The sequence below is a fragment of the Mercurialis annua genome, linkage group LG4 (assembly GCF_937616625.2).
Source record: "Mercurialis annua linkage group LG4, ddMerAnnu1.2, whole genome shotgun sequence".
NCBI classification, from domain to species: Eukaryota; Viridiplantae; Streptophyta; class Magnoliopsida; order Malpighiales; family Euphorbiaceae; genus Mercurialis; species Mercurialis annua.
The window spans coordinates 29,341,733-29,566,694 of record NC_065573.1 but is presented as its reverse complement, the minus strand read 5'-3'; the positions used below and the strand labels follow the sequence as shown (position 1 = coordinate 29,566,694).

Here is a 224,962-nt window from a genome sequence, read left to right as displayed (position 1 = left end):
ATAATTAGTGATAAGGACTCCTAAGAATAGTAACTTCGTGCATAAATGATACTAGTTTAGTTTATAAAGAAAACTTCAATTATTCTATATGGTTGATTATTCTTGATTCCTAATCTGGTCTTATTTCATGGGCATTAGTTTAGGAACATCTATAGCAGCTAATGTACTATATATTCTGGTTCATTTCTTGTAATCTATAATAGAAGCATATAATAAAATAGCTGTGCAATTCTATTTCTTCTCTTACTGCATATTTAATGTCGAGTTGAGACACTTTTTGTTTAATTTGAATATGAGAAGGATTTTTCTCTAGATTTTACAATTCCTTTAAATCAACTATTTGAATGTATAGTTTTGGCAATTTTTAAATTTAAAATTGTAGAAAAATACAGCTGACAATCGTGCATAATTTGATATTTTATCGCTATTTATTGTAATTTTGTTGTGCCACTCGGTGTTTCAAATTTGTGTTGTTTATTTTATTGACTGAATTTGACTTGCAGAGTTTAGTAGTTTTACAACAGTGTTTATGTTATTTTTACAGTATAACGTTATGACCGACATCACCCACCAAATCAAAGTTAAAAAAGCAGATTCTGGTTAAACAAAAAAACAGATAAAAATCATTCCCAGATAGGAGAAAGAGATGTAGGATTTTTCCTGGACATTTCCTAAAGTTCTCCTTTTTACTTGTTCAAACAAAATGAGGGACCCTTTTAGCTTAAGAATTTGCCAAAACACTAAACAGTCCCTTCATTACATTCCACTAACAATGGGGCCCTTGTTTTTGTAGCTATTAGTACATATTTATTACTAAATAATTCCACCTCAAACCAGATGAAATTATATAAATATGGTAAATAGTTTAAATAAATTTTGTCTATTTGATATTCAAACTCAAAACTTGTGATTAATTTAAAATAATTTTGATATTAATTTGCTAGCAAACCCTGTATAACACAAAAAGATAGCGAGTTAGGATTAAAATTAAATGTGTTCTTATTATAAACAATTCGATCCATTATAACGAGGACTAAAACATATCATGTTGTGAGTTACTATTTTGTTCTGTTTAGCCTGTTTATGATATGACTTCCAATATATTTTTATATCGTACGTATTCGCGTTGACACAATGAATATATGGATTATATGTGCGATGAACTTAGCTGCGTCAACGAAATATCAATCTTCACGATACAAATAAGACCGGCCAACCTACACTTAATTATATTTTTTTAGTTTAATCATGAGATGACCTGGAATATGAGTTCCAACTATAAGCAGAATTTTTAAAACTTTCATATCAAGACTAATTTCCTCTTGAGCTAACTAGGTCATTTGTGGGAGGCAAAAATCTAACCCTAACTTTTAAATGAATGCATACATGAGTACGGTTTGAACTCGTGATCTCAATTAAGTTAAGCTAGCACCTTAACAATTCACATCTACTTTAAGGATTAATTAAATTGTTGTTAATTAGTAGTATAATTTTATTGCTAATATAAACTTTGTTTCTTTATAAATATAAACAAGTAGTGCATATCTGATGATTGAGATTCTCCACCACCAGTCCACCACACACTTATTTTCTTTCCTTTCTCTTCATAAACAATATAGAAAGAGAGATAAGAGTATAAAAGTTGCAAAATTTATGGGTTGTTATAACTTATAGCAATAACCCTCCCCTTGCTTTTTATTCTCCTCTCACTTTATCATTATTTCTTGTTTCACCATCAAGAATTTTATTTTCAGTCTTATACCATTGATTAGTACTCCATACTACTGAATCAAACATCCAAGAATTCTGAAAAGTGTTCCTTGAGTAAAACAGAATGGGTTCTTTATGCTGTTCTTGCTGTACCATGTTCTTGATTAGCTTGAGTTTTCTATCCATTTTTAAAGGTGAATTCCGATTCCATTCTTTAAATTCATAATAGTCCATTATGGTTTGCAAAATTAACCGTGAACGCGGTCGCTAAATGATTAATTAGCGACGGAATTATTATCTGCCGGGGAGTTTAATGTTTGTATTTTCAGGTGCTACAAGTGCAACGTTTACATTAGTTAACAAATGCGAGTACACCGTATGGCCTGGAACCTTAGGCACTCCAAAGCTAGACTCGACAGGCTTTGAGCTACCAAAAGGCACCACCCGCTCCTTTCAAGCTCCAACAGGCTGGTCCGGCCGTTTCTGGGGAAGAACAGGCTGCAACTTCGACAGCTCCGGCCAAGGTTCCTGCTCCACCGCAGATTGTGGCTCGAGCCAACTTGAATGCAACGGAAACAGTGCTGCTCCACCGGCAACTTTAGCAGAATTTACACTTGGTTCTGGCTCACAAGATTTCTATGATGTTAGTCTTGTTGATGGCTATAACTTGCCTATGCTCGTTGAAGTGAACGGTGGCTCAGGTCAGTGTGCGTCCACAGGCTGTGTTACTGACCTTAATAGGAAGTGTCCTGCTGAGCTCAGAGTGGAGGGCGGCAATGCTTGCCGGAGTGCCTGTGAAGCTTTTGGTACTCCTGAGTATTGTTGTAGCGGCGAGTATAGTTCACCCACTGTTTGTAAGCCTTCTTCGTATTCGGAAGTGTTCAAAAATGCTTGTCCGAAATCTTATAGTTATGCTTTTGATGATGCTTCAAGTACTTTTACGTGCACTGGTGCTGATTATACCATCACATTTTGTCCCAATTCTCCCAGGTAAATTCATTAATTCCTGCTATTTACAATTGTTTCGCGTTTTTTCTACTCCCTCTGTCTCATTTTTTTAGAAGTCGCAACCTCTACACAAAGACTAAAAAGACATTTGTAATGATATTATTTTCCACATTATCTTTTTTATTGAGAATTCTAAAATAAGACGGAAAAAAAATTTATTTTGTTTTATTTTAAAGGAATTTATTGGACACCTCACTGTTTAGCTGCTAATTTACTAACAAGCCGGGTCGGTTTAAAATTAGTAATAGAAAGAAGATAAAATATAACTAATTGGTTATGTTGTTTAGTTGAATAGGATATGAAAAAAATGAAGTTTTTATTATCGAAGATATACCTACTTTACGTAAATTTAAAAATTTAAACAGAGCGTTTAAGTTGATCAAAGTATCACATTAATTATCTTCACATCTATAAACTAAATGGTAGAAAAATTGGGTCTAGACAATTTTATAGTCACAAATTTTGATGACTTGGAATATATTTTGTGCAGTCTAAAATCTGCTGGAGATTCGGATCCAAAGACAGCCGACGAGACCGGCACCGGAACAGAGGAAGGATTGGGGATCGCAGGGTCAGGAGAAGTAGAACAAGCTACACTAGCAAGTTCATGGCTAGCAAGTTTAGCAACGGGAGATTCAACGACAACCCGCCACTCTTTTTCACTACTTTTGGCGACAGCATCTTTTATTTTTTGCTACATTCATTTGTAGTTAAGAGCCCCTCACTAATTGATGATCACTTTTTCGATGGTGGAAACTTTGAGAGAAATTGAGCATTGAAAAAGGAAAAAAAGGAATCAAGAACATGGGACCGATCAATTATGAAAGTTGACAAATCAAGATATGTAAAAGACCCACTCCCAAATCTTGCATATTATAATTAGATGCTTAACACATCATATTAATTATGTAAAGTATATTAGTATTAGTCTAGAAGTAGAATATTTAATTTTTTTCTTCTTTTCATGTCTTCTATCTTGTATGGTAAAGTAATCTTAGCTATCAATGCTACAATAAGTCAATAACTACTCATAAAATAGTGAATACAAATGTACTATAATCAATTTTGGTGCAAAAGCTAAACAACGCAATCGTTCACATTTGATAACTATGATTTGATTTGAAAATTAAAAAAAATGAAATTAAAATTAAAAAATGATTCATGTGTTGTGTGGAGAGAATCGATATACAGATAGACCATCAAACATCACCTAAATCTCTTAGGATATTATTATAATGTTGATAAACCGTCAAATAATGTTATATGGTGCAAGATTTAATCGATGTTGTTTTTACCTGAGAGGGTAATATTATTAGATGAATCAAGTTTATCATTATATGATTATTACTCCATCCGTTCTTTTTTAGTTGTCCATTTAGCAAAATATATTTGTCTCTAATTAGTTGTCCATTTAGAATTTCTATGTGATTTTAACTATTATCTTCCAAATTTACCCATCCCTAATAAATGACTCCATGTTTTCATTTGAAAAGCATTTATTAACTAATAAGGCTATAATAGTATTTTTCTTCATAATCTAAGACAAAAGGAGCATTATCTTAGTATGTGTAATATTGGCTAAATGGACAACTAAAAAAGAACGGAGGGAGTAACTATTTATTAAAGGCTTATCCTCTTAAAATCCCCCCACCTTTTACCCCCAATTCGTTTGCACCCTCACGTTGTAAAACCACCAAATATACCCAAATTACGACCTTTCACTTTCAATTGCACCCTCAAGCATTAAATTGACCTCTTTTTACTTGAAAAATGTTCAAATTAATACTTTAAATTTTAGCATATATTTTAAAATAGGACTTAATATTTTATTTAAAATAAAAATAAACCTATTTTTTCAAGTGAAAAGAGATCAATTTAATGCTTGAGGGTGCAATTGAAAGTAAAAGGTCGTAATTTGGGTATATTTGGTGGTTTTGCAATGTGAGGGTGCAAACGAATTGGGGGTAAAAGGTGAGGGGTTTTTAAGAGGATAAGCCTTTATTAAATGTGTGACATGTTTATTTATAGTCATTATCATTAATTGACAAAATAATTATACCATTTCTAAATAAAATATTAAATTATTTATTTATTATTGTAGTCTGTATTAAATGGTGGTTGTAAATAATTCGTTATATATCAGTATATATTTAATGAGTGATTTATAATTTTACATACTGCACTTAGTTTTGAACTTATGTTTATTGAAGAGTATTGAACACTTGAAAAAGAAAAAGTTGCAAACTTTTGATATAGATCTTGAATGTGGATGACCACTTTGTGGGAATCCCAAGCTTTGCAATTTTCTTTTCTATCAAAGATTTATTTTATGGTTTCACAATTCTTTTTTTGTTCTTTTGTTTTTCTTAAGCTCAATAATGTTTGCTTGAAAAAAGTAGAGAAGAATAAAGGAATTTTCTTGGTAAAGTAAAAATGGGCCATCTTAATAAATAAGTAAATGAAAATGATATGCAAAATCAATTGCAATAACCAACAACCAAGTTTTTTTTGGAGGAAAAGTACTAAATCTTTTTTATATATGTTCAATTGCATAATTAAGTTGCAATGGATATGATACAATTCAACTACTTGTTTGGGAGGGTATTGTATGAGTGTTTATTCCATGCAACCGTTGTGCCACGTTATTTTTACATCAAGCCAATGAGCATTTGCGATAGAGAATTTTTTAATTATTACTTATTTCATTTATCATTCAATCCCACATGGCTAACGCACAATTGGTTTGTTGTACGAATGACATGGCGCAACGGTTGTGTGAAAAAAATTTCAGTATTGCATAGATAAGCATTTGTCGTTTTGTCAACAGAATATAACATCAAAGTACTAAGAAAAGGATGGATAATCCATTCTCGGATGATGAAATCTGATATCACCATACAATAATCAATTTCTTTTTTGATGAATACAATAAATGAATTAACCACATGCATCTTGTCATTATTTTATTTATTTATAGCTACTAAAATATTTAGGCTCTATTTCAAATTTGAGAATCTGAAAAACATTTTCATAATTTTTAAATTAATTATTTTATTTTATTTTATATTATTTTTAAATATTACTTTTAAATGTATATCTCCTTTTTATTAGTATAAATTCTGTATACTACTGTGAATCGAAAAAAATTATAATATGCATTAAGAGAGTTTTTAATTAGTGATTAACAAAAATTCTTGGTGCAAATAGAAATTTAATTTGTCACTTCTCTAATTATACCGATTATCCAATTGATCTATTTAATCCTAATATTTTTTAACCATTATTTCCAATAAAATTCCAAAGAAGTATATCAATGAGCTTCTAAATTCTTTTTTAAATTAATAAAGCACAATTTTCCTCTAAAAAAGTGTTTTAAATTTTTTTCATCGAACACTAGCAATATAAATTTATACCTTTTCCTTGTTCGAAAAAAAAAAACACTCTTGAAATGCTTCTTGTGTCAATGATTTTACATATGTAAGTGAAGTCCTCCAAATAATATTTGATCACAAGCAAAATTTTAAATAAAATATGCAAAGTAGATTGACTCTGATATTAATTATTGTGATCAAATGGATTTGTGCATCGATGTAGAAACCATTCAGTAGGTATATAAGTGCGAAGTAATCAATCATAGAATAATATAATGGAACAAACGAATTATAGATATTATTTATGTAATTCAACAATTGCTATAGTATAAACTATTACAAAACAGTAAACCATTAGATTTTTTAGACATAATCCTAACACAGAAAGGTTGGCTTAGTGTCACATATCTGGAGAAAGACGATTTAACATAAAACCAAAGAAAATAATTATAATTACCATTGCCATTATGTGATCAAGGAATATAAACAAAGAAGTCTATTTTGGAAAATATAGAAAGCAACACTTTAATAAGAGAAGGAAAATAAAGGTGATAGAAGCCAAAATAAGCGTAAATTATACAAATTGCCGCCCTAACTTCAGGGGCCTAGCTATATATGTAAGATTCTTAATCTGTCGGAGACAAGAAGTGAGAGCTGACGATTGAAGATTTGGTTAAATCGAATTTATAGGTCATGTTCGGTTAAATTTGGTTGAAAAGTTGATTAATTCGATTAGCTCGGCTGGTTCGATTAGCGAAAATTCCAATCCAATTACGATTAATAATTCAAAATTAAGTTAACTGCAATATATACTTTTAATTACCATTCATTATGTTCTTATCAGTTTTAATCGGATTAACGGACTAATTCAATTGGTTTAGTTATGTAATTTTAGATTTGTGCTGATTCAGTTATGGTCAATTTAATTAAGTTTGTTGATTTAATTAAAAAGACAGAATAAATTAATTAATTTGGTTTTAGTAAAATCCATTAGTTTTTAAACGAACTCACGATGTACTCATCCTCAATTTTTTCGACAATCTGCGGAACTTTTATTTAGAGCAAATCAGCATCACAAATAACGTACGGTGGGTCATCTGACCAAACCCTTTGTCCCGGCATAGATAGCGTGGCTCTAGCAAGGGTATGAGCTACACAATTCGCAGAACGCTAAGCAAAAATAACCTTGACATTCTCCAAGGTATTCAACAAATCAATAGAGTCAAATAACAAACACAACAAAACAGAAGCAGGCCTAAAATCTGAATGCAAAATCTGGATAATTTGAAGGCAATCTATCTCCACAATCACCCTCTATCTCAATTTAAGTATTGTAAATACGTCTAAAAACAGAAATGAAAGAACAATTTCATCTATTTTTGTCTTACCTTTTGGGGTAAAAGTAAGTAGGAGATGATCAATAGTGTCAGTTTCAGTTTCAGTTTCATAATAAAAACCGATAATTCAAGCAAAAAGGTATTCATCTTTTGCTTATCGACAGCCGCATCACACTCTTTGTTGCAGCATCTACAAAGCAAAACCCTTTAAAGTAAACTTGGATGCTCAAATGAAGATAAGGAATCTGCTCTTAAAAGCTTCATAGACCAATCATACGAATACGTTCAATAAGAATCACAATAAGAAAAAACTAAAAACGGACCCACATAATGTAGAGTATCCAAGAAGAGAGCAGTGTGAACTAATGCCTATCACTAATGCTGCTTCATCACCCAAGGCAATGAATGGCAAAACAGGCTCAAAAAGTTTATAATGTTACTCTGAGTAATAAAGGGTAACAGTGATCTTTTTCATAGCCGGGCCATGACATATCACCATTCATGAATCTTTGATGTTGGGTCCAAACCTCAGTATTGTAGTTTTCCGTTACGGAAAATTTCAAGCCAATTTTTTCAATTTCGTCAAGAAACTTGTCCAGTGAATCACCTCTCTTTGGGCTGAAGAACAACGCTTCAGAGGTTTCCGCTCTTTTTAGCAAGAGTTTGACAGTGCATGCAAGGCCTTTGTGGAACTCCTTGAAAAAGGTGCTGTGAAATGGAGGTTCTTTTTACCAAGTATGAGAGAAGATATGCTTAGCATAAAAAGGCAACTACATGTCAATTGTCATGCATGATTATACATCTATATATTTTCATGCTGACTTTATTGAATTTAGGGTTAATTACTATCACCACTGAGTTTAAGTCAAAATTACCGGTGTCCCCGGCCTTTAAACTTTTTTTGTTTCCCCTTGACATTTTGATATCTGATAACAGGAACTCCCTTACAAGGGGTTTTCAGTTGCGTAAAATTTAGATTTTCAGGGGATAAATAATGATTTCTTTAGATGCAAAGGGAATAAGTAATATTGATCTAAATTCTAAACTCAAGGGACATGAGTCTTTTTGGCTGCCCAATCAGATTGAAAAAGTTTATGACAAAAAGGATGCATCATTTACATAAGGGAAAGTGGAATGTTGCATGCGCTCAAAGATTGGATCAACTAAGACTGCAATGCAACCATGGTGGGAGAAACTGTCCCAACTATGTCTTTTTTTTTTTTGAGGAAAACTATGTCTTTCTCTGACAGTACAAATATGGATTGATGAGTATTAAATGGCATGGAAATTTTTTAAGAGTAATTTACGTGCAAAATCTAATCATCCCACTTTCAGGATTCTTATCAATTTCTTGCATAAATAGAAGTGTGGAATGATGCAAATGGATTGAAATGGAAAGCAATAAAGAAGCATAATTTACCAATCACTGGCAACAATGACATCAAATGTGTTCTGTATATTTGAAGTATCATCCTGATCCCAATGCAGCATCATGCTCTTCACATTTGTATCACCAAATGCATCAGAATTAGCCTCTATATTATGCTGAATATCTGAATGTTAAGAACATTTAATTTGAAGTTGAGAAAAAAAAAATAGGGCCCATCCAAAGAGTGAGAAAGAAAAAGAAAAATTGATGGCGCAACACAACAAAAGCAAACATAATTAGTAATATTCTTATTCTCAACAAAATCAAATGACCAACACAATCTTGGAACTAAGTTGACAGCATAACTGGTTTACACAAATAGAAACTAGCAACAGACTACATATCCAAACAGATGTGAAGATACCAAACATATTTGAGCCTAAATCAGAACTATTATTGTCAAAGTATATCTTTTCTACTCAAATTCTCAAGTCCAGATCAGGTCTAAAACTCAACTGCATCTGTAAATAGCTAGCGTCTTTAAAGCTTAAGAGTGTTAAAATTCTGAATGAGCAAATTACAGATCAAACAATTTGAATTCTGAGAATATGAAGCAATTTCTTGAAAACAAATAGCAGATCTAAAATGATATATGACAAATATATTATCAGTTCTTAAGACTAGGCATTTGTAGAGCTAAGGTTATTAAAGCACTGAAATACAAACCTTTTTTCGTGTCCCTCCTCCAGCCTTTTCATGCCATTTCCCAACAACTTACCCTTAAATTTTTATAGTAGAAAAGGTTTGCCCTAATTACAACTGCACAAAAAATTACAAGCATTCGATATCAAGACTTTTATACATCATTAGTATTAAACCAAGACATATTTCTTTGCTTCTCATTAACTTGAGAAGAAAAAGATTGCTGAAAAGTATTTTATTAATCAAAAACTTCAAAACTTGTTTCACTCTTTTCAGACACAAATCTAGCAATTAATCAAAAAGTTCAAGCAAGTAAAAGGATACAATCAACCAATTGAGGATTTCCATCAGAGATTACAATTTGGGAAGCTTCAGTAGTTGCAGCAATAACTAATCCAGCTAGGCCATAGCCTGATCCAAGCTCAATAACAGTTTTAGACCTAGAAGTAAGCCGAGGAATTGATAAAAAGTATATTAAAGTGAAAAGTAAGAGATATGGATTTATAACAGAAGCAGAAGTTTTCCTTTATGAACAGAATCTAAAAGCACAGAGAAGAAGTATTTCAGTTCACAAACCTGAACATGTCTGCATGTGACAAACAAAAATAAGCAAGAATATCTTCTGATGGCCACTGACCTATAAAACATCATTTCAAATTAAAAGCATAAATAAGATAAATTACAATGATGTGCTGCAATTTTCTCTAGAATCCAGCTAGAATATTTATATATACATCTATCATTTGATTTATGTAAAACACCATTTAAGGTGTGAAAGAACATGCCTTACAAAACTAAATTCAGCTGCTAACATTATAGCATCCTTTAATCAAAGTAATAAATATAATACTTTACTATTTTACATCCCAACTTCTAATTTGCTCAAATCAAAAAAGTACCCTGCCGCGCTCCAAGTCCTAACCATTGACAGTAAGAACCATTTTAATCAATTTAGCCATTCAATGAGACACATTGTCTAATTCAAATAAAATAAAACTAATGTTTATGATCTGATTCTAGGTCAGCTTTAAAATTATACTATTTAGATCATAGATAACACTATTGTTTTATGTAGGATTTAAATCTTGTAAAATATGGAATTCAATAAAATTTTATCCTGAGCATGAAACCTGAGCCTTTTGTCTAAATAGCCATAAAGTCATGGCAAAACTGAGAAGTTGGACCAGTCTTGGAAAAAACCATTGAAAAACCAGAATAATTGGTTGAGTTCACTCTTGCTAATTCAAAACCGTCCACTGTGATTTGAGAAACACTAAATCTACTTTGGTCTCAGAACGTTTCTATGCATACCACCATGGAATATAAATGCCCTAGCTTGGTCCCTTCCCTCAGTACACTCTTTTCTCTGAATATATAACAAGCACCTCCTTGTTACTTTGACAAGTTAAGACTATGAATACTCAACAAAAATCATTACTCAAGAGATCACAAGAGAAATCAAGTCTCGTTAATTATTCTTCACAGTTCTTCATTCAATGCCCCTTATTCCCGATGCTCCCTTTTCCTTTCTCATTTTATTAACTTCTGTAACTAATGATGTACTAATTAACATTTGAGGTGGGATAGCTTTCAGGCATATGAAACCTGTTTCAAAACTCAACCGCGTTATTAGGAATATTAAATTTCATTGGCATTCTTTCTTTTTTTTCCAAAAAGGGTGTCGGAAAACAGGAAAAGTCAATCTTCAAAGAATATTCGTCAATCAAACCAGGGACATTTCACATCTACTTCAGTCATCAAATGATTATGAAACACATAAAATCTTTTAAAAAGGAAAACAACAGCTTATGCTAAAAAAGTTCATATCTTGTCTCCAACCACACATGAAGTGAAGAAACGGTAAGAAACACTTACAAACAAGTCCAGTGTTGTCAACATTGTATCCATTGGAGATCTCAAAATCACTCAAATCAGCACCACCATCCATTCTTTGACTGCATAAGACTCTCCACATATATTAGCAACAACCCAAAAACACATCAATCTTATTTGAAACAAAATCGCATTACAATTGAGCACAATGCCACTCCAAATATCATTCTAACCACCAACCCTATGACTCAGTTCAAACATTAAAGCAAAGTCATACCAACATCAATATTTTCTATTATAGCACTAAATTAATATCAAGAATTCAATGTGTAAGAAGAAAATGAACTGACGTGAGGAAAAGCTTGGGAGAGCCATTAATTGGCAAAGTGTAGCAAACAGTAGCATCTTTGGAGTTTTGGTGTTTATCCACTGTATGTTTAGGGATTAAGCTGAATCCATGATTGGTTTTCCTTGAAATGCGTTGGGTGGCAGTTGCAGATTGGTCATCTGAAAAAACAAAAACAAAAACAAAAACAGTTTGTACATGATAGACAATTAGAGTTGAAAGAAGATGAGGAAGATAGAAAAAGAACCTGAAGAATGGCGAGGAAGGAGAGCTTGACGAAGGATTGCCCATCTTAAACATGCGGCTTTACCTTCACATTCTTTATTCATATTTTCTACTCTAATTTTGAGTTCCTCTCGACTTAACATTCCAACGAAAAGGATATATTTGGATCTTGTATTTGTTCTGTTTTGAAAATAAAGGGACTTAATTGTATTTACAAATAGTTTATGTGTGTACCTGTATTTTCGTCGAAAAGATTCAACAATACAGTTACTGAGATTGATAATAATAATTTTTAGGGTTAATATCATAAAAATCCCCAATTTTACACGTTTTCTTATTTTAATTACGTACTTTAAATTTTCTCATTTTCATGAGCGAACTACTACTTTTTTTCAAATTTATGCGCGGTGCTGAGGTGTCACGGCTCTATTGGTGTAATTCGTTGTGGTGGAGATCATTTTACACCAATAAATGAGTGCCACCTCAGCACCGTGCATAAATTTGAGAAAAAGTGGTAGTTCGTCCATGAAAATGAGAAAATTTAAACTATGTGATTAAAATAATGTGTAACGTTCGTGATTTTTATTGACACTAACCCTAATTTTTAATAATATCAATATAGATTTTTGCATTTTTCTCAAAATATACGAATAAATTTAGTAATCTTTTCGACCATGATGAATGTTCAAATTTCAAAAACATGCTATACAAGCAGGAATCAGCTGTCTCTGAGAGTGATTTTTTTTTTTTAATAATTGGGAGAGGGGGAGCACTTGTGGGAGGAATTGAACCCACGACCTTGACAGTTTGCTGTCCAGCGCTTATACCATTTGAGCTACAGCTGGTTGGTCTCTGAGAGTGATTTATTAAAGCATAGAAAAGAGAAATTATTACGTAAACTTTAGTCTACCACAAATACCACTTCCAAAAATGAGAGAAAACCCAGCATGAAAACTGCCGGTCCTTTAACATTTTCATGGTTTTGACAAGGTGAAAATCATGATTTAAATGCCCAACATTTTCCAATTATGCACATACACATCTCCAAATACAACACTTAATTACAAGAAAGCTAGGATGAAAGCACAAGCAAAATTGCAATGTCTTATATACAATCACTCACATTAGTTTCAATCTCTCTCTTTTGACAAATAATCCAAATCAATCACTTATATCTCAGATGACCGGCAAGCAACCTCTTACTATAACTCCCGGGGCGGTAGGGCAAGAAGCTAATGAGCATCCATCTGAATCATTTCCCCACCAGTCAAGAATTACATGCTGCTTCCCCAAGCATAAATACAACAACACTGCCATGAAGGCTAATCCAGCATCAAGTGCCCCGGATAGCACGTAATTGTGGCGGCTCCACAAATCACGGTAGTATCGGTAAGCAATGAAGCCTGAGGCAAATCCAGTAAGAATCCAAGTAGTAAAGTTGACAGCCGTAGCTGGAAGCATCTGGAGTGTAGCACCTAATAGTACTGGCATAGAGATGAGTTTGATCCAATGCTTATTGGGGAATGTCTTGTGTGCAAGCCAAATGAGCAAAGGAGCTATAGCCCCAGCCAAGAAAAACCAATTTATGGCAGAGTAGTGACCTAGATCGCCAAAAATTCTACGTGGGCCGATTAGACCCCAGATGACAGATGCATCATAGAAAACATGGTCACCTGGACAAGTCCAAGGACTTCCTGGTGGAAGCAATTCACGGTCGCATATATTGGGGACAGTCTCCATAAGCCACCATGCTGTCACTAAATGCACCAAGGCTGATATGACCGTACCAACCACCTGACAAATGATACACATTTTATGTATTTGTTTCGCTCAGGAAATGTAATGATAAAACTAAAAGAAAGAGCATTGTTGTTCTTCTTTCGCCCCTAGGGATGCCAGGCTGTAGGAAAACATAAAATACTAAATGTGGAAAAGAATAGGGAGAAATGGTATTTTTCAAAGTCTCTATAATCTATGTTGCGCAGAAACAAAATTAATGCTTGAACAGAAAATGACAAAACAACAAAATGCTGAAACGTAAGAATTCAAATGTTTCCGTGCATAGTAGATTATAATAGAAGTTTCCTTTTGAAATGTCAAGCATATGAAGTTTCCATGACACACAGGATGGCATTAAAAAATGTAATCAGTTTACCTGAGCGGTAAACATTGCTCTAGGAGGAATCTTCATGTAGTGACCGAGCTTGAAATCTTGTAGAAAGGTAAGGGCTTGTTTCATGCTGATGTATCCATACACTTTAAAGCATATGTTAGCAACAGGGTATCCCGGGTACAAATATCCAATGATATACTCTGTTATTACATTTAAGCCCGGTGTCTGTTTGCGACCAGTAATTCGTGTTAGAACGCGAATATCACATGCCAAGAAATTCAATAGTGGCTTTGCTAATAGTAGATATTAATACATGCTTCGTGTCAAAATGAAATAGGAAACGCCTTTAGCTCATTTCACAAGTCCAAAAGAAATGACTAAGGACATGATATTTCATACCTGGTTTGTGGTGGCAGTGATGATGCCAATGGGAAGGGTGAAAAAGAGGGCAAGAGCACAAGCTAGCAAGACGCCCCACCATGGTAATTGGAGCTGATCATTGTAGTACTCGCATGTAAATACAGTTGCTGCTATATTTAAGACAAGGATGCACAAGAACCACCATTCAGGTACTTCTTTATATTTTCTCATCAGTTTTGTGTGCACATCCATCTTTTTGTCTTGCAATGCAGACTTGCTTAGCTGCCATATATCTCTGCACCATAGCAAATGGTTTATTTAAGTATCAATTTACCCCCAAATCTTGCATGCAATGAGCAACAAATACTAAATTTAACTTTTAACCAATTAGTCCTTGAATTTATCATTTTTTTATCAATTAGATGAAATATATCCATTTCGAAAACAGCTCAAGAGGACTAATTGATCAAAATATGGGCTGATTGCTACAGATAAACAAATTTAAGAGAATAATTAATAAAAAGGCGAAAATGATATTTAAGTCCAGAAAGGTCTAAAGAATGCATATAATATAATCAATAATAGAAATGTTTTTATACTACTTTAATTACCTTCCGTGGAAGAGGAAAACATGAACTATAGTGGCAGTCATGCAGGCGAAATTTAAGCCATAAACCATTGCAAAATTGGTGCTGAGGTACAGAGGACCCTGACGCTGATATGCGTCGATGTCAATATGAAATTTCGGATCTACGATAGCTGAAATGTTGTATCGTTGACCAGAAGATGTGAAAAGGCCATCAGAGAAAATGGGAAAGCTCTTGGCTTTGTAAATGTCGAGCCAGTATGAAATTGGAGTAATGACATACATGATAAGGAAAAAACCAGCAGCTACATTTGCAGTTGCGAACCATGGACTAGCCAGAGGACTACCAAGGTAAGAGGATACAGTGGCCCAGTCGAACCCGAACGCGCCAATTCCCAGACCATGGAGTCCGGAACCAAGCTGATGGGCAAGGATAGAAGCAGGAAACAACCAACAAATCCAGGATAGTGAGGATAACTTTGGAAGAAGATAGCCTGGAAAGACATAATAAGCAAAGCTGCAAATGAAGGCAACAATAAAGAACTGATTCCTTGTTAATCTTCCTTTATTCCTCTTTTCTTTCTCATGCAATGCCCTGTTTCAGATGCAAAATTTCCTGCAAGTTTATTACAATTCTCTAACTGACTCTGAACATCAACATTTTGTTTTAAGACAAACAGAAAATTAAAAGAAAATTAAGAGATTGATTTGATTTGTTGCTTTACATGTTGTGTCCTTGTAATTTTAGATTTGTTCTTATTCACTAAACATTTATTAGGTTAATTTACTTAGCATTTTTCAATCTCTTTAAATCTGCAAAATTCAATATGGTTAAAAACAAGGCCTAATCACTCAAAAACCCCTCACCTTTAAACTTTTTTTCAATTCCACCCTGACGTTGAAAATTTGTCAATTTTACCCACTTTTGAATTTTCCGTTTTCAATTGTACCCCAATATTTTAATTTTTGTTAATTTTTTTACTTAAATGATGAAATCATTCAATTAATTAAGTCTAAACATGAAATTAAATTCTTTTTTATTCAAAAAAGTACAAATAAGTCCTTTATTTTTAAAAACTAACTAAAAACCATAATCAAATTAACACTAATTTAAATTCTTAATTAATTTAACTAAATTTAAATAAATTTTAAAAATATACAATCAATATATGCTAGACATGGAGAATGTTTTAAACAAATTTCCAAACGCAAAAGACATTAATTTAATTTTTCAGGGTACAATTGAAACACAAAAATGCAAAATAGGGTAAAATTGACAAATTTTCAACGTCAGGTTATGATTGAAAAGGGGCTAAAAGGTCGGGGTTTTTTAAGACATTAGGCCTAAAAACAACTATTTCTTACATGACTAAATTTTTATCTTTTATTTTATTATTGGTAATTATTATTATGTCTACACTTCATTAGTCTATTTGTAATTAATTTATGAAAGATTGAAATAATGAACCTAAAATTATCATAGTATATATTTTATTACAATTTTAAACTCATGTCAAATAAAAACTTTAAAAAATAAAATTTGTTAAATATTTAAATCCAAATTAATCAAATAATATGTTCAATCAGTATAAACTAGTAATGGCAGCCAACTATTATATACCTAATATAATAGATTTTATTACTAGTACTTCCAAAAGTCAAATAAAGTTATTCTCAAATTTAAACTTGATTAGTTTTGTGGGAATTAGTTCTTCAAACAATTAGTAGTTCACTAATAATTTCAAATAATTAAAACTTTGTTGAATACAATAAATTAATGAACTTTGAAAAGACCTAAATTAAACAGACAAAAAAAGTGATGATAATAAGTTAAATAAACTTAACTAATTACGATTAATTATTATAATATTAACTAAAGATAATAATGTACTAAAAGATTAAAATAAAAACTGCATGCACTAAATTGGTAATTTATCACTCGAAAGAATTTTAAAGTAGCACTAAAACTTACATATTATATATATATTTTTTTGAGAATAACTTACATATTATATATATATAAAGAAAGTGTGCCAGTCTAAAATATTAATACAAAATAAAAAAATAAGACAAAAAGGCTCTTTCGGAGCGCCAAATATCAGGAGCCTGAAATTGACTTCTAACTAAGTTCCAACAATCATCAACTAATTCTGAAAATAACTCCATACCAACTAATTCTGAATTAGCAATGTCAGTATCTTCTAAGTGAAATGGGGACAAATTTTTCTACCAATTTGAGATACCAGTTCAAAGATTCCAAATCAGTAATGGTTATATAAAGATTCACTTACAAAATAAAAGTCCAAATATATTTTATGTAAAATGACAAATCAATGAAAACAACTTCTTGTTTTTACTACATTAGTTTATAAATTTATTTGTTATTAGCTGTCAGTGCTGATTAAGCATGATAGAGATACGTTCTAATTAATTTTATAAATAAATGGAATCCATATGTAATATGACTTATAATCTATGAAGCACGGAAACTTCGATAAAGTTGCGTTTCCCGTTTCGGAAACGTTTCGGAAACCGGAAACTTTTGGACACCCGCACGAAACGTTTCGGGCCGTTTCCGTAAATTGTAAAAATTAATAATTTGTAAAAAAATTAAAATTATTGCCCACAAATAAAAAAATCTAACTAGTTACCCATAAATTTTACATTCGCATTGCCCACAATACATCAAATATACTTATTTGTGTTGAATTATATTATATTTTTTTATATATTTATAAAATTTTAAATATTTAGTATATTAGAATGAATTATTTTGTTAATTATCATAAATATTTAGATAATATTTTTATAAATATATCCTTATATTTTTGTTATTTACACGTTTCCCCCACGTTTCGTGTCCTCCATTTTGAAAAACTTTCATTTCCCCGTGTCCGTTTCGTATCGTTTCCGTTTCCCGTTTCCGTTTCCGTGCTACCTAGCTTATAATTTAACTCATGGTAATTTTATGGATGTGATAAAAAAATTAAAATCAAGAGCAATAAAATACCTGAATAGAGAAACCTGAACCAAATTGTGTGGCCACCACATAGTAGCGGGCTCAACTAAGTATCGCCGGAACACACCAGCCCACCCGAAGCCCAACACCTGCGTCGTTATGACGACAAGTAACGCCACAAAAAATCCCACCTCCTTTTTGTAAAATACCTTAACGGCGCTAACGACGTGAATTGCATAAACATTTCCAGCTCCAGAATTAGCAAATATCGTTATCAACACATGCTCTTTTACATTAAACGGTCCCGGATTAAGTGAAAACTCAAATTTTTTCCCTCGGAAGAAAACCTTGTCGGTGATTAAAGAAGCCATGAGATGACCGAGCGGAACCACCGCAATCTGAGCGGAGATGGAAGTGATGGAGAGCGGTTCCTTACGGTACCAAAAGAATTGATTGAGAAATGAGAGAAGTATGCAAGCCAGAGCTCCCAATGTCCACGTGCGAAACGTGACGGCTGTGAGCGTGGAATCGTCGGTGATAGGGACGGTAAGCGCCACTTGCTCGACAGGTGAATTGTCGCCGTTGTCATCGTCGTCGCTGACATGAGAAGTGTCTGAGCTGGAGATTTGGTCGTTGTTGACTGTAATTAAGAGATAGTGTTTGGATAGGAAGAAAGTGAGGGAAAATTAACGAGAGGAAAATAGAAAAAGGAGAGAAAGTGAAGGAAAATGTTTAGTTTACTTACTCAGAGGTTTGGTGATTTCGTGATCAGTATTAGAAATCATTTCTCCTTTGAGTTTCTCTTCTGCTGAATAATTTGTTGCAAATTTATGATTTAAGCATTTTCATGATTTAAAATATTATGCATAAAACACCAGGTCAAACAAAAATCATGTGGTCTGTCTTTTATTAATTAATTTCCAAATTGATTTGATCTTTTCATGAGTAACATTTTTCTCTTCTATAATGTACCTGTACTAATTCCTACACGAGATCCATTTCTCATTCATCTTTCAAATCCACATCAAGAAAAGGTTATATTAGGCAGAAATAAAATAAAATTAAAGGAACTAGAGAGTTATAATTCAAATAATATATATACTATCAATACAAAATAATGATATAAACACTGATTTAAAGTAGCAAGTTCAATTATTTTGCACGAATTTTTTCCTTCTAATGATAAAAATATAAAAAAAAATTAGAAAGAAAATTAATTAAACCATTGCGAAGAAATCCTTGCTTCATGATGCAGATAAAAATTTTATATGTCAGTTTCTTGAACTGTCTCTAAAAAATGAGCAAATCAATTATATCCTTTTTAAATGTTTCTTTCATCCATTAACTAGAGCTTAAAGATGGTTCCAAAATAATTTTCCTTATATCAACCATTCTCACTAAATTATATAGTTGCATAACTCAAAAATTTGGATAATTGATTCTAAGATGACCCAACTTTCCAAAAAATTTATTTCATTTTTTTCATTTTGGTATATTCTTAGATAACAATTGAAAGTTAAATTAAATTACCTAAAAATTTGACATTTATGCATAATGTGATCTAAAAAATTATTTTTAAAATAAAATTATATATATATGATAAATTTTCAACATAAAACTAACAAAATCCGATTGACATATATCACCTTCAGGCTACCACTTGAGTATTTTTAGCTGAAAATACCAAAATAAAAAAAAAATGATAATATCCTTTAAAATTTCCACGGTTTTGACAAGGCGAACCTCATGATTTAAATGACCCACACTCTCCAAGTATGTTCAGTTTTTTAAAAAATGGACCGGACCGGCCGGTTTGACCGGTGGAACAGGTAACCGGTCCCATGTCTGGTTTTTTAAACATGTAGAACCGGAAATCTGGTCCAACTGGATTGGACCGGATAGAACCGGCTGGTTCAAATATAAATTTATTTTATAATATATTTTTAAATTATATGTATTACCTTTTCTAATTATTTCTTTCTTCTTTAATATTTCCATAATAGAATTAATAAAATCAAATAAAAAATTTAATATATATGTAAATTATTTAATATTTGGTAATAAATCATGATAAATGATTTCATTATTAATTTAAGCAATTATCTTCAAAAATTTTGTTTCTATATTGATTAGAATCAAATATTAAAATTCCATTTAAGGAAACATATTAAAATTTTAAAATGATAAATTACTAAAAGTAAATAACATATCTAAATAAAACTTTACTAATTAAATAAGAGAATGTAATATTTTTTCAATCTTATTAGATTTGATTTTTAGATAAATATAAATTAAATATACTTTATGTATAAAATTTTGCTTAATCCGGTTCGACTGGCAGTTGAACCGGTGGCCACACCGGTTCGGTTTTTAAAACACCGCACATATACATCTTCATACAACAGAATCTGCAGCCCTCAATTACACGTTGGCTGGGATAAAATTTTAAGCAAAATTGCAATTTCTTAATTACTCTCACTTACATTTGTTTCATTCTCTTCCTCATTTGGCAAATAATCCAATCCATTACTTAAATTCAGATGACCGGCAAGCAACCTCTTACTATAACTCCTGGGGCAGTAGGGCAAGAAGCTAATGAGCATCCATCCGAATCATTTCCCCACCAGTCAAGAATTACATGTTGTTTCCCCAAGCATAAATACAACAACACTGCCATGAATGCCAATCCAGCATCAAGCGCCCCGGAAAGCGCATAATTATGGCGGCTCCACAAATCGCGATAGTATCGGTAAGCGATGAAGCCTGAAGCAAATCCAACAAGAATCCAGGTAGTGTAGTTGACAGCCGTAGCTGGAGGCATGCTGTGTATACAGCCTAATAGTACCGGCATAGAGATAAGTCTAATCCAATGCTTATTAGGGAATTGTTTGTGTGCAAGCCAAATGAGCAATGGAGCTATAGCACCAGCCAAGAACAACCAATTTATGGCAGAGTAGTGACCGAGATCGCCAAAAATTCTACGTGGGCCGATTAGACCCCAGATGACAGATGCATCATAAAAAACATGGTCAACTGGACAAGTCCAAGGGCTTCCCGGTGGAAGCAATTCGCGGTCGCATATATTGGGGATAGTCTCCATAAGCCACCATGCTGTTACCAAATGCACCACTGCCGATATTACCGTACCAGCCACCTGATGAACAGCAATCATTTCATGTAAATGTTTTGCTCAAGAAATGTAATGATAAAGTTAAAAGCAAGAGCATATCTGTTCTTCTTTTGTTTTTTCAGGGATTTCAAGTTGTAGAAAAACAGAAAATACTAAACGGAGAAAAGGGTATTGGAAACACGAAATTTTAAAAGTCTTCATATTATAAACTATGTTGCACGGACATGGAATTACCGCTCAAACAAGAAGGTGAAGCCATTTTTTTGTAAGACTTAGTTATCAAGTTTTGGAATTTCAAAATTTTGGAATGGAAACAAAATGCAGACAGGTAAGATTCTTTGAATTTTCGTGCTATATAGATTATAAAGAAGTTTGCTTTTGTAATGTCAAGCATAATAAACTTACCTGAGCGGTGAATAATGCTCTAGGAGGAATCTTCATGTAGTGACCGAGCTTGAGATCTTGTAGGAAGGTTATGGCCTGTTTCATGCTGATGTATCCATAGACTTTAAAGCACATATTAGCAACAGGGTATCCCGGGTACAGATATCCAATGATATACTCTGTAATGACATTTAAGCCTGGTGTCTGTTTGTAACCAGCAATTCGTGTTAGAATATGAATATCACATGCTTGCTTTTATTAATAGTGGGATTTCTAATACATGCTTTTAGTTGAAATGAAATAGGAGTCTAAGACTCTAAAAGACATGGTTAAAGACATGGTTAATTTGTGTAAGGACTAGGACATAAGATTTTCGTACTTGATTTGTGGTGGCAGTAATGATGCCAATGGGAAGGGTGAAAAAGAATGCAAGAGCACAAGCTAGCAAGACGCCCCACCATGGTAATTGAAGCTGATCGTTGTAATACTCGCATGTAAATACAGTTGCTGCTATGCTTAAGACAAGGAGGCACAGGAACCACCATTCAGGGACTTGCTTATATTTTCTCATCACTTTTGTGTGCACATCCATCTTCTTATCTTGCAACGCAGACTTGCTTAGCTGCCATATATCTCTGCAACATAGCAAATTGATTGATGCAGTTAATACTAAAACGGTCTAAAGAATGCATAAAATACCATCAAGTGTAGAAATATGTTTATACTACTTTAATTACCTTCCATGAAAGAGGAAAACATGAACAACAGTGGCAGTCGTGCAAGCAAAGTCTATGCCGTAAACCATTTCAAAATTGGTGCTGAGGTACAGAGGACCCTGGTGATGATATGCGTCCATGTCAATATGAAATTTGGGGTCTATGATAGCTGAAATATTGTATTTTTGGCCAGAAGATGTGAAAAGGCCATCAGAGAAAATGGGAAAGCTCTTGGCCTTGTAAATGTCGAGCCAGTATGAAATTGGAGTAATGACATACATAAGAAGGGAAAAACCAGCAGCTACATTTGCAGTTGCGAACCATGGACTAGCCAGAGGACTACCGAGGTAAGAGGATACAGTGGCCCAATCGAACCCGAAGACGCCAATTCCCAAACCATGGAGTCCGGAACCAAGCTGCTGGGCGAGGATGGAAGCGGGGAATAACCAACAAATCCAGGATAGTGAGGATAACTTTGGAAGAAGATAGCCTGGAAAGACATAATAAGCAAAGCTGCAAATGAAGGCAATAATAAAGAACTGATTCCTTGTTAATCTTCCTTTATTCCTCTTTTCTTTCTCATGTAATGCCCTGTTTCAGATGCAAATAATTCCTGTAAATTTATTACTACAATATTCTATCCCACACTGAACATTAACTATTTATTTTAGGCTTAATCACTCAAAACTCCCCCACCTTTAGCCCTTTTTGCAAATATACCCTGATGTGGGAATTTTTCCAATTTTACCCTCATTTGTCCTTTTATGTTTCAATTATATTCTAAAGTATTAGATTGACCTCTTTTTACTTATAAAGAATTTTAAAATAATCTTTTATTTTTTATATTATTAATAATATTAGGGTCTAATTGAAATATAGGCTAAAAATGGAGGATTATTTTAAACTTTTTTTCAAGTGAAAGAGGTCAATTTAATGTTTTAGGGTACAATTCAAACATAAAAGGACAAATTAGGATAAAATTAGAGAAATTCCTACGTCGGGATATATTTGCAAAATGGGCTAAAGGTAGGGGGTTTTGAGTGATTAGGCCTTTATTTGAAGACAAGTATAAATAAAATGATTGAGTTGACTAAAAGTTCATTACACTCCTCCAACTTGGCACAGAAAATCAAAAGTTCCAAGTTGGTGGTTTTGGATAGACAAACCCACATTTAAGTTGGATCATTTTAGATAGAACTTCCCAAAAATGGATAGTATTATAAATACTGTATGTGTGTTGGGTTATTTTAGAAAGTTCAGGGTAAAATCCAATTTTATTTGTCCAAAACCGAAATATTTTTAGATAGACCGAGTTTACCACGTCATTCGTAGATTAAGCCACTCATAATACAACACCTTATTAAAATAATGATAATATCGTAATATCACTATTAAGATTTGAATGCATTTATTACATAATTATTACGATATTGTCATCATTTAATGAGGTGTTACATTATGAGTAGCTTAGTCTACGGATGACATGATAGACTCGGTCTACGTAAGAATTTCTCGTCCAAAACCACCAAATTAGACATTTTTGATTTTTTACACCAAAGTTAGAGAGTGATATTGAACCTTTGTTAATTTTTTTATTATTCACTGAGAAATTTTTTTTGATTACTTAATAACAATTTTTTTAAAAAAAAAGTTTCTAACTTCTTGGAAACTAATTTGCTTAAAAGCAACTATTTCTCATATAACTAATTTTTTTTTTGTTATCGGCGTTTTTTGATCTTTATAATTTTAGATTCTTTATAAGAATAATATATATGTTTGTCTAAACTTTTGTTTTTTGGAAAATATTTGTATATTAATATTATTTTTTATAAGATTACAATAATTAACCTATATCATATGTTATATTTTCTTTCAACTTTAATGTCAAATAAAAACTTAATATAATGATTTATTACAACTTTAAATCCAAATTAATTAAATATAAAATTCACTTAGTATAAACAGTAATGCTGTAATGGTACCCAACTAAATTATACTTACTAAGAATGTTATGGATTTTATGATAGTTTCAAAATAAATCTTGGCATCCAATATCAGTAATAATTATATGCCAATTATAGTTATTCTCAATAATTACAGTTAGATGAAATTCATGATTATTTACCATAATACGTTTAACGTGATTAATTTTGTGGGAATTAGTTCTTCATACAATCAGTTTAATAATAATTTCAAATAACTAAAACTTTATTGAATAAAATATATTAATGGATTTTGAAAAGACGTAATCAAAATTTCAATTAGACAGAGAAAATTGATGATAATAAGTTAATAAACTCAACTAATTTTTCGACAAAAAAAAAACTAAACTAATCTATACTATATATAAAAGCACGGATTGGGGGGGGGGGGACAGGCAAATTTACTGAATAATCCTTTTCAGTTTACTACTCCCTCCGTCCCACTCTAATTGACAAAATATGGAGTTTTTGGTGTCCCATTCTAATTGACAAAACTAACATAACTATAATTTTTTCCTTTAACTTTCCATCTTTAGCCTCATTTAAATTTAAACTTTTTATGGGGAAATGCTGAATATTTAATGAGAATTTGACTAATATACTAATAGCATTAATTAGCTCCATTATCAATAGAGGGGTATAAAAGTAACTATCTATGTCATTTATTAGTTTGTATTGGTTATTGTAATTTAGTTATTTTGTCAATTAGAGTGGGACGGAGGGAGTACTAAATAAAGGTTTTATAGTCATTAACTAATTAGTTATTTAATTAATCACTATTGTAATTAAAGTCCTAATTAGAATAGGTAGCTAAATTATCTCTAATTTAGTTTTTAGTATATAAAAAATAATTAAATTGTCTCCAAATTAGTAGGAATACCTATCTTTTAGTTTGATTGAACTACAAAATTAAAATACTGTATTTAATCGATATATTATTAATTAAATTTCTATTTTATTATTTTTAAAGATAGAAATTAATAAAATTAAGTTAATTATTTAATTATGGTTATTATAAAACCAAAAGAAGAATAAATTCAGTATGGAAAAAAATTAATAACCGAATATATTATATTTATTTTTACAAAAATTCTTAACTAATTTAATATTAATTATAAATAAAAAATTAATATAATTATACTAAATTTACTATTATATTCATTGGCGAGTTACGTTACGAGCCACGTGCATAGCACGTAATGTGAAACTAGTTATATAATAAAATACTTAAGATAATAAAATACTTAAAAATAAAAATAATAAGTGACTACACTAAGTTGGTAAACTGTCATTCTAAAGAATTGTAAACTATTCCAATTAACAAATTGATCTGAATCTACCTATGTCATAATTACACTTTTTTTTAAAATCAACATAGTTTTTTATTTTTATGTTCATCAATAGTTTAGTTTTTTTAATTCATTTTAGTATTAGTCAATTAAGTTAAAATACTGGGACATAAAGATTAAATTATCAGGTAAAATAAAAACGGAGAATTATATAATTTAATTTTTAAATAAAAGATATAAAAATGGGAATTATAACATATACGTGGGGTCTCAAAATAGTTTGTTTTAAAATGTATTGACACAATGAGATAGTTACTTGAGATAAAATCAAGAGCCAGCCAGCCAGCAAATACCTGAAGAGAGAAACCTGAACCAAATTTTGCGGCCACCACATAGCAGCAGGCTCAACCAAATATCGCCGGAAAACACCAGCCCACCCGAACCCCAATACCTGCGTCGTTATGACGACGATAAACGCCACAAAAAATCCCACCTCCTTTCTGTAAAATATCTTCACGGCGCTAACGACGTGAATTGCATAAACATTTCCGGCTCCAGAATTTGCAAATATTGTTATCAACACATGCTCTTTTATATTAAACGGCCCCGGATTGAGCGTAAACTCAAACTTTTTCCCTTGGAAGAAAACCTTGTCGGTGACTAACGAAGCCATGAGATGGCCGAGCGGAACCACCGCAATCTGAGCGGAGATGGAAGTGATCGTGAGCGGTTCTTTACGGTACCAAAAGAATTGGTTGAGAAAAGATAAAAGTATGCAAGCCAGAGCTCCCAATGTCCACGTGCGAAACGTGACGGCTGGGAGCGTGGAATCGTCGGTGGTTGGGACGGTGAGCGCCACTTGCTCCACCGGCGAGTTATCGCCGTTGTCATTGTGATGACAAGTGTCTGAACTGGTGTGGTGGCTGTTGACTGTAATTAAGAAGTAGTGTTTGGAGAGGAAGGAAGTGAGGGAAAGTTAAAGAAAGGAAAATAGAAAAGGAGAGAAAGTGAAGGAAAATGTTTAATTTACTTACTCAGAGGTTTGGTGATTTCCTGGTTTGTATTAGCAATCATTCTTTCCTATTGAGTTTCTTAAGATTTTTGTTGCAAATGTATTAAGAATTTTTATGATGTTAAAAATCATGCATAAACATTAGGTCAAACAAAAATCATGTGCTCTGTTTTTTATTAATGATTTAAATATTTTGAGTAAGAAGTTTTTCTCCTCTGTACTAAGTCCTACCCACGATCCCATTGTCTTTAATCTCGCAGATTCATTAGAAAAGATTAAATTAGATAGAGAAAATATATTAAAGTATTGCCACGAAATCCTTGCTTCATGGTGCAAATAAGAATTTTAAATATATCAGTTTCTTGAACTGTCTCCAACAAATGACCCAATCAATTATATTCTTTTTATCAAACATCTCTCTCATTTTCCTACTTTCCAATATCCACTAACTAGAGCTTAACTATTCTAAAAAAAAAAAAAAAACTAGAGCTTAACTAATTAGCTAGCTTAAAAAGTAAGCATTGGGCAGAATTCTATTTAGAGCGTGTGTTTAATTTATTTCACATGCGTTTTTTAAATTATCAAAAATACATAAACAACTAGAGCTTAAAAATTGTTCCAACATAATTTTCTTAATATCAACTATTATCACTAAGTATATAGTTGCATAACTCAAAAAAAATAAATTGTTTTCGATGGTAACACATTAATTTCTAATATAAAAAATAATCTCTCAACTACTTCATTGATTTATCATTTAGTGCACATGTATTATCTTTAGGCCAAATAATTAAAAAAATGTCAAACTTTTGAAGAAAGTTTCACAAAAGTATAAATCTTTCAATCTCATCTAATTTGTTCTGAAGCGCATGATTTCGTTTTAATTTTCAATTGATTTTGCTGATGTGGCAATATTTTCTATTTGACTATATGTACAGGTCATACGCAATCCATCATTTGATATCTTCTATCAAAAATGTAAATTTTCCAAATTTTAAAGAATTTATTTGATACTGTTAGCATCCAACTTAGTATTCTTGAAATTCTTTATTTCACATATAGATACATGAGCCATGTTCATACGGATCGTTCTGACTGGCCACGTCGCATAGTCATCACCCTCAATTCATGGCTACAAGTTCTAATTTATCTTGCATGGCCTTTAATTGAAGAGACATACGCCCCTATTTCAGTGGAATTTTTTATAATTATTATTACTAATATTAAGCTGACATGCGTTTTTACTAATTGCTATTTTATTATGTTATTTGTTGGAAAGGAGTTCCCTTATTATACTTAATTAGAAGGATTTCTTAGAGGCAGTGAAATTTCTTTAGAATTAGGAAAAAATAAATTGGTAGAAGGATATTTAGTAGTCCACTATTTCTATCAAACTGTATGTACTTTTTCATTTCTAAAATGAAATATATAGCCCTTGGTTTTATTGCTAGGCAAGAACACTAAATATTTGAGGCAGGTGTAAGCGTACAAAGAAAAAAAGAACACAAGTTGTTCCTTCTACAAAACAGAGAACTGATGAAGGAATGTCATTATAACTAACAAACAACGTTTGCTTTTAACAAGAAAAACGAACATAATAGATGAAGCTACAGACAGAATTTTACTATGCAAAATGCAATAAATGAAATATCCTCGACTACTTTGACTGAGAAAAAAATTTAGCTGTCGAGTCTAAAGAATAATCCTTTGCGGGTTCTTTCCTCCTACACAATCGACCTTACCCAAGCGGGATGAGGATGCAACCTATATACCCACCGGCCAAACTAATTTCAATAGAACGGGGTTCTGAAAGAAGATAAAATCTTCCAGATGAGAGGAACTACATCGACCAGAAGAGTGTTGCATTAACAATTTGCAAGAAATGTGCACTGTTATACATAAATAGTAATTTCATCTTCCCAGCAACTCAAACTTCAATTAAATGGCCAATTTGGTGAACTTTGCAACAAAAAGTCCACTGGTTTGCGAAGTTATAGGATCAAAGCGCAAGGTCTTATGTATTCTCCCACTCTTACATGGCCAATTTTTAGCAGCGTCTATATCCCGCAACTCTGCAAGATCAACAGATGCATCAAAATAACATCTCGTCACATTTAATTGAGAATAAATGCTTTAAGGTCATAGCATGAATGTCCATCGAGCAGTAGCTAGTAGAATGACTCGAGCAGCACTTGAAAAATATCCCCAAGAAATCTGTAAAGGTCAATAATTTAACTTTAAATTGATGATTTATCATTTCCAGAGAATTCCAAACCTACCGGCAGAAGGATTCTCCTCTAGAAATTTCTGTACCACCTCTTCATTCTGAGATACTGTCAAACTGTTAATCAAAAAGGTAACTTTAGAAACAAGTGATAACAGCAAGCATTCTTTCAACATATGGGATTAGCATAATGGAAAACACCTGCAAGTGCTGTAGACAACCAAACCGCCAACTCTTAACAGCTTAAAACCATTTGTTAGAAGTTTCAACTGCAATAGAAAAGCAATATACTTAACATGCATGTAAGAAAAAGGTATATTGCGCCATCAAGGCTGAAACGTAATTTAGATAAAACCCTAAAGTATAAGCTTCGAACCCAGCATGGACGAGAAGGAACAAAATGGGATGTTCAACTTCAATGCATTCAGTTTCAAGAGCATGGAATAAACTAATTAAATGTTCCGATAACATTTCTGGTCAATAGTCTTGCTAAGCTGTGGTGGCAATGAAAATCTGTTTTCGCAAAGAATCCAGATAGTTGCTTTGCATTTTTGTATTAACTCGGTTCATGTCATTTAGAAGTGACCAATAACAAGACCCTTTGGGCATTCTACTCTGCATCGTTTATTGCTAGACATCGTTTACTTTTTCCTTTATGAGATTTGTGCTGAATTGGTAGCTAAATTGTTTCCACTTAAGCTCCCTAAATATGCCACTAACATTACACTATACATGTATGTTTAATAAGAACAACTATAACTTCAGCAAGAACCCTATAATATGCTAAGACCGTTAACTATATCAGGTGCAACCGCATGGATAAATTGGCCAGCACAGTGGGATATGGATAAACCAAATACCTGAAGACTGGTCAAATTATCACTTCTCTCTGCTTGCAATACACGCTGATGAAGGGTTTCCCATCCCCAGTTCTCAAATTTTTGTATATGTCTAATTGATCCATCATGGGTGCATTCTGCATCCACAAGAACCTAAATCAATTTCAACAAGTCAGTGGCTACTATGATTCAGAAAATATAATAAAAGGGATAATGTGATACTTCTTGAGAACAAGTACAAAATCATATAAAAGGAAAATGAAAATCTAAAGCTACATAGATTCACCTTATCATAACCACAGCTCAAAGTATTATTGCTGGAAACAATTTGGTCCAGTTCACTTTTTCTGAGCCCGACTACACCTGAATCCCGCCCATAAAAAATTAATTCAGGACAATCACTTTCTGCAACAGATGTTGAAGCACCATGTTCCCTTGCTTTACTAGTTCGTTTCCTCTCCTTATATGGTCTCCTAGAAGTCCACTCCTTGTATGTGTCTTCATTTTCTTGACATGCAAATTCACCTGTTCAATTCTAGACAGAACGAGAACACATCAAAAACAGTTACCAGGCTACTGTTAAAGTGAAAGTTCCAAGAATCTTAGCAGATAAAAATTTGAAGCTTATATACAAAATTATTTCCCAAATTGTTTACATGATCCAGAATTTGAACAGTCCCTCACAGGAAAAATTGAAAATTTTGTTCCATCGGCAACAAACAGTCGACACCTATCACCAAGAGCATATTTCTGCAGCAGCGTTCTACAAGCAGCTAGACGGTGCCTTGCAACATCAACTCCCGTAACAGATCCAGAATTACCAAGAAGTTCTGCCATCATGCATAGTTTAGCACCTGAAGATAAAAGATAAATGAAAAACATAAATTTCTGATAATAAATGACCATATAGAAGTATTCCCCATGTTGATGACATGGAAAGCTAGTTTACAGATTCATCTTTCGAAAACTATACCCAGAGTCCCAGACAGCCCATAACATTCTTGAATAACCACTATTTCTGTGATACAGTAGACAATACAAATTTAAAAAATTAAGACTTATGAGCCTTTCCAGGTGACAAAGATAAAAATTCCAACCAGCGGTGGGGAGAAATAGAGATGAAATTATTCAACTCTATGGAAAGGCCGCATCGAATACTACAATTATTCACAATACAGACAGAAATGGACTCATAATTCATATCATTTTGAAGTTAAAGTTTATCAATACCATTTTTCTTTTTTCGGTAGAAGTCATGACCAAATCTACCAGACCAACTATTCAACAAGAAAAGAAAAACATAGCTTACCAGGGGCAGCACATAAATCAAGAACATGATCTCCACACGAGATATTCAATGCCATAACCGCAGCTCCAGAAGCCGCATCAATTCCATATATCTGAAAATCCATAGACATCAAATATATAATAAACAGCCTCAACTTGATACAATCCAACAAAAAAAGCAGATAAAAATTAATAATCAGAGACAACTAGAGATTAATAATAATACTACTGTTAAACAAAACAATTTGCCCAATAAGATAAAACAAAAAAACTCAATCATACAACTCTGATCACTTCAACTATATAATTTTTAAAAAATTCGATGTTATTACCTTTCCTTGCTTATATGCCCTAGAATTAGCAATTTGAACATGGGACGGCAGAGAATAAAAATGAGGTAACCAGTTCACTTTCTCAAGCTTACAACTAATCTCTCTCTCAATCTCTTTTATATAATCACCACCATCTTCACTTCCAGGCTTCAACCTTTCATCAAAAACAAAAATTGATAACAAAAATTAGCAAAAGATTAAAAAAAAACAAATTGAAACTTTTTAAAATCAAAGTGGAAGTAAACCTACCTTATATAGCGTGGAGTTGTATCAATTGCAGAATAAATTGAAGGGTCGAGTCCATTACTTTCGAGGAATTCAAGAAATGCTTGAGGTAATTGTAAATTCGATATTTGTTCCATTTTGATTGTAAACTGTTTTGCTTACCATTATCTCTCACTCCGCGGCTTTCTTCTTAAGACGAATTAATTACTAATTTGTACCTGGAGTTTGCATACATGTGCAGTTAGGTCTAAATTGTTTTAAAAAGTGAAACTTTTGGTCCTCAAAACTTATTTTGAAATAAAATATCAGCTACCAATAATAAATCTTTATCGATGTTTCACCACTTGATAAATTATTATTATTTTTATTCAATAGTAAAATAGCCAAGGTTGATTTTTTATGTTTATAAAAAATTCTTTTTTTCTTTTGATAATTGGAGGAAGAGGGAGCGCTTGTGTGAGGAATTGAACTCACGACCTTGACAATTTGTTGTCTAGCGCTTATACCATTTGACCTATAGCTCATTGGTATAAGAAATTCTTTTTAAATAAAGAGCAAATTATTATGACACCCCTCACATTTGATATAATTCACAGTTTAATCCCTCTTGTTTGAAAAATGATACTATATAGCCCCTCACTTTTATTTTTATCAACGATTTATTCCTTTTGTCCATTTTGGATGTTAGTCAACAAAGTCAACGAAACTATACGGTCCCCACTTTTGTTTTTCTCAACGATTTTACCCCTCACTTTTATTTTTGTCAACGATTTTGTCCCTCGGATTTGATAATTAATTTACCCATAAGTCTTTTGACTTCGTTGACTAACACTAAAAATGGATGGAGGGATTAAAATGTTGACGGAAGCAAAAGTGAAGGGCCATATAGTTTAATTTTCAAATAAAAAGAACTAAAATGTGAATTATGTCAAATGTGAGGAGTTTCATAGTAATTTTCTCTTAAATAAATGTTATGACAAAAAAAGTGTTGTATTAAAAACAAATTATTATAGTTTTTTTGCATATTAGTTCTCATTAGCAAAATTTGACAATCTATTACGAAATGATGTTATTTGCTTTTTTTATTCTATTTTATAATTTTCCTATTAAACTCTATTTTTGTTTAAATATATTTAATTATAATATATATATTAAATATTCATCTCATAACTTTCTTGAAAGTTATTATACAGATAAACTAATGTGCCTAACTTTGAAGATAATCAACGGTTGCAAGGAATACTAACAAATTCTAAGGATTTAGAATATTGATTTTAAAACAGCAAGGATCAAAGTGCAAACCAAACATAAATCTTGGTGTATTTAAGCCAAAGAAAAACAATATACGCCCTTGTCCCCTGCAAACAGCTCGTCGTTTTAGCTAAAGCCGCTGACGATAACGAATATATAAGCATACGATGCTTTGGGCGACGGATGTGATCTTTCTGCCAAAACGACACCGTTTACCCCTTCCCTCGAAAGAAAACACCATACCAGACCTTCTTCTTCGTGTTCAAGCTCTCCGTATGTAGTAGTTTAATCCAAATTAAACATCAAAAATTATACTATTTTCAAATTTGCACATCACAATAAATAAAAATACCGAGAAAATGAGAGAATCTAATTTAAGATTTCTATCATTAGTGTTAATTTCATGTTACTTTACTGAGTTAACTTCATCTACCGTAGTTTTAAATCATTTCTTCTCCTTCCCTGACCTTCCCGCAAAATCCGGTAACTTCCTCTCACTCAATCTCTGTTTGGTTACTGAGAAAATGTTACTGAAATGATTATTCTCTGTGCCTGTGTGTATTTGTGCAGCCGTTGGTGTGAATAAGTCAGGTATTTGTGGAGCGTTACACGTGGCCAATCCAGTGGATGCTTGTAGTCCGATACTCAATCGTTTTGAATTGAATGGAACAAAAGGAGGAAGAATAAGGTTTGGTTTAGTTGATAGAGGTGAATGTTCTTTTGAGGATAAAATTCGAAATATACAAGATGGTGGATTTAGTGCTGCTATTGTATTTGATGATAGGGATAAAAGAAATTTGGTTTACAGTAAGTTTTTATTTCATTTCTTTGCTTATTTGATTTTTAACTCTTTTTTTTTTGTTTAATTGCTTTTGCTTAACTTGTGATTTTTAGTTTTCACTTTTAAGTTATATATATTTGTCAAATAGGAAGAGTGTTTTGAATTTAGAAATCGGTATTCAGTCGTATCTCGTAAATTGTTTTTTATGTGCTCTGTTAAAATGAAATGATTTTCGCGATATTTTTGGTGGTTATGGAATGTGGTGGTTTGTGTGTAGTGATGATGAACCCTAAGGGCATCAAGGTGCATGCTGTTTTTGTTTCAAAGGTAGCTGGTGAAATTTTAAAGGAGCATGCTCGTGGGGAAGAAGGCGAATGTTGCATTTACTCTTCTCACAATGATACAGCTTGGACTGTTTTAGCTATATCATTTCTTTCTCTTCTTTTCATAGTAGCTTTCCTCATGATAGCCTTCACCTTGTCCAGACATTGGTTATTCTTGCAGCGAACAAATTCTCGTTGTAAAACTGTGGATGTGAGGCTGCTGGAAGGGTTTCCCCGCTTCACATTCCATTCTGCTCAATTGAATCGCTGCCACAGTGGAGAAACGTGTGCCATTTGTCTTGAGGATTACAAAGATGGGGAAATTCTTAAAGTTCTTCCTTGCCAACATGGTACAACTTTGTTTGTAAATAATTACAGCTATAATTGTGAAAGTTCTAATCTTCATTTGTTAGCCTATGGATTATTTTGTTGTCTCTGCAGCACTTATGTCACCAGCATAATAACTTAATTTACTTGTCTATAACAATCTTAATAATTTTACATGCAGAATTTCATTCAGGCTGTGTGGATTCTTGGCTGACTAAGTGGGGAACATTCTGCCCGATATGCAAATTTGATATAAAGACCTAATCTCTATTTTTCGAGGTATGCCTGCAAACCTTGTTCTTTGATTTTGGGATGTCGTGGTCAATTTTTATCTTGATTTTCTGGGAGGGGTGTTGATTATTTCTTGCTTGGGGATCACTAGTTATTTTTTATAAAGGAATTATTTCTGGTATTTTTGTGCAAAACTTAATTCTTTCTCAAACTCACCTAAAATATCACAAAACCAAGATTATAGTGCCTCTTTGCTATTGAACTCATATTACATGGTGAAGTGTTGGTCAAATCTTTTCTTGATGTCATTGATTTCAGGTGCTGCTTCAAGTTTGTGATTTCCTGCAGCTCTAGTCCTACTTTGAAATTTAATAAACTAACCCGCTTTTCGAACTTATTTTTAAAGTTGCATATGTAGTTCTGGTCTGTAGGAATCAAAGTGAGCTCAGGCTTCTCAGCAAAAGATATGCTTTAACAATTGATGCAAACAATGGAACATTGCTCCTTGCCTGATTACTCTGTGTTAGACTAAATGAAAAGACATATCTGATTGAACATTTTTAGAATTGTTCTGGCATTAACCTGTAGACAGTGTGGAAGATTCCATGCTTTATAGGGATAGCTGAGTTAGGCATATAAGAATTTTGCAAATGATTGTTCTCTTCCTTGGAAGATTTCTTACCTTATGGTAACATGTTTTTGTCAAAGATTTGTGTGTAGCTATTATGGGTAGAAAAACTTGACATATTTTAGTTGACATTTAATTGATTTACCAACTTATGTCTAATTACTTTCCAATTTTCTAAATTTGTGCTGTAGGCCTCTTGATTATCATGGATGTTCAATCAAACTGCATTTTAAGTTTGCCGTGGATCTCAACTGGACAATGAGAAATTACTGCTTGTGCTGCATATCTGGACATACGAAACAAACTTATCGTATGAGCACTTTCACCAAAAGCTCCTTTGCTTCTTCAAGCTAATCAAGGCATCCATTAGATTTGGAAGTTGCAGGCTTAACCACGTGTATTCGCTGATATTTGCTGGCTCCATCCAGATGTGAGTGTAACATATATGTTGTTATATGCGATTCTGTATTCTGCAATATATTTCTCTCATCGAATGGCTCAGCTACATTACTTATCATAAGTTTTCTGCCATTTTATAAACTCACCAGTCACCATGTCAATTCTAGTATTTCAAATCTGAAATGTTAAAGTTGAGATTCTATATTTTTATCTGGTCACGTATGATCTGTAGTCTACTGAATGGTGCTTTTATGAATTCCAGATACAAACAAGGAAATATATTATCAGTAGGATTCAGAGTGCATTGAATTACATCTAAATAAATTGTATTTTATCTCTTCCCTCAGCATGACATGGACAAAAATGGTGACCCATTCTGAAATTAGTTCGCCTTAAGGTTTTTTTTTTTTTTGAGAATGAGTTCGCCTTAATGTTAGGAAGTTATAATAATTTTCCCTTTAAATTATTCAAATTTTGAAAGGTGACGTTCCATGCAATGGATTCTTTTGAATCAAACTGAACTAAATTGAACTAAATTGAAATTTTTATTCTCAAAATCAAACCGAATAAAATATCAAGGATTTTTTTCATACCAAACTGGTTGGTTTGTTCGGTTTGGTTGGTAATTCATTTAGGTTTGCAAACTTAAACTAAAATTGTTTACATTTAAAATCAAACTGAAATTCAACCTTTTTAGTAGCAAATTGAATATATATGTTAGTTTAATTATTCGGGTTGGTTCACTTTTTGGACACATTTATCAATCCCTTGTTCATTTAATTAGTATTATTTATGTTACAAATGTCTTATGATTGATAAAATGGATGAAAATGTTTTATATTTTTAACAAAATGTTTAATGTTTAATCGTATTCTGGAAAGTTCTTATTCCGCAAAATTTGTTATAAAATGATTTTTCAAAAATCTCTCATCTTATCAATATTCATGATTTCAGTTTTGTACATTATCATTGGAGATTTGCTAAAGTCCAACCAAACCAGATAACCAAATCCAAATGATAAATTTCAAATGTCTTTTAGTACATCGAACCAAAAAGCTAATCGAAAACCACTGATGGTTTAAAACATTTAAATATCACTTCTCCCCAACGAGATACAGATTCTGTGTATGGCTATTACCTAAATGTCAGTATTGTATAAGAAAAATGATGAGCACAGAAGAATTCCAGCAAAATGAATATATAAATTGCAGTAAGCAGAGTGTCCAATTTCCACTGCTTCCACAGTATTCTTTAGTGGAGGATGAGCAAGCAGAAGTGAGGTTAGTTTCTTGTCATTTTCAACAACTACGTGTCTTTTCATGTCATTTTCCTCTATTTGTTTAAGGAAGTTACAATTTATTGGTCTTTTTTCTAAAACAAAACAAACTAACAGCAGCAGCTTGAATCAGCCCGCAGTTATATATATATATATGAGCAGCTGGTTTTACTTTTACTCAGCATATAACTGAATGTTTGAGTCTTCATGGGCTCTATACAAAATAGGTTTCCTCCTTTTTTTATATATATATATTGTTGTTTGATTATCTGACATGGCTTTTTCTTTGGCTTTGATTCCTTGTGGATTTTTTCTTCTAATTTTCATACATTGTAGATTAGGAGCTGAAGTTGTCACTGTTGATGTTAAGGCAGCTAAGGATCTTCTTCAGTCCGGCTACGTTTATCTAGATGTTAGGTACGTATAACAAAATACTTATATTTTGGGGCTCATTTGCATGGAAATGAAATAAAATTTCGGAGGACTCGATTCTGTGTAAATTGATTTTCTGTTCTTGGTTGTGTCTATGGCAACAGGACTACTGAAGAATTTATGAAAGGACATGTACATTCAGAGAAGATACTCAACATTCCTTACATGTTCAACACACCAGAGGGTACCAATTTAGCTTCCAAAATCTGATTTCCATACTCAAATTTTCTTTATATGTTGATCATCCATCAATGTTTGAAAAAACTATGGTTTGATGTTGTGTTTTAGGTAGAGTGAAAAATCCTAAATTCTTGCAGGAGGTCTCAGCTGTCTGTAAACTTGATGATCATATTGTTGTGGTATTTTTTCAACTTCAATAACTATATCAAAAGTTTAGATTTGTTTTTTTGAATCATTAAGCTTGATTTTTATTTTCATGTATACTTTTTGTATAGGGTTGTCAAAGTGGAGTCAGATCCCTCTATGCCACTGCTGATATGCTAAGTGCTGTAAGTTTATAAATTTCAGTTCAACAAAACTATTTTTTGGTTAAATTTTCTGACCCAAATAAACATGTTCATTAAGCCGGTTCGGGTTGATAACTTGATATATATTTGGGTAAAATCACATCATGGCTTAAAATTTTAAAAACTAAAGTTGATGAGGATGAACTGATTATAGGGTTTCAAGGATGCTAGCAATATGGGAGGAGGTTACCTTGCTTGGATACAAAATAAGTTCCCTTTGAAGATTGAGGAGCCGCAGGAGCAAAAGAATGAGCTCTGATTTGTAAATTACATTAAAAGTAGTTTTGTATGCTTTGGCCATAAATAATTTCGGCATATGTAACTATAATTATATTTTGGGTTAATAACATGTAACATCATCATCTTTATATTACTTTATAACGACCTTTATCATTCACATCACTTTTTAATATTTCGCTATTAGAACCATTCAAAAATTTGGCTATTTTAGCTAAAGTAATAATTAAAAAACAGCATTAGACTGAATGTGGAAGGCTTAAAGGTGCCGTTTGATAGTTGGGACTCGTTCAGGACACCTCATATACCTTGTATCAAAAAAAAAAAAACAGCATAACGCAACAAATCAGATACCATATATGTGATCATGATTTTCACAAATATTTTATAATATATTTTGATGTTTTGCATTTTTTTTCTCTACAGCAAGATGCGGTCCTAAATTAAACGTTGAGCTAAGTAACGGACTTAGAAACTTGATTAATTGTTTGTAACATTTTACTTGTCATATTGTTCTATATTCACAAATTCATCTACAAATAGCTGAAATTTTAAATGGTATAACTACAAAAATTTAGAAGATAGTAAAGGAAATTGGCAACTTTAAAAATTATAAGAAAACTGCAATTTAATGTAAAAGTGATGATTTTTTATATGTAATTAGTACTTATATATTTATTTGTCATTTTGATTGAAGTAACCGGTCCTTTTTTTACGCATATTTATCTAGCATAGGGTGCACAAGTTATTTTATGGAATAATACTCGTGTATATATTGAATTCATGATGTATAAAATTATTTGATGTTAATTTAATCTTTAACTATTATAATTGATTTAATGCATTATTTAATTTTTCAATTATACCACTTTATTCTATAGCATCTCTTATTTATATATCTAATATTTTTATCCACTGTCGATTAAACCTCTCAATTTGATCTGATCCTTTTTTTTTGTCGATCAACATAATATAAATACCAAAATAAATATCCGTTAAAAATGGTCTAATTTGATTTTTTGTTTATGATATAGTGTCTATATAGAGACAGGTAATATATTAAGATTTAAAATAAAATCCGAGCATAACATGAAGGTCTAGATGTACCTTTGGTCTTCCTAAAAAAAAAAAGATATATGTACCATTGGTCTAGAAATTTTTAAGTCTTTAAATAAAACCATATTTTGTTCTATTCCCTAGTCAAAATATAAAATTAAAAAAACAAAGGGTCAACGCGCCACCTAAACTTGTAACACAGCCATCTAATCCAATTTATACTTGTTTGAGTAATTAACCCCGAAACTCTTTATTTTTGAGTCAAAGAATCTCATAATTTATATTTTTATTTCAAAAAAATAAATTTAAAATAATTATATCGCAACAATTAGGGAAGTATCTAATTATTTTTTTGCATCCCTTATCTCCGATTTGTATTTTACGCATTTTAAAAATATAATTATAGGGTTATTTAACAAAAAATAAAGAGTTTGGAGGTTGGTTGCTCAAACAAATATAAATTGGATTAGATGATCCCGTGTCACAAGTTTAGGAGGCGCATTGACCCTTTGTTCAAAATTAAAAACATTAATCAGAGAATGGCATGAAGAATCATGTCTTGTAATATATCTCAGCACTTTGAAATCTTCAACGGTATAAAATAAACAAAGATATGAAAATCAGAATGACAAAGGCACGTTGTGTTATTTTTTGCTGTTGATTGATGCTGTTCTAAAGAATCTAAACTATTAATTGGACCCACAGTATGCCCATTTCGGTTCATAACACAACCTCCGACATGGTTTCTTAATTGCAGTGGCCATGATTATGACGATGCTTCACTACCCAATTCATGTCCCATTAATGATCTCTTTGCAAGAAGCATCGACAGAGACTGATGGGATTCGTGGGTTTTTCATGTTTCACAAGTTGTTGCATGCATGTTTCTTCATATATTCAACCTTAAATTTGGAATCAGAGATCAGATCTTCACATAAGTTTCCTCTGTTTCAGTGACAGATATGGGCGAGGGAATGATTGATGAAGACAAATCTTTAGCTCTAACTCCTACATGGGCTCCGGCTACCGTGATCACATTCATGGTCATTCTTGGTTTCTTCTTTCAAGTCGCTTTGAAAAGATGTTGGAAGGTAATGCAAAATTTGGTTTCATGTGTTTGATATTTGTGATTGATTGTGAGTGTGTGATTTATGCATGCAATCTGTTTGTTTTTTTTCTTTCTGTCTAGTGGCTGGATAAGACTAAGAGGAAACCCCTGCTTTCAGCTCTTGACAAAATTAAAGATGGTGAGTTAACGAGAAATTGATTGGTGATTTGATTATTTTGTTTGTGAGGATTGAAAAATGGCAGTATTTGTGCAGAGCTGATGGTTTTTGGGGTGCTTTCATTGCTGATGGGTCATTGGGTTGTGGTTGTGGCAAAGATTTGTGTCAAAACATCAACTGTTAGCAGCAGATTTTTTCCGTGTGCAGTAAATGATGTTATGCGATTCAAACAAAGCATTCATGATATGAGTTCAAGTAATGCTAATCATTCTAATCCTAAAGATGAGACATACACCTTGGTAGATAGTCATCATAATTGCCCCAAGGTATGTCCTCTATTCGAAATGTCTTTATACGAATCTAACATACGTGAAGAAACAATGGCAGATGAGATAGTCATCTATATTTGTTTATTTCTCGTGCAAACTTATGCGATTCTTTTGAATTATGAATTCTTATTGTACTGTTTCTTAACATTGCATTTACACTAATTTCTAGTAACTTGTTTTGTACATGTTTTGAAGGGTCATGAGTCTTTTGCTTCACAAGAAAGTCTTGAGCAGCTCCACAGATTGATGTTTGTTCTGGGTGTTGTCCATGTTCTGTATAGCTTTATCGTTGTTGCACTGGCCATGATTAAGGTTGTTCTTCACTCATACACTTACTGCTTAAATGCCTTAACAACATTAATTTTGATAAAAGGTTTATGACTCCTCATTTTGTTTTATTGCAGATCTACAGCTGGAAATTTTGGGAAAAGCAAGCCAAGACTATGGCTGCTGAATCCGAGAGCACACAAGGATCGTTAGGTGTATAATTTTACAATCGCTTATGAAACTTTTTCCCTTTTTGATTCCCTCATCGTAAATGTGTATGATCTTTTGAAATATAGTAACATGTGTGTCTTTTTCATTAAACATATATAGGTTCTTCTTCATTTGTATTTCACAATAGAAGAATGACACGACTAAATACCTTCATTTCTCACCGTACATCGCATCCATGGAGTCAAAATAAAGCTCTTGTCTGGCTGGTATGCTCACATGATCAAACTCACAGATAATCTCCCAGTTGATATCATTCTTTCCAATTAGAAAAATAGTTTCTTTTTTTTCAATTAAAAAGAAACCTTGACTTACCAAATGCCCTGTTTGTTTGTTTACTATCATTAAAGATCTAGTGAGATTCCTTGACCCGTCTTTCATATGTAGCAGAATATTTCCGCAGTTTCTCAAGGGAATCTGTTGGCTCATTGCTAGTTTAATTATTTTTTCTCCGAGTGTTTCCAACTGTTGAAATATTATTTTCTCTATTTAATTAATCAATTCTAATGCTCCTGAATTTGTGTCCTATAGTTTTCTGAATGGTTCTTGTGCCTTAAATCATATATTCTGACTTCAGATGCATATAACTTGATGAAGACTCCTTGTTCTCTTGAATCTTTTTTTAGCATCAATCAATTACTAGAGTCATGATCTATCAACTTGCAGCTTTGTTTCAGCCGCCAGTTCTGGAGTTCTATAAACTACTCTGACTACATGGCTTTGCGCTATGGATTTATCACCGTATGTTCTTTCTGAACCCTTATATTTTTTTTCTCATGTAACTTTAGTCAATGACAAACGATATGTTTGTGCAATTTTCTTTCCTTAATAATCATTCTAGACTTATGTGCATATTAACTGGATGCTAAATATAGACAAGCGAATATGGATAACATTAAAAAGTGACAATACATGACATGTTTTGCCATGTAGAAATCTTAAGTAGTATTTAGTCCATGATTTTATATTTGCTTCTATGATTTATATACTCAAAACGCTGAGACATTTCAAGAGAATAAACTTTCACTAAGATTAGAAATGAATTTTGTAGCGGAAACATAGCTGAGAACATTAGACCTTAAATGCTTTATTTTTCTTATTTTCTCCTTTTGCATTTTACAGACACATGAACTCCCCTTGACATATGATTTCCATAATTATATTCTTCGGAGCATGGAGGAAGAATTCCGTGATGTTGTTGGCATTAGGTAAATATCTATCCAATTTTAAGCTTTACCTAGCAACATCCAGCAGTTATATATGCAAACAGATCTTTCAATTTATTTTAGTACCTTCTTAACTGAGTACTAAGACAATATTTTAAAAAACATTTCCAAGAAATTGAACTGATTACTCTTGTTTTTGGTTCTTTTGCAGCTTACCTCTTTGGGTTTATGCGATTTGTTGCATTTTTCTAGATTTCCATGGTAATTTTCTGGAACTCTCTAAATAATCTAGCCTCTAAATAAGCACACCATTTTGTACCTTAATTTTGTTTCATAAACATGTTTTGTAGCCTTGTTAGTTCTTCACTTTGGTTAATCCAAACTCACATTAATCAAATTCCACACCAGCTAAATTTGATAACTAACTGGGCATATATTATGCATAAGAGTTGCCAATCGCAAATCAAGAACGAAACACTAATCAATATCGGATATGCATTTTACATAATTTCTGTTTCAGGCCTTTGCTAAATAGTTTTTTAAATTTTAACATCACATGCATCACTCGTTAAATTTTTCATCCCCTTATTAGTCCCCTTCTTGGTGTTTGTTTCTTCTATAACATATCGTCTATCATTAAGTTCTTGACAGCCTGAGTTTTTTGTATGCAGAAACTTATATTTACTTTTGGCTCTCCTTTCTCCCGGCCATTGTAAGTCCTTGAACGCATTACTTCTTTTGGCTTCCCCATGTACCTCTTGTAATTCTAAATTGATATGCTTGTTTTTTTTTTTTGGAATTATAAAAGTTAATTCTACTAATAGGCACCAAACTTCACCGGGTAGTTGTCAAGTTGGCTGTTGAAATCACGGATCCAGTTCCAAGAACAGGAAATCATCCATTAAACCTAAGGGATGAGTTGTTTTGGTTTGGAAAGCCTAAACTTCTTTTGTGGTTAATCCAGTTAATATCATTTCAGGTTAGCAAAAGCAATAATGAACTTCATTTATTTAAGTTTTGCTTTAAACTTGGAAATGTTATTCATTGATGAGCATTTGTTTTTCAGAATGCTTTTGAGATGGCAGCATTCTTATGGTCCATGGTAAGATTGTCATGCTGATTTTAGCATAACTGCAGTACATAATATTAAGTGCTTGTTTGCAAAATATTCCGTAGACTTCAACATGCTTGCTCTGTTGGAAAATGGTAAGGATTATAGAATGAACAACCTTTAATAATCAAATTTCGTTTAGAATTTCATTTTGCAATTGTTAGAGCTGATAACAAAATTACAATTGAAGCTCATCTAACAGCTTAATCTTTCGGAGGATGGTTGTTCGGTATAGTATCAGAGCCTCCATGATCAAAAGGTCTAGAGAGTTCAATCCTTAGCAATCCCATTTGATTAATGAAATATTTAAGTACATGGTAATTAAAGTTGACATGTGCTCGTTCACACTTCAAGACTAAAAGGCATTCGCGTATGCAAGTGTGTTTTAGAGATGATAATAAGACCACAACTGGACTCTCGCCTAACCGCTTGAACTCTTGGATGAATTGGTTATTTGACAGTAATGATTCTGAGTTCTTAGAAACTTTTGAGTATTGTCTTTCTTTTGATTGAAAGAAAAAAAAATCTTTAGAAGTTGGATAGGTTAGCTATTGGAAGTAAGTATATATGTCTTCTGTGCCTTGTGAAGTATATACTCTTTTGTGCTTTAGTTAGTTCATTCTTCCTTTCATTGAAGCAATATGCACGCCTGGACCTTAAAAATACATAATTATATGAGTGCATTTTTATGAATTTATTGTGTGTAAGGGCTAATGAAAGTTTATATTTCCAGTGGGAAATCAGAGATTCTTCCTGCTTCATGGACAATGAATGGTTCGCTGCAGTCCGCTTAGTATTCGGGTATTTACAATCTCTCTCTGTTTGTATCATCTTATATCTTTAACTGCAAGCGGGGCAAAAATAATGTTTCTCTCATAACAAATGCAGGGTACTCTCTCAATTCTGGTGCAGCTTCATCACATTCCCACTATATATTATCATAACCCAGGTACGGTACGGTATTTTTCTTTTTCATCCACTTGCATCAATCTCTTTGAGTCTCTCATTTACGGTATATGATATCACAGATGGATGCTAAGTTCAAGAAAACTGTAGTTTCCGAAAGCATAAGGAAATCGGTACACAGATGGAAAAGGAGAGTGAAGGCGAGGCATAGTTCTGCGAGTGTCCGAGGTTTATCAACTACTACATCCTCAATTTCAATGGCATATACTGAGAAAAGCGACAAGTTTGCTTCGGGCAGCACTCAAAGATGCACATCAGGAGTTGCTAATGCACCGTCTTATCAAGACGCCTCTTGTCCAGAGGCTAATACAAGTGAGTTTATGGAAGGAAATGAGATGCTTGAGGTTCCACTTTTTTCTTCTATGCACTATGAAAGTTATAGTGACGAAGATAATTAACACTTATAGAAAATGTCAGTAGGTATCATTTCCTGCTAAATCCTAAACTGAAATTTCAAATTACGGGAAAATTTAAACAAAAGCGTCAACTGAATAGAATGGTTTGGAGGAAACTTTTTTCATTGTTATGGAGGTTGTTTCCTGTATTAAACTTGGCTTTCTGCAGAGTTGATTATGTAGGTAGTTTTGATAGTTTGAGAGTTTTCTGGAAGCCTGTCTTTAGCATATGGAGGCTTTTTCTTCATGTCGAACCTACTGAGTACAAGTGGTCATGTCCGAAACCGAACTAAAACTGGGCCTGTTTCATATTTTTGGATCCTGCGTTTCGGTTCCTGTTTCAAATCTAATACGCCAACTCACTCGAATGATTAGTCGTGTCATGTTATTTGTACAGTAAACCAATAAGATGAATAGAGTTTGGAATTTTTTTTATAATAATTGTACGAGTGTTTATCCCATGCAACCGTTGCGCCACGTCATTTTTACATCAAGCCAATGAGCATTTGCGATAGGGAATCTTTTAATTATTACTTATTTTTTTTATCATTCAATTTTCCACATGGCTAACGCACAATTGGTTTGTTGCACGAATGACATGGCGCAACGGTTGTGTGCAATAATTTTTCTAATTGTACAGTCACTTTTTACGATACAATACTCCACTCACTTACACTTGTCAGTGGGCAGGCGTAAGTCAGATTAGTCGGGCTATGTGATTTTAAAGTAAATTCAAACACAACATGAGTCATGTTCTGCTTGTACCAATAATAGTTACAAAAATATATACTAATATTATACCAATTTTATACTAACATGAGTCATGTTCTTCTTGTACCAAGTTGATTTAAAAATATTTACAAAAATACCAAAAATTAAAAAATAATTATAAACATATGGTGCATATTGTTTGTATAATGTTAGTGTTCTAATAAACTAAAAATTTACTAACATTATACCAATATTAATTCTGAAATTTTATTAATATTAAATATTTTTTTTTATTAAAATTACAATCATATACTAAAAATTAAACTAATAATATACCAAACACTACTAAAAAATTGTCTTTTACCGACGGATTTTAGCGACGGATTCAAAATCCGTCGCGAAATATTTTTTACCAACGGATCGTCGCTAATTTAAAAAAATCGTAAAAATCAATTATTAAATTAAATAAAAATTTTATCAAAAAATTATTTAGGAAAATAATTATTAAAGAAAAAATAATTATTTTTTTAATTAAATATAATATTATTTAAATATAACATAATTATTTATGAAATATATATATTGAAAATATTGTTATTTATTTATTCATTAATAATTATAAAAAATAATTATCTTAAAATGTGGGAGGAAAATTTGTTATTTTTCAGTTACATTTAAATATAAATATATATATATATATATATATATATATATATAGCAAGAAGCTGAGCTGGTTCAGGTGGAGCTACGCGCGGGAGAACTTCAAAATTAAAGAGCAATGAGTGGGAGCAATGGGAAGGATGAGTGACCTACTGGGAAGTTTGTAAAAATTGTGAGTGGTTGACGGAGGCAATGGATGGGTAACTGAGGGAGACTAGCGACGGGTGGGTGATAGAGGGTGACGGGTGTGTGACCGATTAAATAATTACTCCCTCCGTCCCACTCTAATTGACAAAATATGGAGTTTTTGGTGTCCCATTCTAATTGACAAAACTAACATAACTATAATTTTATTCTTTAATTTTCCATCTTTACCCTCATTTAAAACCATGTCTTTTATAGAAAATGGTGAGTATTTAATGAAAATTTGACTAATATATACTAATAGCATTAATTAGCTCCATTATCAATAGAAGGGTATATAAATAATTTTCTATATCATTTATTGACTTGTCTTGGTTATTGAAATATAGTTATTTTGTCAATTAGAGTGGGACGGAGGGAGTATAATTTATTTTACGATTTATTTTTTTCAATCCGTCGGTAATTAGCAACGGAAGTGACGGATTTAAATCCGTCGGCAATTTCTGAAAAATTCGTCGCCAATTTTTTTGGTCCGTCGCCAAAAATTTAGCGACGAGGCAATGGATGGGTAACTGAGGGAGACTAGCGACGGGTGGGTGATAGAGGGTGACGGGTGTTTGACCGATTAAATAATTATAATTTATTTTACGATTTTTTTTTCAATCTGTCGGTAATTAGCGACGGAAGTGACGGATTTAAATCCGCCGGCAATTTCTGAAAAATCCGTCGCCAATTTTTTTGGTCCGTCGCCAAAAATTTAGCGACGAGGATTTGCCGACGGATTTCATGCTTTTAGCGACGGAAAAATCCGTCGTAAAAGCAAGCATTTTAGTAGTGAAAATTATGCCAACAATATACCAAGAGTATACACATTAAAATATACTGAAATTTTATTAATATGAGATAAAAAAATATACCAATAATACATCACATTGTATATTAAAAATTAAACTAACAATATATTAAAATTATACGAGCAATATACAAAAACTCTAGTTCATTACCAGCTATAGCGAAAATACATATAAAAAATATATATGTTATCAATTAGAAAATATATAAAACTTATTATTGATTTTACCGAAAGTATACTAACATCATACTAATAATAAACCAAATAGTATTTTTAAATTCTCTGATTTGTAGTTTTAATATACCAAAATTATACCATAATAATACCGACATTATACACATCGTATTTTTGTAAATAATTTTCATTTTTTGGTAGAGTTTTGTAAATAATTTTAAATCGGTCTATATTTTTATAAATGAAAAAAGTCCACGGGTACTTTTGTAATTTTTTTTAAAATTTTAGATATTTTTGTCATAATCCTTATTTTTTGGCGCCTCGTAATCTTTAAATTGAACAATTAATTTTTTTAAAGTAACCTAATTTATCATAATTAAATCTAAATAAACTAAATTAAAGCTAAGAACTCTAATTAGCCCCAATCTACCAAATGAACCCTAAACCCAACCGTCTTCACCCGCTGCTGTTGACCTAGCGTCTGTCAAAGAGTAGTTGTCTTTATTTCAAAGTGGAAAGGCCACAAACAATTTATTAGGCATTTCATAATCAACTACTATCAAAAATTAGCGACCAAAATGTCGGATCATCTTCCTCAGGAAGTTGTCGTCGAAATTCTAATTCGATGTGAAGTAGCCACTCTTCTTCGTTGCAGGTGCATCTCCAAACAATGGCGGCCACAATTGATGACCCTGAATTCATCAGACGTCACATGGATTACTCTCTCTACATCAAAGAAGATGCTCTCTACAAATCAGACCGGGGACTTCAAAAGTGGCAAGCTTTCCAGGCTTACTGCCACCCCCTCCATTCCTGTAACTTTCTACCTCGTTTCGACAATGCCTTCTTCGTCGGTTCTTGCCATGGTTTGCTTTGCCTAATAGACAAATATTCTAAAGCTGTTTTTATATTCAATCCCTCAACTCGACTCAGCTCTGCATTTCAGGTACTTTGCCCGACGAGTTCTTTACTAATTGGCTTTCTCTTTATGCCTATGGTTTTGGGTACGATAATATTACTGATGATTATAAAATTGTTCTGTTTTTTGTTTTAAATTCATATAAAAATTATATTCGCTCAGTAGCTAGTTGTTGGTAGAATTTGGTAGTTTTCATGATAGAATGCATGTTTGTGTATTCCAACGCATTTGAGGTTGTTCTTTTTTGACAGTATTAACACTGAATTAATTCAGGTTATGTAATTTTTCTCAGGTTTCCGAAGTGGTGAGATGACCGTTTTTGATGGTGGGACAGAACAAACGAAGCTAGCTTTATATTTTGTAGAGGGTAAAGTAAATTCTATAAATAATATAGATACATGTCATGATATAGTGATGCTCATTGAAGATTGTCTGATATGGTTCCTTTAGGTTAATTACTAACCAATTAAGATGTTATTAGTATTATTAATGATAGTATGTGTTTATCTTCAATCTCCATTATCATCTTTGGTTTGGCTTTGTTCTTTTGATCAAAAAATGAGACATCAAGGTAAGTGTTGGATCTAATCAGGAATTTTTCAGGAGTTTCCCGGAAAACACCTTCTGTTTTGCTTGGCACTTGCCATCTTCTGCTTTGCTGCAATTATTTTGGATTGGTATGGTGCAACATTTTCGTGTGGAGATTGCCCAAGTGGCTGTCGCTGCTTGTTTATTTCGCTGATAGTTATTATTAGGGACCAAATTTGCATAATGTTTTTTGCGACAGAAATAAAACGTCACAAGGGAGAGATACCTTATTTGTGGGGCTTTTGAGCGAATTCAATGGTCTTGTAGTAGCACCCATCATCCATATTCTTTTGCAGCTTGCCTCTTTGGGTTTATGCTGTTTGTTGCATTTTTCTAGATTTCCATGGTAATTTCCTGAAACTCCAAAATAATCTAGCCTCTAAATAAGCACACCATTTTTGTAACTTAATTTTGTTCCATAAACATGTTTTGTAGTCTTGTTTGTTCTTCATTTTGGTGTTTGTTTCTTCTAAAACCCATTTTTTCCTGTCTCTACATAATTATACTGTAAATTTTAAAAGAAATTGTTTAATATGAATTAAAATTAATTAGATAAATGGGTAGATTAGGGTTAGGGTTAAATTAGATAAAGTAAATATGAATACCAATATAAGTAATTTTTAAATGCGTTATTAATGAACAATTAATCATTTATTACTCTTTTTTCATGTAGACGTCACCCAATTATCTATGTTAATAGAACTAGCCGAATGGGTACCAAATCAGCAAAGTGTCAATCTCTTTATTCAAGTAGAAGGCTAATCACTTACCCTTCTAACGGTACCTTCTGGTTCTTGGAATGTGTAGACATTTTCAAAGTTTATTTATGAACTATAAATATTTCACTTTCTTTGAAACCTTTCTCATGTCATGGAATCTTCTTTTTCTCTGCCTTCTTATAAGTTATCCACCAAACTTCACTGACAAAATGTCGGATCATATTCCTCAGGAAGTTGTCGTCGAAATTCTGAGTAGATGTCAAGTAGACACCGTTCTTCGTTGCAGGTGCATATCAAAACAATGGCGAAGCATAATTGATGACCCTGATTTCATCAAACATCACACAGATTATTCTATCAGCACCAACACCAATTACTCTTTGTACATCAAAGACACAACAAAGCTTCTCTACAAAGACAATCTACTCTAAGAATCAGACTTAGATTGTTTTCAGGCTTCCTGAGAGTCACTTGAATTGAACAAAAATATGAAAAATAAACACATAAAGTATAATAAAATAAACAACAAAACTAAAGCAAGTGTAAAAAGAAATCAAACCTCTCGGGATTGCCTTTCGAGTGCTCTTATTTTTGGTCAAAAGCTCGACCGTCAATCCATGAGACTAATGGAGGAGTGGTGAGATAGACTTGCTCAATCACTTGATCCGTCAAAGGTCCAAGATATGGCTGGCAACAATGTCTGATGACCTTAAGCATTTAACCTCTTCGAGTTCTCCAATTCCAGTACACCGTGACTCGCCACATTTCGAACTTTGAAAGAGACACTCCTTCGGAACTTAAGGTTGCTCGGAAACAACCTCAGTCAAGAGTTGTATAGCAACACGAAGAATCCCACTTCTAAGACTTTTGGGGGCAATATGAACATCATGCCAACGCTTCGTTTTTTCCTTGTAGAACTTGGCGTTCTCGTACGTCGTGAGCTAGAATTCATCCAACTCATTCAATTGAATCAATCATCCCCCCCCCCCCCCGCAACCTTTAGATAAAAATTTACTAGCTGTTTTGATAGCCCAGTAGCCTTGTGCTCTAACTCAACCGGAAGGTGACTCGTTTTCCCATGCACAATCTGAAAAGGAGACATACCAAGTGACGATTTGAAGACCGCATGATATGCCCATAAAGCATCGTCTAACTTTAAGGACTAATCTTTGCGTGTCTCATTCACTGCCTTCTTCAAAATTCTCTTCAACTCTCGATTTAAAACTTTAACTTGTCTGCATGTTTAGAAATGATACGGAGTGAACATCAGGTGGTACACATTGTACTTCTTCATCAGGACCTCAAATTGGCATGAGAGTTTGTAAAACACTATTCTGACTTTAATGGGATTGTGGGTTTAAACCGTTTAAAACTTGAGGTTAAAGTTTGTCTCCCACAAGAACACTACTAAAAAATAGCCATTTAGCGATGAATTTTTCCGTCACTAAACACGTTTAGCAATGGACTTCATCCATCACTAACTAACTTGCCACAAATCTTTGTAGCGAGAAAGTAAAAAATTTCGCGCAAATTTTAAAAAAATTAGCGACAGAATTCAAATACGTAGCTAAATTCGTCGGTGAAAATGATTTTAGCGTGAAATATATCGCTAATCGACTGTTTACTAGTAGTGGAACCTACACGACTTGAGTAGAGATTAGGTTAAATGTGTAAGGTTTTAAAGGTGTTGTTTTATAATTGCAACCGGTTTAAAAAACCTCATAGAGTATAAAAAAAGCAAAGTATTTGTTTACACCAAAATTAAAAATATGGCCAAAAGGCCATAAAAGCCCATATTCTTTTAAAAGAATAGAAAAGCTACGTGGATAATTTCAAAGGTTGATTTCAGAAGATTCGAGAAGATTAATGCATTTGACAGATGTGAATTTCAGAGGTTCGACTATTAATCTCAGAGGTTTGACTATTAATTTCAGAGGTTTGACCAAATTGGACCTTTGAGAAGATTAATTCATTTGACCATTGACAGAGGTGAATCTCAGAGGTTTGACTATTAATTTCAGAGGTTCGACTATCAATCTCAGAGATTTGACTATTAATTTCAGAGGTTTGACCAAATTGGACCTTTGAGAAGATTAATTTATTTAAACTTTGACAGAGGTGAATCTCAGAGGTTTGACTATGAATTTCAGAGGTTTTAACCAAAATTAGACCTTTGACCAGAAAATGATTTCAGAGGTTAAATTTTGAAGGTCGAAGCAACACAACTTCAGAAGTTTAAAACATTAAATTTTAGAGGTTAGAAGTCCATGTCCAAGATTAGAAGCCCAGAAGCCCATATTGATGATGAAAGTTAAAAAGCCCAAAAGCCAGAAACCCACGTGTTCTTTATAGAAGGCAGTTCTAAAAGTGGAGATAGTGGACAGTTGAAGAGTAGAACTCAAGCAATAATTTTCAAAGGGCTATAAATAAGAAGGAAGCAGAACAATTTTGACCCCCGATCAAATCCAACAAAAACCAGCCCAAAGGCAAAAACTCACAAACACTCTGTATTCTCAATATTCAAATCAGTAAAGAACTTTACGATTGAATTTCTTTGTTTTCATTCAAGTTCTCAGCATTACTTTTTTTGGAGTACTTGTAATAAGGTTAACCAAACCCCAATCGCTTTTTCAGAAGTTAAGTTCACAATTTGGAATCTACTTCCTGGCACGCCCGCATTCACACACTTGTTACGGTTTTTACGAAAACGCAAAACGCCAGTAACAGTATTTTTTTTTAATTTTACAATATTGACTATTTGATCAAATATATGTCTAAAAAATCATCTGGGCAATAAAAATATAAATTATTGACAAATGCATAATTATAACTAAATCAATTAAAATTTCTCTACAAATAATTTTAATAGTTTGATTTATGAATTTTGGGAGTTTTGATAATTATATCTAAAAAAAGTAAACAATAAATAAATTATCAAGTTAATAAAAAATATTTTTCCTTAACTGATAAATTTTTTATAAAACTTAAATAAATTATTTATCTAATTTTATAAAAACTAATATGTTATGATTGAAATAATTTTATTACAATTGAAAATTTAATAAAACAAATCAAAAAAATGTTCGAGTGATTTATCATAAAAATAAAATAAACATTTATTTTTATAAATTATAATTTTGAATTTTTATTTGTTTTTGAAAATAAATTTTGAAACTTATAAATTTAACGAACCAAATTGATAAAGATTGGTGAATTGGGATTATAATGAATTAGATAAAAAAAAACATGAATACCCCATAAAAAAAAATTTGAATGAATTATGGTAATAAATTACTCTAGGTCCTATCATCCATATCCACTTATAACCCACCCAATTAGCCGAATGGTATTGGGTACCGAATTAGCGAATAGCTGATTACTTGATTTAAGTAGGGCGCGAATCGTTTCCCCTTCCAACGGCACTTGTCGTCCTTGGAATGTGGAAAGGTCACGCCCAATTGATCAGCCTTTTTCCAGAATCTGCTATAAATATTTCATTTTCTTCAACTTTCCTATCTCATCTTCTCTACACTCCTCATTAATTTTCTTACAGCAATGTCTGATCATTTTCCTCCTCAAGTTATCGTCAAAATCCTGAAACGATGTCAAGTACCCACCATCCTTCGTTGCAGGTGCGTCTCCAAACAATGGCGGGCCATGATTGATGAACCAGATTTCATCAAACAACATATAGATTACCCTAGCGGCGCCAACACCAATTTCTCTCTGTACATCAAAGAAAGTTGGCTCTGCAAACCGAATTTGTCTTATCGGCAGATGATGCTGCATCATGGGTTCTTAGTTGGTTCTTGCAATGGTTTGGTTTGTCTACTGCAACGAACATATAGTGCAGTAATCATCAATCCATCAACTCAAGAACAGATGTTCATTTCAGGTACTTTGCCCATTTTTTTCTTTGAGCAGGATGATGAAGTTTTCAAGTGTGATTATTATGGCGAGATGACCGGTTATGGTTTCGGATATGATAATGTTACTAATGATTATAAGATTGTCGGAATTGTCGAAACATCCGCTATAGTGAGATTGGTCATCTATCTTGTGAAAAAAAGAGAGACGAAAGTGTTTGAAATACCTTACTTAATTGACAATAAAACTTACTATTATAACTATTTTATGGGAGTGCATACTGGGGGAGCTTTGCATTGGGTAGTTTGTAGATTCGACGATTCAACGAGAAAAAAGAGGGTGATTTTGGCTTATGATGTGGGGACTGATGAGTTGCGAGAGCTGCCCCAGCCGGATTATTCTGCATCTGATTGTTATATCAACATCAGTTTGTTGGGAACGTGGCTATGCTTATGTGCTAACTATGGAAATCAAGGACTGGATTTTGATGTTTGGGTTATGAAAGAATATGGGGTTAAGGAGTCTTGGACTAAACTCTTTTCAATTCCTTTTGCTACATTTATGAATCTTGGTATTCGGGAGATGAGGCCTTTGGGATATTCTGAAAATGGCTCTCAAATATTGTTGGAACTGTATGTGAGCTATAGCAAAATAAGACTTGTTTGGTATGATATTGAGGAAAAAAGAGTTGGAGAAACACAGAGGGAGGGTAAATTTGAATCTATCGTTTATTTAAGATCTTCTAATCGGCTTTCATCCATGATCCGTTGAAGATGACCGAAGGCATTGCATATGCAAGGCTTTACTTAAGTTCTTATTTTGCTATTCTAATATATGCAGTATGCTTCTTTTGTGTTGATTTTGAATTCACCTTTCTATGAAATTTTTTGTTTTCTTTTTGCTTGGCTTTATAGACTAATTTGGAGTAGTCATTTAAACTTTAATTTGTCATTTTTCTAAGTAAAGTTGACATGAAACTGATATATTAAGGATCCAGAAATGACTAAATTCTAAAAAAATTCAAAAATCACGCGCAATCCTACTCGAAAATTTCCAACAACTCATCGCAAGCGTGTATTCCACACTCATCACCATCTTTAATTATCTCAACCGCCATAACCGTTCTCTTTTCATTTTCAATCCAACCCAAAAAAATAACTCATATTCCTTATCGCATTCGCTTTCTCCTAATCATCTCACAAATGGAATCTGAAAAAATTAAACCCAAACAATCCTTATATCCAGAAGTAATCCAAACAAACCCTAATTACAATGCTCCTCAATCCTCCACTTCACCAAATCTTTACCCTACAATCGATATGAAAGACCTCGTTGAAAATCTGTTCCCCGATCTCCACCAACAACAGCCACACAATCCACGCGCTCCGTCGGCTCCTCCGGTAGCGACTGAAGAAGTTCTAATCAAAATCCCCGGAGCTCTCCTGAATCTGATTGACAAAAATTACAGTGTCGAACTCGCTTGCGGCGATCTCTCAATCGTCCGTCTTCGCCAAGGGGATAATGTCGTGGCTGTGCTGGCTCGAGTTTCTGACGAAATCCAATGGCCGTTAACAAAGGATTCCGCCTCAGTTAAGCTTGATGACTCACATTATTTCTTTTCTTTAAAGTTTCCGAATGAACACGATAAATGTAGCTCCGATTCGAGCGATGATGAGGAAGATAATAATAATAATAAGAGTAAGAGTAAGAATAAGAATGATTCTAGTGAAATGTTGAACTATGGTTTGACTATAGCGTCCAAAGGACAAGAGATGTTAGTGAAGGAGTTTGATGAAGTTTTAGAAGCTTATAGTTGTTTTTCGGTTCAGAAAGTTGCAAAAGGGAAGGGGGAGGAGGGTTTGTTTGATGCTTTGGCAGTGAGGGAGACTTCGCCCGGGGATTTGAAGCAGCAAGAGAAGAAGGAGACTATGGAAGGGAAATGTGCAGCTTATTGGACTACTTTAGCTCCTAATGTTGAGGATTATAGTGGGAGTGCTGCTAAGGTTATTGCCGCTGGTTCGGGGCATTTGATCAAGGGGATTTTGTGGTGTGGTGATGTTACTGTTGATAGGCTTCAAAGAGGGAATGAGGTTTTTAAGAAGAGGATGAGTCCTACATCGAAGTCCGAGATTAGCCCTGATACTATGAAGAGGATTAGAAGGTGCTTTTGTTGTTACTTGCGTGTTTTATTGTAGGAACTTAGATGATTTTTAAGCAAGTGTGTTGTAATTGTACTGATTTTATTATGTATGCAGAGTTAAAAGGATGACAAAAATGACAGAAAAAGTAGCCATCGGGGTTCTCTCTGGGGTGTTGAAAGTCTCTGGATTTTTCACTAGCTCAGTTGCAAACTCAAAAGTGGGAAGGAAATTCTTCGGACTATTACCAGGGGAAATCATTCTTGCATCTCTGGATGGATTTAGTATGTCTACCCTCTTAGCCTAATTTAAGTTGCTAATTGACTGAATCATGTTCTTGAATATGCTTTACCGTTCTATTCTTTAGCCTTTTCTCGTTGATCTGCTTTTGTTTTGAATATGAAGTAACATATAAAAAACTTTTTACATTGAATTTCTGGGAATAATTGATCTTGACTGATGAAAGATGAGCAAAAAATTTATTGCATTAATTTTCTTGTTGAAACCAATTTGACTTCTGTATATGTGATCAGACTCTCGGTTGCTATTTCCAATTATCCTTAGTTAATTCCCACTGAATAGTAACAGCAACAAGACCTGTGCTGATTATAGTTCATGACGTAAACGATTTGGATCCAGAAATCTTTGATAGTCAGATATGCTGTTGCTTTAGAGATGTTCATATTCATAATGGTGGGAGTTATGTCAACCTTTAGATAGCCTATGGAGTATGGGCTGGCATATATGTAAGTTGTTATCCAAACACATTTCAAGTAGTTATAGTAAAACCTAAAATGTAGATATGGACTGTGCTTTAGCTGTTAGATCTATTCATTTTAAGTCTATGACTATATAATTTTTTCGCCATGTCATTCTTCATCAGCATTTGGTGATACCCATTACTTTCCATTTCCCTGTCTTTCTGATAGTGAATTTGTTCAGTGTTGTTCATGCAATACTTTATATCGCAGTCAATTTTTTGCAGATTAAACATGCTCTTTGCTTGCAATCTATCGTGATTGGAACATTATTGGTTAATTTAATATGCTAATCATACTTACTGTCTCTTTTTTGTAAAATAGACAAGGTGTGTGACGCTGTTGAAGTAGCTGGACGGAATGTCATGTCAACATCATCTAATGTGACAACTGAACTCGTCAACCACAGGTATAGTTTTATTTGATGCTGATCAGTTGAAACTTGTGTGGCAAATAAGTCGATGAACAAAATAAATTAATTGAGTGGTATTCAACTGTTTCTCCCACGGAAAGGAGAATCGGAAGGAGAACAAAGCAAAAGGAATAAAAAAGGGATATTTCGAAAATTGTATCTATACAATTTGAGAAATATGTGCTGGGAATTTGTGGCAATTGATCTCAGAATACATTTAACTGAGAAGGAATCAAACGTAATCCCAATAGACATATGAGCCTTATGGAAGTTGATAATCATGTTGAGGGGCATATGACTACGAGCCTCGTGAATCTTTTAGAGGATGTTGGGCACTTAATGCTGGCATCTTTAGTTTACCTTCATAAGTTGGCGATAATACCAATTGATAGGTTCACATCTGCAATACCACTTTATAACCCAGTAGGTGCTTACTGTTTAGTTGCAGGTATTCGTTTTAGATTGATGTGCATATATGTATAATTAAAAGCAAAAGGTAGGTAGTTTTTGTTATGTGAATATACTGCGCTACTGCAAAAGTATTGCAAACTGCAAAAATATAACAGTTTATACTGCTGTAGAACTGTTTCGATGGATTTTATTCTCTTTTGTTCATGGGTTCGGGCGATTACAGTGGTTGAATACTTTCACTTTCATGTTCGACCTTCTTCCTATTTGTGAAACTTCCTAAATGACCAACTTGGACTATTACCAATGAACTAATCATTAGTATTTCACTGAAAAGATACAAGCAGCAACTAAGGAGAAATAAGTAGAGATAGTTCTCGTGTGCTTCTATGCTGCAAAATATGTTTGTTGTTTGTTATTCTGGTTGTAACTGCTTGCTGTTCATACAAGAAACACGATTTTAATTTAACCTCCTGTGTTTTAATCTTGTAAATGAAGGAAAGTTATATTTATCAAATTGGATGTTGATGTTGCAGATATGGTGAAGAAGCAGCTGAGGCTACAAATGAGAGTCTTGGTGCTGCAGGGCATGCATTTGGCACAGCATGGGCTGCATTTAAGATTAGAAAGGCATTCAACCCAAAAAATTCTCTAAAACCGACCACCCTGGCTAAGTCTGCTGTTAAAACGGCTGCTGCTGAGATCAAGTCTAAGAAGTCCAAGTGACTACAAATTGATATTCTGACAATCACCCATTAATTTCATTTTCTATTTGTAATTCTTGCTTGTTGTAAATTACAGTTTTGTTTCAATTATGAGTATCTTTCCTCATAAATCTGTAATTATTGTATTGATTCTATTCCACATACGATTCAAGGAAAAAAATAAAAATACTGACATGGAGTAATGTATTGTATGATTCCTTTTGATATTTTGGAAATATCGTAGCCGAGTTTTGTGAGCATTCTGAAGGTAGAACCAAAATGTTTGAGTTGGCAATTGGGCATATTGATTTACTTTCAGGAGGCATTTGGTTTGTGAAAAAAATAAAGAGTTTTTTTTTTTTTTTTGAAATGAGGATGGAAATGAGAATAAAGTATTCTCACTGTTTGTATTTATTTTATCAAAATTCTCTTAAATGTGATTTCTTGTTCAATAATAACCAACCATTTCTCCTTACTCATGGGAATGAACATTTTATTTTTGTAGAAATTGAATAAATTAATAAGATATGATTTAATAATAAAACTATTTAATAGAAAGGGTATGATATATATTTTATTAAGAAAATTATTTTTTAAACATTTAACAACAATAAGAGAATTATATTTTTTTATTTATTATGTAATTTTATTTAATATTATATATTAATAAAAATAAAAAGTTAAATTATTTTTCATTTTCATTCCTACACTAATTTATTAAACCAAAAAAATAAAAAAAAAATAAACATTCTCATTCTCATTCATATTGTCATCTCATTCTAACTTTGAACCAAACGCCTCTTTAGCAATTTATAATATCTATTTAATCGGAAAATTTAAAAGTTTTAGCACACAATATGGTGTTTTTATTTTATTTTTTTATTTATAAATAATTATACTCCATTTTATAATTTTTTAGAAATTTATGTTAACGTCCTTGAATTATTTATTTATCCTTTTTATTTTTGTTATCTAATATATTTTTTTTGTATATGATAAAATTTTATGAGTAATGCTATTTTTTAAGATTTATTTATAAAAGTTCAATCATAAATTATAGGGTTAATTATCTAAAATACTCCACATTTTTCATTTTTTTTTGTTTATGACTTCACCTTTTAAAATCTCTAATTTTTCCTATTAATCAGTTTTCAGTTTAAATTGAAATGGAAAAAGTTCAAATATATCTTTTAATTTGTTTTATATTATTTCAGTTTGGATTTTTATCATAAAACTGAGGATTTTGAAAAGTGATGTTATAAATAAAAAATAAAAAAATAGAGTAGTTTTAAATGATTATGCGAAAATTGTACTAGGAAAAATTAAAGTCTTTAAAAGTAAGATATACAAAGTTATATTTGTGTTATATTATATAGTTGTATCTAAACTTCTAAAATAAAAAAAATGACTTTTAGAAAATAACTCTAGAAACCACCCTACTATATATATACATTATCATTTCTGATCAAAGTATAGAATTTGTAATTCATAGTACACAAAAACCCAATGAAATGGCACCTTTTAAAGCCAATGATACCTTCGTTTGGCTCTTTCTTAAAAAGTGATTGGCTGTAGCACTTGTTAAACATCATTATCTCTTCATAGTTTGTTTTATAATATCCTCTACCACATTGCCACGTGTATAACCTGGAAAAAGGCATGTGTTTGGTCATGTAAGGCCGTACTTTATTCTGATGCCTTGCCTTCTGATGCTTAGCCTCGTACATTATTGGAGGAAAAATTATACTCCCTCCGTCCCATAAAGATAGAAAAAGTACCACCTTTTTTTCTCCCATAAAAATAGAAAAAATAGAGTTAGTTAAGTCAAAAATTATTAAAATACCCCTATATGCTTATTATAAAACATTAAATGCATATTTTGAAAAGATAAACAAATGAGTTGTAAGTGCTTTAATTAGTAGAGTGGCTTTGGGAAATGTACATAACTAATAAAGTACAAAGGGTAATTTAGACAAATTATCACAAATTACCTATAAATAACTATTTTCTTAATTCTTGTAAAATGAATACTTTTTCTATCTTTACGGGACAGAGGGAGTAGCACGTAACCGTTGCGGCAAGTCATTCGGACAACACATTAATAATGCGTTAGTTATGTGAAATAATTAATATCAAAAAAGTTAAATAAAAATGAAAAAATTTCATATCACAAATACTTATTGGCTTGTTGTAAATATGACATGACACAATCAATGTATGTGATAAACACTTATTAAAGATGTGAGATGTGGGTGTTTAAGAACAAGCTGAAATTGATTTTTAAATCTTATTGAACTAAAGTATAATTTAGTTTGGATTGATTTTTGTTTTAAAATATCAAATTTAATCGAAAACTAATATTACAATATATATATATATATATATATATATATATATAATTTGTTGCGAATATGACGATAACCTGCAGTAGCTTAGTGGAAAGAATACTCATTAATTGAGATTTGTGTAATTAGAATATTGTTTTTCCGAACCGATTTTTTTGGTTCATTTTGGTTAGATTTTATGGAGTCTAAAGAGTAAGTCCTTGATTTTTTTTTAAATATTTTATTATGACTTTTTAAAATATTTAAATTGTTTGTATGACTTTTTAAAATATTTAAATTGTTTGTATGACTTTTTAAAATATTTAAACTGTTTCTTAAAATGTATATAATGAAGAACTAACATAAAAAATAGTATTATATTTTTAAAACTAATATTAATAAAATTCAGTTGATTCGATTGCAGTTCAACTTATATATAATTCAGTTAAAAAAAGTAATTTTCTTAATTTTTCTTAATTAAATTTATTTCAATATGATGTACACCGAGCATGATTTTACATTTAATTCAAAGTCTTTTTCATCGCAGTCACCACCACCTATCTCTAAACTATTTCTCTACTAGTCGAATACCCGCGCAATTGCGCGCGATAAATATAATATTATTATATTAAAATAATTATATCAAAATTTATTTTATATTTATTTTATTTAGGTAAAAATATTTTATATTAAATATTATTTGGAATTTAACTACCATGAATGGTAATTGATTATTTTCTATACATTATTAATACAACTAATTGTAGATAAAATTGGATCTAAAAATAAAATAAAATTTTACATTATCTTTAAAACTAATAAAATTGTATAATAAAAATTCTTAATTTTTTTGTATTTTGTTTATTCTGTTTTAGATTAATTCTAATAATTGATATGTTTATAAAATAAAATGTCTATATTTAAAAAAAAATCACTTCTAAATTCCTTTTGTTAGATTTTTGGATTGATCTCTCCAAAATACTTTTTTTACCTTTGGTATATTTGATCCTGAATTAGTTTAATATGATATTTCAATGAAATAACATATTTATATTTTATTTATTTTTAAATTTTTCACTTCTATAAAATATATTAATTGGATATTTGGACCGATCTCTCCAAAAACCATTATGTATTTCTCAGTATTTTTTTTTCAATTTCTTCTTGTGATGAAGCATTCTCTTTTATATAATTAATAATAAAATCCAATTTTATATTATAAAAGGCAAGTTTTTGTTTTGACTTTTAACGTAGAATTCGAATAACATGTTTAAAGTAAATAAATGATATTTTTAATATTTTTAAATAAGTTTATCTTCTCTGCAATTGATAACAAAATTTCTTTTACATCGTAAAGGGTAAGCTTTTAAATTATTAATTGTAACATATGATTCAAATGACATGAAAACTATAAAAAAAATTGGTCTTTAGGATAATATAAAAATTTACAAACTTTACACGGTTTGTTATTTTAATCACGCCTTTAGAAGATTGTCATTTTCATACACTAATTACTGGTTTTTTCAAACCGATATATCGTTTTAAAATCCGGTGAAAATTGATGACGTGTCACTATCCGATTCGTTCTGACATGTCACTATCTGGTTTCAACTCAACTATTTTCACCGGATTTTCACTCGGTGTATCGATTTGAAAAAAATGACAGTTGGTGTATGAAAATGACGATTTTTAAACGGCATGATTAAAACGACAAAACGTCTAAAGTGATAATTTTTTATGATGTTTTTTTAACTATATGAACATTATTAAATTTGTAATAAAGATAATATTGGAGTTTCTATAGTTTTAATATAATTTACATATCTAGAAGCACGAATCAAAATTCTTCTTACATAATTAAATTCGCTTACTCAGGCAGATTAAATTATATGGTATATATATATAGGCTTAATTCCTTAAAAAACCTCCACCTTGCATTTTTTCTTCGTTTATACCCTGACCTTGTAAAAACACCATTTGTACCCAATTTTGGGTTTTTATGTTTCATCCCTACCCAAAAGCATTAAATTGTACTCTTTTCATTTGGAAAAGAGTTTAAAACATACTTTTTTCTATTTTAAAAAATACAAATAAATTCTTAAACTTAAAAAATAATCAAATACATCCAAATAATTAATTAATTTTTTTAATTTTATAAATAAAAAAATAAAAAATAATTATTATTTTTAATTTTAATTTTTTTTCGGAACTAATTTTTAAAAAAATTAAAAAAATTAAAAAAAAAATCGGAAATATTTTTTTAAAAAATTATTATTATTTTTAATTTTTTTGTAGAAAATGGTATTTTTGTACTATTAATAACATTAATATCTAATTAGTATATAAGTCAAAAATGAAGGATTGTTTTACACTTTTTTTTAAATGAAAAAAGTACAATTTAATGCTTTTGGGTAGAGATGAAACATAAAAATTCAAAATTGGGTACAAATGGTGTTTTTACAAGGTCAGGGTATAAACGAAAATAAAATGCAAGGTGGAGGTTTTTTAAGCAATTAAGCCATATATATATATATATATACACACACACATACACCACAATCTCAACACTCGCTTGCTTAGGTGAATTAGTAATAATCAAATTGAAAAAATTAGATGAATCAAAGATTTCAATGTATGATACTTTACGGTACTCATTATTTTATATCATAAAGTCTGTATTAATTATTAATGTGAAAATGGAAAAAATGAATAAGATAAGATAAATAAAGGAACCTTAATGATAAACTTTCCTCGTTAATGCAATATAGTACAGATATGTCTAAATTAAAAAGGAAAGATGAATTTAACAGTACAAATATATGGAATGTTATTTGTATGATGTTTTGTATGATGTTTATCTACTCGACTTGAATACATGATTTTGGCCAAATAGATTGCGGCCGTTTTCATTGTTATTACTTACTATCAATTTGTTTTTTAATCCAACAACTCGGTAAGCAAAATGAAAAGAAAAAAAATTTAAATTAATTTTATATTAAAAACCACCAAAAAAATCTTCGGCGATATCTATCTTTCTTTATTTTCTTAAATTTAATATTTTATAAGTTTTTTGTAGGTATTTAAAAATTATTTTAAATAAAGAGTTTGACAATTTTAAAATTAAATTTGAATTAATTTTGGAGACTCATTTTAGAGATTTAATTTATTGAATCTCTATAATGGACTCTAAGAATTAATGCAATAAGGGAAACTACCAATTCAGATTTGATCACTTAGATAGAAAAGTGATGATGATAATTTTACTTAATCTATAATATTTACAATAAAAATATACATTAATAATTTTTTTTTTCAAAAATCAATAGTGTATATATCTTTAAAGTCTGTACAAAATTATATCAGTAGTTTATTGCCGTAAAAAGGTTATTAATAAAAATTAAAACCTCATTTAACTAAATAGCTTGTATATATAATGAGTTTATATAAATCAAAACTCTTAAAACTAATCTAATAAAAATAAGCAGTTAAAATTACTGATTCACATGTGTATTTACTGTTTATAATTTGTTTTTTTAGAGAATTATTAGGCAAAGATTTTGCTTTTAAAATTATAATATAATCAATTAAAAAAATTATTTATATAAGTAGTTTAATAAAAGTGGGAACTCATAAGAATTCTCTATTTGGTGAGAATCAATGAGAGAGCTCTGTTGGTCCTCTCAATTATATAATATATAGATTTTATTTGTTTGTGGCAATCACTTACTGGCTAGTGGTGGGTCATGTTCAATCACAGACCATATCTCAGTTACCACTTTTTTTTTTTATAAATACAAACTATTGGCCCGTAGCAAAATTACCAAACTAAAGTCCCTTGTGGACTCTTCTTTAATACTCCCTCCGTCTCATTCTAATTGAACATATTTTTTATTTTAGATGTCCCATTTTAATTGACAATTACTATTTATAGAATACTTTTTACACTATTTTTTCTTTTTACCCTCTTCAATTAATGCATTTAGAAAACATATTTTTAAAAAGTTGTGATGCATTTAATATAATGTGAGGATATAAAAGTAATCTTACTAAAATTTCTTAAATAATGTGTAATTGAAATTTTTTCAACTAGAATGAAACGGAGGGAGTACTTGGAAATTAAAAGAAGATAAATTTTTGTGAAAAATAAATATTATATCCAGTGACCGAATTGATAAGTAAAATTATGATATTTTTCAATCACCGATAGCTGATATTTTTTTTCATCTTTTCCAACATATTTTTTTTAATTGGATTATCTTTTCATCTGTTTTTCAATATCAACTACTCTCTTTGTTTTTTTTCTTAATATTTAATTTTTTATTAAAATAGTTGCTCATTTTAAATTTAATAATAATTAAAAAAGATCATTAATTAGTAGAATAAAAAGAATAATTATTAATATATTAAATTTTTTGTCCTTTAATTGGAACTTTTATCACGCATACAGAAAAAGATACCGTTTGGATGAGGGGTTCGGAGATCCATGAATTTCACTAAATTTACAAAGTTTAAATTTATGAAATGTAAAATTCATAATCTAAAAATTTTCAGTGTCAGGATTGGACATATCTATAAGAGTTCTTTTTAGAATAATAAAAATTTACAACAATTCATTATTGTTATAATGGTTTTTTTTTCATGTTCTATATGAAAAAATCAAATGAGAGATTTTGAAGATTGTTGAATTTTAAAAATTTATAGATTTTTATAAATTTTTTATTATGCCAAGAATGAATTTTGTTGAAATATATGGATTGTACAAAATTTATAAATTTTGTCTATCCAAAATCTCTTCATCCAAAGTAAAGTGTTTTCTATAATTCTCACTTTCTCCTTCTATTTTCACCACTATACATATAAATGCGCCCATTTTACCACCATTTCCAAAAAAGTAAGAAAATATATCATACACCAAGTGAACATTTTTATATTTATATAGAGCAACAACTATGGCATGGTAAAGATTAAATTTGCTTCTTTAAAATTCCTTACTTTAATTTTGCACCATTCATTTTTAATGGCCACATAGCACTTCTTTAAGAAGAGTTTTAAATAGGGAATTAAGTGTGGTTCATGTCAACAAAACCTATCAATCATCTAAATTGGCTGCCTCATGCCTATTATCATCTTATATCTTATATCACATCTCATATTTCATATTTTGTCTGATTCTGCAGATAATAAATTTAATTACATACTTTCATTTCAAATTAATTACTTTTTTTTTTGAAAATAATTAATTACTTAAGATAAGCATGGTTAACAATGTTAAGATTCTGTAAACCTTTTACACCAATATAATCTTATATATTACTAGCATAACTATCTTCCCCTGAGATTTTTTTTCTCCTATTTTACTCAAACGTAGCTTTAAAGCATTAAATATTGCTACTTTATTCCAAATTTTTTTATAAATTACTTTCAGTACTATAAAGTGATGGGATTGACTAATCTTCACTCTAGAAAAACCTACAAGTATTTCAAAAATGCAAGGACCCTAGGAAGCTTCCATGTCATAAAGTCCCCATGCAAACTTTTCTATTTTCTTTTGGCTTATTGTATCATTTGACTCTCGATTTTGTATTGTTTCAGCCGTATGACCCTTCATCTTTTAATTTAACATTTCTAATCCACCTGGAATAAGCGTTTGGTTATAAAACAAAAAAAAACACATGAAGACATCTTTTAAACTAACGTGCACATAAATACATAATAGGGTTAATGTTTATTTTGACTCCCTGAGCTTGCACCATTTCACTCATACCACCACTTATTTCCTATTTTAACCTCTATAATATCCCAACACCTAGATTTTCATAAATTTTCTTTTAATTATTGATGGAATACTACGAAAATTTTCACATCTTAAAGAAAATAGCCACTTGGCTTGTGGCGGTCTCTGAAAATTATCACCATCATCGAGATTTCTCATCACCATTGCCATTATATTGTCGGATCTTCTTTACTGTTACCACCATCGCATTTCCGCCGATGTTTCGCCGCCATTGCCATGTTTTTTTAGATCTGAAAATCATTATTGTTGTCAATGTTATAGTTCTTCTTCTTTTTCAGATCTAAACTTCTTATCATCGTCCTCTCCGTTCGTCGTTGTCGTTGACATTCATCTTCTTTGCTTTTTTTGTTTTTGTTTTTATTTTTAGTTTACAACATTTTTTTACAATCAAAATGTATATAAAATCATTTTTTTAATATAGTATACTGTGTTTTCAAATTATATTAACAAAATTTTGGGAATTATTGGAGTTGTATTGTGTTACTTTTTCATTTGAATTGTGTTTTATTGTGTTTCTGTATTTTTTTTAATTCTGCAATATGATTTGTTGATGATGGTTGATTGCTTAATATTAAATGTTATAATATTATGCACATATTGATTTTGTTGATTTTCAGTTGACATATGGTTGACCTTGTTAATTTGTGTTGAGATAGTCTTTGTTTGATTTTAGAATTGAGAAAAAAAACAACAACAACATTGTACATGAAAACAATTAAAAACAAATTGATATAAAATTCCGATACATTAAATTTTTTGTCGATATTCAGTTGATTTTTGGTTGATCTTAAAATTGATGAAGAAGATGTCACTTCACATGAAAAAAAAATCTGGTACATAATAAGTGTAAAAATATTATGAGTAAAATTTAATGAAAAAATCAAAGAAAAGTATTGGAGAATGAGAGTCGGGGTAAAGAATTAAATTTAAATTATCCAATTTATTATATTTTTGTTCGACCTTAAAACTGGCGAGAAGCCGATACTGTATCTGAAAATTTTCAAAAAAAAGTCAATAAAAATATAGTAAATAATAAGTGTAGAAATGTAATGAGAAAAAGAAATTAAAAAATCAAAAATGCTAAAAAAAGTTTGTATAAAAATAAAGTTTTAAAAAATTCAACATATAAAATAAAAAAGGCTAAATTCATTTTAAGGTCTTTAAACTTTCATTTTTTGGTTCATCAAGTCCTTTAATTTTTATTTAGCTTTCTTAAATCCTTAAACTTTCATTTTCTGGTTCATCAGGTCCCTCGATTTCTATTTGACTTTCTCAGGTCCTAAAACTTTTGTTTTTTGGTTCATTAGGTCCTTAAACGCATATTTATTTAAGGATCCAATGAACCAAAAAATAAACAATTAGGGATTTGAGAAAAGCAAATAAAAGTTAAGGACCTGATGAACCAAAAAGTGAAAATTTAAGGACCCGAAGAAGTCAAATAGAAGTTAAGGGACTTAATGAACCAATAATATATAGTTTAGGGACTTCAAAATAGATTTAGCCAATAAAAAATGGCTAGTATAAAATTTAATTTTAAAGGGTAGTAAAAAAATTATGATATGCCTATTTCAATTTACTTGCTTACAATTGAAAAAATGTATAAATTAATACAAACACATTGAAAGCGTGATTTCTTACCAATATAAAAAATCGACATTTCTTTTAAATATTTTCAATTTCAATGAGTAATTTATTTTGACATGAATTTTCATTCATTTTTTAACCATATTGATTATATAAATATATGATTATGATGTACTCACGATGGAAAATGTGAAACCGTCAAGATTCGATACTTTTGAAAAGTGGATCCCAATAAATCAAAATAACATATAATCATATCAATTTTATTTTTTTATTCATATTTTAACTATAACATAATATTCATGTAGAAATGGAAAATATATATGAATGAAACGATAAATGTTTAAGGAGGAACAAACGTACAAGTAGTTATCTACTCTATATAATACCCATTTAAATCAAATGAAGGTGAAGTTGGTGCAATAACACTAAAGATGAGCAAAGATTATAGATGTGAGAGTCCCTCAAGTAAAGGCTAACAAATGTCCCATGAAATCAAAGAAAAAGTTTTGATGATATGTTTAGCTATTATTATGTTATCATTTGGTAAGGCAATGGGAGGATGGGAAGATAAAGTGGAGAAATTTAGTGGTAAATTATGACCTAAGACACCTTTGCACCAAAGTGGTGGTTTTAGGCCATAATTTTTTTAAATCATACAATACGAGAAGATTATGAAAGTGGAGTCACTAACAATGTGTTTTAGAGGATGAAGGAAAATTCACAAGTCAAGCCTCATATGCTTTTCTTCTCTAATCTTTTAGGCAACTTTTTGATATATATATATATATTCATAGTTACTTCTGATTTACTGTTTTTCACATTAAAAAAAAATAAAAAATCAAAAGAATTATTATGTTTAAGCATATTAATAAAAATATAATTAGCTAATTTTTTATTTATTTTTAACTAATGATTATATTGTAAATTTCAGTTAAAGCATTGGTGATTTATTAAGGGCAAAAGGATAAAAAAAAACATTGTGTTTTTAGTTTGGCACAATACTAGAAAAAAGAGGGCATATTAACCCTAGTATTTGATTTTTTGATATAAATTAACTTAGACGTTAACGGAATTTAACTCCGTTATAATTTAATAAAAAGGATATAAAAATACCCTCCTATATTTTAAAAAGAAAAAATAGCACCCTCTAAAAAAAGAGGCATATTAAACATTATATTATTTTGACAATTATACTTCGCATGTATAAATGCATACACATATCAGTTTAATAAAACTGTTGCATAATTAAATTTATGTATGATCAGTCTGTTAATATATATTATTATTATATTTATAATGAAAATTATTTCAAAAACAATTATAGTATTACATATAAATAATTTCTTAATATATATAATATTTTTAAATTTTAATTAAATTTTAGTAATATTATACACATATATAATGTTTTAGTATATATAAATATTTTTGTCTAAAATTGATAATTTATATATAACATGGTTAATTAATATACATATATACATACGTCTATGAAATTTCATTAAAGTTATAATGAATTTATGTTTTCGTTATCCACAAAAAAATTTAATGTTTAATAATGTTCATTTTTAAAAGGATGTTAAACATTCTTTTTAAAATGTACGAGACTTTTTTTATTCTTTTCTTTATAAATTATAACGAAACTAAAACTTTATTAGTGTTTGTATTTTTTGTACTAAGAAATGAGTACATGAATTAAAATATATTTTTACCGGGCTATATTTGTACGAAACTAAAAAGTAGGATGATTTTTTTGTAACTTTTGCCTTTAACAAAAAATAATGTACTAAATATTATAAAAAAGGTTGTGCTATTGTCAAAGAATAATTTTTTTTTTTATGAATGAATAATTATTATTTATTTTGGCAAAATCACTCTTTATTTGATATGAGCCTATTTCCTTCATCTTAATAAAAGAATAGTACCGTTGTCAAAATGAAAAAAACTACTCTCTATCTATCAATTTTTTTTTTGATAAATGTTAGAAAAAAAAACATCTTATTCAAAATAGGAGAGAGAATTAATTAATGGTAAATTAATATCAACAACTCTCAAGTTGCCTAAAGTTTAATGTTATAAACCACCTACCTCGCTTTCACTTGCTTTTTTCTTTACATCTCATTAGTAAGCTAGCTTATTGGCTTTAAGATTAAATTAAGTTGCATGCTCATCTCATCTTCTCAATAAAAAATCTCCTAGTAGTTCATTTTATTCTCCTCAAATCTTCAGTGTATATCCATTGTAAAATGAAGGGTAATTTATCTACTTTCTTGTCAGTGACCAAAATTTCAATTTATTTTGTTTTAATTATTAAAGTTAAATTTTATTACAACCGAGATTTTTTCGGCTAAAATGCATACGTGATAGTCGTATTTTTTCATATAGCTATTGAATTTTACTCATTTTTGTAAATTTTTTTCACGTCTACATATTGTAGTTTGGAAAAAAAATTAGGCGAAACAATGTATACATGGCAGGTTTTCAGATAAAAATAAAGTAAACTGCGGCGACATGTATTAATTTAAAAAAAAAATTGTTATTATTTATTGATTTTTGTGAGAAAAAGAGTGTTTTTATACAATTGATAATATTAATGTTGAATTAGAATATAGACTAAATATAAAGGATCATTTTGAATATTTTTTTCAAATGAAAAGAGGTCAAATTAACTCTTAAGGTAGAGACGAAAATGAAAAATTAAAAAAAAGATACAAATGAACTTTTTTTTAGGTCAGAATATAAACGAAAAAATGTTATTTTTTTTAGTAATTAGGCCATAGAAGTACAACTTTTAAAAGATTTCCAAAAAATCAAAAAAATTAGCCTTTGGCACCATTATTTCATATTTGACCATAAAGCTCTCATCAAACAAACCCCCATTCCTCCATCTTCATATCGTTATTTTTACCAATAATAACTTAATCTTATTTTTTGAATAAATAATAATTTATACATTACAAAATTAATTTTATATCTTGGAAAATTAATTTATCTGAACCATGTGATAATCCAATTGACAATTAAATTAAATTACTATAAAACGAATCAAGTGAGGCTGAAATTAGTATTTAACTTTTAATTATAAATTCAAATGTTACATTAGGAGTGAATTACTTGAAAAGAGTTCGGATTTGCTTTTTCACTTTTATCAATTTGTGAGTGAAGATGGAATTTTTACACTCTTAATTGATAATCATATTTTCTTAGTGAGTGAAGATATAAAAGCTGTAATAATAATTAACTCAAGTACATGATTGGTTAAAATTAAACTTAAGGGTGTTTTACCATGGTAAGTTTTTAAAATAAAGTTTTGGGTTTTGATCAATCTTTGTAATAGCAGCTGTGGCTGTTCCTCGATTTAAGGATTTTTTTTCCTAACCTTAAAATAAGGTAAAGTTGTTGTAAATTTCTCAAACAAAAGCAAATGGTGTATATCAAGATGGACCCATTTCCATTTAAACCCAAACATTCACAGTTTTAGCCAAGCAACTGTTTTTCTCAATCAAACCGATTTTAGTTTTATCATAAATCTAATTCCGTGTTTTAAAAGATCAAACAGGTAAGGTCAAAGGTTCTCTGTTCAGCCGGTTAAGTAAAATATATATATGATTTTTTTTGGCTAAATACATACTTTGATTTCTGAACTTGCTCCGTTTTACACATCTAACTCTTAAATTTAACGTCTTACCTATCGAATCTCTGAATTTATTAAATATTGATTTGACCCCTAACTTGATAAATACGTAAACTTTGAACTCTTCGGTGTCCACCTGACACTTGAAACATTTTAGAATAATTTGTGTACGGAGGGGGTTCAATGTTTACGTATTTATTAAGTTCGGGGGTCAAATTGAATTATTTAACAAGTTCAGAAGTTCGATAGGCGAAATGTTAAGTTTAGGTGTTAGATGAATAAAAAAGTACAAATTCAAAGGTCAAACTATATATTCAACCTTTTTTCTTGGCATGGTTCATACTTCATAGTTTAATAGGTTCAATTGTTACCTGAACTAATTCAACCATCAATTCATTTCGGTTCAACTGGTTCAATCCCGATGGATTTGATTTTCAATTTTTAAGGTACCGTTTGAATTTGCGCGTTTTTTGAATTCATGTTTGGATTGATATATAGAGATATATTTGGAATATATAATACAATCCATTATTCATTATAATGGATTTCAATTTTTCCATTAAGAGGTGGGAAATTAAATGATGGATTTTAAAAGATGGACTGAGAGACTGTCACAATTTATAAATTCTCTTGATATTTTTTTTATATCAAACGATGAATTTTTATGGAACTCATGAAATGTGTAATAAATTTTGATCCTTCAAATTCTCTCAATACAAATAATGCCAAAATACATTTAGATCGAATATTTGACCAGTTCAACCCACCGGTTCGCTAAGATATTTCAATTACTAATCTAAATTAAAAATAATAATAATATTAACTGTAATTAAATCGACCGAGCTGAATTGATTAGATTTAAATTTCTTCACATGAATGCTATTATATACATATCTATTTTGAGCTACTATGCTCAATAAATAAGGTAATAATTAGGTATCACAAGTAAATAAAATTATTCTTAATTAATTGTAAATAAATAAAATTATTCTTAATTAATTGTATTGAGTTAACTTGATTACAACTGAAACAAAATTATTCGAATCATATTGTAATTTATTTTAATAAAATAATTCCCTTTACACATTATTTTAAAAAATTAATAATTCTGTGTTTATATTATAAAAAATATTACATCTTAAAAACATTAATTAAGAGGATGAAAGAATTAGAACAAAAAAAAATTGAGTAGAGGGTTCCAAACGACTTTCGAACCCGTGCCTCAGGTTCGGCACAAATTCAAATAAATCATTTTTTAATTCTTTTAGTAAATTAAATTTTAAGATTTGTGTTTCGGAGTAAATTAAGTCTAGTTTTTTAGATAATTAAATTTCAAACTCTTTTAATTTAGGTCAAGTAAACCTTAATCTGTATATCTCATGCGCGAGACATACTTGTGTGAACCTAATTCGCTATGTAGAACCGTAAACAATTCATTAAATACATAACACATGATGTTAGGAGTGTTTAGATGTGTTACGTCATTTTTACAACAAGCCAATAATCATTTGCGATAGGAAATCTTTATTTATTGCTTATTTTTTTATCATTAAATATTTGCACATGACTAGCGGCTCATTGGTTTGTTGCACGAATGATGTGGCGCAACCGTTGCGTTGTATAATTATTCTGATGTTATTAAATAAAATTAACCAATCAATAAATATCACATTAATTAGTAATTAGTGATGTTTTAATTTGACTATGAAACACAAATCTTGAGATCTAATTGACTAAAAAAATAAAGGTGACTTATTTGATCTTAAAACATAAATTTATCAAAAATATTCTATAAATAAAAATAAAACTCAAAAACTAAATATGTCGATTTATGCTTATAATCCGCAACGGTCTCTGACTTTAGGGCCTTCTATTACCACCGTCTCTAAATTTAATTTTAAATTTAAGAATTCCCTAAACTTTATGTTGGCGCTCACAAAACTCCTTTTACCTAAAAAATGACTAAATAGCCCTAAATACGTGCAATTTAAAAAAATTAATCTGATCCAACCCCACAGAATTAAACCTAAAACTATCTAATCAAATCTAAAATCAATACCCACCCATCCGCTGCCACACACTCATCGAAAACCACCTCTACTAGCTCTGGTATCCGCCATTGTCCAAATTTTTCTGGTCACCGAGCGTTTTCTCACCTGAGAAGACGAACCGGCTGTTTGTTTTCCACATGAGAAGACGGGTCATTGGTGGCTCTCGGCAGGTGGGTGGAGCGCCGGTGGGTAGTGGGATTGGATTGAGTGGATTTTCGATTTGTTGGGTTATTTTAGATTTGATTAAATTGAATTTGGATTGGTTAGATTTTTTATTTTTTAATTAAAGGTTTTTATGAGTATTTTGGTCATTCTTTGCACAAAAAGAGTTTTGTAAGCGCGAACAAAAAATTTAGGAGATTTTTGGATCAATATTGAAGTTTAGGGACGGTAGCGATGAAAGACCCCAAGTCAGGAACCGTGGGTGATTTTAAGCCATAGATTAACCGAGAGGAGGGAGAAATTAATAAAGTAAAAAATCATGAGTATTTGAATTTTCTTGGTAGGTCTTTCTCCATAAAAAAAAAAGTGGACTCTTGGCATCTAAGCATTTGCAATGCTTGAAATTTTTACTACAAATTATTGAGAACACTTTACTGAGACTATGAAACTGAAAATGAAAAAATGGTAAGTGAGGAACACAGTGAGAGAGAGAGAGAGGTGGCAAGATATTGATGGGTGAAGAATAAAAACACCATATCTCCAACTCCAACCCACTCACCGAGAACTTGTGCTCTTGCCTTCTAAAAGTGGGGAATGACACATGAACCAGCATATTTATACACACTATTAAGTTATCCCCACTCCCCCCATCACCATAGTACACACACACTCACTAATATCAACGAATTATTCTCTAATCGACTCTACAATCAGCATAAATTGATATGATATACAGCTTTCTATGGTTTGAGCAGAAATGGCAGAGAATACTGATTCAAGATCACCAACCTCAATGAGGAAGGTGTTGGATAAAATTATGGGGTTTGGTCCCTCTTTAAGAAGGAACACTCCTCCACGTGTTAGGAGGATTTTTCATAGGGATGTTGAAGAGGATGAGTTTCAATATGCTAATGCTCATTGTCTCTCTTCTTACTACAGTGTTTTTGTCGTTCGTTTAGCTATCATGGTTAGTACTTAATTAAACTTCTCTCTCACTTGTTGTGTGCACCATTTTGTCAGTTGGTAAATTCTGTTCTATAGTTTTGAAATCAGTTTAATTGAGTGGGTGAATTCAATAATTTTCTATTGATTTTCATTCTGTTGGTATATGCTAGTTTCATGCATGTTTATAAGAGTGTTCAATTCGTTTACAGTAGATGAACTTTGCTGCCTGTGTCAATTGGATTTAGCCTTGTCTTCTAAAAGTTCAATTGGCATGTAAATCTGTGCTTGTAGTTTGAAACTGGAATTTAGTCAATAAGAAGTATGTAGCAGGAAAACGAAAACGAAAACACTGAAGCCGGAAACATCGAAATGATATTTTTATAAGAATGGATTATAAATATTGAGTTTTAGAGTTTCAGAGCATTTCCGGAAATAAAAACGAAATGTTGAAATCGTAGGACTCGATAAGTTTCCCTAGATTAGAATAGTTATAGCCGGATGCTACAAGTTTTTGTTAATTGACATAATGTTTTTGTTTTAATGGTTGAATCCAGGTGATGCTAGCAATTTTGATTGGGCTGTTAACTATTCTAACATGGCATTTCACAAGGAGTTATACAAAGAGGTCATTAGAGACCTTAGCATCTGGTCTTCGTTATGAACTTCTGCAACGCCCCATACTGCGGATGTGGAACATTTTGAATTCTACTGCTGAAATAACGACAGCCCAGGTTAAGCTATCGGAGTATGTAATTAAACGGTACAGCAATCCAACATCTCAAGCAGAACAAGTTGAGGTTTGTAATAATGATCATTTGGCACTTATAGCGTTTTCAACAATTTTTTTGCTTCATTCTTTACGAATTCTACTTTTTTTTCCAGCTGTATGAAATGATGAAGGATGTGACGTGGGCACTATTTGCGAGTCGCAAAGCTCTCAATGCCATCACTATAACTTATAGAAATGGATTTGTTCAGGCTTTTCATAGAGATCATAGGAGTAACAATACATTCTACATCTACTCTAATCTTGTCAACTATTCAATTAGTGGCGATGAGCATTATGATGCTGAGACGTTGTCCTCACGTCAAGGGTGGAATGATCAGTCCATTCAGGGTAACCTTTCTGCAATTTGGTATCGAGAACCACTTGATCCTTCAACAGGTGAAAAGATTGGAAAAGCAAGCCAAATTCCACCAGATGATCTCATCAATATCGCTGGCTTTTCGCAAGTTCCTGATGGTGTAGCTTCCTGGCATGTAGCAGTGAGCAAGTATATGGATTCACCGTTACTTTCAGCCGCATTGCCTGTCTGGGATGCTTCAAATAAAAGCATAGTGGCCGTTGTAGGTGTTACAACTGCTCTTTACAGTGTGGGACAGCTGATGCGAGAACTCGTTGAAGTTCATAGTGGACATATATATTTGACCTCTCAAGAGGGCTATTTACTCGCTACTTCAACAAATGCTCCTCTTTTGAGAAATTCGTCAAAGGGGCCCAAGCTTATGATGGCTGTTGATTCTGAGAATGACATAATACGAATGGGAGCTCAGTGGTTAGAGAATCTCTACGGAAACAAGCCTCCTCCGGGTCATGTTGTTCATGTAGAGAATGCAAAGCTTGGCCACCAGCAATATTACATTGATTCATTTTTCCTAAATCTAAAGAGACTGCCTATAGTAAGCATTAGCCTATTGCTGCCTTTTCTATTCATAATATATAGAAACATGTGCATCTCGGATTCTGTAGAACGCCTAAATAGCATATAGATAAAAATTACAAAGTTACAACTGATTTATTTCCATTATTGGAGCATTTAGCAAGTAGTTTATCTGCAGGTAGGCGTTATCATCATTCCAAGAAGATACATAATGGGGAAAGTAGATGAAAGAGCCTTCAAGACACTGGTTATTTTGATTTCTGCATCTGTATGCATACTAGTCATAGGTTGCGTCTGCATATTAATACTCACGAACGGAGTATCCAAGGAAATGAAGTTGAGAGCAGAGCTAATAAGCCATCTCGATGCCAGAAGAAGAGCAGAGGCATCAAACAACTACAAGAGCCAATTTCTTGCAAATATGAGGTATTGAATTCATTCTAAAAGGTATTAGAAATTGGAATGTCATATTTACTTAAGTATTCAATTCAAGTGTACTCGACTCAATAGGCCCAAATACTCAGAAGTTGGATTTTTTGGAATTGCATGCTGCTTGAATGAAGTAAGGCACATGGTAAACCTGTAGACCATACTGCTTAAAGAAGTATGAAGCATAAGTTGCGGAAAGATTTTAATTGAAAAATATCAACACGTTACAATTAGTTTTGGAAACCAGCTCGTACTTATGCTGCAGTACCTCTTCAGAGAAGTCATCTGCAGCATAGAAATTGCATTCATCTGCGATTACTACAAAGCACTGAAATTGCTTTCAGTTCTTCTCAAATTTCTGACTTTCAATGAAATGTAAAGGAAACAAGGGAAGTTTAGCCTGTTTTGGTGTGAAGCAGGCATGAATGATAGTTTCATGATCTTCATTTGTCCCTTTTAGCACTTGCTGAAGTAACAATCTTTGTATTTTGTATTTCAGTCATGAATTAAGGACTCCCATGGCTGCAGTAATTGGCTTACTGGATATTCTTATCTCTGATGATTGTCTCACAAATGAACAATATGCAACTGTTACGCAGATTAGAAAATGTTCTACAGCTCTTCTCAGGCTTCTTAACAATATCTTGGATCTGAGTAAGGTTAGTAGCAAAAGCCTGGACTTTTGACTGTGAACAGTGTAACCAATTAAGAAAAGAATAAAATCAATTTTTGAAGCATTTCAGAACATTTCATGCTGTCTCAAGATACAGAATGTTTATTATGCATCAGTATTTACCATATTAAGATTCACTTAATTGTGACACAAAATTTCAAGAATCCGAACATAACCAGTGATGTTATTGGTGCAAAATCTGTGGTGGTTAGGAAGTCCATTTCATGACAAGCAAACAGTTAACAATCATTTAGCAATATATTGTATTATTGCATTCTCATGAGAAAATGATTCTATTATTTTTGGTTTTGAAATTTTTTGTAGGTTGAATCGGGAAAGCTGGTGTTGGAAGATGCTGAGTTTGACTTAGGACGAGAGCTTGAAGGACTCATTGACATGTTCTCTGTGCAGTGCATTAATCACAATGTGGAGGCGGTTTTAGATCTTTCCGGTATAAGTCATTATGATAATGAAAGATTTAAATATTTGCTTCTTCTTTCATTCTCTGACATGCTTTTTTTGATTTCGTAGATGATATGCCAAAATTAGTCCGAGGAGACTCTGCGAGAGTTGTGCAAATTTTTGCAAATCTCATAAGCAATTCCATCAAGTTCACGAATTGTAAGTGCACTATTGATCATATACCAACTTCGCTAGCTTTTAATAGATCTTACTGGAATTTACAATGGAACAAAATATTTGATCATTTACTGCTGACAATCTCACTGGAATATATTATGAATGAAAAAGCTCCGAATTTTACTAAATGGAAAATAAAAGATAAAATCATTTTATGTGATCAAAAGGAATATGCTTTTGATTTCTTAGTAACTGTTCGAGATATCTTGCAGCGGGTCATATTGTTTTGCGTGGTTGGTGTGAGAATTTAAGTACTTTCAACGATCCTACAAACTTTCTTCTTGATCGCAAGAAAGTACGGTGTGCATTTACGACAAAATTGAGGCAGCAGGGGAACCATTCGAAGAAGGCCTCTAAGAAAGAAAACAAAGTGATTCTTTGGTTTGAAGTTGATGATACAGGATGTGGTATGGACCTCAAAAATGTCAACAAAGTTCTATTTGTATCTAAAAACTAAACATTCTATTTTTGGAAATTGATATTAGATTGTTTATTGTAACCTGTAGGAATTGACCCAAGCAAATGGGAATCAGTATTTGAAAGCTTTGAGCAAGCGGATCCCTCAACCACTAGATTGTAAGTAGCTATAACACTTGACGGTTTTCGACAAATTGAAACGCTGACAAATTGTGAGAATACTGAACTGTATGTAACCTTATAAGAGAAAGACAATTTAGATGATCAGTAAAATCATGAACTAAATTTCCTAAGATTCTAATCAAGTTTTAACTTTACTATACTTCAGGCATGGAGGCACTGGTCTTGGACTCTGCATAGTTCGAACCTTGGTGAGTACCTTAAACTATTTCATTCATTCTGTCAGAGCCATTTCATTATCCACTTCCACCGTGATGGCAGGTTAACAAGATGGGGGGAGAAATAAAAGTTGTAAAGAAAAATGGGTCAGGAACTCTAATGCGACTTTACTTACTTCTTCGGACACCTTTAGATGGCACAGAACCGCATTGCCAAGTAGATTTTTCGGGGCATAATTTTGTGGTAAGTAAAATTTTACCTTCTCTGCAAAGTTTTATAATCCTCTAATTATATGACAGACATTCTGCTTCTTTGATCCTTAATGGGGACACTGCAACATCTTCTAATAGTATAGAATTTAGTATAACTCGTTAAAAGGTATCGTTTCTAATTTCAATTTTTCACTACCATCAAAGGAATTGAAACTATGCATGCAATTCTGGGTCTAAATAGTAAAATAGGATTTTATAGATAGCTGATGAACTTTGACTGGTGGCTATCTGTTCTATGCAAACCGCAACATATATCAAATGCATGATGCATGACTTATTTCTGTTGCGGCAGGTTCTGCTAGCATTATACGGCTCAGTGGGGAGAAATAATACGTCCCAATGGTTGCAAAAAAATGGACTCCTTACTTTAAGAGTGTCCGAATGGAATGAGTTGACACAAGTTCTTCGAGAACTGTTTTATGCACGAAGACGCAGTAAAGGCTTTGAGGCTCAGTGGTCTCTGAATGAACCGTTAAAATCTGAAGTTCTTAATATACAAGATATTAAGGACCCTGTATTTGTCATAGTCGTAGATATAGGATTGCTCGACTTGAGCACAGATATATGGAAGGAACAACTCAACTTTCTCGACAAGTTCTCTAGCAAAGCGACATTTGCTTGGATGCTAAACCATGACACTTCAAACGCAATAAAAATGGAGCTCCGCAGGAAGGGTCATATTGTGATGGTAAATAAACCTTTATACAAGGCAAAAATGATCCAGATTTTGGAAACTGTCATGAAAGAACAAAAGAAAAGTGTCAGTTCTGTAAGAGCTGCAACAAAAGATGATGAAATGCACGAATGTCTTGAGATTGATACTATTCAGTTTGAGAATGCCAGTTCTGAAGATTCTGATATGGCTGAAACTGCCATAAATTCATTTCATCTCGGAGAAAGGATCACTAATCCATCACAATGTCAGCCATTTAAAAAGCGCTTAATTGAACTGGCTGATATGCATTCAGAAGAAAACAATTTGAGGATAGAAGATGCGAGTCAAGTCAGGCAGAACCTGCCGATCACAAGAGCTGAAACCTTTTCACCAAACTCTAGAGATGAAAGTTCAGAACACTTGGAACAACATCCAGAAAGCAGTTTCCCTAAAGGACAATTGGATTCACACTCGAGAAAACCTGCAAAGGAACAAAAAGCTCTAGAGGGAGTACGCATCCTTTTAGCAGAAGATACTCCCGTTCTTCAAAGAGTTGCAACCATCATGTTAGAAAAAATGGGGGCTACTGTTGCTGCTGTGGGAGATGGATTGCAAGCAGTTGAAGCTCTTAATTGCCGGTTTAGCGGAAAAGAAGGCAGAAGGGAGTCTCTCTTGCGAGACGGAAATGATGCTTCGCAAACTGAAATTTCGGCTTCCCTGCCGTATGACTTGGTTCTGATGGATTGTCAGGTAAGAGATCAAAACTAATGCAAAAATTATTTTTTGTTAATTTCTCTAACAGGATCTTAATCTCAAGATCGCATGTTTAGTAGATATAGTATTGGATAATGAGATGATCATGAAGCATTAACCTACGTAGCACGGAAACTGAAACCAAAATGTGAATTACCGAAAGGAGAAATAGGAAACAATATTTTATACAAGAATATGTTAGTATTTCCGAATTTTTAGAAGCTTTTTCGGAAACAGAAACAAAACACCAAAATACAAGATTTGAGAAGTTCCCGTGCAACATTGGCATTAACCTTGAACATATCCACTCAAAATGTTACATATTGTTCATATGAAGGTTCTAATGAATTGTGTAAATGCAAAAGCAGATGCCAAAAATGGACGGCTACGAAGCAACAAAAGCGATCCGAAAATCAGAGGAAGGAACGGGATTGCACATTCCGATTGTTGCATTGACAGCCCATGCAATGTCATCAGATGAAGCCAAATGCTTGGAAGTAGGCATGGATGCTTATCTAACTAAGCCAATTGACTACAAGCTGATGGTATCCACTATTCTGTCACTTACTAAAAGAACTACCTAATTTTTTCCGTCACTTGTCAACGAATATAGCTAGCCAAAAAAAAAAAAAAGCGCAACGCAAGTTGTTTGAATGTCCAAGTTTTAGCAGTTTTGGGTTTGAAGTTCATATGCTTGCCCTCTGGCTCATCTATTGCTTGTATGTATAATAAAGCATAGTATAGTCAATTCAATGAAATATGAGAAATTGGAGAAGTGCAGACATTAAAATGATGTTAATATTGAAGTATGTATATAATTTAGAACTGTACCTTTTCAATTGGCACCCAAAGTCTATTCTATCTCTTAAAATCTCCCAATAATCCTCTTGTTTATTTATATTTTCTACTATTTATGGGATGCCATTGGCTATTTCTAGACCTGTTAATGGGGCTGCACTGTTACTAGGAATGCCGTGCATTTCAGGTCGTGGTACAGCAACGAGAACAATGTTATTGCCTTCTCAAAAGGAAGTTGCTTTATATTTAGGACCCTTATTGCCTACACTGAAGATGTCTGATCACATTGAAAGAAATTCCATTAACATGATCTATTTACGGCTACCCATCAATTTCTAAAATCCAACCTACACTCAAATTTCACTCTTTAATTTCAAATTTGAGAGACTGATAAAGATCATATGAGAAAAGAGTGTAATGTATATCTCATGTTTGTATGAGTCATGTAGAGATAAAAAGAAACTAAAACATAAATCAATCACCACATAGACATATAGGTCAAATTTCATTAAAAATATGCCGGAGTAGGGCATAATACAGTAACCAATTTAATATTATATAGCAAAAAAAACAATTTAATATTACAAAGTTCGATTATAAACTGCAGAAAATAAAAATACAGGACGCTCAAAATCAATTATCCAAAAATATAAAATGTAAAAGAATTTATATATTTTTTTTCTCTCAAAAAGAAAACTAAAATGGCCTATGCAGGTCTCGAACCTGCGACCTTCGCGTTATTAGCACGACGCTCTAACCAACTGAGCTAATAGGCCAAGTTGAAGTACATTCTTTCATTATTATAAATACTAAATAATCTACACGCAAAGCGAAGATCAGTAATTTGCAGAAGAGAAGAGAGTTGTAGATTGTTCCACTAATTTCAGAAATGAAAGAAGATTACGAGGTAACTCTTCGTCACCTTTCATTATTCTTCTCAATGTAATGATTAATTTATTAAACAATCTTGTAATTATTTTCTTGCTTTTAGTTTGTTTCTTTTAAACCGCTTGTGATTGTTTTTGTTCGGAAGAAATTTCCAGAAATTCAATTGAATTGAGTTGAATTTATGATTTAAGTTCTATTTAATTTTGTGTTGGGTAGTTGGTACAATTCAATTCTACTGAAATCATGCTTTGAATGCCAAAATTGATATGAATTTCTTGTGTTTCTGATCAATTAGTGAATTATTTTTCCGATAAAGAAAGATTAGGGTTTAGTTACTGGAACTTGCTTAACTCTTGGGTGTCAATTACCTGCCTAATGCTAGCAGTTAATAATCGTGAATATTAATATAATGTAATTGCAGATTGAAGAGAAAAAGCAAGCTGCTGCTGATGTATTGTTTCAATATTCTAAATTTGCCATGGCATGTATTGGAAATCAAGTTCGACCTTGCGATATGAGGCTCCATTTAATGAAGGTAATCTCAGTTTTTCCATTAGTAGTAGCAGGAAACTATAACATTATTTCTTTTAGCTGCGCATCTATGCATGTATGTCGTCTGATTAATGTTAGGGGCTTCATTGATTTTCCAAGTAAGCAAATGGATTCAATAGTCCTAGTACTTATCTAACCCTGCCTGTGTTCGGGAAGTGAATCTGAACGGTGAAGGCTGAAAAGACTTGGCCAATTTTGTAAATGCTAATGGTCCTCTGTTCTGCCCCTATTTTTAGGAGATCTCAGGGCTGCCAACTTCGATAAAAAGAGAACGGGTCCAGATTGTAGCTTCACCGGATGCAATGGGCGAATCATCAAGTTCAGGTACGGCCAGACTTGATAAAGCAGACAGTTTTCGAGCACTATATTGAAAGCGCTATGGAAAAAATTCCATTCATATTTATTGTAAACTCTTATAAGACTAGTAAACCTAGTTCCCATTGTTGTTTACCGGTGGATATGCTGGATATTGCTCATCTAGTATTATCATACCCGAAGTCTATCTTTTCAGTTTAATTGTACAAGGATGTTTATGTAATCATTTAAATATTTATTTCCTTCGCATCAAAGTTTCATTTCATGGTCTGCGTCCTTTCATCCTGCAGCTCACAGGGAATAACATAAGTATATGGCCTTCGTACTATATTATGCTTGATGTATACATCTTTCTTATTGTTGATGTGTATGCTGGTGGTTATACAGTAAGAAGTAAGCCAATCTGACTGTCGACTTAAAATTACTGTACTCTTGATGATATAACATGTCAGCTTACTGCTTTTTCTTAATTATTAGTGAGAAAGAAGGAAATATTTCAAATAAAACAGCAATAGTCATTATACAATTGATCAATGAGTATGTTGTTTGGAGTTCAGACTTCCTAAATTATTGGCATCTATGATTTGCATGAACTTTATTGATCTTCTTTTTCTCGATAGGAACTTGTGATAGGCATGATTTAATCCTTGCAACTTGCTATTTTTGATAATGACTTCAGCCGCCTTCACATGTCAGCTTACTGCTTTTTCTTCTTGTTTTTTTGCCTGATCAAGCCCTTTATTCATAACCTTTTCTAAGTCAACATATACATGTCATTGGTTTTGAAAATAACTTTCTATTTCAGGTCTCAGTTCAATTAGTTAATAGGTGAGCAATCTTTTCATGATAGTCTTATTCAGGAAGGTGGGCGCAAATTACTAGTGAAAAACAGGTGGATTTTTTTATAGTAAAATCATTACAACCAACAGAGCAAGCATGTTCGTTTCTTAATAGGTAAAAACACTAGCATGGACACATGATCCTTTAAAGATTGTCTTTGCTTGACTAAGAAAATTTAGTAATAGAGATCTATCAGGATTTAAGGCTACATTCCCTGCAAACATGGTGTGGAGAAGAGCATCTTATCTTCTTGGTCTTGGTCTTTTTCCTTTCCAGTTTCTGCAGTCTTGGTGCTGAATTATTTTCAATTTCCCTTGAGAACCTGAGATGTTTCATGCATAGTTATGAACTATAGCTTCTTGATATAACATATAGGAGGTGAGCCTTATTCAGGTTAGTCTGCCATAGTTGACTTCATAATTTAGATATTATGTCTTCAATACAATGCATGCTCTTAGTAGAGTAACTTAGTCGAGTCAACTCACAAATTATTCGGAATTGACTCGAAAAATATTTGAAATTGACTCGATGTTAATTGAGTCGAGCTCGAGTTCGAGCTACTTGAGTCAATAATTGTTGAGTCGAGTTTGAATTTGACAAACTTAATTGAGATTTAGTTAATTTACTTTTTTTTATCCATTATTAGTATATATAATAGTATTCTTACATTTATACTTAATAATTTTTAAATATTTATATAGATAATTAAATCAAGTTGAGTGGAACTCAATTCTCAATCATTCTATCGAGTTCGAGTTTGAACTCTTAAAATTAAACTCGGTTGAGTTTGAATTTTAAAGTTGAGTTGAGGTAGAAACTGATAGTGTTTCAATTTGATCCGATTACACCTCCATTCTGGATTATGTTTTTCTATTTCCTGATAGATGACATACATGTAAGAGCTCATTGAGTTAAATTGAAGTTAGAAGGAAACGGGTCTGTGTTGCTCTCATTTTAGGAAAATTAGAAAAAGCAATTGAGAGAGTGCATAGCACAAACCTGTCGCAGAATCTAATTTTGTTCACATGCAGTGTTGGTTGGAGCAATTATTAATTGGTTGGTAGAAATGATGTTAGGCTGTTAATGAGTTATCAACTATGACCCACTTCCCCTTTATGGATGACTCAGATAGATTACCTACCTCCATCTGTTTCACCACCCTCCTCTCCTCACAGCTTATCCGCTACCCAGAAATGGTAGATCAATACATAATCTAAAAGGAAGATGATCAAGTGGACTTGTTCGTGACATTCTAATTGCTTTTTGTACAGGACAAATACGGCAGTGGGTCAGAGAGTGGTTCGAAAAGGAAGTAAGTCGCTTTTAGCTGTACAAATTTATAATTGGTAAATCATCAGTACTTTCATTGTGATAGAAGATTATTTAGACATGATACTGATCAGCATGTTTATTTATTCCCTTATCTACATGCAGAAGACCAACTTCTCTAATTTTTCTTTTTGCAGTATAATTATATTAGCTCGGATGAAAATTGAATTCGAGATTTCACAGTTCTGGATTCGGCTCTAGGTAACCAACTTCTTCTAATTGGAATATCCAACTTTTAGCTTCTACAGTCTAAGATATCATGCTTCATGCCAAGAAAATCATTGCGGTCGTTTCTCTTGCAACAGCATTCTTTGTTGTTTGTCAATCCAAGGCTGCAGTAGAAACAGAGAACTGTTGTACTTCTTTTTTCCAGTGATTCAGATTGCTGTTGATATGGAGGGCATATTTTAAGGTCGAGATTTAATTCTTGACACTGCCTCTCGAATTGGATTTCCTGTTTTTCGCACTTGACTGCTCTAGTTATCTTCTCTTGTTCTGAAACTGCACCAAGAGAATTACTTCTCATGCTGTCAGCAGATGTTGCTTCTTTGGCTAGGCGATGAGTCGAGGGATCAATCCCTCGATTCAGTAGCTTTCTTCTTATGTGGGTATTCCAGTAATTCTTGATTTCATTATCAGTTCGTCCTGGTAATCTACCTGCTATAAGAGACCACCTGAACACACATACACACAAGCCCTAGTTAGGCCTCAAACTATTTTTCACATTTCGGCAAAAAGTAGCATAAATTTCAACGGTATATGGTGCTTACTTGTTACCGAAAATGCGGTGTAGTTCAATAATAAGCTCATCTTCTTCGGCGGTAAAATTTCCGCGCTTAAGATCAGGCCGTAGATAGTTAATCCACCGAAGACGGCAACTTTTGCCGCAACGAAGAAGGCCAGCGGCTTTAGGAAGAGTTCTCCAGCAGCCTTCACCATGAGCTTGAATATAAGCAATAAGGTGTTCATCTTCTTCTCTAGTCCATGCCCCTTTGTTGGTATGAGCTTTCTCACAGCATGGAGACCTACCCATTTCCTTTTTCTGCTTGTTGAATAGTAAAAGTTATTAGATGATTGGTGCTTTTAGGTGCATTTGAAGCTGAGTCTCTCCAGTTTTTTTGGATATGCAAGTTATATAGTAGTGAATATGGATAATAATAATAATAATTTGTAGCACTAATTGTTTGTAGATATTGGTTGGTGGATTCAAAAGGATTAGAGAGGGTCCACTTTTGGTGACTTTATTAACCAACCTTCTCAATCTCTATTTGTTTTTTGTTTGTGTGTATGGGATTCTGGTAGAGAGTGATGGATCTAACAATTTTATTAAATGTAGAAAATATTATGGAGGATATAATGATATATTATGCATAAATTTCACAGTTTTGAAAGGCCAAATCTAAATCTTTTAGAAATTAGGGAGGAAGATCGCCCACAAAAATGGGGGTGAGTATTTATTTTAGTAAAATCTAACACTAAATATATATATATATAACTAAATTTTATATGTATAATTTATACACGTATGTGTATTAATTAAAATAACGTTTTGAAGTTCAGTTTTTCGGCTGTTTGGTTAACTAATGGTAAAAATCAAATTTTTATTTGTTCAGAATTCAAATTAAATTTTTAAATCATTTTAGTTAAATCAAAACAATTTTTTATTTCATTGTTTAGATGGTGATTTGGTTCGATTTTTGTTCAGTTCAGTTCTACTCACACTCCCTCTCTGAAAATAATTGTCAATTGTATGAATGTTTGGCAGGATAATATTTAAGGATGTATTGCAACTGACTAATTGGAATATGAAACATCTTATTTCAATAAATTTATAACTATATTTCTGGTAAAAGTTATTTTTATGAGATATCATCTAATTTTTGTTTCTTATTTTTTAAAAAAAAATTTACATATAAATATTAGATTAGTAAATTATCCTTGTTAGAGGAGTTCAATTAAATTAAAAAATATCATGGGAAACACAATGAACTTTTAAAATATATGAGAAAAATAATAATTTCAATCTACTTTTCAATGGTGATAGTAAATTAGTAATGTTTTCTATATTTTACCACTTAGGTTAAATTACAATATTTGCTATCATTGATCTTTTAACAATATAGGATCTAAGTAAAGAATTAAAATTGATCAATTATCTATTTTTGTACAAGAATAAATAAATTATAGGTGGCTCTCAAGTCATTTTCAAGGGGATGAAAAGGTGAAATTGAGTTGGGTCCTTATTTTATTTATTTAAGTACGAAAGATGGTGACGGTATGCAATTTAGATGACTTCTGGTGATGCTAAAAGTTGAGTTTTATGGTCAAACAATTTGAGAATCAACTTGTTTATGTGGAAGATGACATTTTGCAAATTGTTAGTAGTATTCTTGTACACTAACTTTAGGGTATGGTCAGCTAAATATTGAATGATATTTATTGGGAATGGTTGAAGAATTAATCCACTTGATTAGCGTAATTTCCATTTTGTATCTAGTTCAAATAGTCATTCTCCTTCACTTGATACTAATGTTTAATATGAAATAGTTAAGAGAATTATTAATTGATTATGAGTTTGAGTGATTGATTGTGAATGAGTAAGAGTGTAAAAAGTTCATGTGCACATAAAATGAGTTCAAATTCCTCGTCATTGTAATCTACTAATTTAGCAAAGTATAATATTTTAATGTTTTACTTCAAGTGCAATCGAACTCGGATATTTCATACCCTGACCTTATAAAAAAATCATTTGTACCCAATTTTGGGTTTTTAGGTTTCATCTTTACCCAATACAAAAATTGAAAGATCGTAAAAACAAAATAGGTAATATATAAATATAAATTAAAGGATTATTTTAAACTTTTTTCAAGTTAAAAGAGGTAATTTTAGTACTTTTAAATAGAGATGAAACCTAAAAACCCAAAATTGGGTACAAATGATTTTTTTATAAGGTCAGGGTATAAACGAAAAAAAAGTTCAAGATGGAATTTTTTAAGTAATTAAGCCAAATTTATATGATGTTATCAAAATAATTTTGTTATTATAGTAAACATTGCAAAACAATTCTTAAAATACGGACTAATTATCATAAATCTAATTTTTTTTTTTTGCCAAAGATAACAATATATAATAATATGAGAAGAATGGCCACCTCCTGAAGATGATGAACCATTCTTAAATAAGAAAAAGTAAAGTGGACTTCGCGACTACTAATTGAGTCATCCAAATACACATTCGTTTAACAAATTAAAAAGCAAAATTTGCATAATTTGCTAAACGAACGGTAGAAACAAAAATAAATAAGTTACTTATAGAAAAACCAACTTACCGTTAGCATATAAATGACATAATATAAGTATCACCTTAATTTTGTAGGAACGCATGATTGAAACTGTCGGAATCATTTAGAAAACAAATTCACCAATATAGACCACCTGCAAAATTTACCCAAAAAATAGATAAAAAATCCAATTTAAGCTTACCTGATAGTTGAGGAGATCCACCAAATGACGCCGGAACGCGAGCATTTGAGGGGCCGCTTATGAGGCCCCTCTTACAAAATTTCATGAAAAAATTAAAAATTTATGTTAGTAAAAACATTAGTGTTGCCAGATATTACATTTAAAGATAAAAATGGTATGTTATAGTGACTCAGCCTATGAACTTGGAACTCTTTGCTTCAATGTTTAAAGTTTCACTTGCCCACTGGAGAACCGGTTAAGCTTTCCAAAATAATGAATTTGTGCAAAAAAATTGAATGTTTGTTGTTCTTTCGTGGCATTATTAAAGAGTATGCATTGTTGTTTTGACAATTTTATTAACCATTATTCCTTAAATGACCACTCATTTGATTAAAGAGGTGGTTACAATACTCTGCACAGTACACATTTTACTTCTTAATATAAACTTTCAGAGCACTTTTTTAATCAATTTTTCCATGTTTGAAAACAAGCTCTGTTCTATTGGTTTTGATTATATGTCAAGCATGTCAATTTTTAAAACCTTTTAGTTAAATCTGTTATTTTAACTTGTTTCTAAAACAAAAAATGAAAAGGAAAGATTCCAGGAACAATCTGGCAAATTTATTTCGTTAGAATTCCAAAGATTGTCCTGAGCCAGGCAATCACTAGTGCGAAAAGATGTTGTAGATCGATGTTTCTAGTACTTCACCGAAACGTTGTCCGATTTTGCGACCAACCGGAGTGGTGGAGTAAGAGTATGTTAAGCCCCATAGTTGAACCCAAAAATTCGCAAACTGAAAATCACTTGGGTTATAGAAATAGTTTGGTTCCCACGCTTTAACCAAGAATAAATGATTTCGGAATCGCCATGGTGCACCCCTTATCACTCGAAACAAGTCAAATTCATCATTGAAATTGATTTGGAAACTTCCACCCGGACCAGATTGGATGGAAAGAGAATCAGAAAGACCCCAAACTCATTATCTGGACAAGGGATGGGGGAAATTGTTTTTCTGAAATAAACTTACAGAAAATCGAAAGATGACTTTCTACATTAAGATTTTGGAGTTCTTCTTCTCCTAGAGGGATTTCTTCTTCTACTGCTTCTGGGTGAGTAAAAGTGCTATTAAGAGAAGAAAAATGATTATCCATAGTATTAGAGAAAAATTAGTGTACGACTTCAAAACAGAAGTATCATAATTGTGTAAACAAGAAATTAATTTATAGACACCCAACGAAAGGAAAAAAACCACCCATTTTGGGGATTATAGACACCCAACGAAGGGAATAAAAAACCCACCCATTTTGGGGATTCAGATTATGATGGTTGAAATTAATTATACTAAAGTAGTAGGAAATTGTGATACTCTTTATAATTAGGGAAGATGACTTACAGCGACTTAATCACTTGATGATTTGAGAAATTCCATATCATCCTGTCTTAGATTTGCAGCCGACGTTGATGGTTTCATCCCTTAGGAAATGTGATTAGTATTATAAATAAATCTAATATAAGATACCGAATTGTATGATTCTTTTATTAATTAAGTTTTTATTTATTTTTTTAATTTTCTTGTTGGATACAACTGTCAGGACTCAAAAAATTAACGGAGCAGACAATTAAAATTATTTTAAAGAATATTTATGGGTAAAAATTGTTATGGAAACTTGTGTTAATATGTGTTTTGTGCTAATTCTAAGTACAATTATGGAACAAATAGGATTTTTATTATTTGATCCTGAAATTTATTATTTAGATTGGATTTTTATAGAACACGACCTGTATAAATTTTATTTTAAATTATGGAACAAACGTATATGCGTATGACTGTATGAGTATATAAAGACTCATATAATGTAAAAAACATAACTACTTGAAATCTAATTAATAAACAATCTCTATCTGGGTATCTTCTTCTTTTTTTACTCAAATTGCAAAACCTTATAATTAATATTTCATTTGATGATAAGAATTTGCTATATCGACTAACAATTATGATAACAGAATTTTACAAGTGGAGAATAGGATAAGACTCGCAAGGTATAAAAGTTGAGGGGCTAATTAGATATTTTGTTTAAAGGAATGGGTTCAGGCTGAGATGGGCCGAGTTTGCCTTACTGGAATTTGAATGAGCCCAAGCTTAGCCAAGCTCAATATTACGTTAACTTTTGTAAAATATAATATAATAAGATAATTAAAAGAATTATCGAAATATACATATAATTATATTATATAAAGGATCAACATTTCCATTAATTTTTAATTGGTTTAAAATGTTGGCGTTAAGTAAATTTATGTCTTGTGTTCAGTGAAAATCTCACATTATTTAAGAAAACTCAAAATGATAAGTCAGTATTGTCAAATACAATAACTTGAAGTTAAATTTTAAGGAATATCTAATTTTGTGAACCGATGAGAAAACACTTCCATAACAAACCATTACACGTCGTCATGTCGGCTAGTTGGTCAGTGAGACAATTTTTTTAATTTTAAATTAAAGTTCTAATTTAGTTTAGTTCATGAGCTCTCTATTTACATAAACTACTCATTTTATCTTTGATTTTTATAAAAGAAAATTATAAAAAAATGTTTATTTTATTATAATTTTTCTTTTTTATTATAAAAATATTATTTTTAAAAGTATTTAATTCTAAAAGTATTTATAATTTAAATTAAAGTTTTAATTTATTTATTTTATGACTTCTCAATCGACGGGGACACCTTAAATTTTTATTTTTAACTAATATATAAACAAACATTTTTAAAGTAGTCGATTTAAAAATTTATTTAAATTTAGGAGTTCCCAATTTATTAATTTTTTTAATTTTATAAACTATCTATTTCAATTTTTTAAAGAAAAACTTTATTTCTAAAAGTACATTCTCATGAGTTCTTATTTCTTAATGTTTATAATTTTTTTAGTGTACAATGAATAAGTAACACTTCGTGTTGGAATATAATTAGTTTCATACATTTTTTTAAAAAAATAAATATAATTTTTATTCTTTTAAAGAAGAAAGGGAATAGCTATAGAGAATACAAATTAATTATCATAACTCAAAATTTATTTCCTATCATCATTTTTGAACACATTCGCAATTTCCACTACAAGTAAATCCTAACATGTAAATGAGAAAATAAAATAGGAAATAAATCCAAATACACAAAACCCAAAGGGTAAAATTGAAAATACAAACTCCTAAAATATCCCAACAAATCGTCTAAATAATTCGCGAAAAGAATCCAGCACGCCCAACGGCTACAACAAAAAACGGTAACATCCCAACGGTCGAAAAAATTTCAAATTTAATTTCTTAACCCAAACCCACCTTCTTCATCTTCCTCTCTGCGCCCTTTTTCTCTCTTCAGTCCTCTCTGAGTCAGTTTGCCACTGAACTCTCTTTCACTGTACTCAAATACAACCAAATACCCAGGAAGAGAGAAACTATCTTTAATTATTATTTCATTAATTTGTTGTTAAAGACGACAATGTTGCAAGAAATGTGGAATGGTCCTCCTGGTTTTAGACCAACAAAATCTGCACCAACTTCACCCGCGAAGCCGCTTGGCGTGTCGAGAACTCGCTCTGAATCATTTCATGCTGTTCATAAAGTTCCCGTTGGTGATACTCCTTATGTCAGAGCCAAAAATGTTCAAGTAAGCTGCTGCTGAGTGATTATTTTGTTGGGTTAATGTCAGTTTAGTGATTTATTTTGTTTTTTAATTGATGTTCTTTGTTAATGGGTTTTGTTTTTGTTGGTTAGTTAGTTGATAAGGATCCGGAGAAGGCGATTCCATTGTTCTGGGCAGCAATAAATGCTGGAGATAGAGTTGATAGTGCTTTGAAAGATATGGCAATTGTCATGAAACAGCAGAATAGGGCTGAAGAAGCAATTGAAGCTATTAAATCGCTGCGGATTAGATGTTCGGATCAAGCACAAGAATCTCTTGATAACATTCTCTTGGATCTTTACAAGGTTAGTCTATATTAATTCAATTTTTATAATTGTATGGTCATTTGGTTATTCTTGGATTCATTTAGTAATATTGTATTGTTATTACTTGAAGAGATGTGGTAGATTGGATGATCAAATATCATTGTTGAAACATAAGCTGTTCTTGATTCAACAAGGGCTTGCTTTCAATGGTAAACGCACGAAAACTGCTCGGTCTCAAGGGAAGAAATTTCAGGTCTCTGTGGAGCAAGAAGCAACTCGTTTACTGGGGAACTTGGGATGGGCATTAATGCAGCAAAGCAATTATGTAGAAGCAGAAGATGCATACAGAAGAGCACTTTCTATAGCAGCAGATAATAACAAGATGTGCAATCTTGGTATATGTCTGATGAAGCAAGGCCGAATTTCGGAGGCCAAAGACACATTGCGAAGAGTGAAACCGGCAGTTTCTGATGGACCAAGAGGTGTAGATTCCCACCTCAAAGCATATGAAAGAGCACAACAAATGCTAAGGGATCTTGAATCCGAATTGATGAACAAAGGAGTAGACCAGATCGAACAAAGTAGACTCTTCGACGCGTTTCTTGGTTCGTCGTCGATCTGGCAGCCTCAGCCTTGCAAAGATCATAACATACTCTCAACAACGAATTCAAGCAAGTCGTTGTTGCCGGATGATTTCGCCGATGAGAACATGGATTCGAATATCATACCGTATCAGGCAGTTTCTTCTCAGAGTAAATCTATCAAACAGTTACAGTTTGCTCCTTTTGTGAACTATCTGAATGTGGATGCACCTCCATTCATTTCAACAAAGCTTGTAAAAGAGCCAAGTGGGAATCATCAGTTCAATGAGACACTTAAAAGAACAAGATCAGGCAATGCTGCTAGTTTGATTCGAAAGAACGAAATGGGGCTGCTGCTGCCCGAAAAACCCGAAACCAAGTCAAGAAGACTTTCTGATGAATCAAAGAACACATTATCTGAATTGTTGCCAAACAATAAAGATTTTGAAGATGCCATTCTTACAGCAGTTTTGGGTCCAACACATGAAGCAGGAACCGGGGCGAAACCTGTTCCGGTTTTTCAGAGCAAGATCGAAAAGAGGCTTAAGGTTTTTCAAGACATCACTCTGTCTCTCAGTCCAAGAGCTTAATTTAATTAGCTTAAGTTAACTAATTGAAAGTTCATTTTAAATTGACATAAATCCTAGGTTGGAGATGAACTTGTTCTCCTTGACCCAGTTGAAGTCGTAGTAGCATGCTAGATTTGTTTACACAAGCACATCATTTCAATTTATTTGTATTATGTAAGCCTCTTGAATAAGGCATCATCATCATCTAGTTATTGCTTCTTTTTACGCATTCGATTCAATAGATAACAATCATAACAAGTTTGAAATACACTGATATGAACACATTTGTCCCTTGTTTAATAAGTTCACTTGAAGCTTTTGTTAAATTCATACAAGTAACCAAGGACTACAACAGTTGCAGCTACAGCAACAGCAACAACACTCCGTGCAAAAGGTGTCGATGTTCGTTTGGAAGAAGGTGGAGTGAACCCCAGTTCGGATAGTTTCTTATGAGATTCTGCATAATCTGCAAAGAACGCCTCCTCATCCTGCCATAACAATAATAATATCAGAAGCATATTTCATATATAATACACATTTCCTCTAACAACCTGGTTTCGTTAGCTTTGCGTATATTTATTGAGCCAATCTTGTAAAACTTATACCTCTGCATATCGCTGGGTGTAGAGGCGGAACTTGGGATCTTCCACTAGAGCCTTGTCCGTTGGGAGTTTCAACAGTCCCTCTGAGTCTCCTTTTAAAAGCTCCCTGGTTTAGAATAGCGCATGAGTTCTAATACATTTTAATAACAAACATCTCATTACACACGAAATAGTTTTTACTTGAAGTAAGAGTTGTCAAATATCAAAGGTTCCTTTGTCCAAGCTCCCTCAAAACCTGATCGCTCCTTGTGCGCCCTTCCCTATCGCATCAAGCGAAACTCATATTAGTTTTGAGTTTGTTTGAATGTAAAATTAAGGATTTGAAGTTGGTTTGATCTCTGAGAAATAAGTTATACCAATGTATGACCACCGGAAAGTGCAACAATGTCCTTGTCTGATAATCCCATACGGTAAAACACATCCCTCAAATGAGATTCATCTTCAACCAAATCAGAATACACAATTTGTCATACAGCTATATTGCACAGAAACGGAAATGGTAGCGGAAATTACTGAAACAGAAAACGCTAAAACGGAAAATTAAATTTTATAAAATAAAGGTGAAAATTAAATTTACTTTTTCTGCCGTCAGGAAGACGCCCTTCTTCAGGAGATTGAGCTGAATCCTGATAAAAGAATGGAAGGAAGTTATTTCTATATATTAAATATTAATTAGGTGATTAACAATTAAGTTCGTATCTCTGAGAAAATTAATATACCTTTCTGCCTGGAACAAAATTAATAGTAGGACCTCCTGTGATCTCAACTGCAACTACCCCAGCAAGCTAAAAATTGAAAGCAGCAAAATAATTCTAAATTGAACAGCTCTATAAATGATTCAAATGAATGAAAGTAAATATAATCAATTACTTACCTGATATAGATCAGCATACGAAATTTTGGGATGTTTGGCTTTTATTTGCTCTAAAATATAGAAAATTATAGCAATTAGACAAAACTTATGTTAACTTGTGAACAAAGTAAACCTGCAGTTTTTCAGATATCATAACAACAACAGAAGGCTAACCGCATAAATCAATGGCGATTTTCAGACCATTATTAGCTTCATGATTATACTCTCTCTCATTTCTAATTGAGCCATTAGGCCCTCCTGTTTTCGTTTTCGCGTCGTAAGTTCCTGCATCATGCCACCTGCACACACCATAAAAACAATAACTTGAGTCGTGTTCCGAACTTATGTTGCACGGAAATGAAAATACATAAGTTGAGAAACATTTTTAGTTTATTAAAGAAATAAGTGTTGCATTTACGCTAAACGAAGCATGATAGGAGCGCAATTTTTGCTTGAAATAAGAGCGCGAAGGTCTCTACGAGCCTTCTCGGTCTCTTTCAAGTAGTCTGCATCCATTTCTTTCAACAAACAAACAAGAAAATAAACACAAGTGTATAGATTAGAAATGTGGCTTGTTTGATTTATACTAAGGAAATAAATTAATATAGTTTGCAAAATTTGATATTGAAGAATGGAATGTTATAGAATCAAAGCAAAAGGGTGTTATGATTTACGTGAATTGATTGAAATTATAAGAGAGAATAATTAAATATTGTTTTGTGCTTCCTTTTGTTTTCTTGTGTTGGGAGGGAAGGTAGACTTGCTAAAACATCTATGAATCAAATTGAAAATGTTTCATGAAGCTGCAATTATCTAGAGCGTGTGCATTAGGTGGGGTTAAATATTTTGAGGTTACCGAACTATAAAAGAATTATAAAATGGTTAACAAACTATAGCTTTTTTACAAAACAAATACTGAACTATAAAATATTATAAAATGGACGTTACTGAACTCTAGAAAGTTATAAAATAGTTACCGAACTATTATTTTTTTATAAAAGGGTTACCATCTTGATGACGTGGACAAAGAAAACATGTATAGTAAGGAAATTTTTTTGTAAAAATATAATAGTTTGGTAACTATTTTGTAACTTTTTATAGTTCGGTAACCGTTTTGTAAAAACGTTGTAGTTTGATAATTGTTTTGTAAAAAAGTCATAGTTCGGCGACCTCAAAATTTTTTAACCCGCATTACGTGCTTTTAATAAACCGATAATTTGGTACACGCTTCAGTAAACCAAAAAATTGATTTTTTTCATATTTTTGTCGGTTTAACAGAACTGACCAAATTACTGACCTATTTGGTTCGGTCTGATTTAAATATTTTCTTTTTTTATTTGGTTTCTTTATAGGTTTTTCATTCGGCCAGTTCTGTTTTGGAATTTTGGTCTAGTGGTTAATTCGATTTTGGAATTGTCGGTTCGGTTTTGAACCAATCCGGCCGAGTGCTCAACCTTAATATTAGCAATGGATATGTATAGTTTGCAACGGATAATATCTATAATCAGTTACTTAAAAAATAGGCTTAATCACTAAAAAAACCCTCACCTTTTAGCCCCTTTTCAAATGCACTTGACGTTGCAATTTTATCAGCTGCACCCTAATTCGCACCTTTGGTTTTTAATTCCACCCTCAAAATCAAATTGGACTCTTTTTCACTCGGAAAAAATTCATAAAAACCCTTATAAAGTACTCGTTTGAACTTTATTCCATACAAAAATTTAAAAATGGATGGCTTATTATAAATTTTTCCAAATGGAGAAAAGATCAATTTAGTATTTGAGGGTGGAATTGAAAACCAAAGGTGCGAATTATGATGAATCTGACAAAATTGTAACGTCATGGTGCATTTGAAAAGTGGCTAAAAAGTAAGGGTTTTTTTGGTGATTAAACCTAAAAAAGTACATTTATTGTAATTAGCGACACAAATATCTGTCCTTAATCAGCAATAGGATTAGTCACACAGTATTTTGTCTCTATTTTGTCCTAATTTAAACAGATTGGCGAAGGACTTGTCCGTCTCTAACGTCAAACTTCTTTCTTCCGTTATATTAGATGGATCTATGGTTCTAGCGATAGATAGAATCAATACCAGATAAAAATGGATTTGAAAATTGGTCCCCAATAATAAGAGACAACTTATCAGAGACGGATTTTCTGGTCACTAAAACGCAGTACTTTTTTTTGTAATGTTACAGTTTTGATTGAATAAATTGGTTTTGAATGGGGGTCGACTCCGACTTTCCATATGCAGTAGTTTCGCCTTGTTAAAACAGTGGATAATAATAATAATAAATATTGTATTAATTATCAATCCCAAGGCATAGATGAATTGATAACGCGCTCTTTTATCTCAAAAGTCTTTTATAGTGGGAATCCGTTCAGGACACCTCATGATTAGATAAAAAAATATTAATTTTCGGTAAGTATTCTGCTAACATTGTATTCATAGATAAGGTCTATTTTTGATTTTAATATGTAAAGTTAGGTACCAAGGAGAAGAGAATTGCTGATGAACACAAACTAAGTTCGAAAAATCTTTAATTTAGTTTGTCTGATAACCCTTTAAATATTTAAATCAGTTTAATAATATATATAATTATAAGTAAATGTTTAGATCTTAAAAGACATTATATATATTTTTTCAGCATGTAAACATAAATTTATTGGCTCATGTAGAGTATTTTTTATGAGTCCAATTTTTCATACATGAAAAACATATTTTAACCTTTCATATTTAAAGGATGTATTAAAATCTGTTTATACATGAACAGTATTTGAAATTTTTTATACATGAATGACATATTTAAACTTTTTCATATATAAAAAGCATAGCTAGACCATATGACAAATATAGAGAATATATTTAAATTTTTTATATAAAAAGACATTTTTAAATCGCGTGATAAATACTCCATAAAGCACATATTTAAATCACCTCAAATTCAATGAGCAACGTTAAATTCCACATAAGTAAAAATCGTGTTAGAAAACATGGCTTCTTTGAATTGTTTTTAGAATATTAAATTGTCGCAACACTTTCTAAACATGGAGAGCCAACTTGATTCATATACCAAACATGAAAGACATATTTAATTCTGTTTCTAATTAAAATGTGTCATAAACTAAATCATTGACATTTTAATAATTTTTATAAATATTAAAATTAAATCATCAAATTATAAGTATTTTATCTAATATAAATTTATTGCGAATTCATACTACCTTTGCTCCAAATCAATTGACAATTTTTATTTTTGGCATCACAAATTTTAAGTCATCTATGGTAAATAATTTAAAAATTAACACTCTTTTTTATCTTTATAAATTGCATAGTTATGCTCAAATAAATTGATTGCTCCATATTTCAATTTAAAATATTAGTCTTAAACAATTGTCCACTTTATTCTTTACACACAATTTTAATAAATTAATTTCATTTTTTATTATATCCTTGTTAAATAATACGGCTAATTTATTTATTTAGAATAATGGCAAATGATAGATTTTAAATAAGGATAAAAAAAAATTAAAAACTTATGAGTTATTAGAAATGGGCAAGTATTTGAAAGAAAAAATGGTCAATCGTTTTAGGACGGAGGGAGTACACCAATAAAAAAATTTCATTAATATACTATATATATATATATATATATATATATATATATATATATTAATTTATAAATAAATAAATAAAACTAAATAAAAACTAAAAAAATTAATTATAACCAATTTAAATTTATTTTTTCAGTTTTTGTGTTTGTCCAAGTGATTTACTATTTTAAAAAAAAAGCAGTAGGTTTATTTTTAAATATTGGAAACAATCATTTTGATAATATTCTACTAATTGAATAATTTTTATTTTTAAAATCCTATTTTCTTATAATATCACATGGATTATTATGAGTAATTAATGTAAATTGTGTTTATTTTTCATTTAATTTTAGTCTACTGTTCATATTATTTTTTTATCTATTTTTCATTCTATTTTTAATTATTTACTCCCTCTAGCTCTATCTCATATATATAAAAATATATTTTTATTTTAAGAAATAGTTATGCCAAAATAAACAATTTATATTTTTAGTTAAATTTTAGATATTATTTTTTAAATTTTTCGTAAAAATATCTTTATTTATTTTTATGGATATTAACAAGTAATATTTACAGTTTTAATAAATATGTTATTGTAGCCAGTTTTAATTTATTAATTAAAATAAATTTCAGAATTATATTAGAAATTTTATTTAAAAAAAACAGTATGTAACATTAAGATATCCAACTCAAAAACTGTCAAAAAAAATTACAGGAGTAATTCTTATGAATGTGAATAATGCTAGAAAATATTACTAGTATACAGAATTATTTGAACTGCTCCATCAATATTTCTATAAAAAAATCCATAAAGTAAAGAACAAAAATAAAGGAATTGAAAAATGATAATGAATTGGTGAGGAGTAGGGGTGAGCATCGGTCGGTTCGGTCCGGTTCGGTTCCAGAATCTTCAAAACCGGTCATACCGAAGTTAGTTAATTTAGACACCGGACCGTTTGTTTTTTCACCAGACACCGAAATTTTTTTTAACCGAAAATGTCGGTCGGTTCGGTTCGGTATCGGTTATTTAAAACGGTTTGGGCCATTTAAAAAGCCCATTTATTTTTTGGGCCACATTCAATAAAGCCTTAAAAAATACAAGGAATTATTCATTCATTTCAAAAAAATTCATTTACATTGAATAATGAAACATAATTAACAATAGTTCAAAATTGAATAATGAAAAATAACATCACAATTCACAAATTCATAAGTCTACTCTTAACTGAATTAGCAAAAGGTAAAAACTAAGCAGCTAAATATTACATTCATCCAATTAACTACTGAAGTAGCAAAAATAATAATGAACAGCTAAATATTACATTCATCCAAAAATAACTTAAGTAGCAAAAACTAATGAACTATATAGATTACATTCATCCAAAAATTAAATTATATGTGAAAGTTATCAAAAAATATAACTGAACTATGCAGTATATTATGCACACTGCCGGCCTATAGCATTCAAAAATAGCCATTTCCAGCACCCAAGCAGAACAGGAGCTCAGGAATGAAGAATCACAGAATTCAGAAGAAGAACATTTCCTGAATTGAGGCAATTAAAACTAATTGAAAAACTTGAAAAGAGTATATTTTATACTGAAAAAGAAGTATTTACACTTTAAAATCAGAGAAAAATGAAATGTTTTTTTAAAAACAGGGGCTCAGAATAAGGTTTTCACATCTTTATAAGGCGATGTAATCCACATGGTGGCTAAATTAAAGCCTCATCATGCAAATATGTCAAGGCCTTATATACTATCAGATTTTTGAAGTGGTGGAAGCTTCATCATAGCCCAAAACCAAACAGTAAAGCAATTTCAAAGCAATAAAAGATTCATAGGTTATAAGTTATAACCAAAATAGAAAGTTTAAGAAGCAATCTGAAAGCAATAAAAGAATCATAGGTTATAACTTATAACCAAAACAGAAAGCTTTGAACAATTTGAAAGTAAGAGAAGATTCATAGGTTATAAGTTATAACCAAATCAGAAAGCTTTGAAGCAATTTAAAAGTAATAGAAGATTCATAGGTTATAAGTTATAACCCAAACAGAAAGCTTATGAAGCAATTTGAGAGAAACTCTTTCAAATGGACAAGTTTAAAATAGTCAGTAAAGCAAAACAGTAAAGCAATTTTCAAAACCTTGTTAAGTGCTTCCACCACTTTTCTGTATAGGGACAGGGACAACCAAGGCAACAAGCAGCATCAGGCTTTAGGCAACAGGCAGCATTAGGCAACAACAACAAAATTGGCTTCCACACCAAGTTGCCACAAAAGCAAAAATGAGCCATCAACCAACTTCTTAGTTGGGCAACCCTGCATTAGGAACCAACAACACAAGAACATAAACTATTAGATAGTTCTAAATATAAAAGAAATTTCAAATCAAATAATAAATAAAAGTTAGTTTAAGGACATAACCTTGCTCAAAGGGTTCCAATTCTTCGAGGCACTCTTCAATCACCAAAGGGCAAGCTTCTGCTCTAAGCCAATCCTGAGTGCACACCAATGCTTCCACCAATCTTGGAGTTAAAGAACTCCTAAAGCAGTCTAGTACTCTTCCAGAAGTACTAAATGCTGATTCAGATGCAACAGTAGAGATAGGGACAGCAAGAATATCTCGAGCCATCCTCGAAAGGATTGGAAATCTCCCTGAGTTTAGCTTCCACCACTTCAAAATATTGAAATCATCATCATTCTCAACCGTAGCCTCACTCAGGTACAATTCCAGCTCAGATTTCCTACTACCAGAATCACTACCCTTGTTCTGCTCATCAAATTTGGCTTTCATCAGGGACATATGTCTTTTTGCAGGTGGTGGCAGGATTGGTGTTTGAGCAGAAACAGCCTCTGAAGACTGACTAAGACTAACATAAGCAGATGAACCACCATGTACATAAGCCTTTTCATACTCAGCAAACAGGATTGTCAGCTTATCATTCACAGTGTCAAATAACTTAAGACCTTGCTCAGGACCAAATAGAGCTTTCAAAGCAAACAACAAATGTTTCATTTTACTGGTAGGATCAAAAACATGTGCAAAAAAAATCAGATTATTCATCTTCTGGGGATCACCCCAATATTTGTTAAATTTCTCCCTCATTTTTCTGCTCATTAGAATAATCTGATGGTCCTCACTATTAAGCATTTCATCTAACATGATAGAAAGGTCAACAATCTCTTGAAAATGCATGTTAGATGTGACATACAAAGACCCAGATATTCTCAAAGTTGTGACATAGAAATATGACAAGCAAGTAGCAAACTTCTTCACATTTTCCCAATCAACAAAAGTAGGAATGCATTCAGCCATATCAGACCTAAAACTCTCATCAGATTCTTCATAACTCTCAAAAACAGATTGAAACAAGCAAGCAGTGTCAAGCATAAGATAAGTGGAGTTCCACCTAGTTGCAACATCAAGACACAAGGACTTTTTGGTGCCAATTTTATCATCAGCAGCAGCAAGGTCTTTAAATTTCTTAAGTCTAGATGGACTGTTCCTAATGTAACGTATACAATCTCTAACTTTTTTAACAGAATCATGCATTTCTTTCAGACCATCAGACACAACCAAATTGATCACATGTGCTATACACCTCATATGCAAATATTCACATTTACAAACATCAGTGCCCCAAGAAATCATTTTTTTCTTAAATGCAGCAATAGCAGTGTTATTATTACCAGCATTATCCATAGTTACTGTGAAAACATTCTTAAGACCCCAACCAAGCAAGCAATTTTCAAGTGTTTTACTTATGTAGTCCCCTTTATGCCCACAAACAGGTACAAGATTAATGATTCTTTTATGAAGAATCCAATCATTATCTATCCAATGGCAGGTAACACACATATAATTAACACGTTGAATACTAGTCCATGTGTCTGTTGTGATACTAACTCTTTGACTCCCATTTTTCAAAATATTTTTCAACTTCAACCTTTCATCAAGAAACATTTGGTAGCAGTCCCTATTAACAGTCCATCTAGAAGGAATGTGAAACCTTGGGCATGCAACACTCATAAATCTCTTAAACCCCATACCTTCTACATGCTTAAAAGGCAACTCATCTACAATGAGCATATAAGACAATGCTTTCCTAATGTCATCTTGATTAAATTTCCAAACCCCCAAATTTCCCTTCCCCTCAGTTTCATCATGACTAGCAGAAACAGGTTGTAGAGTTAACAAGGTCTGTCTGGTATCTTTACTATGAGGGTTCTTAAGACATGCAAGAATGTGGGCTCTAAGTGTGGAAGTCCCATTCACTTTAGTGTCAGAATTATATATTTTTGCACAATACAAGCATTTAGCCATAAGTAATTTGCCATATTCATCAACTATGCGCTCAAAATGCTCCCAAACTTTAGATCTAACAGGAATTTGCTTACGTTTTTTATCAACTGGTTTACCTCCAGTAGCAGCAGGATTAGCATCTTCTTGTTGCTGCTGAGAAGGCTCAGATGAGCCCTCAGCAGCAGCAACAGGTTGCTCCTGCTGAGTTGAAGGGGGTAACTCAGGAGATGAGCCATCAACCCCCTCAACATCAACAAGAGCAACTTGCTGTTGGTCAAGGTTTGACATCTGTGTGAGCAAAGAACCACATTCAATCAATACAGAGGCATCAAGCAACCACTTATTCATTTAGATAAATAGCAAACCACTTTTTCATTTTAAGTTTTAAACATTTCATTCTTGAAAAATCACTTTTATTTAGGCACAGAAGACAACAATTGACCAAAATATAACATTGAACCAATACAGAGGCATGAGGCATCACTTAATAGCTTCCAAACCACTTTCATTTTGTATGTTTTAAACATGACAGGCTAAGATCATACAAAGTACAAACCAACAAACACACAGAAAATCATAGAATACAAACCATTAAACCAATCCACCATACAATTATAACTACTAATTAAATACATTAGAAGGAATGCACATACCCAGCAGCAGATGCAATCCAAGCAATAGGTAAGCAAATTAGGTATTAGATCAAGTGATTCAAGTCACTGAGTCTCAGATTTGAGGCCACGAATCCAACAGTGAAGGGCTTCCACCACAAAAGATTCACTCATTCACTTAGTGAGTGAATCTTTTCATTTTTTGCAGACAGCCAGACATGCCATGAAGACAAAGCAAAAGACAAAATTCATTAGATTAAATCAAGACAAAGAAATAAGTAACTAGTAACTAGTTCACAAATAAAAACCCTAAAATATAATTACCTGTTCTTATAAAATCAAAGCCAAATCCGAAGGAGTTTCCAGAAATCCCCAGTTCAGAACATGGAGGAAAGAAATAAATCATATCAGTTACAGAGATAATCACAAAATCAGAACAAACAACCATATAAGAACAAGAACAAACTGAAAAATAGAGATGTATTACCTGATAATTGCATGAATCCCACGTTTTGCACATGAAAAGGAAAAAAAATAATCAAATAGGGCAGAAATCAAAACCTAAAACATAAATATTGAAACTAAACCTCTATGACAGAGGATAATCGATCATATACTCACATAATCTTTAACAAACTCAGTGAGATACTGAGACTTTCAGAGATTAGTTTAATCTCGTTTAGGATCGAATCGAAGATTCAAACTTTTCATTTTCTTCGATTAAAAGCACAGAACAGTTGATGAATACACAAATTATGGCTAAACGAAGACTGTATCAGGGTGAGAAACTGATAGAATCAGTGAGAAACTGAGAGAATCAGAGAGAAAATATGATTTAGGGTTAGGGTTTTCAGAGGAAAGTTCGAGAGAGAGAGGCTGCGAGTGAATCTGAAAAGAGAGGGTAAATGATTTTAGGGTTAGGGAAAATTATAAGGTGGTTTATATATGCAGGGGTAGGCGGTGTCGTTTTAGGGCAGATTAGGGAGAAATTAAAACGACGTAGTTTTGGCTTCTCGGTTTAATCGGTTTTTCGGTCGGTTCGGTTATACAAACCCTCAAACCAAATTATAAACCAAACTCCATACTTCCCTTATTTTCAAACCAAACCAGTCCCGAATCACCAAACAACCGAGCACCAAAGTCAATTTCGGTTCGGTCCGGTCCGGTTTCTCGGTTTGGTTCGGTTTATGCTCACCTCTAGTGAGGAGCAGCAAAATAAAACGGGAATATGGAGATTTGGAAGTTGATGACCGTGCACATCAACTTGGCAGAATCTAACCTACCTGCTTACACTACCCAACATTTGCCTTAAAATGGTGTGCTGCATCTGCGTCTGTATCAACATCACCACTATCATATTTAATTTAACTTTATATTTAATCTCTCATTTAACTAACCATTTTTCAAATTTAATTTCTTTTAACTTGGCTCTCTGCCCAATGCACATTGTCTCTCTCTCTCTCTCTCTCTAACTCTTTCTCTCTCTAACACCAACACAACACATACTCTCTCTTTGGTACCTCTCAATCTACTGTGTTCCTCTGCTACTCCCACCACCTTCAAACATATCCTCATCTCTACAGACAAGAAGTCTGAAATACCCATAATTATTTTGTTTTTACAATCTTTTAATTGTAGTAAACTTAGCTTAATTAAGTTTTAGTATATTCTTTTTGGTTAAGACAAGTTGCATGTATAGAATTATAAAGAGTCCACATTGATAAATTTGAAGAAGCTAAAGCGACAGTTCTTTTTTCAAGATTATCAAATTTAAAGATCTCTAGCAGCTCTTGAAACTAGATTTTTTTCAAGAAACCAAAATCTGCAAAAAGAAAGATTATTTCTTCTTTCTTTTGCTTTCTCTAAAGCAATTTGGTTTCTTTTTGTGTTTTCTAATTCTCTTTTGGCTCTAAATCAAGAACAGAACAAAAAATCTTGATCTGTTATCAGAATGGGGTGCTGTTATTCAAGATTAGAGAGAGAAGAAATGGTTTCAAGATGCAAAGCAAGAAAAAGATATATGAAACAATTAGTTAAAGCCAGACAAGCCGTTTCTGCTTCTCATACAATGTACCTTCGTTCTTTACGCTCAACTGGATCAGCCCTTTTCCAGTTCTCCAACACTGAAGCTAATCTCCACCTCCACCACCACCGCCACCATCTCCCACCTGTTCTTCCCTCTCCGCCACCTTTACCTCCCACACCCCCACCTCCTCCTCCGCCAATGAGCCCCAGCTCAGACACGTGGACATCCATAACAGCCTCTCCTCTACCACCTCCCCCGCCACCTCCTCCGCCTCCGCCACCTCAGTCTTCGAGTTGGGACTTCTGGGATCCTTTTGTTCCGGCGCCTCCTTCAGCTTCAAGGTCTGAGGAAGAGTGGGAAGAAGCAACCACCATGACAGCTTCTGAAATGGCTGTGACAGCTACGGGAACGGCGGCTAGCCTCACTGCTCCGCCGAGTATGGTGAGTGGATTCTCGAAGGAGACGTGCAGTGGGAGTGGAAGTGAGCTTGCTATGGTAGTTTCAAGAAATAGTAAGGATCTAGTGGAGATTGTTAAAGAAGTTGATGAGTATTTTCTTAAAGCTGCTGAGGCTGGCGCTCACCTTTCTTTGCTTTTACAAGTTCCAAACCCTAATTTCTCCACTCAAAACAAAGGTGGTGGATTCTTTTCTTGAATTTTATTCAATTTTTATGAAGCTTACTTTAAATTTTATTTAATTTCTAATGTTGTGATTGTTAAGTTGTAGGTAAAGTGTATGACCATGGATGCAATTTAACAAATCCATCACTATGGGCATGGAGTTCAAGTCCAAAAATGAATGGATTTGGAAAAATGAGTGATGAAATTATGGGAAATAATGTAGGAGTTGGCCATTGCTCCACTGTGGAGAGATTGTATGCATGGGAGAAGAAACTATTTCAGGAAGTCAAGGTATAAAGATTTGAATTCTGTTTTTTTTTACTCTTGTGTATAATGTCAAATTGTTTCACATTATTTCAAGATTAGCGTTTTCTGATTCTTACTAGTCAAAGAAGAGTCAATAATCGGAAAAATTATTTGGTGAAAGTGCTTTTATTGATGGGTGATTTTCACCAATTTTACCACATTGTATCCTACTATTAATGGAAGTTCATAATTAATCTTGAAAATGATGATGATGATAGGTATGTTTATTAATTTATTTATTGGCTCATCCAAAAATACTCTTAACTTTTCAGCTTTTTTCATTTATGGCCCAAACTTTCAAAATTGTCAATTTTAGCGTATTTTTCAATTTTCAGTTTCAGTTGTTGCTATTTGATCAAATAAGAGTGGATAAAAGTTCAAATATGCCCTTGATATTGCTTCGTATTGTTCAAATTTATCTTTTTACATCAAGAATTACAAACATGAAGTAATATAAAAGGTAGTATATTGGATCCTTTTCCCCTCTAATTTAAACAAATAGCTACAATTGAAACTGAAATTCTAAAATTGAAGATTTTGAAATTTTGGACCATAAACAAAAAAAGTCGAAAGGTGCGGTATTTATTAATAATGAAGCGCAATATTTGGTTTTAATTAATGAATTTTGGTGGGTGATAGAATGCTGAGAGTATAAAGATTGAACATGAAAAGAAGGTGGCATTGGTAAGGAAATTAGAAGTAAAGAGGGCTGACTATATAAAGACTGAAAAGACGAAGAAAGAAGTAGAGAAATTAGAGTCACAAATGATGGTTGCTACTCAAGCTATTGAGACTACTTCTGCTGAAATCATCAAATTAAGAGAGACTGAGCTCTACCCTCAACTTCTTCAACTTGTTAAAGGGTAATTATCCATTATTAATTTTTACTTAAATCTCAATTTGCATGCTTTGCTAAATTACTTTGAAAATTAATTTCATTATCAAATTGCTCTAAAAACTTGTCTATTTTTATCAATTTGGACCGGAGATATACGTTCATGGGTTAGGGGTGTAAATTGGTCATAATTGATAAGTTTCTAGCTAATTTGATCAACATGTGCAATTTCAGGGGGCAAATTGATATTTGAATTATTGTATCTTGTGCTAGTTTCTATAAAATCTTGTGCATTTAATAGCTTCATAAGACAGAGCCAACAACTTTTCAAATTTTCACGTGAACTTTGTTAAATCATCTTCCAAACCTAGGCTAAGAGTACAAAAATGGGTACTTCTTTTTTGCATTTTTATCCTTTTATTTTTACCATTTACTGTGATATGGCCCACTAATTGCCTTTCTTGAATTTCAAACTAGTATTATTGCTCAAGTGCAAGCTTGCATTGATATCATTTTTTCTTCTTTTGGTTAGTGTTTATTTATGGTCAGAGAGGTCATCAAAAACATCGTTAGCCGTTGTAAATTTAAAGGGAATGGGTATTCGGTTAGTCCGACCAGCCCGAGGCAACCCGAACCAAGAAAAGAATACTTACTTGGATTAAAAAAAAAAAAAGAATTGGGAAAAATAGAAAAGTCAACTTTGGATTTTGTTTTAAACCTCAAGATTACTTTTGACTGCTTTTTAATTGGCCTGTGTTTAAATCTGTCGTTTGCTTTTGTGCTGCTATACTGAATCAATTATGTGATGTACTATAAGTATAATCTGGAGGCTGCGACTGACTTAAGCATATAGTCCAATGAATCTTTCTATATGCTCATGCTTATACTTTGGTTGACCAATATGTTCTCTTCAAGGAGACAATCTTTTGGCTTAACTGTACTATAAAATTCGTACAATGCAGATTCCTTTTCCATTTCATAGCCTGTGTCTGAATTTTTTTTGTGTTCTCATGGTGATAACTTAAGGATATGTAAGAACCTCTACAATTGAAAGGTTTCTTGACAATTTCTATTTAATTAAATATTTGAGGACAAGGTAAAAGGATCTATTTAGTTACGTTTTCAAGTCCAATGACTATTTGCCTATAATAAATATTATTGTTGGAGTCTCATTGAAAGAAAAAGACTATTAAATTTTTTCCAATTGTTTTCTTATGCATTATGTTTTGCTTTTATTTCAGATTGATGTGCATGTGGAGAAGCATGTATGAGGCACACCAGGTCCAAACTCACATAGTTCAGCAGCTGAAGTATCTAAACACAGTTCCATCGACTGGACCTACTTCTGAGATTCACAGACAATCTACACTCCAGCTTGAACTTGAAGTTCAGCAATGGCACCAGTCCTTCTGTAACCTAGTGAAGGCTCAGCGGGATTACATTCAGTCCCTCACGGGATGGCTCCGGCTTAGTCTTTTCCAGTTCAGCAAACATCCATTTTCAAGACCGAGCCAGGAATCTCAAATTTACTCTCTATGTGAAGAATGGCACCATGCAATTGATCGGATTCCGGATAAAGTAGCATCGGAAGGAATCAAGAGTTTCCTGACAGTTATCCACGCAATAGTAGTTCAACAAGCAGAAGAGCATAAGCAAAAGAAGAAGTCAGAATCGGCTTTTAAGGAGTTCGAGAAGAAGGTATCTGAGCTTAGAGCATTGGAGACCAAGTATGGACCTTACTCACTGCCTAATACTGCTGGAAACTTGAGAAGCAAGGATCCAGTGACAGAGAAGCGAGCAAAAGTTGAGATCTTGAGAGGCAAGGCAGAAGAGGAGAAATCGAAGCATGAAAAATCAGTGAGCATCACGAGAGCAATGACAATAAATAATCTGCAGATGGGATTTCCACATGTGTTTCAGGCTATAGTGGGATTTTCAAGTGTATGTATGCAAGCATTCGAGTCAGTATACAACCAAGCGAAAAGTAACGACCCGGAAAATGATATGAAGAGGATCTTACCCTAGGAAGAATTCTAAATTTAGGATTATAACAGAGGTTTGGTTTTTCTGTATATAGATAGACATGGAAAACTACTTCAGGATTAACCATGAATCTGGAAGTTTTGAATTAGGGTTTTGAATCTTCTGTTTTGTTTCTAGAGGAGTAAAATTCAGTGATTACTGGTGTGTAGGAGTCTATAAAGTATAAAGTATGAGTTTCTGATGAATGTTGATGGTTTTTGATTTATGGTCATGTAGAGGAAAATGCCTCCATTGCTATTTAAATTTAAGAAACAATCATCTACTCTTACTATTTAGATTTCACTCTTCTAATCATGTTTCACAGATCTGGATCACTGTAAATCATATGCCTGCAAAAATAAAAGGATAGTTCCTCTTTCAGTCCTATGATGTTGGCTTAGCAGTACATTTGGTTCGTAACCAAATCCTGCGCTTGTCGCATTTAAGCGACAGAAAGATCTCTCTTGCATTACGGTTGTTGAACAAATCCAAAGCAGCAAAATAGATCCCTTCTTCGACACCTTGCATCGCATCCAATTCCTTAATGCAATCAGCTACACTGTATTTCCCAATAATTCTCTGTATGGCAGCTGTCCTGAGCCTTGACACAGCAGCCATGTGTGAAATAGCTGCACCAATAGCATCATCAACCCCCCTGCGACCTCTTTTACGATTAGCAGCAGTAGTACTGTCCATAGCAGCAGTTGTAGTTTGCATAACAGTGGCAGTGATATGTGCTGCACTAAACGTCTCTTGCTCGTCTACAACATCATCCCCGCCCTCAAAATCAGAAGAGGACTCTTCCTCTTGGATAGTACCGAGATGCTCCCTGAACAGAATTGATGATGGTATTTCTTCCTCTGAGTAATACATTGGATCCTTAAAAGAAACTGATGGAGGAAGCTCTTCGTCTTGCTCAAATGACTGGACATGATGGCCATTAGTTAATGGCTCTGAGAATATCAAGCCAAGCTGTTTGTAGATTGGGCAGCCACCGCCTCTTATAGGCTCAGCATCTGGATGTTCCTATACATGGATGTTTCACAAAACGTTGGAGACGAACAGTTAAAGAAACAGAAATCAGCCTCCTGCCACCCATTCGGAAGAACTCCAACCCTATAGTGTGGATAAACATTATTGGCTAATGGAGCTGAAAATTTTGCTTTACTAAGCATTTCATGGCATTTTCAAGGATATAGTTAGTTACTACAATTCCTAGCAAACATATCTTTTCAATCAAATCTCCATTCAATTATAATCAGTAAATCATTACTGATGACCTAGGCAAAACAATGCAAACATTGAACGGACGAATAAACATTAGAAGTCCACTACAGCCAACAAGTCCACCACTAAGCCAAGTTGTACGGAAACGGAAATATTGAAACAAGAAATGCTTAAATGGAAAATGGCGAAATGCCATTTCTACGAGAATAATCTATAGATTCATGTTTTGGAGTTTCAGAAGCGCTACATTTCATTAGTATTGAAACGTAGGGCTAGACATGTTTCCGTACAACATAGCCGCTAAGTATTGGGTTTACGAATGTTCCTCTAAAAAGTGACAGAAGAAGCATCATACCTGAATGTAATGACTCCATGCTGCGTTGGTGGCTAGAATGTTCCCTGTAGGTTCATCCAAATGGAAATCAGTCCGACTGAGAAGTGACTTCACAACAGCATGCTGCTTCCTCATGAGTGAATACCTACTCTTGAGCTGCTCCTTATCCCATTTAAGTCCCGTCTTCTGATAAAATTCATCGCAAATAATCTTCCAAGCTTTCTTGCTAAATGTAATATTGTTTTGTCTATTCCCTTTACGAACCTGATCAACCATCAAGTCTGCAAATATCTCGATAAGCCCAGTTGTCCATCTTGCCCGTGTTTGTAATTCTGGCTGCTGAGTTGAGTCTACGTCTATATGTTGACTCGACCGAGTAACTCGGCTCGCCATGTATATGTTCTGCGTAAGAAATTGCAAGAATGTCAGTTGAATTAAATTATGTTTACCCAATTTCTTGTGTTCTGGAAATGACATGATTTTGCAGGAATTTCTTTGGATTGGAAATTAAAAGCTGGCACGAAGTTAGGAAAAATGTGAAATGATTTTGCAAGAAGTTGTTAAATTAAGAAATGAAGTGTTGAGCAAATGTAATTTAGTTTACCCTTGAGAAGAGAATTGAAGAATAAAAGGATTGAAGAGAATCAAAACCCTAGAGAATGTAGAAGGAAGAAGAAGCGTGATTACCTGATGTCTCTGCAAAATCAAAAACTACGTCTCAGTGGTAATGGAGAAAGACAATTTATATTTCCTTAAACAAAGGATCAATTTCACCCCTCAACTTGGCATAAAAGATTAAAAACATCATTTTAGCTTCAACGAACACAACAACCGACAAATAGATTCAACAGTGGGCTTTGACGAGCAGAAGAAACGAACGACAACAATGTCGAATCGTTGCTGTCGTTCGTGGAACGAAGGTAAAACGAAGAAGAAACAACACCGTGGTTGGAATTACAGGCAGTGGTAGTGAAATCAATAAACGAATTACAGGTGTAAGAAAGAAAGAAAAAGATAAAAATAATGTAAAAATAAAAAGATCACTTAAATTTTATTTAAAAGTTTATATGATATATGAACTTTTTAAATTATAAATAAGAATTAATTATTTGATTTAAAATTATTAAAAATGGAGTGGGTGTTGATCTGGTTCAGGATAGTTATGAAATAGTTATGAGCTAACAAGCACGGAAACTTCGACAAAGTTGTGTTTCCCGTTTCGAAAACGTTTTGGAAACCGGAAACTCTTGTACACCCGTACGAAACGTTTCGGGCCGTTTCCGTAAATAATAAAAATTAAAAATTTATAAAAAAATTAAAATTATTATCCACAAATAAAAAAATCTAATGAGTTTCCATAACTTTTACATTCGCATTGCCCACAATACATCAAATATATTTATTTGTGTTGAATATATTATATTTTTTTATATATTTATAAAATTTTAAATATTTAGTATATTAAAATGAATTATTTTGTTAATTACTACCTCCGTTCTTTTTTAGTTGTCCATTTAGCCAATATTGCACATACCAAGATAGTGCTTCTTTTGTCTTAATATATAAAGAAAAATACTACTATAGCCCCTATTAGTTAATAAATGCCTTTTAAATTAAAACATAGAGTCATTTATTAGGAATGGGTAAACTTGGAAGATAAGTAGCTAATATCACATGAGATTTCTAAATAGACAACTATTTGTATACAAATAAAATTTACTAAATGGACAACTAAAAAAAAACGGAGGGAGTATCATAAATATTTAGATAATATTTTTATAAATATATCTCTATATTTTTGTTATTTGCACGTTTCCCCCACGTTTCGTGTCCTTCATTTTGAAAAACTTTCGTTTCTCCGTGTCCGTTTCGTATCGTTTCCGTTTCCCGTTTCCGTGCTACCTAGGTTATGAGTTTGTTTGATCCAGTTGTTGCCAAATTAAAAGGGTGAACTGATCCTCTTTTTCATATTTTCTTTGTTAAAAAGAAATAAAAAGGAGACAATTGACAAGGCAATGGGTTTTGCTATTCGCCGCCCCCTTTTACTTAGCACCGCACAGGCGAAAGACATTTTTACCCCTTTAGCAAAATTTCAAAAAAAAAAAGTTCTCTCAACTCATTCGAACACACTCGAACAACTACGTAAAAAGTCGAGTAAAATGACGGATAACGAGTATAATTCGTCGGGAAACGAGTACCGACAGTCGGAAACAATATGTTCCGGCTTTTTCGAGATAAAAAATAATTTTTAATTTTTTTTTCTGTTTTTCCGGCGTACCCTCCGCCTGAAAAGGGGACGTCCGACGTCCCCTCCAGAGGAGAGGACGCCGGAAAGCGGCGTCCCCTCCTCTGGAGAGGACGTGGATTTCCCACGTCGTCTCCTGAAGAGGGGACGAACGACGTCTTCTCTTCAGGAGAGGACGTGGAAAATCCACGTCCTCTCCAGAGGAGGGGACGTGGATTTCCCACGTCCTCTCCTGAGGAGGGGACGCCGCTTTCCGGCGTCCACTCCTCTGGAGGGGACGTGAAATGTAAACGTCCCTCCTTAAAAAAATTTAAAAAAATTATTTATTTCGAGTTTTTTTAAAAAAAAATATTTATCGGGGGTTGTTTCCGAACGTCGATACTCGTTATCCGATGAATTGTACTCGTTGTTCGTCATTTTAATCGATTTTTTACGTATTTGTTCGAATGTATTCGAATGAGTTGAGAGAACTTTTTTTTCAAAATTTTGCTAAAAGGGCAGAAATGTCTTTTGCCTGTGCGGTGGTAAGTAAAACCGGGCGGTGTTTAGCAATCCAGCAAGGCAAACGGTGTCGTTTGGATCGGAAGTTTGGACAAGCAGGTCAGCTCGCCATGACCTGCTCTCAATTACATAAACTAACTTTAAATACATTATTTAAAATATATTTATTACAACACCACACAAGTTACAATTTTCTACACTCTCCAGTTATGTCCAACACTGCTACCTTCTTCACATGGCACTATATTTTTCCTTGAATGCAACTAAATTAGCACAGCACGAGGGTTTAGTCCAGTGGGTACACCTCTCGCCGTGTTCCCTAGGCTCTCCGGCGACAAAAGAAACTAAATTAGCAACAAACCAAGATTTTGAAACATAGTCCAACATGGGCTGCAGGATCACAAATCTAAACTCGATATGTGCAAAATTTTCATGTTCAACCCTTCTCTTGAACACTGTCCGACCGACTTAAGTTCATGTTAAAAATCTTCAAGTCACTTGGAATATTAAACACATCATCTCTCAATAAACCACATCTTATAGATGTCTAACTTCTATAGATGCAACATCGAACATTTAACGTTAGTACGACAATACAGAGAAGAGCGATGCACAAGAAATCTGAATACAAAGGGCACACCATGACTATATATACATTCTGTTCACCAGGATCTATGGATTCTACTTTCATATTTACCTTCAAGGATTCTACTAGAAACTGAAAAAATTGATAACTAAATAATATAGCAACCAAAAATATTCTCTGCATATTTAATTCACCTCTTTGGAAGCTCAAGTAAAAGACAGCAGCAGCCGGATAACACAAAATTTACGAAGCTGAATGGCCATTTATATTGAACTTGCTTCTGATGCACTTACTATTTTTTACCATTCCTCTATTTCATCGTCAGAAATTTGGCTTTCTTCGCGATCTAAGCTGGTCTGCTCTGAACTGTCATCATATGCCTCATTATGTCTCTCAAGTACCTGATGTACTTCAACACCTGAAGCTCTATGTCCCAGCCATTTTAACACAGGCATGTACTCGGTAGCTATATCTGATAGTGGCAATTGAGAAAAGCTGGATCCACCATCAGCTATAAATTTTCGACTTATTGTCTCTTTCTGCATTTACACATAGAAGCCAGCTTATGAAAGATCAAAGGATCATAAGCCACATGCAAAGACCAACATCTATGAATAATGTACCTCACAAGGTAATCACAGAATGAATAAACAACATGGTTAAGCTTAAACGCCAAAATGATTTAGAGGGTACAGCTCCAAGTGCTTACAAACTCTTTCAACGGTAATAATTTTCAATTCACGCTGCATGATACTGCAACTATTTTAAGTAATCTTCTATTCACTTTACAACCAGGTTTTAGACAAAAGAAACTTCGCAATTTACAGTGAAGTACACTAGAGTTGGGATTGAAATGCAACGTCCAAGATGCTAATGTGAAAATGTGATAACCAGTAAATATAAAACAAACTTATTGAAGAGAACTTGTATGAGCTTATACTAAAAAATAAGGAATAATTACTATCACCTCTGAGAGCTAAAACAATTGTTTCCGCCTATAATTTAAAAAACCATTATTCCTGCTGACATGTTCATGTCATGTAACTGAGAATAGTTTAGTTTTCTAATATCTAAATATAAGAAAAAACAGTAATTTTGGAATAACCTCACGAGTTGATAGTAATATCACTAAAAATAATCCCTGTAAATGCATATGCTGCAATGAAGGCCCAGTAGGAGCTACTCGTGTTGGTCTTGTCCACTTACATAAATTAATTAAGAGCTTCAGAACAAAAAGCATGAATTACCGAACAAAAACAGCATGGAAAAGAGTACCTGATTCCGGAACATAGATTGGTCAACCTGCCATAGCTTTGGTTTGCGAATAGCATGCCACCTGCATATACCAAACTGTTTATTGCACAGCTCAGGCTCATTGTTCATACAATCAAACTAATTAGAGCATTTAACAAAAACCTGGAAGATGAAGAACAAGAATTTCCAAATAATACTCCACGAACAGCAACAGATGCAGCTGCTGATTGAAGAACATTATTTGCCTCATTAGACCTAGACGACATTCCTCGAAAAGAATAAAGAAGCAAGTCCACATCACTTAAATATGAAGCCACATCCCTGGCAGCATCCATTCCTTCATCACTTATAAAATCTAAAACTGCATAAATATAAAATATTGGGCCATTCTTGTGAGATACTGGCAGAGTAAAAAGAATAAACATATGCAACAGCATATATTTTCCTTAAGGCAGGTTACCATTTTCATGTAGAAAATCAGTGATTGGCCTCGCTTGCCCATGTGCTTGGCAAAGAACTTTTTCTGGAGCATCCATTTTCATAGGCAACCTAGAGAATTTATCGCTCACAAGAAAGGCATCGTGATCTACAACCAATAAGAAATGAGATCAGAAGAAATCAATTTCACAATTGCAGATAAAACACATAAAACAAAATAGGCTGCAAGGGAGAATAGTACATGCACGGATGCACCCATCTTATACGACTCGTTGTACACATGCTCAAGCACATACTACTACAAATTAACAAAATATGTAACTGTTAGAAAAGCATACCCAATACAATAGGAACTTCAGCGTCCCTTTTATTGTGCAGAAACTTGCCAAGGGCGTGAAAAAGGGAAAGAGTCTCATCTCTGCCAAATAGAGATGAAAAACCGCTGATCAAAGCATTAATCTCATCTGCACTTCCATCTGAGTAACTTGGACTAGAGTTGGACAATGCTGACAAATTAGGCATAATATTTGGTTGCACACAGAAAAGCTGTAAAGATGTAATTGCATGTCTAATATCACCCCCGCTTGCTTTTGCTATCAGATCAATCTGTTCAGTGGTTAGATTATGATGTTCCTGTTTGCATATTCTGGTAATAACCTTCTTAATAGAGTTATTTGTAATAGGATTAAAAGAAACCTGAAAATTTCCAATCAAAGTTTGGAATGAGCATATCGGAATAACATACAATTTAGTTTTCACCATGAAATCTGTCAAAGAAAGTAACCTTACAAGCTCCAGCACTCTCTAGAGACAACTGAAGTTCTTCCAAGAAACGGGCAGAGTGGTCTGCTGGATCTTCTTTACCATAGTCAGTTAACAGTATAGCTGTTGGTACTTGAGTTGATCTCGCAAGAAGGAGCAAACAGCTTTGAAGTTTTTCAAAAGCAACTCTTCCATTTGCAACAGGAAGATCATCGATCAGGAGTATAATTGGAGGTTTTGATTCAGCAGAAAATGATGAAGGAAATAATCCATACTTCCTTATCTTTTCGCTGAAGTTCACAAAATCATCCAACTTAGATGTGTAGCTTATCCCTACTATGGAACAAAAACAGGGAGTGACAACACGGATGCATACATCATAGTCTATTGAAAATAATATTACAAAGCATAGTTATAAGTTCTATCTCATAGTAGAATTTTAACAAGGAACCATTTTGAAATAGAATACAGAAAACTGCCAACTATAACTTTAAATGGTTCAAATAGAATACAGAAAACTGCCAACTTTAACTTCAAATGGTCAATTATGTGGCTCTAAACCTTCCTGAGGAGAAGATTTAGCACACACAAATTTGAGGCATAAATTCCTTTAGAAAAGCTTAACATGGTAATTGAACTTCAAATTGAATTCAGCATCAGCAGAGGTAATAAACAACCAGAGTACACCTATAATCAGGCTTATTTTTCCCAGAAAATACTAACCTCGATTTGTATTATGCATGTGTTCTTGCCAAATTGTAGGAGTAGGTGTTTTCCATTCAAATAGTGTCGCTCCAAAATGAGATGCAATTGTGTTAATAGTTATCTATAGACAGGAAGATAGATTTTTGTTTATCAATAAGACAGTCGGTCAAAGGAATATTCTAATAGCAGTATCTCTAAAAATAACTGTTTTCTTATGGATAAAATTGAATTAGTAGAATCCATTTCAGAAGCCAATCCCAGTTCACATATAATTTAAAGCACAAACATGCATGAATCCATGTATCAATCATTTAGTATAGAAAAGGCCAGAGTCAAATTTAAGCAGTTGCATCTCACATGATACCAACTCATCTAAAAAGGCACAAGCAACAAGTGAATATCATTCAGTACTACAGAAGCAAAGATATAGTCTATATTACCAACATAAGCAGCTTAATAATTTTTCATGCTATAAATTACAAGCAAAAACTTACAGATTTTCCAGTACCAGCTTGTCCAGTGATGACAAGAACATAATTGCTAAGATTTTCCTGTGGAAAAGCATAATAAAAATATTAAATTATGAAATTAAAAAACCAAACAAGTCTTATAAGATAAAGAAATAGAAATAAATATCTTCTCAAGTTTCCTATAAACTTTTATGTAAGGCCAAAGAACTATTCAGATATTTCATTATTTGCTATATCCTTGTAAGAATACAGGAACAAAGAATCATCAGCAATCGATGTCAAATAACTTTGTAACCACATGCCAAGCATCTCTTATTTCACTTGGTAAGAATTGAGCGTAAGCATTAGAACCCTATCACCCATATATGATTAACAATTTTGTGATTCAGACATGGACAGTCTGAGCTGATTAGGAGAAAATACAGAGCTTTAAACAATCTTAAGGATGGAGCTCTTTAAATGTTCCTATCCCATTTTTAACTTATTGGCAAAGTTTACACAGTGGTTTTCTATTTCCCTTCTATTAATTGCAAACATTTGGGAATTTGATAATTATCAGACTAACTTCAATAACTTTGGGTTTACCTCTGAAGCTTTCAATCTTTTCTCAAACCACGCCTTAACTTCCTCAACCTGCAAAAAACCAGAAACTTATTGAACCTTGAAAACAATAAGCAAATATTTAACGTCAATCAACTGAAGGTAACTGACTTTCTTCTTATGAACAGCAAGTTCTTCCAAAGATTGAGGTTTGTATTTATCAACCCATAACTCCTTTACATTACTACTTTCATGACCTGATCCATGTGTCGCTTTCGAATTAGCTTGCAAGGCAACAAAAAACATTGCACAAGAATAAATCCTAAGATAAGCAGTATCCAAGTACAAAGGAGAACCAATTCCAAGTTTAGATCAAAAAAGTTGTATGTTCATGCATTTATTGAGTTCATAAAAAGAAAAACGCCCTCAATAATGATCACGCATTTTGGCATCAAAATTCATATATAAATGCAAAAATCTTGTCACAGCTAACAAGAAACTAAGTAAAAATTAATAGCCATGTTATGCATACCAGCAGATACCTTGGACCCATAAAAGAATTCATCAAAATCATCATAAATTGGGAATCTGATCTGCAATTAGGAGAAAACAATTAAAATAATCAGTAAAATTATTAACTAAGACTATCATTTTTCTTTTAAAAAAAAAAATCACAACACTAGTAGCCTATCTAAACAAATAACCTCATCTGAATATTTTCTTGATTCTCTGGATAAACGAGGTCTTTTGGATGGTTGTCTAGGATTTGTACGAGTAACAAAAGATTTTGATGATTGTTTAGAATAACTCCGATTCAAATTCAGTGACGTCGCATTATCCGCCTCCTCATCAGATGATGATAGAACCACTAGGCTACTTCTTTTCCCCATTATCAAAATCAAACCACCAAATGTTAGGGTTTTATACTCACAAACCTAGCTTCAATCAGAGAGTTAATGTCCATATAGACCTGGCTATGAAGCTAGAGAAGCTTTGAACGGTGAGTTTTTAGGCGACTGAGGTTGTTCTTGAGAGGAGAACTGTGAATCCTCGAAATGGAGGAGTTAAGCGGAGGTTTTACAGGTAGGAATAGACGGCTTCATTTGGCGGGGTTTTTGTGTGAGAGAGAATATATAATTGAGAACGAAAGATTGCAAGGGAAGCTAATGATTTGTAAAGGGGCTGGACTTTTTATTACCTATTGAGCCCAAGACTCCATTTCTGTCTTTTATAAGCCCTATGAAAACTTTAAATATTGCTTTGGTTAAAATTAATTTTTCTATCTATCTTTTGATTTTAATTTTTTATAGTTTTTTGAACATATAAATAGTATATTAATTACCGGTGAACTATAATCAAATGGTGGCTGCAAATTTTTAGATCATGGGTTCAAATATTCCTACAAACCATACCTCCCTACATATTTTTTTTGTCAACAGGATAATGTTATTTAAGTTAAATAAAAGATTACAACCTAACAACTAAAACAACTCTCTTATACCTATACCTCCCTAGTTATCAAAATGAAAATAGTATATTTGTGATTGGGTTATTTATTTTCGGAACTGTTAAGTCGTAGATTTAAATCCTTCCACAAACACTCTTCCTTTTTCAATTATAAAAAAATTTAGTATATTAATGATTGGTTTTATTATTAGTGCATGACTTATCAATTCGAAACTGAAGGAGTATTAATTTATTTTAAGTGTTATACATTTTATTAAAAGTTAAAGAACATAGCTGCACCTTTTATATCATAATTAAATATAATATTAAATATTACTTAATAAAAATATTAATTAATAGACATAAAATATGAATGTTACCATAATTAAAAATATAACTCAAACTTACCATAATTCATATTAATTTTAAATATTTATCAATAAAGTACCCATACATGTATTTCTATTAATTTTTTCAATAAAGTAATTATTTAATTGCTTTTCCAATTTTTAATTATTTTAATTTTAAAATTGTTCAAATTGAATTGTAAAACCAAAAATTTATAAATGTGCCAAAAAATACATTGTCGGTTCAAATTTATTAAGTTTTTCGGTCTGTTTTGGTTTCCACGCACCCCAACTAAATGTCTATTTCGATGATTGATGATATTCATAATTTGATTACGAGTTTTAACAGTATAAGTTTCGTTTTTACTCGTCGTGAGAATAATAAAACCGCTCATTCAATTGCTAAATGGACGTTTTGAGGATGTTTTAGTGATTATGAAGGATTTTTCAAATTATATTTTGGGTTTGTATTATTGAAAATATCGCTCCAGCTTTTGCTAATTAATACAATGCCATTTTGATGATAAAAAAAAAAATACTTCCATACCACGGGCTGCATGTGGTTGATTATTATATTGGCTAAATTATTAAAATGTTTCATAAAAAAATTAAAAGATGGTACTGTCCAAAAATAATGTCTGCATAAATTGCTTCCAGCTGTAGAATGTCTCAATTTTTAATTCAAAAATTGTTGTATAAAAGTAGTCAGTAGGTGAATGATGACTAAAAGTCTAACTAGGCAAGATCTGATCTTAGGGCAGCAAAAAAACATGGAGAATGATGACAAGAAAATGCATCAGCTCCTTCATATGAAAGCAGGTACTGGAGAGCAGAGCTATGCTAATAACTCAAAAGTGCAGGTCTGTTTCAACTTCATAAGTTCATATGTTCTAACTCTTGTAAAATCATTACAACATTTAAATAGTAGCGTAATATTGATTGTTAAGCTGAGTCGAGTTGAAATATTGTTAATCTTGGCTAAACTCTAATCAAATTTGAAGCTCAAAATTGAATAGGATGGAGTTTATTTTTAGTAGTTTAAATTCGATTACAGTAGGGTAATTAAAAATTGAACTGGACTAAGCTCGACTTGGTTATTTGTATTAAGAAAATTTAAATCTTAAATAATTGTATTAGAATTTTATTATAACAGTTTATTTGATTTGCATATTAAATCCCGATCTTTTCCATTTGCAGCGATTCAAACAGACAAAATGTTGCATCATACATCCTATCCTTTCAATTCTTGGCATTGTGTAGCGCATAGCTCTTTTCTTCGAAATATAAAGCTGTGAAATTTGTACTAAAACGTTGTCATTATGTATAAAACGACGCTGAAAAATAGAAATATGCTATAAAATCCCAAAAATTGGATGAGATGGGTGATGCAACATTTTAAACGATGTACTTAAATCTATAAATGTAAGAATTAAGGACTTAAATAACCCTGTTATAAATTTATGATTACAAAAAAGTTAAAAATTAAATATCAATTAGAGGGACTAAAGTGTGAATTATGTCAAATATGAGGGATGTCATAGTAATTTGCTCTTTGTTTATTTGCAGAAAGCAATACTATCCAAGGCATCACCTGTACTAGTTGAAGCACTGCAAGATTTATGTGACAAGAACATGCCTGAAGTAATGACTATGGCAGACCTTGGATGTTCTTCAGGTCCAAATTCTCTTTTCGCTGCAACTCACTTCACAAATATCATATGCAAGAGGTGTTCTCAGTCGGGTCGATCGCCACCGGAATTGTGTGTGTACATGAATGATCTGCCAGGCCATGATTTCAACACAACTTTTAAGTCATTGCCTGCTTTTCATGAGAAGATGAGAAGAGAGAATGGACAAGAATTTGGTGCATGTTATGTTTATGGTGTTGCTGGTTCTTTTCATCATAGGCTTTTCCCTTCCAACAGTTTGAATTTCGTGCACTCTAGTTCTGCTCTTCATTGGCTTTCACAGGTTTGGAGCTGGGTTGGATACAATATTGTATTAGTTACAATTATTCTGATATATGTTTTTTTCGCTGCAGGTACCGCCGGAGATGAGTGACGAATCTGATCCGCTAATAAATAAAGGAAAGATTTCAATCTCGGAGACAAGTCCAGCAGCGGTGATAAAAGCATACCAGAAACAATTTCAGAAAGATTTCTCTTCATTTCTGGAAGCACGTTCAAAGGAGGTAGTTCCAGGAGGACGAATGGTATTGTCATTTTTAGGAAGAAATGTCGCAAATCCAACAACAGAGTCAACCAGTTTGTTTTGGGATTATATTGGACATGCATTCCAAGCTCCAGTTCAACAGGTATATATTTTCTGTCAACTAAATCTTTGCTCCATTAATAAATATAAAAATCAGTATTAAGTTTTATACTATTTCAGAGTCTGTTTTTTGATTACAGGGTCAACCAGTCCAGGTCATTGAACTTGTTACTCGAAGTTACATAACTCACTCTTAGACATTTTGATAAATTAGATATAATACTCTCCATTTGTAGATAAATTAAGTACAATAAATTAAGTAATGTTTCCACTCTGCTTTTGGCTTTCACATCTTTGTTCGCGAAACTCGGAATTGTTTGGTTCCAAACTGATTTAAGTTTTCATTAGTTCCACTACCAATATGATCGATTATAAGACAAAAAGGAAGTGGTTTAGAAACTTATAGTAATCATCCAACATGGAATAATAATAAAAAGAGCATGAAAATTAAGAATCAATATTCAAACCCATATAAAATTAAATTGTAATTCAATCACACAATATAATCACACAATATAAAGATAAAACAATAGCGACAACCTGAAAAGTCACTAAATCCAGTAAAACGAACCAGACCCAAACGAAACCCAACTAAGAAAAGTTTTGATTAAATTATATTGGCATGAATTACTTGATTAAATTATGATGTTATATTAAGTTATATTTATTTTAATTTAGTGATATGGAAATCATATTTAAATTTTACAAGAAAAATCTTAATCCATATGAAGCTTCTCGTGATTTGATGACAGTTTTGCTTTAGAATACAACACTGATTTTACAAAATAAATATCTCTAATTTTTTAAAAAAAATTAATAAAAAATATAGATAAATATATGATTAACAATTTAATAAATAATAGTAACTATTTACGAAAGTTTATTTGAATTTTTATGATATTATAAAGAGAGAATTAGAGAAATACCTAAATAAGAAAAAAATTAGCAATTACCTACAACAATATTTGAACTTGATTTACCTACCTACACGTATCATCCAATTAGTTTTATACCCTGCTCTATTTGTTTTAATATCTAAAAATTACTCCACTTATTTACAGTGTCTTCTTCTTCTTCTTCTTCTTCTTCTTTTCTTCATCTTTTTTAGTATATTTTTTTTAAAAAAAATAACAAACCAACAAATTGAGTCTAATCTTCGGCTCATAACATTTTAGAAAATTAATTTATGTGATTTTATTCCTATTTGTTAAATTTTTATTGCTAGTTTCAAATCTAATCCGCTCGAATTTTTAATTCGTAATCAAATCGCTTCAAATTTCACTAGGAATTCAAATCCAACGATCATAAATTTCTCCAAAAATATAGAAAACTGATATTTTTTTATTTATTTATTCTATTAAAAACGGTTTCTAACTGTTTCAAATACAGTTTCAAATGCAGTTTCAAATGTTAACAGTTTCATGCAATTTTTAAAAGACATATTTATTATTATTTTAAAAATATTATACAATAGTTTCAAACAATTTACAAGCGTATCAAAACAGTTTTCAAATAAACAACTTCAAACAGTTTACAATGGTTTTAAACAGTTTATAAAGATTTCAAACAATTTCATAAAACACAATTTGCAACCTTTATCTAAAAACAGTTTCAAACAATTTAAAATTTTTTCAAACAGTTTATAAAGGTTTCAAACAGTTTAGAACGGTTTCTAAAAACACTTTCAAACAGTATCAAAAATAACAGTTTCAAACCGTTTACAAAGGTTTCAAACAGTCTAAAACAGTTTCTAAAAAACACTTTCAAACAGTCGAAAAATAACAGTTTCAACAAAACAGTTTCACACCGTTTACAAAGGTTTCAAACAGTATAAAACAGATTCGAAAAAACAGTTTTCAACAATTTCTAAAATTAATTTAAAAACGTTTGAAAACTATGTCAAAACATCATTAATGAAGAAAAAACGATTTTTTCAAAAACAAATTGAAAAATATACCAAAAAATGATACTACAATTAAAACAACATAGAAAGAAGAAGAAGAAGAAGAAGAAGAAGAAGAAGAAGATGATGAAAAAGATACTGAAAAAAAAATTAATGATGGCGATGGCGACGACGGAAAACTTCGTTATTTCTTGGGACGAATTAGGTCGAATTTTTCATAATGAATTTTTCATCTTGAATTTTTGGATAGAAATTGTTAAGAAATTTCATTAAAAAAAAAAAAAAAGTTGCAGAGAAAGGAAGAAGAAGAAAGAGGGAGAAGAGAAGAAAGAGAAAAAAAGAGAGAGAAAAGGAAAAAAGAGAAAAAAATAAAAAAAATAAAAGTGCACATGTGTCTTACATGAGTGGAGTAAAAATGCTAATAAGTTAAAATTTCTAATTGAGGTAGAGATATAAACATTACAAAAAGAGAGTAAAAATATAAATTTTCAAAATTGAGGTATTTAAAACAAATAAATCTAAAAACAGAGTGTTTTGTGCAAATTCCTCTATTATAAATTTTTGGGTATTGGTAAAACAAATCCCAACGTTTTATCTTTGTAGCGAGTTAATTTCAACGTTTAAAACGTTAATAAAACAAATCCCAACCTTTTTTTATTTTTGCAATTTGTAGCCCCAAACAGTTTTTCGGCAGTTCTATCTCTTTTTTTATGTTACAAAGTGCAAAAACACGAAAGGTTAGAATTTTATGTGAATTTTATTTTAAACGTTGGGATTTAATATGTCAATACATGTATTTAATATGGCTATCACGTATGTACAGGGGCGGATGTACATAGGAGAGGATGGGGTCCATGGACCCCACCTTTTTGAAATTAAATAAAATCTACTACTAATACCCATACTTCTAAACAAAATTTAAAAACAATTTACAGACTTTTTCATTGAATTCAATATAAACTAATAAAAGCTATTGTCCAGCTCATTTACCTACTCAACTACTATATTCTATATTAATTAAAACAAAAAATAAATTATTTAAAATTCAATTTTACCTTAAAAATATTATATGAAATTATTAAGTACAAATTAAAATTCTAACTAATTATACATAAACAAAACATTCTAATTATTTAGAATTTTAGATTGTACTTAATAATTCCATATGATATTTCTAAGGTAAATTTGAATTTTAAAACGATTCATGTTTTATTTTAATTAAGTTAAATATACTAGTTGAATAATTAAATAAAATTATTTATTAAAGTTATATATATATATATACTAGTTGAATAATATACTATTAATTTTTAAAGTATATATCTACTTATCTTTTAAATTAATAATAATCACGAAGTAAATTGAATGATACTATTTAATAACGTATATGTATATTTAACAACGAAACAATATTTAATATTTTAAAATTATACAAATTCATCAATAAAATTAAGAAAAAAAATGATTTTATTATTTAATATTAAATAATTTTTTAAAAAATATATTTGATTATTTAAATTTTTAATATATAAATGGACCCCACCATATAAATTTTCTAGATCCGCCACTGCGTATGTATAAAGTTTCCGGAAAACAGTCGGCGCTACAAATTGTAAAAATAAAAAATATTGGGACCTGTTTCGTGACGTTTTAAACGTTGAGATTAAATCCTATAAAAGTGAAACGTTTGAATTTGTTTTACAGATACTTCTAAGTTATTAATAAAGAAAACTAAATTTAATGATTAAAATCAAATTTTTTTATTAATTTAATCATTTGACTAATTCGACTAGCATAGTTAACTGAAAAGAAGATATCAGTGAATTTAGATGACAAAGATTTTCTATAAATAATTTCAAAAGCAAAAGAAGACTTTTTAATTTGACATGAATTTAGTGGATTTTAAGTAATTATTTCTTTATTGAATGAGTAATGATCATAATATGGCATGATTTCACTCGAGAATTTTTAGGCAAATTAAATTTATCATAGAAGATAAAATCATTTAATATTATGACATATAACGTGATTATTTATAATACTATTTAAAATAAAGCATACTAATCAACATTAATTAATATAATTTTAAATAATTAATCATTGTAAGTATTAACGTCATATATCACATTTTAAAATAATATATTTATAATTTTATCTATATCTATATCTATACTATATATAAAAGTACGGATGGAGGGGGGGGGGGACAGGCAAATTTTCTAAAACACCCTTTTAAATTTATTACTAATTGATGCTTAATTGAAGGTTTATAAGTCATTTACTATTTAATTATAAAATTATAATATTTATTTGATAATATAATTAGAAGTTTAATTAAAATAATCTACTACTCCTTAGATAAAGCAACTATTATTTAGGTATAATACAATTAGAAGTTTAATTAAAGTAAACTACTACTCCTTAGATAAAGCAACTATTATTTAGGTAATTACTAACTATGCCTGCTATTCGCCCACTATTTATGTAATAATACAGAACATATTTTTTTTTTGATAAGCAGTCATATTTAATATGTTCTACTATGGTCCTTCCTTTTTAAAGTAAAAAGTAAAAATGCGTCAATTTGAAATAATTTGGTAAATAAATATTTATTTCATCATTAAAATTAAAATATAGTTAGATTACCAAAATACATAAACCACTACTACTACTTACATAACAATTTATAATAAATATATTATTTTTTAATAATTGGTATATTAAGTTAAAGTCTTATGATAATTTACAAATTAACCATAAAATAAATTATTTATAAACTAAAAAATATATAATACTATTGAGATGAGAAAGTTGTGAATTTGATCTAAATATGTAATTCATAAATTTCAAATAATATAAATATTATAGTTATTTATAATAATACTATTGATATGAAAAAAATAGTGAATTTGATCTAAATTAATAGTAAATTAATTTTACTTGGAAAAAAAATGAACATTGATTTAAATAAGTTGGTGTTTTTTTTGACAGAATAAGTTTATGTTTATTAAATAATTATAAAATTAAATATTTATTATAACCACTTATAATAAAATAAAAAATTTAAAAGATAATTAAAAAATGGGACTAATACAATACGATGAAACAATAATTTCAAAATTTATATTGCTTTATAACAATATATAACATGTATATAAATATATGATTCATAAATCTACACGTAAATTTTCTAACATATAAATTAACGAGTTACATTATTAGCCACGTGCGTAGCACGTATTGCGAAACTAGTATGATAAAATGGATTGATCTGAAAATTCATAATTTCATTACTAATTCATAAAAGAGTACATAAGTACATAACTATTCAAATGTTAAAAAATTAATAATTTTTTTATTTTACTAACACTTGATTTATTGGATTGTGATTTTTTTACAAGACCGGAGATAAGAATCTCCCACTTTCTGTAAAGTAAAGATGATTGATTATTGTTTTGGCTAAATTTTGTTAAATGCATCAAGAAAATGAAAGATTCTATTCAAAGACAATATGATAGATTCCTGTACAAACCTATAGTAAAGGACAAAAAGTCTGTGTTAGTAAATGGCTTTAAAGCTACCGATCAAATTCAATTTTTAACTATAAAATGGATGTATAAAACTAGGTCATTGACTACGAATCTAACAAGCCAAGCTCTGTTCTTCGATCAGCAAAGACATGGCAATGGAAATGGAGAAAGAGAACAAGAAATTGGATCAAGTCCTTCATATGAATGGAGGAACTGGAGAGCAGAGCTATGCTAATAACTCTAAAACACAGGTTTGCATCATCTTCCTCAGTTTTCAGAATTATTTCCTCACTCGGCTGCTTCTTTAAATGCTACTTCTGTTAACGATGACCTAACCATTTTATTTGTTGATTGGTTCTAATCGGAATAAGAATTGATTGTTTTATATGTTGATTGGTTCATTGGGAAATCTAAATGGAAATTGAAGAAAATTGGGAAAGAAGTGATTTCCATGGAGAATCAGAATGGGCAATTATGTAATTTCTTCCACATAACATAAATAGTGAGAATTATTGTCCATCCCATTCAAATTTGCAATTGGAGCATAGTGCCTGCATTTAATCTAACTCCTGTAGGTAGTCATTCAAGCAACACGTCTCGTTTCAGTTTCGGACACAAAATTTATCTGTTTACATAGGAAACCTTAAATTAACATCGTTTCACCGTGTTTGTGTCCAAGTGTCCCGTATCCCCGGATCTGTATAAAGATGCAACATTTGTATTTCTTTGTTTCGAGCAGAGAGCACAACTATCCAAGGGATTACCTGTACTTGTTGAAGCAGTGGAAGCGTTATGTGACACGAACTTGCCTGAGGTGATTACAATGGCTGACCTTGGATGTTCTTCAGGTCCAAATTCTCTCTCTGCTGTTACTCACTTCATAAGTGTCATCACCAACAGATGCTCTCAATCGGGTCGATCACCACCAGAATTTTGTGTGTTCTTGAATGACCTTCCGGGAAATGATTTCAACACTATTTTTAAGTCTCTGCCTGCTTTTCATGAGAAGATGAGAAAAGAGAATGGCCAAGACTTTAATACATGTTCTGTTTCTGGTGTTCCTGGTTCTTTTTATGGCAGGCTTTTCCCTTCCAACACACTCAATTTTGTGCACTCTAATGCCAGTCTTCATTGGCTTTCACAGGTTCGCGTTTTCACCATATTAATTACTACTTTGACGTGACGCTCTTTACGGAGTAATATATTCTTAGAATATTGTTGTCACTGTTTCCACATCAATTTATTTTGATCTAAATGTTTAAAGTACATATGGATTGAAACTAAGATTAACATTTTGTTATCACTTTGATATACAGTTTTGGTACCAAATTAAATATAGGACAAGGTTTTGATTCTATTTAAGTTTTTAAGCGACACTATGTAGATTTGTTATTCTGATATAAGAAATTTATGGTGCAGGTGCCTTCTGAGCTGAAGGACGAATCGAATCCACTTAGAAATAAAGGAAAAATTTATATCTCTAAAACAAGTCCTCCAGCAGTAATAAAAGCTTATCAGAATCAATTTGAAATTGATTTCTCTTCATTTCTGCAAGCGCGTTCAAAGGAGATAGTTGCAGGAGGACGAATGGTATTGGCATTTGCAGGAAGAAATGTTGCAGACCCAACAACAGACTCAAGTTGTTTGCTTTGGGATTATATAGGACATGCATTCCAAGCTTTAGTTAAAGAGGTATCTATAAATATTCTGTCAACAACTTCTTTTCTCCATTATTGCTTGAGTCTAGTTGGCAGACGATTAAGTTCGAATTCGACTTGACTTAAAAATTTAAAACTCAAAAAGAACTCGATGAGTAAGGAACTAAATTCGGCTCGATTTGATTATCTTCAAAAATTAGATTTTGGTTTAAAAATAATGGTATAATTGTGAATATATGATGATAATAATATAAGGATAAAAAAGTAATTCAATCAAATATACTCCCTCCGTCCTAATAGAGTTGTCCACTTTGCCTTTATCACATAGTTTAAAAAAACAATTATTGTTTATGACTTTTATAAAAAATTTCTTACTTTTTTTGTCATACCCCTATTTAATATAGGGTTCACTTGCAATTTACTTTCAATTTACTTATTAGTGGATTTTAAATAAGGATAATAGAGAAGAATTGAGTGTAAAAGTTAATTACTCTTTAAAAGTGGACAAGAGTTTTGAGACAATTTTTTTTTTCAAAATGGACAACTCTATTTGGACGGAGGGAGTATTTGTTTGCGAGCTTGTCCAATCGAGTATCTTAATGCTCAAACTCGATTCGGCAGTTGACTTGAGTAGCTCCAATTCAACTTCGACTCGATTAACATGAACCGCTCTCGAAAATTTAGAGTCGATCCGATTAATGGAGAGCATTTTTGTTTGGGTGATTTTTTTCGTTGGGACCATATTTGGATGATTGATATGCAGTGATTTCATGAAATTTAGGGGGTGATTGAAGAAGAAAAGTTAGACACATACAATGCACCATACTATGAAGCATCCATAGAAGAGGTTGAGAGGGAGATAGTGAAGGAAGGATCATTTGCAATTGATAAACTTGGAAGTTTTATGATAACATGGGATGATATTAACGGAGGAATGAGGTGTGATAGGGCAACAACAGCCATGAATTTAGGTAAGGCCATACGAGCAGTCCATGAATCAATGTTTGGGAACCATTTTGGGGAAGGAATTATGGACCCTTTCATTCACAAGTTACGTGAAGTCGTGGTAGCTGATACACAAGAAATTGAGCATGTTAACGTTGTTATTTCTCTCATCAGAAAAGGTTAGCAGCATCATGGTCCGCCAACTCACTTCACAAAATAGACTATCTTTGCTTGTATATCATTTCATATTGATTATAGTGAGCTTTGGTTTGGTTGAGTGGTGTTGATATCAAGATAATACGAGCGATTACAATTTAAACTTTTAAATAAATTGATTAGTAAACGATCAGTCATTGTCTCGATTTATCAGGTTACAAGGTGAAATCTATGTGTTATTGTTTGAACTTGTGTTGTGACCTCATTGAAGTCGGGAAAAAGCCGATGTCTTAAAAGTAGACATAATTTCGTAATAAATTGACATTACGTCATTGTTTAAATGGATCTGTTCAACCAATTCTATTGAAAATTATAGAATACTCTCCTAAAAACTAGTAAAAAATATTGTTCCATATTTTTGAACCAAAAAAACTACTCCCTCAATAAATGATAATTTAAGCGTCTTAAATTATAGGCTTGTTTTTATTTTTAGAAAGGAAAAAGCTATCCGGATAGAATCTATCCGGATAGAAAGACCTATTTTAGTACTTTTTAAATATATATGGAGGATATTTAAATAATTTTATTTAAAAATAAAAATTAAAAGACAACTTTAACCTTCAGTAAAAAATAAATATTTTGAATTCAAATGAAACAAAATAAGATAAATATAACACTTTGGAATTAGTTAGTATTTTGAAAATCAAACACATAACAAACTCATACATAACAAACAATAAAATATTTACTAATTAATTTAATATTTATGAAAAAACTGTTAAGTTAATGTTCAGTGATGTTATTGGCAGTGAAATCATGATATGCCATGGCACGAATTGAGTACAGGTTTCTCTTCTGGTTTGATAGCCGGTTCATGTCCTTGAACCGGCTGTCAAACCATCTCCTAAATATAACAAATTATAAGAATGTACTTTTAATTTATTAAATGACATATATTTTTTTCATTAAAATGCTATAATTTTAGTAAAGTTTAATAATGAATATTAAAAAAAAAATACTACTACATTATGAATTACCTTTCAAAATATAATTAATATTAATTTATTTAATTTTATTTTAGAAAGCTTTACATGTTATAGTAAATTAAAATACACGAATGCAGCTTCAATGAGTTTAACCGGTCTAATCTAACCCGCCTAATCTGTAAAAAACATTATACTTAAATTTGTTTAATTAAATCTATTAATGGGTTAATCAGAATTTAATATTGATGTTTAATTAAGTTCACTTCAGTTAAGATTACTAGAAATTTAAAACAAAATTTAATTATAATATAATAGTTAAATTATTTATATATATATATATATAATCACACATACACACATAAATATTACTCTCTCCATTCCAAATCGGTAATTATTTGGACAAACATATAAATTAAACAAATTATAATTTAATTAGTAATCTAATTTTTTATCTATTTTTATTTTATTTTATTTTATAATTTTCTATATACATGAACAATGTGTTATGATTTTATTCCAAACAATAAATAAGATAACTATTTTTATTAAATAACTTGTCTAGTCCAAATTATTTTGTATTAACATCAAATAAAATTTAAATTTGAAATATGAAACGATTAATTTTTTGGGGATATGTATATATTTATTAGAGGTAAACAAATTTTTAATCTTTAAATTGTTTATCAAAACCAAAAGACGGTTTATAATTTGAAACGTAATTCGACACAGAGGAAGTATACGCTAATGAAAAATATTAGTTTAAAGCAGTATCTTGAAATCAAATATTGTATTGCCACTAACTCTCAGTTCAAGTGGTTTAACCGCATGTTGAATTGATTGAATAAATGTTTTTTAAAAAAATTAAAATTGAACTCGGTTCATGGCCCAATCACTGGTTGGATAGATTCAATAACTAGTTCTGCCCCTGGTCAATTCAAATTGTCCAATTCAATATGATCTAACTCGACACAATTCAATATGATCTAATTCAAATTGTCCAATTCAATATGATCCAACTCGACACAATTCAATATGATATAATTCAAATTGTCCAATTCAATTTGAAACGTAATTCGACACAAAGAAAGTATGCGCTAATAATAAAAAAAATAGTTTAAAGCAGTATCTTGAAATCAAATCTTGTGTTGCCACTAGCTCACAGTTCAAGTGGTTTAACCGCAGGTTGAATTGATTGAATAAATATTTTTTTAAAAATTTAAAATTGAACTCGGTTCATGGCCCAATTACTGGTTGGATAGATTCAATAACTAGTTCTGCCCCTGGTCAATTCAAATTGTCCAATTCAATATGACGAGTATACTTACAAATATATTTTTATTTAAAATTGCTATAAATTCAATTTTTCGTACCAATTTTATTGGGGTCTTCGTACTCGGCACGTTTTAGACCGCTGCAAACACAATTATTAGTAGAATAAATTTGAAAAAGAAAAGAATCAACAAAAATAGCTACTCATTTTTGCGTATCAAACAAATATCTCATGTTTTATTATTTTATTACTTTGGTACCGGTTCATTTCAAGTAATTTAATTTTATTTACTTTCATTTTGATGTCAATTCAACTCATTTCATTTAATTTTACATAATTTTCAATGAATTCAGCATAAACTGTAAATATAACACCATGTTCTGTAAATATGACACCACTTTCACCTAAAATAGAAAAATAAATGCTTTCAGAGTTTATAGTAATAGTTTTGAATTATTTTAAAACAATGTGTTTGAGTTTCTGGTTAGGATTTCATCAAAATAACTTCCTTTTTTGGATAAGCTGTGGAGATATAAAATACTAAAAGTAAATAATAATAACTAGTGGTTAAAAAAATTATAAAAGGTTAAAAAAGTAAATGATTTTTAATTAAATAATTAATTAAAATAAAAAAGGTTTTCTATCCGGATAGATTCTATCCGGATAGCATCACCCTTTTAGAAATAGTTAATATCTAAAAACTTAATGTCTTAAAAAAACTCGATCTTTCATCCTCTTTTCAATCCTACCCTGACGTTGAAAAATTGTCAATTTTACCCATTTTGCATTTTTCATTTCAATTGTACCCTTAAGCATAAAATTGACCTTTATATATTCGATAAAAATTCAATAATTTCTTTTTAAAAATGATCAATTTAATATAAAAAGTTAATCTAATGCAAAAAGGGTCAATTTAGAGAATTTTTGTCAAATAAAAAATGATCAATTTTATGCTTTAGGGTACAATTGAAATGAAAAAATACAAAATAGGGTAGAATTGACAAATTTGCAACGTCAGGATAGGATTGAAAAAGGAATGGAAGGTCGGGTTTTTTTTTAAGACATTAAGCCATGTCTAAAATACCAAAAAAAAGAAATGAACCATTTGGTTGAGCCGGGTCACCAGCAATTAATAAAATGAATCCGGATCTGCAGGTGCGGGTCAAGTAGAACGTCCATCAACGTTCACCACTAGCCTTTCCTTCACCTACCCCCATCTTTCTCCTTTCTTCCCTTCTTCAAACCAAACATGCTTACCAACTCCATAACTTTCCGCGACAACCATTTTAATTTCAACCCTAAATTTACAATCCCTCTCCCTTCGTCGCTAATTATCAGCTCTCCATGGCATCCACTTCCAACCCATTCTCCCTCTCTCTCTCTACTGCAAACGCCAACACTTCCTCTTTCAACCCTAAAAGCTTGACCCATTTCTACCTTCGGTTCAACAACCCAAATTCCATATCGCTCCAATCTCAACGGGTCCGCCTTCCGGGTTTGAATTTGAACCGGATTAAGACATCGAAATTCAAGCTCTTTGCTAGCTCTTCTGCTCAGGTTATGGATCAATCAGTTGGTGAGGAAGCAACCTCTAAACCAGCTCCTACAATTGTTGAAGTCCACTTGGGTGATCGGAGTTACCCGATTTATATTGGATCCGGACTTCTTAATCAACCCGAATTGCTTCAAAGGTAAATGAATTGTTCCTTCTTTTTGCTTGATTTTTGTCATTGCATATTATGATTCAGTTGCTGTGTTTTTCTGTTTGATTTTTGTAATTAGACATGTACATGGGAAGAAAGTGCTTGTGGTAACTAATACAACAGTAGCACCATTGTATCTTGATAAAGTGGTTGATGCATTAACCAGAGACAACCCGAATGTTTCTGTTGAGAGTGTTGTTTTGCCTGATGGTGAGAAGTACAAGAACATGGTATGTGAGTGTTGTAGAATCTGATCTTTTAATGTTTAGTTTTTGTGTTGTGGTTATGTTTTATGCTACTCGGATAGAACTGGTGATATGTTTGATTGTTGCGTTTTGATAGGAAGTTCTAACGAAGATATTTGATAAAGCTATTGAATCGAGACTGGATAGAAGGTGTACATTTGTTGCTCTCGGAGGTGGTGTTATTGGTGATATGTGTGGTTATGCAGCTGCTTCCTATCTTCGTGGTGTTAACTTCATCCAAATTCCTACTACTGTTATGGCACAGGTGATGCAGATATCCGTTTGGCTTTTAGCTATCTTCTTTTCAGCCCTTTTGTGAATTTTGATAATTCATCTAAGGTGTTTTCTTACATGGAAATTGTTGATTTTGTTTCAGGTGGATTCTTCTGTTGGAGGGAAAACTGGGATAAATCATCCCCTTGGAAAGAACCTAATTGGAGCATTTTACCAGCCTCAGTGTGTGCTCGTAGACACTGACACGCTAAACACATTGCCAGATAGGGAACTGGCATCCGGTCTTGCCGAGGTTGTAAAGTATGGGCTTATCAGAGATCCTGAATTTTTTGAATGGCAGGAGAAGAATATGCAAAAATTAATGTTAAGGTATTAGCTATTTGTCAAAAAGAAACTTGATTTTTATTGTAGAGTGTAGACCCAGCAAATTGAAGTATTGTTTTTCCTAGTTGAACACTTATTGAAGATAAAATCATCTTGCTGTATACGCTCTTTAACATGATCGTCTTGCCTTCACAATGAAAAATGAACATAATATCATCTTTTACAGCGTCGCCATTCTCATGGATAATTCAGTTTCTCAAATGTTTTATTTTGGGATTTGCACGTTCCAGGGATCCCAGCGCATTGGCGTATGCCATAAAGCGGTCTTGTGAGAATAAAGCTGAGGTTGTATCATTGGATGAGAAGGAAAGTGGACTGAGGGCAACATTGAACTTGGGTCACACTTTTGGTCATGTAAGCATTTTACTATTTGGATTGACAGTGTGTGTGAGAGAGATAAGGGTGAATTTTACTGCTTTGCTTATACTTGTCAATGTTATTAATGTATATATAGGCTTGCATTGTATTCTTTTTCATTATTAATAATGTCAAAACTAAGGAACAGAGGGATTCGGTAGTACACAGTGGTCAAGTAATGTTTCAACTCTTAAAGCAGTCACGTGCATGCATATTATGTAATTATCTTAATTAAGACTCACCGATGATGTGCTCATTGATTACTGTCTTTCTTATTTTTCAGTGCATACGCTTCACAATATTATTTTTGACTTGTCAACTAACTTATTGAGTTGTTCTCCTCCAGTTGATATTTATTGCTTTTGTATCAGCATTGTGATTATTTGAATTTTGTTTGAGCTTGCTAGTGTACAAGACATGTGTTACCCTAATTAATCATTCTTCATTTGGAAATGAGTTATTGACTGCTATTTTTCACATGTGCATGTCAGGCCATAGAGACTGGTCTTGGATACGGTGAATGGCTCCATGGAGAAGCTGTTGCAGCCGGAATGGTATTTCATCTGCTTAATCATGTGTTCTTGTTATTCCTTTAGACCATCTGTAATGTGGCGATCCTGCTTGTTTGGTATTTGATGATGTTCAGGTCATGGCTGTTGACATGTCATACCGCCTTGGTTGGATTGATGATTCTATTGTGAAGCGAGTTGACAAAATTTTAAGACAGGCAAACGTCCCCACGTCCCCACCGGAAAGCATGACTGTGGAAATGTTCAAGTCTGTCATGGCGGTAAGAGATATAACTGCTGCTACTCTTGAAAACACAATATATTTTCTCTCAACATTGAGGTGTTTGTATTTTCATGTTGTGGCAGGTTGATAAGAAGGTAGCTGATGGATTGCTAAGGCTTATCTTACTGAAAGGACCTCTTGGTAACTGTGTATTCACTGGTGATTATGATAGAAAAGCCCTTGATGACACACTCCGGGCGTTTTGCAAGTCATGATTCCTTTGTAAGCAATTTTAGTTCCAAACTGCATTCAATTGTTGTATCACTCATCTGATTTTGTAATATGATCTTCCTAGTATTCATCACGTTGGTCATTGTAGCCTGCCTATATTTATAAAGTTGTAAGTTTAGCAATTATATCACGACTCACGTCTAGGCAGGCTACTAATGCATCACTTTGGTCATCATAGCCTGCCTATATTTATGAAGTTGTAAGTTCAGCAATTATTTCACGACCCAAGTCTAGTTAGCTGCTATGAGATAGTACTTTGTATTTGAAAGAGTTATCCTGAAATGAGACAGTGATTTGGATTAAATTTTTTATTTTCTTACTTGTAAATTACGGCTAACGGGATTGATGAGGTTTTGGTGGATTGTTGACAATGTTCTTGTGTATATTTTGTTGAACACGAAACAAGTTCTTATACAGATAATTGCTGTAGGAAGACAGTGTCGATAGAATTCTGCAGGCAGAGTTCTCTGCACAAAGATGCAGAACTAAGTGGATCGAATGAGCGATTATTTTTTGGTCGTTCTCCTACCTGTTTTTGGTATTCTTTTTATTCCTCCCATGCGGTTTTCATTTTGCAGTCAGCAATCATTTGTCTTCTCTTTTGTCCCTTTTCTTTCCTTTTATTTAATATGATTCTGCCATTGTTTGTGCAAATGCCATTCTGAAAAGAACATGGTTTGGGCTGAGACTGCCTTGTAGCCAGAAATCTCGCAGAGAGTTTGCGCAAGGGAATAAAATATTAATGAAGCAATAGTATAGTTGCAGTTTTTATACACTATGAGATGTATGAATGCTAATTCTGGATTCTTACTGTCAATTTTGCAATATCAGGCAATATCAACAATTGAATATTGTTTTGCAACATAATGAATTCAACCTGTAAAAATTAACTTTCACGCCTAATGCACTAACCTAAAATGGTTAATTCAAGTTAATTTATTTATTGCATTATAAGTATCATAAAATTCTCAAACCATCCTCACATTTTCGTTGCAATGGGTCTCAAGATTCATCAGTATTCCTTTCTCATCTAGACATGACACACGAAGCTAGTTTTAGTACCAGTTGTAATAACTTAAATTCAACTAGTCCAAATTATTTTTCAAGTCTAGTCTAATCCATTGCTCCAAAATAAATATACTAATATAATTTATTAGTTGATTTTTTAGCATTAATATATTAAATTGATTTATTAAATTAATAAATTTAAGCTGGGTTGGTTTTAAAATAAATTTTTGGAATCTAGCTTGAACAATTATCCAAATAACTAATAATTAATTTAATTATCATAAGAATAGCATGTAAATTAATTTATAGTAGTGGTTAACATATAAAATAATATCAGAAATTGTATATTATAACACCTCAATATTAATTAAAAAAATTGTCATAAAATGAACCTGGCATTATTGATTTGTATTAATATTTAAATCGGTTTTGTTTGGTTTGGTTTGATTCAATTAGTTTAAGATTTTATAAATCCCTAACTAAACCAATAATTATATAATTTATTTTCCAAATCAAACATAAATCATTAATTATTTCCATCATGATTTTTAGTTTGATTTGATCGACTCATTTTGAATCCATTGATTAGAATTATCTGCATACAGTCCTAAAGATAGCATACATAAAATCAAACCAAAATATTTTGGAAACAAGTCATATAATTAAAGTTGAAGAAACCTTAATGTATAATCATTTTAGATGTAATATCGTTATTGCTGATATAAAATGTCATCATGAGCCGTCCATTTTAGGAGCTTGAGACATTACTATAGATGGAATGTTGTTTGCTTAGACTATACACTCAATTGGCTGCTGTAACATCTACACGCATTTTCTCCTGTTTTTTCCTTTTCACGCAGTCTCGCTTTCGCCTACGCCATATTAATGTTATCTTTTTATTTTTTTCAAATTACATAATGATTCCAAACCAAATTGATTCTTTATTGTTTTCAATAATTGTTAGTAATATTTTTATTAATTATAATTTGATTTTGGGAAGTGTTATTTTAATTTTAAATACATCTGACTCACTTAAAATTATTGTTTTTCCATGTAACGTCGACTATTGAAAGGTCACCTGTTATAATTAAATCGTATTAATTAGAGAAACATAAACATAAAAAAAATAACCATTGTCTGTGAATACAATCATCATTATATCCACTGTCTTTGTCCATATCTTCATCTGTTGTCTCAGGCGGCCACCAAAACACAACACAATTAACGGTGGTGAATCCATTTTTTTTTATAAAATGGATAATATTATAAAATTACTTTATATAATTTATTGTAATTTTATAAAGGTCGATAGAATTAAAATTTGAACATATATTATTGATAAATATAAGGTGGTCATTAAGCGATCATCATATATATATTCTACGTAAACAATAAAAGATCATCATTCAATGATTGTCACGTGAGTAAAATCACGTATAACTGATATACATGATTTATTTGTGAGAAATAATATAAAATAAGATACTCTAAATCAGTCGACAGTTAATAATGTTGAAAATTTAAATTTTTTTATCAAATAGTCGAAAATTTAATTAAATATAATAAAAGTGACATACAATTAAATTTTATAAATTATCGTCAATCCGTTTCTAAACTACATTGGTTCACATGTGTGAATTAGCATGCAAATTATTGAGTCACTATTGTCTGTATTCATCCTCCTTTACGTTTAATCATTCATATATATGCATATGATATGATCTCACGAAATCAAATCAAATTACATAACGCCTTTCATATATTGTTTTTCTTTATAATAAACTAATCAATACTTCTGCCTATAAATTAAAATTCTCCATGCACCCATCATTGCAAAACTAAAAGACATGGATTCTACAACTACAGCCTATCTTCTCAAATTTTCTATCATCTTTCTTCTATTCATATCATCCTCATCATCACCACCACCGTCTTCGACCCTGTCGTCATCCACCTTCACGGCGGCGGCCACCAAATCTCCGAACAGTATCTACAAAAAGTACCTGAAAACAGCCTGCAATTCTACCACATACCCAAAAATCTGCTACAGCTCCCTTTCCTCTTACATTTCCATAATCAAAACCAGTGACCTAAACCTCTGCAGCACTGCATTAAACGTATCATTAACAGTTGCATACAACGCATCTTCTTTAGTAACTCTTCTGTCGAATCGGACGGGACTGAGCAAGGCCGAAGCTGCAGTAATTAAAGATTGCGTAGAACAAATCGGAGATACCATCGATGAACTTAAACAATCATTTGATGCTTTTGGGAGTCTATATTTGAATAATTCTGATATAAGATTTCAGATATCGAATATTCAAACTTGGGTCAGTGCTGCTCTGACTAATGAAGATACATGTAGTGACGGTGTTGATGAAACTAAGGTGAGTTCGTCGGTTAAGAATATGTTGAAGAAGAGCATGTTGAATGTTGCAAGAATCACTAGCAATGCTTTGGCTCTTATTAATAAACTTTCTTTGTAGTTCTCTGAATTTGTATTTTAATCTCCTTAAACGAGTTTCGAGTTTGGATTGGATTGAATTGGTTGTGTAATTATAGAAGTTGTCATGTATGGATATGGTGTATTTGGTTGAAATGAATTTTATCAAGTTTTATGAAATTTATTTGTAATTAATTATTCATCTAAAATTTCATTTAGAAATTATATTTTTTAAGTTTTCTATAAAAAGTTATTTAAATTGCCGATGATATATTTAATTTAGATTATACTATGGCCCATAAATTTAAAATTATTTAAAAACTATTCTACTTTTAAAAAGTAATTATAATATTTTTCCATGATTTAGTAATTTCTCCGTTATTCTATATCTGCTTTTATTTATAAAAATAACTCTTTTAATTAAGGTTTCACTTATTGAAACATAATTTTTTTTTTCATATCCGCATCTCTTTTCTTCCTTGCAAATATTTGTAATTATCTCTTAATATCTTCTCAAATATCTCTTTAAGAAGCAAACGCCTGTCAGATGTACGAGCATAAGAAAATTGGTATTTTTTTTGTGGGTTTCTCGTTCTCTTTATGGTGTTTTTGCTACTGATTTCATACACAACGCATTAATTTATATTTTTATTGTATTTTTATGGTGTATTTATATTAAAAAAACATACAATACATTATAAATACACTGTAAAATACACCATGAAATACACTATAAAAACACTATAAAAAACACCAGTAGAAATTGATTTTAATCTATAAAAGGACATAAAATGTAAAAAGATAAAGGTATATTTTAAAATTAAAAAATTAAAAAAAATCGATAAGTAAAAGATATGAGATGGAAAGGGTCTAAAAATCAGGGACCGCAGTAAATAAATTTTAAAAACAGATTATCTGAAAAAATTTCTTCTAAAACTTAGTGTCTTTATAAAATCAATATATTATCTTCATAAATTATTAAAATAACATACTCCATCCATTGCATAAAGATAGATAAAATGACTATTTTGAGCGTCCTAAAATATAGACAATATTAATTTGAATACTCAACATAAAATACCAATATTAACTTCATTAATTTCAACCATTTTTATTATATTTAATAAATTATTATTATATAATTATCACTTTATACAATTCAAGAATTAATAACAAACTCATGTTTTTTAAAATACACAATAATTACTTTTTTATAATATAAATTAATAATATCTAAACTAAGATTATTATTAGAATTTTTTTTATTAACTTCCAATATAAATTATTATTAGAAGTTAATAAAATATAAATATTTTAATTATTATTTTTAATTTTTATATAAATTTTATTTTACTTGTTTTTATCGACGGAGGGAGTATATAATCTTTCAAAGAATAATTTTTTTTTTAAAATAGTGCTCCATTTCAAGATAGCACAATACCACCATTAAAAAAAATAAAGATAGCGCGAAAAAATACTGTAAAAAATAAAAAGAAAAGGTTCCATTTTCTTATTATTAAAATTAGTTTGTTTTGGGGAAAGAAAATAGAGGGAAAAAAGAAACAAAAGAATCGGAGGAGGTTAGTTGGAGAAGATTGGTTTAGGTGTAACGAACGCTTCAACGGCAAAATAAGCCGGCCAAGCACACAAAACTACCTCTCTCAATTTCCCCCTTAATTTTCTCTCTTTTCAGTTACCATCTCCTTCTTTCTTTCCTTTTCTTCTTCTTTTTTCTTTGGTTAGGGTTTCGCTCTCACTTTATTCTCTTCGCTTCTCGATGAACAGATGGCGTATTGAACAACACCAAGCAAAATCCAAGCTCAACCAGTGTCCGCATTGGCGTTCTGATTGTTTCTTCTTTTGATCAATTTTACTGTCCTCAGGTGAAAGATCTGAGGGTTTCTTTTTTCTTTTCATTTTCCTTTTTAGGTTAAATCAAATATTGATCAAGAATCTTTAGTTAGAAAAGTTTTTGGAAAAAAAATAAATAAAAAGAGAAATGAGCGCGTCGAGGTTTATCAAGTGCGTGACGGTGGGTGATGGTGCCGTTGGTAAAACCTGTCTCTTGATTTCTTACACCAGCAATACATTTCCCACGGTAATTTTTTCTCTTCTTTTATTTTAAATGCAAAATCAGCTTATGGAGAATTTTTGTATATTAGCAGTTATTGATTGATTGTTCAATTTAAATAATCTCGATGTTTAATTTGATTGCTTGATTTGGAAATGTGTTTAATTTTTTCCTTTTTATTATTTGTTCTGTCCGTATGATTTGTCTTATGTTCCTTAATTTTGGTAGGAGATTGAGAATGTGGCATTTGCTGGTGGTTTTTGAAAAAATTAAGGCAACACAACTGCAAATTGAAAGCAAAACCTAATGTGTTTTATGTATTAGTTTCACATTTGCAATTGGCTGTTTCGCGTAGTTTTTGAATTTATCGATTTGTTTATTAGGGCAAGTGTACAATTAATTTTATTTGTTCTGTTCTGTTCTGGAATTTAAATTTTATGTTTTCTTTTTTAATTGCTTGATTACATAAATATTGTTTTGCTGATTAATGTTCTGTGGCCTTAATTCATTTCTGTTCTTTTTCTGTGTGGAGCAGGATTATGTGCCAACTGTTTTTGACAATTTCAGTGCAAATGTGGTTGTCAATGGGGCCACTGTCAACCTGGGATTATGGGATACTGCTGGTAATTTCCAACACCTCTTGGTTTTGTTGATTTCTTTATGTAATCTTTGTAATGAGTGACTTTGTATGTTGCCATTTAAACAGGGCAAGAGGATTACAATAGATTAAGACCTTTAAGTTACCGTGGAGCTGATGTTTTCATACTGGCGTTTTCCCTCATAAGCAAGGCCAGTTACGAAAATGTTTCTAAGAAGGTTGAGATTACTTTGTTTGCATGATCATTTAGTAACCTTCATTTTACTATTAAGTGGCCTTTAGGAGATTAGAAAACTAATACAACATTTTGTATTTGGTGCCATTTCCAGTGGATTCCAGAGTTGAAGCATTATGCACCTGGTGTCCCAATTGTTCTTGTGGGAACAAAGCTTGGTAAATTTTCTTTTTTACTCTTGATATTTTTGTATTAAAAATGCTAGTCTTAACTTTAGGGAGCTATAGAAAAAGTGTAAATTGTGTTTACTATGTCTTCTCCGCTGCTATTTTGCATGATTCTCATTGTCAGAAATCAAAAGTGTTCTATAATTAGCTTTAGTCTGAGATCATCTGAAGGTTTAGTAATCTCATGCTCCATTTGCTTATTTTATTGCTCTTAAATAGTTTCTGAGTAGGCTATTCATTGTTCTACATTTAATAATCATTGCTGCGTACTTGCCATTAACATGGTGATGTCCCGTCTGCAGAGTAACTGATTTAGAATTGTTCATTCAGTCGTCCATTTTTTTATGTTGTCGACTGAGTGAGTTCTCATTGTCAATTTAAGATAGTTTGCTCCGAATTTTGAGGCTAAGTTGTGAAGACATTTCTGATCCGTGGGTATAATCCTGATCAAGTTGAAGCAAATGTGTTAAACTGCCTTAGAACAAAAAACTTTATAGGGTCTATAAACCTGTTCTGTAGATGCATCTATGTGTCAGAATTGCCTTGGTCACTCTGTTTTTGGATCCTGTTTGTCTACTGCAGCCTTGCAAATTTCTTACTAAAGTTTAGATTGTATAAGCTCTTTTACTTGTAACATGAAAGCATCAGCTGATAACTCTAGTTTATTATTGTCATTTCGTCACCTGCTTGTTTGGTCATGGGACCTTCTATTCAGGATGGAAGTTACAGCTGATCTTTTTGACATTATTCCTTTTCTTGTAATTTCCAATGAGTCAGATCTCCGGGATGACAAGCAATTCTTTATAGATCACCCTGGTGCTGTGCCTATCACTACAGCTCAGGTAAAGACATGTCTCGTGTTACCATAAATACTATTACTATCTGTGCTCTATTGGAAATAAACCTGAATTATTATGCCTTTTTTCTCTATAAAAACGAGTTCTTCCCTTATGTAACAGGGAGAGGAACTGAGGAAGCTGATCGGCGCACCTGCTTACATAGAATGCAGTTCTAAAACGCAGCAGGTTATTACAAACTTCACAGCATATTTGTTTTATTGTATGTTAATTGATGTCAGGTTATTTTCAACACGTATATTTGGGATCATTCTTTCTGTAGAATGTGAAGGCGGTGTTCGATGCAGCCATCAGAGTAGTCCTTCAACCACCAAAGCAGAAGAAAAAGAAGAGCAAAGCGCAAAAGGCGTGCTCCATATTGTGATTTGAAATGGGTACAAGGAGTTAACAGCCTCTGCTCTACCTCTATTCTCCGTTTTATCTTTCCGTTGCTCTTAGAGAAGCTCAATTATTGCCCTAACAGAGTAATTAGGATCCCTGTGAAGCATCAGGTGGTTTGGTATTGGTTTCTTGGATTATTGTGGATGTCTAATTGTTGGATTCTGTTTATGTAATTGCCCACCGTCTCTTACGTCCTCCCCGGTTTTGGTATGTTTTATGTATTAATAGACTGGTAATATCACAGTTAGGGAAAAAAACGACCTTTGCCTCGCATGGATTCTATCTTTTCTTTTCATCACTTCAAGAGCTTGGCTATGTTATGCTGTCAATTTCAAGCTCAGTTTATTAGCAACTTGCTAGTTTCTGATGCAAATTTATGTAGGTTTCTTTTATCAAATATATGTTATTTCTCCATTCCTTTCTCTTATAGCTTACTTTTAAATAAATAAGTGGTAATTTCTGCTGATATTAATGTCAAATTACTGTTTCCAGTGCATGTGTAAAACTACTTTAGATGTAATTCAAATTATTAATTTACAAATAAATTGAATTAATTCATATTATAGAATAAAAGCAAAAGTCTCGTTGCTTCATTTTTTTTTAAATGCATTCTAATTACTCAAATAATATACCCATGGGAGTTTTTAAGTGTTGAAGTTACCTCTTTGGCAAGCTTTTTTTTTTTTGTATCCATGAAATCTATATGATTTTTTTTTTTGCAAGTCAGCTAATTTCATCGTTATGGACATTGATAAACAAGAAGCTACCAAGTTCCAAATATTAGTATTTTACTAAATTCACTAATTATTATTCATTCAATTGGCACGAGAAAAGAGAGAAACAACAAATATATACTACTAAACAAGCTTAATATTTTAAAAAATGTTAACTTTCAATTTCTTTTCACTGATTATCTTTTTCTCTTTATATTTTATCTCTTTCGATGAAAAAAATGGCACGTGTGACATATCAGTCTTAAAAACGCATCAGAGCATCGGTCTTACGTGATTATATTTGCCTTATCAGTGCGTCAGTGCTTTAGCTTCTATAACGCGTCAACACAACAATGCATTATACCTTACTACCATAGAGATATATCTCAGATATATATTTGACACATCTATAATAAATCTCCAATACATTCATAAACAGTTTAGATACACTATCTTTCAACTATATATTAATTTATGAGATGTGTATGAATGTTTTTTTAGATGTATTTGAAATATTTTTGAGATTTGATTTTTTTATGTAAAATAATCAAATTGAACATTTTTATATCTTAAAAAAAATAAGTGTAAAAGTTATGATACATGCTAGGACGTCTTTGATATATAATAGGTTTAATTGCACGAAAAATCAAGTTTAGCATTTTTTTCATATTTATCATGAACTTTTAATTTTGACAAAAAAATTTAAAATTCATATTAAATATGTAAAAAAAACACTAAAGTTAGTAATATTTCGTGCAATTACGTCAAAACGTTGCATCTATTAGGTGGCAATGACCGTTCCCGATGATGTCCACATAATTAGCTTGCAGTCGAAAATTCAATTGATATTTTAATTGCAAAAATGCAAAAGTTCATCTCCAAAATTGGTAAAATTAAAAGTTCATATTAAATATGTAAAAAACGCTAAAGTTGGTGATTTTTTTACAATTAAACCAATATAATATTATGCATTTGCATAGCATGTGATACATATATATTGACTTGATATACTTGAAATATTTGGTCCATGTGATATAAATAATTCTCACACACGCTACCTCTAGATCTTACATGAATATTAATTATTTATAAGTCTGTTTTACATAACAAAGTTTAATAATAATTATTTATTTAAATATGCCATTATATTTTTATTTTTAAAAATTTATATGATATAATTTTTAATTAATAAAATCAAAAGTAAAATTAAACCAGTTGAAAGTCATAAATTTCTCATAAAATCGGTTTTATCTCCGGTCCGGTTCTAAAAGTATCACTGGCAAATCTCCCATGCTTGTATATAATCTGCACTCCATCTACATGCTACTACTCTATATTCAGCATCACACAAAAAATTAAAAACTTATATCAATTTTAAATGAGAAAACTTCTTCTTATAAAATTGGAGAATCGCAATATTCAAAACCATTTTAGATTTATTTGTTATAAGTACCACAAACTATACATGAAAACACTTATTTTGTGTCATTCCACATACAAAATGTATGCATGAATTCAATATAAAGCTATATGGTACGATTTAATACATAAATATAAACAAATTAATGAACAAATTCAAGAATTTAAGCTCACGGTTGCTATAAATTTTATATTAAGATATTAGAGAAAACTAAAATTATAAATATAACTAATTATCTTAAGAATGTTGTATATATATCTTTTAAATTTTTATCATATTAGTAATGTTTAAAAAGAGTTATAAGGAGACCCACAGTTTATGTAGTGATAAGGTTTTTAATCATCACAGTGAATTCAAAATCAGTAGAAATAGTTTGATTAATCAAAAATACTTATGATGAATAAGTTAAACTAAAAAACAATCCAGCAAAATGATAAGATCTTGCATGAAATAACAAACTCTTATCCGTTAGACATTCAAAATTCTGCACTAGATCAAATTGAAGTCCAGGTGCATTGATTGAATCAGTCAAGCAACACATCTTCCATCGACATGCAAAGTTGTTAGTTCGTTATTTTTATTAGTCAAGTATATCATTTTAGCTGGTAATGATTAATTCTTTTTTTTTAATATAACATTCAGTTTATTGTTAGTGCTCGCACTTCTATAATACAAAAAATAATGTTTCTCAATTTTTTTTTTTGGAGTTAAAGCTACTTGTTCTGAGTACTCTATTATTATATTTTTTTAATAGTGACTTTTCTATCGCTCAATGTTAGAAAATTTATTACTATGAAACTCACTCAAATCAATTATTTTTTATTTGATTAAAGAATTGATTACCATTTTTGAACAAAAAAGATTATCTTTTATGGCATGAACAAACATTAACTTAGTTCATTGTGCAATATTGTATAGTGACTAATTATGATTTATTCAATATACAAAATATTTTTCTCTCCCTTCTTTGTAAAAAAAGACTTTTCTTCATTTTCAACCTTTTAAGGGGAAGAAGGTGATTTTTCCGGCTTTAACCGGAAAATCATCTTCTTTTCGCCCATGGTACTATTTTATGGTTTTAATTTTTGATTCAATAAATCTAAGTTAGAAAGTTTATATTTCGACGCTGTCTTTTTTCTTCAAGATGTCTTTTTTCTTCAAGATTGAATAAAATTTGTAAGGACTTTTACTCCTTTTATGGTTTGATTTTTTAGATTTATCAAGACTCCTTCGTGTTTGTTCGAACTTTAAATTCAAGTTCTTGTAGATCTAAGAAATCAAGAGGTTTCCAGATCTAACTTTTAAGGTTTATTTGAAGATGATGATTGAAAAATATTAGATTTCAACGGATCGAACGAATTGTTCGTCAAATCGGATGAAATTGAAGCTTCCAATCAAATAAAACTCTGTTCATGATTGTGTTAAGTTATCGGGATTCATGACTAGATTTCTTTTATTTTTTGATTTAATCTTTTACTTGTATTCTAAATTGTTGTCTTTTATTTGATTGTTCAAATCTTAAATGATCATATAAATGAGTCTTGTTATATAACTTTCATCTTGTGTATTTTAATCTTCATCAATAGATCTAACTTTAGAAAGAAAAAGAAAACAAGCATTAGCTTTAGCAGAAAATCAAGAATTAATTGAACATCTCAACTCCGCAGATTCAGCTCGATCTTAATTCACCACTCCAAATCCAACTACAGCTGTAGAAATTTTGTACCAACATTGTAATAGCCATTCAAATCAAACTTGGCGTAAGTCTGATCGTCTTTTTCATGGTTAAATCATCGGCACACTCTCAGAAAAAGCTCTTGAACTTGTAGTTGACTTAGAAACGAGCTACTTTGTATGAGAAGTTTTAAAAGATTCATATGCTCAAGATTCACGAGAACATGAATTTACTCTACAACATAAAGTTACTTATCTTAGGAAGGATGAAGATAAAAACCATCACATATCACATTCGCACATTCAGAGCTTTGTGTGACAATCTTGATTCCAAGTGAATCTGAGTATTATGAGACCCGTCCGCTTAAAATAGAACTCATACAGATTCGTTTAAAGAGCAACGACCGGATTTCACGCAGATTGATAAATAGATCTTATACTGATATTCTAAAATATAGAATTTGAATAAAAATTAACCATCATATTGACATTCAAGGAGGTTCTAAAAGACCTAAATTTTCTAAAGGAACAAGAGATACTTTCCTACTCAAGATCGTATTCCTATTTGGATTGATCTGCTCAATAGAAATTTCTTTTCTATTTGGACTCTAAAAAGTATTGCTCATTGTTCACTATAAAAAAGACTTGAGGCATGCCTACGCATAGAGTAATTACGAATTACAGTTAACACTCTCTTAAACTATACCGAATTGAAGTGCTCATGAGATAACTATTATACGATCAGCTGTCTAATCTCTGTTTTGCAGGTTCAACCCATTGAGAAGACTTACTCCATCACAGATATTTACGACTTCTATCAATTACCGTCAATTTTAATTTTTTTATCTAACTTCTAAAAAGAGTTTGATTGGCCACAATTGATAAAAAATACAAATGTTCAGAGCAGAACTCAATAAGTTGTTATAGAGGAAAATTATACAACGCAAGTATTGCGATACATCACTTGTGTGATAAACTAATAATTAAACCCAACTGACCCACGATAAACTGCAGCGGCCGCCCGCCAAAATTTGTTAGGAGACCGGAGTTTTTCACCACGGGGACCCCTTTTCTATCGCAAACAGGAGTCCCATTCTTTTATGTCACCCCGTCTGATCAAAACCTCTGATTCCACCATTGCCCCTCACCGATTATCAAAAAAGAAAATCAATGTTTCCTTACTTGAGTTGGTCTCGTTATATGTTTCCTTCAGCTGTAGGATGTTCTTAACTTGGTCTCAAACATAATGGTGTTAAAAGTTGCAAATTTTTTTTGACATTTTAAAAATAATAAATCAACCTAATAATGTTTTTTAAATTAATTTATCCAAACAACATTCCAATTGGCAACTTGTTTTTCCATTTTTTTTTTAAATTACACATTCAATTGTCACATAAATACAATTGACTCAATTATAAAAAAAATCGAATAGATTTCCAACGAATTGATCAGAGTGAGACAGATTTACAGCATTTAGAAAAGAATTAATTCTTAGAGAAATTAATAGAGATAAAAAAATATTAGTTTTTAATTACTATTATTTCTTAATGAAATAATATTTTCCAACCTAATTTTACACGATTTAGGATTTCTTAATTTTAGAGAATTCAGTTCTGAACTTCGGATTAAAGAAATCCTCAACTCCATGAACAATTACATAGCCATCATTATACAAATCCCATTTCACAATCTTAACATAATTAATACTAGGATAAACTCCACTGCCTGATTCAGTAACTTCAAGACTAATATCATCAGGATCACAAGTCAACAAAACACTACCTTCTGAAATCTTCCCTGAAACAAAAGATTCTTCATCAACCTTAGATAATGCAACCTGGTACTGAAGTCTGTTCCACCTTAAGAGCCTGACAGCTTCATCAGGAGGAACAAATAAAGTGACTGTGTTGTTTTTGTTTATGGCAATAAAATTCCCTTCCGTTTCATTTTCTCTGTACGAAAAGGGTATTGCTGATCGTAAATTGTGCGTAAAAATCATCGACATGATTTTGTAGCCATGGTTCCATAGCGCTTTCGTTATGTATTCAACGTCGATCAACACGAAATCGATGTCTTTATTTGGTTTAAAAGTGAGGATAGTTTCTTCTATAGCCTTAGTTTGATCAAGCCGGTGTAGCGTAGGTATTGAAAATGCTGGAGAAACCAGCTGAAGGAGAATCAGGTAAAAGAATGGTAGAGAAGAAGAATAAATTAGATGTTTGACATTAAAGGCCATGGTGATCATATGCTGATACAAACAGAAAAAATTAGGGTTTTGAAAAACATAGTTTGTTGAAAACCATGCTTATGAGCTGAAAAGGAGTTGTTGGACTAGGTGCGTACGAGAAGTTGGTCTTGTTTAGAGTTCTAATCGGATTTGAAGATTTAGATGATAAAATTTGCTAATTTGGAGAGGGTACGTAGGAGATCTCTTACTCCTATATTAAGCATTGTTTGCATGATGATGGTAGATTAAAAAAATAGCATTTTCTAAAAGTAGTATTTTTTACTTGATTCGTTTTATGTATTAACTTTTCTTTGACTACAAGTCTACAAGGATAACTTCTCAAAGAAAAAACAATTATAGTAAGTTGAATTCTCGGGAGTTTTTTAATTATTTTGTTTTTGATTTATCCTTATCTAACTTTTAAGATAAAATAATTTAAATCTTTTTAAATCTTTTTATCTATTTGATTTAGAGACCGAAGGAGCATTCATATGAATTTTTAATTTGAATAAACTTTTTATTTAATTATTTTTATTTTTTAAAAGTTATAATTAATAGATTATTCTTATTAGTTTCAATTTACATAGACTACTTGTGAGTTTTAAATTTGAATAAAATATTTATTTCATTATTTTTTATAAAATTAATAATCAGTATAAATTATCTATTTATTATTTTCATTATTATTAAAGATTTAATTTTTAAAATTACTTAATTTCTTTCTATTATAAAATTTGTCATTTATATAATTGTATCACTATAGTTAAAACTTATTTAAAATTTATGAATTTTTATTTATCATGAGTTATTAATTTATAAACTATTTTTTATGATATAGATTATTAAAGTTCGTATAAAAATAAAATATTATAGTGATACCGTGCTACCGCATGATATACGACTAACTAAAATAAATTTATAAACAGTTTGTAATTATATTTTTTAAAAAAGACATAAATTTAAAAATAACACGTCGGATGTCGACTGGCATGAGAGCTAATATAGTAATCGACATGGTGGGATATTTAAAAACTAGAATTTGATTGCATATTACATTAAAAAATATGCAAAACGAAGACAATTTTTAATATTAAACTATTACAACATGAATAACTAAACAATCACATGATTTTTTTTATTGACTAAATGTAAAAGTTGCAATCAACAATAATAGTTTTTTTTGAGGCAATCTTTTATTAGAGCTAGATGTCTCGTCTCGTTAATTATCGAGTCACTTGGTGTAATTTTGATTGTTGAGTAGATGGCTATTTGGGTGAATTTTGTACTAATTAACCGACCGAATCGAACACTTTATTCTAAGGTATATATTTTAGTTATTATCGATTGAAAGAAATTGGAATAATTAATTGCGGACAAATTAATTTCGGACAATTTAATTCAATTTCAGTGACCGAAATGACGATGCATACCTCTAATAGAAACACACTTCCTCAAACCTCTTAGAATATATCCTATCTTTCATTTTCTTCACTTATTCCAAATTCTTCATATGCAACTTTTTTCTAACGAGACTTTGCACATGTTATAGTACATGTGCAGCCAGTTCTATTTTGGAGTAGAGTTTACTACTGTTCGTTGTTACAATTATCTTACTAGAAAATTAAATAATCATCTGTTACCATGCTCACAAGTTTTCTTTTGGAATAATATCCTCTTAAATTTTAATAAACATAAATTAAATTCAAATCTACACCCTCCATAAAAATGAATGGTGTAGATCCTGATCCCTCCCTCTCAAAGTTCAAAACTGTTCGATAGGTAACTCCCTATTTTGTAACACACAATATAGGTCAATATGTACATAGACTCGGACAGTTAACTCAAGGCGTCCCTTGTGAATGCTTCACAATCTATAAAAGAAACATTCATGCAATTAGTAGCTGGCGTAGTTAAAAGATATCAGCTATCAATTCCCAGATAATTAAACCGTCAAAAAGGTTTAAACAACATATGATGTAATAATGTCCATTTTTTTGTGCTCTGTGCAAACCCAGATAAGAATGACAAACTTAGCTTCTAAAGGATTCTGTGAAAAACAGAAGAGGTTTGATACAACTCCGTGTTAGTACATATAAAAGGACATGGTCTGATTTACGAAAACCTCAAAAGAATATTTGACAGCAATGAACTTTATAAGGAGTTCATTTCCTAAACCATCAAGTCAAAGCTAGTGTATGATTTTATACTGGTTTAATGAGTAGGCACTCGATTTCAACTCGACTCTAATGCACAAAGCTACTTCAACAGGAGGTCAATGGTAGCATCTATATTTTAAAACCAAGCACCTCAGAAAAAAAAAGTAAAAAAAAAAAGAACAATCCAGTAATTCTGTCACACCTTGATGGGCTCATACTTTTCACCAATTGCTCCACCTTTCTGTTTCTGGAACTGAACATACCGCAGAGTGCTGGAAAAGAAAGCATCAGCAGCAGAATCTGGTGTACTAGATTCACTTTGCATCTCAGTTGTAATCAATTCAATCAGGCTCTGGATTGCAGCAATATTGATCTGTGGGTTTCCCTTCTCAAAGAAATAAAGATACCTTCAAACAAGACAAATGTTAGGGTTGGATGAGATTATAACAATGAAGTCCAGTAGAATGAGGTTAGAAACTTTTACTTGTTCAGAATCTCAACAAACAGTGTCACTGATCCAGTGCTACCTCTCGTCGCATTGGACATTTGTTGAGCAGCATTTGCAATTCTTAGAGCTCGCTTAAGACAAATCAGAACCCTGGCACAAATAATTAATTTAAAATATTTTAATAATGGTGTATTGCCTTTAAGACAGCTAGGTCCCTTGTTGCCATTGTGATTCTTAAGATGACGGGTGTTAGAAAGGAAATATATTAACTAGACATGGCTATCCATATTAAATCCCTGAGATTTAAGTATTATAATTATATTTAGTTTCTGGCATTTATCAATGCTTAGCACCCACCTCTCTCCATCTTTCATGTTATCTTGATCATCAACCCAAAATAGATGCGCACACCCATAAACAGCTCTGCACTGATCAGGCTTCTTTAAAAGCTTCGCAGAATACTGCTCCAAACAAAGGTTATATTATCAGTACAAACATCTTTGAATACAGTACATTTCATATTTATTAAGATTAAATGCTGTAAGAATTACCCCAGTAGCTTTGTGCGTCAAAGTATCCTTGTTCTCAACACCAAAAACATGCATCCTTTGAAGAGTTCCTATTATCAAATGTAAAGCAGTCACCTGTGCTCGAGAATCCTGCAACACCAAGGAAGATAATTTACTAAATGGATATCAACTTACTGATGGTGAAAGACTTAGAAGGGTGACATTTTTTTACAACCACTTGGAAGATTATATATTTACTAAATGGATATCAACTTACTGACACTTCTTCTTCATACAAAATATATGCTTGAGTAAAAAATTCATATGCAACAGGCTCTAATTCAGAGTCGTTAGCAGCCTGTGGAAGAAAGCAACAAAACAGAACATATCAAGAAACAAAATGAGGATAGCAAATGTACGCCAATACATGCATGCTTGATGCCTTAATACCTCAGCACACTGTAAGTACAGCCGTAATGCCAGTTCAGGTGCTGGAACAGTTGATAGTGCCTCCACCAACTGAAAGAAAATGGTTTTGCTTTATCATATATATCAAGGACTGAATATATACAGCGTCTCTATACAAGATGGGCAGACAAAAGAAGACACAAGCTGGAACCTGATTTAAAAGCTGAAATATCTTTTTTGGCGTAGTTGATGATTCATCACCAAAAGGATTTTCCTCTTGCCCTTGTAGTCGTCTAACCAACTGCACAAACAACCACATCAAAGATATGTTGGACAATATTGCATTTATTAAAATCATAAAAGAGCATGCTACAGATAACATTCTCAAATAAATACGGCTTGGAACGTAGTGACAAAGCAGAAGTAATTCAGGCAATGAGGATAGAAAGAAAATTTTGAGTGATTCCTACTATTCTTTTTTGTGTTCACCAGCAGATATCAAAGGCAAAATTATATGGTGTTCACATGAAATCCAGCATCACTCAGAGAAAATTACCAGCAGCATTTTTGCTTCCGATGGAAAATTAATGGTTGTCCTTATTGTAAGAACTACAATGCAGTTCTTTCACAGTTTCAAACACAATAGGCAGAAACAAACCTTAAGAGAAGAAAATACAAGAGGGGGAACAGTGAAGGGTAAACGCTTTGGACCTCCAGTCATGATCTGCTTCCGTACTGTACATATTATCTGCCATATTAAGCAAAACAAAATAAGGCCCTAAAACTGAAACACAGAAGCAAGCAACAATTCAAATTTGCTAAGACAAGTCACTTGCGGTATGAATGCACCTAAAATAAACAATTTTAAGAAAAAATAGAAGCACAAAAAGCCAGGGTCAAACAAATTGACAAATTTAATACTCTGCAATAAAAGTTGAATACCTTGTACATTTCCTCGGGGTCATCATTATGTAGCATCTGAATAAGACGTGCAACAGAATTTTGTTCCTCTTTGAAATCATCTTCATCAACCTGGGGGAGAAATAAAGGATGCTTTACATCGATAAACATTACCGCATCTGATGAGAGAATATAAAATATGCAATATATTGATTACTAGCCAGCAAAGAATACAAAACTAAAGCATGCATGAGCGAAAATTCTAAAAGAATTTAGAATGATTAATTTATAATAATAGAAACAGAAATTTTAAGCAAAACCTCAAATACCTCTTCATGGGCTCCATCCAAATCTTTGATAAGTCCTGTGAGTAATTCAAACAATGCCTCAACCTATCCAACAAAGTAGCAAGAATAAAGTAATGATTACTGAGGAGTTTACTGAATCACAAGAATGAGCAAGTCAGACACATACATTGTCAGCTGTAGAGATACGAGTGTTGTTTTTCATTATGCTTTGAATTATGACAGTTGCCATAATTTTATTTGTCTCCACATCAAGGTACTCCATGACACGAGGATAGTTTGAAAGCTTCAAAGCAGTGACAACATCATTGTATTTCTCCAATGGAGCACTTAAGAGTGCCACAATTTGTTTCGTTGCTTTGTTGTCTTCAAGCTTTCCTTTGCCAGATAATTTCTTAATGCATGCTCCCTGACGAGCAATGAAAAAAAAACAAGCTTCAAGAATTATGTAGGCTCTCAGTATGGCAAATGCAGATGGGTTGGACATTTGCAAGAAACTTTATAAAAATGCTGAAATTACAGTCACAGGATTTGGTATCACATACAGTTTGCAAAAATATCTAAACGAAGACCAATCTAATAATTTCAAGCTTATGCCACCCCGACAACATTCCATTCAGGACACAATTTCCCATAAAAAGTATTCTTCAATCATTTAGCACCAAAAAAATTTCAAATACAATTGAAATGTAGTCAAAGCAATATTCATAGGTAGAGGTCAGAAATATTCATAAGAAATCTATTGTACGGACCACATAGCCAGGTGACTGCTTTAAGCAAATAAGTGAAAAGTGAAAACTAGGTTCTCGTACAAATATAAGATCATGGAAATTTTCATTGAATATCCGAAGTTACAGATATTATGTCCAATCAGTGTAGGTTATTAACCTCCCAGATAAAACTCCATCCTCAAACTAATTTTTCTTTAAAAGTTGACAGTTCAATACAAATGTTACAAGTGCCTCCTTCATTTAAATGTTGACAAATGTGAACACTGCATAATGACAAACAAATTCTTAATTCAAGATCGTGCTGTAAAATAATTTTCCTCGTCCTAATTTTTCACTTCAAACTTTTTTATGAGAGAATCAAACTAGCACATTGAATGTCACAACAATGGAGAGAATGTGAGTCCCAATATGAATACAAACAAAAATGATGTTATACAGCATATGTTGTTTACTATTTCCTGAAAGAAGAAAAATAGAAAAGAAAAAGTAATTGGTCAATAGTCATGTGCAGGATTTTAAATAAATTTGAAACGTTCCAAGACAAAGCCAGAAATGGACAGCACATGCAAAATTTAGTTCAGGGAATGTCATATACCAACACTTGATCTGCATAATCCAGTCGGTCCGGGTGAACATGTAGGGTAAACGTTAACAGGGAGGAATACAAAGTCACAGCTCCAAAAATAGGCATATCAACCTGTGCTTCTATCACCTGCATCAGCATAGTAAGTTTTGCTTGCACATTCGTCATTTAATCAATACACAATAATTTATTGTTTATCTTAACTTTTGTGGAAAAAAAAAGGAAAAGGATTATGTATTTGTTTTTATTAACATAATCAAACTCTCAAGAACGTGAAAACTACTACTAACTACAGCATGGCATCTCTGCAGCTAGAAAGGACATGATGTGATCATTTCAAAAAAAAACAAGGACATGTATTCGGAAACGGTGTTATTTAAAGGCTTCATATGTAAAAAATGAAGTCCCGTGTCCGAACCGTCAAACGTCCGACAGGTTGATTGAATAAGGTGTCAGTGCTACCTAAATTTATAGCACAGAGGGTCATTTTTTATCAATTAAATTCTCTTCTGTTTCCTTTAAATCCACCACTAACATCCTGATCTAGCATTCAACATCTATGTACCAAATTTACCTTTCCTATAGCATTGTTTAATTTTGAAAAAGCTTCAACTTGCAAGAACTCAGGCAAAACATCTGCACTTGATGCTGCGTAATTTGAGAGTCTCTCCATTAATCTAGAAAGCACTGTCTTGATGTCAACAGAGGGCTGTGAAACATAAAGGCACAAGGTCGGTAGCTTAGTAGCTGAAATTATTCATCAAAGCACAGATATCATTCAAAAGCACAGATATCATTCAAAAGCACAGACCATAAAAAATATCAAGTTCATACCTGGAGCTGGGGGCATGCACCCAACAAAACTTCAAGAGTTTGCAAGTGATACTCATCTGGAAAGACTTGAATAATGCAATCCATCAAATAGAACTGAGCTATCTCATCTTTACAATTAACAACCTGTCAAAGTAATTAAAACCATGAACTTACTCTAAACACAGCAAATACATATCATATAAGCGGGAGGAAGGATGATTTAATATCGGACGCATGCTATCAACAACAAATACAGCTATTAAACCTGTTCAAGAACTCTGGGAAGTACAGTCTCTTTGTACAAATCAAGGTCAACACCTTCTATCTGACTGAGGACATGCAGGTTCTTTCCCACCTATCAAACACCAGTGAGAAAACACTTAGCCGATCCCGCCATGCATTATGAGTTGCATTGCAAAAGCCATTTACAAATTAATGGTATTACAAGATCACGTAGCTCGCTCCTTTCTTTCTCCCGCTTTTCCTTGTCACGGGCAGGTCCCTGCAGACCAGAAAGCCCGATAGCAAGCCTCAACTCAGGATCAGCAAAGAGTATGAATCATTCACAAGCACTATAAGACCTGCATGACCAGAATTCATGCCCTCATGATGTATTTTACCTCATGACATGCAAGTGATGTGATGCATGCCAAACATGAGAGCAGGTAGCCACAGATATATCAACCAACCTGATGTTGCATCCGAACCCACAGCTTGTTCATCTCAGTAAAGTTCTGAAGGACGAACTCCACAGCATCCATAACTGTGTCAGCATCCCTGCATGGGTTGAAAAAGTTAATCAACATGCATCCTATTTACAATCCAGCAGAGCGTCAAAGCTGAGAAAAAGAAGACAGATATTATAACTACTCTATCTATCAAATTGGGTAGCCTAACTAGAGAACCGCAAATATTGTGACAAGCATAGAAAGAAATAAATTGTTTTTATAAAAGTCTCTAGATCCTCTGTTTCATTGCACAGGTAGTTGCCTGAAAAGAAAACCTACCTAAACTCATCTAATTCTAAGATATTAACACGTAAATGTTAACAGCTCTACAATGATGGTATACTTACCCTTCATATTCAGAACCTATATCAGGTAACTTGTCTCTACTGACTTGAGAAAGATAACTCCTTAAAAAGAGTCCACGAACAGGATGCTGAATGCCACGGCACATTTCCACAAGATCCTTAAGGACATCCTTCGCAGGAGCTTCTTTAGACTTGATGTACACAGACCCCACAGTACAGAGGAGATATCTGAATATGTAAATAAACAGAAAGAACCAAGATATAGCAGGCATTAGTACTCAAAGCATCTCCAATAGTACTCTTCATTTAGAAAACATTTTATTTGTTCAAATAAAGAGCAATTTCATTATGAATGAAAAAAAAAACTAAGAAGCCCAATGGACTCTTTTGATATTCACTCTTTATCTTTATTAATACATGGCCAATGGAAAGGAGATAATGAATATTAAGTGAATCATAGCCTACTCTTGTTAACTCAAATAGCATAAAAGTGAAATTTAACTCTCTACATGAGCCAGACTTTATTCTCTACTTTAGAAATCAAAATAAAGATATTTATGTATATACTCAATACAACAAAGAATAAAACTAAACAGAGAGCCCACTGGCCTTAGTCTTAATTCAACATGCAATCAGGATTTCTTGTCAGGACTTCAATATATGGATGTATTGTAAAATATTACAGAACATTTTAGTCAGAATAGCCCCTAGGTTTGCAAAATCATGCGCAGCTAAGCATGAGAATCTAAGTCTAACAAGTGAGCATTATTACTGTTATCTCTTTATATCTTTCTACTAACATGCATGGAGTCCTGAGTATCAATAAATGAAATTCTCAAACTGAAAGAGTTCCATAAACTGCTACAAGATGCTGACTTCCGTGAAAACATTATAGCAGAGGAAGATATATAATTGATTATTAAACTCAAGCAAATAAACTATCATAGAACTGAAAACACATAGCTCCACATAATTCATGCTCTTATCACATCCATAGATATATTATAATCTAGCAGAAAATTGCATTTGCACACAACAACTTTTTAGACATGCCAATTTTTTCCCTGTAATTATAGAAAAATATAGAAAGCAACTGCTTAAGCAAGTTGAAATTAACATTAGCATTCTCAGATTCATTGGCCAATCAAGGATTAAATCCTCAGCAAAGTACTGATTTCAAACTAAAGTTTACCAGCTCTAAACATTATGACCGTGCACCAAACAGCAAATGGAAATACCAGTAACATCAAATCAACTTAATCCCTTAACTCTCCTACTCACACAGCTGAATAAAGAGAAAGGGAACTGTATATAGAAGGAATGTAAATGAAACTAAGGACTTACAATCTAGGCAAGATGTTACCAGCATGCTGCACAAGCTCATACAAATCAATGATCGAACAACCACGCCGTGTCTCTTCCCTAAAAAACATCTCCAACTTCCTCAATTCATCAAATGCACGCATATCTACATCGCCCAAAAAGCTCAATTTCCAAAATTTCATCAACAATCAAATATCTAAATATAGAAAACGGATCTCTAAATTATAAATACTTACAGAGTTCATAATACTTATGAGGAGAAAGCTTCGAAGTCCTTAACTCGGAAAGCATCTGGGCCGAATACTTCAAAGCATCTCTAAGATTATTCGAATCCTGATCAAGAATATTAGGGTTTGGGCAAGTTAATTTGACTATTCAATTAGAAAAATTAGCTAATGATTCGACAAATAAATTAGGGTTTGCAATTGTTTCGGATTACCAGAGAGCGATGCATGTAAAATGCATTTTGTTGAAGACCGGCGATGCCGGCGGCAAGCCATTTCTCTTCGTCTTCTATTCCGTCTGCCATCATTTTCTCTCTCTAGAGTTTCTCTCTCTAAAGAAGAGGTTTGTTGATATATAATCCTGTGATCGATCCGAGGTTTGATCGCGTCTTCACTTGCTTTCTTTTGATGAACCTCAACTGCCTGTCAACTACATCTTCTGCTCTTTTGCTTTGGGAATTTTGTGGGCTAATCTTCACTGACAGTCCCTTTATTATTGTCTCTTAGCTTATGGTCCCTAAAGTTTTAATATTAACAATATTTTTCCTCAATTTTTATTTTGTATCAATATTATGCATGATTTTCAAAATCAAAATCAGTATTGCAGTTCTCATAATACTACTATACTATTACTCTATTTGGACCCATAATTTTTATTTTTAAATGTTTTGGACCCATAATTTGCTAGCATAATCATCTGAGAGCATTTCCAATATAATTCTATCAGTTCTGTAATTTAGTCTTTAAATTTTACTCCAACACAATGTTATATCTTGTGCTAAATAACATATACTCCCTCTGTCCCATTTTATTTGTCCACTATTCTATATTTGTATGTCCCAAAATGATTGTCACATTTATATTGTATACACATATGTTCCTCTTTTACCCTTAATATAAATGGATATAATTTATAGAATATTGTGTATCATAAATACATATATTTGACTATCTTACATTTTTAATGCAAAAATTAATGACTACTTCTTTTTTAATATAGTAATTCTAAATTAACTCAAGAATCAAAAAGGGTACAAAGGGAAGAATTGTTAGTAATTAAAGTTTTCTTAATATGTATGAAATTAGAAAGTGGACAAATAAAATGGGACGGAGGGAGTACTAAATTTTAAAATCCGTTATTTAATTACAATTTTACCATGATTACTCTATATACAATTATGAAAGTATATTAAATAGTATTTTAATAATTAATAGAAAACTACTATAGTAATTAATTATACAATTTCTTTTAGTATTTTGCATTGGAGATAAATTTATAATTATATGCTAAACACTCGCTGCTATATTATTACATTTAAACTTAAACAAAGATGAATTGACAATAAAAACTCAAACTTAATTTGAAAACATTTATCAAATTAAATCAAATTTATTGTTTCGTTATACGTTTGTTTTGATTTCAATTAAAAGAAGTTACTAAATCAAATATCGATTTAGTATGATAGCATTGAAGCAATCAAAATAGACAATGTATATCCTACTTAATTGAAATTATAAAATATATTTCCTCTATTGCAAGTCTTTTTTTTATAATTTGAAGGGGGAGCGTTTGTGAAAGAAATCGAACCCACGACCAAGCGGTTTGATGCTCAGCGCTTATACCATTTGGTAAGTTCTTTTATATAAATATGACTACTCCAATATTATTTAAATCTGTAAATATTATATATCTTCACTTATTCTAGTATGACGTGTTAAAAAGACATTAAAAGATACTAAGTTATTATTTAGTTAAATATGAAAAATTGTGATTTTTTTATAAATTAGCTCATTTTCTTTAAATAGACTTCGCTTTTTAATACTTGTATTTATTTTAAATTGTCTATCAACTTTTGACTGAAAGAGTGTTTAAAAATTAAAAATTATACTTCATTGCGTTAAAGATTGGAACAATTTATATCAATTATGTAAGTTAGAAGATGGACATTCAGTCGGATTAAAACAATCTTTATAACTCAAAACTATGTTTTTGGAATATTTTAGATTGAAATAATAGAAATTTTAAAAAAAAAGTTTATATGATTAAAGAAAATTTTAATATCGTTATTTCATAATGATCTCATAATTAATTGATTATTGTTTAAAAAACAATTTTAATTGTTTTAGTGAAAAAAAAAAACTAAAATTAAAAACTTTATTAAAGTATTATATTCTATTTAATAACATTTCAGTAAATATTTGAATTTTTTACTATAAAATATGTTTGAAATTACAGCTTTAAACAAATTATAAAACAAAGTAAGTTTTTAAATTATTTTTTATAAAATCCATTAAAATTTAGAAAAGTATTATATTGTAAACAAAGTAATCAACATATATTATTTACTAGATCACTTGAATATCGATTAGTTATTATTCAAATTAAATTAATAAACAATTTATCAAGTTAATAGTATTAAAATATTAAATTTGAAAACTATAAAAAATTATTATTGAAGCTGAAAAGGAACATAAACAAAAATACAAATTTTAACAAAATTTCCACTTTCTATAAAAAAAAATGTCCTAAACTAATATCATAAAATATATTAAACATAAATTATATTTTTATTTGTATATTTTAAATTATTAAAATACTGAAATAAATGTTTTATCTAAACTATAATTACAATTAAATCCAATTTCAAAATGTGTATATTTAACTTACCAAAAAAATAATATTAACAATGTCCAAACTATTCTAAATTTAATATGTATTTGTTGGTCAAATCAATAACAGAATGGTGTCAATCAAATGACATAAATAAACTACTACAATCAGGAAAAGATTGGCCAAATCTATATAGAGATCCCTATATTTTATATTTCTTTTCTATAGATTTTTATATTTTATTTTTGTATTATCTGGTCCTTCTATTTATTTATTTTTGATTTTTAGTTCTTTATGAGTTTTTTCCAGTCCCTCTACTTACAATTTTTGTTTCCTCCAGTCTCTCTACTTATAATTTTTGTTTTCTCCAGCCACATAAAAGAACCGAAAAAACTCATAAAGGACATGAAAATCAAAAATAGGTAAGTAGAGGGACCAAATAATACAAAAATGAAGTATAAGAACCTACAGATAAAAATGTGTAAAGTATAGAGACCTCTATATGGGTTAAACCGAAAAGATTAGTTAATTTGACAGTATTTTTTTGTGAATCTAAATTTGACTGAATTTTTTTAAGTAAAACTTACATACATACTGTTAATTAACATGAAATTACATGGACAACGCCATCTGCTACCATTAAAGAAAACACTGTACATGATCATTTTAATTTTACAAACATATCTTCAAAATAAACAATTCTGAAAGCATCATTATGCTATGCTAAGAAATTTACATAACTACACAAGCATTTGGGTTATCATCGCTAAAAGCAGTAGTAGTCTTCACTTCAAAAGAAGTGGCACGTGCGAGAGGAGCAACCTGAGGATCATCCAGCGCATTCCGCACGTACCCAGGTGGAGCCCTCTTATCATAAGCTCCCGGCGCATAAGGATGTGGAACTACGTCGTATGGAATGTACGGCCACAGATCAGCCCTCTTACCCGTTCGATATCTGACACGTCGCAATACCTTGTTTGGATCGACATATCCGGTTACAGTGAGCTTGCTTTGCTTGGGGTCTATTTCCACATTGGTCACTCCTTTCATTCCTTCCACTGATTTCCTCACTTTTCTTTCGCATCCTTCGCAGTCTATTTTCACTTTGATCTCTACTGTCTACCATTTTACACAATTTAACCCAAATTACAACTTATTATTAATTAAAAATTATAAAATATCAGTATTAAATTATTTTTGTTTCACATATATAATAATAAAAGCATATTAAAAAAACATATATACATATAGGAAATACCTTCAATTGCCTGCTTCTGATTTTCCTGGTATCAAGATGATGATGATCATGAAGCTGCTGCCAACCACAGAGATTAGAGCAAAAATCCAGAAAACCCATCAAAGCAATTACAGAAATGGTGCAAGTTTAAGTTGGAAAAGGAAGATAGAGATGAATAATGACAATGGAAAATTTAAAAAAGAGGTGTCATAAGGTGGCCATATGGGTGGCATGAGAGATTATCCAGCGTGGTGCTGTTGTGGAGTGACACGTATGATTGTAAAGAAGCTTGGAGAAATGTGTGCTACGACATGTCAGTACTTATGTGGTATTGGTGATGGTGAATTTTACCACATTACTACAAATAAATATATTTAAATAAAATAAAATATTACTACTTTTTTTATTTATAATTAAGACATAAAATTAAAGTGTAAATATCTTTATATTTGTTGTTTCAATGAATATATGTTTAAATATTATTTGGACATATTCACTTTACGCCAATTAATTTTAAGATGAAATATAACAAAAAAGACATAAATAAAGTATGAAAAAAACTTGTAAAAACATTTAAAATACTAAAAGTAAAAATTTAGGTCATAAATCCAAAAATAAAATTTTAAAAAATTGGCAGCTTATACACAGGAAACATGAAGAACATCAAGTGCTTTTTGGGTCATCTCAGACCTTTAAAAAACATCAACCAAAAAAATAATAATAAAAAAAATTAATTGACAAACAAGTATAGTAAATTTTAGATCTAATGTCTAAAAAATTCCGACCTTTCATCTCCTTTTTAATTTTATCTTAATGTTGAAAATCAGTCAATTTTATCTTATTTTTTTTCCAATTGTACCCTAAAACATAAAATTGATCTTTTTTTATTGGTAAAAATTCAAAAATATTCTCTAAATTAACCCTTTTTACATTAGATGAACTTTTTATATTAAATTGACCATTTTTAAAGAATTTTTTTGAACTTTTATCAAATAAATAAAAGTCAATTTAATATTTCAGGATACAATTGAAATGAAAAAATGTAAAATTGAATAGAATTGACAAATTTTTAACGTCAATGTAGGATTGAAAAGGAGATGAAAAATCGGGCTTTTAAGGCTTTAAGCTTAAAAATTTTGAGATGCAATACGATATGATCTGGGTCATTTATAAGTCTCGTTTTGTGGTGATTTGAGAAAAGAATTCAACTCTTCGATCTATAGCGATCAGCTTTGATTGTCTATAGAAACTAAAAAAATCTAAATCTAATTTCGCAATTTTAATGACGTGAACATGACAAATTTTGTTTGCCCCTGCATTTTAGTTTTGGATGTGTTGACCAAAATATAAGGAATATATATATGTTTTAGTTCTGATTTGTAATTTAATTTTTATATGTTTTTTAAATTGGTGAACTAACTAATTCAAACAAAAAAAACTGATATTTTTCGTTTGAAAAAATCATAAACTAAATTAATTAAATTTGATTTAAGAGTGGTTTAGCTCGTTTGCAGGTACTTACAAACCAAACCGAACCATCCTCATCCCTAATATTGGTAGTCAACATAAAACAATGTTCCTTAAAGATAAAGAACTAATTACTTATTCGTTGAATCTGCACGTACGTACTCCTATGAAGATACACAACACTTTATACTATCAATGGGTAATGCACATTTACACTGCTGTCGGTCCCAAGTTATTATAAACTCCTTTCAAATCCAAGTCTTAATACTCATTTATGGCATATGTTTAAATAAGTTGGTTAGAACTTAATTTCATTGATGTTTACATATGTCATGTCTTCTTTGTGGAATTTTAAACTCTAGTAATAACAAAAATGCCATAACTTCCGTAATTAATTATTCTTTTACTTCTATGTAGATCTAAAGATTAATTAAAATATTATTTATGCGAGCCCAAATTAATGATAGTAGGGTTAGTTATAAAATTTGAGTAAGTTGTATGGATAACAAATGCATCTAACGAGTTAATGCAAGATCGGATATTTTAATTATCAAAAATCTTCAAGAAGATGTGATCCTTGATATGTAATTTTAATATATAGTGTCACCCGGACAACAAAATCCTGCCATGGTTTTCCTTACTGTTTGCAGATGATCATAAGGAGACATATCACATGTTAGGTTAAGAAAATTCATCAAATTTTAGAGAAGACTAAATGGTGAATCAAGCTCATTTAGAGCAAAGTGTTCTTGATTAAAAGTTCAATGCATCATTCCTACACAAGGACCGTGAATAAGCGTCACCATAAGAACAAGATATTTACTGAAGCTCTAAAGTACAGAGGATTTACTGATAAAAAAACATAAGTAGAGGGTCATGGTTGATTATTAGCCGGACAACCTCACACACTTGTCAAGCATCCGTTAGTCTATTTGAAAACAAGAAAAAGGAGTCACTCACTAATGAGATTATTGATCATTGAAAATGAAATTTGTGATGAAGGGGCAAAAAGAAGAGGACCTGATTTAACAATCAAATTAAAAGCAATTCATCACCAATGTAGCCCAGCTCAGCATAGAGTACAACAAATAGGAAACCTATAAACCACATAAAAAGGTACATAATTATGGATCCTCAACTTCCACCTTACATCCAACTTGCATTAAAGTATGTCTGTGATTCTAATAAATAGGTAGCACCATATAATGTATGATCATCATTTGATTCATAGTACAAATTTAAAACAAGTCCATCAAAATATAAATATGAAGTCATCATTTTGTAGTTCTCTCAATTATGTGTTAGTGGGTAGCTTTTTATTATTATTATTATTATTTTCTCATAATATTAATGCAGTTCCTTCAATAAGATTGAGAAGCAATGAGAAGGTAGAAGCAGTTTATGTATTTGGTGATTCAATTGTTGATACTGGCAATAATAACTATATCAAAACCCCTGCTCACTGCAACTTCCCACCTTATGGGAGAGACTTCATTGGTCGCAAACCTACTGGAAGATTCAGCAATGGCAGAGTCCCTTCTGACCTTATAGGTACTCCTTAAATTAAGTATAGTCAATAAAATTGTAAAATTTAGTAAGAATGATAAACGCGATAATTATAAAAATTCAAAATTTTAAATTATTAGGCTATTTTAAATTTTATACACTCTTTCTATGAATTAATATTTAAAGAAGAATCTACTTTTCACAAAAAAAATGAACTTAAATATTTTGCTTTCGTTCAACAAAATATTAATTGACTAATAAACAATTACCTTTCAACAGCTGAAGCATTTGGTGTAAAGAAGATCTTGCCGGCATACCTCGATCAGAGTCTGCAGCTCGATGACCTCCTTACCGGAGTGTGCTTTGCCTCCGGCGGAAATGGTTATGATCCAATCACAAGTTCACTAGCTGTATGTAATTAAATTTTGTGTTATTTGATTATATTTCAAAAGTAAATGAAGAATATCAATTTATTGATCTCCTGCATGGTGCAGCCTGCATTTTCTTTGAGTGATCAGCTAAATCAGTTCAAAGAGTACGTAGAGAAGATAAAATCAGGCGTCGGAGAAGAAAGGGCGGCGACAATAGTGTCGAAAAGCATATCCGTAATATGCACAGGAAGCAACGACATTGTAAATAATTATTTTACTATACCTTTCAGGAGTCTTCACTATGATTTTAATTCATATGCTGATTTCTTGGTCACGTCGGCTCTTAGTTTTATCAAGGTATGCTAATTCTATATTTATACAAATTTATTTTTCATTTTCTTGTAGCCAATAATTAGACTAGAAATCGACTAGTGAATAAGATTTTTTGAGGAAATAATATAAGGAACTTCTATATTAGATAATTGTTCTGAGAAATATTATAACTATTTTATATTCTATTAGTTTCAACTGAAATTTTAACTTTAATTTAAAATATCAACAGCTTGCTACCAAATTAAATAGCTTATTCAACATACGACAACATAACAAAAGCTAGGGAAATAAAAGGCATAACATACACAAGCTTCGGAAAGACAAGATGTGATATATAATATGATAAATATAGAAAAAATAAAATGTTAAAATATTAAATACATGTGCACAGTGCAGTTGATAATTCAACAAAATATTATTTGATCACATATCCATAATTGCATAATTAATAATGTAGTACTATACGATAAGTCACAATCCGAGTAGTTGTTTGTGAATATTTTAGTTAGTTAGGGCGATGCATTTACATCAAAGATTTCATTGACATTTATAATCTCAGGACATAAATAGTAATTTGCCCCTTTAATTTGTAAGCAATGGACATTTAATAAATTAGCTTAAAGTTAAAGGGAAAGTTACCAATTGAAGATACAATTAGTTTACAAATTGAGGAAGCAACTTATCAAAATAGGGCTAATTATTGTGTACTGATTTGCCTATAAAATTAATTTGTATTAATTATCCATTACTTATAAATTAAGAGAACATATTACTACTTAAGTCATAATCTCAGTAATGATGTTCAACGTCGCAACTCGTTGCTTTGAGTCTATGAAAAAAAATTAAGACTTGAACTTTAATGATTATGGTCAATTTATCCCCTCAACTTATAAATAATAAATAATTAATATACAAATTAATTTTATAAGCAAATCAGTCATGAACTTTAATGATTATGGTTAATTAATCTATTTAACAAATAAGCTTATAACTTGAGGGAACAAATTGTCAATTAAGAGGACCAATTAGCTTACAAGTTGAGAAGATAAATTGCCAAAATAAAGTTAATTAACCATAATCACGAAGTTTATAATTGATTTGCTTACAAAATTAATTTATGTGTTAAATTGTCCATGGCTTATAAATAGAGGGGTCAAATCGCTTCAATCAATATATTGATGCAAAATTAAATGGTGTTAAAAATCTAAAAGATTTTTTTTAGAAATCAATTTAAAACTTTTAAAAGTTGTAAATGAGTCTTAATTTGACCAATTCGAAGAATAATTTGATAAAACTGATTTAGTTATGCTTATATGATAATATATCTTTTCTTAAAATTTAGATATAAGAAGAGTCGTTAAGTCAAACGGTTCGAATAAATTAAAAAAATATTAAATTAATTTAAAAAAATTAAATATGTCCTTAATAAATTAATCAAATTACAATAAATTTATAAATTTTGATAATATTTTTAAAAGATAAAATAATGGACTTCAATACAACTGCTATATGATAAAAGCTCCTTACGTGCTAAAGTCAGTTGCGGTTAAAGCTAATGTGGGCCTACTTTGAATGACTACAACGCCTCTAAGTGCATCAGGAGGTCGTGGTTCGGACCACACTTCCGTAACTAACAAACTTACTATTGAGATTCTAAGAATCGATTACCATTTTTGACAAAAAAAATTATGGTTAAAAAGCTTGCCTTTGTTGCTTTTCTTTTGACACAATTTAATGCGATTGCGACTCCATACATGAAAGCTTTTTTTTTTCTTAAGATGATACACGAAAGCTTAATTAATAGATAATTAAAAACATAATACAAAAAAGATGGTTCTATGCCATTAAATTCAGTTTACTCCTTTTGCAAGTATTATAGTATGTGATAATGATTTGATGCCCTTGAATTCAGTTTACTCCTTTTGCAAGTATTGTAGTATGTGATACAAAGTGTCAATAATTTTCTAATTTTGAATAAGCTATTTTTTTCTAATTTTAGGCAACAAAATTATTAGTAAAGTTGATAAATTCATTTTGTTCTTTTCATTTCTTTGAGAGATCCCATTTTTTTTATTTGAGGTATATAGCACATTAGGTTGATGTTTGGTCAAGCTACATTAACAAATTAATTCTTTTATTAAGTTAGCAAACAATAGTTTGTTGATGTTTAATGAATTTAAACATCATTTATTGTTTTCTCAAAAAAAACATCATCAATTGTTTTACTTAAGATATGTTATAAATTCTATCAATTCTATTTTAATTATTTTTAAAGCAGATTTTACTTTTTTATTTTACATAATTAGCCTTTTACAATTCAATAAACCTTCTAATTAAAAAATTTAAAGAAGAAACATGTTTTCTTATTTTTAGTGCTTTATTTTATTCATAATGCCAATATTTTTAATATTGTCATTTTTATGTATTATTTTACAACTTTATTATGGAAATATTTCGCAGCTTTACACTATTAGTATTTAATTAAAATATTCTTACAAACCATTTACTTATTTATTAATAGTGTTCCACTTTTTTTTATAGTTAAGTGAGCAAAGGGTCAATCCGACCCTCGAACTTGCATCTCGAAATCAAATAAATCATATTTAATTTTACTATCAATTAGATTTTAAAACTTGTGTTCAATGTCAAATAAGTCACTTTTAACTGTTTTAATTAATTAGATCTCAAAATTTATATATGGAGATCAATGAACTCCTAATCTATATACTTCAAACGGGTGACTTATTTGATCTCAATACAAAAATTATAAAAACTAATTTGCTATAAAATGATTTATTTGATCCTAAGATATAAATTTTGTAGTTTAATTGACTAAAAAATAACTAAAAATGACTCATTTGATCTCCCCAGGGCCAACCTTCTGTTATAATAATGTTATTTGATAGAGTTATTTATTTTATGCATTTTTCGTTTAAAATTATGTGATGTGTAAAAGTTGTTGATAGGAACTACATGGACTTGGAGCAAGAAAATTTGGGGTACTGAGTGTGCCACCAATAGGATGTGTGCCATCACAAAGAACAGTACGAGGAGGGTTAAAACGGGAGTGTTTTGAGGAAGCAAACGAAGCAGCCATTGTCTTCAATTCCAAGCTCTCCTCAGCTCTTTTTTCTCTCAATTCCACTCTTTCTGATTCTCTTGTTGTCTATCTTGATGTCTATTATCCCTTGCTTTCTCTCATCCAATCTCCTGCCAAATACGGTAATGTGTTTGAATTGCTATAAGATTTTATTGAGTTTTAAATTTTAGATTTTAGATTTAATTTTCTCAATTAAAAGGATGTTTACTACTTGAAACAATTCAGAAGACTAGTTTAAACTGTTTTTTATTCACAAGGATGAGTTTGAAGAATGAAATGTGGATGTAAATGCAGGATTTGAAGAGGGAAATAAAGGATGCTGTGGGACGGGAAAAATAGAAGTGACATATCTTTGTAATAGCTTCGACGACCCATTAACATGCCAAGATGACACCAAATTCATTTTCTGGGATAGTTTTCATCCAACACAGAAGGCCTATGACACTCTTGTCACCATCATCCTCAACAAAGCTGCCAACTCCTTTTAAATTCTCTACTATAACCTTTCCACTGTAACACTTCATTTTTAAATTATTTTTTTTTTTTTACAAACATGCATTTTGTTAACTAATTGAAATAACTAAATACATTATGAAATATATTTTATGTGTACGGATTTCATATTATCTATCTCTAAAGTGGGTTAATAAAATTAAAAATTAAGTGTTAAATTTTAAATTTTAAATGTTAAAAATAATAATTGTTGAATCTTTTAATTGTTTAATTATATAAATTTATTTAATGACTACAAATATTAAAAAATCATACATATTAGTTCATTTGTTTACGTAGAAACCTTTGCACATTATTGATTTTAGATCTAATCCATTATTAATTAATTAGTTTAGCCCTTAAAAAATTTACCACATCTTAAATAGATATTATAAACTTTACTTACGTGTCTTAGAATATTATTATTTCTATCAATTTTTAAAAAACCTATCGTCCATACAACTCCTTATAATATATTTCTACAGAATTTGATACCTAAACGAAATATTCTACCCAAAGAATTAGTTTGACACTAAACGATTATATAAAATTACAGTTGTTGTGTTACTAGTGCAACAAATCAAATAAACGCTTATAATGTTAGATATTTAATAATAATTGATAACGTAGCACATCTAGTAGGGGCGAAGCAACCTCGCCAGGAACGAACATCGCTAAGTCAAGCATTTCACCGACCTGGTAACAATTCCCGACCTTCTTGAAATCATAGAACGCATGACTTGGGGGGTCACCGGATCGATGGGAATTCAAACATCATCCGAGACAATCATGCCTGATAAGGTCGGACCAAGAATCTTACCCGAGCTCTGAAGTATGTTCGACTTAAACCTAAGCCGAGCGCCGAGCTCCTGAGCCCGAAAAACCGGACCATCTGGTCCGAGCTCTGAGCTGCTCCCAGATACGGAAATCATGATAACTTGACTCCCAAGTTATCCGGGCTCCGAGGTCCTGTCCAAAGAGCGCTCACTCGTGTACCAGATCCTGGGACCACAGAAGATCTTCTGACAGGTACGTGAGGAATGTTCCCTCTGACACACCTAACAACCCGTGCCTCCCGCAGGGATATTCCACCACGTCAGCGTAACTGATTTCTGGGACCACTGGGCTCACAGCCTGCCAGCAAGGCAGGTTTGTCCTTAAACCCTAACTATAAATAGAGGGTTTAAGGACAAACCCTAGGTAATTTCTTTTTCTCTACTCTAAGCACTCTCTTTTCTCTTCTTCTTCTTCCTCTACTTAAAATCTTACTTGAGCGTCGGAGTGAACGTCCGGTGACCCCCACCGGAGTTCTTTCTGACCTCCGTCTGCTTGTGGTGTGCAGGTCACTACAGCTCGGATCTATTTTGGTGATTCATCACTTGGCGCCGTCTGTGGGAATTCGTTTTGTATTCCCCTGTTCTACTCTGGTTCTCTTGACGTTGCTGATCAGATCTTGACAAGAAACAATGGCTGATGATCCTGTTTTGGACAGGGTAGATCCTCTGGGAACTACGGTTACCGATGCTAACTTGGTTGGTGGAGTCTCTGCTAGTGGTCGGACCTCTGTGATCACTGGCTTAACTCCTCCGGCGAATGCTCAGGTGGGAGGATCCAGGGCTTCCGGCAGTGGAGCTGGATTTGTGCCTTTATATGGGTTGGAAAACTATCCAAGGGCGAACCCTTTTGCTTCAGATGCAAGTCACACCCACTTATCAACCCCAGGAACCACCGTGCCTCAAAGTTTCCTCCACAATACCTTGTCTCCCACTCAACTCAACTTCCCGGTAGACGCTACACTGGTGGCTACGGGAACAGGAACAACTTCTGGGCAAGATATACCTCCGGCGGTCTTACAAGCTCAAGAATATTTAGAATACATGGCTCGCCAGCTGCACCAGGCCCAGCAGATGCACTTTGCAGTCATGTCCCAGTGTTACCCAAGTTACAATCCCTCGGCCACCCCTGGGGTCCCTCCATCCCAAGCTGCTGAGTTTCAGGATGGTCGTCCTCCGAGAGAAGAAGGTCGGAGCGACCACCCACGACCCAGACCTAGGGGTCCCACAGAGCATCAAGCACCAAGAGGCGAGGATCATCGTGACACTAATTTGCCGAGAGACGAAGGTCGGCATGATCGCCCTCTGCCGAGAGACGAAGGTCGGCATGATCGCCCTCTGCCGAGAGACGAAGGTCGGCATGATCGCCCTTTTCCGAGAGACGAAGGTCGGAATGATCCTCCTCCTCCTCGAAGGGAGGGGGTGCAAGACGAGAATCTACCACCGGGGACACAGCGCGGAGACGCTGGCTTGGGGAGGGGAGACCCAGACCCGGAGGCAGATCCTCTGCGGACCGCGAGAGCAGGAGCTCCACCGGTCAGGAGAAACAGGGCAGAAAGTGTTCATAGCTCGGGTGCAGCGTCACAGCATCAGAAAACTTTGCATGACGAGGTTACTCGTCTGGTCCAGGCCGAGCTAGATAGGCACAAAGGGCACAAGGCAGAGTCTCGACCTTTTACTACCTGTGGCATTGCTAGCCCTTTGTCAAAGGCTATATGGGATGACCCATTTCCAGATAAGTTTAAATATCCGCCCATTGACAGATATAACGGTAAATCCGACCCGATGACTCATTTAAGTTGCTTTCAGGTTGCCATGGGAGTTCAAAGTGTCTCGGACGCCACGGTGTGTAAAGTGTTCCCTTCAACGTTGAGCGATGCGGCGCAAAAGTGGTACCAGAACCTCAAGGAGGGCTCTATTACCAGTTTCAGGGAGCTCGCTATGGCTTTCAAAACTCATTTTGCCCCGAGTATCGAACGAAAGAAAAGATCCAGTGATTTGAAGAAATGCTTTCAAAAGCAGGGAGAAAGTTTGAAAGCTTACATTGCTCGGTTCAATGCCGAGGCGATCATGATAGAAGATTTGAACGATGATACAGCCATCGATGCTATGAAAGATAACACCAGCATGCAAGTCTTCCGAGACAGCCTGATCACCAACCCGGTTGACACTTACACCGAGTTGATGGACAGGGCTTGGAATTATATCAATCTCGACGAGGAAAGGCAGAGGAAGTCTTACGGGACGGCTAGCCCGGTTCCCAGTAAAACGCAGAATACTCAGGGATCTAACCGTAACCAAGATCGGTACCGACCTCTGAACGAGACTTCGGGGTACAGAGGTAACAAACCATTCAATGCTCAAACCAGTCCGCCAAGTACGGGGCCTGGTACTAAGCCAAGTTTCAGTATTGGAGGAGGAACGGAAGGATATGTAGATCGAGCAGGAGTACCGAGACAGTATGTACCACTCAATACTCCGAGGGAACAAATTCTATCCTGGATCAAGCACAACAACGAAGAGATTCGTTACCCGCCGAGGCTAGTGAAAGATGGAGACCGATCCAAGTTCTGTGATTTTCATGATGGTTATGGCCACGAAACAGAGGAGTGCGGACGTTTGCGAAGTGAAATAGACAAGTTGGTCTGCCAGGGGCGATTACAACATTTTGTTGTGGCCAAGGAGGGCCAAGACCGAGGAAATACGAGGGTCAACTCGGTCAGGTCGGAGCCCGGGGGGAGTAGGGAGGCCCAATCCCCATCAAAGAAAACACAAGTCACGGGGGTAATTAACACAATCTCGGGAGGAACCTCAGAGTCCGAATATGGTCGCAAGCGCAGAAAGAAAAAGCAAAAGATGGTCATGTCGGTATCTACTGGGACGCCATGGCCTAACATTGTTTTCGGGCCAGAGGATGCGAAAGGAGTAGATTTTCCTCATGAAGACGCCTTGATCGTATCCGCCATCATTGGATCGAAATGGGTAAAACGATTGCTGGTAGACGACGGAAGCTCGGTTAACTTGTTGACTCTGTCAGTCTTTTTGACAATGGGAGGATCCAAGACTGACCTCAAGCCTGTGAATATTCCTCTCCTGGGGCTGGGGGGAGCTCCAGTTACCCCAGAGGGCATGGTCGAGCTGGATCTGGAGCTCGGCATCGAAATACCCCAGGAGGACGGAACAGAGGGAATCCTGGCGGAACCAACACGGAAGGTACGTTCACTGTTCATGATAGTTGACATGCCTCTTGCTTATAATGGTATTCTTGGTAGGCCTATGTTGTATAGCACAGGTGCAGTGACTAGTATTCGTTACTTGATGATGAAAATCCCAGTGGAAAACGAGGTCATAACTATCAGGGGAAACCAAACCCTATCTAGGCAATGTTACATGGCCACTATGGGCAGCACGGTGGAAACGATGAACATCGATACACCCGAGCTGCTCATCAGAGAGAAAAAAGCTCAGAAACCCCGAGAAAACTTAGAAACGATTGAACTTACAGAGGGATCCGAGATGTATGTAAAGCTGGGGGTAGATTGGCCAGACGAGCACCGGGAGGCTATCATAGCTCGGATAAAACAGTACGTGGAGGAGTTCACCAACAAGCCAGAGGATATTGGGGGGTAGACCCTAAGATCATCTCGCACAAGTTAAATGTGGATGCGAAATGCAAACCTGTCAAGCAAAAGAAAAGAACTTTCTCTCTAGAGAAACAGATTGCCATCCGAGATGAAGTGGAGAAGCTCTTGAAAGCCGGGTTCATCAGGAAAGTGGACTACCCTGAATGGCTGGCTAACGTAGTCTTGATCAAGAAGTCCAACGGTAGATGGAGGCTTTGTATAGATTTCACAGATCTAAACAATGCCTGCCCAAAGGACAGTTTTCCTCTGCCAAACATTGACCAACTGGTGGACGCAACATGCGGGTTTGCGGTCTATGCCTTCTTAGATGCTTCGCAGGGATATCACCAGATCCCGATGAGTAAAGATGACGAAGAAAAAACAGCTTTCACAACGGATCTGGGGACCTATTGCTACAAGAAAATGCCTTTTGGTTTAAAAAATGCTGGGGCAACCTATCAAAGACTCATGAATCATGTTTTTAAAGATCAACTGGGCAAGAACGTCGAGGTTTATGTGGATGACATAGTCGTGAAATCTAGAGGAATCGAGGAACATGCAGCGGATCTGGCAGAAACTTTTGAAAAGCTGAAAGGTTTTAACCTTAAGCTGAACCCGGAAAAGTGCGTTTTCGCAGTACGCTCGGGGAAATTTCTAGGGCATCTCATCTCGGAGAAAGGCATTGAGGCCAACCCGGAGAAAATCGAGGCAGTAATGAGCATGAAAGCACCCAGCTCGGTAAAGGAGGTACAAAAGTTGAATGGGAGAGTAACGGCATTGGGCAGATTCATGAGTTGCTCGGCCAAACGATGTTTGCCATTCTTCAAAATCCTGAAGAATACAAAGAATTTCAAGTGGACAGAGGAGTGTAACGCAGCTTTTGAAGAGCTGAAGGTTTACCTCAGCACACCCCCGGTGTTGGGTAGACCTGAGCCTGGGGAAATCTTATACTTGTATCTCTCGGTGAATGACGAGACAGCAGCGGCAGTCCTGGTGAAGGAGGATAAGGGTCTGCAAACCCCGGTTTATTATCTCAGCAGGGTCTTGAAAGGCCCGGAGGTCAGATACCCAAAAATTGAGAAATTTGCTTTGGCATTGAAGGTGGCGGCGGAAAAACTAAGGAGATATTTCGAGGCTCACATCATCGTAGTACGTACAAACCAACCTCTGAGAAAGGCGCTGCAGAGGCCAGAGATGTCGGGACGGCTAGTTAGCTGGTCGGTCCAGCTGGGAGGATATGACATCCGGTACGAACCAAGACCGGCTCTGAAAGCACAAGTACTGGCAGATTTCATAGCTGAGACCACTGCAAGCGACCAACCTGAAGAACCTGACGAACGACTCCTACGGTGGGTCTTAGAAGTCGACGGGGCATCAAATCTGGATGGATCGGGGGCAGGCGTAGTCTTGAAAGGCCCTCACGGAGTCACACTCCGGAGCTCGGTAAAATTTGATTTCCCGGCATCCAACAATGCCGCGGAATATGAGGCTCTGCTGATCGGATTGAGAATGGTAAACGTGGTCAAAGCCGAACACGTAACGATAAGGAGTGATTCTCAGTTAGTCGTTTGTCAAACTCTGGGTACTTTTGAAGCTCGGGATTCGGAAATGAGGAGATACGTGGACAGAGTCAAGTTCTTCTTGAACAAGATTCAGGAGCTCGGAGGAAAATGGGTAATAGAGCAAGTTCCTCGTTTGGAAAATCAAGAGGCCGATGTATTGGCCAAAGCAGCAACAGTGAACGAAAAGATGCCAGGAGTCCATTTCTCTGTTCAAAAGCATTCCAGTATCGACAACTATGAAACCATTTTTCTAACTCAGCCTTTGGAAAACTGGATGCAAGGTATAGCCCACTACCTGATGGATGGAACTCTGCCAGAAAACAGAGATAAAGCCTACAAAATCTTGCGACAAGCTCCGTACTACGCGTTCCTCGACGGAGTCTTGTACAGAAAGTCATTCACCCACCCGTGGTCGAGATGCTTGACAGCTGAGGAAGGAGAGTATGTGTTGAGAGAGATACATGAGGGTATTTGCGGGGCACACATAGCTCCTCGCATGTTGGCCAAGAAAGCAGTGTTGCAGGGCTACTACTGGCCCCTGATGGTTAAGCAAGCAGAGGAGATAGTAAAGAAGTGTGAGAACTGCCAGAGACACCAGAATATCCGACATACTCCTACTACAGAGCAGTGTCCTATTACAAGTCCTTGGCCATTTGCAACATGGGGAATTGACATCCTGGGGCCTTTCACGCCAACCACGGGGCAGAAAAAGTTCTTGATAGTGGCAGTAGATCACTTTACTAAGTGGCTCGAGGTAGAGGCAGTGAGCACCATCACAGAAGCTCGGATCCGGGATTTCTTCTGGAGGCAAATTGTGTGTCGTTTCGGTATACCCAGAGCGTTGGTAACTGATAACGGAAAGCAGTTCAACTGCCGAGCCTTCAAGGAATTTTGCAACGACTTGCACATTGACCTGCGCTTCACGTCAGTAGTTCACCCGCAGAGCAATGGGATGACTGAAGTAACCAACCGGACGATCCTAAAAGGGCTCAAGGCCAGGCTAGGGGAGTTCGACAGACAGTGGCTGGAAGAGCTACCGAAGGTCATTTGGGCTTACAGAACCACGCCAAGGGCAGGCACAGGAGACACCCCGTTTTCTCTAACATATGGGTGCGAGGCAATGATACCGGTGGAAATCGGGATGCCAACTCTAAGGGTCCAATTCTTCGATGAGGCTAAGAACGAGGAAGAACAGAAATTATGCTTAGACCTGCTGGAAGAGCGAAGAGAACAGGCAGCGCTAAGAATCGAAGCATACAAGCAAAGAATGGCTAAGTATCATAACAAGAGAGTTAAACCCTTGAGTTTCCAAGTCGGCGATCTGGTCCTACGACGGGCAGACATTGCTAAGGGAAATGCTGGAGTGGGAAAGCTCGAACCTAACTGGGAAGGCCCCTATCGAGTCACTGAGGTCGGACGAGCAGGAGCTTATAAAATAGCACACATGTCGGGCAGGGAGCTCCCGAGAACTTGGAACTCCCAGGTTCTTCGGAAATACTATCAGTAGTTACTTGTTTTCATTTTCGAGGTACCTAGGGGTTTTTTCACTTATGTTTGAGTTAGGCTTTTGTAAAACTCAAACATAAGTTTTTCCCCTCAATGAATAAAAAAGATTAAAAAGAATTCATGTCTTTCCCAAAACCCGAGCACTCTACTCGGTAAAAATTCACGGGCTATGTGCCATCTACGGGCTATGTGCCATCCACGGGCTATGTGCCACCAGCGGGCTATGTGCCATCCACGGGCTATGTGCCATCCACGGGCTATGTGCCACCAGCGGGCTATGTGCCATCCACGGGCTATGTGCCACCAGCGGGCTATGTGCCACCAGCGGGCTATGTGCCATCCACGGGCTATGTGCCATCCACGGGCTATGTGCCATCCACGGGCTATGTGCCATCCACGGGCTATGTGCCACCAGCGAGCTATAAGCCACCAGCGGGCTAGGTGCCACCAACGTACTACGAACAATTCTCGACCCCGAGCAACAACAACTCCGGGTTGTCCCAAGACAATAGGCTATCCACACCGAGCAACTTGCTTAAACTTGGTCTATGAACAACTAAAAACCTATCCTGGTATTTTTTAAACCCCACGCCTAAGTCAAGAACCAACATATGAAAACAAGAGGCTAGAAAAGAGCCCACACTACTGGAGCCTGCTCGGAAACTAGTTTGTGTTAAGCATGCAAACGTGTTGTCACATACTTAACCAAAATTTTCAAAGATAGAAAACAAAAACATCATTCAAAGAAATAACACGAGTGTAACAAAGAGAACATAGGCAAGTAAAAAACAAGATATATATAGTAAAGCCAAAGTGACCAAACTTTGCAAAAATATTCAAAGCATAACAAAGGAGCTCGGAGCTCAACATTACAAAAAAAAAACAATGGAAAAATTCATTCAGAAAAAACAAGTATATACGGAAGAAAATATCCAAACTTACAAAAGAGAGCTCGAGGCTCAATATTCCAAAAAATACAAAAGAAAACATTGTTTGAAATTTACAAAATAAAACTATCTAAGTTAAAGCTATCTTGGGGGGTCGGAGCTCGGACCCTGATCATCGGCAAGGTAGTCCTCGATGTCGGCAGGCACATCATAATCTTCAGGCAGCTCCTTGGCCCGCCGACCCAATTCCTCGATATCCAGCACGAAGTCGGAAACATCCAGCTCGGCTCCGAATCGACCTCGGACATATTCACCCGCCTGGACCTCGCTGACATAGAGGATGCGGCGAAAGTCGTCATAGATCTTCTCTTCCCGGCTTGTGACTTCCTTCACCTCGGCCTCCGCCCTCTCAGCCCGCTGGGTGATCTCGTCGATCTGCTTCTTCTGGTCGGCCACGGTCACCCGAAGACCCTTAGAAGCCAGATCGTTCCGAGTTGTCAAGTCGGCCAGCTGCTTGGTGAAATCGTCCCGGGCCAGGACTCTGTCATTCTCGAGTTGAGCCACCTCAGCTCGCAGCTTCTCCAGCACACCGAGATCCTCAGCCCGGCGATCCTCGGAGCTCTTCAATTGAGACTCCAGCGTAGCAACCAGGGCAGCCCCCTCAGAAGCTTTCTTCTCTGCCTCGGAAGCCCTCCTCTCGGCTTCCCGGGCCCTCTTCTTCTCGGTCAGAAGAAGGTCCTTGGCCAGTGTCAGGTCGATCTCCACCTTGCTCTGGTTTTGATCGGCCATGTAGGCCATCTGCGAGGCCTGCAATAAACAAAAAACACAAGTCAAAATAAAAACAAAGACAAAACAAATAAAAAGAGGAGAATACAAGATATTTACCTGGAGGCAGAGGGAGGAAACTGCAGCCCACAAGTTCTCAGGCTTGTGGGACTTGTAGTGCTCCCGGTCAGCAGGAAGAGTGGTCACACGAGCAACGTCGCCCGCAATGACCAGATCATGCAAGGTCGCCCGCCGACCATCATTATGCCTGCTGACCCACTCGGCAAAGCTTGCTCGAGTGATGGTCTGAGGACCCGGAGCCGAAGCACTCGACCCCGACGAGATCTCTGGGAGGTCCGGCACCCTGGATGGAGGAGCTCGGGAACTCTGCCCGACGGGCACGGGAGTTTCTCCCTGGGGATCAGCTGGGCCCCGAACTGGACCGTCCACCGTCTCGGTGGAGTCCAGATTCACAAAAGGGATGTTCCCCACTGGTTCGGCACCCGCCGGCACCTCGATCCCCTCCGGCAAACGAACCCGGAGGGGGACAGCATCAACACCCCGTAGGGGCTCTTCAGGAACACCCTTGGCAGCAGGTGCCTCGGCAGCCGGCGACTTAGGCACCTCGGCAACTCGGGAAGGGGGAGGAGGGGCCGGTGTCACACCTCGGCTCGCCGGCCTCTTTCTTTTCTTGCCAGCCAACTTGCTCAAATCAATATTGTTCACTGCGATAAAAACATACACAACAAAGTCAGTAATCACACAAGTAACAAAGTTCAAGGTAAAAAACAACAAGACAAGCTTCGGACACGTAAAAAAAAAAAAAAAAAAAAAACTACAGAGCAAATCACAAACCCCCAGCACCGGGCGCCGAATTCTTCCAGTAGTCAAAAGCAAGCTTCGGGCAAAAGTCATCAGCTTGTGCTTTTTTCCCCGGGGGTGCATCATCCCGAAGGGCCGCGATATCGTTATCCTCCAGAGGTCCCGGGATGTGGAACCACTTCTCCGGCTTGTAGCATTTGGTTACCCACGAGGTACCCATCCCATCAAAGGCCGAAGGATGGGAAATTAGAAAGTAATCTTCCTTGAAATCCCGGAGTGAATCAATCACTCCGGAGATCAACCCCCCGGGAACAGCTTTTCTTTCACTCCGGAACCGCAGGTACGCGAAGTGGTTCTGGTCCTTCAGAGACATGAGGTATAAACAGCAGAATAACCTCATGCTGGGAACCACCCCAGTCTTCTCGCAAAGCTTCAAAAAGCAACTGTAGTGTCGAACCCCATTGGGGTGAATCTGCGACAAGGGCACCTCGAAGTACCGGCTTAACTCCTTGTAATGCTCGAGCAGTGGAAACCGAATCCCGGACTGCAAGTGTTCCAGTGTCAGCATGATGGAATTGGCCGGGGGAACATCGTTCAGCCTCTTTCCTTCCGGGACCAGAGCGAGCTCGTATTCAGCAGGGATGCCAAAAGCTCCTCGTACAGCTTGCAAGAAACCCACGGTGCACCGCGAGGCCTTGATATCGCGATCACCGGCCTTCTCACCGGTGTCCGGGATGGTATCTTTACTTTTGCCTCTTCCGAGCTGAGGAGGTCGAGAAGGACCGGTCTCTTCTACATCCGGGGTATTACCTCGGAGAGGGCGGATAACCACGAACTCCAGGGATGGTTCGTCCGTGCCCATGTCTTGATCGTCATACCCCATCCCCTCTTCACGATCTAAGGTTTCACCCGACATACCTAAAAGACACAGAAACTAGCTCGGATGAGACGAGTTCCAAATGGAAAAACTAGACAAACGCGTAGAAAAATCAAAATTACAGATCAAAGACAGAATTCCTAAGGGGTGAAACCATCAGAACATGAAGAACATCGAAATGAATTCCCAGAAATTCTGGAAACTCATTCTTCAAACGAAAAACATAAAACTCAGAACACACAAAAGCAAATAAAATACTGGAAATCAAGAACATCACTTAGCAGTACATGTCATCACTCACAGACACTAAAACAAACAAAACGAGTTAATCCAAAACTCTAGAAAACCAAAAATCCCAAACACGAAGAACACAGAAGAATTTCCAGATTTCTGGAAATTCCTCTCCCAAACAGAAAACACAAAACAGAGAACAGAGGAAATCACAAAGAAAACTAAATCAAACACAGCCAAAATACCTAATCCAGAATCAAATACAGTAACGCAGAGAAATTCACAAGGAAAACAGAATCCAAAACATCATGCAACGGAATGTCACCAAGAACACATACATCTAAGCCAGAAATTACAACACAGAAACTAAAACAAAATCAGAAACGCTTACTTGTATATAGCACAGAAGAATCCTTGAGAAAAACTCGAAAGTGTAGATGATCCCTGGGCAGAGGAAGCAATGGCAGCGAGGGAAACTTCAGTAAAACAGCACCAAGGAAGTTCTCTTACAATAAAGCAGAAACACAGAAAACTCGATAAACTCAGAGAAACGATGGAATCTGGAGAAGACAAAGAGCAGAGGAATTTTTTCAGAGCAAAATAAGAATTCAAAAAACTGAGAGAGAATGTAAAAAGTTTCTAAGTGTTTGAAAAAAACATTTTATAACTGAAAAGAGAGGGAAATTGAAAGGACACGCCTTTTAATTTTCTCTCTCTTTCCACTCATAACGCCTCCTAGAAAATTGCACTAGCAATAACTGCTAAACACGTGGCTGAGACGTGCGCTGAAGCACAACCGCCATTTAAGACACCCACCCAAACAGCTGTCATGCACGCCAACTCGAAAGGACAGGTCTTTTCACATAGCCGTTTCAGCTCACCCATCTCCCTGACAAGCGGCTCGGTGTCAGAGATCACTCAAAAACAAAGTAAGCACGCCCAGAATCACGTGACCTAATAACCCGGATAAACTCACCATCTCGGACATAAATATCCGACGCACTGGGGGGGGACTAGTGATAACGTAGCACATCTAGTAGGGGCGAAGCAACCTCGCCAGGAACGAACATCGCTAAGTCAAGCATTTCACCGACCTGGTAACAATTCCCGACCTTCTTGAAATCATAGAACGCATGACTTGGGGGGTCACCGGATCGATGGGAATTCAAACATCATCCGAGACAATCATGCCTGATAAGGTCGGACCAAGAATCTTACCCGAGCTCTGAAGTATGTTCGACTTAAACCTAAGCCGAGCGCCGAGCTCCTGAGCCCGAAAAACCGGACCATCTGGTCCGAGCTCTGAGCTGCTCCCAGATACGGAAATCATGATAACTTGACTCCCAAGTTATCCGGGCTCCGAGGTCCTGTCCAAAGAGCGCTCACTCGTGTACCAGATCCTGGGACCACAGAAGATCTTCTGACAGGTACGTGAGGAATGTTCCCTCTGACACACCTAACAACCCGTGCCTCCCGCAGGGATATTCCACCACGTCAGCGTAACTGATTTCTGGGACCACTGGGCTCACAGCCTGCCAGCAAGGCAGGTTTGTCCTTAAACCCTAACTATAAATAGAGGGTTTAAGGACAAACCCTAGGTAATTTCTTTTTCTCTACTCTAAGCACTCTCTTTTCTCTTCTTCTTCTTCCTCTACTTAAAATCTTACTTGAGCGTCGGAGTGAACGTCCGGTGACCCCCACCGGAGTTCTTTTTGACCTCCGTCTGCTTGTGGTGTGCAGGTCACTACAGCTCGGATCTATTTTGGTGATTCATCAATAATAAATCATTTTCGCAACTCAATTTTTATTATAAAAATAATATGGCACAGTACTTACGTGAAATAAACACTCTTCAACATGAAACTACTACTAAGAAATGTCATATATTCTCTATTATGTTTGCTATCAAACGACCTATGGAAGAGAAAGAAGATCCACCGTCCATTAAGGCAACCTTACACTTTTGGCTAATAATCTTAACCCTTTTTCTCACATCACTATCCTGCTCCATAACACACCTGATACCTCTCTCGATATCATCACGACTAACGATCACCTCCTGATCTGCAGTTCCAAAAACATCCTTTCTATAATCCATTTTAATCTCAGCCGCTAATCCTAATTCAACAATCAACTCAAAAGCATTCAATTGCTGCTCCGAATATAATGGCCACGTGGCAATCGGAACACCATACCATAAGCTCTCTTGTATGGAATTCCACCCACAGTGTGATACAAATCCACCGATTGATCGATGGCTTAGGATTGCCACTTGTGGAGCCCAGCCTATAACTCTTCCAATCTCAGCCGTTCGATCTAAGAATCCTTCAGGAAGGACAGCCGCTGGATTTGTATAATCAGTTGGTAATCCCATCTTACCCTTTGGAGGAGGTTGGCGTATGGACCACAGGAATCTAAGCCCACTGTGATCTACGGCACAGGCAATCTCTTTCACTTGAGCCTCACTCAAGCTTCCCATGCTTCCGAAGCAGAGGAACACTACAGATAATGGAGGTTGATCATCAAGCCATGCCATGATCTCATCTTTCTTGTGGGCGCCACTTGATGAACTCGAATCATCACGACCGTCGTTGTCGCCTTTGAGATTCAAGAGAGGACCCACAGGGTACACCGGAAAGGACATGGAACTTATAGCATGAGATTCGAGCTCCATAAATGTATTTACCAAAATACCCTTAGTTTCTTTATACCTTCCTGCATTACCGTAGTAAAGAGAATGCCAGTTTTTGTTAAAAACAACAGAAGGAAAGACCTTGGCCGGAACTGGGTTTTGGAAACTCGGGATGAGCAACTCAGTATCTGAGTCTTTAAACTCAGTTGTGTCGACATTCTGGTCATCGTTGAGAGCTTGCATGTGAAGCACGAAACCAAGAGAAGCTGCACTTGAAGGAAAGAAAACATAAGAATCAACTCCAAATTCATTGGCTACATCAATCATTGGTGTACAGAACATGCCAACTATAAACCCAGCGAGTTTCCAAGAGCTTAGCCCAGACCGAGTTGCAACAAGTTCAGAAACAGCTTCTCTGACGTGGGGGTTCTGGCTTTCAATGAAGGAGGCGAGGAAGTTGGTGGGATTATGAGTTTGTTCAGTGTTGGTCGGAAGATTTATGATTCTGATACGGTCAGTTGTTAATGAGGCGGCTATAGACGTAATGTAACTGGTAATCTTGGCGTCAAATGAGGGTAACTTGATGACCAAGATAGTGAAAGAGAGTTGTTCGTCGCGGTGGATCATTAGGTTTGCAAGCTCCACCGCGGGAACAAGGTGGCCGACGCCAGGTGCAGGGATGAAAACAAGCTCTGCTACCTTCATCTTCACAAGAAAGAATTTTGTGGGATAGATTGTAAAATTATGTGTTGTTTGTCTTCAAGAACTATATTATACAAACACTTCACTAGATAAAAAAAGTATGTGGACTTCATTTATCCATATCTAGCCTTATGTATGGGTCTGACAACCCAGCTCACTACCCATCATCCAGCTATGTCCGTATTCATTCACATTAAACTCTCAACAATTCATTTTTAAAAATTACTCCACTTTTTAATCCGAACTATTATAGTAACTCTCTTTATATAACATTATTACATTTGTCCAATTTTTTTCGTAAAAAATAAGTACATATCTTAAAATCAACTTTTAGTTCATCAATTTTTTTATTATCACATCGGGTGAACTAAAAAAAAAATATATGGCATTATTTTTAGTCTTATTATTCTGTCGGTTTTATTTATTTATCACTTTCTAATTTTATATATAAAAATTATATTCAATATTATAAATATGTATTTTTATATATTCCTTATTCTTACCATAAACATAGAGTGTATATTTTTTATGAATAAACATAGAAAATGCTAATTAAATTTAGATGATAACTTGTATATCCAATTGATTAATATTAAATATAAAAATAGTATATGTTCTGATACTAATAAAATGATATATAGTTTTGAGACATCAAAAAAATACAAAATATGCATGACAAATAAAAAGAATGAAGGAGGTATTATACTAGATCCTACCTCCATTATGTATTATCATTTTTATATGGAGATTTAATTTTTTTTTGAAAGAAATCAATCCAATATTTCGTATTTTTATTATGTTTCATATTTAAACTTCTTCATAGTACAAAATTGAATTATACAATAAGAGTAAATAAAATATAAAATCTAATTTAATTATTTTTATTATGTTTTAAATATATCATTTCACAAATATTTAGCTAATAATATCCATGTCCCTGACTTTTGGGGTCCGATCATAAAACTCCTAAACGTTAAAAAACGATCACAAAACCCCTTAATTTTTGTGGCGGCGCCATTCACGGCACTAATGGACGAAAATATCTCTAGCGCCGTCTTTTTACGGCTGTCATTTTAAAAAAAAATGGTGGCGCCACGTCAACTAAAACGTCATCAATATATCCAAAAATATTAAAATACCCAAAATACCTTATATTTTATATTTAACAAAAAATTAACCCAATCCAACCCAAACCATCTCTATTATTCAAACCAAAATCACCACCCAATCCAATCCACCCACCCCCTTCAATCACCTTCCCATGTGAGAAGACGACCACCGAAGACGAGTGGAGCTGGTCGTCTTCTCAGGTGAGAAGACGACCAGCTCCGGTCGTCTTCTCTGTGGATCTATTTTTGGATCTGTGACGAACAGATATGGATTATTGATAATTATTGATAATTAATGCTCCATCCCAAAACAATAGTCCATTTTTCTTTTTTTTTCAAAACAATAGTCCATTTTTTTGTAAATCACAATTTAAAATGTTTATTTTTCATATTACCCTTATTTAAAGTGTATTATTTATTGCTATTAGCCTATATTCATAACATTTAATAAGGTTATGATAGAAAAAATGAAGATAATTTTGTGAAAAGTTAGAGCATTAATTGGATTCCTTAAACTGTGTGAAAAGAGGAAAGTAGACTATTGTTTTGAGACGGAGGAAGTATAATTTTTTTACGGTTTTTATTTTAAAAAATTATTGTAATTGATATAAATTTAAATAAAAAAATTATTTTTTTTGAAGAAAATGTTCTTGTACAATTAATAGTATTAATATTTAATTAAAATATGGACAATATTTTAAAATTTCTTCAAATAAAAAAAATTAATTTAATTTTTTTAGGATAGAGATGAAATATGAAAACACAGGAACGGACCGTATTTGGGACTTGAGGTGGCCTCAAACAAGATTTTGACAAACTAGGTATTATTTATAGTGAATTAACTTATTTAAAGAGTTATAAAATTAATATCGGGCCACTAATACTAAGTTTCACTTCTTATCACTACCTCTAATCTACATTATGTATTTATGAGCTCCCTAAACATTCAATTCCAATTTCTATTTTATTCTTAATTTATTAGTTTTTATTTTAATTTAAATATTAATTTTATACTTTAATTATATACAATAAAATTTTATTTGATAAAATATACTCTTCCGCTCTATTTTGAAACTTTTATTTTTTTATTTTTTGAATAATTTTATATTAAATTTCATTGTTTGTCCTTCTTTTCTAAATTTAAAATAAATTCCATAAAAAAATTCACAATTATTAGTAAGGATGAATTAGAAAAAAAAATACATCATAACAAATGCACTCTTAATTTTTATGTAGGACTTAATTAATGTGTTAAAATAGGACAAAAATAATATTGATTTAGTCATAATTCAAACATGAGCCGATCGTCCGTTAGGAATGTTGGCCCCCTCAAAGTTTCATGTTTAGCTCCGCCACTGTAAAAATCCCAAAAAAAAGATTCAATTAATTTTTTCCTGCGTCAGGATATAAATGACAAAAAATTCACTCTAGGTAGTTTCTAAGTAATTATGTCTAATTATTTATCTTAATAAATCAAAGAAATATTATTATAATTCAATAAGACAGTAACATTCTATATTAAAAATATGACAATATCTATATTAAAAATATGAGAATAGTAGCGATATAATGTATTTAGTATTCCAAATGTCTAACTATCTAGTTAATTTGGATTAGTCACATGAATCAATAATTTGAACCGTTTACAGTTGAAATCGGCTTCTATTGATGGTATTAGAATTTCTTCAGATGCTATTGTGTTGAGCGGAGTTCTATCGCCATGAAAAGGTCATGAATTAAAGGATCATCAAATTTAAGAGATAACATAGAATATGGGACTTTATAAATGGTATTTAGTGAAAAAACATTTCCAAAGAAGGATAAAGTAGGATATTTAATGAAAAAATATTTCAAAAATAGTAATGAGATTTTTTAAACGAAACATCTTAAAATAAAATATGAGATTTTTTAAATGGGATAGAGGGAGTATACCACATCCCATAGAATGATATGAGTAGGTTTCAATAATCAGCATGTTAAGAAGTCACCGACATACTCTCAATAATTCTCTACTTGCCTAGTACTAGTAGTTTCTACTTCTGGATTTTACTATTGGTGTAAAATTAAAGAAAGATCTAGAAATTACACTAATAACCGACTTAGTAGGCTATAAATAGGAGTGGTTTTATCAAATAGTGTATGCATGTAATATATGAGAATTAATAGAGAAAGATAGAAAAAGCATAGTATTCAGTGGCGAGAAAAATATTAAAAAAAAAAGATCTTTTAGGGTCATTCGAATAGGGAAGGTTATGACAGTCCCTACAAACCGCCACTGTATGTGTTAGGGGCGGTTAAAACCGCCCTACAATTGCAAATTTGCAAATTTACTGTTTGATTTTTTTAAATAGCAAGCGTAAAAATTCCGACCCTCTTAAATTAGAGTCCTTGTTCCGCCACTAATAATATTGGAGAGTGAAGTTAGTAGAGTGACGTGTGTGCAAGCAAGTGTGAATTTTGTACTAATTACATTTTAGTAAAAATCAATAAAAATTTGTTTCAATTACGTCCTCCATAATTTCTAACATAGCACTCAAGTATCAAATCAATTGAAATTAATCATTATGATTCTGTTGATTAAGTTTGAAATTTAAGTAAGTTGGATTGGGTGTTACTGATTCACTTACTCTTCATGATGGTAATATAATATATCATACAGTGTCAAATTAAGGTTTTAAAGGAGGTTGTGCCGTTGTGGTAAAAGAAATGTAGAGCTGAGTATACTGCACAAGTTTAGAAGAGACAGAAACTTGCAGACTTTCAAAAGGAACTTCCAAAATTAAAAATCTGATGCACACAAATCTATTTCCATATCAAAAGGATACAAAGACACTCTGAAACTCACATTATTTCAGTATGTAAACATATACAAGTAAGAAATTGCAGATATCTTATTTAATTTTCTAACTCCTTATGCAAATCTCCTCAATATATTAACCCAGCAAAATACTACAAAATTGCAGACTTCTTTTCCTCACTACTACCTATAGGAATAGAAAACAAACTATATACAGTAAGATAACACGAGGCAATGGTATACCAATCAGCGAAGCTTATTTTGGGCAACTGCTTGGCACAGCTCCTCCTCGTAGAATAAAGCACGATTAGAGGCCAAGGATTTGCACAAGGGCTTAGGCAAAGCAGAAGGTACAATGTATCTCGGAGGAAATGCTGAGTCTTGGAAGAGAACAGCAGCAATTTGCTTCATCTCAGCAACTTTGATCCGAGAGGGTGGCCGGGGACCATGCCTTGGCGCTTTTGGAGTATGTGGGCTTGGCATCAAACCACCCTTTCCATCCCCCTTGCTGCAGTTATTATTCAACCAACATAAGCAAAAGAAGGAAACAGAGAAGAATGAACTCACTCATCATTCTTTATACATACCTCATGAAAGGCCAACGTTCTACAGGACATGGTGTCATCACTCTTAACATCTCCTGTCGGGAGCGATCCGGTGTTGTGTAATTGAAATAAAATTGCCTAGCAAGCACAACCTGCTGACAACAAACAATATATCCACCAACATTCAATTCAAACTGAAATCTCACGGACACGTATTGGATGCAAATTTAAAAGAGTATCATCCACAGACACTCAGACATGAGCCACGAAACTTACCGCTCCTCTTATCCTCTGTGATACATGGAAAACTGCCCTGAGTTGGTCATGATGTAGGTGACAAAGTATTTTGACCTTTAAAGAAGCAAAAACAGAAAACAAGAATCAGTACCAGCTAAAACTGAGAAAAGAATAGGGAGAATGGAAAAAAGGAACAAGAAAGGAAAAGAAAGTTAAAATTCTAAAAAAGATGACCTCTACCTTGTTCATTAATGCTTCCACATATACAAAATTAGAATTTACTAAACTGATGAATTAACAATCTAACTAGAGCATTAAATTGAGATATTGACTTGCTATTATTGCAACATAAAATTGATATAAACTTTATTTCAATCTTATCGACTCCAAATTCAACCTCAAAACTCAAATTGAATTTATGCATTTACAACCTAATAATAAACTGATGACACCTACTAAGGCTACTATATGTTCTGCCAATTGGATTTTTTAGGATTAATACATCACACCCTTCCTTTCTTATTTCTAAAGTTAAAATAAGAACTTGTGAGTCCATCAAATTTTCAAAAATGACCATCTCATCGTCGTAGAAGATAATAAGCCAGGAAAACAAGCATAAACCAGCACAAGACAATCATACTCTAAGACGTGCCATCACATCAAATAGATAGCATAATGATGTTTGAGAAGAACTGCATAATAGAGAAAACTACCAAATATATAAAAAGAATTCCATACAGAAAATTTCCAAAATACAGAAAATAAATATCCAGAGAATATGATAAAACTAATGTCCTACAGCATAGGTTACATTCCAGTGGACTCATCCTAGTATAATTTACAGAGTGTAGTCTCTAAAACACATAAATTTTTCTAAAACAAGCAATGAAATTTGTCACTTGTTAAACAAATATTTCCTCCTACAATGCAATTTCCAGGACTTTTTAAGTCGCTAAACAAATCCTTATACATTCTTTCCTTCACAAAAATAATTTACACCTTCATCTTAAACAGTGTCCTAGTCAAGGGGGAAAAATGAAAGCAAAAAAAGTGATGAAATCAGATGAAATAAACCTGCAAATAAATCAGAATTATTTTTTTAAAAAAAAGTAAACCCACTTCTCTATCCACAAATGAATAGCAGCTTGGGATCAAGATATAAATAAACAAGTCTACAGCATCTAACTTATGACTTCAGCATTTTCACTTTTCTGCATTCAAGATAAAAGCAGTTGAAAATCGAGACACATACAAATTAAAATAAATCACAAACAAGTAAATATGCAGAGAGAACGCATAGAGTCAAGCCAGTCAGCAGAAACAATTACCAGTAAATCCATGGGAAGAGATTCAAGTCTAGACTCCGAGTCATATTCTTCGTTCCTCGGTGTCTTTGGTGTCCTTACCAAATAACCCTGTTTACGCAAATCAACCGGTGATAACATCAAAGGACTCTTATCGATAACATTATTGTTTTCAATCACAACATCATCTACATCACCCTTCTTAGATGTACACAAGGCAACTCTTTTCTTCCCAAGATCAGTACACGACTTTGTAGCAGAAGAAGTCTTACTATACCTAAGCTGGGCAAGTGCTCCTGGTTTCAAATACTTACTACTAGAGCTACGTAACCGCCTTTTCTGCTTATGAATTTTCGAGTCCCTATCTTTCGTGGACACTTTTCCCATACTTCACCACCTCCACACTATCCTAATCTTTCTTTACAATAACAAACAGACAGATATACCTAAAATGCTAAAATTTTCATTTTAATTCAATCAATAATTAATTAAATATAAGTTAATCTCCATCCAATTAGTACCTGCAAGTAAAATAAATAAAATCTTCATAAACCCCTTCAATAACACTATATTTACTTATGTAGCATATTAAAAAATGAATCAAAATACTTAATGAATCTAAAATCATGTGAAGTATGATAAAAATAGAGCCAACAAAACTTACATAATTTCCACAACTAGCTTCAAATCATAATCTGCAAAATAAAGAACTATCAATATAAAAACGAAACCCTAAACAATCAAAAAGTACAATAAACGACATTGAAATGTACATACAGCACATTAATTGAAATTAAACACAGCAAAATTGAAATTAAAATATTAAAACACATAGATTACTAAACTAACCAGAAAATTTAGGAGATTAGAGATAAAAACATGAAAACGCGAAGAAAATTGAGAGAGAATTTTTTTAGAGAGAGTGAGATTTTTAGAGGGAGAAAATCGGAAAGAGAGGGAAAATGGGATCTATCTCTCGCTCGCTAGGGTTTAGATTTTGAATTAATATATCAGGGCTATTACGGACACCCGCGGGTGACACATATGTTAAATTACAATCGTATATTAAATTTGCCCAGATTAATGAGCGGTTGAGATTCGACATTTTACTCACCAGCGAGTAAGAATAGCTCTTCGCGAACTTTTTGTTTTTGGTTGCCCGCCAAAATTTTCAACAATGGACAATGTTTGTAATCTGTTTGTCAATTTGATAATGTAGGTTCACTTAAGTACACGTGGGGAGTTCTGATTGGATAGTAACATGCAAATCTGTACAGCTTGGTATTTTTAATTGCTGTATGTGCGTCATTTCCGATGCTAAAAGAATGGCGTATATTTCGCAGTTTTATTATCAGATTGTTTTTAATTTTATTTCCAAAAGTTAAATTGTTTATTTGATTGATAACGAAGTGGGACCTAGGTCAGAATCTACGTGTGAAGTGCATTCAATGTCGAATTAAACCCTTTCACCCCTTTATCATTTACACGTAATTGCCGCTTCTTGACAATAAATGCTAGGGATATTTTAGTCATTCAATAAACCTACATGTGAATTAAGAAATTGACCAATTGTGAAATAATTGTTCTAATCGTTTTCAAAGAAAAGATTGTTATTGCCATTTAGATTCCCTCAACTATGTCGATGTTTGTGGAAAAATTTCAGTCACAATATAGCAACTTTTCCTTTTAATCAAGGGATATTCTTATTAAATAGCACCACCTTTTATATTTTTTGCAATTTAAGCAACTACTACAAATTGTTTCAATTATTAGCTCAAGCTTTCCGCTCTTTTTAATTATTAGCTCAAGTCCTATTTTCGGCATCTAAAATTTCACGTGGCTTGCGGGATTGCTTCGTCAGCGCCAGCGTGGCCTTCTTTATGCGACGTCGTTTTAGATTATTCCTACCAAATAATACGAACTACCATTTTATCTCAAATATTAGCATAACCTTCCAAATATTTTTAAATTTTAGCCTAAAACTTGTTTCCGGCTATTGAAATCACAACTAACTCTACGTCACAGTTATAAATTTACAACCCTAAAATCACAACCATAAATTCACAAACTCTAAATGTTGTGTATGCTATGTTACTATCAACTGTTACAAAATGCTATGTATGCTATCAACTGTTACTCACAGCCATTGAATGCTATGTATGCTATCAACTACCAAGCCATATAAGTGCAATAAGTTAGTGGTTATGTTAATAGCGTCTACTTCATCTTAATAATGAGTCATATACGTGCAACAAATTAGTTTAATTGATATAAATATATTTAACGGGTTATATAAATGTCGGTCTCATGCAAACAATTACTATTTAGAATTAAATATTATATTTTGATATATTAATTAATTTAAAATGTAAATAAAAATAATTTATTTAAAGACAAAGTATTATATTTGATATTTTGATTAATTTTAAAGTTAAATAACGGGTCATGAAAATATCTTAATTAACACTAATACATATAACGGGTCATATAAATGTCGCTCATGTGTGTAGCATGTGATAATAATAAATTAATATTATATATAACGGGTCTTATTAATATAAAAAACGTGGTATAGTTTCTATTTAAATAAAAATAATTATAATAATTTATTTACAAATAAAGTATTATATTAATATTTTAATTAATTTAAATAACGGGTCATGTAAGTATCGCTCACATGTGTAACACGTGGCGAGACGCTAGTACTATATATAAAACCACGAGTGGGGGGAGAGGGGGGACAGACACATTTACGTTATTATCCTCAAAAGTTTATAAAATATAATTATTAATTAAAAGCTATTGAAATAATTATTAGAAAAAGAGTACTAACTAAAATAAATTTATAATTTAGAGTACTAATTGATAAATCACCAAACAGGATCCAAGCTTTTCCGACCTGCACACCACAAGCAAACAGAGGTCAGAAGGAACTCCGGTGGGGGTCACCGGACGTTCGCTCCGACGCTCAAGTAAGGTATTGAAGTAGAGGAAGAAGAAGAAGAGAAAAGAGTGAGTTTTCAGTTGAGAAAAAGAGAATTACCTAGGGTTTGTCCTTAAACCCTCTATTTATAGTTAGGGTTTAAGGACAAACCTGCCTTGCTGGCAGGCTGTGAGCCCAGTGGTCCCAGAATTCGGTTATGCTCACGTGGGAGAATATCCCTGCAGGTGGCGCGATTTGTTAGGTGTGTCAGAGGGAACATTCCTCACGCACCTGTCAGAAGATCTTCTGTGGTCCCAGGATCCGGTACACGAGTGAGCGCTTCTGGGCAGGACCTCGGAGCCCGGCCGAGCCTTGAGGCCCGGATATCTTGGGAGTCAAGTTATCATGGTTCCTGTATCTGAGAATGTCTCGGAGCTCGGGCCAGATGGTTCGGTCTTTCGGGTTTACGACCTCGGAGCTCGGCCTAGGTTTGAGTCAAGTACGACTCGGAGCCCGGATAGAATTCTGAGTCCGACCTCATCAAGCGTAATTGTCTCGGATGATGTTTGGATTCCCATCGATCCGGTGACCCCCCAAGCCATGTGCTCTCTGATTTCCAGAAGGTCGGACATTGTTACCAGGTCGGTGAAATGCTTGACTTAGTGATGCTCATTCCTGGCGAGGTTGCTTCGCCCCTGCTAGATGTGCTACGTTATCACTAGTCCCCCCCCAGTGTGTCGGATATTTATGTCCGAGGTGGTAGTGTCCTCCGAGGTCTCCAGTCACGTGAGTGGTGGTTTGGTTGTCCTAGTATTGATCAATGCTGACACCAAGCTGCTTGTCAGAAGGGGTAGCTAGTGGGATGTGAAGGAACCTGTCCTTTCGAGTTGATGCGCATGACAGCTGTTAGGGATGGGTCTCCTGAGTGGCGGTTGTGTTTTCGTGCCCCTTTCATCCACGTGTCTAGAGGGTATTGCTAGTGCAGTTTCCTAGGAGACGTTTTAAATGGGAAAAGAGAGAAAAATTAAAGGCGTGTCCTTTCAATTTCCCTCTCTTTTCCAAGTATAAATTGCATTTTCAAAAACAGATTAAACTTTTCATCTTCGTCTCTCTCGTTTTCTCTCTGCGCTAAGAGGAAACCTGTGTGCTTTGATTTTTCTCAGTCTTCTTCGTGTTTCTGAGTGTGAAGGTTTTCTGTTTTTCTCTTTGGCGAAGGATTTTCTAGTGGTTCTGAAGCTTTCTGTTTCCAGTGCTGTCTGCGCCCAAGGAGTTTCCATTGTTCTTCAAAGGTTTTCTGCTTCACATACAAGTAAGTTTTCTTGTTGAATTTGTAATTTTTGTATCTGTGGTGACTTGAATTTTGTGTTTGTTCGTTCCTTGCTTGCTGCGGAGATTTTCTAGTGATTGATACTTGTTTTTGCCTCTGTGTTTGTGTAGTGTTTGAAAATTCCTTTTGTTTCCCAGAATTCATTCTTTTGCTTTGTTTCGTGGCCGTTGCTCACTGTGATTTTATTATTTTTTGTTGTTCCTGTGTGGTTTGTTTGGGGTCTGGATTTCCAGATTTTGGGGATTTAGGGTTATGTCCTCTGTTTGGGAAGCGTTTCTCCAGTAATCTGGAGGTTTCGTTTGACGTTCTTCATGTTCTGATGGATTCACCCCCTAGGAAACTCTCATTGATCCATAGTTTTAGTTTTTCCTTCGTTCATTTTGTTTATTTAGTGAGACTTGCCTCATCTGAGCTTGTTTCCTTGTCTTTAGGCATGTCGGGTGAGTCATCAGGTCGTGAAGAGGGGATGGGGTATGATGACCATGACGCGGGCACAGACGAGCCGTCAACTGAATTTTATGTAGTACGCCCTCCGGGCAATGAGGCTCCCGAGGTGGAAGAGGTGGGGACCTCTATACCTGAACCTTCCCGTAAGGGAAAGGAAAAGAAAAAGGCTGGGAACGATAAGCCCGAGGACCGGGATATAAAAACATCGCGGTGTACGTTGGGTTTTTTGAGGGCTGTGCGAGCAGCTTTCGGCATCCCAAAGGAGTACGAGCTATCGGTGATCCCTAAGGGGAAGAGGTTGAACGATGTTCCTCCCGAGAATACTATCATGCTTACTCTGGAGCATCTACAGTCAGGGATTCGTTTTCCCATTTCCGAGCAGTACCAGAGGTTAAGCGATTATTTCGAAGTGCCTTTATCGCAGATTCACCCTAACGGTGTGCGGCACTACTCCTGTTTCTTGAAGCTGTGTCAGCAAAACGGAGTTACGGACAGCATGCGACTCTTCTGCTGCATGTATCTGATGTCGTTGAAGGACCAAAGTCACTTTGCTTACCTGCGATTTCGGGGTGAGAGGAAAGATGTGCCCGGGGGGCTGGTCTCGGGGATAACCGACTCTTTGAGGGATTTCAAAGAGGATTATTTTCAGATTTCTCATCCTACGGCTTTCCAAGGGATGGTGACTACCTGGGTCACCAAATGCTACAAACCTTTGAAGTGGTTTCATATCCCTGGTCCTATGGAGCGAGATGACATGTACAAGCTCCGGGATGCTGCTCCTGCCGGGGAGAAGGCTCATGCTGATGATCTGAGCCCCAAAGTTCCTTTTGACTATTGGAAGAGCTCGGCTCCAGCTAGTGCCGGTTTGTCTTGCTTGTTTTTATTAGTTTGGTGTTTGTCTTAGCACGTTGTCTTGTTTGGTATTTTGCTTGCTGTGTTGTGCTTGCACTTTGTCTTGTTCTTGTTTGTTTTTGCTTTGTTTTTTGTTTTTGACTCATTGTGCCTTTGTGTTATTGCAGTGAACAGTCTGGATCCTGCTAAACTTGCTGGGAAGAAGCGCAAGAGGCCTGCTACCCGAGCTTCTACCTCGGTGCCTCCAGCTGTTCCCCGGGCAGCGGCTGATGCGGCCTCGGGGCCTCGGCCAACAAAGGCGAGTACCGCGGCCCCTGAGGGGGGTATTCACGTGGTTCCCCTACGGGTCCAACTGCCTAGTGGTGTCGATATCCCCCCCACCGCTGAGCCAGTAGGAGGGAACATTCCTTTCGTGGACCTGGGATCTGCCGAGACTGTGGTGGGGCCGCGAGAGGCTGAGGAGGTCCCCCGGGAGGCGGCTCCTGGGGTGGGTGGTTCCGGTGCTCAGACCTCCCACTTCCAGATGCCGGATTTGCCGGACGTTTCGTCGGACTCCAGCACCGCTGCTTCCGGGCCCGATGGTATTACTCGGGCGCGCTTTGCTGAGTGGGTCGGCCAGCATAACCCCGGGGTCCGGGTATCAATTCATGAACTGCCCATAGCGGGGGACATTGCTCGGGTGACGACTCTGCCCGAGGACGAGGCTTATTATAAAACTTATAAGCCCGAGAACTTGCTGGCCACCGTTTCTGCTCTCTGTATCCAGGTAAGAAAAATTTTGTTTAAATATTGCTTGGCTTGTCTTTTTGTTTTACTTGATTCATTTCTCTTGTCTAAACAACTGTGTTTTCTTTTAGGCGGCTCAGATGTCGTACCGAGCTGATCGGAATGCCAGCCAGAATGAAGATGACCTCCTACTGGCCAAGAGGCTTTTACTTGCGGAGGCTGCCAAGGTCCGGGATGCTGAAAAGAGGGCTGGTGAAGCCGAGAGAAGGGCCTCGGAGGCCGAGAAGAGAGCTTCGGATGGTGCTTCTCTGGTGGCCAAATTAGAGGACAAGCTGAGGAGTTCCGAGGATCGTCGGGCCGAGGATTTGGACATGCTGGAGAAGCTAAGAGTGGAAAATAGCCGGCTTGAGAATGAGCATTCTGCGGCTAAGGATGATTTTGCCAAGCAACTGTCCGCCTTGACGACTCGGAATGAGTTGGCGTCTAAAGGTCTCCGAGAAACCGTGGCCGATCAAAAGAAAAAATTAACTGAGATGACCAAGCGGGCCGAGGATGCAGAGGCCGAGGTGGCCAAGGGAGTTGCCCGGGAGGAAGGCCTGTATGAGGATTTCCGGCGGATGCTGTACATCGGGGAGGTTCAAGTTGGCGAGTTCGTGAAAGGCCGGTTTGGAGCCGACGTCGATGTTTCGGACTTCAAGCTAGACGTGTTGGAGCTGCATCGCCGAGCTAAAGAGCTGCCCGAGGATTATGATGTTCCAGCCGATATTGAGGATTATTTGGCTGATGACCAAGACCAAGGCCCGAACTAATGCCGATGTTTTTGTAATTTTCGAACAATTTGGTTTTTTGTTTTGTAGTTTTGAACAATTTTTCTCTGTCTTGTAAATTTTGGGATTGTTTGAGCTTTGAGCTCTTTTTACCAGTTTGAATATTTTCTTTCGTATATACTTGCTTTTCCTGAATGACTTTTCCCTTTATTTTGTAGTGTTGAGCTCCGAGCTCCTTTGTTATACTTTGAATATTTTTTCAAAGTTCGATTACTTTGGCCTTTGTATTTCTTGTTTTTTGCTTGCCGGTTTGCCTGTTATCTTTCTGAATGAAGTTTTTCATTGTTAACTTAGCTTAGCTGCCGAGCTGGTTCCAGTTGTGTAAATTTTCTAGTTTCTACGTTGTTTCTATACATGGGCTCTTGACTTAGACGTGGGATAAAAAATGCTAGGATAGGTTCTTGGTTATTCATAGACCAAGTTTAAGCAAGTTGCTCGACGTGGATAGCCTATTGTCTTGGGATGATCCGGGATTGTCATAGCTCGGGGTCGAGAATTGCTCGTAGTACGCGGGTGGCATACAGCCCGTGGGTGGCGCATAGCCCGTAGATGGCACATAGCCCGTGGCTGGCACATAGCCCGTGGATGGCGCATAGCCCGCTGGTGGCACATAGCCCGTGGATGGCACATGGCCCGTGGATGGCACATAGCCCGTGGATGGCACATAGCCCGCTGGTGGCACATAGCCCGTGGATGGCTCATAGCCCGCTGGTGGCACATAGCCCGTGGATGGCACATAGCCCGCTGGTGGCACATAGCCCGTGGATGGCTCATAGCCCGCTGGTGGCACATAGCCCGTGGATGGCACATAGCCCGCTGGTGGCACATAGCCCGTGGATGGCACATAGCCCGTGGATGGCACATAGCCCGCTGGTGGCACATAGCCCGTAGATGGCACATAGCCCGTAGATGGCACATAGCCCGCTGGTGGCACATAGCCCGTGGATTTTTTACCGAGTAAAGTGCTCGGGTTTTGAAAAAGACATGAATTCTTTTTAATCTTTTTTATTCATTGAGGGGAAAAACTTATGTTTGAGTTTTACAAAAGCCTAACTCAAACATAAGTGAAAAAACCCCTAGGTACCTCGAAAATGAAAACAAGTAACTACTGATAGTATTTCCGAAGAACCTGGGAGTTCCAAGTTCTCGGGAGCACCCTGCCCGACATGTGTGCTATTTTATAAGCTCCGGCTCGTCCGACCTCCGTGACCCGATAGGGGCCTTCCCAGTTAGGTTCGAGCTTTCCCACTCCCGCATTTCCCTTAGCAATGTCTGCCCGTCGTAGGACCAGATCGCCGACTTGGAAACTCAAGGGTTTAACTCTCTTGTTATGATACTTAGCCATTCTTTGCTTGTATGCTTCGATTCTTAGCGCTGCCTGTTCTCTTCGCTCTTCCAGCAGGTCTAAGCATAATTTCTGTTCTTCCTCGTTCTTAGCCTCATCGAAGAACTGGACCCTTAGAGTTGGCATCCCGATTTCCACTGGTATCATGGCCTCGCACCCATATGTTAGAGAAAACGGGGTGTCTCCTGTGCCTGCCCTTGGCGTGGTTCTGTAAGCCCAAACGACCTTCGGTAGCTCTTCCAGCCACTGTCTATCGAACTCCCCTAGCCTGGCCTTGAGCCCTTTTAGGATCGTCCGGTTGGTCACCTCGGTCATCCCATTGCTCTGCGGGTGAACTACTGACGTGAAGCGCAGGTCAATGTGCAAGTCGTTGCAAAATTCCTTGAAGGCTCGGCAGTTGAACTGCTTTCCGTTATCAGTTACCAACGCTCTGGGTATACCGAAACGACACACAATTTGTCTCCAGAAGAAATCCCGAATCCGAGCTTCCGTGATGGTGCTCACTGCCTCTACCTCGAGCCACTTAGTAAAGTGATCTACTGCCACTATCAAGAACTTTTTCTGCCCCGTGGTTGGCGTGAAAGGCCCCAGGATGTCAATTCCCCACGTTGCAAATGGCCAAGGACTTGTAATAGGACACTGCTCTGTAGTAGGAGCATGTCGGATATTCTGGTGTCTCTGGCAGTTCTCACACTTCTTTACTATCTCCTCTGCTTGCTTAACCATCAGGGGCCAGTAGTAGCCCTGCAACACTGCTTTCTTGGCCAACATGCGAGGAGCTATGTGTGCTCCGCAAATACCCTCATGTATCTCTCTCAACACATACTCTCCTTCCTCCGCTGTCAAGCATCTCGACCACGGGTGGGTGAATGACTTTCTGTACAAGACTCCGTCGAGGAACGCGTAGTACGGAGCTTGTCGCAAGATTTTGTAGGCTTTATCTCTGTCTTCTGGCAGAGTTCCATCCATCAGGTAGTGGGCTATACCTTGCATCCAGTTTTCCAAAGGCTGAGTTAGAAAAATGGTTTCATAGTTGTCGATACTGGAATGCTCTTGAACAGAGAAATGGACTCCTGGTATCTTTTCGTTCACTGTTGCTGCTTTGGCCAAAACATCGGCCTCTTGATTTTCCAAACGAGGAACTTGCTCTATTACCCATTTTCCTCCGAGCTCCTGAATCTTGTTTAAGAAGAACTTGACTCTGTCTACGTATCTCCTCATTTCCGAATCCCGAGCTTCAAAAGTACCCAGAGTTTGACAAACGACTAACTGAGAATCACTCCTTATCGTTACGTGTTCGGCTTTGACCACGTTTACCATTCTCAATCCGATCAACAGAGCCTCATATTCCGCGGCATTGTTGGATGCCGGGAAATCAAATTTTACCGAGCTTCGGAGTGTGACTCCGTGAGGGCCTTTCAAGACTACGCCTGCCCCCGATCCATCCAGATTTGATGCCCCGTCGACTTCTAAGACCCACCGTAGAAGTTGTTCATCAGGTTCTTCGGGTTGGTCGCTTGCAGTGGTCTCAGCTATGAAATCTGCCAATACTTGTGCTTTCAGAGCCGGTCTTGGTTCGTACCGGATGTCATATCCTCCCAACTGGACCGACCAGCTGACCAGCCGTCCGGACATCTCTGGCCTCTGCAGCGCCTTTCTCAGAGGTTGGTTCGTACGTACTACAATGATGTGAGCCTCGAAATATCTCCTTAGTTTTTCCGCCGCCACCTTCAATGCCAAAGCAAATTTCTCAATTTTTGGGTATCTGACCTCCGGGCCTTTCAAGACCCTGCTGAGATAATAAACCGGGGTTTGCAGACCCTTATCCTCCTTCACCAGGACTGCCGCTGCTGTCTCGTCATTCACCGAGAGATACAAGTATAAGATTTCCCCAGGCTCAGGTCTACCCAACACCGGGGGTGTGCTGAGGTAAACCTTCAGCTCTTCAAAAGCTGCGTTACACTCCTCTGTCCACTTGAAATTCTTTGTATTCTTCAGGATTTTGAAAAAAGGCAAACATCGTTTGGCCGAGCAACTCATGAATCTGCCCAATGCCGTTACTCTCCCGTTCAACTTTTGTACCTCCTTCACCGAGCTGGGGGCTTTCATGTTCATTACTGCCTCGATTTTCTCCGGGTTGGCCTCAATGCCCTTTTCCGAGATGAGGTGCCCTAGAAATTTCCCAGAGCGGACTGCGAAGACACATTTTTCTGGATTTAGCTTGAGGTTAAAACCCTTCAGCTTTTCAAAAGTTTCTGCCAGATCCGCTGCATGTTCCTCGATCCCTTTAGATTTCACGACTATGTCATCCACATAAACCTCGACATTCTTGCCCAGTTGATCTTTAAAAACATGATTCATGAGTCTTTGATAGGTTGCCCCAGCATTTTTTAAACCAAAAGGCATCTTCTTGTAGCAATAGGTCCCCAGATCCGTTGTGAAAGCTGTTTTTTCTTCGTCATCTTTACTCATCGGGATCTGGTGATATCCCTGCGAAGCATCTAAGAAGGCATAGACCGCAAACCCGCACGTTGCGTCCACCAGTTGGTCAATGTTTGGCAGAGGAAAACTGTCCTTTGGGCAGGCATTGTTTAGATCAGTGAAATCTATACAAAGCCTCCATCTACCGTTGGACTTCTTGATCAAGACTACGTTAGCCAGCCATTCAGGGTAGTCCACTTTCCTGATGAACCCGGCTTTCAAGAGCTTCTCCACTTCATCTCGGATGGCAATCTGTTTCTCTAGAGAGAAAGTTCTTTTCTTTTGCTTGACAGGCTTGCATTTCGCATCCACATTCAACTTGTGCGAGATGATCTTAGGGTCTACCCCCCCAATATCCTCTGGCTTGTTGGTGAACTCCTCCACGTACTGTTTTATCCGAGCTATGATAGCCTCCCGGTGCTCGTCTGGCCAATCTACCCCCAGCTTTACATACATCTCGGATCCCTCTGTAAGTTCAATCGTTTCTAAGTTTTCTCGGGGTTTCTGAGCTTTTTTCTCTCTGATGAGCAGCTCGGGTGTATCGATGTTCATCGTTTCCACCGTGCTGCCCATAGTGGCCATGTAACATTGCCTAGATAGGGTTTGGTTTCCCCTGATAGTTATGACCTCGTTTTCCACTGGGATTTTCATCATCAAGTAACGAATGCTAGTCACTGCACCTGTGCTATACAACATAGGTCTACCAAGAATACCATTATAAGCAAGAGGCATGTCAACTATCATGAACAGTGAACGTACCTTCCGTGTTGGTTCCGCCAGGATTCCCTCTGTTCCGTCCTCCTGAGGTATTTCGATGCCGAGCTCTAGATCCAGCTCGACCATGCCTTCTGGGGTAACCGGAGCTCCCCCCAGCCCCAGGAGAGGAATGTTCACAGGCTTGAGGTCAGTCTTGGATCCTCCCATCGTCAAAAAGACTGACAGAGTCAACAAGTTAACCGAGCTTCCGTCGTCTACCAGCAATCGTTTTACCCATTTCGATCCAATGATGGCGGATACGATCAAAGCGTCTTCATGAGGAAAATCTACTCCTTTCGCATCCTCTGGCCCGAAAACAATGTTAGGCCATGGCGTCCCGGTAGATACCGACATGACCATCTTTTGCTTTTTCTTTCTGCGCTTGCGACCATATTCGGACTCTGAGGTTCCTCCCGAGATTGTGTTAATTACCCCCGTGACTTGTGTTTTCTTTGATGGGGATTGGGCCTCCCTACTCCCCCCGGGCTCCGACCTGACCGAGTTGACCCTCGTATTTCCTCGGTCTTGGCTCTCCTTGGCCACAACAAAATGTTGTAAACGCCCCTGGCAGACTAATTTGTCTATCTCGCTTCGCAAACGTCCACATTCCTCCGTTTCGTGGCCATAACCATCATGAAAATCACAGAACTTGGATCGGTCTCCATCTTTCACTAGCCTCGGTGGATAACGAATCTCTTCGTTGTTGTGCTTGATCCAGGATAGAATCTGCTCCCTTGGTGTGTTAAGTGGCACGTATTGTCTCGGTACTCCTGCTCGATCCACGTATCCTTCCGTTCCTCCTCCAATGCTGAAACTTGGCTTAGTACCAGGCCCCGTGCTTGGCGGACTGGTCTGAGCATTGAATGGCTTGTTACCTCTGTACCCCGAAGTCTCGTTCAGAGGTCGGTACCGATCTTGGTTACGGTTAGATCCCGGAGTATTCTGCGTTTTACTGGGAACCGGGTTAGCCGTCCCATAAGACTTCCTCTGCCTTTCCTCATCAAGATTGATATAATTCCAAGCCCTGTCCATCAACTCGGTGTAAGTGTCAACCGGGTTTGTAATCAGGCTGTCTCGGAAAGCTTGCATGCTGGTGTTATCTTTCATAGCATCGATGGCGGTATCATCGTTCAAATCTTCTATCATGATCGCCTCGGCATTGAACCGAGCAATGTAAGCTTTTAAACTTTCTCCAGGCTTTTGAAAGCACTTCTTCAAATCACTGGATCTTTTCTTTCGTTCGATGCTCGGGGCAAAATGAGTTTTGAAAGCCATTGCGAGCTCCCTGAAACTGGTAATAGAGCCCTCCTTGAGGTTCTGGTACCATTTTTGCGCCGCATCACTCAACGTTGAAGGGAAAACTTTGCACACCGTGGCGTCCGAGACACTTTGAACTCCCATGGCAACCTGAAAGCAACTTAAATGAGTCATCGGGTCGGATTTACCGTTATATCTGTCAATGGGTGGATATTTAAACTTATCTGGAAATGGGTCATCCCATATAGCCTTTGATAAAGGGCTAGCAATGCCACAGGTAGTAAAAGGTCGAGACTCTGCCTTGTGCCCTTTGTGTCTATCCAGCTCGGCCTGGACCAGACGAGTAACCTCGTCATGCAAAGTTTTCTGATGCTGAGATGCTGCACCCGAGCTGTGAACACTCTCTGCCCCGTTTCTCCTGACCGGTGGGACTCCTACCCTCGCGGTCCGCAGAGGATCTGCCTCCGGGTCTGGGTCTCCCCTCCCCAAACCAGCGTCACCGCGCTGTGTCCCCGGTGGTAGATTCTCGTCTTGCACCCCCTCCCTTCGAGGAGGAGGAGGATCATTCCGACCTTCGTCTCTCGGAAAAGGGCGATCATGCCGTCCTTCGTCTCTCGGAAAAGGGCGATCATGCCGACCTTCGTCTCTCGGCAGATTAGTGTCACGATGATCTTCGCCTCTTGGTGCTTGATGCTCTGTGGGACCCCTAGGTCTGGGTCGTGGGTGATCGCTCCGACCTTCTTCTCTCGGAAGACGACCATCCTGAAACTCAGAAGCTCGGGGCGGCGGGGCCACAGGGGTGGCCGAGGGATTGTAACTTGGGTAATACTGGGACATGACTGCAAAGTGCATCTGCTGCGCCTGGTGTAGCTGGCGAGCCATGTATTCTAAATATTCTTGAGCTTGTAAGACCGCCGGAGGTATATCCTGCCCAGAAGTTGTTCCCGTTCCCGTAGCCACCAGTGTAGCGTCTACCGGGAAGTTGAGTTGAGTGGGAGACAAGGTATTGTGGAGGAAACTCTGAGGCACGGTGGTTCCTGGGGTTGATAAGTGGGTGTGACTTGGATCTGAAGCAAAAGGGTTCGCCCTTGGATAGTTTTCCAACCCATATAGAGGCACAAATCCAGCTCCACTGCCGGAGGCCTTGGATCCTCCCACCTGAGCATTCGCTGGAGGAGTTAAGCCAGTGATCACAGAGGTCCGACCACTAGCAGAGACTCCACCAACCAAGTTAGCGTCGGCAACCGTAGTTCCCAGAGGATCTACCCTGTCCAAAACAGGATCATCAGCCATTGTTCTTTGTCAAGATCTGATCAGCAACGTCAAGAGAACCAGAGTAGAACAAGGGAATACAAAACGAATTCCCACAGACGGCGCCAAGTGATAAATCACCAAACAGGATCCAAGCTTTTCCGACCTGCACACCACAAGCAAACAGAGGTCAGAAGGAACTCCGGTGGGGGTCACCGGACGTTCGCTCCGACGCTCAAGTAAGGTATTGAAGTAGAGGAAGAAGAAGAAGAGAAAAGAGTGAGTTTTCAGTTGAGAAAAAGAGAATTACCTAGGGTTTGTCCTTAAACCCTCTATTTATAGTTAGGGTTTAAGGACAAACCTGCCTTGCTGGCAGGCTGTGAGCCCAGTGGTCCCAGAATTCGGTTATGCTCACGTGGGAGAATATCCCTGCAGGTGGCGCGATTTGTTAGGTGTGTCAGAGGGAACATTCCTCACGCACCTGTCAGAAGATCTTCTGTGGTCCCAGGATCCGGTACACGAGTGAGCGCTTCTGGGCAGGACCTCGGAGCCCGGCCGAGCCTTGAGGCCCGGATATCTTGGGAGTCAAGTTATCATGGTTCCTGTATCTGAGAATGTCTCGGAGCTCGGGCCAGATGGTTCGGTCTTTCGGGTTTACGACCTCGGAGCTCGGCCTAGGTTTGAGTCAAGTACGACTCGGAGCCCGGATAGAATTCTGAGTCCGACCTCATCAAGCGTAATTGTCTCGGATGATGTTTGGATTCCCATCGATCCGGTGACCCCCCAAGCCATGTGCTCTCTGATTTCCAGAAGGTCGGACATTGTTACCAGGTCGGTGAAATGCTTGACTTAGTGATGCTCATTCCTGGCGAGGTTGCTTCGCCCCTGCTAGATGTGCTACGTTATCACTAATTAAATTAAACTAATATATTAAGATAATTATTTAGAGTACTAATTAAAATAAACTTTTTAAAATATTTAACAATTACTATTTTAATTATATGTAAATCATATAAAATTCTAAATAAGGTAAACTATTTTCAATAAATTAATATTTTAATTATTATTTATTTATTTTTATTTAGATTCTTTATAATTATAAAATTTTATTATCAAGTAAAAATGTTAAACTATTAAGTTAATCATCAAAAGTATTATATAAGATAAATTATTCCTAATTTACTATTATTTTAAATATTATTTAATAATTTGAAGAGTGACACTACAAGCCATGTGTGAAACACGTGAAACGACACTAGTTATTCTTAAATGTGCACATTGGATTCCAATAGCTGACAACAGATTTTAGGCTAAAATTTAAAAATATTTGAAAGGTTGTGCTAATATTTGAGACAAAATGGTAGTTCATGTTATTTGGCAGGAATAATCCAAAACGACGTCGCATAAAGAAGGCTATGCTGGCGCTGACGAGGCAATCCGGTGAGCCATGTGTGATTTCAGATGCCGGAATTGGGACCTAGGCTAATAATTAAAAAGATTAGAATGTTTGCGCTAACAATTGAGACAATTTGTAGTAGTGGCTTAAATCGCAAAAAAAACGCTAAATGTGTTGCTATTTAATAGGAATATCCTTTAATCAATCACCAAAATAATAATCTTTTTTTTCTTGTATTTCAGAAGAAAAAAAAACAAATCTTTTAAGATAAACTTGGTTCACCGCATCGTCCATAAATTAAACCTATCACATTATAACACGCCATTAAAATAGTGATACCATTGTAATTTTATTTGTTATTTTTTACATATTTGAAAGGTAATATTATGATAATACCACTATTTTAATGATATGTTATAATATGATTGGTTTAATCCATAAATAACGTGGTGGACTGAGTTTACATAATAATTCTAAAAAATACATCAAAAAGTATAAATAAACAAACGTAACTTGTCTAACTATTACATTTGTTTCAAAAAAAAAAGCTATTATATTCCTTGAAGACAGAACTTATCCTGAGTTCTTCGTATTTTTTTATTTTTTATTTATTTAATTAAAGGAACAAAGTATATCGGAGATGAACTAAACAAAAAGTGAAAGGTATATGAATTTGGGGATGGATTCTGAGGATGGATTCTGTCTTCCTTTGATTACCACATATACTCATTATTTGTCAAATTTTAATTGGACCGGCCGATTCAACAAATAAATCTAAAAACCATTATGATCAACGGGTCGTGTTTCACTTAGAACCCTTATAATTAGAAGCTCGTTATCAAATCGGCCAGATAACTGTTGAGTTTGAATGATTAATCGTGAAATATAGATATGGGTCGGTTAACAATAGTAAAACCATCACAATGTCCTAACCAAAAAGGTAGGAATTACATGGAAATGTTAGGAATCGAACTCGACACCTCAAAAAATAGAAAAGATGTACATTATCAAGCTAATTTGAATTCTTCCTGTTTACACCGGCCCAAATAATTACTGGATAGGAGCTTCATGTGGGCTTACAAGGGATTCGGGCCCAACGAAAAGTCTTTTACTTATTGCTTTTTCTTCTTATTAGGAGTTTGTAACTCATTAGGAGTGTTTTATCTTTTAGAATTTTAGTCCTAGTTGAATTAGGAGTCTTAGTTATGAGGAGCTATAAATAGCTCAGAGCTTCATTATTTTTGTATCAACAAAATCAATCAATCAAAAACCAAGCCCAGTGCTTTTTATCTCGCAATCTCTGGATTGTTTTAATTTAGGAGTAGTTTTCGGTATTAATCTCGCCTGAGTCCGTGACTCCCAGATTATTACTTCTTAGATCACGTGGTTAAGTGTTTTTAACCAAACAAGCCCTGTGAGTATCTGCATAGGTTCGTTAAAGTATCAAACCTCAAACCGATCCCGATTATAAATTCAAAGATTCGAGTCCGGAATATTTCCAGGCGAACATCTTTTGGCGACTCCACTGGGGACACAGTTTATGGTTAGCACAAAAACGGACTTTAAAGACGATTCCAGGCACGCTCGGTCTATACGCCGACAACAACGGAAGGAAGGTGACATAGTAGACGAATCAGATTCGGATAGAGCAGAAACCATGGCCAAGGACAAACAGGTGAACCAATCAAGCAAGGCGCCGAATACAACGGACGCCGAGGGGAGCCTACCTAAGGACAAGGTCGACGACGCGACCGATGACATGATAGACTACTCACGCCAACTTCCTCCATCTCGCCCTTCTTTATCACAGGCCGACTTCTCGGCCATGAGGGGCGAAATAGCGCAAGAGAACAAGCAAATGTTCGACGGTGCTATGCATCAGATGTCCGAAGTAATGAGGAACATCATGGCCGACCAAACGTCGGTCCAGAGGCAGATCCAAGGGAACTTAGATGGCCTCAACAAGGCAATGGAGAACCTAGGGCGATTATTCTCTGGGCAATCCGCCAACGATCAAGGGTACAGAAGGGCCGAACAGAACCAAATACCGAGCCGTTTTGGTCAACCCGGTGGTTCGGCCGAACAACAACCCAACAAAATGGGGTATACATATGGTTCCGTTAAGCTCTTAACAAGGAACGAGGCCGAGTTCTCAGGAAGGGCCGATCATCCGGGAGCAAGCTCGTCCAACCCACAAGGCGAAGCTAGACCACAAGGGGAAGCTACTGGAGCCAACCCCCAGGAGCCCAACACGGGCGAACGATCGTATTTCGAGGGGGGCGATCCAAGTATATACAATCAAGGGCAACTCATGGACATGCTAGAAAGGCTCGGGGTGGACCTTCGGCCTATGCCTCGCCCATCGTACATGAAACCGTATCCAGACTGGATCGACAAGTTATATCCTTTCCCAAGGGGGTATAAAGTGCCAGAGTTCAGCTTGTTTTCGGGCGAGGAGAAGGGCCAATCGACGGTTGAACATGTCGCCCGGTTTTCAGCTCAATGCGGCGAAGCGGCCGCTCACGATTTCTGGAAGCTCCGGCTTTTCGCCAGCTCTTTGACGAAAATGGCGTTCACATGGTACTCTAGATTGTCGCCCAATTCGGTGGACACATGGAAGGATCTCGAGATCCTCTTCCATGAAGAGTTTTACAGAGCACCACCTGATGTCACCCTAGCTGACCTCGCCCGAATCTCACAGCTACCAAGTGAGTCGGTAGAAAAGTATATCGGCCGATTTAGGAATCTCAGGACTAGGTGCTCCACCAAAATGTCAGAGGCCGATTGCGTACCCATGGTGGTAAGAGGGATGAGTTTCGCCATGAGGGAACACTTCGAGGGCCACAGGTTTCGTGATCTGTTCGAGCTAACAAACAGGGTGACGAGCTACGAAAGACTCCTCCAGGAAAAAGAACAGAGGAGAGGCGCATCTAAAGGGACCTATTACAAAGACCAGCTTGACGTGGCCGTGGTGTCCGATAGCGAGGATAGTGGTTCCGAGGATGAAGTCAACATGGCCGAATTTTTGGGGACGAAACCCCTGGAATGTTCGGCCTTGCGAAAGCCTGGCTTTGTTAAAAGGAATAAGACCGCGGTGGTACAAAAAGAGTATTCATTCGACTTGACTAAGGCCGACGACATATTCGATGCCCTGTTGAAGGATGGGCAGATTGCCCTAAGCGAAGGACATACGATTCCGCCGTCGGAAGAGCTAGTCGGTAAGGATTATTGCAAGTACCATAATTCCTGGAGGCACAGTACGAACAACTGCGTAAACTTCAGAAATGTGGTTCAGAAGGCGATTAACGAAGGGAAACTTTTGTTCCCAACAAAGAAAGAGGCCGATGCCAAATACGTGTCTATTAACACAGTTCGGCCTCACTTTGATAGCTACCTGGAGCAAGGGCAGATACGGAGCAAGTGGAATCCAAGAAGACCCAAGCCAAGAGTAGAGACCGATGGTTCTAAGTGGCGAGGAGAAAAAAGGCAACCTCAACAACAGAAGAGGAAGCGATATAACTCGCCTACTGCAGATATGACGTGCCCATCATGCAGTACGTGTTTTAAGGTCAAGGGAAGCGATAGCACGAGGAAGCATCCCAAGACCTTTAAACCAAAATCGCCCACAGAACAGTGGCAGAGGCATGAGCCACAACGGAGGCCTGCCACTAATGTATTCAAGAGGATATTTCGGCCAACGGAGGAGACCCCTCGTATGACGAAAACCCAGAAGAGGCGAATGCAAAGGCTGCGACAAGAGTCACGGGCGAATCACGGGGCGGATTCGACTCCCAGGGAGCAGCACGGGAGTAGGCCAATAACCGAGAGACTGGGGGCAAGGAACCAGGCCGACGCGGACACCAAATCACCTGATAGGCGAAATGCCAAGGTAAGGAAGGTATGGATGCCGAAGATCGAAAAACAAGCGGCCGATGTATCTGCTGCGGCAGTAGTCCACAAGGATGATGAAAATTCCAACGGCCGATCGTCCTACAAGGACGTACTGGTATCGCACCACGATGGCCAACTTAAAGCAAGATTGCCCAGAGACCGCGAGGTCGTCGTTTCGCACAAGAAAGGCATGTTGAAAGCCTGGGTCCCGGTGGTAAGGGACGAATACGGAGTGAAAGTGGTTACGCTTCCCAACTCGTACAGAAGCAAACCAGGGCAGAAGGCAACGTTGGAAGGCGATGTAATCGTACCAGAAGGAGATAGCGCCGATGATACCGCGGTAGTATCCCTCAGTAAACCTCCAACAAGGATGACCAGGCATATTCGGCCGCTATACATCAAGGCCGATCTAAACGGGGTGTCAATTAACAGAGTCCTCATCGACAACGGGGCTGGCGTCAACATACTACCGGCGAAAATGCTCAAGAAATTGGGCATAACTCGGGATCAGCTTGACCCAACCGACGTTTACATGACTGACTTCGCAGGGGGCGAGACGCCGGCCGAGGGGTACATCACCCTCAGAATCAAGGTAGGGCGAGTAGAAACCGAAGAAGGGTTTTTCGTGGTCAACGCCCGGAGCAACTACAACATTTTGCTCGGCCGCGATTGGATACACTCCAACATGTGTATACCCTCAACTATGCATCAGATGCTCTTCATATGGCGAGATGACGGCGAGGCCGAGGTTGTGCAGGGTGATCCCAACCCCTTCGGCGAGGACCATAACGTACTCGAAGCACGTTTATACGATGAAGAGGTGCGTAACATACAATCCCTTAGTTCGAAAGGAGAAACGAGCGTTACTCGCTTACTTGTTAACTCGGATCGGCCGATATCAGTGACCCTTGGGGGCAAAGGCCGATCCACCATCCTCAAAGATTCAAAATGTTAGCACGGCATAAAGAATTGAGGGAGAAAATTAGACAGTTAGCCTCGCTGTACGATGTTGATTCGGCCGAATGCATCTATGAGGACCAGGAGCAAGACCCAACAGGATCGCTGCGGATTGGAGACATACGATTGGCAACCGGGAAGTTGGAAGATGATCCCGCCCAAGTACAGGACGATCTCCTCGAAATCAATCTGGGGACAGATGAATCGCCTAAACCCATATACATCAACGCAGGACTGGACGAGGGATTCAGAGAACAATTGATCGCCCTGCTCATTGAGTTCCGCGACTGTTTTGCCTGGTCGTACGAGGAAATGCCGGGCCTTGACCCTGATATCGCCGAACACAAGCTTCCATTAAAGAGTGGATTTCGGCCATTTCGGCAACCTCCCCGGCGAATGTCCAGGGAAGTGGATACTCTCATACAAGATGAGATCAAACGGCTGGAAGATGCCAAGTTTATTCGGGAAGCCCAATACACCGAATGGCTTTCTAACATCGTACCAGTAATGAAGAAAAACGGGAAGCTACGAGTATGCGTTGATTTTCGGAACCTAAACCTGGCCACGCCCAAAGACGAATACCCAATGCCCGTGGCCGATATGCTGATTGACAGGGCAGCTGGACACACAATACTCAGTTTCCTCGATGCTCACTCTGGGTACAACCAAGTTCCAATCAGCAAAGAGGACATCTCCAAAACGGCTTTTAGATGCCCCGGGCCGATCGGAGCGTACGAATGGGTCGTGATGCCCTTTGGCTTGAAAAACGCAGGGGCAACATATCAGAGGGCGATGAACAAGATGTTCAGAGGCCTTGAATGCCTTGAGGTCTACATCGACGACGTCGTAATCAAATCAAACACCGGCGAAGTTCATCTGGCCGATCTCCGGAAAGGTTTCGAGCGTATACGACGTAATGGGTTAAAAATGAATCCTCTGAAATGCGCGTTCGGCGTTTCGGCTGGAAACTTCTTGGGTTTCTTGGTTCACCAGCGGGGAGTAGAAATAGATAAGAACAAAGCCAAGGCGATTATCAATGCTGAACCACCCAAAACCAAGAAGCAGCTCCAGAGGCTCATCGGTCAAATCAATTTTTTAAGAAGATTCATAGCAAACACAGCAGGCCGACTTCGCAGCTGGAGTGTTTTGCTGAGGGGAAGAGAGACCGATGAGTGGATATGGACGGACGAGCAACAGAGGGTGTTTGACGATTTGAAAGGTTACTTGGCGAAACCTCCGGTCATGACCCCGCCAAAGCCGAATAAGCCGTTGTTGCTATACCTATCGGCTGCACACGAATCCCTAGGATGTATGCTCGCCCAAGAGGACGACGGGGTCGAGAGAGCAGTCTACTATTTAAGCCGAGGATTGACGGACACAGAGATTCGTTATACCGACATAGAGAAAATGTGTCTATGCCTGTACTTCACGTGCTGCAAGCTTCGATATTATATGTTGCCGGTCGTTGTGTATGTATTATCCCAGACCGATATCATTAAGTACATCTTATCGAAGCCATACCTAAGGAATCGGATTGGAAAGTGGGCGATTGCAATGTCCGAATTCACATTGGTGTACGTTCCTCAAAGAGCTGTAAAAGGACAAGTGTTGGCAGACTTCTTGGCCGATCACCCTGGCATTACCCTCAAGGAAGAGACACCTAATCAGGTAGACATCGCGTTCTTCAACGTCGACGTGTGGAAGATGTGGTTCGACGGATCCAGAACAAGCCAGGGGGCAGGCGCGGGAGTACACATCATCACACCCTTGGGGGCATCCTACCAGCTATCATTCAGACTCCAGTTCGAATGCACCAACAATCAAGCGGAATATGAGGCCCTCATATTCGGCTTTGAGATTTTAGCCGAGCTAGGAGCACGAGCGATTAGTGTAAAAGGAGATTCTCTGCTAGTCATTAAACAAGTGACAGGAGAATTTAAATGCGAGTCCGAGCTATTGGTGAGGTATTGCAACAAGGCGAAACACCTGATTGAAGGCTTCCAAGACACGAGAATAGAATACACGGAGAGGGCCGATAACGGCGTCGCAAACGACCTAGCTCAGCACGGAAGCGGTTACAAGGTAAACCGAGAATTCGACGCCATAGAAAGGGAAGCACCAAATCTCCACACCGGGGGCATCACGATTGACGAAAGACAGTTCTCGGTTTACCAGCTGGACGTTACCCAAGATTGGAGGGACGAGCTCCTGAAGTGGTTCGAAAAACCAGACGCCACGGATAGGAGGTTGAGGACTTTAGCCCTGAATTACGTGGTCTTAGCCGGCGAACTATATAAGAAGGGCTTTGAAGGGCTACTCTTCAGATGCATCGGTCCGAAAGAGGCGATGCTTGCCATGGCCGAGGTACACGAAGGGATAGCAGGCGCCCACCAGGCGGGTCCCAGAATGCGGTGGCTCATCCATAAATACGGCTTTTATTGGCCGAAAATGGAACAAGACTGCATAAGATATGCCAAAGGTTGCGAAGCCTGTCAGAAATTCGGCCCAATACAACATGTCCCGGCCGAAGACCTGCACTCTATTATCAAGCCTTGGCCATTCAGAGGATGGGCGGTCGACCTGATAGGGAAAGTATACCCCGGCTCATCTGACGGTCATACTTTTGTGATTATCGCCACTTGTTACTTCACCAAGTGGGTCGAGGCTAAACCTTTGAAGTCGCCGACACAAGAAGCGGTGATCAAGTTCTTCAAAGAATACATCGTCCACCGACACGGCTTGCCCGAGTCCATAACCACAGATCAAGGGACGATGTTCACAGGAGGCGATATAAGTTGGTGGGCTTCCCAAATGAAGATAAAAATGTTGCACTCAACACCATACTATGCCCAGGCCAACGGACAAGCCGAAGCCACGAATAAAGCCATCAAGCTCATAGTGCAAAAGATGATCGAAGAAAACCCAAGACAATGGCATGTGCTTTTATCAGAAGCTGTTTGGGCGAACAGAACCAGTCAGAAGTCAGCTACTGGGACGTCGCCGTTCAGATTGGTATATGGTTACGATGCGATGTTACCAATGGAGCTAACCGTCACGTCTACTCGCCGCAGATACCAATGTGAATTGTCCAAAGAAGATTACTTTGACAAGATGGTGATAGATTCTCTGGACCTTGACGAAGAACGTTTGACGGCGTTAGACCACTTAGAAGCCCAGAAAAGGAGGGTCGAGAGAGCTTACAACAAACGGGTAAAACAAAAAGCTTTTGTCGTAGGCGATATAGTGTGGAAAGCAGTCTTGCCTATCGGCCACAAAGACACTCGGCTTGGCAAATGGAGCCCGAACTGGGAAGGCCCCTTTATTGTGGTCAACAAGTTAGAAGGCGGTGCTTACTTGCTGGCAAACATTGATGGAGAGGAACACGAAAGGGCGATCAACGGCCAATTCCTGAAAAAATACGTCCCTAGCTGTTGGGAGGGCGTAGACCGTCGGTTGTTTGGAGCCACCGAAGAATAATAATATCGGTTATAAACATCCGCCGAACATCCCGGAGTGAGAAAATTCATGGGGTGTTCGGCCACACTATGTAAACACCGATCATTTGGTAGTACCATTTATGTTTCGGTGTTTCACATCCGTTGAGTTTTTTCGACGGGTTCTCCGTTTTTCTCAACATATTGTAATCGTTTTTAATAAATAACATTATTTATGGTCGGACCAATTACGGACCGATAATATGAGAATAATCAGACATTGAAGTAATGCAAGTGAAATTTACGGCTCTTTGGCCGAATAAACGTTGATTATTCGTAAATTTCAAACAAGATACGGCCACCCGACCGATCAAATGGTACTAAAATTCGGAGCCATTACAAGAGCTAAAAATTGTTCTGAACTTGTAAAAATTTAAAAATGGCGGAAACAAGCGCCCAGTTCGCTACGAACTTGATTAAACTCGGTCATCGCCGTATCATACTTCGGCTTCATCTTTGAAAGATCCCCCTTGAGCAGACTCCGACGCTTCTTCACCTCTATCCCCTCAGCCATCTCCTTGTCCATCGAAACCTCGAGATCGCCGATGCTTTGTTGTTCAGAACGCAATTCATGCTGCATCAGAGCGATTTTCTCTTCCAGCTCCTTAACACGTGATCGGCGGTCCTGAAGGGTGGTGACAGCAGCTTTGACACTGGCCTTCAAGGAGTCCAGCTTTTCCTTTGACTCGAGCTCCTGCCGAACCAGTTTGTCATGCTCGGACTGAATCGAGACCGACTCGTTATACATCCTCTGAAAAGCCTCCAGGGAAGCCGAGAGCCTCGCTACAGCAGAGCAAGCTTCAGTAGTTAAAATTTTGGCAGGGGCCTCGGCCAGAATTTTTGTCGCCTTCCTCAACTTCTCAACGTTCTCAGGAGATTTGAAAAGCTGGATGCCTTCGTTCTTCATATGAGCCATCACGTTGAGGTGACCTTCCCAGTTCGGGACTTGAACGATCATCTCAGCCACCGGCTCGGTTTCAGGAACAGGAAGAGGCTCTTCGTTGTCACTGTCCGAATCCAGGAAAGCTGCCGCCTTGGCCGCCACATCAGTGATGCGGGGTGGAGAGACTGGAATCTGCCAAGTTCGCCCACAATAAAAGATTAGCTGCTAGGCGATATGTTCTGAAGTACATAATGCAAAGGACTTACCTTAGAGGTAGGAGATTGAGTTTTGTCAGCACCGAAATTGAGGAATTCGGAGGCCAGGGGCGACAATAAAGCAGGTGTCTCCATTCTTCTAAGTATCTCCGAAACGTTGGGGGTCTGGGAGCTGGTCGCCTTTGAACTTTGATTAACCCCTTCGGCGTCTTGGGAATCGCCCACATTCTGTTGATCGCCGTCAGTGTGGGTATCTCCTTTTGATGAAGACTGGCAGCTTTGGGACGGCACAGGAGATGGATTAAACATGGCCGAACCTTGCGGCTCGGTAGGCTTTTTACCGGACTTCTTCGAAGACTCGGTTCTTCCCTTCTTGGCCTTCGGCTCTTTGGCAGAAGTCTTGGCCGATCGTTTCTTTTTGCCTTTCTTGGCCGAAGGGTTTTCTTCCTCTTCGTCTTGTTCCCAGTTGTCCTCCTTTTCGAAATGAGGAACGCCAACTGAAAGAAAACCAAAGTCAGGATATAAACGAAAGCAGTGAACTATAATGACGGATGATCGCCCATACCTGGGATTCTCTGATAACCGATGCGCACCAGTTCATTTATAGCCTCTTCATCAGGTGGACATCGGATGCCAGTATAAGTTACACCCAGATCGGTTAGATCTACCTTAGCTTTTTTAGACTTCTTTTTCTTAGGTTTTTTAATTGGGGCGGTGGTGGTCATATTACACTTAGGGACGATTGGGGACTTATACTTAAACTTCGGTCGAACTTTTTCTAAGAAGAGTTGATAGGGTAGGTGTTTATATTTTTCCTCCCATATTTTATCCCATTTTTTATAAAAGTTTTGCCGAGCTATTCTCCTATGATTTTGCATTTTTAAATTCATTCCTGGGCGATCTAGAGGGTCAAATTTGAATTTATAAAAGCGTTCAAAACGAGCAATTTCATAATGATAGCCAATAATACCTGTGAAATTTTGGCGTTTCGGAGCCTGCAAAAGAAATAAATCGGCATGAGTAGGTTTTCTGTTTAAAGGAGGTAAATCAAAATTATGAAGAGAAAGGATTTCTTTAGGCGATAGGTCGAAAAAAGTTTGGATGGTGGAAGTCCACCAGTTGGTGAATTCCGGAGTACAGGAAGAAGTGATGATAGGGCGAGATAGCTCGGACAAGGGAGGAAGATAGGCTTTATTAAGGCGAATGATGTACTGGAGTTTGGAGTAGTTTTCTATGGAGGTTCTATGGGTCCCGCGATTATTGAAGGCGATCAATAAAGGACAGGGAAGGCCTTGGCAAAAGCCAAATTGGCGAGACACAAAGTTCGGACAGTATGGTTCAACCCCACTCCGATCATAATCAAGCCCAGCTACCAAGTTTCTGCACTTTAGGGCGATTCCCCAGTAAGGACCACCAAGTTTTAGTCTCGGATCGGCTTGTACTGCTTCTTCAAAGTCTTCTACTTCCCATCCGGCGAGTAACCATGACGGTGGGTAAGTGAGCTGAAGAGCAGGGCACATCAATTCGGGCGACCTTATTGCATGATTATTGAAGACTTGTAAAACGTCAAGCACATGAGGAAGGCGAGTCCCGGCCGATATCAATTGAAACCCACATAATTCGGCTTTGATAGGAGGACCGACCTCGAAAAGCTCGGGGAAGTATAGGGCGAGCCACAGTTGGACAATCCAAAGTGGGCCTCCTGGGCACTTGAAGGTCCTTGGGTCTTTCAGGGGTGCGATATCGCCCAAAGAACGATATAGATGTGCCAGTATGAATTCGCCCAGGTTGCATCTTCGGCCGTCGGCAAGCGCAGTAGCTAGGAGAAAACAGTCTTCGGTCACTCTGAAAGATGAAGTGCACAATATGTATTTGGCGATGAAAAAGGCCAGGAAGGCGATATGCTCATTACGGTCGGGCTTGTAAGGCTCCTCGCCCATGAAAAGTTTCACGAAAGCACCATAACTTTTCTGCGCCTTAGTTAAATTAAACTGTGGAGCATCGGCACGGAGATTCGGATTGATCCTTTCGCCGTCAAGGGGAACATTGAGCATGAGAGCTAGGTCGAGCAAGGTAACTGTCATCGGCCCAGATTTGAAGCAGAAGCAGTTGATGGCGCTCGACCAGAAAAGAGAGGCCCCCATGATGTAGTGTTTTGCTATCGGCCGGCTTGCCTTGCACAATTCAATTAGATCATGGATGCCAGTGTCGATCCAAGATTGTCGAAAGTGTGGTGAAAGTCTTACAGCCCATTGAGAGAACCCAGGATGTTCGATCGGCCAGTTTCTGAACGTAGTGCCGACCCAAACCGACGATTGATGGGGTAAAGAAAATCTGGGGGGAGCAGCATCGTGAAAGGGAGAGGCTAGGTCGCATAAATGGCTCGGAGAGGTGACAATAGGACCGACGCATATTTGGCCATAACCCGCATCAGTAATTACCTTAAATTCTGTGTTCGGTGCGTTGGTTCGGACTTCGTCTATTTTTGCGGTCACTTGTTCGGCGAGGTTATTGGGAGCAGCCATGATTCCTGAAATGGATCGGTCAGGTCGGGCGAATAAAGTAAATAGGCGAGGTCAGAGAGGCGAGTGCTTACCAGGGAAGTTTTGCAAGAGACTTGGAGTTGCTGAAGAGAGAGAAAGCTTGTCAAAATGCGGAGAGAGTAGGTGAATGAGTAAATGAGGTGATATTTTTCTTAAGAAACAAAGTTAGAGGCATCCGAGAGGTCGTGGGGCCAAGATATGACATCGTGGGTGACAGCTGGAGACAACGTGGCATGAAGGAGGTACCGAAGGGTCAATAGATGCGCACCCCTTTAGAATTTTTCTGCAATAATTTGGGCCTCAGAGATGGGCCTGGAAGTGTTAAAGGAGAGATTAAGTGAAGAACAAGCCCGAAAATAAATGTTTCAAGCTTGTTGGGGGCATTGTTTACACCGGCCCAAATAATTACTGGATAGGAGCTTCATGTGGGCTTACAAGGGATTCGGGCCCAACGAAAAGTCTTTTACTTATTGCTTTTTCTTCTTATTAGGAGTTTGTAACTCATTAGGAGTGTTTTATCTTTTAGAATTTTAGTCCTAGTTGAATTAGGAGTCTTAGTTATGAGGAGCTATAAATAGCTCAGAGCTTCATTATTTTTGTATCAACAAAATCAATCAATCAAAAACCAAGCCCAGTGCTTTTTATCTCGCAATCTCTGGATTGTTTTAATTTAGGAGTAGTTTTCGGTATTAATCTCGCCTGAGTCCGTGACTCCCAGATTATTACTTCTTAGATCACGTGGTTAAGTGTTTTTAACCAAACAAGCCCTGTGAGTATCTGCATAGGTTCGTTAAAGTATCAAACCTCAAACCGATCCCGATTATAAATTCAAAGATTCGAGTCCGGAATATTTCCAGGCGAACACTTCCATATATCTTTTATTACGTATTTTATAGATTATAATTAATGGTTGTAATTTCAGATTAATGTGTTTTTATGATACGTGCTAAATCATGATTGGACTTAGTTGAACCTTAAATCCTTCATTTTTAGTATGACCGGTTCAAGCAACGGGTCGAATTTAACAGCATTGCTTCTACTCAAGTGCATCTTTAATTCTATTGGAAACATGATCATTAGACAAATATTTCTGATTGAAATTCCATTAATGCATTCCTAAAATTATTAAATGTTGTACACAATAACACAAAAGTAAAAAATTTCTAAAAGAAACTAATCAAGATAAACAAAAGTTTACATTTTTTCATCCATGACCACCAATATAACTTTATTCTAAATTGAACTGGAATAACCAAACTCATCAAAAGTGATTGACATTTTTTGACCTCAAGTTGTAAAAATAGCAAGTATTTGATGGAGGCAGGGGCAGAACGACCGTAAGGTAAGGGAAGAATCCAATGTCAGTTGGGACCATAATTTTTTAAAAAAGTAGAGATAAATTTTCAAAATAATAAAGGTAAACTTATAGTAGTAAGCTCAGGGCTAAAGATTAAGACCAAATCTTATAAAATTATAAGTAAATTAAAAATTAAAATTGGACTATAAAAGAATCTTAGTTCGCCACTAGATGAAGCAACTTTTAATTTGAAAAGCTTATTGCTAGTTTAGAGCCTGTTGAACAAGGCAAGCCAAGCAATATTACTAGAAAATCAAACGAAAAAGCGCCAACATATTTCCGCACAACTAATAGAGAATGTACCAAAAAATGAAAGTTGGTTACTGATATTATCAAATTTTTAAATCCGTATTGTAATTGCATACTAGGATAAAGTTCGTGATTTAATCTGCAATTAACTCTTGAGTATTTATACATTTTAGTTTAAGTATTTTTCATATATTCAAGATATTTTTAATTTCGATACGAATTTACAATCCTATAATAAAACAGTAAAACATTAAATTAATCACCACGCAGCTCATAATATTTTACATTACAAAAAAATAAAGGTCAAACACATTATATTTACGAGTGTTTATTCCATATAACCGTTGCGCCATATTATTTTTACAACAAATTAATGAGTATTTGCGACAAGAGTCTTTTAATTATTACTTATTATTTTTGTTATTAAACATGTCACATGGCGGATACACTATTAGTTTGTTACTCGAATGACATGGCGCAACGGCAGTATTATATGATTATCCTACGTTTACATCTAAATTTAGTATTCTAGTCATTCACTTCTTAACTTGTAGAATAACCATTTATACATTGAAATTTCAGTATTCCCGATGTTTAAAACTGTTTTTAATATTTATAATTGTTTGAGTAAAAAATATAGTATCATGTTTTGTTATTAGAATTTTTTTTTTAGTTTAAATTTTGTAGGTCTTACATTTCGTGGGATATACATAAGGAATAATTACCAAAATTTAATTTAATTGGAAGAGGATCATAGAATTGAAAGAAGATAAAGAAAAATATGATTTAATTTGTAAAAATGAAAAAATATATTTTAGAAAATATTTAAAAGTTTGTGATTCTTTTGTCATTAGGCTAAACTGCTAAGTGCTAACCAAAGGCGTCATTGTTTGATGGATCTTGGGCCCAAATTTTACCTAATTATCGATGTATCTAGACTTTTTTAGAGGGATTACGGGATTAGCCCAAATTAATTAGATAATTACCACCCTAAGTTTGAAATTTGAGATTTGTCATTTCATCTCTTATTATTCGATTTTTAACCTTTCTAAATTCAATTTTTATACTTTCAAAATGAGAAAAATACGGTTCCAAAATCTGAGAGATTGTATGTCGTGATTCTTGCGAGATTTTCACCTTCCTTTTCTCCATTCAAATTCCAGTTTCCATTTCTTTCAAACTTCCCATTTCAGTAGTTTTTCATAATTTGAATTCAGAATGGTTTCAACTAGGTCAGCCTCCTAAAATCCCCCTGCAAAAAATGAAGAAATCGACATTTCGTTGCTTCGCCGGAGCTTCACTTTGTCTTCCTGCATCAATAATCCAGCGGCTTCTCTCTGTTTATTGCTCAGGTTCGATCATTTTTCTTTTAGTTTATCTTTAATTTTTAATATTAATGCCTACTTATTGTTTGATTTTCCGTAGCTCCGTTCTTATGGTTTGTAGTTTGCTGTTTTTGATTTGTATTATGCGATCTGATGCATTTCATCTCTAGTCTATAGAGTGTGTCATTACTTTTAAAGTATTGGAATATTAATTTTCAAGTTAGTTGAAAATTATGGCATGTTTATTGTTTGATTTGTTTGCTTTGTGTAGGCTATTGCTTCGCCGAAGCTGATGAATTTCCAGCAGTGGTGGAAAAGTAGCTGCGAGTGGAAGAGAAAGACCTGGTACTTGGAAATCAATGCGAAGGGAGATGTTGGTTAACCAATGGTTTACTAATGGTTAACCAATAATTTTAATTTTTGAAAAAAACGATTTAAATTTTCTCTGATGGTGGTCTTGAGTTTTGTTGGGTTCTTGAGTTTTGAACTCTAACTTAAACTTTGTCTTAGTGTGCAACAGTATGTCCTGATTTCAAGGTTAAATTTAGTGTTTATTTAATGTAGATAATTATTTTTTGGGCAGGTGCTTTGTGTATTACCAGCAAAGTTTTTACTGAATCAAGATGAAAAAAATGCTTATGAGAATAGGACGTTATATATGTGTAATTTTTTAGGTGTTGGTTAACTAATGGTTAACATTAGGTTAACTGCTAGTTAATTTGTAATACATTTTTTGGTGTTGCGGTCATTTTCTATTTTTCTTTTGTGAACGACGATGGTGATGTGGCGGTGGTTCGATTATTTCGTGTTGCAAAGCCTGCATTTTTGCTGTTTGAAGAAATGTTTATGAGAATATCTATTTATGTTTGCAATATATTAGATATTGGTTAACCAATGGTTAATATTAGATCAACCGTTGGTTAACTTGTAATAAATTTTATTTTAAGTATATTATTAATAAAATGGTTAGTAAACTGTTGCTGAATTTTTTTTTGTTACTAGTTAACCATTATACCATAATTGCAATACAGTGTATGATTTCAGATTGTAATATATTTTGATTTTGTTAGCTATATATTTTTAGCATAAAATGAGAACTTTAATTAATGGTTAACATTGGGTAAACTGTTGGTTAACTTGTAATAAATTTTATTTTGAATATATCATTAATACAATCGTTATAAACTGATGCTGAATTTATTTTGTTACTAGTTAACCATTATACCATAGTTTGGAATATAGTGTTGAGTTCATATTGTAATGTATTATGGGTTTATTAGCTATACGTCTTTATCATAGATAGAATGAAAACTTCAATTAGTTAAATTGTGTGTTAATTAATTAATTCACAATATTTTAGCACATAGTTGGTTATTGTTTGGTATAATAAAGTGTTGATGAATTTTGTTTTTTTATTGTATTATATTTTATTAAATTAAATATTTTATATACTATTAATTGTACAATTGGTATTATATTGGTAAACCAATAAATAAATCGTTTTGTTAGCATGTATAACATTTGATCAGCTTTTGGTTAACTTTTAAAACACTAATGAACTAGTTTAATTCAACTTATAGTTGGTCATCGATTGGTTGACCATTAGATAACTAATTAATAGACTATAATTTTATTAGTGTTTTACTCCCAGTTCATTAATGGAGTAAAAAATAAAATTAATAATTTATTTAAAAGGTATGTTTAAAATACAAAATTCAAGTTTATTAACAATCTACTAATTCAGTATATAATTGGTCATCGTTCGGTCGACCATTAGATAACTAGTTAATAGACTATATATTTATTAGCGATTAAAAGTAAAATTAATAATTTTTTAAAAGGTACAATTTGTTTTAAATACACAATTCAAGTTTACCAACAATTTACTAACGATATATTCACAATACACAATTCAAGTTTACCAACAAGTTAACCAACAGTTTACTCAATATTAACCATTGGTTGACCAACACCAGAAACAATACAAATTCTCATTGGAATTTCTTCAAACACCAAGAGTGCAATATCAAAATCAGACCACTACCGACAATGCTTTCTTCAAACACCTCAGTAACTCATTTTTCTATGGAAGAATGCTTTTTAAGATGTACATGACAATTATGAAGCCTTTGAAAATTAGAATCATTACCAAAACACTATCGTTTCATTCATCTTCAGATCTAAAATCTTTGGCAGCCATACAGACAACATAAAATTAAATCAGGATCTCCAATAATGGCGGCTCTGTATTTCACTCATGGCGGCACTGGTTTTTTTCTTCAGCGTTAATAGTGTTTCTCTCAGCGGCAGCGGCAACGATGGCTTCCAAAAAACGGAGACAAATCTGTTCAACCGGTGGTGATTTGTGCGTCGACAGAAATTCGTCTTTGGCAGCAAAATCTGGATTCTTCAGCTTTTTGAAAGATTTTAATTGTGATTTTAAAATTTGATTTTCGTAGAGATTGTAGGAGAAGATTTGATTATCAAGTGAAACTTACCTTATTTAATAATTTCGTATTTTGCTAATTTTGAAAAGTTAATTTTGAAAAATAAAAGATGGACATGATAATTTTCAATTTTGAAAGATAGCCCCGTAATTGTCTAATTATTGTTGTATAAGTTAGATATTTCTCAATTTTTCTCATGTATCTATAATATAATAGCTGGGCCTACATTTGTACAACTTAGTGAGTTGGTTTTGAGGCTAAAATGGATTTCTCTAAATAGAAGAAATTTGAGTTTTTTTCACAAATCCCCTAAAAATACTATAGTGTTATATTTTTACCTCACAATAATAATTTTGACAATAATCTCTCAAAAAAATAAAAAGCTTTCCACAAATCCCTCATAACCCAAATTAAAAAAAAATAAGACAATTATAACCCTCTAACCACTTCTTCTTCTTCGTTAACTAAAATCTGATTTCACTACAAAATCACCAATTTTTTGTCGGGCAAATTTCTCACTCAAATCCTTCTTCTTCTTTGTCACTCACGACTGCCGCCGTCACCACCAGAATCCCACCGCTTTTCTCCATCAGATCATTCTAGGCGCTGTTTCTTGGCTACATATGCGTCGGAGCCGCTGGTTCGCCATCAGATCGGTGAAGGTCTAGCGGCGTCCGGCGAAGGTTTAGTAATGATCCAGTCATTTACTGCTCCGATTGCTATTCCGACATCTACTGTTATGAGCGAAGTCTAATTAGCCAAATAAATATACACCATTACCACTAGAA

General features: G+C 34.3%; 27 protein-coding genes, 1 long non-coding RNA gene and 1 other non-coding gene across 43 annotated transcripts; 15 read left to right on the top strand and 14 right to left on the bottom strand.

Moving 5' to 3' along the window:
- Positions 1 to 1,552: 1,552 nt before the first annotated feature.
- On the top strand, positions 1,553 to 3,734 carry LOC126679038 (thaumatin-like protein 1). Its single transcript, XM_050373973.1, has 3 exons — positions 1,553 to 1,904; positions 2,040 to 2,700; positions 3,209 to 3,734. The coding sequence occupies exons 1-3, from the start codon at positions 1,835 to 1,837 to the stop codon at positions 3,426 to 3,428; spliced, it is 951 nt and encodes a 316-aa protein (XP_050229930.1). The 5' UTR covers positions 1,553 to 1,834; the 3' UTR covers positions 3,429 to 3,734.
- Positions 3,735 to 7,657: 3,923 nt separating this feature from the next.
- Positions 7,658 to 12,091, bottom strand: LOC126676432 (calmodulin-lysine N-methyltransferase). Its single transcript, XM_050370638.2, has 7 exons — positions 11,924 to 12,091; positions 11,681 to 11,837; positions 11,373 to 11,452; positions 10,074 to 10,134; positions 9,822 to 9,937; positions 8,847 to 8,979; positions 7,658 to 8,134 (listed from the first exon to the last, which is right to left on the bottom strand). Exons 1-7 carry the CDS (start codon positions 12,042 to 12,044, stop codon positions 7,855 to 7,857), a joined length of 948 nt encoding a protein of 315 aa, XP_050226595.1. The 5' UTR covers positions 12,045 to 12,091; the 3' UTR covers positions 7,658 to 7,854.
- An 813-nt stretch (positions 12,092 to 12,904) lies between these two features.
- Positions 12,905 to 18,915, bottom strand: LOC126676431 (oligopeptide transporter 7-like). Its single transcript, XM_050370633.2, has 6 exons — positions 18,665 to 18,915; positions 17,971 to 18,559; positions 14,986 to 15,555; positions 14,414 to 14,669; positions 14,057 to 14,239; positions 12,905 to 13,695 (listed from the first exon to the last, which is right to left on the bottom strand). The coding sequence occupies exons 1-6, from the start codon at positions 18,702 to 18,704 to the stop codon at positions 13,078 to 13,080; spliced, it is 2,256 nt and encodes a 751-aa protein (XP_050226590.1). The 5' UTR covers positions 18,705 to 18,915; the 3' UTR covers positions 12,905 to 13,077.
- Positions 18,916 to 20,206: 1,291 nt separating this feature from the next.
- On the bottom strand, positions 20,207 to 26,670 carry LOC130014548 (oligopeptide transporter 7-like). The gene is made up of 6 exons (XM_050370637.2): positions 26,455 to 26,670; positions 25,774 to 26,350; positions 22,171 to 22,740; positions 21,813 to 22,068; positions 21,455 to 21,637; positions 20,207 to 21,073 (listed from the first exon to the last, which is right to left on the bottom strand). Exons 1-6 carry the CDS (start codon positions 26,492 to 26,494, stop codon positions 20,456 to 20,458), a joined length of 2,244 nt encoding a protein of 747 aa, XP_050226594.1. The 5' UTR covers positions 26,495 to 26,670; the 3' UTR covers positions 20,207 to 20,455.
- Positions 26,671 to 27,966: 1,296 nt separating this feature from the next.
- LOC126679471 (uncharacterized) lies at positions 27,967 to 31,503 on the bottom strand. The gene is made up of 9 exons (XM_050374511.2): positions 31,364 to 31,503; positions 31,115 to 31,268; positions 30,805 to 30,895; positions 30,152 to 30,349; positions 29,782 to 30,020; positions 29,517 to 29,648; positions 28,858 to 28,925; positions 28,712 to 28,773; positions 27,967 to 28,504 (listed from the first exon to the last, which is right to left on the bottom strand). The coding sequence occupies exons 1-9, from the start codon at positions 31,474 to 31,476 to the stop codon at positions 28,371 to 28,373; spliced, it is 1,191 nt and encodes a 396-aa protein (XP_050230468.1). The 5' UTR covers positions 31,477 to 31,503; the 3' UTR covers positions 27,967 to 28,370.
- Positions 31,504 to 32,692: 1,189 nt separating this feature from the next.
- On the top strand, positions 32,693 to 37,907 carry LOC126678548 (uncharacterized). The gene is made up of 14 exons (XM_056105529.1): positions 32,693 to 33,073; positions 33,161 to 33,397; positions 33,649 to 34,044; positions 34,203 to 34,282; positions 34,571 to 34,582; positions 34,684 to 34,691; positions 35,072 to 35,155; positions 35,251 to 35,310; positions 36,371 to 36,559; positions 36,892 to 36,972; positions 37,092 to 37,171; positions 37,276 to 37,346; positions 37,443 to 37,496; positions 37,669 to 37,907. Exons 1-14 carry the CDS (start codon positions 32,950 to 32,952, stop codon positions 37,771 to 37,773), a joined length of 1,581 nt encoding a protein of 526 aa, XP_055961504.1. The 5' UTR covers positions 32,693 to 32,949; the 3' UTR covers positions 37,774 to 37,907.
- Positions 37,908 to 39,344: 1,437 nt separating this feature from the next.
- Positions 39,345 to 48,068, top strand: LOC126676839 (MLO-like protein 4). 5 transcript variants are annotated; one of them, XM_050371139.2, is made up of 17 exons: positions 39,345 to 39,654; positions 39,762 to 39,898; positions 39,997 to 40,054; positions 40,130 to 40,359; positions 40,558 to 40,674; positions 40,767 to 40,842; positions 40,960 to 41,066; positions 41,524 to 41,598; positions 41,980 to 42,065; positions 42,235 to 42,284; positions 42,695 to 42,735; positions 42,832 to 43,002; positions 43,090 to 43,125; positions 43,868 to 43,935; positions 44,023 to 44,083; positions 44,163 to 44,412; positions 47,693 to 48,068. In XM_050371139.2, the coding sequence occupies exons 1-17, from the start codon at positions 39,570 to 39,572 to the stop codon at positions 47,722 to 47,724; spliced, it is 1,680 nt and encodes a 559-aa protein (XP_050227096.1). In that variant the 5' UTR covers positions 39,345 to 39,569; the 3' UTR covers positions 47,725 to 48,068. The 5 variants fall into 5 exon arrangements, with proteins under 5 accessions (XP_050227096.1, XP_050227098.1, XP_050227094.1 ...); XM_050371141.2 differs by lacking the exon at positions 47,693 to 48,068 and having other exon boundaries at positions 44,023 to 44,088; positions 44,163 to 44,313; XM_050371137.2 differs by lacking the exon at positions 47,693 to 48,068 and having other exon boundaries at positions 39,347 to 39,654; positions 44,163 to 44,742.
- Positions 48,069 to 48,074: 6 nt separating this feature from the next.
- On the top strand, positions 48,075 to 48,644 carry LOC130015370 (uncharacterized). The gene is made up of 2 exons (XR_008790516.1): positions 48,075 to 48,323; positions 48,560 to 48,644. It is a non-coding gene; the product is annotated as an uncharacterized LOC130015370 (long non-coding RNA).
- Positions 48,645 to 52,818: 4,174 nt separating this feature from the next.
- Positions 52,819 to 53,901, top strand: LOC126678547 (F-box protein CPR1-like). Its single transcript, XM_050373442.1, has one exon. It carries the CDS (start codon positions 52,819 to 52,821, stop codon positions 53,899 to 53,901), a length of 1,083 nt encoding a protein of 360 aa, XP_050229399.1.
- Positions 53,902 to 54,138: 237 nt separating this feature from the next.
- On the top strand, positions 54,139 to 57,762 carry LOC126679055 (protein EARLY-RESPONSIVE TO DEHYDRATION 7, chloroplastic-like). The gene is made up of 4 exons (XM_050373990.2): positions 54,139 to 55,291; positions 55,386 to 55,552; positions 56,351 to 56,435; positions 57,383 to 57,762. The coding sequence occupies exons 1-4, from the start codon at positions 54,333 to 54,335 to the stop codon at positions 57,570 to 57,572; spliced, it is 1,401 nt and encodes a 466-aa protein (XP_050229947.1). The 5' UTR covers positions 54,139 to 54,332; the 3' UTR covers positions 57,573 to 57,762.
- Positions 57,763 to 73,518: 15,756 nt separating this feature from the next.
- LOC126677307 (histidine kinase 1) lies at positions 73,519 to 80,730 on the top strand. The gene is made up of 13 exons (XM_050371862.2): positions 73,519 to 74,069; positions 74,602 to 74,844; positions 74,930 to 75,727; positions 75,887 to 76,134; positions 76,637 to 76,796; positions 77,135 to 77,261; positions 77,342 to 77,431; positions 77,662 to 77,856; positions 77,956 to 78,025; positions 78,195 to 78,237; positions 78,308 to 78,448; positions 78,770 to 79,882; positions 80,254 to 80,730. Exons 1-13 carry the CDS (start codon positions 73,860 to 73,862, stop codon positions 80,467 to 80,469), a joined length of 3,654 nt encoding a protein of 1,217 aa, XP_050227819.1. The 5' UTR covers positions 73,519 to 73,859; the 3' UTR covers positions 80,470 to 80,730.
- Positions 80,731 to 81,385: 655 nt separating this feature from the next.
- Positions 81,386 to 81,459, bottom strand: TRNAI-AAU (transfer RNA isoleucine (anticodon AAU)). Its single transcript has one exon. It is a non-coding gene; the product is annotated as a tRNA-Ile (tRNA).
- A 20-nt stretch (positions 81,460 to 81,479) lies between these two features.
- LOC126677685 (uncharacterized) lies at positions 81,480 to 85,855 on the top strand. 2 transcript variants are annotated; one of them, XM_050372438.2, is made up of 6 exons: positions 81,480 to 81,590; positions 81,993 to 82,106; positions 82,360 to 82,447; positions 84,550 to 84,590; positions 84,745 to 84,808; positions 84,913 to 85,855. In XM_050372438.2, exons 1-5 carry the CDS (start codon positions 81,573 to 81,575, stop codon positions 84,772 to 84,774), a joined length of 291 nt encoding a protein of 96 aa, XP_050228395.1. In that variant the 5' UTR covers positions 81,480 to 81,572; the 3' UTR covers positions 84,775 to 84,808; positions 84,913 to 85,855. The 2 variants fall into 2 exon arrangements, with proteins under 2 accessions (XP_050228395.1, XP_050228396.1); XM_050372439.2 differs by lacking the exons at positions 84,550 to 84,590; positions 84,745 to 84,808; positions 84,913 to 85,855 and having other exon boundaries at positions 81,481 to 81,590; positions 82,360 to 82,703.
- LOC126677684 (MYB-like transcription factor 4) lies at positions 84,622 to 85,640 on the bottom strand. Its single transcript, XM_050372436.1, has 2 exons — positions 85,378 to 85,640; positions 84,622 to 85,281 (listed from the first exon to the last, which is right to left on the bottom strand). The coding sequence occupies exons 1-2, from the start codon at positions 85,638 to 85,640 to the stop codon at positions 84,843 to 84,845; spliced, it is 702 nt and encodes a 233-aa protein (XP_050228393.1). The 3' UTR covers positions 84,622 to 84,842.
- Positions 85,856 to 91,324: 5,469 nt separating the features above from the next.
- Positions 91,325 to 93,425, top strand: LOC126678789 (protein POLLENLESS 3-LIKE 2). Its single transcript, XM_050373693.2, has 3 exons — positions 91,325 to 91,726; positions 91,834 to 92,046; positions 92,138 to 93,425. The coding sequence occupies exons 1-3, from the start codon at positions 91,559 to 91,561 to the stop codon at positions 93,176 to 93,178; spliced, it is 1,422 nt and encodes a 473-aa protein (XP_050229650.1). The 5' UTR covers positions 91,325 to 91,558; the 3' UTR covers positions 93,179 to 93,425.
- On the bottom strand, positions 93,359 to 95,248 carry LOC126678546 (L-ascorbate peroxidase 3; the record flags this gene model as incomplete). Its single annotated transcript, XM_050373441.2, has 9 exons — positions 93,359 to 93,645; positions 93,763 to 93,865; positions 93,940 to 94,019; positions 94,116 to 94,198; positions 94,337 to 94,385; positions 94,479 to 94,544; positions 94,634 to 94,683; positions 94,787 to 94,911; positions 95,031 to 95,248. Coding segments are annotated over 9 exons (957 nt in total), but the record flags the coding sequence as incomplete, so codon positions are not given.
- Positions 95,249 to 99,493: 4,245 nt separating this feature from the next.
- LOC126676834 (zinc finger BED domain-containing protein RICESLEEPER 2-like) lies at positions 99,494 to 103,588 on the bottom strand. The gene is made up of 3 exons (XM_050371130.2): positions 100,631 to 103,588; positions 100,352 to 100,525; positions 99,494 to 99,751 (listed from the first exon to the last, which is right to left on the bottom strand). Exons 1-2 carry the CDS (start codon positions 102,855 to 102,857, stop codon positions 100,512 to 100,514), a joined length of 2,241 nt encoding a protein of 746 aa, XP_050227087.1. The 5' UTR covers positions 102,858 to 103,588; the 3' UTR covers positions 99,494 to 99,751; positions 100,352 to 100,511.
- Positions 103,589 to 104,513: 925 nt separating this feature from the next.
- LOC126676846 (protein ALTERED PHOSPHATE STARVATION RESPONSE 1) lies at positions 104,514 to 109,225 on the top strand. 2 transcript variants are annotated; one of them, XM_050371150.2, is made up of 4 exons: positions 104,514 to 105,780; positions 105,867 to 106,057; positions 106,712 to 106,935; positions 108,149 to 109,225. In XM_050371150.2, exons 1-4 carry the CDS (start codon positions 105,072 to 105,074, stop codon positions 108,930 to 108,932), a joined length of 1,908 nt encoding a protein of 635 aa, XP_050227107.1. In that variant the 5' UTR covers positions 104,514 to 105,071; the 3' UTR covers positions 108,933 to 109,225. The 2 variants fall into 2 exon arrangements, with proteins under 2 accessions (XP_050227107.1, XP_050227108.1); XM_050371151.2 differs by having other exon boundaries at positions 104,516 to 105,780; positions 105,873 to 106,057.
- On the bottom strand, positions 109,194 to 111,604 carry LOC126676851 (L10-interacting MYB domain-containing protein-like). 2 transcript variants are annotated; one of them, XM_050371162.2, is made up of 3 exons: positions 111,178 to 111,604; positions 110,512 to 110,892; positions 109,194 to 109,955 (listed from the first exon to the last, which is right to left on the bottom strand). In XM_050371162.2, exons 2-3 carry the CDS (start codon positions 110,881 to 110,883, stop codon positions 109,314 to 109,316), a joined length of 1,014 nt encoding a protein of 337 aa, XP_050227119.1. In that variant the 5' UTR covers positions 110,884 to 110,892; positions 111,178 to 111,604; the 3' UTR covers positions 109,194 to 109,313. The 2 variants fall into 2 exon arrangements, with proteins under 2 accessions (XP_050227119.1, XP_050227118.1); XM_050371161.2 differs by having other exon boundaries at positions 110,512 to 111,604.
- A 2,111-nt stretch (positions 111,605 to 113,715) lies between these two features.
- Positions 113,716 to 119,140, bottom strand: LOC126676847 (cell cycle checkpoint protein RAD17). Of its 5 annotated transcripts, none has more exons than XM_050371153.2 (12): positions 118,696 to 119,140; positions 118,524 to 118,584; positions 118,163 to 118,275; positions 118,037 to 118,084; positions 117,476 to 117,532; positions 117,000 to 117,102; positions 116,299 to 116,609; positions 115,853 to 116,210; positions 115,537 to 115,662; positions 115,239 to 115,437; positions 115,098 to 115,158; positions 113,716 to 114,361 (listed from the first exon to the last, which is right to left on the bottom strand). In XM_050371153.2, exons 1-12 carry the CDS (start codon positions 118,879 to 118,881, stop codon positions 114,122 to 114,124), a joined length of 1,863 nt encoding a protein of 620 aa, XP_050227110.1. In that variant the 5' UTR covers positions 118,882 to 119,140; the 3' UTR covers positions 113,716 to 114,121. The 5 variants fall into 5 exon arrangements, with proteins under 5 accessions (XP_050227110.1, XP_050227112.1, XP_050227109.1 ...); XM_050371155.2 differs by having other exon boundaries at positions 118,163 to 118,248; XM_050371152.2 differs by having other exon boundaries at positions 116,299 to 116,612; positions 118,696 to 119,139.
- Positions 119,141 to 120,449: 1,309 nt separating this feature from the next.
- On the top strand, positions 120,450 to 130,495 carry LOC126676849 (probable methyltransferase TCM_000168). 2 transcript variants are annotated; one of them, XM_050371159.2, is made up of 4 exons: positions 120,450 to 120,644; positions 121,351 to 121,755; positions 121,826 to 122,098; positions 129,928 to 130,495. In XM_050371159.2, exons 1-4 carry the CDS (start codon positions 120,501 to 120,503, stop codon positions 130,273 to 130,275), a joined length of 1,170 nt encoding a protein of 389 aa, XP_050227116.1. In that variant the 5' UTR covers positions 120,450 to 120,500; the 3' UTR covers positions 130,276 to 130,495. The 2 variants fall into 2 exon arrangements, with proteins under 2 accessions (XP_050227116.1, XP_050227117.1); XM_050371160.2 differs by lacking the exons at positions 120,450 to 120,644; positions 121,351 to 121,755; positions 121,826 to 122,098 and adding exons at positions 127,455 to 127,739; positions 128,228 to 128,632; positions 128,908 to 129,180.
- Positions 130,496 to 133,673: 3,178 nt separating this feature from the next.
- Positions 133,674 to 136,753, top strand: LOC126676848 (3-dehydroquinate synthase, chloroplastic). Its single transcript, XM_050371157.2, has 8 exons — positions 133,674 to 134,194; positions 134,286 to 134,436; positions 134,549 to 134,716; positions 134,828 to 135,054; positions 135,300 to 135,423; positions 135,918 to 135,980; positions 136,073 to 136,216; positions 136,302 to 136,753. Exons 1-8 carry the CDS (start codon positions 133,848 to 133,850, stop codon positions 136,431 to 136,433), a joined length of 1,356 nt encoding a protein of 451 aa, XP_050227114.1. The 5' UTR covers positions 133,674 to 133,847; the 3' UTR covers positions 136,434 to 136,753.
- A 2,430-nt stretch (positions 136,754 to 139,183) lies between these two features.
- LOC126676853 (pectinesterase inhibitor 4-like) lies at positions 139,184 to 140,080 on the top strand. Its single transcript, XM_050371164.2, has one exon. The coding sequence runs from the start codon at positions 139,305 to 139,307 to the stop codon at positions 139,941 to 139,943; it is 639 nt and encodes a 212-aa protein (XP_050227121.1). The 5' UTR covers positions 139,184 to 139,304; the 3' UTR covers positions 139,944 to 140,080.
- A 1,355-nt stretch (positions 140,081 to 141,435) lies between these two features.
- On the top strand, positions 141,436 to 144,623 carry LOC126676854 (rac-like GTP-binding protein RHO1). 2 transcript variants are annotated; one of them, XM_050371166.2, is made up of 8 exons: positions 141,436 to 141,592; positions 141,686 to 141,998; positions 142,507 to 142,594; positions 142,678 to 142,787; positions 142,899 to 142,962; positions 143,749 to 143,813; positions 143,931 to 143,996; positions 144,091 to 144,623. In XM_050371166.2, exons 2-8 carry the CDS (start codon positions 141,900 to 141,902, stop codon positions 144,190 to 144,192), a joined length of 594 nt encoding a protein of 197 aa, XP_050227123.1. In that variant the 5' UTR covers positions 141,436 to 141,592; positions 141,686 to 141,899; the 3' UTR covers positions 144,193 to 144,623. The 2 variants fall into 2 exon arrangements, with proteins under 2 accessions (XP_050227123.1, XP_050227122.1); XM_050371165.2 differs by having other exon boundaries at positions 141,436 to 141,998.
- Positions 144,624 to 152,259: 7,636 nt separating this feature from the next.
- LOC126676845 (vacuolar protein sorting-associated protein 35A-like) lies at positions 152,260 to 160,146 on the bottom strand. Its single transcript, XM_050371148.2, has 21 exons — positions 159,892 to 160,146; positions 159,689 to 159,785; positions 159,474 to 159,597; positions 158,172 to 158,357; positions 157,786 to 157,873; positions 157,542 to 157,598; positions 157,362 to 157,451; positions 157,118 to 157,240; positions 156,858 to 156,992; positions 156,296 to 156,412; positions 155,139 to 155,378; positions 154,994 to 155,056; positions 154,707 to 154,796; positions 154,423 to 154,512; positions 153,976 to 154,065; positions 153,807 to 153,875; positions 153,634 to 153,714; positions 153,399 to 153,506; positions 153,205 to 153,308; positions 152,884 to 152,997; positions 152,260 to 152,806 (listed from the first exon to the last, which is right to left on the bottom strand). The coding sequence occupies exons 1-21, from the start codon at positions 159,982 to 159,984 to the stop codon at positions 152,596 to 152,598; spliced, it is 2,370 nt and encodes a 789-aa protein (XP_050227105.1). The 5' UTR covers positions 159,985 to 160,146; the 3' UTR covers positions 152,260 to 152,595.
- A 2,758-nt stretch (positions 160,147 to 162,904) lies between these two features.
- Positions 162,905 to 163,804, bottom strand: LOC126677932 (heavy metal-associated isoprenylated plant protein 27). The gene is made up of 2 exons (XM_050372749.2): positions 163,546 to 163,804; positions 162,905 to 163,406 (listed from the first exon to the last, which is right to left on the bottom strand). The coding sequence occupies exons 1-2, from the start codon at positions 163,642 to 163,644 to the stop codon at positions 163,020 to 163,022; spliced, it is 486 nt and encodes a 161-aa protein (XP_050228706.1). The 5' UTR covers positions 163,645 to 163,804; the 3' UTR covers positions 162,905 to 163,019.
- A 2,425-nt stretch (positions 163,805 to 166,229) lies between these two features.
- LOC126677930 (GDSL esterase/lipase EXL3-like) lies at positions 166,230 to 170,933 on the top strand. Its single transcript, XM_050372745.2, has 5 exons — positions 166,230 to 166,542; positions 166,777 to 166,907; positions 166,992 to 167,225; positions 170,168 to 170,423; positions 170,596 to 170,933. Exons 1-5 carry the CDS (start codon positions 166,257 to 166,259, stop codon positions 170,787 to 170,789), a joined length of 1,101 nt encoding a protein of 366 aa, XP_050228702.1. The 5' UTR covers positions 166,230 to 166,256; the 3' UTR covers positions 170,790 to 170,933.
- A 12,753-nt stretch (positions 170,934 to 183,686) lies between these two features.
- LOC126677929 (anthocyanidin 3-O-glucosyltransferase 2-like) lies at positions 183,687 to 185,360 on the bottom strand. The gene has a single exon (XM_050372744.2). The coding sequence runs from the start codon at positions 185,234 to 185,236 to the stop codon at positions 183,779 to 183,781; it is 1,458 nt and encodes a 485-aa protein (XP_050228701.1). The 5' UTR covers positions 185,237 to 185,360; the 3' UTR covers positions 183,687 to 183,778.
- Positions 185,361 to 189,121: 3,761 nt separating this feature from the next.
- Positions 189,122 to 192,209, bottom strand: LOC126677931 (F-box protein At4g35930). Of its 2 annotated transcripts, none has more exons than XM_050372747.1 (6): positions 192,075 to 192,209; positions 191,890 to 191,920; positions 191,250 to 191,746; positions 189,961 to 190,035; positions 189,727 to 189,839; positions 189,122 to 189,647 (listed from the first exon to the last, which is right to left on the bottom strand). In XM_050372747.1, the coding sequence occupies exons 3-6, from the start codon at positions 191,610 to 191,612 to the stop codon at positions 189,386 to 189,388; spliced, it is 813 nt and encodes a 270-aa protein (XP_050228704.1). In that variant the 5' UTR covers positions 191,613 to 191,746; positions 191,890 to 191,920; positions 192,075 to 192,209; the 3' UTR covers positions 189,122 to 189,385. The 2 variants fall into 2 exon arrangements, with proteins under 2 accessions (XP_050228704.1, XP_050228705.1); XM_050372748.1 differs by having other exon boundaries at positions 189,727 to 189,836; positions 192,075 to 192,207.
- Between the last annotated feature and the right edge of the window lie 32,753 nt (positions 192,210 to 224,962).

Bases quoted from the DNA above. Each gene is read 5' to 3' on its own strand.
- LOC126676851 (XM_050371161.2), bottom strand. From the start codon at position 110,967: ATGTCATTTCCAGAACACAAGAAATTGGGTAAACATAATTTAATTCAA. The intron at 109,956-110,511 runs GTATGATGCTTC...ATCCATGTATAG, and splicing joins CATGGAGTCATTACATTCAG to GAACATCCAGATGCTGAGCC.
- LOC126677930 (XM_050372745.2), top strand. From the start codon at position 166,257: ATGAAGTCATCATTTTGTAGTTCTCTCAATTATGTGTTAGTGGGTAGC. The intron at 166,908-166,991 runs GTATGTAATTAA...TGCATGGTGCAG, and splicing joins CAATCACAAGTTCACTAGCT to CCTGCATTTTCTTTGAGTGA. The intron at 170,424-170,595 runs GTAATGTGTTTG...ATGTAAATGCAG, and splicing joins CCAATCTCCTGCCAAATACG to GATTTGAAGAGGGAAATAAA.
- LOC126678547 (XM_050373442.1), top strand. From the start codon at position 52,819: ATGTCTGATCATTTTCCTCCTCAAGTTATCGTCAAAATCCTGAAACGA.
- LOC126676432 (XM_050370638.2), bottom strand. From the start codon at position 12,044: ATGTTAAGTCGAGAGGAACTCAAAATTAGAGTAGAAAATATGAATAAA. The intron at 11,838-11,923 runs GTTCTTTTTCTA...TTGTTTTTTCAG, and splicing joins CCTTCCTCGCCATTCTTCAG to ATGACCAATCTGCAACTGCC. The intron at 11,453-11,680 runs GTCAGTTCATTT...AGTCTTATGCAG, and splicing joins TCTCCCAAGCTTTTCCTCAC to TCAAAGAATGGATGGTGGTG.
- LOC126679038 (XM_050373973.1), top strand. From the start codon at position 1,835: ATGGGTTCTTTATGCTGTTCTTGCTGTACCATGTTCTTGATTAGCTTG. The intron at 1,905-2,039 runs GTGAATTCCGAT...TTGTATTTTCAG, and splicing joins TTTTCTATCCATTTTTAAAG to GTGCTACAAGTGCAACGTTT. The intron at 2,701-3,208 runs GTAAATTCATTA...TATTTTGTGCAG, and splicing joins TTTTGTCCCAATTCTCCCAG to TCTAAAATCTGCTGGAGATT.
- LOC126676846 (XM_050371150.2), top strand. From the start codon at position 105,072: ATGGGGTGCTGTTATTCAAGATTAGAGAGAGAAGAAATGGTTTCAAGA. The intron at 105,781-105,866 runs GTGGTGGATTCT...GTGATTGTTAAG, and splicing joins TTTCTCCACTCAAAACAAAG to TTGTAGGTAAAGTGTATGAC. The intron at 106,058-106,711 runs GTATAAAGATTT...GGTGGGTGATAG, and splicing joins AACTATTTCAGGAAGTCAAG to AATGCTGAGAGTATAAAGAT.
- LOC126676834 (XM_050371130.2), bottom strand. From the start codon at position 102,857: ATGAATAAGTGGTTGCTTGATGCCTCTGTATTGATTGAATGTGGTTCT.
- LOC126676845 (XM_050371148.2), bottom strand. From the start codon at position 159,984: ATGATGGCAGACGGAATAGAAGACGAAGAGAAATGGCTTGCCGCCGGC. The intron at 157,599-157,785 runs GTTGGTTGATAT...TCTGGTCTGCAG, and splicing joins GGGTTCGGATGCAACATCAG to GGACCTGCCCGTGACAAGGA. The intron at 153,309-153,398 runs GTAATTCTTACA...TGTTTGGAGCAG, and splicing joins TGACGCACAAAGCTACTGGG to TATTCTGCGAAGCTTTTAAA.
- LOC126677932 (XM_050372749.2), bottom strand. From the start codon at position 163,644: ATGGGTTTTCTGGATTTTTGCTCTAATCTCTGTGGTTGGCAGCAGCTT. The intron at 163,407-163,545 runs GTATTTCCTATA...GTAAAATGGTAG, and splicing joins TCAGAAGCAGGCAATTGAAG to ACAGTAGAGATCAAAGTGAA.
- LOC126679471 (XM_050374511.2), bottom strand. From the start codon at position 31,476: ATGGAACAAATATCGAATTTACAATTACCTCAAGCATTTCTTGAATTC. The intron at 29,649-29,781 runs GTGAATCTATGT...AAATTGATTTAG, and splicing joins TGAGCTGTGGTTATGATAAG to GTTCTTGTGGATGCAGAATG. The intron at 28,774-28,857 runs GTGTTTTCCATT...TTTGATTAACAG, and splicing joins GTTGTCTACAGCACTTGCAG to TTTGACAGTATCTCAGAATG.
- LOC126677931 (XM_050372747.1), bottom strand. From the start codon at position 191,612: ATGGGAAAAGTGTCCACGAAAGATAGGGACTCGAAAATTCATAAGCAG. The intron at 190,036-191,249 runs GTAATTGTTTCT...GCTTCTTTAAAG, and splicing joins CTCTTCCCATGGATTTACTG to GTCAAAATACTTTGTCACCT. The intron at 189,840-189,960 runs GTAAGTTTCGTG...GTTTGTTGTCAG, and splicing joins CACAGAGGATAAGAGGAGCG to CAGGTTGTGCTTGCTAGGCA.
- LOC126677307 (XM_050371862.2), top strand. From the start codon at position 73,860: ATGGCAGAGAATACTGATTCAAGATCACCAACCTCAATGAGGAAGGTG. The intron at 77,857-77,955 runs GTATGGACCTCA...TGTAACCTGTAG, and splicing joins AGTTGATGATACAGGATGTG to GAATTGACCCAAGCAAATGG. The intron at 78,238-78,307 runs GTGAGTACCTTA...CCGTGATGGCAG, and splicing joins TCTGCATAGTTCGAACCTTG to GTTAACAAGATGGGGGGAGA.
- LOC126676848 (XM_050371157.2), top strand. From the start codon at position 133,848: ATGGCATCCACTTCCAACCCATTCTCCCTCTCTCTCTCTACTGCAAAC. The intron at 134,195-134,285 runs GTAAATGAATTG...TTTTGTAATTAG, and splicing joins CAACCCGAATTGCTTCAAAG to ACATGTACATGGGAAGAAAG. The intron at 134,717-134,827 runs GTGATGCAGATA...ATTTTGTTTCAG, and splicing joins CTACTACTGTTATGGCACAG to GTGGATTCTTCTGTTGGAGG.
- LOC126679055 (XM_050373990.2), top strand. From the start codon at position 54,333: ATGGAATCTGAAAAAATTAAACCCAAACAATCCTTATATCCAGAAGTA. The intron at 55,553-56,350 runs GTATGTCTACCC...TTTGTAAAATAG, and splicing joins TGCATCTCTGGATGGATTTA to ACAAGGTGTGTGACGCTGTT. The intron at 56,436-57,382 runs GTATAGTTTTAT...TTGATGTTGCAG, and splicing joins ACTGAACTCGTCAACCACAG to ATATGGTGAAGAAGCAGCTG.
- LOC126676847 (XM_050371152.2), bottom strand. From the start codon at position 118,881: ATGGGGAAAAGAAGTAGCCTAGTGGTTCTATCATCATCTGATGAGGAG. The intron at 117,533-118,036 runs GTAAACCCAAAG...GCTTTTCCACAG, and splicing joins AAAGATTGAAAGCTTCAGAG to GAAAATCTTAGCAATTATGT. The intron at 115,438-115,536 runs GTAACCTGCCTT...ATATTTATGCAG, and splicing joins TGATTTTCTACATGAAAATG to TTTTAGATTTTATAAGTGAT.
- LOC126677685 (XM_050372438.2), top strand. The intron at 82,107-82,359 runs GTAATCTCAGTT...CCCTATTTTTAG, and splicing joins TGAGGCTCCATTTAATGAAG to GAGATCTCAGGGCTGCCAAC. The intron at 84,591-84,744 runs GTAAGTCGCTTT...TTCTTTTTGCAG, and splicing joins GAGAGTGGTTCGAAAAGGAA to TATAATTATATTAGCTCGGA.
- LOC126676849 (XM_050371159.2), top strand. From the start codon at position 120,501: ATGATGACTAAAAGTCTAACTAGGCAAGATCTGATCTTAGGGCAGCAA. The intron at 120,645-121,350 runs GTCTGTTTCAAC...GTTTATTTGCAG, and splicing joins CTAATAACTCAAAAGTGCAG to AAAGCAATACTATCCAAGGC. The intron at 122,099-129,927 runs GTATATATTTTC...CATGAAATTTAG, and splicing joins TCCAAGCTCCAGTTCAACAG to GGGGTGATTGAAGAAGAAAA.
- LOC126676839 (XM_050371137.2), top strand. From the start codon at position 39,570: ATGATTATGACGATGCTTCACTACCCAATTCATGTCCCATTAATGATC. The intron at 40,675-40,766 runs GTTGTTCTTCAC...GTTTTATTGCAG, and splicing joins TTGCACTGGCCATGATTAAG to ATCTACAGCTGGAAATTTTG. The intron at 43,126-43,867 runs GTAAGATTGTCA...TTATATTTCCAG, and splicing joins CAGCATTCTTATGGTCCATG to TGGGAAATCAGAGATTCTTC.
- LOC126678548 (XM_056105529.1), top strand. From the start codon at position 32,950: ATGAGAGAATCTAATTTAAGATTTCTATCATTAGTGTTAATTTCATGT. The intron at 33,398-33,648 runs GTAAGTTTTTAT...GTTTGTGTGTAG, and splicing joins TAAAAGAAATTTGGTTTACA to TGATGATGAACCCTAAGGGC. The intron at 37,497-37,668 runs GTAAGTTTATAA...AACTGATTATAG, and splicing joins CTGCTGATATGCTAAGTGCT to GGTTTCAAGGATGCTAGCAA.
- LOC126677684 (XM_050372436.1), bottom strand. From the start codon at position 85,640: ATGGGTAGGTCTCCATGCTGTGAGAAAGCTCATACCAACAAAGGGGCA. The intron at 85,282-85,377 runs GTAAGCACCATA...ATGTGTGTTCAG, and splicing joins CACCGCATTTTCGGTAACAA to GTGGTCTCTTATAGCAGGTA.
- LOC126678789 (XM_050373693.2), top strand. From the start codon at position 91,559: ATGTTGCAAGAAATGTGGAATGGTCCTCCTGGTTTTAGACCAACAAAA. The intron at 91,727-91,833 runs GTAAGCTGCTGC...TTTGTTGGTTAG, and splicing joins TCAGAGCCAAAAATGTTCAA to TTAGTTGATAAGGATCCGGA. The intron at 92,047-92,137 runs GTTAGTCTATAT...TATTACTTGAAG, and splicing joins TTCTCTTGGATCTTTACAAG to AGATGTGGTAGATTGGATGA.
- LOC126676431 (XM_050370633.2), bottom strand. From the start codon at position 18,704: ATGATTTCTAATACTGATCACGAAATCACCAAACCTCTGA. The intron at 15,556-17,970 runs GTATTTTATTGC...CATCTGAAACAG, and splicing joins GTTCAGGTTTCTCTATTCAG to GGCATTGCATGAGAAAGAAA. The intron at 14,670-14,985 runs GTAATTAAAGTA...GCTATGGTGCAG, and splicing joins GTTTTCCTCTTCCACGGAAG to AGATATATGGCAGCTAAGCA.
- LOC126676854 (XM_050371166.2), top strand. From the start codon at position 141,900: ATGAGCGCGTCGAGGTTTATCAAGTGCGTGACGGTGGGTGATGGTGCC. The intron at 142,595-142,677 runs GTAATTTCCAAC...CCATTTAAACAG, and splicing joins GGGATTATGGGATACTGCTG to GGCAAGAGGATTACAATAGA. The intron at 143,814-143,930 runs GTAAAGACATGT...CTTATGTAACAG, and splicing joins TGCCTATCACTACAGCTCAG to GGAGAGGAACTGAGGAAGCT.
- LOC130014548 (XM_050370637.2), bottom strand. From the start codon at position 26,494: ATGATTGCTAATACAAACCAGGAAATCACCAAACCTCTGA. The intron at 22,741-25,773 runs GTATTTGCTGGC...CATCTGAAACAG, and splicing joins GTTCAGGTTTCTCTCTTCAG to GGCATTACATGAGAAAGAAA. The intron at 21,638-21,812 runs GTACGAAAATCT...GGTTACAAACAG, and splicing joins TTACTGCCACCACAAATCAA to ACACCAGGCTTAAATGTCAT.
- LOC126676853 (XM_050371164.2), top strand. From the start codon at position 139,305: ATGGATTCTACAACTACAGCCTATCTTCTCAAATTTTCTATCATCTTT.
- LOC126677929 (XM_050372744.2), bottom strand. From the start codon at position 185,236: ATGAAGGTAGCAGAGCTTGTTTTCATCCCTGCACCTGGCGTCGGCCAC.